The following is a 288,358-nucleotide window of genomic DNA, read 5'->3' as shown; positions in this document are numbered from 1 at the left end:
TCCTGTTGCTTGCCTACCCCCAACCAGGTGAGCACACATCCCGCCTCATTTCCTCCTGCAGTGATCCGAGTTACTTTCTGATTAGGGCAGCTGCTATTGGGAATCTCCATCCCCTGGTTTAGCCAGTCAGTTTTGTAGAACAGCTGTCAGATGTTTTTCTTCACTCCAATCTGATGGCTCTGTTATCTTGCACTCCTGTAGCCCACTTGGGGTTTCAGAAGGCACAGGTCTCTAAGGCAAGGAGAACTGGACTCAGACGTCTCAGAGGAAGGGAAGTCTGCATTTAGCAACTTCCAACGTAGCATCCTCCACATATATCCTCTAACAATTTAGGAGTTTAGGAAGGGTGGGAAGCCCATCAGCTAGGGCCCCTAAGAAAAAGTTATTGGAATGGGAGTCCCACTTGGCTTTACAACTCTCTTCCCAGGCAGTGATCAACACCATGTGCGGCCAAGGTATGCAGGCCCTTGACTACTTGGAAGCTAGTAAAGTCATCTACACCAATGGCTGTATTGACAGACTGGTCAACTGGATACACAGCAACCTCTTCGTACTTGGTGGTGTGGCACTGGGCCTGGCCATCCCACAGGTAACTTACCCTGTAAAACTGTGGTCCCACAATTCTGTAAAGACTCCTTTGTTTTGGGGAGGGCACCTGGGGCTCAGCTAGGGTGTCAGGCACTAACGTTACTGAAGGGTAGGAGATGTGATGGTGCCGACTGCACTGGGAAGATTGAGTCAGAGGAAACAAGGGCATCACTCATTGCTGAGGACCCAATTCCTTCTCACCTTTCCCAGCTGGTGGGAATCCTGCTGTCCATGATCCTCGTGAGTCAGATCAAAGATCAAATCAAACTACAGCTCTACAACCAGCAGCACCGGGCTGACCCATGGTATTGAGAATCCATCCTGCACCTCCTCGTTAGGGCAACAGGCGAGCCTCATCAACCAACGGCAATGGTTACAGCTCTCAGCACCAAATGGAGATTTGGGTTCCAGCCCCACAAGCGACGGCCCAGTGGCAAGAAGCAAACTCCAGATGCCAGAAGGCAGGGTACACAGGTGGCTCAAGTCTGGGAAGGATGTGCCTCCTCTCCCCATCCTAGCTCTCAGCATTGTTATTTTGTATTCTTTCTACCCTCCACCATTTGGGTTTCTGTTCTTGTTTTGTCTGAGCAGAGATGCTTGAGCAGAGCAGTCGCACAGAGTTGTGGGGGCAACAGGCTTTCCACCGAAGCACTGCAACTGACAGACGTGCTGAGGCTGCCACTGAGCTTGCCGCACATACTCGCATTCTGGCTGTTGCCAGTGCGCCCTGCCTGGAGTCCGGTTGGCATGATACCAGCTCCAGAAGGGGAGGGAGTGGAGCAGGCAATGAGCGTGGGGGTCGGCTGGGGACAGTCGTATGTGCTGGGGAGGAGGGGAAGACCCTGTGTTTACTAACTGCCTGTGCTGCCATCCTCCCAGGTAGTCAGAGTGAGCTACATCCTGCCCCTCCCTCATTTCCATGGAAACGTGGCAGCAACTGCAAGGGGTACAACAAGCAGCCAAATTCACCCCGTCTCCCCTCCTTTAAAAAATGTCTGGAACCATGGTCTCTATCTTCTGCAGCCAGCAGAGGTGGGACTGAGCCATACGTCCCCTTGAACTGCACCCCTGTAAGGCCCTCGCTCTCCAGTAAGTGGGTTTCTTTTTTTTAACCTTGGCAGTGTGCAGAGAAAGAGAGGTAACACCCCTTCGCCGCCCGTTCCTCTGCACCAGAGCTAGCTCAGTATTTCTACAGTGTAAGCAGGGATCTTGCTGGGGCTGGGGGAGCCAGAAATGGCAATAAAAGTTTGTTGACCTGGGCTAACCTGGACTCCATGAATTTTCCATTCTGGCAACTGGGAAGGGAGGGGTAGAAGGGCCCGGCCGGTGGGCCCTCCCTCCAACAGGGGACTGGACACTCTCCTAAACGCTACCGTACTTCCCCGGCCCCACCACTCACCCCAGCTCCCTCTAGCAGATGCACCATTCCCCTCCCACAACCCCGCCCCCTCCAGTCTAAATTAGATAAAGAGATTCCCCATTCGCATTTGGGAACGGCATAATTTTATCCCCAAACCTGACGTTAATTTTTTTTCCGAACTAAAATACTTTGCTACCCAAAACTTTCCGGATGGGTTAGAGAAGGATACGTCTGTAAATCACTGTGTAGCCCTCTCGCCGGGAAGGGAGTGGGGAGGAGTGAGGAGGAGGAAGGCCATCTCTTCACTCACAGTCTAGACCCTCTAGCCCTCTCCTCCATCTTTATCTGAAAGAGCTGGGTACCGCGGCCCATCTTGCTTTAGTGAAGACCCAGAAAAAAATTTCCAGCCGTGCGCAGGGCTTCCTCGCGCGGAGAAGAGCGGGCGAGCGCGGAGAGCAGGGAGACCCGGCTGGCGCGTCGGGGGGCGTGGCCGGGGCGGGGCCCCGTGGCGCCGTGTGTGGTCCCCACCCCCGCGGCGGCTGGGCCGCGCCTCCCCCACCCCGCCCGCGAGGAGGGGGAGGGCTGCGTGACCCCACTCCCCGGTGAGTGTCCCCCAAGTCTCCTAACCTAGCTTAGCTCTGCAGTCGGGAAGCTCAGACTAGGGCCTTGGCCTGGCCGGGGAAAGATGGAAGAAGCCCTACCGCGCTGGGCAGAGCCTAGAATTCTCTCCCCGCCCCCAGTTTCCCCTAAACAAGCCTTCTGCTCCTGGGAGGGCGCCTTTCCAGCAGCCACCTGGGGCCTCAGCCAATGTTTAGCCCCAGCTAGTAACAGAACGGAAAGAAAAAATAAAATCTTTTTTTTTTTTTTAAAGTAAGGGCCTTTTATTCTGGGAGAGAAGAGTAAAAAAGCGCGCTTTCTTAGTGCCAGAGAGTGGCATTTTATGCTCCTTCATTTGGTGATGCGGACCAGGAACTCGGTGTTAGGGAGCCGGGGTGATGCACCTTCCCGGTTCACCGATTTTGAGGAGCTTACCTGGTAGGGGGCTGCTTAAGGCCTTTTAGAGGAAAAGACCAGGAACGCAAGTCTGCAGAACCAGGATTCAAATCCAGATTTTTTGAACTCCAAACTACACTTTTACTTAAGTCTCTACTGTCTCTCACTATATCTAGCCTTCTGGGCTTGTATTGATACAAAAGGAGTCGGGAATTTCCCACCAAGTCCCAGGCCTTAAAAGGCCCTGAGCTTTAAATGTTCAGGAGCTTATAGTGCAGTTCAATGTTTTTACCTAGATTCGTTTCTCAGTGTCTTTTTAGCTTTCTTTCTCTTTGGCCTGATGCTGGGAGAGAAAATGCCCAGTTTTTTAAAGGTTTCTCATCATTATTTCACGTTTCAATTTAATTTGCTCCCTGAATTTCTATCAGTTTAAAAACCCTAGTCTCAAGCATGTGGGGTTAACACCAGTATCTTAGAACAGCTATCAAATCTAGGCCTCAAAGGTGGGTGAATGGAAGAAGATTCTTGCGGCAGTGGAGATCAGGCTGGATGAGCAGAAGTGGACAGAAAGGGCCCGAAGGAGGGTGAAAATTTGTCTGGCGTGACATGGCAAGAAAGGTACCCCTACGGTCTGTGGGCCTCAAACCCTACAATTTAAACAAGGACTTGAGTCCAGGAGTGCAAATTTTGCAGAATGTTCAATGAAATTCTAATTTCCTCTGTATTGGTTTTCTATTGCTGATGTAACAAATTACCATAAACTGGGTTGCTTAATTCAACACAAATTTGTTATTTTACAATTTTGGAGGTCAGAAATCTGAAATGGGTCTCACTGAGCTAAAACCAAGGTGTGAGCAGGGCTAAGTTCCTTCTGGGGGCTCTAGAGAATCCACTTTCCAGCTTCTAGAGGCCACTTGTGTTCCTTGGTGCCTGGCCCCTTTTTCCATCTTTAAAGCACATCACTCCAACCTCTGCTTCTGTGGTCACATCTCCTTCTTCTCTGACTTTGACTCTCCTATGTCCCTCTTATAGGACTCTTGTGATTAATTTGGGCCCACCTAGGTTATCCAGATTATCTGCCATTTTAAGATTCTTTTTTTTTAATTTTTAACTTTTTTATATTGGAGTATTGTTGATTAACAATATTGTGTTTCAGGTGTACAACAAAATTATTCAGTTATACATATACATGTATCTGTTCTTTTTCAAATTCTTTTTAATTTAACCATATCTATAAAGTTCCTTTTACAATGTAAGGTATATACACAGAATTTCTGGGATTAGGACATAGATATTTTGGGGTGGCTCTTATTCAGCCTATCACATCCCCTTCCCACTACGTGCATGGCTTAAAGGTGGGGGAGATGTAGAAATGGACTGTTGTTGGATATTGGCAAGAGTTTGACGTAGGTGTTGTCTGGCCTTCATTCTAGTAATTACCTAACATTTATTGTGTGCTTGCTGTGTGCCAGGTACATATTTATTACAAAGTTTGATATGTGGGTCCTTTACTGTTTTCTAACTTGTTCTCATCCCAAAGACCAGATGTGTTAACAGGGCCAGGGACCAATTTCAAAAAAGGGGAACAGCGCAGCTTCTTCCACCAGAAGAGTTCTTCTGGTCCATTACTCTAAAAAGGTCAAGAACATTTTGTAAACCCACTCTCCGCCCCCAAAAAAGTTAAGAGTAACTAGATATTCCAAATTGCCATAGGTAGAACCACACTGTAGAACTGAGGTTGGAAGTTACTACCAGAGTCGTCACTACCATGCCAGGGACTTGGTCAAGCAATCAGGTGAATAGAATAGCATAGAGATTCCAGAAAAGTTTTTAATCATCAGTACTCACTGACTAGTAAACAAGAAGCAACACAATGATGAAAGGAATCACTAATAAAAGTTGTTAGGACAAATGGATTACATCACGGAGGAGAAGTAACTCAGATTCATATCTCACATCATACACTGCAGTTCATTCCAGAAGGTAAAAGGATATTATAAAGCAAAAGGAACAACAAAAATGAAAATCAGAATATTATCTGTGTCCTAGCTGTCGAGAACTAGAGTGGACAGCTTTTCAGTGCATCTGCCCAGCTCACAGGGATTCTTCTTTCTTTGGAAACTGGCCCGCTACTGCCAAGCCATAAGAGTGAGTCTTGAGAAGCCATATTTGTACTATAAGACCTGGTCTCCTGGACAGCACTTACTGGATCAGGCTTGGGCACTGTATTAGTATCCTGGGGCTGCTATAACAAAGTATAGTTGACACTTGAACAACGCAGGGGTTAGGGGCACCAACACCCCATGTAGTCGAAAATCCTGAGTACTTTACAGTTGGCCTTCTGTATTCACAGTTCTGCATCTGTGGATCCAATCAACCCTGATCATGCAGTACTGTAGTACATATTTATTGAAAAAAATCCATGTATAAGTGGACCAGTGCAGTTCAAACCCATGTTGTTCAAGAGTCAACTGTACCACAAACTGGGTAGCTTAAAACAGAACTTATTGTCTCACAGTTTTGGAAGCCAGAAGTTTGAAATTAAAGTGTTGGCAGGGCTGTGCTCCCTCTGGCCTCTAGGACAGGATTCTTCCTTGCCTCTTCCAACTGCTGGTAGCCCCAGGCATTCCTTGGCTTGTGGCAGCGTAACTGCAACTTTTGCCTCCATCTTCACGGTGATCTTCCCTCTGTGTCCGTGTCCCAATTTCTTCTTCTTATGAAGACACCAGTCATATAGGAATAAGGGCCCACCCTACTGCTGTATGACCTCATCTTAACTAATTACATCTGCAACCACCCTATTTCCAAATAAGGCCACATTCTGAAGTACTGGAGGGTTAAGGATTCAACATATCTTTTTGGGGGGAACACAATTCAACCCATAACAGGCATCTAACCTAAACTGTAACCCTAACATAAACCCAAACGGAGTTCCCTCTGTGGGGCTTCGGAATTGAAAATGAGATTCTAGTCACAGCCTGGCCTGACTGGTCTGGTGGAGAAAGAAGAAAAAAGGAATCTGAGGCTCAGCTTCTTACACCTTATGGACTAAGTAGCAGAGAAAGTCTATTTACAGAAAGAGCAGAATGAAACACATTGGGGGTGGGGCAGAGAGGCAGAGAAAAGGGAGCCAAGGAAGGATACTCCTGGAAGCAGCTTTCACTGTGGTCCTACAGTGTTTCTGCAGCTCCACGGCTGTCCTCCCTTGGATTCCCTGAGACACTGTGTGCTTACAGAAAAGCCTGCTTTGTTTGCTTAAGGAAGCTCAACTTGGTTTCTGTTGCTTACAAGCAAAGCTAATAGCAAAGCTATAATCACAGTAAGATGCTATATTAGTTTTCTATTGCCACTATAACACCTCACCACAAACTTAGTGCATAGGACAGCGCACACTCATTATCATGCAGTTCTGTAGGTCAGAGTCTGATATGGGTCTCATCAGGCTAAAATCAAGATGCTGGCAGGGCTGCATTTCTTCAGGAATTTCCAAGGGAGGATTTCTTTCCTTGCCTTTTCCAGCTTCTTGAAGTTCCCTTCTCCCATCTTCAAAGCCAGAAACAGCAGATCAAGTCCTTCTCACCACACTGTCTCTCTCGTTTTCTGCAGCTGGGGAAGGTTCTCGGCTTTTAAGAACCCATGTGAATAGATTGGGTCCACCTGCATGATCCAGGCTAATCTCCCCACCTCAAATCCTTAACCTTAATCACATCCATCTGCAAAGTACCTTTTACCATGTGAGGCATCATATTCACAGGTTCTGAGGATTAGGATGTGGACTTTTTTTTTGTTTGTTTTGTTCTGCGTTGGGTCTTCGTTACTGTGTGCGGGCTTTCTCTAGTTGTGGCTAGCGGGGGCTACTCTTCGTTGCGGTGCGAGGGCTTCTCATTGGAGTGGCTTCTCTTGTTGCAGAGCATGGGCTCTAGGCACGTGGGCTTCAGTAGCTGTGGCACGCAGGCTTCAGTAGTTGTGGCTCGCGGGCTCCAGAGCGCAGGCTCAGTAGTTGTGGCACACCGGCTTGGTTGCTCCGTGGCATGTGGGATCTTCCCAGACCAGGGCTCGAACCCGTGTCCCCCATTGGCAGGCAGATTCTTAACCACTGCGCCACCAGGGAAGCCCCAGGATGTGGGCATCTTTAGGACCCATTATTTTGCCTACCACAGATGCACAATAAAATATATTATGACCAGTTGTAACAAGATAGATGGCTGAGACCTTAATGATCTTTCTTTGTATGGTTTCTTTTTCCTATAAAATTCCTTCATTTTACATATTTGAACAACTCGGTCTGAAGCGTTGACCTCCTGAAGCTTTTTATGAGGAAGACAGGGTCAATTCTGTCCAGATTCAAGGACCTTTATTTAGCTGCCTTCTCATAGCTGAAGCTTTAACTATCCCAGAAAGACACTAAATGAAGATATATTCCCAGAAGTCCGGATTGGAGCCGGGAAGGAATGAACAGAATGGGATCAAATGCTTTTTCCCCACTAGAGAATTGCATGTATTAAAATATTATTACTGAAAAAGGCAATTGAAATTCCTCTAAATAGAGAATCTGGGGTGGATACCTTGATAAAGGTGTTTTCTGGCAGGAGGCTGTAAGGGCCAATTAGTGTTTAGACAAAATAAATAAAATGTATACCTACAGGAAGACAGGTAAACGCATGCATTCATTCAACAAAGATAATGTGCCAGGTGCCATTTTAGCAGCGGGCACACAATGGAGAACACAACAAGTTCCTGCCTTCTTAAGTCTACTGGAGAAGACAGATTTATACAAAATATGTTATATCTTATGCATTACATATACTATGATGTCAGGTAGCGATATAGGCTAGGAAGAAAAAGCAGGCTCTGAGGGTAGAGACTGATGGAAGAGGTGCTCTTTTGGATGAGACAGTTAAAAATGCTATCAATTTTTTTTGGCCGAGCCAAGTGGCTTGCAGGATCTTAGTTCCCCAACCAAGGATTGAACCTGGGCCCTTGGCAGTGAAAGCGCAGAGTCCTGGGACTTCCCTGGTGGCTCAGTGGTTAAGAATCTGCCTGCTGACCCAGCAATCCCACTACTGGGCATATACCCAGAGAAAACCATAATTCAAATAGACACATGCACACCAATGTTCATTGCAGCACTATTTACAATAGCCAGGTCATGGAAGCAACCTAAATGCCCATCAACAGATGAATGGATGAAGAAGATTTGGTACATATGTACAATGGAATATTACTCAGCCATAAAAAGGAACGAAATTGGGTCATTTGTAGAGATGTGGATGGACCTAGAGACTGTCATACAGAGTGAAGTAAGTCAGAAAGAGAAAAACAGGGGCTTCCCTGGTGGCGCAGTGGTTGAGAGTCCGCCTGCCGATGCAGGGGACACGGGTTCGTGCCCTGGTCTGGGAAGATCCCACATGCCGCGAAGCGGCTGGGTCCGTGAGCCATGGCTGCTGAGCCTGCGTGTCCAGAGCCTGTGCTCCGCAATGGGAGAGGCCACAACAGTGAGAGGCCCGTGTACCGCAAAAAAAAAAAAAAAAAAAAAAGAAAGAGAAAAACAAATATCGTATATTAACGCATATATGTGGAATCTAGAAAAATGCTACAGATGAACCGGTTTGCAAGGCAGAAGTAGAGACAGGTGTAGAGAACAAACATATGGACACCAAGGGGGGAAAGTGGGGGGCAGGGTGGTGGAATGAATTGGGAGATTGGGATTGACATGTATACACTAATATGTATAAAATAGATAACTAATAAGAACCTGTGTAATAAAGAAAGAATCCTCCTGCCAATGCAGGGGACACGAGTTCCATCCCTGGTCTGGGGAAGATCCCACGTTCCGCGGAGCAACTAAGCCTGTGCACCACAACTACTGAGCCTGCATGCCACAACTACTGAAGCCCACGCGCTCTAGGGCCTGTGCTCCGCAACAAGAGAAGCCACCACAATGAGAAGCCCGCTCAGCACAGCAGCAACGAATACCCAACACAGCCAAAAATGAAAAATAAAAAAAAATAATAATAAAGCTACTTAAAAAAAAAGCGTAGAGTGCTACCACTGGACCATCATGGAATTGCAAAAAATGCCTTCAATTTTAAAAAATGATTTTATTCTGAAATAATTATAGACTCACAAGAGGTTGCAAGGAAATGTACAGGGAAGCCACATGCATTTTCCCTAACCTCATCCAATGTTGACATCTCGTGCAATTATAGTATGATATCAAAACCAAGGAATTGACATTAGTGCAATCCACAGAGCTTATTCAGATTTCACCAGTTATACATGCACTCATTTGAGTATGTGTGCATAGTTCTATGTAATTTTATCATATGTGTAGCCTTGAGTAATCATCACTACAATCAAGGTACTGAACTGCATATATGAATTATATCTCAATAAAGCTGTTACCAAAAAATACTCAATTGTGCCATCATCACAAGACATGTTGTTGGTGTTACCTCTTCATAACCACACCCATCCCTCCCCACCATCACTAACCCCTGGCAACCACTAATTCATTCTCCATCTCTATAATTATGTTATTTCATGAATGTTACATAAGTGAAATCATGCGGTAGATATCCTTTGAGATTGGCTTTTTTCACTCAGCATAATTCCCTTGAGATCTGTCCAAGTTGTTATGTGTATCAGTAGTTCATTCCTCTTTATTGCTGACTAGTGTTCCATGGTATGGATGTACCACAGTTTGTTTAAACATTCACCCATTAAAAAACATTTGGTTAGTTTTCCAGCTTTGAGCTATTACAGATAAAACTGCTATGAACATTGATGTACAAGTTCCTGCGTGGAAACAAGTCTCCATTTCTTTTGGCTAAATGCCCAGATATGTGATTGTTTGGGTTGTATGGTAAGTGTATGTATGGTTTTTTCAGAAACTGACAAACCGTTCCCCAGAGGGACTGTATCATTTTATGTTCCCCAGCAATGTATGAGTGATCCAGTTTCTCCCCAGCCTTGCCAACACTTGGTGTTAATCATGTTTTTCATTTTAGCCATTTTAATAAGTGTGTCGTGATTATCTCATTGTGGTTTAATTTGCATTTCTCTAATGACTAATGATGTTGAATATCTTTTCATACTATTTGCCACCTCTATATTCTCTTCAGTGAGAATATATTTTGCCCATTTTCTAATGAGATTGTTTTTTTAATGCTGAGTCTTGAGAGTTCTTTATATATTCCAGATTCTAGATCTTTATCAGATATGTGATTTGCAAATATTTTCTCCCAGTCTATAATTTTTCTTTTCATTCTCTTAACAGTGTCTTTTGCAGAGCTAAACTTTTAAAAATTCTGATAAGGTCTAATTTATCTATTTTTTTTCTTATGGGTCATTCTTCTGGTATCAAATCTAAGAACTCTTTGCCTAGTCATTAAGTCCTGAAAATTTTCTCCTATGTTCTTTCCTAGAAGTTTTATAGCTTTACATTTACATGATCCATTTTGAATTAATTTTTGTATAAGCTGTAAAGTTTAGGTTGAGTTTCATATTTTTGCTTATGGATGTCTAATTTCTCCAGCACCATTTATTGAAAAGGTTATCCCTCTTCCATGGAATTTCTTTTGCTACTTTAAAAAAATTAACTGGGCATATTTGGGGGCATACTTATGAATTCTCTATTCGGTTCCATTGATCAGTGTATCTATCTTTCTGTAGTACCACACTGTCTTGATTACTATAGCTTTATAGTAAGCTTTAATATCAAATTATTCCTCCCACTTTATTCTTCTTTTCCAAAAACTATTTTGGCTATACTAGGGCCTTTCACTTTCTATATAACTTTTAGAATAAGCTTGTCTATGTCTACAGAGAAACTTTAGAATTTAGATAGGATTGAAGTTTAGGGGAATCAATTTAGGGAAAATTGGCATCTTTACTACGTTGAATCTTCTAATCTATGAACACAGTGTGTCTCTCCAAGGATTTAGGTTGTCTTTTCATTCCTTCAATCAGCATTGCATAATTTTCACCATACAGGTCTTGTACATATTTTTGGTAGGTTTATACCTATGTATTTCATCTCCTTTGGAGCAATTATAAGGAATGCCTTCTTTTTTTAAAAAAATATTTATTTATTTTTGGCTGTGTTGGGTCTTCGTTTCTGTGCAAGTGCTTTCTCTAGTTGCGGAGAGCGGGGGCCACTCTTCATTGCGGTGCGTGGGCCTCTCACTGTCGCGGCCTCTCGTTGCAGAGCACAGACTCCAGACGCACAGGCTCAGTAGCCGTGGCTCACGGGCCTAGTTGCTCCGCATCATGTGGGATCTTCCCAGACCACAGCTCGAACCCGTGTCCCCTGCATTGGCAGGCAGATTCGCAGTCACTGCGCTATGAGGGAAGCCCCAGGAATGCCTTCTTGAGGAGAGTTAGTTGAATAGAGACTCGAATGAAGTGAGAACATGAGAGCAAACAAGAGTGCAAAGGTCCTGAGGCAGGCGTTTGCTTGGTGTGTGTAAGGACCAGCAAAAAGAACAGCATGTTTGAGATGGAGTGAACTAGAAAAAGAGTAGCAGCAAATGAGATCCAGGAGGTTGCCAGAGGTCGACAGGGCCTCGGTGAAGTCACGATGAGATCTTGGAATTTACCCTGAGTGTGATGAGATGCCATTAGAGGGTTCTGAGCACAGGAATGATATGATCTGACTTAACGTTTTAGAAGGATCACCCTGGCACCTGACTGGAGAATCGGCTGTAGAAGGGTACGGGGAAAGTGAGGGCTCTGTTAGGAAGCTCTTGGAGTGGCCCAGGAGATAGATGATGGGAGCTCCAACCTGGCTGGCAGCTGTGGAGGTGATGAAGAGTAGTTGGAGTCTAGACATATTTTGAAGGTGTAGCTGACAGGATATGCTGATGAATTGGGTGTGGGATGTTAGAAAAAGAGAAGAGTCAAGGATGAGTCAAAGGTTCTTGGCCTGGGTGCAGCTGGGTAAATGGTGGTGCCATTTATTGAGAAGAGGAAAATTACATTCTTTTTTGGTTTGTTTTTCTTTCTTTTTTTTTAAATTGAAGTATAGTTGATTTACAATGTTGTGTTAATTTCTGCTGTACAGCAAAGTGATTCAGTTATACATATATACATTCTTTTTTAATATTCTTTTCCCTTATGATTTATCATAGGATATTGAATATAGTTCTCTTTGCTATACAGTAGGGCCTTGTTTAGCCATTCTATGTACAAAAGCTCACATCTGCTAACCCCAACCTCCCACTCCATCCCACCCCCTCCCCCTTGCAACTACCAGTCTGTTCTCTATGTCTGTGATTCTGAAAAACTATATTCTTTAGTATAAAAGCAGAACTGGGCTTCCCTGGTGGCGCAGTGGTTGGGGGTCCGCCTGCCGATGCAGGGGGCGCGGGTTCGTGCCCTGGTCCGGGAGGATCCCGCGTGCCGCGGAGCGGCTGGGCCCGTGAGCCATGGCCACTGGGTCTGCGCGTCCGGAGCCTGTGCTCCGCAACAGGAGAGGCCGCGGCAGTGGGAGGCCCGCGTGCCGCAAATAAATAAATTAAATAAATAAATAAAAGCAGAACTGTCACCACCCAGAAAAGACCTAAAACCTGAAATCACAGTGTACAGTCACAGACTGAAATGGGGCAAGATTACCCTTTCCCAAACCAGCCCCATTTCTACACTGTTGGCTACCAGTTGGACTTACAGGAATCACTGAAATGGCACCATAGGTTGGATGTTGGAGATGAAAAAAGGAAAGTGAAACCAAAAGTTATTAAGTACTTAAGGACCAAGCTTTTCACTATTACATCATATTAATCTTCATTAGATTCCTTATAGCTAAGTAGTAATATGCTTACTTTTACCTTTTAAAAAAGTTATGGTGAAGTATATATAACCTAATAGTTATCATTTTAACCATTTGTAAGTTTACAATTCAGTGGCATTAAATATACTTTCAATGTTGTATAATCATCACCCCTATCTCAACCCAAGACTTTTTCATCATCCCCAACAAAAACTGTACCCATTAAACAGTAACTCCCCTTTCCTCCCTCCCCTCTAACCCCTAGTAAACAATATTCTCTTTTCTGTCTCTATGAATTTGCCTATTCTAGGTAGCTCATATAAGTGGAATCATTCAGTCTTTGTCCTTTTATGTCTGGCTTCTTTCTTTTTTAAAAATTTTATTTATTTATTTTTGGCTGCGTTGTGTCTTGGTTGCTGCGCACGGGCTTTCTCTAGTTGCAGCGAACGGGGGCTACTCTTCGTTGCAGTTCATGGGCTTCTCTTGTTGTGGAGCATGGACCCTAGGCACGCGGGCTTCAATAACTGTGGTACATGGGCTCAGTAGTTGTGGCTCGCAGGCTCTAGAGTGCAGGCTCAGTAGTTGTGGCACATGGACTTAGTTGCTCGGTGCCATGTGGGATCTTCCCAGACCAGGGCTCAAACCCATGTCCCCTGCATTGGCAGGTGGATTCTTAACCACTGCACCACCAGGGAAGCCCCCTGTCTGGCTTATTTCATTGAAAATAATGTTTTCAAGGTCCATACATGTTATAACATGTATCAAAATTTCATTCATTTTTATGGCTAATTAATATTCCACTGTATATACGGTCGTCCCTTAGTATCCACAGGGAATTGGTTCCAGGACCTGCCTCAGATACCAAAATCCTCAGAGTTCCTGGTTGGCCCTCCATATCCATGGTTCTGCACCTGCAGATACAACCAACCTTGGATCATGTAATACTGTAGCATTTATTGAAAAGAATCTGCTCATAAGTGGACCCCCACAGTTCAATCCTGTGTTGTTCAAGGGTCAACTGCATATACCACATTTTATTTATCCATTCATCTATCGAAGGACGCTTAGGTTGTTTCTGCCTTTTGGCTATCGTGAACAGTGCTGCTATGACCATTGGTATACAAGTATATGTTTGACTTCCTGCTGTCAGTTCTCTTGGACATATACCTAGGAGTGGAATTGCTGGGGTATATGGCAGTTCTATGTTTAACCTTTGGAAACTACAAAATTTTACCACAGCAGTTGCATCATTTTACGTTCCCACCATCAGTGCACAAGGATTTTAATTTTTCTATGTCCTTGCCAACACTTGTTATCTTTTCTGTGTGTGTGTGTGTGTGTTTTTAATAGCCATCCTAATAGTTGTGGAGTGGTACCTCATTGTTGTTTTGATTTGCCTTTCCCTAATGACTAATGGTGTTGAGCATCTTTTCATGTGCTTATTGGCCATTTGTATGTCTTCTTTGGAGAAATGTCTGTTCAAGTCTTTGGCCCTTTTTTTTTTTTTTTTTTTTTTTGCGGTACGCGGGCCTCTCACTGTTGTGGCCTCTCCCGTTGCAGAGCACAGGCTCCGGACGCGCAGGCTCAGCGGCCATGGCTCACGGGCCCAGCCGCTCCGCGGCACGTGGGATCTTCCCAGACCGGGGCACGAACCCGCGTCCCCTGCATCGGCAGGCGAGCTCCCAACCACTGCGCCACCAGGGAAGCCCTGGCCCTTTTTAACTGGGTTGTTTTGTTGTTGCTGTTGTTGAGTTTTAGGAGTTCTTTATATATTCTGGATATTAATCCCTTATCAGATATATGATTTGCAAGTATTTTCTCCCATTCTGTTGGTTGTCTTTTTGCTTTAATAATTGCATCTTTAATGCACCGAAGTCCTTAATTTTGATGAAGTGCCATTTATCCATGTTTTCTTTTATTGCCTATAATTCGGGTGTCCTATCCTTAAAATCATTGCCAAATACAGTGTCATGCAGATTTCCCCCAGTTTTCTTCTAAGATTTTTATAGTTTTTAGCTCTTAAATTTAGGTCTTTAATCCATTTTTAATTAATCTTTGTTTATTGTGTAAGGTAAGGGTAGAACTTCCTTCTTTTGCATGTAAATATCTAGTTTTCCCAACATTTCTTTTGAAAAGACTGTCGTTTTCCCACTGAATTGTTTTGGTACCCTTCTAGAAAATCAATTGGCCATATATGTAAGGGTTTATTTTTAAGCCCTCTATTCTATTCTATTGGCCTATATGTCTCTCCTTCTGCCAGTATCATAGTGGGTTTTTTTTGTTGTTGTTGTTTTTAATAAATTTTTATTTATTTGTTTATTTTTGGCTGCGTTGGGTCTTCGTTGCTGCACGCGGGCTTTCTCTAGTTGCGGTGAGCGGGGGCTACTCTTTGTTGTGTGCAGGCTTCTCATTGTGGTGGCTTCTCTTGTTGTGGAGCATGGGCTCTAGGCACGTGGGCTTCAGCAGTTGTAGCTTGTGGGCTCAGTAGTTGTGGCTCACGGGCTTCAGTAGTTGTGGCTTACGGGCTTCAGTAGTTGCGGTGCGTGGGCTCTAGAGTGCAGTCTCAGTAGTGTGGCACACGGGCTTAGTTGCTTCGCAGCGTGTGGGATCTTCCCGGACCAGGGCTTGAACCTATGTCACCTGCGTTGGCAGGCGGATTCTTAACCACTGCACCACCAGGGAAGCCCTATCATAATGTTTTAATTGCTGCAGCTTTGTAGTAAGTTTTAAAATTGTGAAGTTTAAGTCCTCTAATTTTATTAATCTTTTTTTCAAGATTGTTTTGGCCATTCAGGGCCCCTTGTAATTCTATATGTATTTCAGGATCAGTCCACTTTTCCATTTCTGTGAAAAAAGGCTGTTGGAATTTTCATGGGGATTGTGTTAAATCTATAGATTGTTTTTGGTAGTATTAACATCTTAACATTGCTAAGTCTTCGTATCCATGAGCACAGAATGTCTTTCCATTTATTTAGGTCTTCTTTAATTTCTTTCAGCAACCTTTTGTAGTTTTCAGTGTACAAGTCTTTCACCTCCTAGGTTAGATTTATTCTTAAATACTTAATTCTTTTAGATACTTTGTAAATGGAATTGTCATTTTAATTTCCTTTTCAGAACATTCATTTCTGATGTATTGAAATACAACTGATAATATCTTATTTTTATAAAGAAAGAAATAGGGACTTAGACTAAGTTGTTCAGAGGTCCTTGGCTAGTCAGGTCTCTAACTCCAAATCGATTGTACTCCTTTTCTGAGGATGTAGCTTATCTAGCTCCTTTCTCAGTTTGTCCTTTACTTCTGACTAATGCTCTTCATTGTAAAATAAGAAACATGGGAAAAAAGAAAGAACTGGAGCACTGCAATAATTATGCTCCAAATTCTGGCCAGTGTGACAACTGAACTATAAGGAAGCAACTAAGGTCTCAAGGATACCCAGGGATAGCCCATAGATACTTTCATGTTCATTCTTTTCAAGTGGAGGGCCCAGAGGCAAATAACAAATAGTCAACATTGAATGTGTGACCTCAAAATGCCAAAATATTTGGTGAGAATGACTCAGAAATCAAGAAGCTACTTGTAGCAAATCAAGTACTGTAATACACTGTCACACAGGATAGCTGCTCTTGAACCTGACAAAAGGACTGTGTTACGACATGTGTACAGGGTTAAGACTCTGGAGGAACTGGGCAGGGGCGGCTCAGGCTCAGGAGAGCAGCAGTTCTCACCCTGCTCCCATGAGGTTGGAGAACAGGAGTGTGTCAGATCACTCAGAGGAGTCTCTAAAAGACACTGGCGGTCTTGGTATGCCTGAAGGAGGGGATGGTTGGGCTTTCTCCAGGACCTTGAATGCCATTCAGGAACCACCAAGGAATCCTCTCTTCCCCAGTCTCCACTGAACATTCTCCATCCTCTCCTGAACCTGCTGTCTGACAGGATCCTGAAACTCCACTTCCTGGAGAGTGGGTCTCAAGGAGTTGAGAAATTAGCACATCTTCTCCCTCCTCCTGAAGGGAAGAACATTCTGGATGGAAGACAACACTGTAGGGTCTTCTCAATCTCTAGAATAAAGGTTCTACATTACAGGGATGTGATTCTTCCACAAAAGATTCTTCTGCTTCCCAAGAAATCCCAAAGGGATGGTACAGCCTTCATACTTGAAGAATTGCTAACATTTTTAGGCAGAAAGGTAAGGGGCTGCCTGAGCATATACATAGGTTTCTCCCTAATGCATGGACTACGGAAAAAATCCCAAGGCTTCAAAGCTGCCACAGTAACAACCAGATAGAAAACCAGTGGAGAAAGTTCCTAAAGCAAAGCAACGGTGTGGTATCAGGCAACCTTCTCTGTGGCTCAAACTTTAGACATAACAGCCATTTCATTTATATCACAGAAAAAAAAATAACTGAGGTAGGTCATAATGTTTTAAATTATTTTTCCAGTAGGAATATTACACCCTGATGACATAGACTATTCCCACTTCTTCCACAAATCACCAGCGACTTCCCTCAAAATGGTCCCTTGTCTCCAGACTCTTGCCCTTCGTACCATCCCCACATTGACTGATTAATGTTCTTAAACATATCACTCCTCTGATCAAAATTTTTCACTGTTTCCTATTGCCAGTAGAAGAAACCTTAATTCCTCTGTATGTCATTTACGGTTTCTTACCAGTCAGTTTCCCTGCTTACCCCCTACTATGTCCTGATTGCCAGGCTGGTCATGCTCTGAGCTATAGTCATAGTTTCCTCCACTTGTAATGCCAGCTGGGCTTCTCTCTACTTTTCTAACTCTTCCTACTCACTTTTCAGGGCTGGATTCAAATCCCACCTCCTCCACTGCTACCCACACTGACCTTTTCCTGCTATAAATTCCTATAGTACACTCACTGTACACCTCATTTGGGTAGCTTATTTATCGAGTGGTTAATATTGCATGCCTGACTGCACTGGATGCTTTGTGGATACAGAGAATAGAATAAGGTCCTTGCCCTAGAGGAGGAGACTTTGCTGCTTTGTCGTAGTATATTACTGTTTCTTGAGGGCAAGCCTTGACTCCACAGTAAAAATCCAAGTTCTCAAGTTCTACAAGTATGTCATGCCTATCACAGTGCTACATACATCCCAGGATTTCAGAAAAAGACTTGCTAAATTGAATTAAATCCTCTCTCTCTCCCCCTCCCTCTCTCTGTCTCTAGGGCTTATGTAACACTTGAGGATGGTAGCTGAAGTGCAATAGCTAATTTGCTCTAAAATGGCCAAACCTAAGAGAACTAGTTCACTTGGGCTAGGCTAAAGGGGTAGGGGCAGTGGTAAGAAAGGAAAAACCACCCTGGTGTGCTGCCCCATCAACAACATGGAAAAGTTGTTCAACGCAAGTCCACTCTCCGGCTGGACCCCTGGTTACTAAGAGGTGGAAACCGCTGCAGGGTGAAATCAAATTCCGTGACTGAAAGCATGACAAGCAAAGGAGGGAGAAAAGGCAAAATCAGCAGAGTAGGGAAGGAGAGCAGCATAAACTTCCTTGGCCAGACTGAGCAGCAAAGGGCCATCAAAGAGGGACTGGCCTCCTTTGGACATAACTAAAGACACACCAGGCCAGCTGTTGGCAACCGCAGTTCAGAGCTTCACACATTTGTAGCAATAAAGGCTTGATGTTGGCACTTTTGGCTTCCAGACACCTGCTCCCCGAGGTGACAGCAGTGGGGGGCAGCTGCCCTGAGTGACTCTGAGGTAGACTCTCACACAGGTCCTGAGCTGGAAGGACTCGGACGAGTGGGAAACCCAAACCCCGGTCTTCTCCATGGGGCCCTAGGACAAGATGAAAGATCTAACGCAAAGCAGAAAAGCCTGGCGGGTTGGGGAGCAGGGCGGGAAGTAACAGAGGCTTCAGGCACCCCCTGTCTCTCCCACCGTAAACCGGAGGAGTCCTCTCCCTGCAGGCGGCCGGGCTGAACGATCCTCAGGCCAATTAAGGTGCCTGCTGAGTCTTGTGGCAACTACTGGCCACGATTTCCACCCATCTCTTGACCCGAGGCAGTGGCGGGGTCACCAGAGCCCCTGGTCCGGGCCTCTCCGGGCGCCCGGGACGCTGAAGCTCGAGCTCCTCCTCTTCCCTCCCTCGGCCAGTCCCTCCCCCAGCCGTAGAAGAGGGGGGGGCCGGGCTTGGCCCGGCGAGGCCCGTGCATTCCAGAGAGCCGAGCGAGCTAGAGCAACAAAGGAGCCGGGTAGTTGGCGGGGAGAGTCCCGGGGCTGCGGCACAGTGCAGCCAAGTGGGCGTCTGGGCCGTAGGCTGGCGCGAGGGTGGAGCCGGGAACCTAGTCCAGCACTCCCGGCCCGCGCCTGGCCTCCATCGCGGGGCCGGGAGGTGGTTTTAATGGTGGGAGAAGGAATGGGGCTAGAGATTGGGGGCCCAGGGGGCTCCCGCAGCTGAAGATAACTAGGATTGCCAGGGGAAGGGGTAGAGAGTTGTGCATCCCGGCCCGAGCCTCCACCGCCCAACATGGGCCCCGGGTTCCAAAGTTTGCGAAGTTGGGCGCCTAGGGCCCGCGGCGCGCAGAGCGTCCGGGGGGGCCCGGCACCGGACTCGCGGGGCGCACTGGTCGCCTGAGCTGCCCCCGAGGCCCCAAGGGTTGCGCGTGTGGCCTGGGGGCTCCGGAGAGCGGGCGGGGGCTCCAGGGCTTCTGCTGAGTTGGCGGGTTTGGCCATGGCCGCTGACCGCCTCGCACGGGGGCCGGCGCTCCTGCTCCTGGGGCTGTTGCTGCTGCTGCTGCTGGGGGGCCCGGGCCGGGGGGCGGCCTTGAGCGGGAACGCGACCCGGCCTGGGCCGCGGAGCGCGGGCGGGAGCGCGAGAAGGAGCGCGGCCGTGACCGGCCCTCCGCCGCTGCTGAGCCACTGCGGCCGGGCCGCCCCCTGCGAGCCACTGCGCTACAACGTGTGTCTGGGCTCGGCGCTGCCCTACGGGGCCACCTCCACTCTGCTGGCCGGGGACTCGGACTCCCAGGAGGAAGCGCACGGCAAGCTGGTGCTCTGGTCGGGTAAGCGCGCGGGAGCCGGAGCGGGGGCTGTGGTGATGGGATGCGGGGATTCTCGGAAAGAATAGGCTCAAGACTGAGCTTTTGAGAGGGCGGGAGCAGCGCCCGGGAGAGTTGCAAGAACGGATTCTGAAACTTTGGGGGCAGGCTGTATGCAGGATGGGACCGTCGGTGATGAGGCGGGAGGGCGAGAAAGTTGAGGAAGCGGATCACAAAGGCCTGAGCAGGGTGGGTTTGCAAAGGAAAAGGGGGAATGAGGGGCCCAAGAGCGAGGGGGATGGTGGCTCTGAGCCACAGTAAAGGACTTTTTTTTTTTTTTTTAAGAAAAGGAGATGCTCCACGTAGGTGCCACTATGGAAGCGGGGTCCTCGGGAATTCAAGGAGGTGTTTAGACCTTGGAGAAGAAACTGGGAAATCGAATTGGCAGGATAAAGGGAAGATGGGGGTAGAAGATTTAGGCATTGAGGGAGAGGGTGGGGGAAAGAACTGAGTGAAATTTGTGAAGGGTAAGAAACCCCTGGTGATGAGTAATTAAAAGGTAACCAGAAAGTTCCAGAAATCTTGTTTTGGGAGACAGAAGTCCAGTGATCGTGTCTTGCTTTGACAGGAGATTTCAGTTTCCTCATCTGAAAAATGGGGACTCGGTTCCTTGTCTGAGGTTGTGAAGGAATGAGACTATTCTAATGATAATTTGTGGGTTCCTTGGAAGTTTGGACCCTCAGGCTGGTCTGGGCTGAGGAAGGACACTTAAGTGTGGGATGTCTAGAGCCCCCTGGATACTTTCATGGTGGTCTGAGGTCCCAGAACCCTCACCTCATGGTGAGATTATGACCCAGCCTGAAAAAATGCAGACTGAACCCAAGCAGGTCCTTCTTTAGCAGTGTGGAGTGGATTAGCTCCCCACCTGTCACTCTTCTGGGCTGGGGACCTAAAGAGAAGGGGAGGGAACTGGCCTTGCCACCCCTTGCTTGTAGCTAGGGTGACTCCAAAATTGTCCTTGAAGAAACAGGAAATAAAATCAAAAGGCAGGAGCAGACCTGGCAACCCTCAGTCTTTTGATAGGCCTTGGATGCCCCACATCTCAGTTCTGCCCCAGGGATGGGTGAGGATCCTGATAGGGGAGTGTTTGTAGGCTGCCTGTCATTGTCAGGTTGGCCACTAGAGTTCTCAGAGTCTTTGCCGGATGTTGGACAAAGTCATGTCATTCCTGGCTTGGTACAGATGCCAGAGGAAGAACCTGGAGGATGGTACCCATGGTGGAGCCACATCCTTTGTGGGTATCAGGTTCTAAAGTCAACATGTAGGCAGAAACCATGTGTAATCAACAGTAGCTTTGAAAAATCCATAAATGGCCACAACATAAGGTCTATGTGATTTTGCATACATACTCTTTTATGGTAATATGTTTGTATGAATGTGCAACATATAGTAATGTACAATATATAAGAAGGGGCATACATAGAAAATATAATTTTACTTTTTAAAATTACATAAATGCAAAAGAGCAGAAGAGGGAAAGGATTTTTAAAAATACACAAAAGAAAGGTATAAACAAGGTTTCTTTGAGTTTAGGAGCCAGCTGTATGGAAAATCTAAATGTCTCAGCACTAGGACTTCCCTGGTGGCGCAGTGGTTAAGAAATCCGCCTGCCAATGCACGGGACACGGGTTCGAGCCCTGGTCTGGGAAGATCCCACATGCCGCAGAGCAGCTAAGCCTGTGAGCCACAACTACTGAGCCTGTGCTCTAGAGCCCGTGAACCACAACTGCTGAGCCTACGTGCCACCACTACTGAAGCCCGCACACCTAGAGCCCGTACTCCGCCACAAGAGAAGACACCTCAAATGAGAAGCCTGCGCACTGCAGCGAAGAGTAGCCCCTGCTCGCTGCAACTAGAGAAACCCTGCGTGCAGCAACGAAGACCCAATGCAACCAATAAATAAATATTCCTGTTAAAAAAAAAAAAAGTCTCGGCACTAGAATCTCACCCAGTTCTGAGTTGTTCACACTATGAGAGAATATGTGTTCATTCTGTCTCTCTCTTTTTATTTATTTATTTTGCAGGGGCCCATGGTCGAATTCTCCTAAATTAAGTGCATGTGTGATGCTGCCCTTCTGTAGTTTCCATCAAATCAGGCAGAAAGGGTATGATCCTCTCTCCAGCCCATACTCCTGAGAGCAGCTGCTGAGCAGGCAGAAGTGGTTTTGGCAGGAAAGTTGAGGAGTCAGAACCATCCGCTGGCTGTGTGGGTTCGAACCTCACTAGCTGTGGCTCTGGTGGGGCAGGGTCCTGCAGGGGTGCCGGCCCTGAACTCTGGTCCTTAGTTCATTCTGAGCTCTTCTCTGCTGCCACCCTTCATCCCTCAGCTCAGTCCCATTCCCATATGTGTTCTGGGTGTTCTTTTTCTGCGTCTGGTCTTTCTGCTGGATGTTTTATATGAAGTAGGGCCAGAAGCAGGAGTTGGTGCCAGCTGGGTCAGTGGGTGGGTAGTGAACTGGAGCCGAGTGTGAGAATCACAGACAAGCCTTCTGCTGGGGGGTTCTGGCTAGTGATTTTTCCTGGCCTGAGCTGGTGGTCTTGATTTGGCTTTGGACGTGGTCAGTGTCATCTGGCCCTTGGAGGTGTTTTTGTGGGTGAAGATGATTTAGGTTGTCTTCATCTGTAAACTTTTGAAAGTAGAGACTTCTTTACTTTTTTAAAAGTCTCAGAGTTCTGAGTACACAGCTGTCCACGTTCAGTTAGGTGTCGGGTGCTTGCTATATGTCATTCTGGATCAGGTTCTGGGGCAGATAAAGGCAAAGAATACCGAAAAAAAAAATAGACAAAGAATTCAGACAGGATCCGAAGACAGATAATTAAACAGGCTTTAGCAACACCTCTGAGAGGTATTGTGACCAGGTGGGATGCTGAATGAACACAAAGGACTCTGGGGCGCAAGGGAAGACCCCCAGAGGAACTGACATTAACCCACAACCTGAGAAATAAGTAGGAATTACTGGGGCCAAGGAAGATTTGGGTGGGAAGGATAGGAGGAGGGGATAGCATGCACAAAGCTGTAGAGGTGAGAGGGCTTGGTACTTTTAAGGAAGTATAAAAATTTCAGCAGAGCTGGATCAAAGCATTTGAGGGATAGGATTATAAGAGATAAGACCTAGAGAATTAGAAAATAAAGGGATTCATACCCCATATTAGGAAATTTGGTTGTTTTCCAGAAGATAGTATGGAGCCACTGAAGACTTTTAAGCAAGAGAGAGATGTAATCATGTTTGCATTTTAGACCAATCTCTTTGAGTACTGTGTGAAGAAGCCACAGGAGAAGGGAAATCCTGGAGCCTGTTTGCTTGTTTAGCAGATGGTTGAAGTAGTCCAGCTGAGAGATGATGGCGGTCAGGACTGGAGTAACAGCTTGGAGGAAGTGGTCAGATCCCGGAGCTTCAGAGGTAGAACCAATGGGACTTGCTGATGAGAGAGCTGGAGGACCCAGGTTTTAGGCTTGGATGGAAGGTGGTATCATTCCCTTTCGCTAAGCTGGAGAATGCTAGAGAAGGAGGAGGTTTAGGAAGAAAGTATGGGCCATGTGAATTAGAGGCCTTCATTGGAAGGTCTATGTGGAGGTTCCCAGCAGATCTGGAATAAGAGTTGCTGAAGAGAGGTACCCACTATGAGCTTCCTCAGCCTAGATTGCTGAGCCTTTGGAAGGATGCCATCAAGTGAGGAAGTCTGCAGCCGAGGTTGGGCCAATTTCTAGGTTTATATAGAACTCAGGTCTGTCTCTCCTATATCTTTCCACTCTCTCGACTTGGGCTTCTTCGGGCACTCAGCATCTTTCCCCAGGATAGCTTGAAATGTCTCCTCTCAGGCATTCCAAGCTGCCCAGACAAACATACTATCCAGGCCATGGTCCACCTTCAGCCAAATCTGGTTGGTTTGGTAAATGGGGCAAGAAAGCAGAGAGACCTGCGGCTGGCAAGAGAAACAGGTCCCTGAGAGCCAGCACGTAGCCTCTTTGACCACTGCTGTGCTGTGTGTGCGCACAGGGGTGTGCGGCCCTGTCATCCAGCCGGGGGCAGCCAGTGGGAAAGAGCTGGAGAAGCTGGGAGGAGTTTCTCATTTGCCTCCCAGACACTTAGATGAGAGACTGAGAGGAGGTCTGTTGTTGGTGATGGTAGGTTGTTTGCAGGGGCAGATCAGGAAGAATTTCCTTAGAGCTGTTCTCAAACCTGGCTGATGATCAGAATCATTCTAAAAGTATACATTTTTAGAAAGTATAAAAATACAGAGAAATACCCATGGGCCCAAGTTTTCATTTTTGCATCAGATTGTTAAGTTTTTAATTGTGAAATGTAGCATGTATACAGAAGGCGAATAAGACACAGAGGTACTAAATAACAAATAATTATAAAGTGACACCTGAGTCAAGTGATGGTGGGGCCCCCCCAGGAGCTCCCTCTTTGTTTTTTCCAATCACATCCCCCTCCCTCCTCTTCTAGAAGTAACCAATGCCCTGATGTTTTTGATAATTGTTTCCTCTTTCCTCCATAGTTTTACCATCTAGTTTTGAAATCCCTAAACAGTGTATTTCAGTTTTGCATGTTTTTGAACTTCATACAAGTGGAATCATGCTGTGTGTATTCTTTTATGTCATTTCTTTTGCTCTACATTATTTTGTAAAATTCATCCATGTTGTTGCAGCTTATTTTTCATTGCTGAATAGTATTCCATTGTAGAATACATCACAATTTATTTATCTATTTTGCTGTTCTTAAACATTTTTTAAAAATATTTGTTCATTTATTTAGGCTGCGCCAGGTCTTAGTTGCGTCACGCAGGATCTCTTAATTACGGCACACGGGATCTCTTAATTGTGGCATGCATGTGGGATCTAGTTCCCTGACCAGGGCTCGAACCCAGGCCCCCTGCATTGGGAGTGTGGATTCTTACCCACTGGACCATCAGGGAAGCCCTACCACTTGTAGTTAACAATGTCCTGGAGGTGTCTGCTGAGCCCGTGCACCTAGAACCCATGCTCCACAACAAGAGAAGCCGCCGCAGTGAGAAGCCTATGTACCACAATGAAGAGTAGCCCCTGCTCGCCGCAACTAGAGAAACCCCGCGTGCAGCAACGAAGACCCAACGCAGCCAAAAATAAAATAATATGGCCATTTTAAAAAAAAAAAAGAAGTGGTAATAGTAGCAGCACTGGGACCTCCTTGGAGGTCCAGAGGTTAAGACTTCACCTTCCAGTGCAGGGGATGCGAGTTTGATCCCTGGTTGGAGAGCTAAGATCCCACATGCCTCGTGGCCAAAAAACCAAAAACATAAAACAGAAGCAATATTGTAACAAATTCAATAAAGACTTAAAAAAAAGGTCCACATAAAAAAATATATTTTTAAAAATAGTAGCATCTTTCATCCTTGACATTTTCTTCATTCTAAAGAGAAAGCTTTTCTACCTTTCACCATTAAATATGATGTTTGGTGTAGGTCTCGTAGTTATAAATATTTTTATCAGATTAAGGAAATTCTCTTCTATTCCTAATTTGCCAATTATTATTTTTATCATGGATGGACACTGAATTTTATCAACTACTTTTTCTGTATCTATTGAGATGATCATATGATTTTTTTCTTCATTAATCTGTTAACATGGTAAATTGCATTGATGAAATTTTCTCTTTTTTAAAAATTTATTTATTTATTTTTGGCTGTGTTGGGTCTTTGTTACTACGCGCGGGCTCTCTCTAGTTGCAGTGAGCGGAGGCTACTCTTCATTGGGGTGTGTGAGGCTTCTCATTGTGGTGGCTTCACTTGTGGAGCACGGGCTCTAGGCGCATGGGCTTCAGTAGTTGTGGCACGTGGGTTCAGTAGTTGTGGCTCACGGGCTCTAGAGTGCCAGCTCAGTAGTTGCGGCGCACGGGCCTAGTTGCTCCGTGGCATGTGGGATCTTCCTGGAACAGGGCTCGAACCCATGTCCCCTGCATTAGCAGGTGGATTCTTAACCACTGCGCCACCAGGGAGGTCCTGATGAAATTTTCTAATGCTAAAACATTCTTGGAACAACAGTTTTCAACTTGACTGATCATCTGAATCACACATAAAAAAATTCGTTTTTAAAGTTTAAATTGTGGGACTTCCCTGGTGGCGCCGTGGTTGAGAGTCCGCCTGCCGATGCAGGGGACACGGGTTCGTGCCCCAGTCCGGGAAGATCCCACATGCCACAGAGCGGCTGTGCCCGTGAGCCATGGCCGCTGAGCCTGCGCGTCCGGAGCCTGTGCTCCGCAACGGGAGAGGCCACAGCAGTGAGAGGCCCGCGTACCGCAAAAAAAAAAAAAAATTGTGGCAAATGTTATTTTTAAAGTGTATAAATGTAGAAAAATGCAGAGACTAATATAACACCTGTGTCTGTATTTTTTCTTTTTGTTTCATATTTTATTAAAGAAATAAAACAAGGGAAATCCCTGGCGGTCCAGTGGTTAAGACTTGCAGCCAAAAAAAAAAAAAAAAAGACAGAAATAGAAAAAGAAAGAAAACGAAACAGATAAAGCTGATGTCCCCTTTCTTCTTGTTTCCAGTTTCATTCCCTTTTCTTCACTGCGGAGCTTCCTGCATCCCAGTAACTTGCATATTTATTTTTTAAGTTTAATTACTTTAATAAAATAGGTAGTATACGAACATAGTACAAAATTCTACAGTAGCAAAAGTTAAATCCTTCCACTTCTGTTTCCAGCTACCCATTTCCCTTCCCACAGGCAACCACCAACACTGGTTTGTGTGTATTCTTTTTTTTTTGTGGTACGCGGACCTCTCACTGTTGTGGCCTCTCCCGTTGCGGAGCACAGTCTCCAGACGCGCAGGCTCAGCGGCCATGGCTCACGGGCCCAGCTGCTCCGCGGCATGTGGGATCTTCCCGGACCGGGGCACGAACCCGTATCCCCTGAATCGGCAGGCGGACTCTCAACCACTGCGCCACCAGGGAAGCCCTTGTGTGTATTCTTTTATTGATATCTAACATATGTACAAATGTAGATGTGTCCTTATTCTTTTTTCCTCCCATAACCAGTACAGCTCTCCAGGCTGTTCTCCACTCAGCTGCACCCATTAAACAAGACATATTGGAGATTGTTCCATTTCATTGCAAATAATTCAACCCTGGATAGTGTGCTATTTAATATTGATGTGTGATATTTTATTTAGTGGGTCTACTATTGATGGATAAATATTAAGGACGTTTCTACTCTTGTTATTATAAACAGTACTGCAATGAATAATCTTATATACGATTTTTGTGAACGTGTGAAGTGGAATTGCTAGTATAACATTTTACAGCTAATGTCAAATAGTCTCCACAAATGTTAACTAATTTTTAGTCCTACTAAAAATATACAAAAGTGCCAGTTTCCCCCCGACTCTTGCCAGTACAGCATTTTCAAATGTTTTGATCTTTATCCTTCTAAAGGTTAAAAAGTTATATGTCATCGTAGTTTTATTTCACATTTAATGAGTGAGACTGAACATCTCTTTATGTTTTTAAAGGCCATTTGTATCTTCTGTTGTTTGTCATTTGCCCATTTTTCTATAGGATTATGAATTTCTTATTGATTTGGAAGAGCTTTATGCATGCAAGGAAAGTAATTCTTTACCTGTGATACGTATTGGAAATATATTTTCTCAGTGTGTTGCTTTTCTTATGATCTTGTTTGTTTTTTACCCTACTGAATTTTTCTATTTTTCTGAAGTCTTTTCTTTAAATCTTTTATTTCAAAACTTCTGAGTTTTGTGTCATACTTCAAAATGCATTCTCCACTCAAAGATTTAAAACAACATTTTCCACTTTTTCTTCTAGTACTCTGATTTCTTAAAATAATGTAGTTATTTTTGATTCATCTGGAATGTATTTTTATGTAAGAAATGGGGTAAGGGGCTTCCCTGGTGGCGCAATGGTTGAGAGTCCGCCTGCCGATGCAGGGGACACGGGTTCATGCCCCGGTCTGGGGGGTCCCACATGCTGCGGAGCAGCTGTGCCCGTGAGCCGTGGCTGCTGAGCCTGCGCGTCCGGAGCCTGTGCTCCGCGGCGGGAGAGGCCACATTGGTGAGAGGCCGGCGTACCGCAAAAAAAAAAAAAAAAAAAAGAAATGGGGTAAGGATTCAACTTATTTTTTCCCTCGATGCCTCCTCAGTTGTCTTTTAATATTTATTGAATAATCTATTTTTTCCTTGGGTGATTTATTTTTAAACTACAAAACAATATTTAAAATGAGATAAAAAGAAAAACAAATTACACGTTCAAAAAGCAGATAATTATCACAAATTCCAGAAAAATAACACAATGTTGTTTGTGTGTGAGTGTGTATGTGTGTTCTGGTTATTTATTGCTATATTACAGACCACTTCAAATCTTGGTGGCTTAAAACAAGAACATTCCTTTTGCCCATGAATCTGCAGTCTGGACAGCACTCAGCAGGGATGGCTTGGCTTTCACTGGGGTAACTGGAAAAGCTGGGAACTTGAAAAACCCAGCATTTCTTTCTCTTTCTTCTTTTGGTCCCAGGGCCTCTCTGTATGGTCTCTCCACCAGGCCTCTCCAGCAGGACAGCCTCGGGATAGTTGGTCTTATTTCATGGCAACTGGGATCCAAGAACAAGTGTTCCAAGAGAGACCCAGGCAAAAGCCAAATGGCTTCTTATTATTATCCAGGCTTGAGAGTCTGAGAACGTCACTTCCACCACATTTTATTGGTCGAGCAAGTCACTAAGGCCAGCCCATATTCCACAATATTTTTAAAAAATATTTATTTTTTAATTTATTTTATTTTATTTTTGGCTGTGTTGGATCTTAGTTGCAGCACGCGGGATCTTCATTGCGGCGCGCAGGCTTCTCTTTAGTTGTGGCTCACGGGCTCCAGAGCACATGGGCTCTGTAGTTTGCAGCACGCGGGATCTCTAGTTGAGGCGCTCGGGCTTAGTTGCCCCGCAGCATGTGGGATCTTAGTTCCCCGACCAGCGATCAAACCTGTGTCCTCTGCATTGGAAGGCGGATTCTATTTTTAAAAAAATAAATTTATTTATTTATTTGTTTATTTATTTTTGGCTGTGCTGGGTCTTCACTGCTGCACGTGGACTTTCTCTAGTTGCAGCGAGCGGGGGCTACTCTTTGTTGCGGTGCGCGGGCTTCTCATTGCAGTGGCTTCTCTTGTTGTGGAGGACGGGCTCTAGGCATGTGGGCTTCAGCAGTTGTGGTACGTGGGCTCAGTAGTTGTGGCTCACAGGCCCTAGAGCACAGGCTGAGTAGTTGTGGCGCACGGGCTTAGTGGCCCCATGGCATGTGGGATCTTCCAGGACCAGGGGTGGAACCCGTGTCCCCTGCATTGGCAGGCGGATTCTTAACCACTGGACCATCAGGGAAGTCCCAGAAGGTGGACTCTTAACCACTGGACCATCAGGGAAGTCCCCACAGTATTTTTATTAAGCATCTGCCTGTTGTTCCTCTAAAATACCTATTACTCGAGGGAACCCGTCCGCATTTAAAATATATTGCTTAAACATCCAGTAAAATTCACTTTTTCTTTCTTGTCACAGTTCTATGAGTTTAGACAAACGCATAGAATTCTGGATGCAGCCACTACATACAAGATAGAGAACAGTCCCATCACCCCCAAAGGTTCCCTCGTGTTGCCCCTTAGTAGGCAGAGCCCTCTCCTACCCTAGCCCCTGGCAACCACTGCTGTGTCCTCCACCCACACCCTCTCAGCCAAAATCTTTGAGACTGGGCTCTCCACCTAGAGTGATAAAGGTCCCCCAGGTGATTCGGATTTGAGTCAGGTCTCAGAACCGTTGCCCAAGGACATTGCTTCTTAAGTGACAGGAACTTGCTCCGCACCCTTGGAATAGATTTTGTCTAGTGAGAGCTGTGAACGGTCAGAGGCCTCAGATTACTAATAGTAACAGCTAATGTCTCTTGAGTGCTTAGTACGTGACAGGTACTGGGCTAAGCACATTTGATGCATTATCTCACTCTACACCACAGTTCCACAAGGTAAGTCTATTCAATATTATCTCCATTTCACAGATGAGGAAACTGAGGCTAGAGGTAAAGTAATTTGTCTAAGATCACACAGCCAGGAAATGATAGAGCCACGAATTGGACCCAGGCAGGCTAATTGCAGTGTCCATGCTCCTTATCCCTCTGCTATATTACCTTCCTCCCCAAAAGAGCAGTTACCTGCTCACACCACCCCCAGCCTGGGCAGTCACCCACGTTGGCTCTCACATCCTCAGAAGCTTCTCCTAATACAACTTCTTGTTTGGGAAATAGGTGTTCCTGAAGCAGGGGTGATTCAGGAGGGGCGAAGGGGGTAGAATGCTGAGTGAGCCCAGCCACAGGGAGAGCAGGGTAGAGGCCTGGACTGGGGTAGGGGTGCTGGGAGACCTCCACCTGTTTCTTTCTGGCTGACAACACCTTTCCTCCCCGTGCACTGGACACAGCCTCCTCTGTTTCTCTCCATCTGATTTCCTGTTTCCTCCTCTGGCTTCGGAGTACCTGGCTCCCCTGACTACCTCTTCTTAAGCTCCAACCTGTTCTCTGTCTCACCTCAGCTTGGTAAGAGGAACAAGGGTCCCGGGGTCTGGGCAAGGGGAAGCACCTCCTGGTCCTGGTGCACGGGCCCTGTGAGGGTGGGTCCCACAACACTCCTTCCCTGTGGAATGTAGAAGGTTTTAACAATGTCCCTGAAAAAGTAAAAGGTAAATTGACCTGGGGTTCTCAGCCAGAGGTGCTAACACTCCATTAGTGGGGCATTTGGAAATGGGGGCTGTTTCTTAAGAACTTTAATTGAATTGTAATATACACAGAGAAAAGTGCACAGTTTGATTTTCACAAAGTAAATCACCCATGAAACCAGAACCAGATCAAGAAATAGAACATCACCAGTGTCCCAGACGTTCCTCTTCAGGCCTCTTCCAATCCCCACCCTGGAGTGGGAGGGGTGAGGAGCATTTTCTGGCTGTCACCAGGACTTAGGGCTTCTCTTGGCATTTAGTGGGCAGGGTCTAGGGACGCCAAATGTCCTGCGGTACCTGGGACACTCCTGCAGCGCAAAGAACGGTCAAGCCTAAATGCCCTGCTGAGAAACGCCGTGCCTGACCGTCCTGAGCATTCATGGCCTGCAGCGTGGCAAAGAGAGATGCCTTAGACCCGGGGAACAGTGGTGCAGCTATGTCTGTCTGTGGGCCAGAGTGCTGAGGGGTCTTCACTGCAACGTGTCCACACTGTCGCTACCCCCAGGCCTCCGGAACGCCCCCCGCTGCTGGGCAGTGATCCAGCCCCTGCTGTGTGCTGTGTACATGCCAAAGTGTGAGAACAACCGGGTGGAACTGCCCAGCCGCACCCTCTGCCAGGCCACCCGTGGCCCCTGTGCCATCGTGGAGAGGGAGCGGGGCTGGCCCGACTTTCTGCGCTGCACCCCCGACCACTTCCCCGAGGGCTGCCCGGTAAGTGCTCTGTGGGGCAGGGTCTGGGCTGGGCAGGACCAGGCACGGGACAGGGCCCAGCAGGGGCAGAGGAGCTCAGCGCCTTCTCTTCTGGGAGATCCCAGGTCTACAGCCATGGCGTCAGTGAGCCACAGGCCCAAACTGAAGCTCGCCGAGCTGAACCAGTCTATTAGGGATGATCTATTTATAAAAAGATTTTTGAGCACCCGCTCTGTTAGGTGATGGGGAGTTACAGGAGTCGTGAATGACAAACCTGTGCTCAGGAAGTTTATTGTGTATTTAGGGAGTCAAGGCTTGCACGTGTGAAACAGCTAAGAGACACCAAGACGGGGATGTGATCTAGTTCTGGGTGATGAAGGACAGCACATTAATAATGATGATGATGATGGTAGTAATACTAATTATTATTATTTATTACCTTCCAAATACTATTATAAACATCTTACATTTATTTATTCACTTAACCCTTAGACCACACCATGAAGTATTGCTATCCTATAGATCAGGAAACTGAGCTAACAGAGAGGTCAAATAATTTGCCCCAGGCTGTGCAGTCACGAGGGGCAAGGCTAGGATTCAAATGCTGGAAGGTTGTCTGCGGAGCCTGTGCTCTTGGCCTCTCTGCCACACTACCTTCGCGCCTCTTATTAAACCAAAGGTCACCTGCGCCTACCGCTCCCCTATGCGCTTTCTCCTCTTCTCTCATTGCCAGAATGAGGTGCAGAACATCAAGTTCAACAGTTCGGGCCAATGTGAGGCTCCCTTGGTTCGGACTGACAACCCCAAGAGCTGGTATGAGGACGTGGAGGGCTGTGGGATCCAGTGCCAGAACCCGCTCTTCACCGAGGCCGAGCACCAGGACATGCACAGCTACATCGCGGCCTTCGGGGCCGTCACGGGCCTCTGCACTCTCTTCACCCTGGTCAGCGGGAGGCAGGCCCGTGGGTGGAGGGTCAGGGGGGCGGCAGGGCCCAGGACCCTCAGGCAGCCTATAAAGTAGGAAGGGAGCCGATTGTCACTGAGAGAGGCTGGGCTCTGGGAGAGCGGGGCGGAGGACTTGGCAGGGGTCCTCGGGGAAGGGTGGCGATAAGAGGGGTCCAGGGGTTCAGATAAGGGCAGCAGAATAACCCTGACCTCACAGAATGGGCCCCACTTCTCTCTTCTAGGCCACATTTGTGGCTGACTGGCGGAATTCCAATCGTTACCCTGCTGTCATTCTCTTCTACGTCAACGCGTGTTTCTTCGTGGGCAGCATTGGCTGGCTGGCCCAGTTCATGGACGGCGCCCGCCGGGAGATCGTCTGCCGCGCTGATGGCACCATGAGGCTTGGGGAGCCCACGTAGGTGTCTTGCGGACCCAGAGGCGAGGGTGAGGGGAAGAGGCTGATGTGCGTTTTCCACAAAAGGGGCAGGTAGGTCTTGAAACGGAGAGTTCAGCGTGGGATTCAGCTTTGCCTTGTTGCACCCAAGGTCTCCAGCATTAGAGCCTGGACTGTTTGCATCTGTTCAAAGGGGCATCTTCTGTATCCTCTTCACTTCTGACCTGAGCCTGGTCTCCAAGCCCTGACTGCTAGGGAAGTCCTCCAGACCTTAGAAGCCAGGGGACTGGGGACAGGGTGGAGAGACTTCGTAGAGGGAGTACAGAACGACGGCCCCAAATGACGCTCCACATGTCTGTGCAGCTCCAACGAGACCCTGTCCTGCGTCATCATCTTCGTCATCGTGTACTATGCCCTGATGGCCGGCGTCGTCTGGTTTGTGGTCCTCACCTATGCCTGGCACACCTCCTTCAAAGCCCTGGGGACCACCTACCAGCCTCTCTCGGGCAAGACCTCCTACTTCCACCTCCTCACCTGGTCGCTCCCCTTTGTCCTCACTGTGGCAATCCTCGCCATGGCCCAGGTATAGTGACTGGTAGGGGGTGGGGATCTGAGTGGGGCGGACTTGGGTGAGGGAGACAGTGACTGACTCTGTCCCCCCACCCCTTCCTGCTCTAGGTGGATGGGGACTCTGTGAGCGGCATCTGTTTTGTGGGCTATAAGAACTACCGATACCGTGCTGGCTTCGTGCTGGCCCCAATCGGCCTGGTGCTCATTGTGGGAGGTTACTTCCTCATCCGAGGTGAGTGAGGACCGGGTCAGGACTGGTCGGGCAGCAAAATATGCTGAGCGTCTGCTCTGTGTAAGTAGGAGCCAGGAGCTGCCAGCTCTGCTGCCTTCGAGGTGGGACCGCAGCCGCCTCATGCAGGACCTTGGTGCAAAGGGGAAGGTGCCCATGGGCAGGCCGTGGTGCAGGTAGCACCTTTGTGCGGGTCAGAAAAATACTCCCCTTACTCCAGCTTCGTGCCAGGGCTCATGGCTTGTTGAGTGGAGCTTGGGCTGGATTCCAGCCGCTGGTCAGCCCTGGCCAGATACCCTTGTGTGGTGAACACCCTGAGTAACCACCCTGTCCGCACGGGCCAACTGGGAACCTTCAGTCATGTGCGTGCGCCCTGAATTTATACACATGCTTGATCTTTGGAGCTTCATTTCTCCTTTCTGCTCGTAGTGCGAGTGCGCACGCACACACACACATGCAAAGTTTTCACAACATGCACAGATTCTCTGTTTCCTCATTTCCCTGTCTCAGTCTGCCACCTCCACACTAAGCCTCCGTATCTTAGCTCATTTTCGTTGAGTGTTCTTTGTAAACTTCAGTTTCCTCCCCCAGCGCCATCAGTCTTCTGTTCAGCCCACCTCGTTTCCCTCTCTTTGGCAGTGGCTGAGCCTGATTTATATTTTGTATCTGTGTGATCCTGTGTGGCTAGTGTGAGCCACTAGCCACGTGTGTTGAAACTAATCCAGACTGAGATGTGTCCTAAGTATGAAATACACACTGCACTTCAAAGACTCAGCACATACAGGAGTAAACTATCTCATGAACAATTTGTTATATGGATTACATGTTGAAATGATAATGTCATAAACAATGATTTATTGTTTATGAAATATATTGCAGTTAGCTTCATCTGTGTCCCTTTACTTTTTGAAGGTGGCTTCTAGGAAATTTGAGATGGTGAATGTGGCTCACGTTATATTTCTCTTGGACAGCACTGTCCTGGAGTCTTTTCTTAGGCCTTTTCCATCATAATAGCTTTGACCTGCTGCCTTACTTGGAGAGGCCGGACCAGGACTGAGGCATCTTTCGTCTCCACTGACCGTCTGTGCCCTGCCCAAGTCTTTCCAGCCCGTGGCGCATCTGCCACCAGCTGTGCTCCAGTGTCTCCAGTTCCCCAAGCTTTAAATCAGCCCAGAAGTCATCAGACGTGGGGCTCTAGGACCATGGGGCCCTCCCCTGCCATGCACCTATTCCTCCCAGGAGAGTGGCCTGGCCTCCACTAACGTCTGCCATCTCCCTTCTGTTCAGGAGTCATGACCCTGTTCTCCATCAAGAGCAACCACCCTGGGCTGCTGAGCGAGAAGGCAGCCAGCAAGATCAACGAGACCATGCTGCGCCTGGGTGAGTGCCATCCCAACACTACACCCTCTGGTGAAGAGTCTCGGAGGCTGAAGTACATTGTGGGGCAAGTTAGCAGCCAGGGAGGCAAGATAAGGCCGTGTGTGTATGTGTGTGTGTGTGTGTGTGTGTGTGTGTGTGTGTGTTGGTGCTGATGGTAGTGGCGGTAGCAGCTGAAAAGAGAAGGTAGCAAAAAAAATAAATACATACATAAGGAGAAGGTAGCTTCTTTCTCAGTTGGAAGAATTCAAGTTCATGTCTAGACTGCTTCCTCATGTCTACTTCCCTCCTGCTGGGACCCACCCAGAGTGGCCTTAAGCACCTCCAAAATCTTGTCTTATTTTGGAGAAAACAGTTCTTTTTAAAATTTTTTTATTGGAGTATACTTGAATTACAATGTTGTATTAATTTCTGGTGTACAGCAAAGTGATTCAGATATAGATATAGATATATTCTTTTCCATTATGGTTTATCACAGGATTTTTTTTTAAGTTTTCATGTAATCTTTTTTTTAATTTCTTATTTATTTAATTAATTTTTTTATTTTTGGCTGCGTTGGGTCTTCGTTGCGGTGCGCGGGCTTCTCATCGCGGTGGCTTCTCTTATTGCAGAGCACGGACTCTAGGCTTCAGTAGTTGTGGCACTCGGGCTAAGTAGTTGTGGCTTGCAGGCTCTAGAGCGCAGGCTCAGTACTTGTGGTGCATGGGCTTAGTTGCTCTGCAGCGTGTGGGATCTTCCCGGACCAGGGATCGAACCCATGTCCCCTGCATTGGCAGGCGGATTCTCAACCACTGCGCCACCAGGGAAGCCCCTATCACAGGATATTGATTATAGTTCCCTGTGCTATACACTAGGACCACGTTGTTTAATGTATTTTATGTATAGTAGTTTCTATCTGCTAATCCCAAACTCCTAATTTATCCCTCCCCCGCTTTCCCCTTTGGTAACCATAAGTTTGTAGAGAAAACAGCTCTTAAACTGAGCCCAGCACAAATTCACCCCAGACTCAGCTGCCTCTCAGGCCCGAGTGGGCGAACACTCTCTTCTCCACTGCTGCTTCCATACCTGGGATTGGTGACGCCCTGTCCCACCTCTGTCCCTCCGCAGGCATTTTTGGCTTCCTGGCCTTTGGCTTTGTGCTCATCACCTTCAGCTGCCACTTCTACGACTTCTTCAACCAGGCAGAGTGGGAGCGCAGCTTCCGGGACTACGTGCTGTGAGTGGGGGGCTGGAGGCTTGGGGGCAGCAGTGGTGGGAGCTGGAGACCCTCCTCTGCTGTCCAGCAGGGGTCTGCCAGGTCCCTGCCTCAGATGACAAGAGAAACTGCCCATCTTGCTCTGGGCGCTTAAGCTGATAGTTGTTCTGTAATTTGCAAACATGGCACACAGCCCTCTGGGTCCCTGCCCAGCTCTACCCTTCCCTTTCACCCCCAAGGCTCTCTGGCTGGTATGTTTGTAACTGTTAAGCCATCGTGTGTTTTGGCTTCTCCAGCTGACTCTTGCATTGGCCACAGAAGTCGCTTGCTATTTCTCATAGACTCTTTACAGAGCTTCTTGCAAATCCCTGCACAGAAGTAGTTACCTCTCTACCGTAGGTTAACAACCCATTAATGTTTTCTGGTTTTGCCTGTGTTTTTTTGTGTTACAATGAGGATGAATCTGAGAAGGTAACACATCTCAGCTCCTTAAAGAAGTGCAGTACCTACCGATACCAAGAATAGCAGTTAAAATGCTCGTTAAAATCTGACTGCTTCAGACTCTTCCTTAAAGGCTCCAGCTTCCAGTGTGGGAAGCTTTACACCACACCGATGCCTATGTCCCTCCCCCAGAGATTTGATTTAATTGTCTGGGGTGTGGCCCAGACATCAGGAGTCAGTAAAAGCTCCCAGGTGACTCTAATGATCACCCAGGATTGCAAATCAGGGCTGTGGGCTTCCCTCTTTCTAAAGTGTTTGGATTGATCGTCTGGGCACCCACCCAGGAGACTTAGAAGGCCTCAACTGTGTCCTACCCCTCACCACAGGTGCCAGGCCAATGTGACCATCGGGCTTCCCACCAAGAAACCCATCCCCGACTGTGAGATCAAGAATCGCCCTAGCCTTCTGGTGGAGAAGATCAACCTATTTGCCATGTTTGGAACCGGCATTGCCATGAGCACCTGGGTCTGGACCAAGGCCACGCTGCTCATCTGGAGGCGCACCTGGTGCAGGTGGGGTCAGCAGCAGCCTGTCCTGACCCTGCTGCCTTGTTCTCTCAGCCTCGGCATTTGTTAGGCTTTGTCTGGTCTCAGGTGTCCCAGCACAGCCTTGAGCAGGTGTGATTTCTAAGGGCCTGCCCTGAGCAGCCAAAAGCTGCCTTTTCTGCGGCTCACCACTGCCCCCTGGTGACACCTCCTGTCCTTGGGAGGATGGGCCAAGGGCTGAGCCAGCGGCCGGTGTCTCCTAAGAGTGGAGTGATTTGAGAATGGAGCGCAGGAGACCTGCGTTCTAGGCCCCCTTTTTGGCACAGAAGGCCTCTACCCCTCAGGGTCCTTGAGGCCGTCTGGAGGCTCCTTTCCTGGATGGAACGGATCCGCTGGTTTTTTGCAAGATTTGAGGGGAAGCAGCTGCCCCTCCATGCCGCTTCCCCCACCCTTTCTGCCCTCAGGTTGACGGGGCAGAGTGACGATGAGCCCAAACGGATCAAGAAGAGCAAGATGATCGCCAAGGCCTTCTCCAAGCGGCGCGAGCTGCTGCAGAACCCAGGCCAGGAGCTCTCCTTCAGCATGCACACTGTCTCCCACGACGGGCCTGTGGGTGAGCCTCCACCCCATTCCCACTTTCCTTCTAGGCTGGTGTGGCCTCATGGACTGTTTGGAAGGCTGTGAGGAATGGCTCCCTCCTCTCTCTCACACATTGGTTCTCCTCCAGTCCCCACCCTGCCCCCATCCCAGGCCACCCTCCCCTCTCTGTTCCTGCCCCTGGATCTTGCTTGCTGGTGCTTTGGTTCCAAAGGACTCATCTCCCTCGCCTTCAACCGTCTTCTCCAGCTGTTCTCCTTGGGCTACGGGAAGTCAGGTTCCAGGGACTGGATTTCTGGCCTCTCGTGAGGCCCCTCTCTTCAGACTGGGAATGGGTAGAGATTGCTGTGTTCACTAGGGTGGGCTTTCTGTGCTAAGTCGAGTGGGAGCCATGGGTTGGGGGATGGTGAATGATGCTAAATAAGGGAGGAGCGGTCACTGTGGGGGCCTGGGCAGTCATGGTACCTTATCCTTTCCTTCCATCCCCACAGCGGGTTTGGCCTTTGACCTCAATGAGCCCTCGGCCGATGTGTCCTCTGCCTGGGCCCAGCATGTCACCAAGATGGTGGCCCGGAGAGGAGCCATACTGCCCCAGGATGTGTCTGTCACCCCTGTGGCAACTCCAGGTATGGGGTTCCGGCTTCTGTAGGAAGGTGGGGGACGTAGAGGCTGGAGGTTCCTGGGACTGGAGTGCCAGGGGCTGCCAGCAGGGGAGGGGGGGGAAGCCTTGGAGGATCTAAAGTGTGGGTTCCTGAGCTAAAAGAGTAGGGTCCCGAGGAGAGAAGGCATGATGTGGACAGAGTTAGGGTCCCAGGCTCACGTTCTCTCTCCCACTGTCAGTACCCCCGGAGGAAAAAGCCAACCTGTGGCTGGTTGAGGCAGAGATCTCCCCAGAGCTGGAGAAGCGCCTGGGCCGGAGGAAGAAGCGGAGGAAGAGGAAGAAGGAGGTGTGCCCGCTGGTGTCGCCCCCTGAGCTCCACCACCCCGCCCCGGGCCCTGCCCCTGCCTCCAGTGCTGTCCCTCGACTGCCCCAGCTGCCCCGGCAGAAGTGCCTGGTGGCCGCGGGTGCCTGGGGAGCTGGGGAAACCTACCGACAGGGAGCCTGGACCCTGGTCTCCAACCCCTTCTGCCCAGAGCCCAGTGCCGCAGCCCCCATGGCCTGGGCGCAGGGCCGACGGCAGGGGCTGGGGCCCATTCACTCCCGCACCAACCTGATGGAGGCAGAACTCATGGACGCAGACTCGGACTTCTGAGCCTGGAGAGCAGGACCTGGGACAAGAAGGAGGAACAAATACCGTTCGGAGGCTCTTCTTCCTGCCTGAGAGTGCTTCTCCAGGGTCTCCTCTTCCCGAGAACCTGAGGGCCCAGTGCCCTCCCGGGAGAGCTCAGTATGTCTGGCTCACGGCAGCAGGACTGTGGGAAAGAGCCCTGACATCTCCACGGACAGGCCTTACCCGGGGCGGGGCCCTGGAGCTCAGGGTCCTTGTTTCTGCCCCACCTGGCTGGCAGCGTCAGTCTCCAGTGGGGGTCATGGGGTATGCAGAGCTCGTGGTGGGCAGTAGAGGTGCAGGCAGGGGTGACGGTACTCAGAGTGGGCTGTGGTGACCAGCAAGGCAGGCTGCCCTTTTCGGTGCCACTGGGTGCCCTTCCCTGGCACTCTCAGACCAAAAGTGTTGCTTGTGTCGTTAGCCCTTTGTCCATGGGAGGACAGAGCTCCTTTCCCCCTCTTCAGGGTGGTTGCGGGGCTGGGAGTGCTTACTCCCAAAGGGCCTGTAACCTTTCTTTATAAAAGTGTCCAGCTGGCTCCACTCCAGGCCACTAAGCCACCCTGGGTTTTCCTGCACCCTTCTTCCCCTTTCCCATTTCAGTTCAACCAGGCCAACCTCTTCCCGTTTCCTGTTTGTTGATTAGGAGCCAGCATCGCAGCATTGTCTGTCCTGCCCCCAAACCCCACCCCTTTGCTGCTGGGCTCCATCTCCAGGTGAGAGATCGGTTCAGCTATGGAGCCTGGCGTGGCATAGAAGCAGTGAGTGACGGGGAGCCTCTGGGCCTCCAAGAGATGCATGTTATCTTTTCCTGTATCTGTCCAGTGGGGGATGGATCCTCTGACTTGAGGGGCTCCCCTGGGAAGCTGCTGACACTTCAGCCAGGCAGAAAAGCTTCCTTCAACTTCCACAACCAGTGGGTGAAGAAGTTCCCACCTCCCATAACCCCCATCCGAAGCCCCAGTTTCGAGAACCAGACAGCAGGAAGCCTTAGCAGCTGGCTGGGTTGCAGATCAGGGGGTAGGGATAGGGAGACAAAATATAAACAGTAAATAAAAGGTTTTTGTATAAACTCTTGATGTGCTTCTTTCCATAGGCCCCGTCTTGACCTGTTTACCTGGTGCTGATCTAATTTGTCTTCCACTTCCTCTGAAAGCTATTCTGAAAGGCCAAGAGCTTGGTGCTAATGAGGTCACAGCTGACAGATGTCAGGCTGATGTCAGCTTAATGTGCTGGCTGTCCTTCCTGGCCAGTTGGTTCTATATAAGGACAAAAGCTCTGGCCACAGCTGCCTCACTGGGCATTGATCATAAGACGAATGAGCAAAGAACATGCAGCTTGTCCCTGGAGTGATGAATGGAAGCAAGTGTCCCCCTGCTGGGGAGTGTCGATGGGCATGGCTCCTCATGGCAATCCTGGGCCCCCCTCTGGGGACCTCTTGCCTCAACAAGGGATGTCTGTGGGACCAGGTGCGTTTGGATCCACAGATTCCTCCTTCGGGCAGTCAAAGGAATCCGGCTTCCCTGAGAGAAGGCTGCTAGCCTCACTTCCTCCAAAAAGATGTCAGTAGAAAACTGGAAACTAGGCTCAGGATCCTGTGGAAAGGAGATCTGCGTAGGAAAGGGGATGGTACCCACAGACAACTCAGAGGGTATTGTGGAGTATTAACCATGCTTGTTTGGGGGCGTAGCTCAAGTGATGGGGACACAAGCAATTGGCCCAGAGTCAAATTCCAGGGGAAGAGGAAAGGGAACTAACACTGATCATCTTCTAGGTACTTTACATGTGTATAATGGTAATAATAATACTGCTAATAATGGCTAATTCTCACTCAATGCTTGCCGGCTCTCTTCTAAGCCCTTCATATACCTAAGTGTATGAAGTGCATAAGGTATATACATATACCTAAGTATATACCTTAGTGCAACAGACCTAAGAGGCACTGTTAACACCCCCAAGATACTGAGGCACAGAATGGTTCAATAGTTTGCCCAAGGGACTTCCCTGGTGGCACAGCGGTTAAGAATCCGGCTGCCAATGCAGGGGACACAGGTTCGAGCCCTGGTCCGGGAAGATCCCACATGCCGTGGAGCAACTAAGCCTGTGCACCACAACTACTGAGCCTGTGCTCTAGAGCCCGTGAGCCACAACTACTGAGCCCATGTGCCACAGCTACTGAAGCCCGTGCGCCTAGAGCCTCTGCTCCGCAGCAAGAGAAGCCACTGCAATGAGAAGCCTGCGCACCGCAGTGCAGAGTAGCCCCCACTCGCCGCAACTAGAGAAAGCCCGTGTGCAGCAACGAAGACCCAATGCAGCCAAAAATAAATAAAATAAAAATAAATATATTTTTAAAATCCTACAAAAAAAAATAGTTTGCCTGAGGCTACAGAGTAAGTGATAATGCTGGGATTCCATCAGAGCCATCTGGCTCCAGAGTGACCTGGCTCTTGGCCAATGCAGTCTACTGCCTCTTGTTTAATTTAGAAGGATGAGAGGAACTAGTTTTCTGTAGCAACAAGCTCAGTGAAGCAAAATGACTTGACTTGCCCACAACCTCATAGCTAGTAAGTGACAGACTCTGGGTCCAGGGCCTTCCTGACTCTGCAATCCACACTCTTTCTACTCTCAGTTCTGACCTCTGGTTTTTCCTCCTGTCCAGGTTTCCCCTGCTGTGTTCCCTCTGGCCACCCTGTATCCCCTTGTGCTTGCTCATCTTGTTCGTTCTTGACATCACTGCTCCTCTCAACAGTAGTACAGCTAATTTTTTTCTTTTAAAATTGAAGTATAGTTGATTTACAATGTTGTGTTAGTTTCAGGTGTACAGCAAAGTGATTCAGTTGTATATATATATTTCTTTTTCAGATTCTTGTCCATTATAGGTTATTACAAGATATTGAATATAGTTCCCTGTGCTATACAGTAGGTCCTTGTTGTTTATTCTGTATATGGTAGTGTGTATCTGTTAATCCCAAACTCCTAATATATCCCTCCCCCGCCTTTCCCCTTTGGTAATCATAAGTTTGTTTGTCTGTGAGTCTATTTCTGTTTTGTAAATAAGCTCATTTGTATCATTTTTTTAGATTCCACATATAAGTGATATCTTTTGATATTTGTCTTTCTGTCTTACTTCACTTAGTATGATAATCTCTAGGTCCTTCCATGTAGCTGCAAATGGCATTATTTCATTCTTTTTTGATGGCTGAGTAATAGTCCATAGTGTGTGTGTGTATATATGTACCACGTCCTCTTTATCCATTCATCTGTCGATGGACGTTTAGATTGCTTCCATGTCTGGCTACTGTAAATAGTGCTGCTATGAACATTGGGGTGCATGTGTCTTTTTGAATTGGAATTTTCATCTCTTACAGATATATGCCCAGGAGTGGGATTGCTGGATCATATGGTAATTCTATTTTTTGTTTTTTAAGGAACCTCCATACTGTTCTCCATAGTGGCTGCACCAATTTACATTCCCCCCCAACAGTGTAGGAGGGTTCCCTTTTCTCCACACCCTCTCTAGCATTTATTGTTTATAAACATTTGGGGAGGGGCAGTGCCACGCAGCTTGCATGATCTTAGTTCCCCAACCAGGGATCCAACCCAGGCTCTGGCAGTGAAAGCGTGGAGTCCTAACCACTGGACCGCCAAGGAATTCCCTATTTGTGGACTTTTTGATGATGGCCATTCTGACTGGGGTGAGGTGATACTTTATAGTAGTTTTTATTTTCATTTCTCTAATAATTAGCGATGTTGAGCATCTTTTCTTTTGCCTGTTGGCCATCTGTATGTCTTCAGTAGTAGAGCTATTTTTAAACCTTTATCAACAGCAGTATGCAAAACAATAAAAATGATCAGTGTTGTCTAATCTTTTCTGAAACAAGGGGAAATGTTAATTTTCTTTCTTCTTTTTATCTCCATGTACATTCCCTCCATCTCTTCTTTCTTTAGTAGTATTACTTATATAAAGGATGGGGAATGGGGTATTGGGGGAGTTTATTCTGGGCTTTGAAAAGCTGAGAAATGTTACCCTTCAGTTTGACTGTGGAGGCTGATAGATTCTGTGACCACTAGAGGGCACTGTGAGTCCACCTTTTGTGAATGCAGACAGGCAGCTGTTGGAAATCCGTGACTGTGGACACTCCCACAAACCAGTTGTGCATTGCAGCATTTTTATAGGAGCGCCAGATCTTGGGACTGAGCAATAGTGGCCACTTTCCTACCAAAACTCCTGAATTAGACCCCTGGAAGAAACTCCTCAGGGTCCAAGAGGAGTTTGGTTTGGGGGACTCCCTGTGGCTGTGCTGCTGCCCTGAGGTCTCCGTGCTTTCAGCCCTCCAGCAGGCTCTGCCCTCAGCTGCTCCATTGGGCCCCCCTTACACTCAAACTCAGTCATCCATCTTCCCAGCTTGTGAGGCCTGCCCCTTTTGGTACCAGATTCTTTTTTTTTTTTTTTTTTTTAACATGTTCTCTTTTGTCTGAGAGGTCTGCATAAACACTGCTTTTGAGCAGTATCTTTAGTGAAGGAAAATGAAGCATAGCCTTTTTTTTTTTTACATATTTATTGGAGTATAATTGCTTTACAATGGTGTGTTAGTTTCTGCTTTATAACAAAGAATCAGTTATACATATACATATGTTCCCATGTCTCTTCCCTCTTGCGTCTCCCTCCGTCCCACCCTCCCTATCCCACCCCTCTAGGTGGTGCATTCTTTTAAGTAGTATGTCCACTGCCCCAACCCTTCCTCTGCTTGTGTGAGTCATTTTTTAATCTAAGAAATTGAAAAGATAGAGAAGCACAAAGAACAACCTAATAATAAACACCCACATTCCCACTACTCAGAAATAACTTTTAAAAAACCATTTTATCATATTTGCTTCCAGCCTACTTTTAAAAAAGAAATATAGTGTAACAGATTTAGCTATAAAGTCCCCTTTGACCAACACTCCTCTCCCATTTTTCCTCCCACTTTCCCCTTCCTCCACAGAAAAACAACTGTCTGAATTTAGTGGGTTTCCTTCCAGTCCATTTTTATATTTTCATATGTGCAAATGAAGCTATGCATCCATAAACTATGTATTGCTTTTGTCTGCTTTTATTTTTTTAATTATATTTTTTATTGAAGTATAGTTGATTTACAATATATTAGTTTCCGGTGTACAGCACAGTGATTCAGTATTTTTATAGATTATACCCCATTAAAAGTTATTACAAAATAATGTATATAATTCCCTGCTCTGTACAATATAGTTTTGCCTACTCTTAAAGTCTTTTTTTTAAGTTATTTTATTTTATTTATTTTTGGCTGCATTGGGTCTTCGTTGTTGCGTGTGGGCTTTCTCTAGTTGCGGCGAGCGGGGGCTACTCTTCATTGCGGTGCGCAGGCTTCTCATTGTGGTGGCTTCTTTTGTTGTGGAGCATGGGCTCTAGGAGCACGGGCTTCAGTAGTTGTGGCGCACGGGCTTAGTTGCTCCGCGGCATGTGGGATCTTCCTGGACCAGGGATTGAACCTGTGTCCCCAGCATTGACAGGCGGATTCTTAACCACTGTGCCACCCGGGAAGTCCCTGCTCTTAAAGTTTTAATTTTCATCTCAATTATGCATGATATAGTTTGAAAAGTCAAATAGTTCTACAGGTCTTGTTGATTAAAGCAGCTATCTCAGTACCCCATAATTTCCTGTTCCTGGGAGCCAACCACTTTATTTTAGATGATCCTTGTGATATTTACTTCCATATGTCTGAATAACATGATAATGCCACCTCTTGAATGTTCATTTTAGGTGTTACCATTTGACCTCCCAATATACAGAATATGGATTTAGCTCTTTTTCACTCTGCCTACAAGAGGGAAAAAGAGATGGAGAGGGGAGGAGTCAACAGTGACAGTTTTGAAAGCTGGAAAGCAAATGAGTGGCAGTTTGGCAGTCCTGAAAAAGCTAAAATAAAGTTTTAGCCAGCACTAGGGAAAACTTATATTGCTGCACCCCTAAAAGGCTCTGAATTGGAGGCAGCAGGTACTTTAGAAGGTAGAAATGAAAGCAGGAGGATTGGTTTCTGACCCCCTACCTAACTCTGAACAGTGAGATGACTGCCCTTCCCAACTTTGGCTGCTTCTCAGTTCATTCTCTGGAGAAGGCAAACAGAGGGTCTGTAGTATTTGAAGGCATTATCTTCTGGCTTCCAGAAGTTCATTTTAAGAAGTTCAGTATCTTTCTGACTCTTGAACTGTTGTAAAAATGCTCCTTGATCCACTCCAGACATTTGAAGGATTATCTCTTTGTCCCCAGAGTTTTGAAATTTAATAGTGATGTGTATTAATGTAGGTTTATTTTCATCTATTGGGCTGGCACCTAGTGGCCCCTTTCATTATGGAAATTCTTCTTTTTCAGTTTTGGGAAAATTTTTGAGTTATTTATTTGAATTCCCCCCTCCCACACCCCCAATTTTCCTTGTCACTTTTCTGGCACTCCTGTTATTTGGGTGTTGGTCTTCTTGGACTGACCCTCTAAGTCATTTTCTTTTCTTTCTTTTTTTTTTTTGTGAATGGTATATATTTTTTAAAATTTATTTTAGTTTTGGCTGCATTGGGTCTTTGTTGCTGCGTGCGGGTTTTCTCTAGTTGCGGTGAGCGGGGGCTACTCTTTGTTGTTGTGCGTGGGCTTCTCATTGTGGTGGCTTCTCTTGTTGCGGAGCCACGGGCTCTAGGCATGCAGGCTTCAGTAGTTGTGGTGCATGGGCTTCAGTAGTTGTGGCTCGCGGGCTGTAGAGTGCAGGCTCAGTAGTTGTGGCGCACGGGCTTAGTTGCTCCGCGGCATATGGGATCTTCCCGGACCAGGGTTCGAACCCGTGTCCCCTGCATTGGCAGGCGGATTCTTAACCACTGCGCCACCAGGGAAGCCCTTTTTTTTTTTTAATTAGAGAAAAAACGTATATTGAATATCTGAAAAACAATTCCTAAGAGATCAGCTTTTCCAGAAAACTGCAGCTACCCAATGCATTGTACCTATCATGTTAAGACGTGCACTGGACACAAATATAAAAACCACGACTAACACAAAATTGTAAATCCACTATACTTCAATTTAAAAAAAAAAACATGAAATAAACCACCATTACTCAACAATCTGAGCAAAGATAAACTGCATCTTTCCTATTTTTAATTTCTTCCTCCTTTTTTTTTTTGGCAGTGCCGTGTGGCTTGTGGGATCTTAGTTCCCTGACCAGGGATTGAACCCAGGCCCTTGGCAGTGAGAGCGCAGAGCCCTAACCACTGGACAACCAGGGAATTCCCAATTTCTTCTTCTTTTTATTTATTGAGTTTTTAAAAATTTCTGCTAGTATGCTTTCATTTTAAAGGTCTCATGTTTGTTTTCTGAATGTTCACTTCTTCTTTTTTTTTTTTTTTTTTTTTGCGGTACGCGAGCCTCTCACTGTTGTGGCCTCTCCCGTTGCGGAGCACAGGCTCCGGACGCGCAGGCTCAGTGGCCATGGCTCACGGGCCCAGCCGCTCCGCGGCATGTGGGATCTTCCCGGCCCAGGGCACGAACCCGTGTCCCCTGCATCAGCAGGCGGACTCTCAACCACTGCGCCACCAGGGAAGCCCTGAATATTCACTTCTTGAAACAGCATGTTCTTTCACAAATAAAATATCTTTAAGTCTCAGGATATTGATGATTTTTGGGGGGGGGGGATCTTGATTTCTTCTTGACGCATAGCCTCTGTTTCCTCCCAGTTGTTTTTTTCTGCTTGCTTATATTGATCTCTGTCTTCCATATTAAAGGTTTTCTTGTATAACTTGTGACTTTATCTACTCATACTTAAGAGTGTAGCACTGAGTAGTTCTCTGGAAACTCTGCGAACATGGGTGTGGTCTTCACCGAGGGTGATCTGGCTGGCCTATTTCCTTGGGGAACTCTCAATGTTATATCTTCAAGTTTTCTCTCTTGGACTGGTCAGATTATCTTAGAGAAGTTCTTCCAGTCTCCTGCATGGAAGATACATTTCTGCCTGCCAGGGTCTGGAAGCTGAATGAGCCAGGTGAGGGAAGAGGACCTGTAGTCTAAATATTTCATAAACTAAATAGTTCATAAACTTGTGCTTAATTATCCCGTTTCCATTACGGTACTTCCATCTTCAACTGTGCCTTGTGTCCCTCAGTAACAAAGACGGTGGAAGCAGCAGGTGTGTAGGATAGAGTTGAGAATGGGTGAGGAATGTGCCCTGATGTTTGGCCTCAAACTGTGGATGGTGCCTGGATAAATAAACGATGAATATCAGTTTCTTTCCAGTGCTCCAACTCCTTATGTTTTGTAACCACATCCCATTGAAGAATTAGTTCATCCCCTCAGTAATCAAGTCTAGTGGCCGTCCAGGTAGGCAGCTGCTGCCTATGAGCTTCAACACAGGCCAGGTGGCTGTACCACAGCTCCCTTGTGCATTAGGGGGAAGAAAGAAATCAGTTATAGAGCTGCTAATCTCTTCTCTGACAGCTGGAGGATGAAGCTCTAAGCTGGTTCTTTATAATAGGAAGGAAATTCTGACAGACAGAGTGTGAAGAGAAAGCTTAAGAAGCCCCTGCGTCTGCTGGACTTGTGGGCTTTGTGGAACTGGAAGTGCTCAGATGCCTTCCAACTCACAGTGTTAGGCACAAGTTTTTGAAGGCCAGGATACAAAAGATTCCATTCAGTGTAGGACAACTCCACAAAGGAACAGATTTCCAAGATAGCAGTAGCACAGGGAAGGAGATCAAGGCAGGTGATTTCTCCCTCTCCTTCTTGCCAGGGGAAAAATAGTTGATCCAAAGACTAGATGTCCAGTGGCCTTCTGGGGTTGTCAGGGCAATCACTTACTCTCTGAACAACCATAAACTGTAAGATCCCCTTTGCCTCAGTTTCTCTGAGAACGGAGAAGAAATGACCTACCGCATAATCTGTCACCCAGAGTCAATTGTATTTTAATGTACTGCTTTTTTCAAGTATTATTTACATAGTTAAAATCTAATAGAATGTGCAATTCTGTTTCCTGCTTTTTAGCTTATTATTTTATCGTAAGCATTTATTTCCCTTCATAATTAAAAAAAGTTCTTGGCCAACTTAATTTTAAAGGTTGTAACCATTCCTCTGTTGTTGGACATTAGTATCAGATAACTTTTCATAATTAAAAATAAAACTGCCATACATGTCTGCAGGTTTACACCTTTTAAAATAAATTTAAAATTTTAAAATAATACAGAAAAGTACACAGTAAAAAAAACTCACCCCAAATTCCATCACTTAAAGAAATCACTATTCATATTTTAGTTAATATTCCTCTCTGCTGATACACTTAACCTGAATTTCATATTATCTCCCTGAAACCGAGCAAGAGTCTGCATGCCCTCTCGGGTGCTCCTCCGTGTCGCCTGTTTCTTGTTTGTAGTAAAGAAAAAAAAAAGGCTTTAATCTCCTAGGTCCTCCCCAAATTCCAAAGAGCAGGCTCAAGCATTAATAGGACAATAGAGTCACAGGACATAGTTCCAGTTCCTCCTGAAGGGATATAGATAACAATCTGATAGGTATCTTTGAGTTCTACAGAAACTAAGACCCCTACCCATATGGAGGATAGTGACTACAAGCATGGGTACCCTAGACTGGTTGGAACCAGAAGGTTGAGATTCCGGAGACATCACCCTGTTACTTCACCACCGACCAATCAGAATTAAGTCACACATCCTGCAGCCCTAAATTTTGTCTATCAGGGAGGTCGGGCTTTTTGAGCACTAGCTGCTTGTTCCGCTTGGCACCCTGCAATAAACTTTTCTCTGCTCCAAACTTTGACATTTTGGTTTACTTGACTTCATTGTGCCACTGGCACACGAACTTGAGTTGGACATCTATTAGAATTAACAGGGCAGGAATTCCCTTGACGTCCGGTGGTTAGGACTCCGTGCTTTCACTGCCAAGGGTTCAGTCCCTGATCGGGGAACTAAGACGCCGCAAGCTGTGTGGAGGGGCAAAAAAATAATAATAATAAAAAAGAGGGAATTAATTAACAGGGCAAAAGAATTGGCCTTGTTTAAGGCAACATGTAATTTTTAAAAAATTTAATTCAATTTATTTAGGCTGCATTGGGTCTTCATTGCTGTGCACGGGCTTTCTCTAGTTGGGGCGAGCAGGGGCTCTAGGTGCTCAGGCTTCAGTAGTTGTGGCTCTCCGGCTCTAGAGCGCAGGCTCAGTAGTTGTGGCCCACGGGCTTAGTCGCTCCACAGCATGTGGTATCTTCCCAGACCAGGGGTCGAACACCATGTCCCTTACACTGGCAGGCGGATTCTTAACCACTGTGCCACCAGGGAAGTCCCCAACGTGTAATTCTCTAGCCTTGAAATTTTGACCTAGTGATACCTAACTTCTTTTTTTGGACTGATGTTAAATTCCAAGCTCAGAATGTTCTAGAAATCACCACAGTAGGCAAGGTCCTAATTTATTCCTTCTAAAAACAGAGCCATTAAAGTTCGGAAAGCTGTTAGGGTCCCGATTTCATTGATGCAGAAAAATCAAGTCACTTTAAGCCGTAAGTCGGCGCTCTCCCCACGTGACACCTCTTTTCCTTTAAATGCCTGCTCACGTGATCTTAGACTTGCACACTCGGAGGCAATTTAGGGTAGGGTAGAAAGTCATTCCTCCCCCACCTTCCCAACCCTAGGGTTTCTAGCGTTCGTTCCCCGGAAGCCGCAACTCCTCTGGAGACTTTCTCTTCCTCATGTCGTGTCACCCGTTGTCACTTCTTCCCGTTAGTCACCGGCACTAGAGCTCCATCTCTACTACAAAATCCCGCTTGCTGGAGGAAGAGGGATTGGGACTACAACTCCCAGGGGGCATCGTGCGCCCAGCCCTTGGCGGCGCGCAGTGGTGGTCGGGGGCTGAGGTCCCACTGTCTTTTCGCCTCGTGCGGCCCAGAGCAAGCGCACTACAGGTTCCGTGGCTCCACGCGCGCGAGCGAGCCAGGTCGGGGCGGGGCGGGGCGGGACGGGGCGGTGGGGGAGAGGCGGGGGCTGGCTGGCGGGCGGGCAGAGGAAGGGGGTGGGAGCGGAGGCGATGGAGGGGAGGAGTGGGGGAATGGGGGAGGGATGGGGAAGGGAGGCGGGAGGCGGGGCCGAGCAGGAGCTGGAGTCTGAGCCGGCGGTTGCAGTGGAGGCGGTGATGTCGGTGCAGGTCGTGTCAGCAGCGGCTGCCGCGAAGGTGCCTGAGGTGGAGCTGAAGGACCTGAGCCCCTCCGAGGCGGAGCCGCAGCTGGGACTGAGCACGGCGGCCGTGAGCGCCATGGCCCCCCCAGCGGGCGGCGGGGACCCTGAAGCTCCAGCTCCCGTGGCGGAGCGGCCCCCGGCCCCTGGCCCGGGATCGGGGCCCGCTGCGGCTCTCAGCCCAGCCGCTGGGAAAGTGCCTCAGGCGTCGGCCATGAAGCGGAGCGACCCTCATCACCAGCATCAGAGGCACCGCGACGGCGGCGAGGCCCTGGTCAGCCCCGACGGCACCGTCACCGAGGCGCCGCGCACGGTCAAGAAGGTATTGGGGCCGGGCTGCCTCTTTCGGAGAGCGAGGGTGGGAGGGGGAACCGCAGATCCTCTCGGCGCTGCGGCACCACCCTCAAGGCCCTCCCTTCTGATCGTAGGAGCAGAGAGATCCCTTTTCCCCGTAAACCCGCTCTCTCAGAGATGTTCCCACCCGGGCCCCAGTGCTGGGGAGCGAAGACTCCCGTTGGTACGACTGTACTTAGTAGCTGGGAATAACATGGAGGTAGCGCTGTCCCCTGCTCCTTGGAATAGTATTACCCCTCTCTGTACTCCCAACATACTCCCGTGTGTATTTTCCAGACTATCGGGGAGAAGACCCCGATGGTGTAGAAAAAGCTTACTGCTTATGAGAGTTCATCCAGCAATAAGGATGGAAAGAGCTTTTCTATTTGGAGATCTTTTCTATAAGGAGTAGTTACCTCGCACTGAGATCCTCAGTTGTCTGGTTTCTGTACTGATGATGATTTTCTGCCTTTCTGTGGCTAAGCGCTTCCATCGAGCAGTATTGATGCCGTGCCCTTCATTCCAGATACTGCAATATCCTTACATCTTCTCTGAATGTAGAAGGGTAATGGAGAGATTCTCTTCACTGTTTTCTCTTCAGAGGTTTGTCCTCTCTGCTCAGTAGTTGGTCACCAAGATTATTAGACTGTGTATGAAGATAATGATTGTTTTATTGGTTCTTTTATTATGATCTGAAAGTGTTAGGAAGAAATGCTTCTACTTTTGGGAAAGGCGATCACTGTGGGGTTTTCTGTCTCAGCTGTCAGCTTCTTTCAGATATAGTTTTGAAGAGGCCGTAGCCTCAGAACACCAAGGAGTAGGTGTGCCTAAATGTTTGATATTCCCAGTATTACCCTTACAATGGCTATCTGTGGTGTGTCTGTCCTCTCATAAAGCAAATCAGTACGGAAGAAAAAGGGCAAATATTGCAAATACAGAGATGTGGATCGTATGAAAAGGGATTATCATTTTAATTTCCGAGGTATAATGTGAACACAGTAATTTATAGGTTTTTTTACTTTGTGAATGATTTTTAAAAATCTATTTATTTATTTTTGGCTGTGTTGGGTCTTTGTCGCTGTACGCGGGCTTTCTCTAGTTGCGGCGAGCGGAGGCTACTCTTCATTGCGGTGCGCGGGCTTCTCATTGCGGTGGCTTCTTTTGTTGCGGAGCACGGGCTTCAGTAGTTGTGGCTCGTGGGCTCTAGAGCGCAGGCTCAGTAGTTGTGGTGCACGGGCTTAGTTGCTCCTGGGCATGTGGGATCTTCCCGGACCAGGGCTCGAACCCGTGTCCCCTGCATTGGCAGGCGGATTCTTAACCACTGGCCACCAGGGAAGTCCCCTTGTGAATTATTTTTAATTGCTTTATCAGAACAGCAAAGAAGTGATGTGAAGTCTGCATTGGTTTCACTGTGCAGGATTCAGCTGAGTTGGAACGTTGTATCCAGCCTAACTTTGGTTGTAATAGCCTCATTATTAAGGTATGAAGCAGAGAACCCTTCCATTTTAATTAGCCAAATATAGGTGATAACATCAGAGGCAAGACTGAAGGAATTTGTTTAATGATGCTTTAGGACAGTGTCTTTCTCATTTGCATTATGAAACTTCTCTGGGAGGAATTATAGGAGGAAAGAGAGGCAGCACAGGCACCAGTGCTGGTACTACCTAGATTTGAGTCTGGAAATCCGAAATGTATTTGTAACTAGTTGAGGTGCTTTATAACTTTGGCCAAATCCACTGATTAAGGGTCTTTTTGTGTAAAATCTGTATTTTGATTAGGTCTCTTGAGGGTAAGAGTATTTAACAAATTGCCTTTATTTATTTTTTTGGCCTTGTCATGAAGCTTGCGGGATCTTAGTTCCTTGACCAGGAATTGAACCTGGGGCCACAGCAGTGAAAGCGTGGAGTCCTAACCACTGGACTGCCAGGGAACTCCCCAACAAATTGCCTTTTTTTTTTTAATATTTATTTTTATTTATTTGGCTGCATCGGGTCTTAGTTGTGGCACGTGGGATCTTCGTTGCAGCATGTGCTGTCTTTTTGTGTGGCCCGCGGGCTCAAATTGCCTTTAGAACATGGGATTTACAGTCAAGCAGACGTGGGTTTGAATCCTAGTACCCCCACTAACTAGCTTTTGGGTAATTTCCAAATTCTCTAAATCTTAGTTTTCTCCTTTATAAAGTGAGGTTACTAATACGATTGAGGATTAGAAATATTTGTAGAGGGCTTAGCATTGAATTTGGCACATATAGTGAGGGCTTGAGAAGTTACAGCAATCATTAAGAATTGATTTTATTTTTTTCTTCCTTCCATCATGGCTTAAGTGCACCACTATGGCTTCCTTTAAATGGTGCATACTATTCAATATATTCTATATAAGGCAGTGAGAAAATCACAGGCCAGCATCAGTCTGTTTTTCCTAATTCTAGATGTGTTTCTTGACCATTTTCCTTGTTGCTGAACCACATTCTTCCTGTTTTTCCAGCATCAAAATGTAGGTCCCATGATTCTAGATTTACTCAGCAGCCTCAAGGCTATGGAAGACAGGGCTGAGCTTGCCTTACAATGTTAATTGCAACCAAAAAACAACTTCTGTACTGGAAGTTAAGCAGGCGAAGCTCCGAGCGAGGATGCAGCTGTATGACACAACTACAGGCATTGCTGAGCTACTTTTGGGGGGCAGAATCTTTAACTTTCTTGACATCGAATTAGCTAAATTAAAACAAGTGCATGAGACTGACCTTCTTTCTTCAAGTTGAAAGTCACCTCCCCAAGGGACTGCGGTGTGATATTTTGATTTGTTAAGCCTTTCTTGATTTTTAATTTATTTAAATAATCATTCTGACCTTGACTCCCTTCTGCTTTTATTTTAGTGTAGGGAGGGACTGGAGGTACTTAGGATTGAAATAGCTACCTTTGGCTATGTAATTGGTGATCGTTGCTTTATTTTGTAACTGTCACATACAAGCTTGTTTATCTTAAGCATATTTCCATTGATGTTTCCCTTACTCCGTTGGTGTATGTCATCAGTTTTCTTAGTACTGTTATTCTGTTCAGTCACACAAGGGAAATAAGCTTTTCATAAGAGCCAGACTTTCCAAGTGCAGCATTTAATAAGAATGAACATATGGTGTGCAGGTTACTCAGTCCCATCTTATCCTTGGCATCTACCTCCATCCTGTAATTTGTGGTGCCCTGGGGACCAGATCTTGTCACCGTGGCTATCATATATTTGTATATAATGTTTTTATTCATAAATGAACTCAACAAACCAAGAATCTCTGTAAGAAGTGATTTGTGAAATAGGAAGATAAAGTCCACAGTGAATGCAGTTGCAATAGTTGAGAGGATTTCTTCCCTGTGTTCTTGAAAATGGGGTAATAGGAATGTCACAGCACAGCAGGGAAGACAAGGCAGGAGAGGATTTATTTCAGAAAAGTTAAAACTTTCTGACAATAAGGCTGTGAGCCTAAGAACCACAACTAGTTTGTGCTTACGTCAATATCAGTAATGACCATGTTCAAGCAGATTCCTTTTTTTTTTTTGGCAAATGAATCCACCTTGCGCTGGCTTTGTTGCTGTCAGCAGAGAATGAGTTGAGCCATGCTAGTGCTTTCTTGCCCTGAATTCTTTAAGTTCTTTATTTGGTTAATTATGGACTACTAAAATGGAACCTTTTGGATATAGTCATGGGAATGGGGGAGCAGTATTACTCCTTTTGCCAGTTAGGAAAGTATAGCCTTGCAAAATGTTCAGTAAGGCACTTGGCAGATTGACCGTAATAACAATTACCATTAATTGGCCCTTTATATATTATTGGCATTTTTCTAATCCTGACAGCTACACAATGAGATATAAGTGGCATTATCTCCATTTCACAGATAAGGAAATGAGGTCCAGAGACGGTAAAGTGCCTTGACCAAGGTTATACATCTAGAAAGTGGCAAAGGTAGGACTTAAAACCCCTGTTTTAAATCTTGGTCTGTTTCCGAAGCCCGTGTCCTTTTTATTATGCCACACTGATTCTAACTTCTTAGTTGCTGGGTTCTGGCTTTCTCCCAGAAATCTGTCAGAATACTCAGTGAACTCTAACTTATGTCTTTCTGGTTTAAGACTTAGGTCATCCTAAATCCAAAGTAAGGAGGGTCTGAGTCAGGGCTTTAGGAAGAGGATGGGAAAAAATTGTACAAATGTAGAATCTCAGAGAATTGTAGAATTATGAGAGAGGGAGAAGAGGATCTTATATGTATATAAAAAAGCATTTCAAAATCAATGATCCATTTTCACATTAGTAATTTAGTGATAATTTGAGAGATATATTCTTATTTTTAAAGTTATAAATAAATCAGGAGTACCTGTCCAGCTAACAGTTTTCCTTGTTCTTTAAGACCCACCTTCTCGGGCTTCCCTGGTGGCGCAGTGGTTGAGAGTCCGCCTGCCGATGCAGGGGACACGGGTTCGTGCCCCGGTCCGGGAAGATCCCATATGCCGCGGAGCGGCTGGGCCTGTGAGCCATGGCCGCTGAGCCTGCGCGTCCGGAGCCTGTGCTCCGCAACGGGACAGGCCACAACAGTGAAAGGCCCGTGTACCGCTAAGAAAGAAAGAAAAAAAAAAAAAAAAAGAAAAGACCCACCTTCTTTTATGAATCAATCTCTAGTTAAACATTTTGAAAATTAGAAGGGGAAGCATATTGTTATGTATTCCTGCTGTGTCCCAGGCATTGTATTAGAGCTTTACATATACTATTTTATTTAAGCCTTTTAAGAGCTCTCAGAAATAGGTAGTGTTATCCTTGTTTTATTGAGGAAACCGAGGGTTGGAGAGATTAAGGAATTTGTCTCAAGGTTACACGTTTAGTAACTGTGATGTGAGCTAACAGAACTCTAATCTGTTTGACTCTCATGCACAAACTCCATTGCTTTTCTTTCTTCTTTTTTTTGGCCCAGCGGCATGTGGGATCTTAGTTCTCTGACCAGGGATCGAACCTGCACCCCTTACATTGGAAGTGTGGAGTCTTAACCACTGGACCGCCAGGGAAGTCCCTCCATTGCTTTTCTTTCTTTTTTAAAAAAATTTAAATATTTATTTATTTGGCTGTGCTGGGTCTTAGTTACAGCACGCAGGATCTTCACTGTGGCATGTGGGATCTTTAGTTGTGTCATGCGGGATCTAGTTCCCTGACCAGGGATCAAACCTGGGCTCCCTGAATTGAGAATGCAGAGTCTTACCCACTGGACCACCAGGGAGGTCCCTCCATTGCTTTTCAATTGAAGTATTTCTCTGTTCAAAGTTTAGCTTAAACCTTTCAAGTCTTAGTTAATCTGTATATTTTTGTGGATGTTTCTGTTATTTCACAGGCGGTTTTTAATTTATTGAGCTTATTTAATGGTCTTACCATTTATTTATGTGAACATTTATGAATTTTCTGAGAAGGTAGCCCTTATTTTGTATAATTTCTGAATTCTCTTCTTCCTGGGAAAGATTGAACATTAAGAGCTGTTTTAGGAGGTTGCTCAGAGCTGAAGTTGCAGTTGTGTATTTAATGTCCTGAGGAAGACGACTTTGGTCCTTAGTGTCCAGTTAATAGAAGAAATGGATAGTTCATGAAAAGGGAGAGTGAGTTTCTTTATTATATCATTTCCTTGAAAGTGTTCTTCTCCCCCACAGTAAAAGAAAAAAAAAAAGGAAGAGATTTGTTGGGATCTTCATTCTGACTTCATTCTTTCTTGGTAGTCCTTGTTTAAATAATTCAGAGAGGTACAACTGAGGTGGATGGGAGAAGAGTAAATCTTGGCAGCTGCCCGGATCCACCCGCCTGCCATCGTGTTCAGGTGGTATGCACAATTAGAGGAGCTGAAATTCCACTCCTCCAATAAGAGGTTTAGTTAGATTGATCAGGTTTCTGTGGAATTTGGAGAAGCTTTTTATAGTCTGAATGACCTATGGCCCGAGATTTGGTGAGAGCTGAGCAGAGGAGAAAGCAGTGGAGTGAAATTTCTTCTGTAATGGTTCCAAGTAAAACTACTTTGATTAAATTAAATAACTTAAGCCATATGATGTGTATGATTTTCAGTTCCCTCTTCCCCATCTATATTGTCCAGCAATTCAGTTAGCCATTTTCCCTCTTGGACACTGCATTAATAGCTGGTGATTTCCTATTCTTTTTTTTTTTTTTAAGGGTCTTTCAATAGAAATGGACTGGTTTGGGGCACCTGATTCTTATCCACTGTGCCACCAGGGAAGTCCCTCCAGTCTTCTTTATCTCAGAACTTATATTAAGGAAGGGTATAGAGGTTCTAGAACTGCTAGTTGAGTTTCTGTAAGTCAGGCTTTTCCTTAAAGCCTTTCTGAATACTGCAAAGCTGTCATTGAAAGTTAAGCAAGCTGAGACTTAAACTGGCTTCATCTTCCCTACAGATTTATCTCCTGCAGTGCTCCAATGTGAACCCTTCTGATCATTCTAAAAGATTTGATTTGATATTGTTGACTACCTTTTCTTGGAAACTCTTTTCTCAGCTTCAGTTATAACTTCATTTATGGCTACCATTTACTGAATACTTACTCTCTTCTAGGCCTCTATCTATCTCATCTCATTTAATCCTCATAGCAACTTTATCAGACGAATATTATCATCTTTATTTTATAGCTTAGAAAATATAGGCCCAAAGAGAGTAATTAACTTGCCTAAGGCTTTGCCAATCTTTGATGCCTTTGGGATCAGTGAGATGAAACACTGCCCACAGCAATAGTGAGAGGCTTTGCCACACTGCCAACCCCTTACTTTTCTGATTAAACGCCCATGTGAAATTTGCTTAAGTTATTGCACCTAGGCTGCTGAGACTATTCTGCAACCTTTTGGATCCCAGGATCTACCCTCTTCCAAGGGGAGGCCTCACATCCCTGTTTACCTCAGTCACTACCTGACGCCTAGTCAACCACTGTCTTCCTAATACTCATTCCCTTAACACTCTCCTCATTCTCTCAGCCAGTCCAATCTTCCCAAACCTTTCCACTGTGTTCTCTGCAACTTGCCCCTTCATTATCAGTAAATCTTCTTGTAGCATCAGCCTCTAGCAGCAAGATCAAGTTACAGCGGCAACACTGGCATCTGGCACCCGTTATCCTGAACTATAATGGTGCAGCCCAAGCTGCAGCATCTCCTGCTTGGTATCCTGAACTACAATGGTACAGCCCAAGCTGCAGCATCTCCTGCTTGGTACCCTGAACTATAATGGTGCAGCCCAACCTGCAGCATCTCCTACTTGGCATAAGCAAACATGACATCTTTTCCAAGCCCATTCTGTGGTGGTGTTTTTAACTGTGTAGCCCTGAAAGCTACCTCATGTCCTTTCTGTAAATTCTTTTTCTGTCCAACTCAGCCAGAGTTGACTTCTGCTGTTTATGGAACTCTGAGTGATGCACTGGTTGAACCTAACCATCTGCCTTTTTAGTTGCCTGCATCTGTGGAGCTGAGAGTTGCTAGAGAAAATCAGAAAACCAGGTAGATCAATGTCACTATAAATTCATAGTCGTCAACCTCATATGCTTGATCATCGCTGCCTCGTAATGTTATACATTTTCTAGTAAGGTTACTTTCACACTCACTGCAAATGATTATTTCATACTGTATGTTTTTACTTCTAATTTCACATGTGTTCTTTTTAAACTAGTGATATGCCTTATACTTGTTATAAAAACAGAAACCACCAAAAGGGAATTCCTTCATCTTTGTACCTCCCAAATCTACAAACCTACCTCCATCTGGGGTTCATCTTTTTCTCTTTCCCTCATGTTATGATGGGGGAAGATGTGTCCTTCATTCTGTCAAAGGCCAGTCCCTCCACAAGTGTTCTAATCACATTCTCCAGTCTTCTTTTTTTTTTTTAAGATTTAATGTTATTTATTTTTGGCTGCGTTGGGTCTTTCTTGCTGCTTGTGGGCTTTCTCTAGTTGTGGTGAGCAGGGGCTACTCTTCGTTGTGGTGCAAGGGCTTCTCCTTGCGGTGGCTTCTCTTGTTGTGGAGCACGGGCTCTAGGCATGCGGGCTAAGTAGTTGTGGCACGAGGGCTTAGTTGCTCCGCGGCATGTGGGATCTTCCCAGACCAGGGATAGAACCCATGTCCCCTGCATTGGCAGGTGAATTCTTATCCACTGTGCCACCAGGGAAGTCCCTCCAGTCTTCTTAAATAACTTCTTCCTTTGGTTATTTCCTCTTTCTATTAGAGCCTTTTCTACAGATTTCCTTGCTCTAATCTCTCCCATTTTGAAAACCCTGTCCTCTAACCTCCATATCTCCTTTCTGCTACTGTCCTATCTTTCTACTCCCTAATGCAGCTAAGTTTCTTAAAGGAGTTTTCAGTGTATGCTATATACACCTTTTGTCTTCCCACACTCTTTAACCCACTCCTATTCTAATACTCTGACCCACACGACGCCCTCTTGCTGAAGCTAATAATGTCCATCAGATTCTCACATGGCTATCTGCTTTTTCATCCCTCATCATATCAGACCTCTTGGGAGCATTTGACACCAATTTCTTACCAAAACACTCTCCTCTCTTGGCTTCCATTACCCTCCTCTTTACTAGTTTTCCTCTTATTTCCCCAGCTGCTCCTTCTCAGTCTTCTTTATGGGTTCTTTCTCCTTGATCCTGGGCGCTCTGCTCTTTCCATTGTGTTTTCTTCCTAAGTCATCGACAACATTCCTGTGCCTTTAAGTATCATCTACATACCAACAACTCCCCAGATTATTTCTTTAGCCAGGACCCCTCTTCTGAATGCCAATCTTGTGTGTGTACAACTCCCTACTTGCAGTTGGACTTCAGAACTAATGTCAAAAATGGAATTTTTGTCTCCTGTCTAATCCTCAAAATATGTTCTTGTTTTCTTCATATCAGTAAAATGGTATTTACATTATTTTTTCCCTTTTTTAAAAAAAAGTTGTTTTTAATTACACAAGTAATGCTTGAATGTATTCTTGTGAAATAATTCAATCTAATGAAGGAAACTCCTTCCTTGGCCCTCAGCCAGTCTTGTTCCCCTCCCCAGAGACCTCTGCTATCAACTTATCTTTTTCAACTTTACATTCATATTGTACATAGAGAAACTGGTAGCTTTATAATAACTTGTACATAAATAAAAGCACATTATATATATATATATATATATATACACACACACACACATTGTTTTGCAGGTTGCTTTTTCCACTTAACAGAATGTCTTGGAGCTTTTTATATATCATTACATATATATGTGTCGCATACTTTTTGACTGCTGAGTTGATTTCCAAAGTCTATACCATTGTTGTTTATTAAACTATTCTGTTGATGCACATTTAACTTAATTTTTATATGCTATAGTAGCTATCTGTATGCATTCCTTTTGTGTACATGTATAAGTGTTTCTCTAGGATAGATACCTAAAAGTAGAATTTTGGAGTTGAAAGATATTCACATTTTAAGCTTAATACATAATATCATGTTGCCTTCAAAAATGTAGTACCATTTTATACATCCATTAACTATATACAAGATAACCCTTTTACTACACCTTCACCAATACTGGATATTTTTACATCTTTTATAAGAAAAAAAGACATAAAGGTGTAAAGATGCCTTTTTTTAAAGGCATTTACTATTGTTTTTAGTAGTATTTTTTCTGCTTATAGTGAGGCTGAGAATATTTTCATGAATAGATTGGTAATTTATATTCCTTTTCTTGTAATTATCTGTTCATATTTATTCATTAACAAATATTTATTGAGGGATTACTATGTGCCAAGTGCTGGGTGTTCAGCAAAATAGATGAAGATCTCTGCCCTCCTATTGACTTGCCTTTTTCATGTTGGCTTGTAGGAATTCTTTATACTTTCTGGATATTAATTCTTTCGTTGTTGTTGTTGGCCGCGCCACACAGCACGCGGGATCTTAGTCCCCAGCCAGGGATCGAACCCATGCCCCCTACAGTGGAAGCACGGAGTCTTAACCACTGGACCCCCAGGGAAGTCCCTGGGTATTAATTCTTTGTGAATATGTTACAAATATTTTTTCTACTCTATTTCTTGTTGACTTGTAAGTTTGTTTATATTAAAAGTTTTTATGTAGTCAGATTGGCCATTTTTTTCTTTTATGACTTAAACATTTTGTGTCTCAGAATGGCCTTTCCTACCCCAGGTTTATAAACAAGTTCTTTTAAATTTTCTTCAGCTGTTTTCATGGTTGTGTTTATTATCTTTTGGTCTTCAGTCCATCTGGAATTTATTTTTGTTTGTAATATAAGATAGGGACTATTTGGAATGTTAGATAGCTCTATTTGGCCCCAAATAAAATTTAATATTGTACTTGCTTGGGTTTGTTCTCTTTTTTTTTCCTCTTTAACTTGTGCTTCTTAACAGTTTTTTTAAGGAATTTTTACCACATTCATGTCTGTTGTTTCTGTGAGAGAGAAAAGATTATCCTTCCGGATGCTTGTTTAATAATCTCCCCCAGTACATTCTGAGCTTCTTTTGTGCAAAAACCACTTATGTGTTGTGTGCTGAACACTGCTAAGTGGTAGGGTTATTAAATCAAAATAACATTCTTGCCCTCAAGAAGAGGGTAGGGAATGTGGATAGGAAAATAAACAAGTACAATCTAGTCTAGTATGAGCACTGCTGGAAGCAGGAATTGTTGCAGTTTGTGGATGTCAGCATTGAAATGGAGGTATATCACCTTAGGAAAATGAGTTGGTTGTCCACCCAGGAAGCTTCACAGTGTAGCAGAAACTTTGTGAGGTTTCCATGTTCCAGCTTTACAAATCCAGAAATTCACATTTTTAGTACATTTAGAGTTCATTCACCTCTTAGGACTGGTTCATTCAAACCAGACTCACAAGAGACTCATTTAAAACAAAATGATATCTTCTAATTTATGGTCAGAACAGAACTTACAAGCTAATCTGAAATACATGTCTGTCAGGAGACTTCAGAAAGTCTACATGGGAAGTCTAATCATAAAGACAGTTTCTTAAGTTTGGAATCTTTTAGGTCCTTGCCACACAAACCAGTCTATGATCAGAAGCATTGGCATCACCTTTGATCTTGTTAGAAATGCACAGTCTCAGGCAATTGGTTCTGTACTAGTGCATACCCACCAGAACCTTAAATTTTTACTCATTGTTGAATAATGTTGGCTTAGCAGTTGGCTTATTTAATGTTTCTCTTTTATGAAATCTCAGAGTAGAGAGGCAAGAAAATCATTTTAGGGTTTTGTGGAAGGGTAGAAATTTATAATAAATCATTTTAAGACTTGTAATGAAATATTTAATAGACACAGAGACAGAAGCATAGATGGGCACAGATATACAAAGACAGACATAAACAGAGATTCCCCCACATACACAGAACCCCTCAAGACCCCTCCACTCAGACACTGCCCCCCCCCCCCCCCCGCCAGACACAGACACACACACACCCACAGAGAGCGTCTCCACAGAGTCCTGGACTTATACCCACAGAGACACCCCACCCAGACTCACATCACCCTGAGGCCCGGTCCTGTACAGAGAGAGAGAGAGACACACACACACACACACACACACACACACACACACACACACAGGTAATGTGTAAAACTCAGATTTTCATAGGACTTGAGTAGTGTTCTCCATAGTTATTTTGAGGAGAAGGGATGAGTATACTCTCTAAGGTACTTTTATCTGAGCCAGAAAATGAAGCAAAAATAGATGGGCTGCCACCAGGTCTGCAGAACAGTGAATGCTATAAAGTTTTATTTGAATTCCTATTTCTGGAACTGCTTGTTCCTGGGCATCATTTTCAGCTTGATGTACTCATCATGCTTGGATGGAAAGTTATTCTTTTTCTTTCAGGAGCTTGTATGCTAGATTGCTGGTTAAGCAGAGTTCCATGCTCAGTGCCCCTGGATGCTATCTGAGTCACATAATTCTGCCCAGAATTGGAAGATCTAGAAACACTGTACCTATGTAGAAGACTCACACTGAGTCCTCTGTGGGATTGAAGAATGTAGAGAGGAGAGGGAAAATTATGTTAAAACTAGAAAGAGATGTAATTTGGGGGTGTTAGGTTTGCATAAAGATCTGTGATGAAGCTTAAGAGTGACTCAGGGGAATAATTTAGTTGTAAGTTAAAGGATTTAAAAACTATATGGATGTGGGCTGGGGGTTGCACACTGTGTTGGTTGATAGATCATTGGTATCCACGTACCCAGGGATTTGGCTTGGGTAGCATCTTGGAGAGAAGTATCTTGTTAGGGAAAAAGAGACTCGATTGTACAGCATGTTTGTGCCTAAATACTTAAAAGTTTCTATCACACTGAGAGAGTAAGGCACCAGAGAGACATTAGTAGAATAGTTTTATAAATGTAGGTTCTAAAAGGAGATAAATATTTTTCTCTTGCTCCCTGGTACGTGTATATGTATTCATTTGACCAAAAGCCTGTTAAAAAAATTGTTTTTCCCAAGCATATGGAAGAGTACAGAGAAAATTGTAGTCACTGCCCAATTTAACATATGTTAGCATTTTGCAACATTTTCTGTAGATGGTTTTTTTTTTTTAAAAATTATTTATTTTATTTTTGGCTGCGTTGGGTCTTCGTTACTTCGCGCGGGCTTTCTCTAGTTGCGGTGAGCGGGGGCTACTCTTCGTTGCGGTGCGCGGGCTTCTCATTGCGGTGGCTTCTCTTGTTGAGGAGCATGGGCTCTAGGAGCACAAGCTTCAGTAGTTGTGGCTTGCAGGTTCTAGAGTGCAGGCTCAGTAGTGTGGCACACAGGCTTAGTTGCTCCACGGCATGTGGGATCTTCCCGGACCAGGGCTTGAACCCGTGTCCCCTGCATTGGCAGGTGGATTCTTTACTGTGCCACCAGAGAAGCCCTGTAGATGTTTTTTAAGATATAAAACATTGTAGATAAAATGGAAAACTCTTTGTACCCCTTCTCTGTTTATTTCCTTCCTTTCTTTCCTTCTCTTTCTCCCAGCACAGAGGTAACTGCTCTTCAAACTTTACTGTTTATAATTCCCCTTCATGTTTTAATACTTTTGCTACATATTGTTTACCAGTATCAATTGTATATCAGTAAATGATATACAATAATTAGCATTATTTTGCATGTTTATAAACTTAATATAAGTGGTTTTATAGAGCAGATATTATTCTGCAACCTACTTTTTTCACTCAACTTTGAGTTTTAACCAGTCTGAAACGTGTAGATTTTCTGTTGATTAATTTTAACTACTGTGTAGTACTTCATTGTATGAATATACCACTTTTTACCCATTCCCCTCTAATGTTTCCTCTTTTTTTTTTTTCTGGAGTGAACATCCTTAATCGTGTTTCCTTATGCACAGTTCCTTTTGAGCGTTTCTCTAGGATATATCCCTATAAGCAAAATTGCTTAAGGTATGTCAACTTTACCAGATACTCCCAAATTGCTTTCTAAATTGGTTTTATTAATTCCTATTTTCTGAATCCTTACTAATATGTGCAATTGTCAGGCATTGAACTTTTGTTCAATTGAACTACCAAGGTCTGGTAGTTGTGAAATGGTATCTCTGCTGTTTTAATTTGTATTTCCTTGGATAAAGTGAGATTGAGCATCTTTTAATATGTTTGTAGTCCATTTGGATTTCCTTCTTTGTAAATTGTGGTCTGTATTCATATCCTTTCCCATTTTTCTTTTGGGATCTCACTGGCTTTTATTATTGATTTGTAAAAATTATTTATTTATTTTAAAAATATTTATTTATTTATTTGGCTGCACCGAGTCTTAGTTGCCGCATGCGGGATCTTTGTTGTGGCATGCAAACTCTTTGTTGCGGCACGTGGGATGTAGTTCCCTGACCAGGGATCGAACCCAGGCCCCCTGCGTTGGGAGCACGGAGTCTCAGCCATTGGACCACCAGGGAAGTCCCTGTAAAAGTTCTTTAAATATATTCATTCTAATCCTTTATCAGATGTGTGTGTTGCAAATATCTTCCAGTCTGTCTTGCTTTTTTTTTAACTTATGACTTTCATATAGAAGTTACATTTTTTAATGTAAAGTCAATCAGTTTTTTTTCCCCTCGGTGTAGTTTGTCCTTTTTGAGTCTTGTTGTAGAAACTTTTCCCTATCTTGAGGTCATATACTCTTCTATATAGTCTTCTAACATGTTTAATTTTGTTTTTTCACAATTTAGTCTTTAATCTGTCTGGAATTTATTTTTGTTTATGGTGTGAGATAGTGATCTATTTTATTTTATTTTTCCATATGGATAACCAATTGTCTCAGCCCTGTTTGTTGACTAAGTCTATCCTTTCCCCATTGATATATGTTGCCACTTTCTGTATATGCTCTGTATCCATTCTGTTCTGGGTGGTCTCTTTGTTGATCTCTTTACCAGTACCACACTTTTTTTTAATTACTATAACTTTATAATAACTCTTGATGTTTGCTTGGATAAGTTCCTCCTAATGTATTCTTTAATATTTTTAACAGCTTTATTGAGGCAAAATTTACATAGGGTAAAATTCACCCATTGTATATTCAGTTCAGTGACTATTAATAAATATATCTGTAGAGTTTTTTTTTTTTCACTATGGCAAAAGATGTGTAAAACATAAAATTTACCACTTTAATCATTTTAAAGTTATATACTTCGGCAGCATTAAGTGTATTCACATTGTTGTGAAACTCACCACCGCTCACTTCCAGGACTTTTTTCATCTTCCCAAACTGAAACTTCATTATGCTCATTAAAGAATAACTCCCCGTTCTCCTTTCCTGCCAGTCTGTAGCAACCACCATTCCACTTTGTCTTTATGAATTTGACTATTCTAGGTACCTTATATAAGTGGAATCATATAGTATTTGCCCTTTTGTGTCTGGCTAATTCACTTAGCGTAATGTCTTCAAGGTTCATCCACGTTGAAGCTTGTGTCATAATTTTATTCTTTTTTAAGGTTGAATAATATTCCAGTGTATGTATATACCACATTTTGTTTAACCATTCATTCATTGATGAACGCTGGGTTGCTTCTACCTTTTGGCTGTTGTGAATGATGCTGTTATAAACATTGGTGTACAAATACCTTTATGAGTCCTTGTATTCAATTCTTTGGGTATATACCTAGAAGTAGAATTGCTGGATCATGTCTTAATTCTATTTCTAATTTTTTGAGGAACTGCCATACTGTTTTCCATAGCAGCTACACCATTTTACACTCCTACCAGCAATGTACAAAGGTTCTAATTTTTTAACATCCTCAATATCATTTATTTATTTACTTATTTAGTTATTATAATAGCTACCCTAATGGGTATGAAATGTCTTAAAAAGTTGCCATCACAGTCTAGTTTAAGAGCAGTTTTCTTTCCCCCCAAAATCCCTTTTACTCATTTGCAGTCAATCCTTGCTCCCACTCTCCACCCCAGGTAATCATTCATTTGCTTTCTTTGTCCATAGATTTGCCTCTACTGGAAATTTCATGTAAATGAATCATACAGTATATGGTCTTTTGTATCTAGCTTTTTCATTTAGCATAAAGTTTTTGAGGTTCAATTATATATCAGTAGTTTACCTTTTTATTACTGAATGGCATTCCATTGTATGGCTATACCACATTTTATTTATCATTTTACTCATTGATGGATGTTTGGATTGTTTCCAAGTTTTGGCTGTTTTGAATAATGCTGCTGTGAACAATCATGGAGAAGTCTGTGTGGACATATATTTTAATTTCTCTTAGGCAGCTATCTAAGAGTAGAATTGATGTGTTAAGTTTAACTTTTTAAGAAAATGGTAACTTTTCCGAAGTGTTTGTATGATGTTACGTTCCTACCAGCAATGTATGTGTTTTGGTTTCTCTACATCCTTTTTTTTTTTTTTTTAATTTTATTGAAGTATAGTTGATTTACAATGTTGGGTTAATTTCTTCTGTACAGCAAAGTGACTCAGTTATACATATATATGTATATTCTTTTTCATATTCCTTTCCATTATGATTTGTCACAGAATGTTGAATATAGTTCCCTGTGCTCTACAGTATGACCTTGTTGTTCTACATCCTTTCTAACACTTGGCATTATCAGTCTTTTTGATTATAGCCATTTTAGTGGTTATGTAGTGCTATCTCGTTATGGTTTGAGTTTGCATTTCTCCATGGCTAGTGACATTGAGCATCTTTCATGTCCTTAACCATTTGTATATCTACTTTGATGAAATCTATTCAGATCGTTTGCCCATTTTTAAATTGGGTTGTTTTCTTATTATTAAGTTGCAAGAATTCTTTCTATATTCTGAATACAAGTCCTTTATCAGGTACAAGATTTGTAAATATTTTCTCCTAGTCTGTGGCTTGTCTTTTCATTTTCCTAATGATTTATTTTGAAGAGCTAATGTTTTTAATTTTGATGGAGTCCAATTTAATCCTTTTTTAAGAAATGTGCTTTTGGTGTTATGTCTAAGAAATCAGTAACTCAAGGTCACAAAAATATTTTGTTTTCTTCTAATGGTTTTATAGTTTTAGATTTTATATTTAGGTCTGTGATCCGTTCTGGGTTGATTTTATTGTATGGGGTGAGATATGGGCCTAATCTTTTTTCCTTCATATGGATATACAGTTGTCCCAGTTCCATTTGTTGAAAAGACTGTGCTTTCCCTGTTGAAATGTCTTGACACCATTGTTGAAAATTAGTTGTTTGTAGATATGTGGGTCTATTTCTGGACTCTATATTCTGTTCCAATGATTTGCTTGTTTATCTTGATGCCAATACTATACTTTCTTGATTACTGTAGCTTTATAGTGAGTACTGGAATTGAGTAGTATAAATGCTCCTATTTTGTTCTTCTTTTTCAAAATTACTTTGGCTTTTGTAGGTCCTTTAAATTTTCATATAAGTTTTAGGATAAGCTTGTCATTTTCTATGAAAAAGCTTGCCAGGATTTCGATAGGGATTGTGTTGAATCTATAAGTCATTTTTGGGAGAATTCTCATCGTAGTGATATTGAGCCTTCCAACCCATAAACATGAAACATCTCTATTTTTTTTAGCTATTCACTAATTGCTCTTAGGAACGTTTTGTACTTTACAGTGTACAGGCTTAGCACTTATTTTGTTAAATTTATTTATAAGTATTTTTTTTAGATGCTATTATGAGTGAAATCATTTTATTTTATTTCAGACTCTTTATTACTAGTATATAGAAATACAATTGACTTTTTTTTTTACTGTGGTAAAATATACACATTTATCATTTTAACCAATTTATTTTTAAATATTTATTTATTTATTTATTTACTTTTGGACACGCAACGCTCAGCTCTCGCAATTGTAGTTCCCTGAGCAGGGATTGAACCCGGGGCCACGGCAGTGAAAGTGCCAAGTCCTAACCAGTGAACCACCAGGGAATTCCCTCATTTTAACGATTTTAAAGTGTCCAATTCATTGGCATTAAGTACATTCACAATGTTCTATAACTGTCCCTACTATCTATACCCCAGACTTCATCATCCCCAAGAAAAACTCTATACCCTTAAATAACTCCCCTTTCCCTCCTCTTCCTAGCCCCTGTCTCTATGAATTTTCCTTTGGGTACTTCATATAAGTGGAGTAATACAGTATTTATCCTTTAGTATCTAGCTTATTTCACTTGGTGTAATGTTTTTCAGATCCATCCATGTTGTATCATATATCAGAATTTCATTCCTTTTTTTTTTTTTTGCTTTACGCGGGCCTCTCACTGTTGTGGCCTCTTCCGTTGCACAGCACGGGCTCGGGACGCGCAGGCTCAGCGGCCATGGCTCACAGGTCCAGCCGCTCCGCGGCGTGTGGGATCCTCCCAGACCGGGGCACGAACCCGTGTTCCCTGCATCGGCAGGTGGACTCTCAACCACTGCGCCACCAGGGAAGCCCCCATTCCTTTTTTTTTTAACATTGTCATTCTTTTTTTAATTTTATTTATTTATTTGGCTGCACCACGGGGCTTGCAGGATCTTAGTTCCCCAACCAGGGATTGAACCCATGCCCTCGGCAGTGAAAGCGCGGAGTCCTAACCATTGGACTGTCAGGGAATTACCTTCATTCCTTTTTAATGCTGAACAACATTCCATTTTATCTATATACCATATTTTGTTTATCTTTTCTCCGTTGATGGACATTTGTGCTCTTTCTCCTTTTTGGCTATTATGATTAATACTGCTATGAACATGGGTATTTAAAGATCTATTTGAATCCCTGTTTTCAATTTGGTATATATCCATCTGAAATTTGGATATATACCTACTAGTGGAATTGATATTCGTATGTCAATCTTGTATCCTGCAGCCTTGCTAAACTTGCTTATTACTCTAGTCGGTTTTTGGAGATTCTTTAAATTTTCTACATACAGGATTATTTACTTCTTTTCCAGTGTGTATGCCTTTAATTTCTTATTCTTGCCAATTGCACTCCTAGAGCCTCTAGTAGAAATGGTGAGAGCTGACATCTTTGCCTTGTTCCCAATCTTAAAGGAAAAGTATTTAGTCTTTTACTATTAAGTATGATGTTAGCTGGTGGTTGGTTGGTTCTTGGATGTTGACTGGAAAAAAAATGTATGACCTAAAAGTTGAGAATTATGTTTTATTCAGGAGACTTTATGAGGACTTCAAGCCCAGAAGACAGTCTCTCAGCTCTGAGGGACTGCTCTGAAGAAGAGGTAAGGGAGGAGCCAGGATACGGAGGGGTTTTTGCAACAAAGACCAGGTAGCGGAACATCAAAAGATTACCATTAATTAAATGAAACCAGTTATCCCCAGTTAATGAATTTAGCATTTTTCTGTGTATGGGAAGATGCAAGAGTCTGAGCTCACTGAAATCATTCCTTTGATATGCACCTTAGCTACCTAGGGCCAGTATCTTGTTCTTTCCCTTCCTGAGTCCTTTCTGGGTGCACCATTGGGGGTGGCGATAATGGCTGAGGGCTTGGTAAGGGGGTATTGTCTCCATCCTGAGTTCGCTCAGGGCTCACTGTTGGGTGTGGGGGGGTGGCTGTTGTGGCTTGATGGCTGCAACATCCTTTGTTTACTGATTTGGCAGGCAACATTTGTCATTCACATGGGCCTGGCAGGAAGTGACCTTCCTTACTTACCTGTGAGCCTGAGAAATCTGTGTGCCAGGTTCCAGCCTGGGTTTTCCAAGAAGGCTTTGTAAGCATTGGCACCATAAAGTCAGCCTTAGTTTCATGAAGCTGTCTAATCGTATCTGATATTATGCATCTTGTGTCCTGTTACAAGGAGAACAGATTCTTATTTAACTTATTAAAATAACTATATTGCCATGAAAATAAGAACACTTAAAAGTGTTCCAAATTCGGAGGAATCAGGTAGGAGAAAATATAAATGTTACATTTTAGTTTAGATAGTTTAAGAGAAAAGGGAAAGGAGTTCCTTATATCTGGAAAGTAGAACATTAAAGAGCCAGCAAAATTTCAAACAAGGCCATAAAAAGTCAAAATCCTTCTTTATCAGTTCGTTCAGTCCCATGTGATTAATTTGTGTTTTGCTTGATCTTGGATTAGCAGTTTCAAACATTTTCAGAGAAGAATCTGAGTAAAACTCTCTGTGCATAACAAAAAATTTAAAATCATTGAGGTTAAAGATTTAATGAAAGTTCATTTGATAAGGAAATCTGGATATTTCTATGGCATACAACATTTTGGCATAATAATAAGACAATGAAGATATTGACAGATTTCTATGAACTTCATGCAATTTCTGGAATACCTATATTATTAACATTTACCCATAAAAAATATAACCTAGGTAAGCTTAAGCATCCCTTTTTATTTGACAGCATTTTCCATGCAACATAATGTATCAAATAAATGAAATTTTTTTTAGTTTTTAACATTTCTTTTTACAAGGTAAAGGAACAAATCCTTTGATTTTCCAGGAGCCTTCGGGACTCTAGTTTGAGATTAAAAAGACTTCATTTAGAATTTGATTTTAGGAACTTTGTCAAAAATCTCAAAAGGTTTGAATATTTGATTATATAGGATCCGAGGTCAGTATGATACAATACTTAGTTATCCATTTAACCAAAGTGATAATAAAGGATTTTAAAGGCAAATATAGGAAGTAATATAGCTGTAAAAGAAAAAAAAAAGAAAAAATTTTAGCTCATTCAGTACTGTGAAGACTTTTTTTTGAGTAATCAAAGACCTGATAAAGATAACATGAAATACAGGACATATCTTGATAAGATATAAAATCTTTGTTTCTTAGGCAGATTACTTAAAGGTAAAGAAAAACCTTACAGTTTCTTAATAAGAGCAGACAGTAATCCACTAAAACTTTGTCATTCTAGTTTTGCATTAGTATACTTTTGATATTAAGGATCATCTTTTATTTTTAACTTGTAAATAAGTCCTTTCAATCTTAGCAGTTTCAGCACACATAAAATTCCTTTTCCACAAACTTTCTACACATTTTAAAATGTTCATTTAGTTTTTTAGTTCATTTTTCTTATTCTGGAACAACCAGTCATTCTAGTTTAAGACAAAACTCTTTTCCCCTAGCAAAAACACATCCTTCATACTTCATACTTTTCCTTATCAAAAACACGTCTTGGACTTACCTGGTGGTGCAGTGGTTAAGAATCCGCCTGCCAATGCAGAGGACCCGGGTTCGATCCCTGGTTGGGGAAGATCCCACATGCCATGGAGTAACGGAGCCTGTGCACCACAACTGCTGAGCCTATACTCTAGAGCCCGCGAGTCATAACTACTGAAGCCCGCGTGCCCTGGAGCCCGTGCTCCACAGCGGGAGAAGCCACCGCAATGAGAAGCCTGCGCACCGTAGCTAGAGAAGGCCCGCATGCAGCCCAAAATAAATAAAATTTTAAAAAAATTAAAAACACATCTTACTTTTCTTGCATATTTTGCATAGAGTTTTTTTAACTCATTATTCCTAGTAGTTTCATTTACATATATTCATTATAATTTTTAAGCATTAGTAACCTTTCTTTTACTGAGAAAACTAGGAAGTAGATAATGAATTGACTGTCACATACCAGCATTCTGTAGCAGATTAGCAAATTTTATTAATATACCATATCTCACATTTTTTATAGGTGTATTCTGTTTCCTCATAGTATAGTTTTTCAGTGTGATAAAGGACACGCTTACTAACAGAACCAAATTTTTTTTATCTTTCTGTAAAAATTAAACCAGAAGTAGATTAACTTGTATTTAGCAATTAATATTTCAGCATTTTACCTTATTTGGAGCTAGTCCTAAATATTCAATGAATATCTGTCATTTAACTTAGTATATATAGCTTTAAGGTTTCAAGTTACCAAAAAGATTTTGGAAACTGTTTTTAAGTAAACATGTTATAAAACATATTTAGTGTTAAAAGGTTCCTTTATAAATTTTTATCCCACTTAGATTTATTTAATTTACTCGTTTTTATTTTATTTTATTTTTTAAAATAAATTTATTTATTTATTTATGGCTGCCTTGGGTCTTCATTGCTGCGCGCGGGCTTTCTCTAGTTTGCGACGAGCCGGGGCTACTCTTCGTTGTGGTGCGCGGGCTTCTCATTGCAGTGGCTTCTGTTGCTTCGGAGAGCAGGCTGTAGGAGCACGGGCTTCAGTAGTTGTGGCACTTGGGCTCAGTAGTTGTGGCTCGCAAGTTCTAGAGCACAGGCTCAGTGGTTGTGGTGCACGGGCTTAGTTGCTCCGTGGCATATGGGATCTTCCCGGACCAGGGATCGAACCCATGTCCCCTGCATTGGCAGGTGGATTCTTAACCACTGCGCCACCAGGGAAGTCCTATGTACTTGTTTTTAACAATTATCCTTACTTATTTTAACAATAATTTAAAAATTATGAATTTTTTAAACATAATTTCATGAGATGTTAAAGAAAGCTAGCCATCATTGTAAGTTATTTTTTTCTTTTATTTTTTTCTTCTTGAATCAGGCAAATATCAAAAGAAAATCACAGAAGCAAGGGGAATTCCCTGGCGGTCCAGCGGTTAGGACTACACGCTCTCACTGCTGAGGACCTGGGTTCAATCCCTGGTCAGGGAACTAAAACCCCACAAGCCTCATGACGTGGCCATAAAACAAAACAAAACAAAACAAAACAAAAGCAAGGAATCTGAAAAGTAAAACATAGCTTTTTTATTTCTGCCATGCTTGACATACATCAAGAAATTCACTTTGGGACTTCCCTGGTGGTCCAGTGGGTAAGACTCCACGCTCCCAATGCAGGGCACCTGGGTCCAATCCCTAGACAGAGAACTAGATCCCGCATGCCTGCCTCAACAAATATCCCGCATGCCTCAACTAAGACCCGGCACAGCCAAAATAAATAAATTAATTAATTTTTAAAAATTCACTTTTATTGTACATTTTGCTTTTAGGTTGGATTTATAGTTTTATAACCCTAAACATCTAGTAGGGATAGGATTAGCTTCTTGACTAGTAAGCTTTTTCCTAGGTAGGAAAAATTGTGTATCTATCTGTATTTTAATACTGACAACTCTGAAAATATACATGTTTTTATTAAACCCCAAATTTTAAATTAGCATTTTTTTTAACCAAAAATTATCTCAGATCACATTAATTTGAAAAGAGCATTTGGATTACTTTCTATATTTTTGAGAGTTTTGGAATCTCTAGGCCAGTTTGAATAGAACTCCTTTGGATTTTATAAATTGGTAATACCATCTGGAGGTAGAAAAATATGTATACATTACACACATGTAAACATATAAAAACTTACAGACAGATGTAAACAGAGACCTTATAACTTTCATTCTAAAGCTTAGCCATGAGTTAAGTATATAAATACATAAACACACAATTCACTCACTTATTTAAGAGTTGATTTTTATCTTTACTTTATTATTTTTTCTAATCCAAGTATGTTTCTGGAAGATGGAACAAGTTAGGTTACCTGCTTAATGATTGCTAAGGCTTTTTTTTTTTAAATAAATATTCGTGGAGAAGACTTTTAGGATTTTCCTTCGTCCATGATAAATAATCTTGTGGAGGCTGTGGACTAAATTTTGGGTAAGGGATTCTGTGAAAACAAGTAAATTTTCTCTAAGAAGGATTTCAGGGGCATATTTGCTTATTGTCAGAATTCTGGGGTAATCATTATTTGTTTCTTTCTTTTTTAAAAAAGTTCAATGAATTCTTTGCAGTGGGAGTCCAAAATATATTTGCAGGGAGCTTAGCATGGCAAGGCCTATACATTTTCTAGGCCTTTGCCAAAACTGTTTCCTGGCTATCAGTGTTAACGTAAATCTCAAGCCTGGTCTTGAGATTTATGTTAAGACCAGGATTATGTTAAGATTTATGTTAACCTTTCCTCCTAATTTTTTTTTTTTTTTGCGGTATGCGGGCCTCTCACTGCTGTGGCCTCTCCCGTTGCGGAGCACAGGCTCCGGACGCGCAGGCCCAGAGGCCGTGGCTCACGGGCCCAGATGCTCTGCGGCATGTGGGATCCTCCCGGACCGGGCCATGAACCCGTGTCCCCTGAATCGGCAGGCGGACTCTCAACCACTGCGCCACCAGGGAAGCTCCCTCCTAATCTTGTTAAGGGAATTTTTTTATCTCCCTTCAGACAAGCCAAGGCATTCTCTTGTGTATTTTCTTCTTCTTCTTTTTTTTTTTTTTTAAATCTGATCTTCCCATAGGTACCAAACGGGCATTTGTTTAGGATGAATGCTCTTTAAAAAATCCTTTTAGATATAAAAATCCAAATTGTTAATAGTATACCTATTTCAATGTGATTTAAAGCCAATAAGCCTTTTTATATCTTAACTATGGATTTAAGAGGCATCCCCAAAGAGGGTGCAAAAGATGCAGACCCCTTCTCCCCAACCCCCCCAAGATCCAGAGTTACTCCCAAAGATAGCCTAAGAAAGTAAAGACCTGTTATATTTGCAGGTGGTATAAAGAACCTCCTTATGACAAAGGACACAAAAGACAGAGATACAGGAAAACAATGACTGTTTCTGGGATCAATAACCAATGGGTATGCAAAACCTAATTCACAAGAGTCACAGTCTGAAGAATTAATTCTTAGAAATGTTTTCCTCCTGCTAATCTGACAAGGAGGAGTTTACGTTCTCTCAACTGCAAGAATTCTTACCTTTCACTGGCTTTTGTCAGTTGTCCCAGGTTTTTAGCTATATCCTCTGTGGTGAGTGGAGTGTCCTGGCCGTCCCTTCATGATCGCCAAAACTGTAGGAGAGGAAAAGTTTTTATTTCTACTACCCTCCTTGGCTCTTTGGCTGTGGCTGCATAAATTGCACTGATTAAAGACAGATTAACAAGAGAAAAGCATATGAAGTTATTTAACATGTTTTTTGTTTTGTTTTTTTGACCATGCCCTGTGGCATGCAGGATCTTAGTTCCCTGACCAGGGATCAAACCTGTGCCCAGTGCAAAGGAAGCATGGAGTCTTAACCACTGGACCACCAGGGAAGTCCCTAATATGTTTTACATGAGATGAGAGCCTTCATTAGGAAATGAAAACCCAAAGAAATGGTTGCTGACTTAAAAACAAATACATAACTTGAGAGTTGTGAGTTAAGTTTTATATGGGGTAAAATGAGGACTATAGCCCAGGAGACAGCCTCTCAACTCTGAGAAACTGCTCCAAAGAGGTAGGGGGGAATGTCAGTGTATATGTGATTTTGGTGCAGGGGGAGTACATGCAATCAAGCACACATTTTTTGCAGAAGGTTTCTGCTAGTCTCGTGAAGGTTACTGCTAGTCACGAGGAGTAGATGTCACCATGAAGGATTTTCGTGTTTTTCTAGATACGAGGAGATACAAGAATTGGGCTCATAAAATCGGCTCCTGAAAATACCTAACTATCTGAAGACCTGTTCTGCTAGTTTTTCCCAGAGCAGAGTACCTCATTTATGCTCTCCACCCTGAACTCTTTTTCTCCACCCTGAAAGTCAGCAGCTGCAGCAGCACATGATTTAAATCCTTGTAGAGGTAGATGGCAAGTGCCAGTTGGTAGTTGACATGGTTAAACTTGAATGTTTTAATACTAGTTTTGATGAAGAATGGAAAGTCGTAGGAAAACGTGATAAGACAAAAGGCTATGAGCTAAGAGTAGTAAACTAGGGGAAAGTTAGCAAGGCCTTAAATATTCAATATGCCAAGGTGCCATATTTTGAGGTAACATGTTCTGAATCCCATCAGTAATGATGATAACTCACATAGCTTGATAATGATAATACCCAAAAATAATTATTTCCAGTTTGAATATACCCATTAATTAACCCAGCTAATCCTAAATTCTTTTTCTGCCACTGTCTTCTGAGTTATCATAGTGGCTTATGCATTTTATGGTCTTTAGGATCTTTTGCCTATCTCAGAAATCACTGAGGGCTTCCCTGGTGGCACAGTGGTTAAGAATCGGCCTGCCAATGCAGGGGGCATGGGTTCGAGCCCTGATCTGGGAAGTTCCTACATGCCAGGGAGCAGCTAAGCCCGTGCGCCACAACTACTGAGCCTGCGCTCTAGAGTCCACGAGCCACACTACTGAGCCTGCATGCCACAGCCCATATGCCCTGGAGCCTGGAGTCCAGACTCTGCAACAAGAGAAGCCACCGCAGCGAGAAGCCCTCGTACCACAACGAAGAGTAACCCCGCTCGCCACAACTAGAGAAAGCCCGCACGCAGCAACAAAGACCCAATGCAGCCAAAAATAAATTTATTAAAAAAAAAAAAGAAATCATTGAGATTTTTTTTCCTTACCGTGGAGTAGTAGTATCTTTTAATCTCTTCTGTTTGGTTAGCTGATCCACTTTTTGTTCATTTGTATTTGTCTTGCTATTGGTGGATTTTTTCACAATTTAATATTAACATATAATAGGTGCTTAATAAATGTTTGTGATTATAGAGCTGAGCCCCAGTCATGGACTACTGATTTATAACATACTTACCAGTTTATTACCTGTGTCCCTTGAATGAATTTAACCCCTGATGCAGTCACACACATGAAAACTTCAGTATTAACTTTTCAGCTTTTGTATGTAATATTCTTGGTTAGATTCTCTGTCAAATGGCAGTGACAATTAAGCCTTTGGGAAGAGTCCAAGGATTTTCAGTCTCTCTGGCTAGAGAGAGAACAAAACAGTATGTGGTATATATTGACATGATGATACTTGACAATTCTAAAGCAACACTGGTTTTATTCAAGAGCATCATGTTAAACCAGTTAAGACTCCTTTGAATTAAAACCTACTTTGTAGATCTTAGTTTTATCTACTCTCTTTCTCCAAAACTGTTCCTTAACAGAGATCATGGTAGATATGTATTTCCACTTGAAGACTGAGAGACTTAGCAGGAGGGCTGTTGGCTTAAAGGAAGCAAATGTGATGGATATTTTGGGACTCACAGTTAGACTCCTGAAGCCTCTGTCCCAGTCTTGGGAAGAAAAGGAAGGGCACCCTAGGAAGTTTGGGTCCTTGCCAAGATGTAGCAGAGTATCAAAGAATACTCTCTTTAGAGCACTTATAAATATGAATTAGTTCTTATAATAGCACTGTGGTCAGCAATTATAGTTTACTAATGGGAAGCCCGAATAAAATAAAATAAAATTAATGTTTGTTAAATGCCATTAAGCACTCTACTTAGTGCTTGTTCAAGGCTCTGGAGCAGACAGCTATAAATGCAAAAAACAAACACTGCGTTTTGCCAGGGCAGAATCTCAGTTTCTATATCTGAAAATATAATTCCAGAGTTATAAGATAATAAAGAAATATTCTTGAGCAGAGATTAGAATGTGTTTCAAAACATGCTTGTTTAGGTCTTTATGTTTCATGAATTTTCAAAGGGTTAAAAAGTCAGAATTAGAGGGCTTCCCTGGTGGCGCAGTGGTTGGGAGTCCATCTGCTGATGCAGGGGACACGGGTTCGTGCCCCGGTCCAGGAAGATCCCACGTGCTGTGGAGCGGCTGGGCCCGTGAGCCATGGCCGCTGGGCCTGCGCGTCCGGAGCCTGTGCTCCGCAGCGGGAGAGGCCACAACGGTGAGAGGCCCGCGTACCAAAAAAAAAAAAAAAAAAAAGTCAGAATTAGAAAAACAGGAAACAAACTTAGTTTATAGTCGTATCTTTTCTGCTTAATATTATGATTTAGTCAATTCAAACACAATGTAAAAAAGTGAACTTGAGTTTTTGTTCTATAATACTTTAACCAAATGCTTATTTGACTAACATGTGAGTGCTTGGTTAAAGCAATACAGAATAAGAGCTTAAGTTCAGCTTTTTGCCTTTTGTTTGAAATATTTACCTTGTGTTTGTAACATCTAAATGAAAATGTCTTGTAGATAGCAAGAACTGAGTTCAGAGTGGACATGGGTGGGAGTCAAGATATAGCTTTGGAAGTTGTTATAAAGGTCCTTATCATAATGGTAGCTATATTTAGAAGGATTGTAGGGAGGACAAAGATGGCTAATGAGAGAACCTTGGGTACAAAGCACTATTAAATGGACAGGAAGAAGAATAAGTATTGGCAAAATTACATTATTATCCTACAGTAACAATTTTACCTTTATATAGCTCTTTATACCTTTTAATCCAGTTAAATCCATAATTTTACTTGATACTGAGAGTTTAAAATAAACTGACTTCTTAATATAACATGTTAATTTTAGGGAAACTACTACTATTTTTTCTAAACGCTATGATTAAAAACTAGATATTTTACATTGGATTATTTTGTAGTGGATTGGTACATTGTTAATATTTTTAAAAGAAAGAGCAATTTTATTGAAACTAGAGCCCAGGTATCTTAATTTTCCATCTGGGTCTCTTTGTTGTACCATACATACTGCTGTAAAACCGTCAGTTTTCATTAAATTGTGGGTCACTTTTTGTTTGATCTGCCAAAACAATGTTATCTGCAAACTTTATTTCAAAGAAGATACAATTTTATAAATAAACCTAAAGGCAACATTATAACTACTCTTCTATTTTCTCTGAGGCTAGGTGACAGGCTGAGGAGTGGAAAAGGAAAAGGGCTCAGAAGTTTAACTAAAATGGTGACATTTTTGAATACTTTTTTTTTTTTTTTTTTTTTGCAGTACGCGGGCCTCTCACTGCTGTGGCCTCTCCCGTTGCGGAGCACAGGCTCCGGACGCGCAGGCTCAGCGGCCGTGGCTCACGGGCCCAGCCGCTCCGCGGCACGTGGGATCCTACCGGGCCAGGGCACGAACCTGCGTCCCCTGCATCGGCAGGCGGACTCCCAACCACTGCGCCACCAGGGAAGCCCTGGAATACTTTTTTTTGTGGATTGTGAGCAAGTGAATTAATCCGAAGTGTTGTAGGATTTCTGAATTAATCAGAAAGTAGAGTAGAATTAAATTTTCTGCTAGCCACATTAAAAAAAGTACAAAGAAAAGTAATTTTCAATAATATATTGTATTTAATCCTATAAATACAAAATGTTACAATTTCAACATGTAATCCGTATAAAAATTGAGATATTTTACTTTTTTTTAGTACTAAGTCTGAAATCTGGTGTGTATTATGTATTGACAGCACATTTGAATTTGGACTAGCCACATTTCAAGTGTTCACTAGCCCCATATGGCTAATGACTGTCTATTGAACAGGGAGGTTCAAAAGTAATTAAAAGTAAATACACTTTGGGTGGATTTCCTGGTGCTCCAGTGGTTAGGACAGCGCCTTCACTGCCCAAGGGCTTGGGTTCAATCCCTGGTCAGGGAACTAAGATCCTGTAAGCCTCGAGGCCAAAAAAAAAAAAGTAAATACATTTTGAGCTTCATTGACACTGTTATCTGTTATTTGTCTGGAGGATATATTCTTTCTTTCTAGCAGTTCTTAGTGACGAGGCAATTCATTTGATAGACCTCGCTTGATGAACACAAGGGAAGTTGATATGGATAAAAACTAAGGTGAGATCCAGTTAGAAGACAGTTCATCCTAAAGGAGGTGGCAGTGCCAAGACTAACTTTAATACTATCACCCTGTATAGACACACCACACGGCCGAATGAAAGCTGGCTTCTTGTTACCCTTCAGCTGCTTTCTTTTTCTGAACACTTGAAAGAACTACTATTTGATTGGAAGTCAGTACGTTAAAATCAGAATGTGAGGGCTAGAAGAAACTTTAGAAGATAATGTAGGTTTTTAAAGTGATAAATTAAAAATTTTAATAGATTATATATGTAATGGTATAAAATTCAAAAGATATAAAAAGATTATATTGCACAAATAAAGCTCTTGTCCTCTAGCCACTTGATTGGCCTTTTTAGACGCAACCAGAATGTTTAGCTTTTTATGTGTCCTTCAAGAGCTGTTTTCAATATATTTTGCCTTTACAAACAAAGCTATAATGAATATATTTGTATATAGGTGTTGAACACATATGTGAATGTCTATAGAATAAATTCTTACATGTGAAATTTCTGATTCAAAAGGTATGTATATGTTTTTTATTTTGTGAGTATTGCCAAATGCAATAGAGGCTATACAAGTTAATACTCCCAACTAGTTATGTGTGAATAAATCTTTTATTATTGAACCAATTTTCCAGGCTGAACCTTTCAATCTATACATTTTTTTTTTTTTGTGGTACGCGGGCCTCTCACTGTTGTGGCCTGTCCTGTTGTGGAGCACAGGCTCCGGACGTGCAGGCTCAGCGGCCATGGCTCACGGGCCCAGCTGCTCCGCGGCATGTGGAATCTTCCTGGACTGGGGCACGAACCCATGTCCCCTGCATCGGTGGACTCTCAACCACTGCGCCACCAGGGAAACCCTAATCTATACATTTTTTAATCTATAAATTTTGTTTTACAGAAAACAAAAATTATAGAAAACAAAATTTATAAATTAAAAAAATTTTTATATTGCTGTTCTAATTGAAGAGGCGTAGGTAACCCGCTTTTGTCTTGACATGATCCTCTTGAGTCCTCAGAGTTCCAGAGAATAGATTGAAAACACTGATTGCAATCCAGCTTCCCTTATTCTATGGATGAAGAATTCCAAATAAATGGAGCTATTCCTCCAAGGCTTCCCAAAAAGGAGAAAGAAGATGGACTATAGAAAGAATCCTCAGAGAAAAATAGGAATGGCTCTGAAATGTATACAAAAGGAATTTCTTAGTGTTCTGTATAATGGGTAAACCTCAGTTAATGACTTTTTGAGAATTAAACCTTGTTAAAATAACATTTGCTGTTTGATTTTTTTTCATAAGCTTCATGGTTAGTGGAGGCCTTGGGAGCCCAAGGCATCGTTGGAATAGAATAGAGAACTTGATGGTCAGGGAGGAGTAAGGGAGGAAATCCTTACCTTCATAGTTTTGATGTGGTGACAGCTGATAGGAAAAGCAAAGGAGCAAAGACTAGCTGAAGAGGATGAGGTTTATAGGAGAAAAAGGATCTGGAGTGCCTAGTCCAGTGCCTGGTTAGTGGCTGCTCAGTTACCCTAGTTCCTTGTTGGTGGAATGGTTAGACTGGTCTAACCATTTTGGAAGGTAGTACTTAATCAGATTATGCATTTTGCGTACCCTGTGATCCAGCAGTTCTTTTTTTTTTTTTTTAAACATCTTTATTGGAGCATAATTGCTTTACAATGGTATGTTAGTTTCAGCTTCACAACAAAATGAATCAGTTATATATATACATATGTTCCCATATCTCTTCCCGCTTGCGTGACCCTCCCTCCCACCCTCCCTATCCCACCCCTCCAGGCGGTCACACAGCACCGAGCTGATCTCCCTGTGCTATGCGGCTGCTTCCCACTAGCTATCTACCTTACGTTTTGTAGTGTATACATGTCCATGCCTCTTTATTGCTTTGTCACCGTTTACCCTTCCCCCTCCCCATAGCCTCAAGTCCATTCTCTAGTAAGTCTGTGTCTTTATTCCTGTTTCACCCCTAGGTTTTTCATGACATTTTTTTTTTCTTAAATTCCATATATATGTGTTAGCATACGGTATTTGTCTCTCTCTTTCTGACTTACTTCACTCTGTATGACAGACTCTAGGTCTATCCACCTCATTACAAATAGCTCAATTTCGTCTCTTTTTATGGCTGAGTAATATTCCATTGTATATATGTGCCACATCTTCTTTATCCATTCATCCGATGATGGACACTTAGGTTGTTTCCATCTCTGGGCTATTGTAAATAGAGCTGCAATGAACATTTTGGTACATGACTCTTTTTGAATTATGGTTTTCTCAGGGTATATGCCCAGTAGTGGGATTGCTGGGTCATATGGTAGTTCTATTTGTAGCTTTTTAAGGAACCTCCATACTGTTCTCCACAGTGGCTGTATCAATTTACATTCCCACCAACAGTGTAAGAGGGTTCCCTTTTCTCCACACCCTCTCCAGCATTTATTGTTTCTAGATTTTTTGATGATGGCCATTCTGACTGGTGTGAGATGATATCTCATTGTAGTTTTGATTTGCATTTCTCTAATGATTAGTGATGTTGAGCATTCTTTCATGTGTTTGTTGGCACTCTGTATATCTTCTTTGGAGAAATGTCTATTTAGGTCTTCTGCCCATTTTTGGATTGGGTTGTTTGTTCTTTTGTTATTAAGCTGCATGAGCTGCTTATAAATTTTGGAGATTAATCCTTTGTCAGTTGCTTCATTTGCAAATATTTTCTCCCATTCTGAGGGTTGTCTTTTGGTCTTGTTTATGGTTTCCTTTGCTGCGCAAAAGCTTTTAAGTTTCATTAGGTCCCATTTGTTTACTTTTGTTTTTATTTCCATTTCTCTAGGAGGTGGGTCAAAAAGGATCTTGCTGTGATTTATGTCATAGAGTGTTCTGCCTATGTTTTCCTCTAAGAGTTTGATAGTTTCTGGCCTTACATTTAGGTCTTTAATCCATTTTGAGCTTATTTTTGTGTATGGTGTTAGGGAGTGATCTAATCTCATACTTTTACATGTAGCTGTCCAGTTTTCCCAGCACCACTTATTGAATAGGCTGTCCTTTCTCCACTGTACATTTCTGCCTCCTTTGTCAAAGATAAGGTGACCATATGTGCGTGGGTTTATCTCTGGGCTTTCTATCCTGTTCCATTGATCTATATTTCTGTTTTTGTGCCAGTACCATACTGTCTTGATTACTGTAGCTTTGTAGTATAGTCTGAAGTCAGGAAGCCTGATTCCTCCAGCTCCATTTTTCGTTCTCAAAATTGCTTTGGCTATTCGGGGTCTTTTGTGTTTCCATACAAATTGTGAGATTTTTTGTTCTAGTTCTGTGAAAAATGCCAGTGGTAGTTTCATAGCGATTGCATTGAATCTGTAGATTGCTTTGGGTAGTAGAGTCATTTTCACAATGTTGATTCTTCCAATCCAAGAACATGGTATATCTCTCCATCTATTTGTATCATTTTTAATTTCTTTCATCAGTGTCTTATAATTTTCTGCATACAGGTCTTTTGTCTCCTTAGGTAGGTTTATTCCTAGGTATTTTATTCTTTTTGTTGCAATGGTAAATGGGAGTGTTTTCTTGATTTCACTTTCAGATTTTTCATCCTTAGTGTATAGGAATGCCAGAGATTTCTGTGCATTAATTTTGTATCCTGCTACTTTACCAAATTCATTGATTAGCTCTAGTAGTTTTCTGGTAGCATCTTTAGGGTTCTGTATGTATAGTATCATGTCATCTGCAAACAGTGACAGCTTTACTTCTTCTTTTCCGATTTGGATTCCTTTTATTTCCTTTTCTTCTCTGATTGCTGTGGCTAAAACTTCCAAAACTATGTTGAATAAGAGTGGTGAGAGTGGGCAACCTTGTCTTGTTCCTGATCTTAGTGGAAATGCTTTCAGTTTTTCACCATTGAGGACGATGTTGGCTGTGGGTTTGTCATATATGGCCTTTATTATGTTGAGGAAAGTTCCCTCTATGCCTACTTTCTGCAGGGTTTTTATCATAAATGGGTGTTGGATTTTGTCAAAAGCTTTCTCTGCATCTATTGAGATGATCATATGGTTTTTCTCCTTCAATTTGTTAATATGGTGTATCACGTTGATTGATTTGCGTATATTGAAGAATCCTTGCATTCCTGGAATAAACCCCACTTGATCATGGTGTATGATCCGTTTAATGTGCTGTTGGATTCTGTTTGCTAGTATTTTGTTGAGGATCTTTGCATCTATGTTCATCAGTGATATTGGCCTGTAGTTTTCTTTCTTTGTGACATCCTTGTCTGGTTTTGGTATCAGGGTGATGGTGGCCTCGTAGAATGAGTTGGGGAGTGTTCCTCCCTCTGCTATATTTTGGAAGAGTCTGAGAAGGATAGGTGATAGCTCTTCTCTAAATGTTTGATAGAATTCACCTGTGAAGCCATCTGGTCCTGGGCTTTTGCTTGTTGGAAGATTTTTAATCACAGTTTCAATTTCAGTGCTTGTGATTGGTCTGTTTATATTTTCTATTTCTTCCTGATTCAGTCTTGGCAGGTTGTGCCTTTCTAAGAATTTGTCCATTTCTTCCAGGTTGTCCACTTTATTGGCATAGAGTTGCTTGTAGTAATCTCTCATGATCTTTTGTATTTCTGCAGTGTCAGTCGTTACTTCTCCTTTTTCATTTCTAATTCTATTGATTTGAGTCTTCTCCCTTTTTTTCTTGATGAGTCTGGCTAATGGTTTATCAATTTTGTTTATCCTTTCAAAGAACCAGCTTTTAGTTTTATTGATCTTTGCTATCGTTTCCTTCATTTCTTTTTCATTTATTTCTGATCTGATTTTTATGATTTCTTTCCTCCTGCTAACTTTGGGGTTTTTTTGTTCTTCTTTCTCTAATTGCTTTAGGTGCAAGGTTAGGTTTTTTATTCGAGATGTTTCCTGTTTCTTAAGGTAAGATTGTATTGCTATAAAATTCCCTCTTAGAACTGCTTTTGCTGCATCCCATAGATTTTGAGTCGTCGTGTCTCCATTGTCATTTGTTTCTAGGTATTTTTTGATTTCCCCTTTGATTTCTTCAGTGATCACTTCGTTATTAAGTAGTGTATTGTTTAGCCTCCATGTGTTTGTATTTTTTAAAGATCTTCTCCTGTGATTGATATCGAGTCTCATAGCGTTGTGGTCGGAAAAGATACTTGATACAATTTCAATTTTCTTAAATTTACCAAGGCTTGATTTGTGACCCAAGATATGATCTATCCTGGAGAATGTTCCATGAGCACTTGAGAAAAATGTGTATTCTGTTGTTTTTGGATGGAATGTCCTATAAATATCAATTAACTCCATCTCATTTAATGTATCATTTAAAGCTTGTGTTTCCTTATTTATTTTCATTTTGGATGATCTGTCCATTGGTGAAAGTGGGGTGTTAAAGTCCCCTACTATGAATGTGTTACTGTCGATTTCCCCTTTTATGGTTGTCAGTATTTGCCTTATGTATTGAGGTGCACCTATGTTGGGTGCATAAATATTTACAATTGTTATATCTTCCTCTTGGATCGATCCCTTGATCATTATGTAGTGTCCTTCTTTGTCTCTTCTAATAGTCTTTGTTTTAAAGTCTATTTTGTCTGATATGAGAATTGCTACTCCAGCTTTCTTTTGGTTTCCATTTGCATGAAATACCTTTTTCCATCCCCTTACTTTCAGTCTGTATGTGTCTCTAGGTCTGAAGTGGGTCTCTTGTAGACAGCAAATATATGGGTCTTGTTTTTGTATCCATTCAGCCAATCTGTGTCTTTTGGTGGGAGCATTTAGTCCATTTACATTTAAGGTAATTATCGATATGTGTGTTCCCATTCCCATTTTCTTAATTGTTTTGGCTTTGTTATTGTAGGTCTTTTCCTTCTTTTGTGTTTCTTGCCTAGAGAAGTTCCTTTAGCAGTTGTTGTAGAGCTGGTTTGGTGGTGCTGAACTCTCTCAGCTTTTGCTTGTCTCTAAAGGTTTTAATTTCTCCATCAAATCTGAATGAGATCCTTGCTGGGTAGAGTAATCTTGGTTGCAGGTTTTTCTCCTTCAACACTTTCAATATGTCCTGCCACTCCCTTCTGGCTTGCAGAGTTTCTGCTGAAAGATCAGCTGTTAACCTTATGGGGATTCCCTTGTGTGTTATTTGTTGTTTTTCCCTTGCTGCTTTTAATATGTTTTCTTTGTGTTTAACTTTTGACAGTTTGATTAATATGTGTCTTGGCGTATTTCTCCTTGGATTTATCCTGTATGGGACTCTCTGTGCTTCCTGGACTTGATTAACTATTTCCTTTCCCATATTAGGGAAGTTTTCAACTATAATCTCTTCAAATATTTTCTCAGTCCCTTTCTTTTTCTCTTCTTCTTCTGGAACCCCTATAATTCGAATGTTGGTACGTTTAATGTTGTCCCAGAGGTCTCTGAGACTGTCCTCAGTTCTTTTCATTCTTTTTTCTTTATTGTGCTCTGCAGTAGTTATTTCCACTATTTTATCTTCCAGGTCACTTATCCGTTCTTCTGCCTCAGTTATTCTGCTATTGATCCCATCTAGAGTACTTTTAATTTCATTTATTGTGTTGTTCATCGTTGCTTGTTTCATCTTTAGTTCTTCTAGGTCCTTGTTAACTGATTCTTGCATTTTGTCCATTCTATTGTCCATTCTATCTCCAAGATTTCGGATCAACCTTACTATCATTATTCTGAATTCTTTTTCAGGTAGACTGCCTATTTCCTCTTCATTTTTTAGGTCTGATGGGTTTTTAATCTTGCTCCTTCATCTGCGGTGTGTTTTTCTGTCTTTTCATTTTGCTTATCTTACTGTGTTTGGGGTCTCCTTTTTTGCAGGCTGAAGGTTCGTAGTTCCTGTTGTTTTTTGTGACTGTCCCCAGTGGCTAAGGTTGGTTCAGTGGGTTGTGTAGGCTTCCTGGTGGAGGGTACTAGTGCCTGTGTTCTGGTGGATGAGGCTAGATCTTGTCTTTCTGGTGGGCAGGTCCACGTCTGGTGGTGTGTTTTGGGGTGTCTGTAGACTTATTATGATTTTGGGCCGCCTCTCTGCTAATGGGTGGGGTTGTGTTCCTGTCTTGCTAGTTGTTTGGCATAGGATGTCCAGCACTGTAGCTTGCTGGTCGTTGAGTGAAGCTGGGTGCTGGCGTTGAGATGGAGATCTCTCGGAAATTTTTGCTGTTTGATATTATGTGCAGCTGGGAGGTCTCTTGTGGATCAGTGTCCTGAAGTTGGCTCTCCCACCTCAGAGGCACAGCACTGACTCCTGGCTGCAGCACCAAGAGCCTTTCATCCACAGGGCTCCTTAATTTGGGATGATTGGTTGTCTATTCAGGTATTCCACAGATGCAGGGTATATCAAGTTGATTGTGGAGCTTTAATCCGCTGCTTCTGAGGCTGCTGGGAGAGATTTCCCTTTCTCTTCTTTGTTCTCACAGCTCCCAGGGGCTCAGCTTTGGATTTAGCCCCGCCTGTGCGTGTAGGTCGCCGGAGGGCATCTGTTCTTTGCTCAAACAGGACGGGGTTAAAGGAGCCGCTGTTTCGGAGGCTCTGGCTCACTCAGGCCCGGGGGTAGGGAGGGGCACGGAGTGTGGGGCGGGCCTGCGGCGGCAGAGGCCGGCGAGACGTTGCAGCCTGAGGCGCGCCTGTGCGTTCTCCCGGGGGAGTTGTCCCTGGATCCCGGGACCCTGGCAGTGGCGGGCTGCACAGGCTCCCCGGAAGGGCGTGTGGCTAGTGACCTGTGTTCGCACACAGGCCTCCCGGTGGCGGCAGCAGCGGCCCTAGCGTCTCATGTCTGTCTCTGGGCTCCGCACTTTTAGCCGCGGCTCTCGCGCCCGTCCCTGGAGCTCTCTCAAGCAGCGTTCTTAATCCCCTCTCCTCGCGCACCAGGAAACAAAGAGGGATGTAAAAGTCTCTTGCCTCTTCGGCAGTTCCAGACTTCTCCCCGGACTCTCTCCCGGCCAGCCGCGGTGCGCTAACGCCCTGCAGGCTGTGTTCACGCCGCCAACCTCAGTCCTCTCCCGGCGCTCCGACAAAAGCCGGAGCCTCAGCTCCCAGTCCCGCCCGCCCCGGCGGGCGAGCAGACAAGCCTCTCGGCTGGCGAGTTCCGGTCGGCCCGATCCTCTGCACTGGAATCTGTCCGCTTTGCCCTCCGCACCCCTGTTGCTGTGCTCTCCTCCGCGGCTCCCAAGCTCCCCCACTCCGCCTCCCGAAGTCTCCACCCGCGAAGGGGCTTCCTAGTGTGTGGACACTTTTCCTCCTTCACAGCTCTCTCCCGCTGGTGCAGGACCCGTCCCTATCCTTTTGTCTCTGTTTAGTTTTTTCTTTTGCCCTACCCAGGTACGTGGGGGGTTTCTTGCCTTTTGGGAGGTCTGAGGTCCTCTGCCAGCGCTCAGCAGATGCTCTGCAGGAGTTGTTCCACGCGTAGATGCATCTCCGGTGCATCTGTGGGGAGGAACGTGATCTCCGCCCAGCAGTTCTTTTCCTAGGTATATAGCTGAAAGAAATTCTTACACAGGTCCATGAGTGGTTGGTTGTTCATTACATTGTTATTTGTGCCCATGGAAAACAATCTTGTTGTCCATACTCTTTTCCCAATGTTGAGTAAATTGTGATAGATTTATACCACAGGGTACTATCTAGCAGTCTGAAGCAGTGAACTAGATGTGCACGTGACAACATGATGGATCTTTTTTTTTAAATAAATTTATTTAATTTATTTTTGGCTGCATTGGGTCTTCGTTGCTGCATGCGGGCTTTCTCTAGTTGCGGCGAGCGGGGGCTACTCTTTGTTGTGGGGCATGGGCTTCTCATTGCAGTGGCTTCTCTTGTTGTGGAGCACGGGCTGTAGGTGTGCAGGCTTCAGTAGTTGTGGCGTGCGGGCTTCAGTAGTTGTGGCACGCGTGCTTAGTAGTTGTGGCTTGCAGGCTCTTGAGCGCAGGCTCAGTAGTTGTGGCACAAGGGCCCAGTTGCTCCATGGCATGTGGGATCTTCCCAGACCAGGGCTCGAACCCGCATCCCCTGCACTGGCAGGGGGATTCTTAACCACTGCACCACCAGGGAAGCCCAACATGATGGACCTTAAAAACATAGTGCTGATTAAAAACAGAAAGAAACAGACTGAGATATGTAACAATAGCATTTATATAAATTTTAAAAAGGTACATAAGTAAAACACATTATGCAGTTTGTAAGAAAACATCTGAACATATTAAGTACATTGCAGTGATTGCCTAAGTCGAGGGGATGATGAGAATGGGGATAAAAGAATAAACAATAAAAATATGTAAATGTGGAACTTCATTTCTCTTGTGGGTGAACTTTGAAGCACCTGATGGCTGACTAGGAGGATATCTACAGACCACTATCCCTGTGTCTTTCATTGTTGCTCTCTGTGGGAGTAATATTTCTCATAACAAATTATCATTGGACCATATTTTTTTTGTTAATTTAACTGTACTTAAAGTGAATATTTTGAGTTCGTGGTTCTGAAATCTTGCTCTTTTTTTTGGTCTTCACCTCGTTCTTCGCTTTTTCTGTTGCTATATGTTCTGTTTGGTTGTTGCTTTAATACAGAATATACTAGCCTCATTATTTATGTCTGGTTTAGGTACTACTTGTATAGCCAGCACTATATTAGAAGATAATAGTTAGTGATGAGTCATATGAGAGACTTTTCAAATGTCTTTTTGGATAATGGCCTTTATTTGATTAAAGTAAGGGGAAAAATACTGGTAATAAAGTAATCACTTTATTGATCCATTACTCTTTATTAAATTTATGTTATTTGTCTTGCTTTTCCTACAAGAATCTCTGGTTAGGGCAGGTAAAAATATTGACTCCTAGAGAGTTCCCTGAGGTAACAGTAAGATCTTGGGTAGAATAAGTACAGGAAACAAAGAGCCCTACCTTTCGGCAGTTTTTGTCATTAGAACTCTCCTTTTGTGGGTTATGAACTTTTGAGTAGCCTGAGTTTTGAGTTGGCCTCAATTGAGGTTTTTTGGTTAATGTGTACCATCCAGTGTACCACCCAGGCCGGAGCTCCAGATTAGCAATTGGAGAAAGGAGCTGTGATGGAATTAAGGTAACCTTGGCAACCATTATAATGTAAATGAGTCTCCTTGGGAAGGAAGTAGAAAGCCTGGGCACTTGTAGGGGCACTCCTTTAGAGATTTTACTACTAGAAATGACTAGCAGTTTGCTATTTTAATAACCTGGTATAACTCCTTGGACACGACCAAGTCTTGTGCCACTCCAGCCTTCTTTTAGTTTTTTGAGAAGTTAACACCATGTTTTAATATGTATATAAAACAAAATGGATCTCTCATGTGCTTATCTTCTTCATATACATGAACACCTCTTTTTCCTCTACTAAAGTTAAAGATTTTCACACTGTCTTCTGGCACTAACTGTTGTGCTACAGCGCTTCGGTGCACAAAGGAAGCCACTTAGGTTTCTAGGAAAACAGTGTGGTGTGTGCCTAGCATACCCTGTTGGCCAAGATTTGCTTATGGTAGAACCGATGGTGCCATGGCTACTCCTTAAGCAGCATGAAAGAGACAAATCTTTGGTTTCAAATCTCAGTTTTTTGTTTTAGCATTTAAGCTTTAAGAAATAAAAATTTCTATACCTTTTATAGTTTTAATGCAGGCTTACTCTGTGGATTTAGAGATTAGACGACTGGAGGGAGTAATAAAAGTGAAACCAAAGTATTACCAAATCGGGGTTGAGTTGCTAAGTTAAGTAGTGTACTTGTTTACTACACACCTAATGAGTCCAGTGGTTTTAACAAGGAGGTTGTGGGTAAAAAGCTTAGAGTTCTGATTCAAGTTTAACCCTTGTCATGTGGTTTGGTGCCAAGCAAATAGCTTCTGTCAGCCTCAATTTTCTCTCTGTAAAGGAAGAGTGAAAAAATGACTATTGTAGGGAAATATTTACAAGAGGAACTGAAATATAACTAGTGGTGTGGTCAAGAATATCATGTAATAGAAGACAGAAGTTCTAACTTTCAGGGTAATGTGCCTCAGATATCCTATGCAGCTTGCTTCAGTTAAGGCTTTGTACTTTGGTTTTTAAGTTTTTTTCCTCTAGCCTTATCCTTTTGTTGAGCTGTCGTTGAGATCACATCAGATACTCCTGTGTAACAACAACTGTCTTTGTTGGTTTAGCCATCAACAGGTGAGTTGATTTTTGAACTTCAAATATCTGAGCATTTATTATATGCAAAGTTTGGAACTGTGTGCGTGGGGAATAAGTACAAAATGTATAAAACGTAATTCCTGCTATTCAAAATAGCAGTCTTTCAAAGAACTTAGAAACAGTTCATTTTTGAAAAAATAATTAATTAATTAATTTGGCTGCATTGGGTCTTAGTTGCAACACGCGGGATCTTCGTTGCGGCATGCGGAATCTTTTGTTGCCGCACATGGGCTTCTTTCTAGTTGTGGTGCATGGGCTCAGTAGTTGTGGCGTGCGGGCTCAGTAGTTGCAATGCATGCACTCAGGAGTTGTAGCATGCAGGCTTAGTTGCTCCATGGCATGTGGGATCTTAGTTCCCCAACCAGGAATCGAACCTGCATCCCCTGCATTGGAAGGACGATTCTTAACCACTCGACCACCAGGGAAGTCCCCCAGAAACAGTTCTGATTTACTTTTCCTACCTCAGATCTCATCTCTGTGAAAATCATTCCTGATTCTCTTAGTTCTTTTCTTCATATGATTTAGTTTGCTAGCCCCATTACCCCCCATCCTGGTTATCCTCTTCTGAATCTATTATATGTGGTCAGTTATCACTTGTAAGAGGTCATATTCTAAATTATAATTCTCAGGAAGTTGCCTGACCTGTAGTGATTTTCTTCTCTGTTCAGGTCACTATACTGTTATTTTATTAACTGAATTTGTGTAAGGTTTATAAGCTGACACTTTCACACTGAAGATTCGTCTTGAGCTTACCGTCAAATAAACTCTCAACTAATTATCAACTAATGTTAAAATTGATTTCTTACTAGTAGCATACTTTTGTTTAGATAAATGCATTTACATTTATCCTTGATAAATTTCATTTTGCATTTTCACCCCATTGTTTCTATCTGTTCAGATATTTTTGATTTTTGATTATGACTTTCGTGGTATCATCTGATCTTCCCAGGTTTATATCACTAGGAAAATTTATAAGCTACTGTTTAAATCTCCCAGGTGTCTATAAACATTGACTAAAGTAAGGCCAAATACAGAGCCCTGAGACAACATGAGAGCCTTCCATTCAGATTGATATCAAGCCATTGATTTATAATCAACCTATTCTCAATCTGTCACCTGATGAACATAAGTAACTTTGTTTTGATTTCAACGAGATGTATTTGACCTACTCTATGTTATTTCTCTGATCTCTCGGTCTAGTAGTTTTTAAATTAGGTTAGCATGATTTTTTTCTTATTGAACCCATTCTGGCTTCTGGTGCTGTCCTTACCCCTTCCCTATTTTGCCATAGGCTGACATATAATATTGCTGGGAATCCTTGTTAAACTCTTCTTTTTTTTTTCTTCCAGTTTTATTTGGATATAATTGACATACAGCACTGTATAAGTTTAAGGTGTACAGCATAATGATTTGGCTTACATACCTTATGAAATGATTATCACAATAAGTTTAGTGGACATCCAGCACTCATATGGATACAAAATTAAAGAAATAGAAAAAAATTTTTTTTTCCTTGTGATGAGAACTCTTAGGATTTATCTCTTGACAACTTTCATATATAATGTTTGGCAATGTTAATTATTTTTATCAAGTTGTACATCCCTAGTACTTGTTTATCTTGTAACTGGAAGTTTGTACCTTTTTCCTGCCTTCTTCCAGTTCCCCCTCTCTCCACTCCTTTCCTCTGGTAAGTACAAATCTGATCTCTTCTTGTATGAGTTTGTTTGTTTGTATGTATTTGAAGTATAATTGACCCACAACACTATGTTATTTTTTGGTACACAACATGGTGACTTCATATTTTTATACATTTCAAAATGATCGCCATGCCAAGTTTAGTTACCGTCTGCTCTGTCATCATCATACAAAGATATAACATAATTATGACTATATTCCCCACACTGTACATTTCATACCCGTGACTCATTTATTTTGTTACTGAAAGTTTCTGTCTCTTAATCTGCCTCACCTATTTCTCTCCTTTCCCCACCCCTCCTGCCCTCTGGCAACCATCTGTTTTATGTATGTATGACTGTTCCTGTTTAGTTATGTGTGTTTGTTTTGTTTTTTTAGACTTCACATATAAGTGAAATTATACAATATTTGTCTTTCTCTGACTTATTTCACTTAGCATAATACTTTCTAGGTCCATCTATGTTGTCGCAAATGGGAAGATTTCATTCTTTTTTATGGATAAGAAATATTCCATTGTATGTATATACCACATCTTCTTTATCCATTCATCTGTTGGACACTTAGGTTGCTCCCATATCTTGGCTATTGTAAATAATGTTTCAGTGAACATAGGGTGCATATATGTTTTTGAAATAGTGTTTTGCTTTCCTTGGATAAATACCCAGCAATGGAATTGCTGGATCATATGGTAGTTTTATTTGTAAATGTTTGAGGAGCCTCCATACTGTTTTCCATAGTGGTTGCACCAATTTACATTCCCACCAACAGTGCATGAGGGTTCTGTTTTCTCTATATCCTCACCAACACTTGTTATTTATTGTCTTTGATATTGGCCTTCTGACAGGTATAAGATGGTATCTCATTGTGGTTTAGATTTGCATTTTCCTGCTGATTAGTGATGTTGAGCATCTTTTCATGTGCCTGTTAGCTGTCTGTATGTCTTCTTTGTAAAAATGTCATTCAGGGGGCTTCCCTGGTGGCGCAGTGGTTGAGAGTCCACCTGTCCATGCAGGGGACATGGGTTCGTGCCCTGGTCCGGGAGGATCCCACATGCCACGGAGCGGCTAGGTCCGTGAGCCATGGCCACTGAGCCTGCGCGTCCAGAGCCTGTGCTCTGCAACGGGAGAGGCCACAACAGTGAGAGGCCTGCGTACTGCAAAAAAAAAAAAAAAAAAAAAAAAAAAAAGTCATTCAGGTCCTCTGACCTTTTTTTAAAATTTCTTTCTTTCTCTATTTTTTGGCTACGTTGGGTTTTCGTTGGTGGGCGCCGGCTTTCTCTAGTTGTGGTGAGCTTGGTCTACTCTTCGTTGCAGTGCACGGGCTTCTCTTTGTGGTGGCTTCTCTTGTTGCGGAGCACGGACTCTAGGCACATGGGCTTCAGTAGTTGTGGTATGTGGGCTCAGTAGTTGTGGCTCGTGGGCTCTAGATCGCAGGCTCAGTAGTTGTCTGCACAGGCTTAGTTGCTCCAAGGCATGTGGGATCTTCCTGGACCAGGGCTCAAACCTGTGTCCCCCTGCACTGGCAGGTGGATTCTTAACCACTGCGCCACCAGGGAAATCCCTCTGCCCATTTTTTAATTGGGTTGTTTGTTTGTTTTTTGATATTGACTTGCATGAGTTCTTTATGTATTTCAGATATTAACCCCTTATCAGATATTTTGCTTGCAAATATCTTCTCCCATTCAGTAAGCGGTCTTTTTGTTTTGCTGATAGTTTCCTTTGCTGTGCAAAAATTTTTTAGTTTGATATAGTACCATTTGTTTATTTTTGCTTTTGTTTCCCTGGCCTGAAGAGACATCCGAAAAAGTATTGCTAAGACCAATGTCAAAGAGTGTACTGCCTATGTATTCTTCTAGAAGTTTTATGGTTTCAAGTCATATTTATTTTATTTTTTTGGCTGCACTGCATGGCATGTGGGATCTTAGTTCCCTGACCAGGGATCGAACCCGCACCCCCTGCATTGGAAGTGCAGAGTCTTAACCACTGGACCGCCAGGGAAGTCCCTCAAGTCTTATATTTAAATCTTTAATCCATTTTGAGTTTATTTTTGTATATGGTGTGAGAAACCTTGTTAAATTCTTAATCTGTAGTTTTTAGAATCTGGTCTTTTGTTTATCATTTGAAATTGAGAAAATTGCAATAGAATTTTCTTGTTTCTAGTCTTTTAGTGTCTCTTGTATTTTACATGAGATATCATGGAGATCTCAACGTCTTAGGCTATAATTTATCTGGTCATAGAGATTTGAACACTAAGAATCTACTAGGTGCTCTTTTTTTTTTTTTTTTTTCTTTTTGCGGTACGCGGGCCTCTCACTGTTGTGGCCTCTCCCGTTGCAGAGCACAGGCTCCGGAAGCGCAGGCTCAGCGGCCATGGCTCACGGGCCCAGCCGCTCCGTGGCATGTGGGATCATCCCGGAACGGGGCACGAACCCGTGTCCCCTGCATCGGCAGGCGGACTCTCAACCACTGTGCCACCAGGGAAGCCCTAGATGCTCTTTTATTGTCTTTTCTTCTATCTCAGGCTTCAGTTTCCTCTTAACCATATGTATTCCTCTCTTTCCAATATGGAGGATTATTCTTGATAAAGAAAATGGAAGCAAAATAAGAGTGGAATAGTTTAGATTTTTTGTATTATCTTTTAACATGGTAGAAGGACCTGTCTCATCTTTTTGTATCCAACTTTGCTGGAAAAAGACTTGTATGTTAGCACTTTTCATAAACTTATATTTGATCCTCTAAAGCACTGCATTAGATTCTTAGACTCCAAAGATGAATAAGACAAGGTCTTTTCTTTAAAGAAAAGTTGGAAAGATAAATGTAAATTTTTACAGAATAACAAGGTAAGGGCTTCTAGAGGATGTTCAAAATCCTGTGGTGCAGGAAAGATCAACCAATTGTGTTTAATGGAGGCAGGTTTATATGAACCTCCACAGAGGAAATTCTGTTTAAGTGAATTCTTGAAGGAAGTATAGACATTTTGGGTTGATTGGGGTGGGATAGGAAGAATAACATTCTTTTTATGAAGACCAGCATGTACAAATACATGAAGTTAAAGGCCAACATTATGTATTGAGAAATCTTAAAATAGGCCAGTATAGTTAGAATATGGAATATAAAGGGGAGTCCCAGGAAATGAGGCTGGAGAGACAAGTAGGACCATATCAGCAAGGGCCTTTATAACTACTGTATGCTGGAATTTGGACTCCAGTAGGCACATGAGTGTCCTTGAAGGGTTTTAAGCAGAGCATGTCATCAAAACCAGGCCAGAGTCCTTCCTATGATATACTGTATAAATCAGTTTAGGCTAGATTATGTTGTGGTAACAAATAAATCCCCAATTTCAATGGCTTATAATAACAAGAGATTATTTTTTGCTCATGCTCCATATCTGTCATGTGGCTCTGTTCCAGGACCAAGGCTAGAGATTTAGCTCTTATCTGAGACGCTGCCCTTGTGGTAGAGGAAAATGAGACTTGGTAGAACCATACCATTGCTCTGAAAGCTTCTGTTCAGAAGTGGAATGTATCATTTCCTCACATTTCATTGGCTAAAGCAAGTCACATGCCCAAGCCTGACATCAACTGGACAGGAGTGTCTAATCCTCCACCAGGGAGGGGCAGTGAATATTTTGAATAAAAATGGAATCTATTTGCATATATCAAATTGTATTTCTTTACTTTCTGGGATTACCCTGGAGCTGCTGGTGGGCACGTTCCCAATGACTTAAAGTAACCTGAGGGAATGAAGCTAGTAGAGTGCAGAGAGATAAGAGACCAGAAAATGTCCTGGCAACTTTAGTCTCTGCACTCCCTTGTGCTGCCATGGCTCCTGAAACTTTCCTTTGTATCTCTGAGCTAATAGGAGAGTGCCATGATTGGATTTGCATTTTAGATTACTTTGTATGCAGTATGGAGAATGGGGAGAATGCATCAGAGTAGAAGCAGGAAGAACAGTACCTTATGCAAAAAAGAATGGTAAGTAATCCATTTCAGGTATGGAAGCACAAACTAGAGGCCTGGAATTGGGATTGGAAAGATGGATTTTTTCAGAGTTACTCCGGAGGTAGGATCAAGCCCTGATTATTGTGGGGAGGAGTGAAAGAGAGGGAAGAGAGTTATGGCCAGTTAGGACACATTTGGGTAGATGGTGGTGCTATTCACCAACCTAGGAGGTAAAACAGGTGGTGGGAGAAGATAATTTTAGACATGTTGACTTTGAGGTGTCTGTGGGACATCTAAATGGAGATTACTAGTAGACAAATTGGGCATACTGGTATGGAGCCCAGAGGATGTAAGGAGTATTATTAAAATGATGATTCATGGAATGTAAGGATAAAGAATTATGAATAAGAAGGAAAGGGCATAAAGGAGATGGCCAAAAGATTGAAAGTAGAAGGATCAGGAAGGATCAGTGAGCTAAAGTCAATGTGAGGTCATAGTAAGAGTAATTAAATAAGTGAGCTAAAAGGAGAAGTCTGAGAGCAGGATATACAAATTAGCTGTTTTGGAGGTGGAACAATTTATAGTGTTGATAAGATTTGGGGTGTGACCTTGGCAGCGGTTAACTGAGGTAAAATGGAAGAGAACATCATTAGAGATAACATAAAGGAACTTGAAGGCCAAGGTCTTAATGGGCCACCCATGCATTATTGAAATCACCCAGTGTTGCAGAACTTCTAAGTTGTCTACTCAATGTCCAGTTTCTATTCCTTTATTAAGAGAACCCTGGGCAATGTGCACTGGAAAAACTATGCTACTTAGAATTAGATTCAGCTTCGTATGACACTAACCCCCAATAACAACGGCTTATATGCACATGGGTTTGTTTTCTCATAAAATATGCTATCTTTGTTCATATAAAATCATCATTGTTTCAAATCTTTTGCAGCATTTATACATTCTGAGTAAGTTATATACATGATTTATTAATTCTACTCAACTGTAACCCTCAGAATGTATGTACTATATTTAATTTATAAAGAATTACAGAGATAAGCATTATAAGGTTGGTGTGGTAGCTCCCCAAAGATTAGGGACCCAGACTCTTAGGGCCCCAACTCATTTTGTTCCATCATTCTTAGTATGCTGCTTCCATCCTTAGGGACACTTCTATGGTTCAAGATGACTGTTGGAGCTCAAGGCATGTTTTCTAAATTATAACCAGAAAGAAGGAGGTAGGACAAAAGCAAAAAAAAAACACCTCTTTTCCAGAATTCCCACCCAACAACTTCCACTTACCTGTTATCTAATAAACCCAGGTGAGTGGTGGAATTTAGGATGACTAGAATGAGAGAGAGGAATTTAGTAGATGGCAGTAACTAGGAAGGGAAGAGATGATACAGTTGAATGGCATGACCTTAAAGGAGCTGCTTTTTATTGATATAAGAGAGTGAAGAATGTAAATGTAAAAGAAAGCAGGGATCAAAAATGTGATAAATATAGTAGAAAAGATAGGATAAATAAAAAACACAGTAAAAGATGGTAGAAATAAATCCAAATGCATCAGTAATCATACTAAAGTAAATGAATTACACTTACCAGTTAAGACTGTTATATCATGTTTCCAAGATGGCTGACATGTGTGCCATCCTCCCACATACCGGTGGAGTTTATTCTTCCATTCATCTTGAATCTGGGCTGGCTTTAGTGACTTGTATGATCAATAGAATGTACCAGAAGTGACATTCTGGGACTTTCAAGGCTAGGTCATGAGAAGTTTTGCAGCTTCCATCTAGCCTTTTTGAACATTCTTTTCTGGAATGTTCTCCCATGGAACACTCAATCTGGGGACCTAGCTGTCATGTGTGAAAAGCCCAAGCCAGATGGAAAGGCCCAGCTGAGCTCCCAGCCAACAGCCAGCATCAGCTGCCATCCATGTGAGTGAGTGAAGGAATCATCTTGGACATTCCAGTCCCAGCAGACATCATATGGAGAAAAACCCAGACGCCAGGCATACGGACCCAATCTAGCCATCATCAGCCATTAGAGCCACCGTACCTGAGGCCTCAGATGTGGAGCAGATACAAACCATCCCTACTGTACCTTGTCTGAATTCCTGACCTCCAGAATTATGAGCATAATAAAATAGTTGTAGTTTTATGCCAGTAAGCTTTGGGGTAGTTTGTTTATAGCAATAGATAATTGAAATAGAATTTGGTACCTGGATGTGAGGTGCTGCTGTAACCGAAAATATGGATTGGCTTTGGGACTTGGCAGTGGGTAGAAGCTGGAGGGACTTTGAGGAGACTGTTAGTGAAGGCTTGAAACACAGAAAAGTATTACAGGAGGCTGGATAAAAGGGAACCTTTGTTAGGTGGTGATGGTGGTACAAGGTTTGTTAACACTGTCACATGTGGCAACATGGAAGACGGAAAATGTATCTAATGAATTCACTTTATCTAAAGAGTTTTCTAGGCAGAATGCTGAAAAGTGTTACTTAGCTACTTCTATCTGCCTATGATAAGGTAAACATACAGAGATGAATGAGCTAAGAAATGAACTAGTCAGTTTTTAAGCAGAACTTAGAGGGGAAATATTTCTAACCCAGGATCTGTTATGTTAGGAAATAAAACTTTTTCTCATCCCTAGTTGCTCCAGGTAGCCAATGACTTCTAAAGAAATGGCTTCAGAGCAAAGATAAAATTCAACATGCTGCCAATGAAACATGACCTCAAAGTAAAGATCTCAAGAATGCAACTGTAAATCCCTTTGTTAAGACTTTGGAAAGATTTAAGGCAGTGCCTCATAGAACCTTTCAGCTAGATAAAAAGATGTCTAAAGATCTTAAGGGAATACCTCCTAGACCCTCTTAGTTAAACAATAGGGCTTCTAAGGATTTTAAGGGTGTTTTCTTACAGTAGCTTACACAGGAATTGAAAGAGAGGAAGTGGGTATGGCTCTGTCTACTGGAGTGAACTTCCTATAAGATTCATAGGAAATCTGCAAGATTTTTAATAAATTGTGTGTACTAATTGCAGCAGCTTCAGCATGGAGCAAAAGGAACAGAGACAATTAAAAGTAAAAATAGGCCTTTGGACTTCCCAACCATATACAGGCAGGAAACAGGCTGAGAAGGCTACTCCTCTGCAACTATTAACCAACTTTTATGTAAAAGGAAGGATAACTCAGGGTGGAGCCAAGAGTTTTGAAGAATCACTCTCAGGGAGTAGGGCTGAGCTGTAACCAAGACACTGGTGATATTTGTCTGATTAAATTACAGAATTGCTGTGGAAAAAACCTGCTATGTGTCTCCTGTTGCTTCCCCCTTTTTTTCATATTTTGAATGAGAGTGTCTATTGTGGTTATCCTGAGTCAGTCTCACTATTGTACATTTGTATGTTGAGTGTGTGGGAGCAGATAATTTGTCTCTTTATTCAGATCAAGAGGAATTATACTCCAGTAGCTGTACCTGAGGAACTGCATCTGAGGAACCTCAATCACACCTGGACCTGAATTAGATATCAAGATTCTGGACATCAAGCTGATGCCATAATCAGATGAGACTTTTGGAGGTCTTAGGAGAGGGTGAGTGTATTTTGCATGTGGGAGGGACTTTTTGGGGCCAGAGGGTGGTTTATGGTAGCTTTGTCTGCAAAGTGGCCATTGTCGATTTCTTCCCTTCTTGCCATTCAGAGGTGGAGTCTATTTCTCTCCTCCTCTTGAATCTGGGCTGTCTTTAGTGGCTTGCTTGGCCAATTGAATGGGACTTCTGAGGCTAGGTCACAAGAAGTCCTGAAGCTTCTGCCTATGTATGCCTCTTGGAATACTTACTCTCAGAACCCAGCCATCATGCTGTGAGAAGCCCAAGCCAAGTGGAGAGGACACATGTAGGCCCTGGTTGATAGCCCCAGTGAACTACCAGCAAACAGCCAGTATCAACTAACTGTCAGCTATGTGAGTGTGAAGGAACCATGTTGGACAGTCCGTCCCTAGCTAACATCATCTGGAGAGAAGAACTGAGGTCCCAGACAAATAGCTCCTCTTAAGACATCCCAACCATCTTCATCCATTAAAGTCATCCATCCCATCTGAGGTCCCAGACGTTGCGGATCAGAGACACGCTGTCTCAGCTGTGCCCTACTAGAATTTCTGGCCCACAGAATCATGAGAATAATAAATGATCATTGTTTATCACTGTTTGGGGGTAGTTTTTTTTTAATGCAGTAATAGATAATTGGAACATTGTCAGATTGAATAGAAAATAATCTAGCTCTATGCAGTTTATAAAAGGCATACCTAATAAAACATAAGGAATCAGAGAGATTGAAAGTAAAGGTATGGAAAAACATATTCTAAAAGAAAGCTGGTATAGCAGGGTAATAGTAGGCAAAATTAACTTAAAGGTAAAAATTATTATTATAGTTAAAAATCATGACAAAATATATAAATGGAATAATTAACCAGGAAGCTATAATAATTCCAAATCAGTATGCATTTGATACTATGGCCTCAAAGTATATATAGACAGAATACAGATAGACTACAAAATATATAGAGAGAATACAGGAAGAAAATATATAGATACAATTATAAGAAAAAGATAAATCTACAAAGCAGGAAATTTTAATATCTTTTTCAATAATTGATGGTCAAACAAACAAAAAATTTGAGAGGAGTTGAACAAACAACTAACAAGTTTGATTTGGTGGGCCTGTACAGAGCCCCGCACGTAATACATGAGAATATACTTTCTTTTTAAGTAGTTTTTTAAAAATTGAATGCATACTGAATTCATAAAGCAAGTTTCAACAAAACCACTGAATGGTGTTATGCAGACTATGTTATTCATTTCAGTTAAGATTGAAATTAAACCAAACGATGATCAAAATAATTTTATTTGGAAATTTAAAAGCATGCTCTAAGTAACTCATAGGTCAAAGAAGAAATAATAATAGAAATTAGAGATAAAACTAACTTACCAAAACTGACTCAGGAAGGAATAAAAACCTGAATAAACCTATAATCATTAAACATATTAAATTATAAATAAAAATCCACCCAATAGAAAAGAGGCACAGACGGAATTTTTTTAAGTTTGATAAGAGTATAATTGACATACAATAAACTGCATATACTTAAAGTGTACAATTTGAAAAATTTTGACGTAGGTAATCAACCATGAAACTGTCATCACAATTAAGATAAAGAATATATCCATCACCCCTAAAGTCTTCTGCCCCTTCCCACCACCTAACCTCAGTCACTGGCACTGATCTGTTTTATGTTACAATAGATGAGTTTGCATTTTCTAGAAGTTTATATAAATGCAATCGTTCAGTATATGCTCTTTTTTGAGGGTGGGGGACATTATGCTTCATTTACTAAGCATCATTATGTTGAGATTCATTCATATTGTTAGTGGTCAAAGGCTCATTCCTTTTCATTGCTTAGTAGTATTCCATTTTATGGCTAGACCACACTTTGTTTTTCACCTATTGACAGACATTTAGGTTATTTCCAGCTTGGGGCTATTATAAATAATGCTTCTATGAACATTTCTGTAGAAGTGTTTGTAGACCTGTGCTTTCATTCCTCTTTGTTAAATATCTAGGAGTGTAATAGTTGGATCATATAAGTGTATGTTTAAGAAACTGCCAAACTGTTTTGCAAAGTGGTTTTGCCATTCTTCAATCTTACTAGCAGTATAGGAGATTTTGAATTCCTCCACATCCTTGTCAACATTTGGTATCACAAGTCTTTATTTTTAGCCATTCTAATAAGTGTATATAGCATATAGTTGAGATTTGCTTTGTTAATTCATTTGACAATCTGTTTTTCAGTTGACTTTTTTGACCCATTTATATTTAAAGTGATTTTTGATATGGTTAGATTTAAACCTACCATCTTGCTATTTGTTTTCTGTTTGTCCCATCTGTTCTAGTTCCAATTTTTTCTTTCTGTCTTATCTTGGATTAATTGATTATTTTTTATCATTCTCTTTTATTCCTTTGTTGGCTACTTTTTGTTTTGTTTTGTTTTAATGGCTGCTTTAAATCTGGCTTGTAGTATACATCTTCAACTTATCACAGTTTGCCTTTAAATGATGTTATACCACCTCACCTACAGTATAAAAAGTTTACAATAAACTAAAAAAAATGTTTACAATAGTTCTTAGACAATAGAAGAAATACTCCCCTTTCTTTCCTTTCAGGCTTTGTGCTATTTTTGTCATACATTTTCTCCTTTTATTATGAACCCCATGCCATTTCATATCAACAGTAAGCTATCTCAGAAAGAGTTTAAATAATAAGAAAAAACCTTATATAAGTACTCATGTAGTTATTCTTTCTGGTACCCTTCATTCCTTTGTGCAGATTGAGATTTTCATCTGGTATAGTCTTTCTCCTTAAAGAAATATTCTACATATTTCTACGTAGTTTTTTGAATATAGAATACACGTATAATAGCTATTTTAATCCCCTTGTCTGCTAATTCTAACATTTGTGTCAATTCTGTGTTGGTTTCAGCTGACTGATTTTTCTTCTTTTATGGGTCATATCTTCCTGATTCTTTACATGTCTGGTAAACTTGCTTAGATTCCAGACATTTTTCCAGAGTTTTACCTTGTTGGATACTGAGTCTTTTTCTTTTTCTTTGTTTTGTATCACAGTTAAGTTATTGATACAGTTTGACCCTTCCTGGTCTTGCGTTTAAGATTTGTTAGGTGGAGCCAGAGCAGTTTTCCATCTAGGGTAATTATTTCTCCAAGACCCTTCTGAATACTCTACCCAGTGCTCTGTAAATTATGGGGTTTTCCATTCTGGTTCGTAGGAACAGGCATTATTCCTATTCTGTTTGAGTGCCAGTTAGTGTTCCCTCTAACTCCTTTGAATGGTTCCTTACATGCATTCACTGATCCGTACTCTGCTGAATTCTTTTTTTTTTTTTTTTTGCGGTACGCAGGCCTCTCACTGTTGTGGCCTCTCCCGTTGTGGAGCACAGGCTCCGGACGCACAGGCTCAGCGGCCATGGCTCACGGGCCTAGCCGCTCCGCGGCATGTGGGATGTTCCCGGACCGGGGCACGAACCCATGTCCCCTGCATGGGCAGGCGGACTCTCAACCACTGCGCTACAAGGGAAGCCCCTCTGTTGAATTCTTGAGGGTATACTGAACACCTGTCTCCAGAGTGTTCTCTCTGTACAGCCCTCTCTTCTCTAGCACTCTGTCCTGCCAAGTCTCAGCTCCATCTCCTCAACTAAGTCTGCTGGGCTCTATCTGGGTTCCTGCTCCCTGACCTATGCCCTGAAAACAGTCTCAAGGCAGTAAGTTGAGGTATTCATAGAACTCACCTCGCTTGTTTCCTGTCTCTTGGGCATCACTGTCCTTCATTCATAGTCTGATGAGCAGTGTCTTCAAAACCGTTGTTTCATATATTTTGTCTGTTCTTTTGTTTTTTGAGGCAGGTACGTAAATCCTTTACATGTTACCCCATATTGGCTGGAAATAGAAGTCCCCTATTTTCTATACTTTTTAGTGTACTTAAAATGTTCTGTGATAAATACATAAACCAAGCAGGTATATTTGTCAAAGGTAAGGTAGCGATTAGAATTTTCCAGACTTGGGTTAAACTTCACCTTCTTCTCAAACATTTTGGGAGACTAAAGTTTTATATTTCAGGCGTTTTTTAGTTAATTCCTTTTGCTTTGATTCTAGTAGCATTCACTGGTTATCTTTAAAACAAAAATATTTATTATGTTCTGTGATTTTATGAATAGAGCAATACTTCTTGTACTACAGGCCCTGAGACCTGAATTCATGTCACTATCTTGTTTCATATTAGCTTCCAAATAGCATCAGGTGGTCATTTTTTACTTTAAAACCAGTCTACTAATCTGGTCTAATTTGATCTTGTGACCTCAGGGAAGAAACCTCCCACAAATAGAATAAAGAGACATCCTGAGGCTTTAAAAAACAAAACAGAGATCCAAATATTAAAACCACCTTTCCACAATGGAGTCATTAAAAAAAAAAGAAAAAAGAAGCACTGTCCTCTAGCCTAGTTAATGAATTATTTAATTTGAATACTATTTTATTATAAATAATTTATTTTCAAGATTTCCTGCGGTAGGAAGACTGTGTTCTAGTTGAATAGTTTTAAGGAAATTGATAAGGACATGAATTCTGTATGTGGACGTAATAAAGGAAAGAAAAATAAGGGGTTGGGGTTGATTTTGAGTAGAGAGTGAATCTGAAGTTAAGATGAGAGAGCTTACCAGTCTTCTCAGACAGGAAGTAGGGTCATCTGACAAAAGTGAGGAATAGGAAATTCAACCTCTAGTTGGGATAGAAAAAGCTTGGAATATTTGTATGGAGACTTGTTCTGTAGCAGTGTGATTCTCACTTCTCTGAGGATGAGGATAGGATTCTAGGTTATCACTTTAATTCTTGCTTTTTTTTCCCCCCCCTCTGTCTTCAATATGCAATGGTTAATTAATTGAAAAGGAGTGGGAATGAAAAAAATTTTTTTCATAGCAGGAAAGTATATCATGAAATAGAAATTTCAGGGAGTTCCCTGGTGATCCAATGGTTAGGACTCCATGCTTTCACTGACGAGGGCCTGGGTTCATTCCCTGGTTGGGGAACTAAGATCCCATAAGCTGTGCAGCACGACCAAAAAAAAAAGAAAAAAGAAAAAAGAAAAGAAAATTCAAATCATTAGTTTCTGGAGTGGTTTTTTTTTTTTTTCTTCTTCAAATTGGAGTAGTGCAGTTTTTATTGTATCAATTCAGAGAGTTATAGCTCAAGGAAAGTGGACAAATTTCAGATTTCTTCCACAATATTTTTATAAAGGTGAAATCCAGTTAAAATGCCTTGGAGTATAAAAGATTAGAAGACATGATTTCGAGGAGTCCAATACTGCTCAAGGGTTACTGAGAGGATGGGACAGCCAACTCTAGGTATTTGCATTTATATGTATGTTTGTAAGTATGTATTTATAGCCAGCATCAGCTGTTTAGGGCTACCGTCTTTTCTTTCTCTCCTATCTGTGTCCTCCCTGATATATTTATGTATATAGCCTTCCTCATGCATGTATTGTATGTCTGTTTGTATTTACAGCTAACATCAGCTATGTTTAAGGCTGCATTCTTTTCTTTCTTTCCCATCTGTGGTTTCCTTGAGTCATTTCTTCAAGAGCTCACCCAGTTTTGTTAAACTGAATTAAACTTCAGGTTTTTGTTAGAAGAATTGGGCAGAGATCAGCGCATAGAGCTCCTAATGGAGAATCCACAAGGCAAGGAAATGAACAGCTCTCTGTGTCCTGAGATGACCAGCTTTCCTACCCTGAGCAGTAAGCATTGTTTTGCCAAAGTCTTCCCATGGTGTCAGGGAACTGGGATTGAGGACTCTAACTTTGGCAAGTCTTAATGAAAAGGAAAAAAGGCTACAAAAGAAAGAGTTTAGGTTCTTGGACTAAGTGCTAATCTCCCTCCAAAGGGAAATGTTCTTCCTGACCTTGTAGAATCCAAGTGATTCTTAGGATTCTTCATATCTTTTTATAATTGTGAGCAGTAATCCTCTCTCTCTTTAAACCAGGACACCTCCCCCCCATAAATCTTAAATTTTAGGTATATCAAACCAACTAGTTTTAGAGCAGTGTCCTTTGTAGGGTGGAAATGAGAGAACTGAGCCTATGCAGCATAAAATGGAATGTAAGGTGATGTAGTGACAGACATAATTAGAGTTCTATGTATTCTAGTGCAGTAGTTCTCAAACTTTTTAGTCTCAGGAGCCCTTTATACTCTTTGTTTTTTTTAAACATCTTTATTGGAGTATAATTGCTTTACAATGTTGTATTAGTTTCTGCTGTATAACAAAGTGAATCAGTTATATGTATACATATATCCCCATATCCCCTCCCTCTTGCATCTCCCTCCCACCCTCCTTATCCCACCCCTCTAGGTGGTCACAAAGCACGGAGCTGATCTCCCTGTGCTATGCGGCTGCTTCCCACTAGCTAGCTATTTTACATTTGGTAGTGTGTATGTGTCAGTGCTACTCTCTCACTTCGTCCCAGCTTACCCTTCCCCGCCCTCGTGTCCTCAAGTCCATTCTCTACATCTTCGTCTTTATTCCTGTCCTGACCCTAGGTTCTTCAGAACCTTTTTTTTTTTTTTTTAGATTCCATATATATGTGTTAGCATACAGTATTTGTTTTTCTCTTTCTGACTTACTTCATTTTGTATGACAGACTCTAGGTCCATCCCCCTCACTACAAATAACTCAATTTTGTTTCTTATGGCTGAGTAATATTCCATTGTGTATATGTGCCACATCTTCTTTATCCATTCATCTGTCGATGGGCACTTAGGGTGCTTCCATGTCCTGGCTATTGTAAATAGTGCTGCAATGAACATTGTGGTACATGTCTCTTTTTGAATTATGGTTTTCTCAGGGTATATGTCCAGTAGTGGGATTGCTGGGTCATATGGTACTCTTAAAATGTGAGGATCCCAAAGAGCTTTTGTGTAAAAGGGTTATATCCATCACGATTTACTATATTAGGAATTGAAGCTGAGAATTTAAATTTATTTATTTATTTAATATAACAATAATAAATACATCATGTTACTATTTATTTAAAACTGAGAAATTAAAAAAATATTTATATATTTTATTTGAAAAATAATCAGCCCATTACATGTTAACATAAATAACATTTTCATGAAGAAGACTTCCCTGGCAGTCCAGTGGTTAAGACTCCACGCTTCTACTGCAGGGGGTTAATCCCTGGTGCCATGTGGCACGGCTGAAAAAAAAAAGAATATATTTTCCAAAACATTTAGTGGGAAAAAAGGCATTGTTTTATATTTTTGCAAATCTCTTTGATATCTGACTTCATTAAAAAACAGCTTGAATTTTATATCTGCTTTTGCATTTGGTCTGGTGTATTTCCACACATCATGTATCCTCTGGAAAACCCCGCCGCTGTACACTTACAAGATGAGAGTAAAAAAGGAAAATATCATCTTAGTATTACCACAAAAATACTCTTGATCTCAGACACCTCCTGAAAGTGCCTCACTATCTCCATGGGGTTCTGGACCACTCTTCCCAAACTGTTTATGTGTAAGATAAAAGAAGCATAGGAGTTATCACCATTGGGTAAAGCAAAATTTTCCATGTGTTTAACCAGTACTGGCTGTTTAACCTAGCATTTAAGCAGTATAACAGCCAGACTCCAGAGCGGAGGTGGGTGGGATAGCCAAAACCTCCAAGCATTGAACTGGGAGTCAGTTACAGTTCATGTGCTTTTTAAAAGTATTGTTGTTCAGTGTTTTTGTGTGATATTGTTAACCAGTGGGAGAAGAAAATTGAGCCGTATCCCTGGGGAAGAACCAAAGAATTTGAGAGATAAAAATGACCTTAAAAGGGGCTTCCCTGGTGGCGCAGTGGTTGAGAGTCTGCCTGCGCGTCCGGAGCCTGTGCTCCGCAACGGGAGAGGCCACAACAGTGAGAGGTCCACTTACCGCAAAAAAGAAAAAAAAAAATGACCTTTAAAAATAATCTAGTCATAACATTTTAGACTTTTCAGAATTGAAAAGTACCTGAGAGGTCATCTAATCCAATCCTTAAGAGTTATGATAATTATAAGTATTATTGTGATGTACAGCCTAAGTGCTTTACATACAGTCAGCCTCTCTCTTTCTTGTGTTATTTTGATCTTTACTGTTTCTTTTTAATGTTTTTTATAGTAGACAATGTCAAATATGTACGCCATCACCCACTTAGTACTACCCCTACTCACTCCAGCCTCCTCCTTAGATTATTGGATGCAAATTCTAGACATTTTATAATATCATCTACAAACATATCCATATACATCTCTAAAAGATAAGGGCTTTGAATAAATAACCATAATTCCATTCTTACACTTAAAAATTTAACAGTAATGATTTAATAGCATCAAAACCCAGTGAGTGTTTGCGTTTCCCCAATTGTGTCATACATGCATATATATTTTTTCTAGTGTGTTTGAATTGGGATGCAAATAAATTTGTACAGTACAGTTGGTTGATTTATCTTTTAAGACTGTCCATCTCTTTCTTTCTCTTTTATTCTTTCATAATTTTTTCATGTAAAAACTGAGTCATTTGTCTTGTAGAGTTTCCTTGAGTCTGAATTTTGCTGATAATATCTCTGTGGTGCCTTTTAGCATGTTCCTTTCCCTTCTGCATTTCCTTTAAATTGGTACTTAAATTTAGAAGTTTGCTCAGACTTCTTCAAGAGTGGTAAGTACTTCTATCAGGAGGTACTGACACTCTTTTTGTGATGTCAGTAGCTATTAATGATCTTTGCTTAGATCCATTAAATCATTAAGAGCTGCAAAATAGTGATATTTTAATCTGTTATTCTTCATTTATTAGATGGAATACTTCTATAAAGAGAAACTCTCCCTTATCTACTATGTGATTACCCAGTGGTATAGTTCATATAAGAAAATGAGGATGAATGCTTGATTCTTTCTTTCGATTCATCAATTTTCAGAATAATGAATTGGTTCACTAGCATTCGCCAGTGGTGACCGTTTAGGGTTTTTTGTTTTCCTTTGTTTTTGGTATCATTATGAATGCCTAGATTTAAACATTTTTTAATATGCTTCAATCCATTGCTGTTATCATTGTACATTATTCCTTACCTAGTAATTTTACATGTTTGTTCTTCTAATAGACTAAGCTTGAAGATGAGGACATGTCTTATTCATCTTTGTGTCCCGGGTGCCTAGCACATGGCTTTCAATAAATGTTTGTTAAATGAATGAATGAATGAATGTTCTGAGCAGCATTTTAAAATATGAGTTCATCTTAGAGACATGACAGAGGAACAGTGTCAAGTATGGCTTCCCTGCTTGATCTGAGAAAAGATAATACAACAGTGAAAAATATTCTAATGAATGTGAAAGAAAAAGGAGTTTTTAAAAAGTAAGTGTTATTTAATTGCTATTTGTTAGAAGACATGAAGTTGTTTACCCCATTATTTCCAGTGAGTCTTTTCATTGTATTTTTGTTCAAAGGAATAAATCAGAATCTTTGTTTTTACTTCTTTGCTATAAGATAAATAACATCTAAAAGCATCTTCTCCCACCCGCAACCCGTTTTTTTCTCCCTTAATATAAATGCCAAAGAACATTTACATCATCATCAAGCATACATTCCCCAGAGTTTATCCATTTATTTTACAAAACCCTAAAAAAAAATTTGCAGAACAGTAATGCAAAACTAGCTTTAAGTACCCACCATATGGTAGGCACTGTTCTGAGCGCTTTTATGTGGAATATGTATAATTTATTACCACAACCTTATTAAGTAGGTAGGATTATTATCATCCTCCTATTTTATAGATGAAGTAATAGAAGCACAGAGATTAAGTAACTTGCCCAAGGTTACACAACTAGTGAATGTTAGAGCCAGGATTCAAATCATGTACTCTTTCTTCAGAGCCTGTGCTGTTAAATTACCTTTAGTGACCTAACCACAGACTTTTGCAGGATGAGAGGGTGCTCATGGTAAAATTATTCATTTAGTGTCACAAAATCTGTCATGTTTTGATGATAAATAATTATGGCTAAGCCAGTTTTTTTTTTAATGAAACTTTATTCCTAGAAAAGTCAATCTTAATTTTTTCCCCTAGGTCATCATTTCATAGATGGTATTAAAGCAAATAAGTATGAACACATTCTTATTATCCTCTATTTTATTATAAAACAATTAGATTCATAGAATTTGGAAATCTTAAACGTTTTTAGGAGGAACAGTACTTGTAACATTTGTTTGCCATCACTTTCCCTTTGATTAGGACAAGTGATTTTGTTTTGTGTGGTTACTAATGTGTTCATAGCATGCTACTTGAGCCCTGAAGAGGCAGTTGTCCTAGTTTCTTCATCTCTCCTTGCTTCCATCATTACTATGCATTTATGCATGAGAAAAAGAAAATAACTCACAGGCACTATAATAATCTGTAATTGTCACAACTAAGGCTGTAACATGTATAATTGAGTCCACTGGTTGTGCAAAATTCCTGACTGGCTGTATGTCACTTCTTTCTCTCCCACTCAATAAAATTGAATGTAATATGAGAAGGAAAGTGGCATTAATCGAGAAAACTTTGAACTTAATTTATTTATAAAAGTATTAAGTATTATTACAAATAAGTTATCTGGATCACAGCTTTACAACTTTTTAAAATATTTATTTATTTTATTTTATTTTTTGGCTGCATCAGGTCTTAGTTGTGGCACATGGGATCTTTGTTGCGGCATGCAGGATCTTTCGTTGTGGTGTGTGGGCTCTTTGTTGCAGCACATGGGCTTCTCTCTCTAGTTGTGGCATGCAGGCTCAGTAGTTGCAGTGCACGGGCTTTCTAGTTGTGGCGTGTGTGCTCCGTAGTTGCAGCACGTGGGCTTAGATTCCCAAAGGCATGTGGGATCCTAGTTCCCCGACCAGGGATTGAATGTGCGTCCCCTGCATTGGAAAGCAGGTTCTTAAACACTGGAACACCAGGGAAGTCCCCACAGCTTTACAGCTTGACTTCTAGATTGAGAAACATTACCTTTTTTTTTTCATGGTGTATGATCCTTTTAAAGTATTGTTGAATTTGTTTTGCTAATATTTTGTTGAGGATTTTCGCATCTATGCTCATCAGTGATATTGGCCTGTAATTTTCTTTTTTTGTGATATCTTTGTCTGGTTTTGGTATCAGGGTATGCTGGTCTTGTAGAATGAGTTCAGAAGCATTCCTTCCTCTACAGTTTTTGGGAATAATTTGAGAAGGATAGTGTTAACTCTTCTCTGAATGTTTGGTAGAACTTACCTGTGAAACTGTCTGGTCCTGGACTTTTGTTTTTTGTGAGGTTTTTTTAAATTACTGATTCAGTGTCATTAGTGGTAATTAGTCTTTTCATGTTTTCTGTTTCTTCCTTGATTTAGTCTTGGGAGAGTGTACATTTCTAGAAATTTGTCCATTTCCTCTAGGTTGTCCATTTTATTGGTGTATAATTGTTCATAGTAATCCCTTTTGTATTTCTGTAGTGTTGGTTGTAACTTCTTTTTCATTTCTGATTTATTTGGGCTTTCTTTTTTTTCCCGGTGAGTCTGACTAAAGTTTTATCAATTTGTTTATCTTTTCAAAGAACCAGCTCTTAGTTTCACTGATCTTTTCTATTGGCTTTTTTTTTTTACATCTTTATTGGAGTATAATTGCTTTACAATGGTGTGTTAGTTTCTGCTTTATAACAAAGTGAATCAGTTATACATATACACATGTTCCCATATCTCTTCCCTCTTGCGTCTCCCTCCCTCCCACCCTCCCTATCCCACCCCTCTAGGTGGTCACAAAGCACCTAGCTGATCTCCCTGTGCTATGCGGCTGCTTCCCACTAGCTATCTATTTTACGTTTGGTAGTGTATATATGTCCATGCCACTCTCTCACTTTGTCACAGCTTACCCTTCCCCCTCCCCATATCCTCAAGTCCATTCTCTAGTAGGTCTGTGTCTTTATTCCTGTCTTATCTATTGGTTTTTTTTTAACCTCTATTTCATTTATTTCTGCTCTGAGCTTTTGATTTCTTTCCTTCTACTAACTATGGTTTTTGTTCATTGTTCCTTCTTTCTTTTTTTGGCTGTGCGACTTGCAGGATCTGTTTCTCTGATTAGGGATTGAACCCGGGGCCATGTCAGTGAAAGCCTGGAATCCTAACCACTAGACCACCAGGGAACTCCCTATTTTTCTTATTCTAGTTGTTTTAGGTGAAAGGTTAAAGTTGTTTATTTGAGATTTTTCTTGTTTCCTAAGGTAGGCTTCTCTTGCTATATACTTCCCTCTTAGAACTTATTTTTCTGTATCTTATAGATTTTCAATTGTTTTCATTTGCCTCCAGTTTTGTTTTGTTTTTTTGATTTCTTCTTTGATTTCTCCAGTGACCCATTGGTTGTTTTTGTTTCTTTGTTTGTTTTTCACTTTTGGCTGCATCAGGTCTTTGTTGCTGTGCATGGGCTTTCTCTAGTTGCGGCGAGCAGGGGCTGCCCTTTGTTGCAGTGTGCAGGCTTCTCATTGCAGTGGCTTCTCTTGTTGCATAGCATGGGCCGTAGACACGTGGGCTTCAGTTGTCGTGGCACACGGGCTCAGTAGTTGTGGCTCGCGGGCTCTAGAGCACAGGCTCAGTAGTTGTGGCACACAGGCTTAGTTGTTCCATGGCATGTGGGATCTTCCCGGACCAGGGATCGAACTCATGTCCCCTGCATTGGCAGGCAGATTCTTATCCACTGTGCCACCAGGGAAGTCCCCCATTGGTTGTTTAGTAGCATATTGTTTAGTCTCCAGGTATCTGTGTCTTTTGCAGTTTGTTTTCTTGCAGTTGATTCCTAGTCTCATAGTGTTGTCAGAAAGATCTTGATGTGATTTCAGTCTTCTTAAATTTGCTAAGACTTGCTTTGTGGCTTAGCATGTGATCTGTCCTGTAGAATGTTCCTTGTGTACTTGAGAAAAGATTGTGTATTCTGCTGCTTTTGGATGGAATGTTCTGTGTATTTTTATTGAGTCCATCTGATCTAACGTGTTGGAGAAACATTACCTTTGAAGCATATTGCTTAACCACCTTTCTTCAAATTGATACAGCAGAGACATCTAGTAGCGTTCTTTTCTTTCTACCTTTGAAACTTTTGTTTGGGAAGCTCAGTTGTTGTTTTTTGTTTTTTTGTTTTTGCGGTACGCAGGCCTCTCACTATTGTGGCCTCTCCCGTTGCGGAGCACAGGCTCCGGACGCGCAGGCTCAGTGGCCATGGCTCACAGGCCCAGCCGCTCCACGGCATGTGGGATCCTCCCGGACTGGGGCATGAACCCACGTCCCCTGCATCGGCAGGTGGACTCTCAACCACTGCGCCACCAGGGAAGCCCAGAAGCTCAGTTTTAATGGTTGAGGAAAAGGAAGTTTTAGAAAAGGAAACCAAGAATAACAATGCTAAATTTATTTTAATAAGTAATATGTTACTGATTTCCTATATCTGAGAGAAAAGAAATATTTTTGCAGCACATAAAAGTTATTTGCAAATATATTTATACCCCTTCAACTAATATCAGTGTCTGAGTATGGCCTTGAATAAGTTCTAGTAGAAACCACGAAGTGATTATGACCACAGAATAAAATTTATCTGAGGGAACCCAACACACATCCAACTTTTTTCAAACAAAAACAATAAAAACAGCAACAACAAATATGGATTCTTATATGTGAGGGGCTTAACATGTTGAAGTCTTTGAAATATTTATTGGAGTTATTTTTAACTATCAAAATATAGTAAATTCAGGTAAAGAGATGGTTTATTATGAATTTATGTGTTGTATTGAGAATAAAACTCAGATGTGATTTGTTCTAAACTAAGAAATTCATTTGAGAGACTGTCACTTCACTTTTAGGAACTTATTTCATAGTCAATGTGATTATTCATTTATTGGTTGTGAAAAGTGCTTCATCCCATTTGGCTTATTTGGTCGTAGTGGAGAAGGATTATTTAGATTAATGTTCATATTATTTCTTTGTGTATGGATCAACCAGTTATTTTGTAGGAAACGTAACATTAATTCAGCTCTTTATTGGGAGGCTGAATGGTGTTTTCTAGCTGCCATCCAAATATATGTTTACTTGGTAGAACAATTACTTTGTGTACCCATGATAAATGTTGTTTATTTGGACACATTTGCCTTTTTCTATTTTTTTCTTAATTGGTTTAACTGCATCTCTAAAAGCTGCTCATTAGACTGACAGCCAAAAAACCCCATGTCTGAGGGAAGTGCCAAGAAAGTGTTAATGTTCCAATCTCCCTAATCCTCATCCCTTAATTTTTAGAGGTTGCTGAAATCAGATAAGTTAGACTCTCTCAAGGGCTGGTGATCTGTTTAGGACTGTTCCAGTGAAGGGAATTAACATTTGAGTTCCTTTTATGTATCAGGTGCTTAACATGTGTTAACTCATTTAATTTCACTTAGAGTTTTGTGAGGTAGATGGTATGCCAATTTTACAGATAAAGAAATTAAGGCTAGTTATCAATTTACCCTAAGTCATATATCTTAAGTGGCAATACTCTGAACCCATCTCAGTCTCCAAAGACCACTTTTTCTACTACACCACACGAATCTGTACTACACTAACATGACTGAACATGCTGTCTTCTGTTAGTAAATGCTTCAATAAGTTGGGGCAGATAATAAGATTAGTAGACATACTAAAGAGATAGCAGAGATATGTAATGTGTAGGAATTGCAGGACTATAGGAAAACAACATATTAGATCCAACATTTAGATCCAGCACCTAACACTGGACAAGTGATATATTGCCTTTGTTACATTTTCCCAGTGTTTAAAATGAGGCTAATACCTGTTCTACATCCCCAGTGGGGTGTTGAGAGAGAATGAGAGAGAGAGAGAGAGAGAGAGAGAGAGTATGTATGTGTAAGCTTTGAAAATTATAAAACTTTTACAAATGTAAAGTATTATGTATTATGGTTATGGAGAGTTGTGTAGCTTGGTGGATTGGTATCATTCTTTTAACTAAGGAACAATTAGTTGATCTTGGCAGTAGGCCACTGGAACTCAAAGAAATAGCATCTGTCAATCACAGTAATTTCTTGGAAGGAAGAATTGAAAAATAGCACAGCAGTTATTCTCCTTGACCTCTTTCTCTGAAAGGGAATTTTATTAGGCAAGCTGGTTTCATAATAGAGTAGAGCCTCTCCCTTCTCTCTAGGGAATTGAAGCTGAGCAGCCAGACTTTTTCTGTGAAGCTAGAACAATCTGGTTTTAAAGGATTTAACTAAATTTATTGTGATAAAGGTTTTATGAGGGATGTCCACCACAGAGCAGCAGCTTTAAAAATGTTACATATGAGTTGGTCTATGTCCCTAGGTTGAGAACAGTAAACTGCAACTAGTTTAAGCTCAGGGAATGGTCCTCAATAGCATATTGAAAAGAAGCCTAGATTCTGAAAGCAGAAAAATAGGCAGTAGGGGGACCAATTGTATGGACTATAGAATTGAGTCCCCATCTAGGCATTATTTGGTATTTCTCCAGACCTTTGTTAGTGAGCTGACTCATGAACTTTTCCATTATATAGAGAAGAAAATTAAAACACAACAATCAACAAATAGTAGGCACACAGTAAGTAAATGTGTGAATGTTTAGTAAAAACAATTACAGAATTATGCTTATTTATTGTCTTAAGGTGAAGGCAGTGAATGGCCAGAGAAACGACAGGCATCCCTGGAAGGTTGTTCAATCCTTTATTCTCCCAGCAGTTGCTGGTATTGCTGGGGGTTTATATGAACATACATGAAGTTAAAGGCATTGATTTAGGTAATTTGGCCAAAGTCAGGATGAAAATAGATTAGTCAGTTTTTCTAAAGGTTCTCTGCATTTGAACTGTTGTCTTTATTTGCTATATATATTGGATAAATATATAGGTAATTTTAGACCCTGGAATCTTAGTACCTTATGCCAGCCTCTTGGCTCTGTTGCTCCCACCTTTACCTCCAGTTACTTAAAGAAACTGACTGGAGACTTGGAAATGTGGTTAGTACAAGATTCTTATTTTGGGGGAATCTTAAGGTTTCTCAAAACAGATATTTGGTTGAAGGTAATCAAGGAACTAATAGGAGGAGTAGAGGAGAGGCTACATAAAGGAGCCAGTGAAGAACCGTTGGACTCCTTAATATACCATCAACCACAGACCTTCCTTCCAGCTTAGGTACTTGATCAAAAGATCAGAAACATCCAGGGAAGAAAGATAAAATTTTCTGGTGCCATGTTGACTTTTATTAGATTTAAATATTTTGGCTTCCTAGGGTGATCCATGAAATTGATAGAGAGTAAATGCCTGGGGTTTATTAAAATGGAAAGGTTAAGGTGCTTATACCTATATTCCACATAACCTGAAAGGTAAAATGAAAATTTTAGAACCTTCTGATACTAGGTGGTTTAGAGCTGATACTAGGTACTGAGTGCCTGAGATTACAATGCTTTTGCTTGATGCCTAATAGAACCAGCTTCCTTACTCCTGTCTACTGCTAGAAAAATTGCCTTGTAACTCTGGACTAGTGACCCAATAATTAGAACCACAATTCTGTTCCTGTGGTTTTACACAGGTGTGTATACACAATTTGCAGTATATAAAATAAACTTTTTTTTCTTGTCTATAAAATGAGAAAAATCTTTGAGAAGGGTATTTTTTGTTAGTGAAGGTAAATAGTATTTGATAAGCTGATTTGGAGCTGTTTATCAAATTACTACCTGCTGAATAGCAAGTTATTCCCAATTTATGTAAAGAAGCAGCTTGAGAGTAGTACAAAAGAGGGCCTGAGGTTTGATTTGAGAGGGAAGATGCTAACCTCGCTGAGAGTAAATGATCGGAAAATATTCCTTTTTTATTAGCTAGAGAAAAAGATTTTGGATTCTGGTCGATAAAGTAGGTTCATATTCTATAGGGAATGGAGTGTTCAACAACCAGCCTTTCTATTTCTGATCCCTTAATGAAATCTGATTTAAGAAATATGAGTTAGTCTGGTTTTAGTGCTGAACTAGGAAAAAATCACTTTGTCCCATCTAGTTAACTAAATATTTCAAGGTAAGGATCTAAAGATAGTTTAAATTTCCACTACAACTTGAAATCAAAATTTGCTTCTCAAAAAAAAAAAAAAAAAAATTTGCTTCTCTAGTTTGGTGAGAAACTGTCTCCATCTACTGGTCATAATTTAGCTGACATTTCATGAGGATACGCTTTTTTGGTTTGTTTTGTTTTCCTGAAACATGGAAATATAACAGCTAGGTAGGGTTGCAGTGACAAAATACTATACCTTTATGTGGCTTTCCCTAAAACTCCTAGGGGAGATTCGGAGAGTTCTTACAAAAGGTTGCTTGGGGGATAATTGAAGAAAAGCAGGGTAAGGGCTTATAAGAACTAAACCAAAGAGATAAATTCTTTTAAGTGGCACATATGCAATAGTATGTTTGATACCTGCCATTCTACCGATTTAATTAGGACTCATTTACTTATTAAACTAGTTAAGCTTTGTTAACTCTAATCGACTAAGGTCATCATTTTCCAAATTGCTGTTGGTTCAAGCTCTTATGCCCATTTGGAAATAACTCACTGTCATCACCGAATTATACAATAAAATAAGACTTTTGGGGGGGTTATGGGTCAGAAAACTTTGTAAGGTGTCAGACAGTAAGTATTTTAGGCTTCTCAGGCCACACATTCTTGTTGCAACTACTCAGCTCTGCTGTTGTAGCACAAGAGTAGCCATATACAACGTGTAAACGAATGTGGCTATGTTCGAATAAAACTTTATTTCTGAAATCTAAAGTTTAAATTTCATGTAATTTCCATGTGCCATGATATATTAATTTAAGATTTTTAAAAATTATTTTAAAATGTAGAAATCATTCTTAAAGACCTATACAAAGGTAGTGCAGTGGATAGGAATCTGCCTGTCAATGCAGGGGAGACGGGTTCGATCCCTCGTCCAGGAGGATCCCACATGCCGTGGAGCAGCTGAGCCCGTGCGCCACAACTGCTGAGCCTGCGTGCCTGGAGCCCGTGCTCCGCAGCGGGAAAGGCCACCGCAATTAGAAGCCCATGCACTGCAACAAAAAGTAGCCCCTGCTTGCCGCAACTAGAGAAAGCCCATGCACAGCAACGAAGACCCAACACAGCCACAAATTAATTAATTAATTAAAAATTTAAAATTTAGGGCTTCCCTGGTGGCGCAGTGGTTGAGAGTCCACCTGCCGATGCAGGGGACACGGGTTCGTGCCCCAGTTCGGGAAGATCCCACATGCCGCGGAGCGGCTAGGCCCGTGAGCCATGGCCGCTGAGCCTGCGCGTCCGGAGCCTGTGTTCCGCAACGGGAGAGGCCGCAACAGTAAGAGGCCCGGGTACAGGAAAAAAAAAAAAAGACCTATACAAATATAGGCAGTGTGCCAAATTTTTTCTGTGGGCCATAGTTTGATGACTGCTGCTTTATATTCAGACACATTAAAAAAATCCACTAATAAGTTTTCATATTCCATGGAGGTGATAGTCCAGATGAGAATTTCCCAACTTTTAGGAATATTTTCATGCTCTTATGACTTGTCAAGAGGGTGTTGTATCTGTTCACCATTATCACCAACCATATAGTGTAGAAGTACACAACTTGGTATATATAGAAGATGATTCTTTATCCACACGTTTGGGATCTGATCTGTTCTGGCTTTATTGTATTTCTATAGTTTAGATAATTTAAATCCGAAACACCAGAATGACTTTTCTAAAGGATGTTTTAGCACATAATTGAATATATAGGAGAAGATTTCTTTTTTTTGGCTGAGTGCCATGTGGGATCTTAGTTCCCCAACTAGGGATGGAACCTGAGCCCCCTGCAGTGGAAGCGCAGTCTTAACTGCTGGACCGCCAGGGAAGTCCCTAGGAGAAGATTCTTCATGTGAGTTTAAAAGCCAGAAACATTCAGATAATGAAATTATTCTAAAGTGATTTCAAAAAAATAAACCATTATTTTAATGAATAATAATTTGCTGTGATAAGGGGCATGTGGTATTGGTGCTGGGGCACATGGGCCACATGATATGGGCAGGCTAGTGTGGATCATTACAGACAATTTCAGTGATGTTCTATGGTCATGTAGTGGTTCTCAGTCTGCTACATTTGGGGATATAAGTATTTTAAAGCACTGAATTATAAATACTGATAGTTACAAATGGTTTATCGTTTCAGTTAGTCACCTGTAAATACCTTCAGCCCCCTTGACTCTTATCCTCTATCAGTCCCCAAATTCCTGAATTACTCCTGTAGTTTGCCTTCTCTGTTCCTGTCTGTGCTATGACGTTATAGAATTGCTGCCTCTCTAAATTCGCGTCTCTAAATTCTAATCTCAGTTTTTGCTAAAAGGCAAGAGCTAACAGATTGGGATAGTATAAAATGGTCAAGTTTCCAGAGGTGTAGTTGAGGTCAAAGAGATATAATGGAAAACACAGAGTGAGAGACTGATAAAAGGACTAGCAGTTGCCATCAGAATTAAGATACCATAGTTATTGATTTTAGGAGTATTTTTTTTTCACCTTAATATCTCTGAAGTTGAGATGTCAGTTTAATTGGTATGTGAAATTATGGTGACTCTTCCAATTGATAGCATCTTAGATTTGATGAAATGTGGTATTTAAATTTTAGATTCCAAAAGTGTAGAAGTTATATGTACTGAAAGGTTTACCAGCCGAAGGGAGCAGACATTTTACTAAATTTGACTCTTTTTGGTGGTAGGTTTATTTGTTGCATTTTTGAACTTTGTTTTCTCTGAGTCTCAGGTCCTTCATGAGTTAGATTAAGATGCTAAAATCGGGACTTCCCTGGTGGCGCAGTGGTTAAGAATCTGCCTGCCAATGCAGGGGACATAGGTTCAAGCCCCAGTCTGGGAAGATCCCTACATGCCGGGGAGCAACTAAGCCCGTGTGCCACGACTACTAAGCCTGCTCTCTAGAGCCGGTGAGCCACAACTACTGAGCCTGCGTGCCGCAACTACTGAAGCCTGCGTTCCTAGAGCCCATGCTTCGCAACAAGAGAAGCCACCACAATGAGAAGCCCTCGCACCGCAACGAAGAGTAGCCCCCGCTTGCCGCAACTAAAGAAAGCCCGCGCGCAGCACCGAAGACCCAACGCAGCCAAAAATAAAATTAAAAAAAAAGACGCTAGTATCTACCTGACAGGGTTATGGTAACCATTAAATGGGATAAAATACAGGAATCTTATAATATAGCACCTTCCACATTGTTGATGCTCAGTAAACGTTAAGCTGATAACCATCTTGATTTTTTTTCCTTCTGGAAATTTTCCAATTAAAAGCGCTTACATCTCACCTGGACTATTGCAGCTGACACCTGACAGATTTTCTTGCCTCTGTACTCCCTCCTTCCATTTTCTTCTCTGCACTTGTGTTCAGTGATTCTTCTAGAACATTGGTCACGTATCTTCCTTTTTTATATTTCTTTAACCTCTGCTCATTGCTTACATGATTAAGTCCAAACTCCTTAGCTTGAGCTTCAAGGCACTTCAGGGTCTACTACCTTGGTTCTTTTCTAATTCCCTACTTTTATCTCCTGCCATTTTCCCCTTGCCTGCCCTTTATGCTCCAATATAACACCATGCTACTTATTTCCCAAGCATTCCACACTATTCAACATTCTTTGCCTTTGTTTTGGAGTTTCTGTCTGACTGGAATGTCCTCTCCTTTCTGCAGGGTTGATGGATTCCTATTCTTTCTTAAAGTTATCACCTTTCCTGATCTTTGTATAGTTTGTATAATCTTCCATTATTTGTGTTATTACACTGTATTATAAATATATACATATGTGTCTTTCTTTAAAACAAGATTGTGAACTGTTTGAGGGCAAAAGTGGTATATTCTAAGTGATTCTTTATCCTCAACACTTGCATCTAGTAGGTGCTTAGTAAAAGTTTATTGAATTAAATGAACTATGGAGAGTATACAACCTATTTTGTTTTAACTAAAATAGTTGCTAGAAGGAGGATATGGGTTTGAGTGAAGATTTAACAAAGAAAAATCTTAAGTAGGAATCCAACAGGGGGAAAATCTCAGTTATGAACATTATCGATAAGCAATTTCTAGTACTAATAGGCCAAAATATGAACAATATTCATATGTCTGGGAAATTAGCATTAGGGCACAATTCTGCTCTTGTTTCAGAGGCTGAAGAGGAGATACAAGTGATCTGACAGGGAAAAAAAAGAAAGAAACCCCAGAGGGCAAGAGAGACTTGACAGTAATGGCAGATAACAAACTTGGTTTGGGCTTGAAATGTGATCTGGCAGTCAAAGGAAAGCTAGTGCTATTCTAGGCAGTGAACAAAGAAGAATTGTGCCACAGCGTAGGGAGTTGGCAAGAGCCCACTGGGAGTATTACATTTAGCACAGTGTCAGCATAATAGAAACAGAAGGTGGTGAGTTCTGAGAGCAACTGTAGTGCTGAAAGGGATAAATAAATGAATTTATGAAGATCATTTAAAGATTTTATGCATGCAGGGTTGACTGAAATCTGGCAACTACGAGATCCAGGAGAGAGACACTCCCAAATATCTGAAGATTATTAACATTAGAGCAAGAGGGGAATTATTTAGCCTAGACTAGGAATCTTAGTAAGAAGGTGAAACTAAGGGCAGGAGAATTTATACCTTTCTAAAAGTAATGTCCTGATGTAGTTTTGGGGTAATGGTGTCACCTTCATCCCTCAGAACTTTTTATAGTATGAAGCGGTAAGGCCAAAATGTAAGATTTAAGAAGCTCTTTCCCTTGAAACACTGCTGTGGAATCTTTTGGTCTTATGATTAAAGAGAGTTTTTGTCCTAGAAGGCAGGTTATGGAGGATTGGTTTAGCATTTATTAGCCATGCCCTGTACGTCGAGCACTATACACAATAAGGCCATATGATTCTTGAGGTTCTAAAGTAAAACCACTGATTATTATAGGCTTTATGCATTCTCAGTTTGTTTCAATAATTTAGAAACTTTGGCAAATTTCATAAGACTATCCCTTTGGAACAGAATGATGGTAGAAGTAAGCCAAAGGTAAACTTTAGAAAAAATGCAGATGAAATCCTATCTAAATGAGCGTTGCCTGTTACAAAATGGCATAACATCTATTCTTGGGGTGAGATTTGAGATTTTCCTTAGGGATGGGGACAAAGAAACCTTGGGCTGATAACATATTTGTTGTTCAGGACATTTTAAATGCGAGAGGGTGGTGCAATTACCTTCAGTGCTGACCAGATCTCTGAGTTATTTCTCAGTTCAAGACAGGACAAGTATGGTGATTCACTTAGAGACATCTTTGTTTCCTGAGGCAAATGCATTTGAGTGTTCAAGGGAAATAACTAAAAGAGCCCGCAGTACGCTGAGATTAAAAAAACTTGTTTCTCTTCCCTCGTGTCTGGGCTCCATGGCTTCTAACTGCTTATTAAGAGAAACCATTCATGTTGCAGCTTTAAACATAATGTTGGGTATGAAGAATGTGGAGTCAGGACCAATTTAAACAGGTAGCTGATTCTTTCCTCAATTAAATTATCTTATATTGCCTATGTCAGTGTGGACCTTCCAAGATGCAGATGTCAAGACAGCCTTAGAGGTGCAAGATTTATTGGAGGAAGCACCTGTGAACTATAGAGGGAAGGGAGCCAGGAGAGGCAGGGAGAGCCCTCAGAATGTGATACAGGTCGAACAGCTGTGAAGGAAGGATTGGGTGGGAAAAACTTCAGACCACAGCACAGTTGAGGAAATCTCAGCAGATGTGGAGTCCCCAAGCAAAAGTTGCCTGCTAGGGTAATTCTATATGGGGCAGAATGACATTCCAGCTTATTATACCCTTAGAAACCCACCCAAGAAAAATGGAAGCATATGTACATATAAAGACTTGTATGTAATGCTTTTCTGCACCTATTGAGATGATCATATAGTTTTTCTTTTTTAGTTTATTAATATGGTAAATTACATCAATTGATTTTCATATTGCAAACCAACCTTCCATTATGGGATAAACTCCACTTTGTTGTGATGTATTATTCTATTTATATATTGTTGGAATCAATTTTCTAAAAATTTGTTAAGAACATTTGGATCTGTGTTAGAAAAATTAGTCTCTGGGTATCTTCTCTTACTATGTCTTTGTAGAGTTTGTGTAGAAATTGTATCATTTCTTCTTTAAATATTTGGTGGAATTTACCAGTTAAACCATCTGAGCGTGTTTTTTGTGTTTGAGGGGGAAGGTTTTTAACCACAAATTCAATTTTTCTAATAGATACAGGGCTATTCAGATTTATTCATTCTTCTTGAGTGAGCTTTGTGTCTTTCAAGAAATTTGTTGACTCCGTTAGAAAAAGTTACTCATAATATTTTCTTGTATTCCTTTTTATATCTATAGAATTATAATGATGTCACCTCTCTCATTCCCAATATTGTTAATTTGGATCTTCTCTCTTTTTTTTCCCTCATCAATCTGACGAAAGGTTTATCTGCTTCATTCATCTCAAAGTACTAGCTTTTGGTTTCAAAGATTTTCTCTATTACTTAGTTTCTAGTTTGTATTTTATTGATTTCTGTTCTGATCTTTATTATTCCTTTCTTCTGTTTACTTTGGGTTTTATTAGCTCTTCTTTTTCCAGTTTCTTAAGGTGGAAGCTGAGGTTTTTCACTTAAGACCTTTCTTTTTTTGTAGTAGAAGTGTTTAGTGTTATATATTTCTAAGTGCTATTTAGCTGTATCCTACAAATTTTGATATGCTATGTTTTTAGTCAGCTTAAAATATGTTCTAATTTCCTTTTTTTTTTTTTTTTTTTGTGGTACGTGGGCCTCTCACTGCTGTGGCCTCTCCCATTGCGGAGCACAGGCTCCGGACGCACAGGCTCAGCGACCATGGCTCACGGGCCTAGCCGCTCCGCGGCATGTGGGATCTTCCCGGACCGGGGCACGAACCCATGTCCCCTGCATCGGCAGGCAGACTCTCAACCACTGCGCCACCAGGGAAGCCCTTTTTTTTTCTTTTAATTTCCAAATGTTTGGGGGATTTTCCAGATATCTTTCTGTTACTATTTTCTAGTTCAATTTCATTGTGGTCAGAGAATGTACATTGTTGACTTGAATTCTTTTAAATTTGTTTAGACTTGTGTTTTGGCCCAGAATATGTTTTATCTTGTTAAATGTTCTATGTGCACTTGAAAAGAATGTATTTTCTGCTCTTCTTGGGTTGAGTGTTTGATAAATGTCAGTTAGGTCAAGTTGGTTGACAGTGTTGTTTAAGTCTTCTATAATCCTTTCTGGTCGGCTGTTCTATCAATTAAGAGAGGGGTATTGAAATCTCTGGCTAGAATTGTGGACTTATCTATTTCTCTTGGCAGTTCTATCAGCGTTTGTCTCATTTATTTTGAAGCTTATTTATCAGATATAGAATCACTTAAGATTATGTCCTCTTGATGAACTGACCCCTTTCTGATTAAGAAATGATATCCTTTGTTCCTGGTAATATTCTGTGCTCTGAAATATACTTTACATGATATTAACATAGTCATTTCAACCCTTTCTTTTTTAGTTTTTATTGTTTGTTTGTTTTGCCAAGCCGCACACCTTGTGAGATCTTGGTTCCCTGACCAAGGATCGAACCCGTGCCCCCTGCAGTGGAAGTGCGGAGCCCTAACCACTCAACCACCAGGGAATTCCCAGCCATTTCAACCTTTTAAAAAAAGAAACCATATTTCAATTTTTAAAATATGCACACTTTTTAAAAAAGTCACAAAACAGAGTATTTTGAAACAATCATTTGGTTAAATTTACTGAGGGAGGGGTGTTCTAGTTTCTGTATTTAATGAAAACAGGTTAAAATACATAGGCTTATAAAAGGAATTTGCAACTCTGGGATTTTTTCCCCCAAGAATAATTGCCTGAAGAAGAGTGGGGGACACAGTGCATGGATATCTTTATTGCTTAAGTTTGCTGTTTTCAGGAATTATGCACCACTAGCGTGCGAGACTGAGAGGCATCCATTTATATACTAGCTTTAAATGTTGGTAAATCATAAACAAAAGACATAATTTACGTAGGGGAAAATGCATTCAACATTTTTGCCTGAGTAAAGTGTGCAGAAAATCTGCTTAAATGGGGCATATAATTTTTAATGACTCAGGCCTTTAATCCTCAGAAATGAATTAGGTATGATTAATGAGATGGAAGCTGTTGAATATTGAGTGTCTCATCATCAGACAATCAGATTTGAAATAACCTGAGAATGTGTATAAAGGTAGTCATTTCAGCTTTCTTTTAGTTAGTGTTAGCATATATATTTTCCACTCTTTTTCTTTTACTGTGTTTGTATCTTTATGTTTATTTAAGTGTATTTCTTGTAGGCAGCACATAGGTGGGTCTTGCTTTTATCCAATCTGACAATCTCTGCCTTTTAATTAGGGTGTTTAGACCATTGACATTTGATGTGATTTTTGTTGTTGTTTTTTTATTTTTTTATTTTTTTTTGGCTGCATTGGATCTTCGTTGCTGCACATGGGCTTTCTCTAGTTGCAGCAAGCGGGGGCTACTCTTTGTTGTGGTGCACAGGCTTCTTATGGCAGTGGCTTCTCTTGTTGTGGAGCACAGGTTCTAGGCACATGGACTTCAGTAGTTGTGGCATGTGGGCTCAGTAGTTGTGGCTCGTGGACTCTAGAGCGCAGGCTTAGTAGTTGTGGCACGCAGGCTCAGTTGCTCCGCGGCATGTGGGGTCTTCCTGGACTAGGGATCAAACCCGTGTCCCCCACATTAGCAGGCGGATTCTTAACCACTGTGCCACCAGGGAAGTCCCTGATGTGACTATTAATATGGTTGAGTGTAAATCCGCCATGTTGCTATATGTTTTCTATTTTTCCCATCTACCCTTTGCTCCCCTTCTCCTATTTCTTTTGTACTAATTAAATATATTTTAATCATTTAGTTTTATCCCCCAATTGGCTTATTAGCCAAAAAATTCTTTCTTTTCTTTTCTTCAGTGGTTGTTTTAGGCACATCTTTAACTTACCAGAGACTACATTTATGTGATATTATGGTACTTCATATGTAGTATTAATCTTATAATAGTATACTTCTATATCTCCCCACCCATCCTTTGTATTATTGCTGTCATCCACTTTATTTTTGCATATAACTCAACAGTACCTTTTGATTTTATTTTATTTATTTGTTTGTTGTAAACTATTTTTTATAGAAGCATCTTACATTCATTTTTTTAATTGAAATGTATTTGACATATGACATTATATAGGTTTAAGATATACAACATGTTGATTTGATACATTTATGTATTGCAGTATGATTACCATTCTCATATTAGCTCCTCTATCATGTCACATAATTATCTTTTATTTTTTGTGGTGGAAATAATTAAGATCTAGGCTCTTAGCAAGTGTGATGTTTATAATACAATATTATTGTTTATAATCACTGTGCTGTACGTGAGGCCTCCAGGTCTTATTTATCTACTAGTTGCAAGCTTAGACCCTTAAACAGCCTCTCTCATATTCCCCCACCTCCCAGCCTCTAGTAACCACCATTTACTCTCTGATTTAATGAGTTTAGCTTTTTTAGATTCCACATATAAGTTATATTGCACAGTATTTGTCTTTGTCTCACTTAGCATAATGTCCTTAAGATCCATTCATGTTGTCACAAATGGCAGGATTTCCTTCTTCATTGCTGAAAAATATTCTATTGTATATACATATATATCACATCTTTGTTATCCATTCATCTGTTGATGGGCACTTAAGTTGTTTCCATATCTTGGCTGTTGTGAATAATGCTGCAGTAAATGTGGGATTGCATATATCTCTCTGATATCCTGTTTTCATTTCCTTTGGTATATACTCAGAAGAGGAATTACTGTATCATATATAGCTCTATTTTTAATTTTTTGAGGAACCTCCATCTTGTTTTCCATAGTGGCTAAACCAATTTATATTCCTACCAATAGTGTACAAGACTTTGTTGAAAGAAATTGAGGAAGACACAAACAAATGGAAAGACATCCAATAGTCATGGGTCAGAAAGAATTAATATTGTTAAAATGTCCATACTACTCTAAGCCATCTATAGATTTAACACAATCTCTATCAAAATTCCAATGGCATTTTTCACAGAAAAAAAAATCCTAAAATTTGTATAGAACCACAAAAGACCCTGAATAGCCAAAGCAGTCATGAGAAAGAAGAACAGAGCCAGAGGCATTACTCTTCCTGATTCCAAACTATAGTACAAAGCTATAGTAATTAAAACTGAATGATATTGCTATAAAAATAGACACATAGACCAATGAGGCATAATAGAGAGCCCAGAATAAACCCTCTCATATACAGTCAAAAAAATACTCAGTAAGGGAGCCAAGAACACCAATGGGGAAAGGATAGTCTCTTCAACAGATGGTACTGGGAAAACTGTATAAAGACATGAAGAAAAAAGAAATTATACTCTTATCTTACACCACTCACAGAAATTAACTCAAAATGGATCAAAGACTTAAACATAAGACCTGATATCATAAAACTCCTAGAAGAAAACACAGAGAAGGAACTCGTCAACATTGATCTTGGCAATGATTTTTTGAATATGACATCAAAGCACAAACAGTGAAAGCAAAACTGGAGTGGGACTGCATCAAACTTAAAAGCTTCTAACAGCAAAAGAAACAATCAAGATGAAAAAGTAACTTACAGAATGGGAGAAAATATTTGCAAACCATATATTGGATAAGGGGTTAATAGCCAATATATATAAAGAACTCATACAGCTCAGTAACAACAAGGAAAACCAAATAATTCATTTTAAAATGAGCAGAGGAACTAAATAGACATTTTTCCAAGGAAAACATCCAAATGGCCAACAGGTATGAAAAGATGTTCAACATCACTAACATCAGGGAACTGCAAATCAAAACCACAATGAGATATCACCTCATATCTGTTAGAATGGCTGTCATCAAGAAAACAGGAGAGAAAAAGTATTGGCAAGGGTGTGCAGACTATAAACGTTTAGAGATCTAAATAATAAGAAAAAAAATCTGGCATTTATCCACATAGTTACCATTTTTGGTGTTCTTCATTATTTTGTGTAGATCCATCTTTTCATTTTCTTTGTGCCTGAAGGACTTGCTTTAACGTTTCTTGTACTGCTGTATACCTATTTTTCTTCATTTTGTGACATCCCTAGTTAATAGTTCATCTTGAATATTTATCCTCATATTTTGCTTAGTTCATTTTTCTCCTTTAACTTATCCTTTTTTTTTAATACATGGAGATGGTCTTTTGTTGTGCTTCTTATAGTGTCTCTCAAACTGATTTGAATATGGACTTTTTTTTTTTTTTTTTGCGGTACGCGGGCCTCTCACCGTTGTGGCCTCTCCCGCCGCAGAGCACAGGCTCCGGACGCGCAGGCTCAGCGGCCATGGCTCGCGCGCCCAGCTGCTTCGCGTCATGTGGAATCTTCCCGGACCAGGGCACGAACCCGAGTCCCCTGCATCGGCAGGTGGACTCTCAACCACTGCGCCACCAGGGAAGCCCTGAATATGGACTTTTTAAAAAATAAGATATCTGCCTGGAATACCCTTTGGAAAACCTAGGCCAGAGAATTGGGTTTCAGTGATGACCAAAGGCTCATTGTCAACCCAGTGAGAACACCTTGCAGGAATTAGCCCTGGATCTACTATTAATGTTTTTCTATTGATTTCTTAGATAATAGCATAGAGATTATGATAATCATGTATGTGGACATGTATTGAAGTATGGCAGGAATGAAGGCAATTTTGGTTTGTTGAAAAGAGAATGGGGCTTTGGAATCTATAGATCTGGGTTAAAATCCTAAATTTAGCCTTTGTTAGGCTGAGTAGCCTTTGGAGAGCCCTTAATCTATTTGTCTTCAGTTTCTTCATTGGTAAAATGGGTGGGATGACCCCCACTTGTATGTTTTTTTTTGTGAAGATCTAATTAAGATGTGTAAGGTATCTTACACGTCTTTACCCACTTTTATTGTTGTTCTGTATCATTTTAGACAAAAAGGAACAGCATTTGTTATAATGTTAGTAAATTGGGGAAGGGGCAAAGCAAACAGGGAAATTCAATGAGGATAGTTCTGAGTACATACAGATATATTATGTAGGATCAATGAGTTATAAACATTTTTTCCCTTGGATGTTCAGTCTCTTGGGGATAGGAAAGCAGTTCTTAAATAAGACTCAATATCCAGGTAAAAAATGTTTATACAAAAAAGGATGCTATAAACAATGCTGAAAATTAAGCTATAGACTGGGAGGGGATGTTTATAATATATATGATAAAAATGAATATCCCTGTTATATACAATATTTCTACAGATCAATAAGAAATAGACACACCATCCAATAGAAAGATGGGCAAAAGATATAAACTAGAATTACACAGATGAGAAATTACAAATGGCTATTAAAAATATGAAAAGATGCGCATCTTCACTAGTAATTAGAGAAATACAAATTAAACTGAGAGACCATTTCTGTCTCTCAGACCATGATATTGGAAAATTTTAAAAGATTAGTAATATTCAGTCTTGGCAAGGGTATTTAGAAATGGGTACATTCATACACAGATGATAGAAGAAAATTTTCTGCACCCTCTTTGGAAGACACTTTGGTAGTAGCTATTAAAATTAGAAATACTCTGACTCACTAATTCCAGTTTTTAGTATTTATCCTAGAGAAGTACCCACATAATCCACAAGGGCACTGGTACAAGAATTTTTTTACTGCAGCATTGTTTGTAATAGTGAAAAGTTGGAAACAGCAGAGTAACAGAGGAATGATTAAGTGATACTTAATCATTATATCATCAATGATACAATCATTGATGATAGTACACTCATTCAATGGAATATTACCCAGTGTTTAAAAAGAATGATGTACCGGGGCTTCCCTGGTGGCGCAGTGGTTAAGAATCCGCCTGCCAATGCAGGGGACACGGGTTCGAGCCCTGGCCGGGGAGGATCCCACGTGCCATGGAGCAACTAAGGCCGTGCGCCACAGCTAGTAAGCCTGCGCTCTAGAGCCCGCAAGCCACGACTACTGAGCCCGTGCACCTAGAGCCCGTGTTCTGCAAGAGAAGCCACCGCAGTGAGAAGCCCGCACACCACAACGAAGAGTAGCCCCTGCTCGATGCAACTAGAGAAAGCCCGTGCACAACAATGAAGACCCAACGCAGCTAAAACTAAAAACAAATAAATAAATTATTTTAAAAAAGAATGATGTATCAGTAGATCTACATATTCAGTCATGGAAAGACATCCAGGATACTCTGGTAACTTAAAAAAAAAGTCAGCAAGCTGCTTTTTGTAGTATGATGATATATGACCATATTTGTATCAAACAAAAATAAACTGTGAATTTATCTGTTTGTAAATTCATAGGTAAAAGTCTGGAAGGATGAACTTTAATAATCACAGTCACTGCTGGGAAAGAATGAAGGGTGAATTTCACTTTTCATTCTTTATGTATTATTTGAATTTTTAATAAACATATTCATGAGTAACTTCTCCATTTTAAGCATACATAAATAAAAGTGAGATTATAAAAGTACTGAAGGAAGCCATCAGTGATTATTTTCTAACTGACATAAAACCCAGAATTCACAAAAGCAATACATTTGACTACATAAAAATTGACCTCCAAATAGGGAAAGAACGGGAGGAAGGGAAACTTTCATCTCCAATGGTTCTGAAATGATGGAATTTTCTGGCAGAATCCTGTATTTTTAATTCTAAAACATAGATTATAAAAAGATATGTGTGATATTTTAAAAATATTTTAAAATCTCTATGTGGATGGAGGAGTGAGATGACATTTTTATATATGCAGATGGGATTATAAACTGGTACAACTTCTCTGGAGGGCACTTTGGCAATAGAGAACATGTTATTCCCTTTGACTTATAATTTTACTTCTAGGAATTTAAAGAAAAAAATCACAGACATGTAAAAATTTAGATTTAGTGTTTGTTGCATTGTTATTGATATTTATAATATTATAAATTTAGAAACAACTTTATTTTGACAATACGGGTTTTTTAATAAACTAGGACACATTTATTCCATGGAAGACTAGCTACTTTAATAAAATGTTGTAGAAATACAAAATATATGCAACGTATATTATGTTGTTGAGTGCTTACTATATACTAGATTTATTCTATCTATCTCTTATCTATTATTATTTAATACTTAGAATAAGCCTGTGAGGTAAGCAGTTTGTTTCCATTTTATATATTAGGAAACTCAGGCATTGAGAGAGGTTAAATAACTTATCTAAAATCGCACAGTAAGTAGGAGAGCCGGGACCCAGTTGTTTGTCTGACTTCAAAACCCATGCTCTCAGTTACAGTATTTAATCATTTTATAGACATGAAATATGTAATAATATATTACATGAAAAAAGTTTATAACATGATCTCATTTTTTGCCTATAAAAATTTACCAGAAGGATACATTCTAAAATGTCAGCAATGATAATAATTGAGTGCTGGGACTATGATTGATTTTTGCCTCTTCTTTTGTTGTTTTCCACAGTGAACATGAGTGATTTTTATAATTGAAGTTTTTAAAAAGATATTCATTTCATAGCATAGAGGTGGGGTGGATTAAAAAAAATAATCATTCCCTTTTCCTTCCGTTTGTGAAGAGAGATATGTTTCTGAGTTTGGGTGTATCCACTCTTGATGTTGCCTGTAATTTCCTCTTGGCACTAGTTTATACAAGCTGGAAGGTTGAAATGGCAGTGTTATTCTGAGATCCAAAGATGTGAACAGATGAAAGGTCTTTAAATAATAACATTGTAACCATAGCTCAGTTTGTTCTCTAGATCTGGGACCATGGCCACTAGTAACAGGATTCAGAAACCAGAAGCACAGTACTTAGAAATTTACACAGTTAGCAATTCCCCAGGCCCATCTCTTAGCTTTTCACTAGAAAGTCCTCCTTCACCTATCTTTTCTCCCAATTCTTTTTTGTTAGTTTGAGGGTCTTTTTACCTGGGTGAAAAGAATTTAAACCAATTGAAAACAAATAGCTGTCTTTTGGGCCTGACTTTTTGTGTGTTTCTGTTGCCATGTAAATCAAATAAAGCTAGCTATGAGTAAACCAGCTGCTGCCTGAGCCTCACTCCCTAGAGGAAGGGAAGGAAAGGGTGGTGAAGGTAATAGGGAAGGACTAGAAGAAAGGGTAGAAATTGAGGGAGGAGAATATTGTGTTTGCAATCTTGGTCTTGATTCTTGTCTCTTTGAGATTAGAATATGTTACCTATAGCTATTTGTTTTGGCCCTTTTTTCCCAGCAGCTGAGAGATGTTGCTAATAACTTTTTCTCTGTTTGCATGTTGGAAACTGTCACTATTGGAGTTCATAGATTCTAAGCTGTCTTTCAGGACTGGAAAACCTAGGAAAAGATTTATGGCATGACATAAAGTTAAGGATTTTTGGTTATATAGGGTTACACTTTGGGGATTGGCATAAAAAAGTAGTTCCAGAGTGTCTAATTAAATGTGCACTGGAGGCACTATGCAAAGATACATGTAGCTAGCTGGTCAGTCAATAACTTATAAGCATTTACTATTACAACTGGAGGGACAAGAACAGCTGAAGCCTAAAACATTTGGCACAGAAACTAGGTAAGTACTTAGAATCAGATAGTAAGATATTAATTTAAATTGTAAATATTGATTGGGGTTAATGGAGGTAAACATAGGGTGATACATTATTGAGGGAAGAGAAAGAAAGCACATTGCAGTTACTCATTTAATCCAGATATGGAGAAAAAATCATGTTTTATCTGATCTGAGGAGACTTTGGAAACCGATCAGCATCAGACCCTATTGTGCCAACCAGCACTAAAATTAAACATTCTCATCCAGATGGTCCAGTTCATTCTTAAGCTAGAAGAGAGCAAAAGTTAAATAAGAAGTGTCATTATAATGACCTTAAGTCTCTAACTGGGCAGTAAGGTTGATAATGAACTTACATGTATTGATAGCCAAAAACTTTTTTTTCATGGCCTAGTCATCATTTCTTATTGTTTCCTTATGCAAATACAAGTAATACATATATTTATCCTTATCCCCCTTTCTTACACCAAGGTTCAAATAATATGAACCTTCATATGAAGGTTCACAAAAAAGCTTCCTCTTTTTTTTTTTTTAACAGATATATCAAAACTCTGTTGATGGACATTTGAGTGGTTTCATATAGTTTTAAGCTGGAATTTTAGTAACTTTAAGTCCCTTTTATTAGCAATCCTACTTTGGGACCAGGCTACAGAAATTAATACATAGAAATCAGTTGAATATAAATGAAAAACTACAAATCCTGCTGTAGTTCTGATCTGGGCTAGGGAAAGATATCTGTATAACTTCATAGTTTAGCTCCCTTTATGCACCCTCACCCTACTTTGTTTTTCTTTCTTTATTACCATCTCTTTTTCTGGTGCCATTTGGTTTATTTTCTGTTTTTTAATTTTCTTTTCTTGGTTCCTTCTTGACCCTATCTGATAAACCAGCCTGTCTAACTGCTAGTTAAACCTTTGTTAGGAAGTTGTTAGACTTGCAGGTAACTTTTACATTTTACAGTTGCCAAAAGATAGCAGTTTTCAGTCCAGGTGAGGTTGGGATTCTTGCTGTCTTACTGAAAGTTCTGTAAGTCTTATTACTCAGATAATGCCCTCCTGTCATTGTTCCCCTGTTACCCAGGTACACTTAGTAGCAAATTTGCATTCTGTTGGTGATAATCTATACACACTTACCAACTGGCCCAGGAGGCTGGCACCATGCATTGCTGGAGGCTCAGCGGGAGTAGAGACAAGCAGGACTGGGAAATGCGCTTTAAATCCTTGAATTGGAAATAGGTCTGGGCTCTTTGGAGGGAAGCAGATAAAGCTGGTTGATTGATATTATTTTGGCTGCCCTTCTGCCACAAAGAAAGAGTGGAATAAAAAAGGAAGGAGAAGATACAAAGAGGTTTTGGTTACGGACAAAAAACACTACATTGAGAATCAAGAAGCATGGATTTTGATCTATATACTACTACTTGTTTGATCTGTAATTTGTTCTGTTTATTTCACTTCTCTGGACATAAGTTTCTACACCTATGAAATGAGTGGTTTGGAATTTTAACAAAAATATCTCTGAAATTCTAAGGCAAGGAAAAAAAAAGTAGAAAAAAAAGAAGTGAAGCAGAATATCAAGAGTCTATATTGACTTCAAATAATATAAAGGGGAGAGCTTGTCTACTACTGTGTAACATCTATTATAGTTAGTATTGTTGCATAATAAATTACTGCCAGAATTTAGAGGTTTAAATTTTATTTATTTTATTTTTGGCTGCGTTGGGTCTTCATTGCTGCGCGCGGGCTTTCTCTAATTGCGCGGCGAGCAGGGGCTACTCTTTGTTGAGGCATGCGGGCTTCTTACTGTGGTGGCTTCTCTTGTTGCGGAGCACGGGTTCTAGGTGCGCGGGCTTCAGTAGTTGTGGCATGCGGGCTTAGTAGTTATGGCTCACGGGCTCTAGAGCACGGGCTCAGTAGTTGTGGCGCATGGGCTTAGTTGCTCCGCAGCATGTGAGATCTTCCTGGACCAGGGATTGAACCCATGTCCCCTGCATTGGCAGGCAGATTCTTAACCACCGCACCACCAGGGAAGTCTGAAAAGTACTTTTAATTTATTATTTCTCTACTTCTGCATGTTTGAGAACGTTGGAGGTTAATGTAGCTATGTACGCTGTGGGACTTAAGAGTTAATTAATTATAACCAACTGTTGGAACTATTTTCAAGAAAGTATCTCTTGCCACCTATTTGGGGGGCTCATGAGTAAGTATGTAGAATTCCATTTCACTGTTTCAAAACGATTGACCTACATTTTAAAAAGCGTTTTTTATATATATTTAAAATATATAAATGTATAAACTTCTTGTGCTCCATTCCAGAAAATATGTTGTGTGTGTGCCTAATACTATACATTATTATGTCTTGCATTGTATACAAGTATATATTAACATATATATCTTGACAGTGGTTTTTTTGGGGTTTTTTTTTGCGGTACAGGGGCGTCTCACTGTTGTGGTCTCTCCCATTGCGGAGCACAGGCTCCGGACGCGCAGGCTCAGCGGCTATGGCTCACGGGCCTAGCCGCTCTGCGGCATGTGGCATCTTCCCAGACCGGGGCACGAACCCGCGTCTCCTACATCGGCAGGCAGACTCTCAACCACTGAGCCACCAGAGAAGCCCTTGACAGTGTGTTTAAACTACATGTGTTGAAACCGCTTAATTTACATCCTTGCTCAATCAGTTATGTGAAATCCTTTTTCTTTTTCTCTGACCTCTGGTCCCCATTTCCTTTGTATAGGGAAGTACACTGTGGGAATACAAATTTCAAACACCTGTTTTGTTTTTTCTAACCAATTTTCTATTTCACTGCATGCACATTGGATTAAAATAGCTTAAGGTAGCAAAACATTTTCCTTTTTACCAAAAATATGCTTTTGTTATAAATAGAATGAGGAGAATAAATGAAAATATTAATCACATTTGTCGGTATTCAGTATTCCTCTGAATGGTGTTTTATTAGCCCATTTCTCTGTTTGTTATATCCCTGCAGTTTTTCCCCACTAGAGGGCACTAGGATATTGTTTGTTTTTAGTGGACTGCTCATAGTGAATTTGGAATTAAAACTTCCATATTTTTCTTATTTGTTCTACATTTTGTATGAATAAAATCGTTATCCTGAGGTCAGTCTATATTTGACCTACATGGACGATTATAGTACCTTCTGTGCTAGCCATTTTTTTTTTTTTTTTTGTGCTAGCCATTTTGACTTTGAAGACTATTTTGTGCTAAGTGCTTAAAGAAGAAAAAGAGAAGGAGGACTTGGAGAGATGGGAAAGAATTGGAATTTTTTGGACTCCAGTTATTACCTTTTCTTACTCCACAGAAGGTACTGACACCAAAGGAAAAAGGATAGGTACATGTAGGTCAGTGCAACAGAATAGAGAGTCCAGAAATAGATACACATGTAGACAATGAATTGAGTTTTGACAAAGAAGCCAGAGGAAATCAGTGGGGAAAGGATTTTTTTTTAATCAAATGGTACTTGAACAATTAGATATCCGTTTGGGAGAAAAGTGACCTTTTACCTTTATTTCATTCCATATGTAACACTTAACTCAAAATGGATCATAGACTGTAGAAGAAAACAAAGGAAAAAATCTTCATGACCTTGGGGCAAGCAAAAATTTCTTATTTCTTTCTATTTCTTTTAAAGTACATAGTTAAGTAAATAAAAAGCATAGCCACAGAATGGGAGAAAATATTCACAATACATATACCAGACAAAGGACTGGTATCTAGAATACATAAAGAACTCTTAAAACTCAATAATAAGATACACAATTTAGTCTTTTAAATGGACAAATGATTTGAACAGACATGCCTCAATAGATGCTAAACAAATGCCAGTAAGCACGTAAGTTGCTCAACATGATGAGTCATTAGAGAAATGCAAATTAAAACCATAGTGAGCTACTATATACGCTACTAGAATGGCTAAAATTCAAAAGACTGACAATACCTAGTATTGATGTGGATATGGATCTGTTGTGATGCTCATACATTACTGGTGAATAACAGTTTTCCAGTTTGTCATGAATTTAATATATACTTACCAAATGACTCAGCAGTTCTACCCCTATCTTTGTCTTTACCCAAGAAAATGAAATCCTATGTTCACACAAAGACTAGTACACTGATGTTGATAGCAGTTTAATTCATAATGGCCCCAAACTGGAAAAACACCAAATATCCATCAACAAGTAAATGGATAAACTAAAGTACATCCATGTAAAGGAGTACTACTTAGCAATAAAAGAGAATGAACTACACATGGAACAATGTGGACGAATCTCAAAAATATTATGCTAAGTGAAATAACCTAGACACAAGAGTATATATATTTATGATTTCATTTATATAACATTCTATAAAAGGCAAATCTCTCTATAGTGACAGGAAACAGATCAGTGGTTGTCTAGGGCCATCGTGGTGGTTGTGGTGAGCCAACTGCACGGGAGAAATAGACAAACAACTGAGTTAACCAAAAAATTGCAAATTATGAAGGAAAGAAGGCATAGGGAGCATGTACAAAGGCCCTAATTTGGAAAAGAAGGTTGGTTTTTAGTGGAGTATTTTTAGGCAGAGGCTAAATGATGAGAGATGGGGTTGGAAAGATAAGTAAGGGCCAGATCATGTGGAAAGAGTCAAGTCCTCAAGAACTTGAGATGGAATGGACTGTAGAGCACAAGGTGAGACCCTTATTTCAGTAAAAGTGGGGAAGAAGGTGAAGCTGGGGCAAATGAGCTAGGCCTGGTGATGGGAATGTAAGTTTGTATCAGATATTTTCCTCCTCTTCTTTTTTTTTTTTTTTTTTGTGATACGCGGGCCTCTCACTGTAGTGGCCTCTCTCGTTGCGGAGCACAGGCTCCGGACGCGCTGGCTTAGCGGCCATGGCTCACGGGCCCAGCCACTCCGCGGCATGTGGGGTCTTCCCGGACCGGGGCACGAACCCGTGTCCCCTGCATCGGCAGTCAGACTCTCAACCACTGCGCCACCAGGGAAGCCCCCTCCTCTTCTTTTTATTCTCATTATCTATATAAGGTAAGGCTGTCACTTGAAAGTGAGGGTAGAAGTTTGAGGGGACTAACATGAACTATTCTTCCTGGGAGGGGACAGAGGGAGTACTTACCACTAAAGAAACTTCGTAAGATGACTGAGGTGCTATTGATGCTCATTTGAGTTTGGGGAAGGTGAATTTAAAGTGAAACTAGTCAGCTTGGTCACGTGGTTTTTCTCTTGCAAAAATTAGCAGCTTGGAGCCAAACATGAAGTAGATAGATTAGTAGGGGTCATCAGGACTGAGGTTTTTGCCTGGCAAAAATAATGAAGGGAGAGAGGGAATTAAGTTATTTATGAGTCACTTTCAAGATGGGCTAGGGAATCTAGGCTAGACAAGAAGGGAAGTGAAACTAAAAAAAGGGTTGATGAATTGTGAGAAAATGATGTCATTGGACAAAGGACAGAATTTTATGAATTGGGGCTACTTCTGCAAATGAAATGGCAGGTTAAGAGGAAGTGGTCTTAGGGTGACTTTGGGGTTTCTGAAATGGAGGTCCATTTATTGGGATAGAGAATTTGGGAGGAAGAGGAACAGTTTCGGTTAAATGATGAATTCAGTTTTGGACAGGCTGTTTGAGGAACCCATGGGGTGTATAAGTGGAGATGTCCAAAAGGCATTTGGATATACAGATCTGAGAGATTTGGGCTTTCAGTAGAGATTTAGGAGTTATTAGCACATAGAGGATAACTGAAACGTGGTGATGGGAGAGATTATCAGGGGGAATTTGTGAGGTAAGAGAAGGGGAGGGTGTGTGGTTTCCTTTTTTCAGAACCAGAATGGTTGTGGTGGTGGTTGGTGTTTTGCTTTGTTTTTTCCTTCAGTCTTCTGTCTCCTTTTCCAAGTGAGTCCTAGCAAATACAACATGGAATGGTGGTAATAGCAGAGTTTAGGTCCTGGCTTTGCCACTTCCTACTGTATGCGTTGATCAAGTTTCTGAGTTATAATTTTCTGGTCTATTAAAAATAACTGCATCAAGAAAATAAGAAGACAAGCCACAGACTGGGAGAAACTATTTGCAAAAGACCTATCTGATAAAGGACTGTTACTCAAAATACACAAAGACCTCTTAGACTCAACGATAAGAAAACAAACAACCCAATTAAAAAATGGGCAAAAAACCTTAACAAAACCTCACCAAAGAAGATATACAGATAGCAAATAAGCATATAAAAAGATGTCTCATATCATTGGCATCAGGGAAATGCAAATTAAAACAATGAGATCCCACTCTACACCAATTAGAATGGCCAAAATCAAGAACACTGACAACACCGGATGTCAGTAAGGATATAGAGCAACAGGAACTCTCATTCATTGCTGGTGGAAATACAAAATGGAACAGCCAGTTTGGAAGATAATTTGGCAACTTATTACAAAACTAAACATACTCTTACCATACAATCCAGCAGTTGTCCTCCTTGTTATTTATCCAAATGAGCTGAAAACTTATGTCCACACACTGATGTTTATAGCAGCTTTACTCATAATTGCCAAAACTTGGAAGCAACCAGGATGTTCTTCAGTAAGTGAATGGATAAATTATGGTACATCTAGACAGTGGAATATTATTCAGCACTAAGAAGAAATGAGTCATCAAGCCATGAAAAGACACAGAAGAACCTTAAATGAATATTACCAAGTGAAAGAAACCAATCTGAAAAGGCTACATACTGTATGATTCTAACTATATGACGTTCTGTAAAAGGAAAAACTATGGAGACAGTAAAAAGATCAGTGGTTGCCAGGAGTGGAGGGTTGAGGAGATGAATAGGCAGAGCATAGAAGATTTTTAGACCAGTGAAAGTATTCTGTATGATAGTATAATGGTGGTAGATACATGTCATTATACATCTATCAAATCTATAGAATACACAGCCCCAAGAATGAACCCTAATGTAAAGTTTGGACTTCAGGTGATAATGATGTGTCAACATAGGTTCATCCATCATAACAAACGTACCACTCTGGGACTAGATGTTGATAGTGGAGGAGGCCGTGTGTGTTAGAGGGGAGGGGATACATAAGAACTATCTATATATTCAATTTTGCTGTGAACTTAAATTGCTCTAGAAAATAAAGTCTATTTTTTAAAAAACTAGCTGTAATAAGAAATTGCATGGAGACATGGTAAATAACTCAGGACTACTGGTCTAAACTTGAAATCACTTAGTAAATACTGTAGGATTCATTGGTCTTTATTTTCAGTTATTTGCTGCTGCTTAATGGGAAGGTTTTGCTTCCCTTCCTCAACTTTCACCACTCCGTCAAGTTTTTTTACAATGATAGTGAACAATTACACTCCTTTGAAAGATTTAATTATAGCCTAGTGAGTGTATAGATATAAATGTCTGGATTTTTATATTGCCAGGGGAGAAATGATGATGGAAAACATCCAACACCAATAATTAAAAGAAATTTATTTCACTAAATAAGGAATATTTGAATCTTCTTTCAGTTGTTTTTTTTAAATTTTATTTATTTATTTTGGCTGTGTTGGGTCTTTTGCTGCGCGTGGGCTTTCTCTAGTTGCGGCGAGCTGGGGCTACTCTTCGTTGCGGTGCACGGGCTTCTCATTGCCGTGGCTTCTCCTGTTGCAGAGCCTGGGCTCTAGGTGTGTGAGCTTCAGTAGTTGTGGCGCGCAGGCTCAGTAGTTGTGGCTCCGCGACATGTGGGATCTTCCTGGACCAGGGCTCAAACCCGTGTCCCCTGCGTTGGCAGGCAGATTCTTAACCACTGCACCACCAGGGAAGTCTCTCAGTTGTATTTTTTACCCTGTTTACTTTTACATCCAAGTACCATTTTATACTTCAGAGCTTTTCAAATAAATACTATACATTAATCTACTTTGAGTACCAGGGCCTCCCTCCCCTATGGATTCCAAAACAATTTCTGAAAAGATGGAAAAGGGGTGTTGAGTTATACCCATGTATACAAGTAAGCCTGAAAAACTAAGGTGAAGTAGTTGGCTAGTTTCTGACTGGTAGATACACTCCCCTCCTTTCTTATTGCATCCAGATTTTGGGGTGGGGTGAGTGGCAAAAGTCATTTTTTTTCCAAAAAAGAGAATAATAACTAATACTTCCAGACATTTATCCTATAGATGTTCTCACACATGTATAAAATATCATATAAAGATGAATATTCATTATAGTATTATCATGGTGATATGCAAATAGCAAAAGGTAGGAAATGATCTAAATGTCCATTGGTAGGGGACTGGTAAATAAATATTGGTACACCTATAGAATAGAATAATGTTCAGGAGTTTAAAAAAGTGAGGCAGCTCTATAAATACTGATATGGAACAATCTTTAAGGTAATGTTGGCAGGGGAATGTTTATGTATGACATGCTACTTTTGTTGTTGTTGTTTTGGGCCGCACTGCGCAGCATGCGGGATCTTAGTTCCTTGACCAGGGATTGAACCCACACCCCCTGCAATGGAAGCAGGGCTTCCTAACTGCTGCACTGCCAAGGAATTCCTGACATGTTACTATTTGTGTAGAAAAAGAAACAAAAATACTCACACACAGGGACTTCCCTGGTGACGCAGTGGTTAAGAATCCACCTGCCAATGCAGGGGACATAGGTTCGAGCCCTGGTCTGGGAAGATCCCACATGCCACGGAGCAACTAAGCCCGTGTGCCAGAACTGCTGAGCCTGCGCTCTAGAGCCCGCGAGCCACACTACTGAGCCTGCGTGCCACAACTACTGAAGCCCACGTGCCTAGAGCCAGTGCTCTGCAACAAGAGAAGCCACTGCAATGAGAAGCCTGTGCAGCGCAAGAAGAGTAAACCCCACTCGCCGCAGCTAGAGATAAGCCCGCGTGCAGCAACGGAGACCCAATGCAGCCAAAATAAATAAATTAATTAATTAATAAAAAATACTCACACAAACATATATGTACCTAGATTTACGTCTTAGCTCTGCCTCTTATAAGTGTAATAAGTGTAATCTTGAGTCAGTTACTTAACCTATTTGCTTATATGCAAAAGATGGCTCTAGAAGAATGCGCAAGTAGGAGAATTTCCCTCTAGCGTGGATAATCTAGTGCTGAAGGAAAGGGACAGAAAGAGAGACTGACTCTTCACAATATAATCTTTATGTCTCTTGAAGTTTATGCCATGAACCTTTGTTACCTAGTGAAAAACAAATGAACAAATCAAAAAATAAAACCTAGATTTAAAAAACCTATCTTTAGGACTGTCCTGAGGATTAAACGAGTCATGTATATAATCTCTTGCAGTGCTGCTTGGCATATAGTAAATGTATATACAATAAATGATAGCCTTTGTTCTTGTTTTTTTCCCTCCAATTCCATAATTACTGTTTGGAGGATTTATTGTCTTCACCTAGGCCTAAGTGAATTCAGATTGTCAATCTGAATAGATCTGTGAACTCTTTGAAATTGTATACCAAATTTTGTGTAAGCAGACACCAAACACTGTAGATTCTAGAGAGAGGGTATGTGACTTTCATCATATTTTCTAAGGAGGGTCGCATGGCCCTAAAAAAATTAAGACACGTGATCTAAGCCATTTTGCTATTTTCTGTTTCCTTTCACCAGAAAATACTCTGCTGTCAGTTTTCTCTTTATAACTAGTATCTTTTTTCTTGTTGTTGCTATTAAAAACATGAAGCCGTAAAGCACCATGACAGTTTGGAGACTTACAGAGTTAGGTATAACTTATTATTTCTTCAAGTCCCAAATCTAATATTATTTCCTCAGTGAAGCCTTCACAGATCTCATAGGTGTTGAGCTGTGTTCCTGCAGCTCTTTGGTTGTTATTGTAATCTCTCTTGCTACTGAACTTTAGGCCTTCCAAGGTAGAGGCCGTATATTTTCAATAAATATATATTGAATACCTGTATGTATCAGATATTATGCTAGGTGAACAATACAGATAAGGTCCCTGCCCTCTTAAAGCTTAAATTCCAGAATGGGGAGGGGAAAAAAAAAAGTAATTTCAGATAGTGATAACTGAAGAAAATAAAATAAGGTAGTGGTTCAGAGTGATGGGAGCAGGGCCAGATAGGATGATCAGGGAAGGCCTTGAAGAGGTGACATTTGAGCTGAGACCTAAAGGATGAACTTGGGTTGTGTATAAAATGTTTTATACAACTCCACGCACTTACACACTTACAATCTTTTTTTTTTTTTTTTTTTTTTGCGGTACGCGGGCCTCTCACTGTTGTGGCCTCTCCCATCGCGGAGCACAGGCTCTGGACGCGCAGGCTCAGCGGCCACGGCTCACGGGCCTAGCTGCTCCGTGGCATGTGGGATCTTCCCGGACCGGGGCACGAACCCGTGTCCCCTGCATCGGCAGGCGGACTCTCAACCACTGCGCCACCAGGGAAGCCCCGCACTTACAATCTTGATTGTGTTCTTTGTCATTTTCTTCAGGTTACCTTAGAATGGTAATTGCTAATTGAATTTAGTTTGCACACACATTCTGTATTTATTTGTGTTCAGCTATAGTTCTTCTGCTTTCCCTTTCTTTCCTTAAGAGTGAGCTCTTGAGCTGACTTTTTTGAATCTAGGAAGAACTTTATTCTTTGTCTGTCTGTGTTTTAACTTGATACCCAGGATTTTATAAACAGAGTACCACCATCCCTAGACATTCCTCCTTGGGTGTATGTGCTGTGTATTACTTCATTTCACTCTCTCAGTAAGTAATACGTTTGAAGCAAGTCTCATTGTAAGTACTAGGGATATGTTAGTCACCATAATAGATGATCTGGGAGTTCTAAACAGTAGTCAGTTTAGAGATTTCCCAAGTATTTTGACAAAAGTAAAAATTTTTACCATAGAGAATCTAGTTCTCCCAAAGTTAGGTTGCACCTGGAAAAATGTCATGCTCTCTTTTTGCCCTGTGTTGGGTAGCACAATGATGACCTTCAAATCACTCTTGAGAGCTAACATGGTCTTGTTATCCCACAATCAGAATATCCTTGATAATTTTGATGACTACCTTAAGAAAATGGCCCTCTGTTGCACTGGTTAGTCAGAGAGGTAGGTTTCCGTTTCTTGAATTAAAGGGCCTCATTGAATGGGTGGGTCAGAGTACATTTTCCTATAAAGAGACTAAGTTCCCTGGATTCTACACTGAACTGTGGGACAAGTAGATAAGTAGTTGAGTAGAGTTGTTGACTATCAGAATTTAGAACCAGTTTTCTCCTAAGATTACTTTGTTGCATAAATCCCTTAGTGAGGATCTCTTTATGAATGCCAATGCCTCTATTTTCTTGACAGAAAAAGAGAGAAAAAAAAAAGCAGAACAGCTCAGAATCAGGTCTCAATCACTGGATCTCTGGGCTTTCAGATTGCACCGGCTGCCCTGTTTCCTGATAGGTTTGGGATTTCCACCATGAAGGTCATGTAGATTTTTTTCTTTCTCTCCTTGTCAGGTACCTATCTGAATTAGAATTAAAGGAGAGTCTTATTATTTTTAGAACAGCAGGCCCCATTACTGTCTACTAATTATTTCAACAAAATTTATAACTCCTGAGTAGACTCTACCTCTAATCCTAAAGGTTTGTCTTTCTGTTTTATTCAGTTTTTAATTTGTGGTTTTTCTGGAAGAGTTTGATGCCAAAATATTGGCTCTCTGTACACCGATGCCAAAGTGAGATACAGAGACAGAGTTTTGGAAGAGAAAGAAAGAGTAGCTTTATTCTTTGCCAGACAAAGAAGAAACAGCGCAGGCTAATGCTCTAAGAACTGTGCCCCTCTCCCTGGGAAATAGGGAGAGGTCTTATAGACAGGACTAGCGGTCATGGGTAGGTGATAAGGATCAAGGCAGTAATGGGCTTGCATTCTTCTGATGGATTGGTGGTGAGGTAAGTAGGAGTCAGCATCATCAACCTTCAGGTTCCAACTGGTCTGGGGTCTAGGTGTTTGTGGACAGCATACCATCATTAATCGTTGATCATCAACTTCTCCCACCTGGAGGGGGTTTCAGTATCTGCAAAACAGCTCAAAAATATCTTCGTGTGTATCCATTGATGGGGAACCAGGACCTTGCCCCCAGGCTGCACTATTGTTTCTCTTGACTCTTTGTTTCTCCATTGTCTTGCATCCCCCTCCCTTCCCTAATTAACAACTGCTTGAATCTGCCAGTTGGAAGTTGGGGAAGGTCATGGAGGCTAAATGAAGGCTATTTCCTGTGATCAAAGAAATGGGGGACACAGAAAGGCTTTGTGCCCAGGAGCCCCACAGAGCCCTGCTCTGTATCAATCTCCCCTTTTCTTTGAAACTCCCCAATCTTGAGGAGAACAGGTGTTGGACAAGGAAGGAATAATCATTGTGGATAGGGATGTTAATCATAAACTCAGCAGAGGCTCGGTTTTAAGGGGACTCAGTTTTAATCCCCACTTCGGTTTTATCTTTCCCAAAATCTTTTAGGGAATGGGGCAGTAAACATGCTAACTACTTCCTGCTGAGATAGGGCATAGTCCTGCCTAAATTTGGAGGAATAGATAACGAATTAGAAATATTTGAGTTCCAAGTCCTGGATTCGAGTTTTACATGATTAAGATCTCAATCCCTTGTTCTACCATTTTGGTGCAGCAAAACCAGTTAGAGATAAGAGGAGTGATAACTAGAACTTTAGTAGAAAGAATAGATCTCATTTCTTTAGGAATTCAGGAGCATAAGTCTGAAGCCCAGTCTAGAACCAGAACTTCAGAGAGACTTGTTTTAGCCAGCTGTTTTCAAACCATTCCCTGTATGGGGAAAACCCATCAAGGCAATCCTGAAGACCCAGAAATAGGAAGCTGACCACATATCTAGCAGTTAGAATTATCGAAAGAATCAGCATATGAATCTATAGGTAGAAGGTATGAGAAAGAAGAAAACAGAACTTTCATTCCACTTGTTGGAACAAATACTTAAAGTTTCCCAAAGGGTGAGATGTCTGCTTTTCGGGAGGACACTTGCTGGCTGTAGGCAGGCTTGGTTGGTCAGTTTCTGGTAATCTTCTTACTCTGGTATGATGTACCCACGGTTATACTCCATCCAGTTTTAGAGAGGCGTGAGTAGTAAGAAGAACCTCATAGGATCCCTTCCATTTTTCTTCAAGCTGTTGCTCAGGTCATTGCTCTTTTTCACACTTTCAGCAGCACCTGGTCTCCTGCTTTGAATGGAGGTCAGGTAGCTTCCAGGTGAGGGGGAGACCTGTGGAACACAAACTCACACGTAGCAGTTCAGAATTGTCCAGTCTGTTGAACATACTGTTTAATTTTTACCTCCTGTGTTAGAAATGTTCCTCTTTTTACTCTTAGGAGCTAAGAGTGGTCTCCTCTGTATAATTTCATAAGGGCTCAATCCTAGCCCGCTTCTAGGGGCTACCAGTATACAGAGGAGAGCAACTGGAAAGACCTTGTCCCATTTTAGATGAGTTTTTTTCTTTCATAGCTTGGCGAGAGTTTTCTTAATGATGTCCTTAAGAAGGGTTTTTGTCACTTCTGATGCTTTTTCCATTTTGGCTGGAAAGGCCTCTATTCAACCTTGATCCAGGTGTAATCCTCTCAAGTCTTTAGCCAAAATCTCGTTGAAGAATATAGGGAAATTTTTAAATCCTCATGGAGTCTGACATAGCTCAGAAAATTCAAGTTTGCAGCAATACAGGAATGAATGCATCTGAAATGACATCCGAAATGGTCACCTAGTTTTACCATCATTACTCCATTTTGACTTTCAAATGCATTTCCCTCCTCAATGTTAAAGCAGATGTCACTGTTAATGATTTCACTGCTTTTCTAGATATGGGAAAATGCAAGAATCTGAGCTCATAAAATCTTCTCCTGAAAGAATCTATCTGAAGGCCTGTTCTGTCAGTTTTTCCCAGAGCACAGAGTGCCTCATTCCTTATCTCCACCCTGAACTCCTTTCAGAGGGTGCTGAAAGTCAGCAGCTGTAGCAGCACATGATTTAATCTTTGTAGAGGTAGATGGCAAGTGCCAGTTTCCTGTCTGCAGGGCCCCTTCATGGTCATAAATTCGACCATGGTTTTGGGGCATTTCATGACCATTTTGTCCCACAGTACTAGGAATGCTCATTCCCAGGTCTGGCGAAGATTTTGCTGATAGACCACTCAATGTGCTATTACTGGACTAGGCCTTGTGAGTAACAAAAAGTCTGTGGACCACCTGTCTTACTAGTCTCTTGTGGTTCAGGAAAATATTCCCTCTTGTTGCTTCTTCCCATATCTAGAGCTACACTATTAAAATCATTGATCGTACATGGAACTATATATCATCATTTTCTCAGAGGCTCAGTCACACACTGGTAATGTAAGAAACAACAATTTTGTAAAACAGGCAAAATACAACTAAAATAGCTAGGAGTATTAGTAAAGTCATAAGTAAGAAGCCAAGAACTTCCATTAGGTGTGGCCCAGTATGTCCAGGTTGTCTGACTTAGTGTGTTCTGTACCAATCCTTATCTTTAAGGGAAATTATATGTTGGCACTGTCCATAAGGCACCCAGCTTAATATCCTAATGTTGCTAGCCTGATTATCCTTAATATGATTTAATTGTTCTCAACATAGAGGGGCATTTAAATTTAAATTACCATAGTTTGGTGTTAACTACATAAATCCATCCCATAATTGTGGGAGGTTTTATTCCTTGGCTGAAATTTTGCTTGTTGCTCTGAACTTGAGTAATAGAGGAAAATTCATATTTATGGCCAGGGTCAGAGCAGCCATTATTAATTGGCCGGGTGAGGGGATTCCATCTAGTAATATCAATAGTGGCCTGAACATGACTATAATTTTTCTTTTAAAATAAATTTCCTGGGATTTCCCTGGTGGCGCAGTGGTTAAGAATCCGCCTGCCAATACAGGGGACATGGGTTTGATCCCTGGTCCGGGAAGATCCCACATGCAGCAGAGCAACTAAGCCTGTGTGCCACAACTATTGAGCCTGCAGTCTAGAGCCCATGAGCCACAACTACTGAGCTGGCATGCCACATCTACTGAAGCCTGTGTACCTAGAGCCTGTGTTCTGCAACAAGAGAAGCCCCTGCAATGAGAAGCCCGTGCACTACAACAAAGAGTAGCCCCCGTTCACCGCAACTAGAGAAAGCCCGCACGCAGCAATGAAGACCCAACGCAGCCAAAAATTAAAATTAATTAATTTTTAAAAAGAAACAAAATAAATAAACAAATTTCCTAAGAGCCAACCAATTAGAGCCTTGGAGTGGAGAAATCCATCCCAGTAACCCAGAAGTACTAGACACAGGTAATTGGCCACAAAATCAACAATTGGATTGATTTTTTTTTTTTCAATTTTATTTTTGCGGTATGCGGGCCTCTCACTGCTGTGGCCTCTCCTGTCGCGGAGCACAGGCTCCGGACTTGCAGGCTCAGCGGCCATGGCTCACGGGCCCAGCCGCTCCTCAGCACGTGGGATCCTAACAGACCGGGGCACGAACCCGTGTCCCCTGCATCGGCAGGCGGACTCCCAACTACTGCGCCACCAGGGAAGCCCCTGGATTGATTTTTAAAACTAGTATAGGATCATGCCTATGATAGAAAAACATTTGATTCATATGCAGAGATCCAAGAAGTCAAGAAGACATTATAAATGATCATACGAGTCAGGTCGAGAATCTTGGGCAAGCTGTCTACTCCTGATGTCGTCTTCTAGCCCTGGTATGAGTGTACTTTCTCCTCTGTTTGAACATTGTTTTAAGGTGATTTCTGAGGTCAGCTGTCCTCTCTATAGGCCAGTCCAGTGCAGGGACCGAGCAGGGCCCTTTGTGAGTGGAAATTAATCCAAGAGTCAATTCCTTTCAGTTTCACTGTGCATGAACTAGTTAAGAGTACCTGATAAGGGTCCTTCCGTCCAGGTTGGAGATAGTCCTTTAAATTATGTCTTTTCCAGTATGCATAATCCCCTGATTGCAGGTCTTGGGGCATCTGATCTTCATCCAAAGATAGATTACTGAGATAAGCTGCAGTAACAAACTTAGAAAGTGTCCTTTAATAATTCAGTTAAAGTTTACATTAATATAACAGCAAGGAACTATCTGAGTCTTAGTAAATACAGACCTCCATTATCAAAACTGGGATTTAACATTCATTGAAACATCTTTTTCTCTCTAAAATTACCCTCATTTCTACCAAATATAACCAAATTAAGACTAATTTGTTTGCAAAATAAGCCTGGTCTCAAACACTTGGCCTGATTTACATCAGTGGTCCCCGGCCTTTTTGGCACCAGGGACCAGTTTCGTGGAGGACAATTTTTCCATGGACCAGGGAGGCAGGGGGAGGGTTTCAGTATAACTCAGGTGCATTACATTTATTGTGCACTTTATTTCTATTATTATTACATTATAATATATAATGAAATAATTACACAACTCACCATAATGCTGACAGGCGGAGCTCAGGTGGTAAGGCGGGCGATGAGGAGAGGCTGTAAATACAGATGGAGCTTCGCTCGCTTGCCCGCCGCTCACCTCCTGCTGTGCAGCCCGACTCCTAACAGGTCACGGACCAGTACCAGTCTGTGGCCCAGGGGTTGGGGACCCCTGCTTTACATGATCTACTTAGTGCCACTTATTTTTGTGCTTTTTCTTGGTGATTTCACTGTTTAAAATGTCCCCCAAATGTAGTGCTAAAGTGCTGTCTAGTGTTCCTAAGCACAAAAAAGGCTGTGATGTGTTTTATAGAGAAAAATGTGCATTAGATAAGCTTCATGCAGCCATGAGTTACAGTGCTGTTGGCTGTGAGTTCAGTGTTAATGAATCAACAACATATGTTAAGTAAGGTGTCTTTAAACAGAAACATATAAAACAAGGTTATCTGTTGATCATTTGACAAAAATGTGATCAGAGACTCATAGGAGCCTAGCCCTGTACTTCCCATAGGACCAATGCTTCAGTGTTGGCTAATTCAGTGTTTGTCGTGACTTTATTCGAATATAACTACCGTGAATAGTGAGAATCTACTGTATTTTTTATATTCTTTACTTCAATGACATTAAAGTATCTTACAGACATTAGCTCAGTCATCAACACAACTTTCAAAAACTGGCTGCTAGACAGTAATTTATTTGTTATATGGAGGATGTGGGGGGCAATCCACATAGTAGGTTTTCTTTAATGTTCAGATTCTAGGACAATTCTTCCTTCTTATAAGGAATCTCTTAAATATATTATATCCTGACCTTGGATGTAAAAAGATCTGTTTCCTAATCATCATTATGCTTGATTGATTTTGCTTTGAAACTCATCAGAATATTCCCTATTTGGCTTTCATGGGAAAAAGTGAAAAGATGAAAGAATTTTGGAAAGCAATTAGAACTTTTTGGCAGTAAATTGTCAGGTAGGGAAAAATAATCATAATGGTTATTATCACAAACATAAAAGCGGTAATGATGTAAGTTGCTGAGTGCGTAGAATTTGAATGTACTATGTTGAACATGGCTTCTCATATACATATATATTATAGGAACATCTCTCTCCTTCAACTCTGGATTCAGATCTTTGTCTAGATCTTGCTAGTTCTTCCTTTATGTAATTTCTCAAATGTTTCCTTTCTTTTTCATTCATGTAATAGTAATCTGGAAATACAGACTTTAACCATCTTCAAGTTGACCTTAAAGTTGCCCTCATTTCTTTCAGCCACATTCTCCCTTGAATGCATCTTACTTTAGCATATTTTTATCATATCATTCTGCAGAGATATTACTGCCCTACTTAGAAACTTTCAGTGGCTGCTAGTTGTCTGTTTTTTTTTTTTTTTAATTTTCCAAATGTAGATTTTCAGTGGATTTATTTATTTATTTTGATAAATTTATTTACTTTATTTTTTGCTGTGTTGGGTCTTTGTGGCTGGACACGGAGTTTCTCTACTTGTGGCGCTTCTCATTGCGTTGGCTTCTCATTGCGGAGCATGGGCTCTAGGTGCACGGGCTGTAGAGCGCAGGCTCAGTAGTTGTGGCGCCCAGGCTTAGCTGCTCCGCGGCATGTGGGATCTTCCCAGACCAGGGCTCAAACCTGTGTCCCCTGCATTGGCAGGCGGACTCAACCACTGCGCCACCAGGGAAGCCCTATTTATTTATTTTATTTATTTGTCTTTCTTATTTATTTTGTTCTGGCTGCAGCACACGGGATCTTTGTTGAGGCAGGCGGGATCTTTTTCGTTACAGCGTGCAGTCTGCTCGGGTTTCTCTGTAGTTGCGGTGTGGCGCGTGGGTTTCTCTCTAGTTGTGGCATGTGGGTTTTCTCTCTCTAGTTGTGGCACACAGGCTCCAGGGTATGTGGGCTCTGTAGTTTGTGGCACCTGGGCTCTCTCGTTGAGGCGCACGAGCTCAGTTGCCCCGCGGCGTGTGGGATCTTAGTTCCTTGACCAGGGATCGAACCCACGTCCCCTGCCTTGAAGGTGGATGCTTTACCACTGGACCACCAGGGAAGTCCCAAGTTGTCTGTTTTTAAATTACTATAAAACAATTGTCTCTTAATGCTTTTCAGTTCTCCTACAGCTGTTCCTCCCCATCTACCTTTTTTTTTTTTTAATTTTTGGCCGTGCTGCGCAGCTTGCGGGATCTTAGTTTCCCAAACCCGGGCCATGGCAGTGAAAGCACGGAATCCAAACCACTAGACCACCAAGGAACTAGCCCCCCAAACACCTCCCTTAATTGATGTTATGTCATGACTCATTGTTGGAGGGCAGGAACCTCTTAGATGTGAATTCCCTCATCTTATTACCATCATCTGTAAATTTGCTACATCTATTCTTTTTTCTTTCTATAACAGAGGAAGAAGTACTTGTGCCCTGGATCCCATTCTCTCTTTTCTTCTGAGACTTTTCTTCTTGATTTACCCCTAAGGTTGTTAAACTTGGCAAAAACAACAACACATTGCACAGTTAAATTTGAAATTCAGATAACCACAAATAGTTTTCAATATAAGCATGTCCCATGCAATATTTGGGACACATTTATGCTGAAAAATTATTTGTTGTTTATCTGAAATTCAAATATAACTGGATGTCCTGAATTTTATCTGGCAACCCTATTTACCCCTCTCTTTACTTTATTTACACTTCTAAACGCACACACATTCATACACACCCACAGACGCACACATTTTTATCCTCCCCCTCTGTTGGGTCATTCCTTTCAGAGTTCAGTCAAGCTTTAGTAAACATCTTGTGAACAAAAGCACACACAGACACACACACACACAAAACTTCCTTTGACTTGTAATCCCTCTTTAGTTATTAACATATCTCTGCTCTGCTCCACAGCCCAGTTTTCCAAAAGACTTGTCTATTCAAACCATCTCTCCTTCTTAACTTCCCATTCTTCAGTTTTCCCTAATCCTGCTTTCACCTCCATTACTCCCTCAAGTCATCAAAACCTCCATGTTGCCAAGTCCTACAAACCATTTTCAGCTGTCATCTTATTAAACTTCTCAGCAGGTATTTGAAATACCTGACCATACTTTTCTTCTTCAAAGAATCTCCTTTCTTGATTTCAGTGACACCATTCGCTTTGGATTTTTCCCCTTACTTTTCTGGTGGCTGCCTCTTAAATTTCAGTTGCTGGCTTTTCTTCTTCTATCCTGTATGGTAGATCATGGATCAGGGCTCAGACTTGAATTCTGTTTGTTTGTTTGCTTTTTTCTCCTCTCTAGGCAATTTTTATCCATTCCCATGGTTTTATATATCTGTCTATACATGGGATTTAAATTATGGAAACAGATGAAATCATAACTCCCAATTTTATATTTCCAGCCTAGGCTTTCCTCTGAGCTCCAGACTCTGTATTCAAACTTAACATGGCCAAAATTGAAGTCTTGATATTCTTGCCACATCTATTTTTCCCCTATTCTTCCACATTTTAACAATGGCATCCCTATTTAACCAGTTGCTTGAGCCAGAAACCTGTTGGTGATTCTTGACATCTTCCTTACCTTTCACTTTGTCTGTTACCAAGTCCAGCTGAGTCAACCACCAACCTATATGTCTTAAATCCATTCACTGCTGTCATCATCATCCAGGCTACCATCATCTTTCACATGTTTTAATGACCTTCTAACTATTCTTCTCATTTCCATTCATGTTCATTCAGTTTTTCTCTTTTTACACAGCCATGGTGATCTTTTAAAAACATAAATCCCTAGTAGCCTCCTATCATTCTTAGAATAAAATTAAAACTTTTCTGTGACCTGTAAACCCTATGTCATCAGTCAGTCCCTGCCTACCTCTCCAGTCACATCTTAACACTGTCTTTCATTGACAGTGTTCTTATACAAAATAAGGATTTGGTAAAAATGGAATCTTATTCCCAAGCACTTTTTAAAATGTTAGTCATTGTAATGTGCAGAATTTAAAAAGTTATGAAAATATTGCTAGCCAAACTGAGCATTCATGGGTAGTTAGTTGAAAATGAGATATTTAAGACCAAACAGCTAATCTCTCCCTCTCCCCCTTAAAATTTCAGAGCCTTCAAGTATTAATTTTCTATGGCTTAAATATAATACAAATATATTTAATTATAATTCTAGAAGTCAGAAGTCCAAAATGGGTCTCAGTGGACTAAAATCAAAATGTCAACAGGGCTATATTCCATCTAGAGGCTCTAGAGGAGAATCTACTTCCTTGCGTTTTCCAGCTTCTAGAAGCAGCCAGGATTCCTTGGCTTGTGGCCCCTTCCTCCATTCTCAAAGCCAGCATTATAGCATCTTTAAATATTTCTCTGGCTCTCATTCTTCTGTCTCCCTCTTCCAAGTATAAGGAACCTTTTGATTATATTGGGCCCACTTGGATAATTCAGGATAATCTCCCTATCTCAAGGTCAACCAATTAGCAACCTTACTTCCATCTGCAGCCTCACCCATGCTATGTATTCACAGGCTTTGGAGATTAGAATGTGGACATCTTGGGGGGGGCATTATTCTGTCTATCACACATTTCTCTTCTTTATTTCTATTTTTATAAGAGTAATACATCTTCATTCCAGAAAAATTAGAAAATGAGCAACAATTCAGGAGCCATTTAGGCCCTGTTGATCTCTTAATGGAAATAGAGCCACTTGGTTCATGTTAAGAAGAGAGGGTCTCCAAACACTTAAGGCACTTAAAGCACCCCAAAAATCTATTAAAAGTCACAAACAAAAATATATCACCTTCCAAATAAAATCAGTGGGGAAAAGGAGTACTGTAAGACTTTGGATAAGTAATATTTCTAGTTCTTTACTTCTTTATCCTTAAAATAAGGAACTTGAATTAGCTGATCTTTAAAATTGTTTAAACTTTATTACTATATAAAATTGGTATCTCCATTCTATTAAAAAGTAACCAAAAGAGATGAGCAGATAACATCACAAGAAAAGATATCTGTAACTATGTGGGGTGATAGGTGTTAACTAAACTTACAATGGCAATCACTTTGCAGTATATACATATATCAAAACATTATTTTGGGACTTCCCTGGTGGCGCAGTGGTTAAGAATCTGCCTGCCAATGCAGGGGACATGGGTTCGAGCCCTTGTCTGGGAAGATCTCACATGCCGCGGAGCAGCTAAGCCTGGGCGCCACAACTACTGAGCCTGTGCTCTAGAACCTGCAAACCTCAACTATTGAGCCCGCGTGCCACAACTACTGAAGCCTGTGTGCCTACAGCCCGTGCTCTGCAACAAGAGAAGCCACCGCAATGAGAAGCCCGAGCACCGCAAGGAAGGGTAGCCCCTGCTCACCACAACTAAAGAAAGCCCCTGCGCAGCAACAAAGACCCAACGTAGCCAAAAATAAATAAAATAAATAAATAAATAAATATTTTAAAAACCCCCAAAAAACAAATAAAACATTATGTTGTATACCTTATACAATATTGTATGTCAATTATATCTCAGTAAAACTGGGGTGGAGACTAAAAATTTAATCAGAAAAGATGAGCAGATGTTTTGTTTTGTTTTAAGTCCAATTAATGCATAGCTTTATTTCAGGATTCAGTCAACTACTATTGTCAAGGTCATGAAAGACTGAGGAATTATCACAGATTGGAGGAGACTAAGGAGACATGACAACTGAATGTAATGTGGGATCCTGGGTTGGGTCCTAGAACTAAAAAAGGACATTTGGAGAAACTTTTGAAATCCAAATAAAGTCTGTAATTTAGTTAATAGGATTGTTACCAACGTTAATTTATTAGTTTTGATAATTACCCTCATTTTACAAGTTGTTAACATTAGAGGATCTTGGGTGAAGTGTATATGGGAGCTCTCTGCACTATTTTTACAAATTCCTTTCTAAGTCTATAATTATTTCAAAACAAAGATTAATAAAAAAGAAGGGCTTCCCTGGTGGCGCAGTGGTTGAGAGTCCGCCTGCCGATGCAGGGGACACGGGTTCGTGCCCCAGTCTGGGAAGATCCCACATGCCGTGGAGCAGCTGGGCCCGTGAGCCATGGTCGCTGAGCCTGCGTATCCAGAGCCTGTGCTCCGCAGCGGGAGAGGCCACAAGAGTGAGAGGCCCGCGTACCGCAAAAAAAAAGAAAACAGTAAGAGTGGAAGCCACAGAGTGGAAGATGTTTGCAAAAGACTCATAATCAGAATCTGTAAATGACTTAAACAGATTAACGAGGGAAAGACTGACAACCTGAAAGAAAAATAGGCAGAATACTTGAAAGGCCACTTCACATAAGAGGATATCCAAATGGCCAATAAGCATAAAAATATTCTTGGCAGTGCACAAGAGTTCCAGCTTCTCCAAGTTGGAACCCTTGTGCATTGCTGATGGAATGTAAAATGGTGTGGCTTCTGTAGAAAATAGTATGGTAGATACTCAAAAAATTAAACAGGGGACTTAACCACTTGTAGTGGTTAAGAATCTGCCTTCCAATGCAGGGGATGTAGGTTCAATCCCTGGTTGGGGAACTAAGATCCCATATACCGCAGGGCAACTAAGCCCACGCACCACAACTACTGAGCTCAAGCGCCCTGGAGCCCACGCGCCACAACTAGAGAGAAGCCCAAGTGCCACAACAAGAGCAAAGAAAGATCCTGCGTGCCGCATTGAAGATCCTGTGTGCCACAATGAAGACCAGACGCAGCCAAATAAATAAATAAATAAATAAAAATTAAAAATTAAATAGAAATTACCACATGATCCATCAATTCCACTTCTGGGTATATACCCAAAAGAATTGAAAGTAGGGCCTCGAACAGATATTTGTACACCTATGTTTGTAGCAGCACTATTCACAATAACCGAAAGGTGGAAACAACCCAAATGTCCATTGATGGAAGAATAATAGATAAATAAAATGTACTGTATACATACAATGGAATATTATTGAGCCCTAAAAAGGAATGAAATTCTGATACATGCTATAATATGGATAGACCTTAAAAACATACTAAGTGAAATAAACCAGACAAAAGGACAAATATTGTATGATTCCACTTGTATGAGGTACCTAGTCAAATTCAAAGAGAAAGAAAGTAGAATAGTGGTTACCAGGGGCTGGGGGAGAAAGGGAATGAGGAGTTATTGTTTAATGGGTATAGAGTTTAAGTTTGGGATAATGAAAGAGTCCCAGGGATGGATGGTGGTGATGGTTGCACAACAATGCAATTATTGCCACTGAATTGTACACTTTAAAATGGCAAATCTTATATTTTTTCACACACACACACACACACACACACACACACACACACACACACAAAATGTTACAGGCCAATATTCCTGATCAACATAGATGCAAAAATCCTCAACAGCCTCGACAAAATATTAGCAAGCCAAATTTAACAATACATAAAAAGGATCATATACCATGATCAGGTGGGATTTATTCCAGAGAGGCAAGGATGGTTCAGTATCTGCAAATCAATCAACGTGATTAACAAAATGAAGGCTAAATATCATGCGATCATCTAAGTAGATGCAGAAAAAGCATTTGGCAAGATTCAACATCCATTCGTGGTAAAAAAAAAAACTCTCAACGAAGTGGCTATAGAGGAAATGTACCTCTACAAAATAAAGACCATAAAAAAATGTGCTCAGGTTGTGGTCATGATGGTAGTTGTGGTGGTGAGATGCAGATTAAAATCACAATGTGACACCATTACCTGGAATGCCTAAAATGTAAAAAGACCGACAATACTAAGCACTAGCAAGGATATGAAGCAACTGGAACACTGATATCCTGCTGGTAGGAGTATAAAATGGTACCAACACTTTGGAAAATTGCTTGACATTATCTACCTAGCCAAACATATGCATACCCTATAACCCAGCAATTCTACTCTTACATACCTATATCCTACAGAAATATTTTCATATGGGTACCACGTGACATACACAAGAACATACACAGCAACATTATTATTTAAGGCCCCCAAACTGAAACCAACTTTCAACAGGAGAATGGATTCAATAAATTATGAATAGTCATGCAGTGGGGTACTTTCAGGCAATACAAATAAATGAACTACTGCTAAATCAATGAACTTGGATAACTCTTAGAAACATTGAGCAGGAAAAAATCACGCTCTTAAGAATGCATCTTTTACGGTATTTACATCAGGTTTAAATATAGGCAAAATTGATAAATAGTGATAGGAATCAGAGATTACCTTTAAGGAGGAGTGAAGGTAATGACTGAGAGGGGACATTAGGGAAGACTCTAGGGTGCTGATAAAGTTCTATTTCCTTATCTGTGTAGTGGTTACACAGGTATGTTGACTTTTGAAATTTTATCGAACTGTAACTTTCTGACTTATGTACTTTTTCTGTAGATACATTATGCCTGAATTTAAAGTTTATTATAAAAAATAATGTAGTGAGAAGTCTACAGTCCACATTTATTTAATGGCATTATGCTTCATTATTTCATCCTGCATCCTTCCTACCCTTCCCCTACTTCCTACTCTGTGATAAAATTGAGGGGCCTGAATGCAAATCCTTGTCCGCTCTTACTCTAGTTGTTTTTATGTTTAAGAAGAAGCTTTCAAGTTTAAGCTTGATTGCTTTTTTTTTTTTTTTTTTTTAAGCTTGATTGCTTTTTGAGGACAGTTTTAGCTAGAGGTGCTAACTATGCAGCAAATTGAACTCTGACCTAAGTGGAGCTCTATTAGCTGTGTCAGGGAGATTGAGGATTCAAGTCCACATTCCACTCCCAGATTCTAGAGGACTTAACAGGGAGTGGGAAAGGTGGCTTGGTGCCTGCTTTAGTGTACTGTAGTCTCTGTATTGCTTAATTGTAACAGTGACTGGATTAGTCAGTGGCAAGGAGGTACATTTAGGGATACTAGGCATAATTTTGTTATGATGCAGTTTCTTTTTATGGTTTTGTCAGTACTTACTCATACCTGAGTCCTTTTTCTTTCCTTTTACCCTTCAGGTGCCTGTGGTATATTTTATTCATTTGGGGCTTTACTCTGAGCTAGCTGTTCTTTGATTAAGACATTTTTTAAAAATTCAGTACATATTCATTGGTTGTTTGCTATGTGCTTGGAATACAGGAATGAGACATAGTATCTGCCCTCAAATTTCTTGCAGTTCTGCTGTGTAAACAGATAAATGTTCTGTTATACTATCGGCACTGATATGTGCTATAATACAGATCAGTCTGGGTTATTATTCAGTAAATCATAGAATTGATGTTGTTTTTCGCCTCCCCATGCGGCTTGTGGGATCTTAGGTCGCTGGCCCTCAGCAGTGAGAGCGCAGAGTCCTGACCCCTGGACTGCCAGGGAATTCCCTAGAATTGATTCTTAACCTAGACCTGGAGCTGGAAATATGTACTGAAGGAAGTTAGAGTATATGTGTTCAGAGTGGGGATCTGGGGGAATTCAGAGAGCTGAATGAGGCTCAGGAGATACTCGGAGGCTATCATGAAGGGTCTTGTGTGTCATGCTGAGGAGTTTGGATTTTATTTCGAAGACAATGGGGAGCTACTGAGGCATTATGAACAAGGAAGTGATGTGTAAAATAATTGTGCAGATGATAATCACATATAAATAAGTTAATTTAATGAACTGAAGTAGGTTATTACAGGGATGGAGTTACCTAGGCCCTGTCAAAGTGTAGTCTCAGCAGTATTGCCATCATCTGAGAGCTGTTAAAAATGTAGAATCTTGGGACCTATTCCAGACTTACTAAATCAGAATCAGAATGTTAACAAGATCTCCAAATAATTTGTAGACACATTCAAGTTTAAGAAGCACTGGTTTAGATGGATAGGATGATGGTCAGGCTTTAGACAGCTGGTGTGAAGACGATAGGACAGATTGCAAGAGATAATGCGGAGAACATATTTTTCCTCCTATTTGGAATACTCTTCTCATTCCCCCTCCCCACCAAATGCACACCAGGTACCCCCTACTTATCCATTACCTTTCAGCTTAAATGGAGCTTCTCTGATGTGACACTCCCAGTACACATGATTGGTACCCTTGCCATATACTCCCATAGCAGCCTGTACTTACCTTATCATTTTTCACACTTTATTTTTAGTAATTATTGAATTGCCTCTCTCTCTCCTGCACAATGAATGCAGGGACTGTCTTTCTATGCTGCCTGGCACATGATAGGCACCCAATAAATATTTGTGGTTCAATTGAATGAATTCACCATGTATAAGAAGAAAAGATGAATTTGGGTGTGTTGGAGGATGTACATGTTATATTTATTAATAATGATAGTAAATGTTAAATAGCACTGATAAGTTGCAGGCGCTGTTCTAAGTGCTTTATATATGTTAATTTATTTTATCTTCTCAGCAATCCCATAAGGTAGATATTCTTAATGTCCCCATTTTAAAGATGAGAAAACTGAGGCACAAGGAGGATAAATAATTTGTCTAAGGTTACACAGTTGGTAAGTGATGAATCAAGATTCAAACCCATCTGGTACTACTCTGCTATGTCTAGTTTTGGACAAAATAGTTCCCTGGCACTGTGCTAAGTGCTTTCTATGTATTATATGTATTTTTTAATCTTTATAACATTAATCTGAGCAGGGTTTTATTATCCTGTTTTACAGATGAGGAAGCAAAGGCTCAAAAAAGTTATATAGGTTACCAAAAGATACACAGCTAGTAAGTAATGGAGCTAGTCTTAAACCCAAGCCTATCCAACTCGTAAAGCCTGTAGTCTTTACCAGTAATGATGATGCCTCCATGTGGAATATAAAATACCTGTGGGATGTGAGTCTTAAGATCACTGAGGAACTGAGAGATAGGATGCCTAACATTTAAGTTGGTGGGCGGGGGGCGGTAGTAGGACTTAACTCCGGTTGCTCAGGTAGCGTGGGCATTTCAAGTTTGAAGGGGCAAAGGAGATTTAAAGTCTAGCAATTTCAGCCAACCTCATAATTGACCAGATGGAACTCTGAACTCTGCTGGTTAGAAACCTTAGCCTCTACAATAAGCTGTAACTTAGGTGACTAAGGAGTAGTTATTGCTTTCTCTTATGGCCTCAGAGAAACCAGATGGATTAGAAATACCGAATGTCAGAACTGGAAGGAACCAGTTCTAACCTTCCACAGTGCCCTCTTACTCACCTCCCCCTTATTTTATAATAAGGAAACTGAAGAAGGGAGTACTTAGGTGACTTGCTAAAGTCTAATAAAACCATTAGGGCCAAGCCAGGAATAGAGGACAGGGTCACATTCTTGTATTCTTTGCCCTGTGCCTTATGACTTTCTAGACTCCAGATTTATTGCCTCCTGTTTAAAACTTTTCTGCCATTGTAGTTACTTCTTCATCACATTGTAATTACTTCTTGTTCTTTTTGACTTTGGCCCCTGGAAATATTAACTTCTTGTCCTTTCCCCTCCAGCCCCAAGCATATATTCACTCCAGCAAGTCATCTGGCTTGCCCTCATTAATTTAATGATGATACTAGTATCAAATCACCACTGGTAGGAACACCACTGGCACATAGAACTTCAAGTCCATCTTCTTCTTGGAGTGAAAATGAGATTCTTTTGAGCTATTCACATACTTGATCAATTTTTGTAAAGCTTGAAGGCTGCAGGAGCAGGTGCAGTTTGTGTATCCTTTTGAAGTTGCAAACTCCTAAATGTTCAGGGTGATTATTATAGATAATCATACGCAGCGGTCTCACTCCTGCTCCTGATATAGGTGTATCTTCTAAGGCACATTATGGTAAAATTAAATTAGAATGAAAACAACTTTATAACTAGTACCTACACCTATACCCTGTGCCTTGTGCAGTCCCACTCAGTTAACAGACCTTCAGTTCTCAATTGTAATAGCTACTGTTTTATTTTTGTTTCAGAGTCATTACAGAAAGGTATAATAAGGCTTCAGTTTTCAAATGAAGGATATTTTAGTTAAAACCTATTCTTAAAAAAGTCACAACTAAAATGACATTTAGTTTAGCTAAAGTGATATATTTTACTTGTGCTTATTCTTTTATTCCCAACCCTGTCTTCTTTAAAAGTTATCTTCTTCCATGTTTTAGCAATACCATGAGGGCAGTCACCTTCCATTTATTTATTTATTTACTGAAGTATAGTTGATTTACAATGTTGTGTTAGTTTCTGGTGTACAGAAAAGTGATTCAGTTACACACATATATACATATTCTTTTTCATATTCTTTTACATTATGGTTTATTACAGGATATTGAATATAGTTCCCTGTGCTATACAGCAGGACCTTGTTTATCTATTTTATATATAGTAGTTTGTATCTGCTAATCCCAAACCCCTAATTTATCCCTCCCTCTCCCCATTTATTTAATAACAGATTATGCAGAAAACATCAACAGGAGTACCAAGAACCTAGTACTTTGCTGATCACTGACATATTTTAAGGGTTGGGCTCTACTCTAGCAGTGAAATAGTCCTTTGGCCTTGATTTGTTTCTAAAGGCTTCATTATGATGCAGATCATAATAGATTACAGTTGATGCAGATCAAGCAATGGAAAGCAGATTTTATATTCTTTCAGAGATAATATTATAATTAAGGATTAAAACCCTACTAAGGACTCACCACAAATAAGTCATAGCTTTGGTCAGTAGTGTATAACTAAGCCCCTAAAGGTATAAAATAGTGTTCCAAATCCTACAAAGTGGACATAAATGTATTTAACACATTGGTTATGCAAGTTGCCCCAGAGTACTATAAGATATATGTACAGCATACAAAATTTGACAATTTCTTAAGCCCTTACCATAGGCCGGACACTATAGGCAAATCAAAGCTGGTTAAGCCCCCGAAGAGCCTGAACTAATGAGGGACAGCACATATACCAGTAACTGTAATATGAGGAAAGGTGAAAATAGTGATGTGACCAAGGAACAGTATTAGAGAAAAGGGAGATTCCTTTGTTTTTTAGGTTAGATTCCATGGCAGAACAATCATTTGAGCTGAACCTCGAAGAATTTGTTTTTCGTCTTTGGGGTGTTTTTTTGTTTTTTTGGCCATGGTGTGTGGCATGTGGGATCTTAGTTCCCCAACCAGGGATTGAACCTGTGCCCCCTGCAGTGGAAGCACAGAGTCCTAACCATTGGACCTTCAGGGAATTCCTTGAAGTGTCTGAATATGTGAAGATGATGGAAGTGAAGGCAGAATGAATGCATTTCAATCTGAGAAAATGGCATGAGCAAAGGCATTGAGGTGGGAAAGGAGACGGCATAACAATGACACAAGTAAGAGCTACCATTTATTAAGTACTCAGTGTATGCAAACTTTTAAAATCCTTGCATCAATCCTGTGAGATGACTATTATTATTTCCACTGTACAGATTATAAAACTGGATGGTTGGAAAGGTTAATTACATGGCAGCCAGGATACGAACCCAGGTCTGTTTAACTCCAAAACCAGAGCTCTTAGATGCTCTGCTGTACAGTCTTCACATTCAGGAAATAACAGGTAATACAGCTTACCTGGGGATACAGAATATATAGGGATAAGTAGTGGACGATCCTATTGGAAAGGATTTATAGAGGGTTTTTAGGAGGCAATGAAAATGGACAGGGATGGAGAGATGAGATGCTTGGAGTCGGATGCTTGAGTCGGAGGACTCAAAAATAATTGGCAACTGATTGTTCTAGAAACTAGGGAAAAGGGAGAAATCAAAGATGACTGAGGTTTTTATATTTGGATGACTGAGGGAACAGTGGTACAAAAGTAAGGAGAAGAAACTATTGTTTGAAGAGTGTGGGGAAAGGAAAGATGGAGCAATCATTTTGATTTTAGATATGTTGCATTTAAAGCCCAGATGAAATTCCCTGGCCGTCCAGTGGTTAGGACTCACCACTTTCACTGCCGCAGCCAGGGTTCAGTGCCTAGTTGGGGAACTAAGATCCTGCAAGCCGCAGCGTGGCCAAAAGAAAAAAAATGTCAAATGAAATACATCATTGGAAATTTAGGCAACAAATGTTAACTTCTCATTTTATTAAGAAGTTTGGATTGGGCTTCCCTGGTGGCGCAATGGTTGAGAGTCCGCCTGCCGATGCAGGGGACACGGGTTCGTGCCCCGATCCGGGAAGATCCCACATGCCGCGGAGCGGCTGGGCCCGTGAGCCATGGCCGCTGAGCCTGCGCGTCCGGAGCCTGTGCTCTGCAACGGGAGAGGCCACAACAGTGAGAGGCCCGCGTATCGCAAAAAAAAAAAAAAAAAAAAAGTTTGGATTAAAAGGAAGACCAGACAGAGGACAATAACTGGAGGTTGCTGAGAGCTGAAGCTTTATCGAAATTGACAATCTGATTACAGAGGGCTTTATCAAAATTGAAACCCTGACCTGAAATCTCTCCTGCATTTCATCGACCTTCTGTATCTTGCTGTCACTCAAATTGCTTCACTCCGTAGCTCCTCTATGACCACAGCTTCCTTTACTTCCACCCCTGCTGTTCTCTTTTCTTATTGCATCTGATCTCTACCTGCCCTGCGATCTCTAATCCTTTGACACCTCTGCATTCATCTGGTCCAACAGTCCTCTTCTGTTTTCAATTGCCTTTCTCTCCAGTCCGGACCTCCAGGTCAGTCATTTGAATTCTGCCCTTTCTGGCATCTTGCAATAACACCTCTTCCCCGAGAGGTTACCTTCCTCTCCTCCATTCCATATCCAAAGGACCATTCCTTTAACCGACGAAAGCCCAAAAGGGCAATGAACCTATAATCACAATCACAATATTATGACTATCAGCTCCAGAGAAATTATCCTCTGCAATGGAAATTAACACTGTAAGGAGGCCCTGGTTTTGAAGGGGACCAGAGCAGGCATATCTTGTTGGGCTTCGTTTGTGCCTGAAATCTATGGTACTCTTATTGGATAATATACTCTAGGAATTAATTAAGAAGGTAAATAGATTGGGTCACCTTTTTTCTAGTTTTGTCTTATTTCCAAACTTCTGAAGTGTATAAGGAGAAGGGAGCTGGTATGGGGACATAAGGAGGAAGCAGCTTCTGAGGTCCCTTAAGGTGATAGTGTATTAGACTACTGTGTTGGCATCCTGTTTCTTTCTGAAACCGGACCTGTGAGTAAAAAACAGCATTGGATAGGGACTTCGAGGCAGCATTAGTCTTTTTTTAAAAAATTGAAGTATAGGGAATTCTCTTGTGGTCCAGTGGTTAGGACTCTGGTTCTCACAGCTGGGGGCCCTGGTCGGGGAACTAAGACCCCACAAGCCATGCAGCACGACGAAAAAAAATAATTGAAGTTAGTTGATTTGCAATATTATATTAGTCTCAGGTGTACAACATAGTGATTCAATATTTTTATAGATTATACTCAATTGAAAGTTATTTTAAAATATTGGCTATATTCCCTGTGCTGTACAGTATATCCTTGTAGACTCACAGACGTAGAGAACAAACTAGTGGCTACCAGTGGGGAAAGGGAAAGTGGGGTAGGGGATTAGGAGGCACAAACTACTATGTATAAAATAGACAGCACTAGTCTTGATTGGAAACCCTGGCTCCCCCAAACCTACCTACGTTGTGGTAGCTCCTGACTAGCCTCAGGGAAGCAGGTAATTTACAGTGGGCGCCTATCTTTTGGTAGCTGAAGACCCTTAGACTTTCATGTACATAGCACAGGGAGCCAGCAGAGGGAGTTGTGGTCCTAGAACTTTCTTCAGAGCTTCTAAGTTCTGATTTTGCAAGAGATCTTCCCCGGCTCCATCCAAATCTCCTGTGCAATAAGAATTTAACTTGAGATATGCCTGAGTTTGGTGCCAGATGCCTGGTGTGAGCAGATGGGGAGCTTCCGCATAACTGTTTAAACTTGAAAGCCATAAGGAACTCTTGATCGCAGGGAAACGCCTGTTTACTGTGCAGATCCAAATCAAGCAACTCTCAAGAAATGGGTGTGCCTCCTTGACCTCAATCCTTATTGATCTTGGTATCAGTACCTCCAGTGATGCGTGCTCAGGGGCGGGAGAAAGTTAACAAGTGCCTTATGGGGGGGGGGGTTGGAAAAAGAGGAAGCCTGACTGTTGCTGCAGAAAGTCCCCACGGGGGAGGTGGGGATACTGTCTGGGTAGCATTAAACAGTGAGTGTCCTGTAGGAACCTTGGGTGCCTGGGTGCCTGGGTGTAGTGCCTGGGTGTAGAGCCTTGTATCGGCTCTGATTTTGAATCAGAAGATCTGCAGCTGGCCAGTAGGGGATTTATCAGACAGTTGACTAATGATCTTGATTTTAATAGGAAGCCTCTGTGAAAGGGGATGCAGCTTCTGCTAGATATTGTGAACTTCTGAATCACTAGGTTTGGCTCTGCTTTTGGGCACTCAGAAAACCCTGGCATTTCCAAACCACTTTCCCTTTTGCTTCAGGACATAGATTACTCAAGCCTGCACTATGGAGAATGGGGACGGTAATGAGGGCACCTCAGCTTTTCACGTGCCTGAGTGGATGGTGAGTTCTTTGGTCACTTTGCTTTTCCTTCTGTTTCTTGATAATGAGGCAGCCATTTCTGACAGGTGATAGGGATCGCTGTGAAAAGTCCCTACCAAGACCTGTGGTGGGGAAACAGTTATTATTCTAATTTCTGATTAATTCCTATGTCCTGGGTCAACCTTGCAGCTTTCCTTTCTTTTTTCTTAAAAAAAAATATTTTTTAAAATTATGAGTGAGCTGGGAAGGTCTGAGAGCTGCCTGGCCAGAGTCAGCTTATTGCCTGGTTGTCTGGGCTGGGGTGAGCTTCCCCACTGCTGCTGGTGCACTGCGTGGATTGTGTTATACTGTGATTGCTTTGCATTCTATTTGCAAACTAATGCTTAGTTTACTTCTCATGAGGGTAAAGAAAAAGAATAGTGAGGGGAAGAAAAACAACTTGTAGAAATGGTGCTCTCTCTCAAGCCTGAGAAGACTTAAGACATTTATCCCCTATCTGCCCATTTTTCTCCCACCAGCCAAAACAGTTCCCCAAATATTCTTTATATGTGTGTTTCTAAAAGGCAGGAAATATATAGCTCTCTTTTTAAATTAATTAATTAATTAAAAAAAAGTTTTGGCCATGCCGCATGGCACGTGGGATCTTAGTTCCTCAACTAGGGATCGAACCCGTGCCCCCTACAGTGGAAGAGTGGAGTCTTAACCACTGGACCACCAGGGAAGTCCCTATATAGCTCCCTTGGTACTATTTTTCAAAATATCTTTTCTGCCTGATATTTTTAATATAATTATAATAAGGACTTAATTTGTTGATAAGAACTAGCACATAAAACCTAATGTTTTAGATCCAATTTTAACTTTTGATTTAAAAACAGCAACCATCCTTATGTTCCTGTCTGCTTTCTTCCAGGTTTAGCCTGATTTCTTATAGTCTATATACTGCTTATGTTTTTATATACACACACACACACACACACACACACACATATAATATATATATTAAATGTATATATTTTTCCCCGTTGAAGACTGGTTAGACTGTATACAACATATTCCAAGTTCTTTTCAGTGTTTATGGAATTATGGGCTTAGAGAAATAACCATCAGTAATGAGACTGATATATAGTAGACCTAACAAAGGCCCAACTGACTAGCCCATGTTTCAACTCCCATAACAAATATTATTTTTGTTGCGGTTATTCCTCTTGTTGTTCTTAATGTTGTTCCAGAACCTTGTGCTCAGTTTTAAGACATTTGATCAAAAGAAATCCTACCCATCCACAAGCTTATTTCAAATAATGCAGTGTTTTAGAACTAATGGAAAAAATTCAGATAATAATTCTAGTTGGATTTCTAAGTTTGTTTTTGAATCTCCAGCACTCACTAATAACAAGAAGGGGAAGCAGGAATTCTGGTTTTCTTAGGTGAGGGCTCACATTAAGGTATTAACCTTTGGTACTTCTATAAAGGAATATTACAGAAGAATTCTGCAGAACACTGGTGTGTCGGTCGATTCAGTCAACGGAAGTGTGATAGTAACTCTTATTCTCATAAGTAATACATCTCGACGCTGTCTTATCTGCTGAGCACATCCTCTCAAGAGGAGCTCCTACTGGACTTTTACCTACTCACCTTCTTTTTATTTAAGTGAACAAGATAACTGTCCTAAAGGAGTTAGTGACTATTGCTCAAGCGATACCACCTAAGACTTCCCAGCTTTTAAGAAACGTTCTTTAATAAAGCACAGCTCTGCTCTCTTCAGTATGGCACCTCTTTTACTTAGCGATCTCCTGGCCCTTCTCTCTCAAAAACTAGCAAAATACCTTTGATCAGTAGATTTTTTTAAGAACAATGAGAAAAAGTGGGGAGGGGCTGGCCTCAATAACTCAGTTTTTTCATCTGTTATCTTTCCCTTGCCAAAGATTAACCTCTTGAGGCTTTCTTTCAGATACCACATAGTTGTTAAGTTCTGACCTGGTCTGAAAGTGCTTTCTTAGGCTGCCACCAGTATCCATTTAGCCACCGCAGTGAGCCACTGAGCACCCTCTAGTGTGTTGCCTATAGATTTCCAGACTTTACCTGTAAAGTGTTAGAGTGCCTTTTAATCCCCAAGAGGAAACCCTGGAGCCAGTTCCCAATAGTGGGTCAAAATTTCCATTTAAGACAGCTTTAACAAATAACTCATGTTCCAGTTTACATATTAATGTAATGAATTTTCCACTGAGACTATCCTTGCCCCCAAAGGAAGTATGACAAGGCTCTCAAACCTTCTTTCAGGGGGAAAATTTAGCAGAGAAGGTGCATTATAATACCTCCCTTCTTGTTAATGATCAGTAGCAAAAAGGGACTGGCATACCCCTCAGAGAATAGGACTCAAGACCACAGACAGCAGTTGACAGTACTCACATCACTGACTCCCAGCAGGGAAATAAGCCAGGACGAAGTTTGAAGAACCCGTCTTGAGAATTGACAAGGTAGAGCTTCAAGTTAACATTCCATCATTCACTGGAAAACTTCTGCTAGAGCCTCTGCTCCCCAGCTATTTTCATGTGAAAGATTTTCTTAGCTTTGTTCAGGCAGTTTTACTGCTAAAAGGTTGGGGAACTCATCCTTTTAAAGACTGTCTTTATTAATATATTCTCACTTCCCCTGAGAAATCTTTAGTCCCTAGTGGTAGGTGAAAATACCTCCTCTTATGTGCATGGAGATCAGCAGTAACCTTTTCTTAAGTTTCTACATCTTAATATTTCCTCCTCCCACTCAAGCTCTTTGTAGTACTGGGTACTTTTCCATAGGAAATCTAATTCACTTTCTTGAGTACCCAACCAGCTGGTTACCCGATTTTCTTTCGGCTAGAAGTAATCCCTTTTATAGGTGAAGAATTTGTTCCAGCAGCTGATTTGGCTTGGAAGGGAGAGATGTCTCTAAGAATGCTTGAACCATATCTAGTTGGAAGTGAGACAAAAACATTTAAGGTATCTGGTAAATGGCCGTAGAGGTAGCTTCACTATAACTCTGGGTCAGGATTGACACTTAAAGCAAAGACCCATTTGAGAAACTGATGAAAACTATGGACCCTCTCCCTAGGAAAATATACACATACACAACATTTTGCATTCTGTTTCAGAGCATCTAGACATCCATGGACCCTAGGTGAAGAACTTTTGCCCTAAAAAAATAGAAATGTTAATATTTTATATTTGTGTATCATTATGTTGCCTCTAAAACCTTCTCACATACATTATTGTATTTTCTCAGCACACATTTGAGATAGACAAAGTAGGTATTATTGTTCCTATTTTACAAATGAGGATTACAGATGTTAAGTACTAGAAATGTTAAGAAATGGAGATACAAAAAAGAACCTCTGATCACCATCCTTTGTAGTACTACTTTCTGTACTTGAAAAGGAATTAATTTGTTTTTTCTTGGCGTGCTCTTCTGTAGGGTAAATAGATCTTCTATCCTCCCCATGAGTCCTATTTTTCTTAATGTGTTAACTGTCTATTCTTAGCCTTAAACTGTAGAAATCAGAATTAGACCCAGTTCTCTTTATATCCTGTGTCGTGTATAAAGAAAGGATCACCTCATTCCATTCTCTGACCTTTGAAATAACCTTTTCTTTTCTGCCTATGAATATGTCTCCATGGTCATAGCCATAGATAGGATAAAATGGTTGGTTAGGGAGAGAGTTAAGAGAGTTAGGGCGAATTGATTCATGCTTGCAGAGAGTGTTAGAGCAGTGGTTCTCAAACTGTGGTCCCCAGACCAGCAGCAGCAGCAGCAGCAGCAGCACCTGGAAACTTGTTAGAAATGCAAAATTTTGGTCCCCACCCAGATTTACTAAATCAGAAACCCTGGGGTGGGGCCTTGCAATGCATTTTTATAAGCTCACTGGGTGATTTTGATGAACCTAAACTTTGAGAACTACTTTGATAGATAAACTTGTTAAGTGGTAAGGCTTTTCCTGTCAGTCATAGTATCCTAAATTGCCTTCTGGCTGTATTTGGTATAGAGCTGCAGCTCCCTCTGCTCAGGCCTAGTGACTTAAGCCATTAGACCAAGGAGTTCCTTTTCACCTGAGTGAAGAAAATGAGGAACCAGCTGAGAGTGTTCTAGGGTGAATAACCTTGGTTAGGAAGAGCAGAAGTTTAGAGACTCATAAAGCAAGCAAAAAGATATTGGTCTGTCTCATTTCATGAAATTGTGAATAAGAGATCAAGATTGTCATGGATGATGGTGAATATCGATATTTGAGTTCAATTAATTTCCGTTTCAACTTTTGGTAGTGGCATTGGGCAAAGTTGCCAATTAAAGTGCTGTTAGATTTCAAATTCGTATATGATTTAGCCATTACAGACTTGTGGTTTGATCAGAGCCCCCAAATTATCTGCAATGATGTCCTTTCTGAAACCCAATCCAGTAAGAAAGTAAATTTAAGGAGCAATTTTAAATTAAATAAATTTAGGATAAATTAAGAGGAATGACATGTATACACTGATGTGTATAAAATTGATGACTAATAAAAAAAAAAAATCAGGTGGGGCTGGTACACCCAGGGGAGTTTTTGGTCTTCTGATCAATATCATAAGGTTTGGTGTAGTGGAAAGAGCTTCGACTCTGGCGTAAACACAGGATCACATTCTAGTCCCACTTACTTGCTGTGAGACCTCAGGCAAATCATTTGTTCTCTCAATACAGTCATTTGTACTTTCCTAATTTGTCAAATGGGGATAATTATGCCAAATTTTTAAGATTCTTATACTGATTAACAGAAGTAACATATACACAGTGCGTAGTAGGCTCTTAATAAATATTAGTTCTCCTCCCCTTATTCTATTCTCCCAGGGACCTTTTCTCTCAAAATGAAGATTATCCTAAAAAAAAGAATCTACCATTTTATGTTCTTTCTTGTGCTCAACAAGTACTCATTTTTTTTAAAAAAAATCATATCTGGGATTTTATAGTTAGGGAATTTAAAATGGTATAGCTACAAAGAACATGAACAAATCCAAATAATTTCCAAAGCTATTATCTTAACACCATCTATATGGATGACATTGGGGGGAAATACAGAAATGATTCACAACTGAGGGCTGGTTCAGAGGGCTTGTTTTCTAATGGGGAGATCAATATGTAACAATCTATTATGAAGACCAGAGGAAATAAGGTAGAGAGAACGAATTAAAATAGATGTGAAAGGATCTTTGACTTCTGCTGGGATCTAACTAACCTAATTTTTTTTTTTTTTGCTGTACGCGGGCCTCTCACTGTTGTGGCCTCTCCCGTTGCGGAGCACAGGCTCCGGACGCGCAGGCTCAGCGGCCATGGCTCACGGGCCTAACCGCTCCGCGGTATGTGGGATCTTCCTGGACTAGGGCACGAACCCGTGTCCCCTGCATCGGCAGGCGGACTCTCAACCACTGCGCCACCAGAGAAGCCCCTAACTAATCTAATTTGATTGCCTGATTCCTGGTCCATGCAGCAGTGATTTTCTGTGGCATTGTCAATGTGACACTTTCAAGGGTCACATTCCAATAATGAACCTCTTTGCCATTTGCTGACACATCTGTCGGCATGCAAATGTTAACATCACTAACCCCCTTTCATCTTCTATTCAAATTCAAAAATAAATTACCTGTTCTCTCTAGGGTCAAACTCCCACATCCTGGAGATGAGCAATGATAGTAAATTACTGAAAATAACAAGCGGATAAACAAATAAATTGAAATGGTCTCTGGGGAAATGCACGACACATAATTGTCTATTAGATATACAGCCAGTAGTTTGTTCTCCTACCCTTCTCATCTGTTCCATCAGCCTTCCCAGGAGAATATGTCTCTCCAGCTCCTTTCTCTACACTGGTCACTCTTATCATGCATTAGCCCGTAGCACCTTTCCATGATTAATAGGCAGTCACCTCTGTGCAAGATTTTGTTTTATATCTTCTGTGGAATATTTTTATGAATTGTAAAGTTATCAGATTTATCGTGGCATAAAAGTCTCTACAAACTAGCTCCTGTTTTTTCTTCAGCTTCATGCCCTGCTACTTCTAACTTCCTGTATACATGTACTTAGTTCTTTGTCATACTGGGCTCCTGGCAGTTCCGTGTTCCTTTTGCTCTGTGAATATTGCTCTATGTACCTAGAAGGGCCACCCTACTTCACTCATCTTGAAAATTCATTCTCCTGAGTCGAGTATCAGATTAAACTCCTCTTCTAGGAAAACTTGCCTAACATACCCTGCTGACTTTATGCCACCATGTTATATGCTGCCACTGAATCTTGAACACACTTCTATTATAAGTACAGGCTTGTGTATCTTTCTGTACCTGTGACTGACTATTCCATGAACTATTTGAGAGCAGGAACTATATGGTTTTTTTAACATTTTTAACTCCTGACACTGTAGGAACCCAGTAAGTTTCTGACACATAAATCAAAGAATCAATCAGAGTCTATGCCTCCATTAAGGGAGAAAAGCTGTACACATAAAAACAAATCTTTCATTTATTCATATATATATTTAGTACCTTTCTCCCTGTGCCAAATGTTGTACTTGGCAGGAAGAATAAAAGGATGAGTAAACGTGATGCTTGACCTGGAGGAGCTCACTTTCTCATGGAGTAGCAGACATGTGATCCCTCATTTCAGTGATGCTAAGACATTACTGGTCATCACATGTGCCATTATGTTATGGACAAGCACTCATTCTAAAGGAAGAATTCACATCACATTCCCACCCCAGTCTCTGTAACATATAGTTGAATGTAGCTTTCCTATTCACTGGGTCCCTTTCAGAAACCAACAAATAAATAATGTGATTCTTTGCCCTTTCATTTGACTCTACTTGATATGCAACAAGGTCATTATGATTCTGGGGGCCCTGAGGAAATAGAAGACTCCCTATGCCAGTCACACCTTCCACAAAACACAGTTTTTGAAAAAAGCAAGCAGATCACTCGACACCTAATCAGCAACAATCTTGAGATGGAACTAGAAACCGAATGTCAAAACCTGCATAAAAAGATGAACAATTAAGAGTAAAGCAGTGGTCAGAGAAAGTTGATTTTCTTGGTGACAGAGCTGAAACCTGTGTTCCCAGTTTGACTAACCCAAGGACACAGAGTGTAGGTTAGGGGCTGCCTGAGCACTTGGCTCCTTTTTTTTTTTCTTACCATCTTTATAAATTCCCTCATTGTTTTACTGGCTCTGTAGTTAATTTTTTTCTAATGAGACTAGGTTAACTAAAGTCATCTGACATGGAAAAGGAGGAGGTATGGTTAAAAAGGAAGCTAATTAGCAAGTTAATTATAGCAGGTAAAAAAGTGCACCGGTTATATAAATAAGCTATTGTTATGCACATGCAAGTTGGGCCTTGTCAAGGGACTTGTTAAGGTTTAGAGGATCCGTGTAATTAGGTGTTTAGGGAAAAAATAATAATAATAAAAGCAAAACAGCCACCAGAATTAGGAGTGGCTGATGAGCCACTAACAGAAATGCCTTATTAAATTGGGCTCTGCTGCTGGAGGGGTTGTTGGAGTGCTTCAGGGTTTCCAGGGAAGGCACCACCACCAAAACAACGAAAAGAAAAGCTAGCTGGAACCAGAGCCAACAGAATTGCTGATGAGGAAAGTTTAAAGGCCTAGACACAAGGGCCCCTGGACTGGAGAGGTGGCAGTAGGGCTGGTGATGTCACTATGCTGAGCAACAAGAAGAAATACATTGTCAATGGCAACTCTGGGATTAAAGCCCAGGTGAGGCTAAGCTCTTATTTACCAGTCTTGCTGCCGCTATAGCCACTGTTGTAAAAGGCCAGCTGCTTTTACCCTCCTTTCCTGCTTTCGTCCCTTCTTCTGGCGTAACGTGAGCTGCTCCTCTCCTAAGTCTCTTTCCCTTCCTCGCCTTGATGCCTGTTGGAATTAGGCAATTTTCTCTCAAATGGATAAGGAGGGTTCCCTTAAAGGACCCTCCGATTTCAGATAAGGTAGGAAAGTTAGAGGTAGAATCTACCTGAGTATCCCAACCGGGGTGGGAAGATTACTGTTTTACAAGTAGGAGTGAAAAATGTAATGGCACGTAACTATTAAGGGGAGGTGGGCACCAGGGATGGGTTGTCAGTAAAAGATAAATATTTATTTCTTGGGGCAATTGTATAACTTACTCTATATAAGTGATTAGTCTCTTTTTAATATTCTTCTGTCTTAAAGAAACTTGAGTTCAGTGTCTGACAAGTAAACAAGATTTAGAACCCTATGTCTCTGAGTGCAGAAAGCCTACATAGCCTAGTCTTTAGTGCCAAAAGATAGCCTAAACTCGGGAATTCCCTGACGGGACAGTGGTTAGGGCTCTGCGCTTCCACTGCAGGGGGTATGGGTTTGATCCCTGGTCTGGGAACTGAGATCCCACAAACTGCACAGCACAGCCAGAAAAAAAAAAAAGATATCCTGAACTTGACTTGGGTAGGAGGAAGTACTGTAAATGGAGGGGACTTTATAGAGAAGAGAGCTCAGTTTAAGGTAACTGGTTTGAAATGATGGCGCAGCTAGATGGCTACATGGTTTGGTATTGTTGGGGTAAACGGGTGTGTGCCCACCCACCCCATCCTACAAATCTAGAGAGGTAGAGTGACTGGTCCCCTCTAGTGGTGTGTGAGTGCGAGGGGGTGGTACATAATCTAAGGCAGAGTTTGTCTGTTACTCTTTTTTAAAAGTAGGCACTACTGACATTAGTGACTCATTGTGGGCTTTGGAAAGTCAATGACTACTCCTTTTCCTAGATGGGCCTCTAAAAAAGAATGAAGACATATTATTGTCTTGAACAAGCTTGGTGAAATGGAAGCCAGGGTTTTGAGCTTGACTGCTACTCCCCTCCCCATCTTCTCACCCACCTTCTTCCCCTTCCCCCACTTTTTTTTTTTTTTTTGCCCTTAAAAATTCTTTTAACTGTAGACTTGGCTTATGGTTACCATATTTACTTAATATTCAATCAAGTACAGACTCTGAAGATAGAGTAAGATTCATCGTTTCGGCACATGGCTGCCTATTATGTGTCAGGCGTTTTCGCCTGAGGATATAAAGGTGAATAAGATACATGGCTCCTGCCTTTATGGAGCCTAGTTTGTACAGGATACAGGTAGATATTTGTATTCACTGTGATAAGAGAAGTACATGGAAGTTCATCCCATGGAAGTACATAAAAGGGCACTTTATCTTTTTGGAATAAATTGCTACTTCAGTAAAATAATTAATTTTGCCATTTTTCATTTTGGGAAATGCTTCTAATCCAAAGAATTTTCTTATTGCTGCAAACAATTTGCAAACTCTAAAGTACTACACAGGCTATATTTGTTGTTATAGCTATGAAAATGCTACAAATTCCCCTAAAAGGCATGCTAAGCTAATTTGATTTGGCATTGGTCCCCTTGTCTGAATACTCAAATGACTCAGTAGTTACCTCTAACTGCAGGAAATGTGGCCGACAGTTGCTGCTTTCATTCTCGTATGCCGTATCTGTGTTCTGCCCGTCAAGGAACCATCTTTTTATCATGAAAGGCAGAATCAGTTGTCAGATCTTTGATTTTTCCTGCCTCCATGCCAAATGGATCCACATCTAAGCAATTATGCAAACATTCAATTAGGGAAAAATAAAGAAAGATATTTGTTGAATAATATGAGCTTTGATGTGAAGTGTTATAAAGTATCAGCTGAACTTTGAACAGTAGGAAAAAGAGATAAAATTGCAAAAAGATCATGATCAGATATTGTCCAAAATGCAACCTCCAAGAATATTGAGGTTTATACATATTCAGTCCAGTTATCCACTCCTACATCTGTTATAGTTAACAAATTATCAACCTTGTGGCTTTTAGTATTTTGTGATACCAAACATTAAAAATTATAAATTAGGGAATTCCCTGGTGGTCCAGTGGTTAAGACGCTGTGCTTTCACTCCTGTGGCCCGGGTTCATTCTCTGGTTGGGCAACTAAGATCCTGCAAGCTGCAGGGCGTGGCCAAAATTAAAAAAAATTTTTTTTAAATAATAGATTAATTGTTACTATACTTATTAGTACTGAAAAGCTAATTAATGCATTTTAGAAAGCCTTTAAAAAGCTAGAGTGACTACCTGCAAGAGTTACAAGAACAGTGAATTTGTAGGGGGTGGGAGTTGGGGATCTAGGTATTAATTGAATCACCTGCTGTGTTTCACGGTTTGCATACATTGTTTCATATAACCCTCTAAAACTTTTGAAGTAAGTTCTTTCATCTTTGTCGTATTTACCAGAAGAGGAGGGTCACAAAAACATCTTGATGAACAGCATATAGCTAATGAGTGGCATAACCAGGGTTTAAAAGCAGTTCCAGAAAGCTCTGTATGAATAGAAAGCTTTTTTTTTTTTTTTCTATTGTACCATACTATTTCCTGAGAATCTTAAAACCTGAAGGCAGGTCACTTTACCTTTCTGTATCTTGCAGTTTCTCATCTTAGATATATATGAAGATTGGAATAGATAGTCTCAAAGATTCTTTCCAGCTTTAATTTTCAGTTAAACTATAGGAAGGATTTCTGAATATGACTTGACTTTCTATTTTAACCGGTACATCCCCTTCTCCCTTTGATTGCAAGAGGTATATAGTCAGAGAGTGGTTCCAGGATTTAAATTTCATAGAAACAGAGTAGGTAAAGAATGAAAAATCATTCTCTCCAAAGAGTCTTAACATTCCAAATGTGGGCTAGTGCAATCAGATCAGCTATGAGGGAAGGTAAGATCCTATAATGCAAGCCTTGAATTGCTGTCTCAAAATGGAGGTTATTTTCCTTTGTGTAACTAGAGTTCTTTTTCTTAGCAGATCCAGTTTGCTGACCAGAAGCAAGAATTCAACAAACGTCCCACCAAAATTGGACGTCGCTCTCTGTCTCGCTCCATTTCTCAGTCATCTACTGACAGCTATAGCTCAGGTGAGGACTGAACGGCTATGGACCCACTTGTGGAGGCTACTTAAGTATGATCAACGGACCCTCCTGTCTATCCCAGGCTAATTAAGCATGATCAAACCTATGTTTTGGTATAAACACTTTGATTCTCAGTGGAAATTTGGACCAAAATTCTGGATGGAATCTTTGGATTCCTGTTGGGGATTCAGAGTGGAGCTTAATAGAGGCTTCCTCTTCCAATAAAGGCAGAAGAGGGTGATTAAAGAAATTGAGCTCTGACTTATTCAGAGGGTGAGAGTATGTTGCTCACTGATGACCTTCACTGAGCAGCATGTGTGAAGACTTGTGTTTTTTCCATTCTTTGAATGGAAAATAAAAGAGGGGTTCCCCATACATCCATCTGGGAAACCTTAATTGCCCCGAGAAACAGTGAAATCATTGTAGCTAGTTCAAGTGAGCCCTTTGCCTTCTCTTCTAAGCTGTGACATTGTATTGTCTGTTACTCCTTCCTTCCTGGCAGTGGCATTAATTCCAATATATGGGCCCTGGGCTTGAGTTATCATTTAATGCCAGATGAATATTAACATGTGAGACCTTTTGTCAGCATTGACCATTTGTTTTTTGTTTGTTTGTTTTGTTTTGTTTTTTTAACATCTTTATTGGAGTATAATTGCTTTACAATGTTGTGTTAGTTTCTGCTGTATAACAAAGTGAATCAGCTATATGCATACGTATATCCCCATATCCCCTCCCTCTTGCGTCTCCCTCCCACCCTCCCTATTCCACCCCTCTAGGTGGCCACAAAGCACTGAGCTGATCTCCCTGTGCTATGCAGCTGCTTCCCACTAGCTATTGACCATTTGTTCAACAGTGCCCAGTATATGTCTGATCTAATATGGAGCTATTTTATTTTGCTCTTATATAGGAATGTGGTAGGAAGCTGAGTGTTTATCCTAGTTACCTCTTCACATTATAAATAGAACATTCATTAGAAAATTTTCATCTTGACCTGAAATTTTGTTTTTCACACAAATAGGAAAGTAGTGTTTGTTATGTAAAGTTGAAGAAAGCTCGTTTGAGACACTAACTTTTAGATTGGGTAGATTGTTATTTACAGTTTTTACATTTCTTGTTTTACATTTCCCTCACAATCACATAATGTAAATCCCTAGGGATTTTTGTCTAAAGATACCGAATTTTGTACTTATTCTGCTAAAATAACCAGCAGAATAATAAATAATTAAATTAAATAATTTTCAATAACTGTTGAAAATTGATGAACCAGTTACTGTAACTCTGGAAAGTATAATAGTTGTGCAAATGTGAATTGTAAAAGAGTGTGTACATTTTAGACTCTTGAGTTTGTGCATGTTATCTAAAGATTGATAACTAAATGATAATAGTACTAAAATTTAACTTCAGCTCAATCTCTTCCCTACACACTGGACCCACATTTCCAACTATGTTCCTGTGGAGAAAACCAATGCCTGCCTTCCCACAGAAGTCCCCTATGCAGGGAGGGTACTTACAAAATCTCTATTTACCCAGAAGAGTGGGTTTGTCGCCTTTGAACACGTAGTTGCCTGGTATAGCTCATTGGTGAGTGATATTGACTGATGTCACCACCCTGCATAGATTGGACCTTTTAGGTTGAACTATGTGAAATTGCCATTTCTATAGTAAAAAAAATTATCAACCATATATATCCATTTAAGGGTACTGAGTTTGGGAGTGTGGAGTCGAAACATCCTGGACTTAGAAAATAACTTAAAGATCAATTATTCAGCTTCCCATTGGATGCTGGAATTGCCTTGATAGCATTCCTGACAAATGGCCATCTGGCCTCTTTGGGAGCATTTTAGATCATAGGGTGATCCTTGCTTGATTTAGTAATTTAGCTCCCAATAAGCTCTTATACAATCCCTAAAATTTAAAGATTTTATTTAGAAATAAAAATCACCATATTTGGCTGCCTGATTTGGAGGGCATCCTACTGTCCTGGTTAACCTTATCTGGATATATTCCAGATTGTGTCCTTTTAAAAATATTATGCCTGTGAATATAATGTTCTTGGTGTGGTCCAAAATAACCTATAGTAGGTGTTATTTCCATAAACTCAATGCTTTTCAAATGAAACCTAAGATTATGTTTGCAGCTGTGTCACACACGCTGTTACCTTCTCTTGTTTCCACATGAATTGTCAAACCCTTTTAAACAGACTGTGGGGGCTTCCCTGGTGGCGCAGTGGTTGAGAGTCCGCCTGTCGATGCAGGGGACACGGGTTCGTGCCCCGGTCTGGGAAGATCCCACATGCCCCGGAGCGGCTGGGCCCGTGAGCCATGGTCGCTGAGCCTGCGCGTCCAGAGCCTATGCTCCACAACGGAAGAGGCCACAACAGTGAGAGGCCCGCGTACCGCAAAAAAAAAACAAAAAACAAAACAGACTGTGAATGGAGATGCCTACTGCCTATATTCTTGGACTGGGAGTTAGGAGAGACCTAGTTTCTAGGCTTTGATCAGTGTGTGATTTGTTGTGGGATCCTGGAAAACTCTGACAGTCTGAAATGCTCATAACAGAGGCAATGGGAAAGTTATATGAGGTAACACAGAAAAAGCTCCATACTCATCAAATGAAAAGCCAGGAATAACAAAATTACAGCTTTCTAAATATGAGAAGATATGCAAATGCATGTCAGTAAGAACTTGGAACCCATTTTCAGCATATGTTATATTTTAATTGACTATAGAAATTAATATTGTTAGAGCCCCAAAGACTGATCCTTGGACTTCTTCCCTTCTGTGTTTATCTCTTCCCAAGGGAACTCATTCAGTCTCCTAGTTTTAAATACCATATATTGGTGTTTGATTCTCAAATTTTATCTCTAGCCCAAATCTTTCCTCTGTACCCTAGCCCCAGATATTCAACTACCTGCTCAGTCCTTTCACTTCGATGTTTTATAGGCATCTCAGCTCTCCCATGTCTTAAAAACTGAATTGCTGAGTTCCAACCTTGCCCGTCTTCAGTCTATTCTCAATGCTGCAGCCAGATTCATTTTTTAAAATAAGTCAGATCGTATCACTTCTTAGCCCCAAACCCTCCAGTGGCTTCCCAGTCTCGCTCTGAGTAGGATCTAAAGTTCTCACAATGGCCTACAAGACCCTATACCATCCACCCTCACATTATATTTCTAATCACATCTCTAATTTCCCAAACTTTCCTCCTCCCCTGGCTATTTTGTTCACTCCAGTCATGCTATCCTACTAACTGTTATTTTGAAACATGCCACGCATTCTCCTGCCTTAAGGCCTTTGCACTTGCTATTTCCTCTGCCTGGAATGCTCTAGGATACCCTCACTGGGTATCTTGCCTCCTTAGGTTCTTAACCAAAGATCACCTTCTCACTGAGACCTATCCTCTTTTAAAATTGTACAGACACCCCACACCTATCAAATTTTCCTCCTTTATTTTTCTCCATAGCACTTATTATCATATAACATATAATTTATTGTTGTCTTTCTTCCCTTACTTGAATATGAGATCCATGAGAGCAGAGATTTTTATCTCTTTGGTATTGCTCTATTCCCACCACTTAGAACTGTGTTTGACACATAAGAGGTGCTCAATAAATACATATTGGGGAAGGTGTCCAGAGACATTCTTATAAGACTTTACACCCCTGTAAAGGAGTATATACCTCTGATACACTTTCTGTATGTGAAGAGTTAGAAGGTTTATGACATTTCAAAAAAAGATACCTTCCTGTCCAAAGTGCTTGTTTTGCTGAAGATACTTAGAGTCTTACCTAGGCTGTGGCGTACTCTCCCTTCCTAATGATCCTAATACTAAGTTTTGCCGTGCTTTTATTTAGGAACCTCTTCTGGCCTTTTCAACCAGGCTCCTTCTGGGAATCACAGAACACAGAAAAGGATGGTTCTTCAAAGGATGGATCATAACTAGTACCCTGCTAGATACAGAGGAGAGACGTTAATTCATATATTCAGTGGATGCTCCAAGACATTAGGGCTTAATTCTAATGGAACCCAGACTGAAAGGGGCTACGTCAATCCTTGAAATTATTTTATAAAAAACAAACTTCTAAAAACTCTTTCTCTAAGCACAAAACGCTTAAAAACAAATGAATAGAAGAGACTTTTCTTCAAAGTCAGATCATTCTCAGTGATATATTTCTGAAAAAGCTGTCTTTGCAGTGAGTTAATTGGTTAAGGATAAGGAAAGAAGACCAAAGTTCCTTAGTTCATAATTGGTTCTTCTAAAGCTTGAAGTATTTTCAGATTTTTCCAAAAAACAAAGTTTTGTTTGTCTATATTTTGTTGCTAACATAGCTTTTCACATATTTCTAGAGTGTTATCAATGAAATCTGTTGCACATTGACACACAGGTCATTACTGTTATTCTATTACCAAATGAATAGATTGGGTCCAAGAGGAATTGCCTGACTTAAAATAGTCTGATAGGACTAATTCAGCCAGAAGTCTGACTGCTTCTTCTCCTAGCAATAAGCCACAATATCACAGCTTCTAGGAGGTAAGGCTTAATCAGGCTTGAGCCATAGAACATATGTATGACAGTTCCATGGGGTAGATTGTGGATTAGTGATTCACCAAATTATGTTTTGATTCTGAGATACCATGAAACAAGAGAACATCCCATGAAAGAGTTATTTTGTACTTTGTATTACTTTTCTACCTAGAAATTGAACGCTTTTTTTGTGATTATCTCATTTATTCATAAGATTTTTCTGGTGGGAGTTAGGGGAAAGGGAGAGCATGGGGAGAGAGAGGATCTATTATACTCCCTATTTTATGGTTGGATAAATTGAAAATTGGTCACTTAACCAATTAGAGGTGAAGCTAGAGCTAAGGTCTCAGACCTGTACTTCAGTAGGTGATTGTCTTGATTATCGGTTGTTCATTTTTAACTAAATTATGACTCTGGGCTTCATAATGTGCTGACAATTACAAACACTTTAGAAACTGTTCAAGCATGTGTGTGTGTGTATATATATATATATATGTTGGGTTTCTCTAAATTTTCCTAGGAAGAATTTTTAATTCAATCTCAACTATTTTCATGAATATGCTACTTTAAATATAGTGGCAGAAATGAGTTATGGATTTAAAAAAAATGTTATGTTAGTTCAGGAATAATCTTTCCACTGTGTTTGCAACAATAGCATTCTCTTGGTCTAAGTGTGTCAGCCATTTTGCATTCACATATTAGTACAGTCTAGACAACTGATACTTTTGGATCTCACTTGATAACAAGTCTGTATAAAGGGCTCTTTGAAAACAAATCCATTTTGGCTCAAAGAAAAAGATTGGTTGAACTAACTATAACCAGTTGGCTACTGTTAAGAAAAGAAAATACAGTTCTTTCCCTTTAGAAAGGGGAAGTAGTATAATTTTTTTCTTTGAGTTGGAAGAAAACCAAAAATTTGAGTACTTCTCTTAAGGAGAATTTTAGGGGGTTTTGTTGTTTGGTTGGCTTTTTTCCCCTGACTCGTCCTTAAAAGCTGAAGAGGCATAGGGAGAGGAGAGCTATTCTGGGTAGAGTTAGGACTCCAGTCTCAACCTTTTTCATCACTGCCAGCCAACCACCTGCTGCTTGGGTAGATTAATAGATGACAGAGGTAGAGAAAAAAAGAAACTGTTAAATAATATTGTATGTATGTCATTCCTTTCCCATTCAAAATCCTAGAGCTAAGTAAGAACCCTTAAAGATGTTATATTTGGTATTGAATTAAAAATATGTACAAAAAACAGTAATAATACCAGGTATCATTTACTGAGTGCTTAATTACTTTATGCCAGCATTGCACTAAGCACTTTATGTACATTATTTTATTTAATCTTCTCAACAACTTGATTCTGACAAATCATGTCTGCATATTATATAGTCTGCTTCATAGCACATATTACAACCATATAGAAAGAAAAACTCTAAATAATTAATTCTGTAATTAGTTATTTCATGTCTGACTCACCTACTAGACTGAAAATCCCATGAAGGCAAAGACAATCGATATCCGTCCTGTATGCCCAGCACTTAGACTGTGCCTGGTACATAGTAGATGCACAATAAAATTCATTGACTGAACAACTGAATGTGTGAATGACTGAATACATGAATGAATTAACAACCCTATGAAAAAGGTTCTGGTATCACGTCTACTTTATACCCAGAAGCAGAGACTGAGACTTCAACCAAAATCTCTCTGACTCCAGAACACTTAACCACTGTATTTAAATGGCCATTAGGGAGCATAAAAATCATCATGGCTCTGGAAAAGGATTTGAAATTTCAGGATACTCTGAATGTGAAGACTTTCTTCAAAAGCAACTTTTCTATAAATTTGGATCAGGATTAGGATGGCTGTTATCTTTCTTCTCCCAGGTGATAGAAGCATGGTTCCCCTAAGCCTCCGACTCATAAGCCATTTCTGAGTATTGATTGGTGAAACAGGTGACTGCCCAGGAAACTGTTTCTGGGCTCTGTTGCCAAAGGTACTTTGAGCTCTCACTCACCCTAGGAGGGAGAACCATAGACTTTTTGTACAGATTATCTCCTTTCAAGAACAAAAGTCCCTTTGGGGATTTATTAATTCCCCCACCTCCCCGGGTGCTCATGTTCTTTCTTGTTGCCTCGTGTTAGGACTTTGCTCTAGGGCAGTTTTCCAGCTCCAAGAGAGACACTCGGGCCCCTGCTGCCCAAACATTCTGTAGCACCATGCTTGATTAACTGGGCAAGGTCAGACTTGCCTTTTACAGCCCTCCCAGAGATAGACCCTTTGCTAAGAAATCCCAGAAATGCCTTAATTCTCTGGATATAAGTAGATCAGGAGACCCTAGGAGCTCTGAGCTTTTGTAGCTTTCTCCCCTTAAAAATGATGGAAGTACTTCTTATCTCATTGAGAAATATATAATGCTTTATAGACAGTGCTTTATGTCCCCAACCTTCCTCCCCCCAAAACCTTGAGGACTGCTTAGGAAGAAACTATCCTCAGGAACTTAAACATAAATCAAAGAAATCATCCAGCAAATGATTAGCAACTACAGAATTATATGAAGACTAAAAAGACCTCAGTCAAACATGGGAATGGCAGCAGGCGTAGCTGCCTATTAGCCACAATCAAAAGTCGTAGACCTTCCACCCTCTAGTGTATGTTGCTAAATGGATTAGTCATCAGAGCATTTAATTATACTGAAAGAGGGTTTATCTGCTTCTCTGGGAATCTAAAATGCCTAATGCAGGACCCACTGAGGCCAGCAAGAAGGGAGAGCACACTGAATACTTCATTGTCAATGTCTAATTGGGTCTGCAGGCATAGTTCAGCCTCATCAGAGCCAGTCTTAAAAAAGAAAGCTCTGTTTTGTCAGACAAACACTTTTTGTGTGGTTCTTAATTACTTTCCCATGGGTTCCTTGTTTTCTAGGTCTTATCTGTTCAGTTACTGTACTGAAACACAAATTACATCAGGTGTTTGAGCAGCAAGCAGAGAAGGGTAGCTAGGATCCCAGAAACCCATAGGTTAATCACCATGATCATGCATTAAGAACTTGAACCTATTGCTACAGTGGTATAACCTCTCTCTTTTTTCATTTTCAAGGACTTCTGCATGTTCTGAAGATAAAGTTAGCCTTAGATTCCAAGTTAATGCTACCCAGGGGGGATGTCTTTGGCAACGTCTCTCAGCTTCCTCTTTCTGGCCTGCGGATAGCACTTTCCATGGGTGGTGGTTGAGACAGCTCCTTGGTGCCACTTAGGTGCTTGCTTACCAAATGTGTAAATTTACAAGGTGCTGGATTACTAGAAAAGCCTCAGTTCACTCCACGGTTTGGAGTTTTAGAGGAATCCATTTTTTCCCCTAAAGGTATTTTATTCTGTCATTCCAGCTGCTTCATATACAGATAGCTCTGATGATGAGACATCTCCCAGGGACAAGCAGCAAAAGAACTCTAAGGGAAGCAGTGACTTCTGTGTCAAGAACATCAAACAGGCGGAGTTTGGACGAAGAGAAATTGAAATTGCTGAACAAGGTAAGGAAAATAAACACCTTTTCCTCTCAAGCTGCCATGTTAATTCATTTTTACATCCTGGGCTCTAGTAGTTTGTGAAATTTCAGTGTGATTTTGAAGAATACTTATAACAAAAGAAATATGGGCTCAGGAAACACTGTGGGGAGGGAGTAAACTCTAGAGGGTCTAGAAGGAACAAGGAAGAGGGGGAGAGAGACTAGATAAGGGGGACTGGGATATAGGGAATTAAACATTGGACCATTTACCTCTGGAAGTCTCTTATAACAGAAAAATGAAGTTTAATGTTTTGATCCCTTGAGAAACTTAATCTAACAGAGAACCTGTTTGGGGAAGGATCTTATCTTAAGAGAGTACATTTTTCTGTTATTCTTTACCTCTCATCCCTCCTCTCTAAAATTGCTACATGTGTATTGGGCCTTTTCAGAAATGCCGGCACTGATGGCTTTGAGGAAGAGAGCTCAAGGAGAGAAACCTTTGGCCGGAGCCAAAATTGTGGGTTGCACACACATCACTGCTCAGACTGCTGTGAGTCCTTTTCCTTTCTCTACATAACAATAGTTAATAACAGCCACCAGCTATTGAGGGCTGGCACACTAGTTCAGAGCTTAACAAGCGCTCATTAGCCTTCATAATGGCCATGTAAAAGCACATATTCCTGTTTCCATTTTATAAATGAGGAAGCTGAAGCTCAGGGAGTTTAAGTAATTTGTCCAAGGTTATACAGCTAGTAAACCACAGAATCGAGATTTAAACTTCAATATATCTGATTCCCAAGCTTATTCTTTCTCGTCTTCTCCACTGCTTCCCCTTATCTTCCCTTCCTGTGTCATTTCTACACAGCACCTCTGTGTTAGGCTGCTTTCAGCTGCAAATAAGAGAAAACCTGATTCAACCTGGACTGTACATAAGGGAATTCATGACATTACGTAGCTAGAAGTCCAGAGGTAAGGTGGACTTCAGTTGAAGGCTCTCAGGGCTCAGTTTCATCTATCTGTGATTTTCTTGGAGCTGCCTCCTCTCTGTGCTTACTTCATCCTCGGGCTGATAGCAAGATGGTTACAGCTGTTTAAGCCATCCCAGACTGACATGAAGAGGAAGAAGGACCATTTCTTCCTCTCTCCCAAGAGCAAGGAAACCTTTCCCAGAAGTCCTCCAGGGTACTCTGTCATGACACTGAGCAGAACTGGATCACATGCTTATGCCCCACCAGTCCTGGCAGAGGAACTGGGGTTTCCATGATTGGTTTAGATCCGTAATTTTCACCCTTGTCAGATTCACTGACCCCTTTTGATTAAAAAATATGTTTTGCAATGGCCCAGTATTTTATTAAAATGAAATTCAGATATAGCATAGCTAGGTACATATAATTTTTAAAAAATAAATGTAAAATCTTACTGAAATATGAAGGAAGAATAAAAGGAAAGCAATTTATAATAAAATAATGTGTATTTCAATATGTAAGTGCTTAGGTACAAGTAAAGTTGAATAGTCAGATATTTGTCCTTACTTATAGCATTATTTGAATGTGAGTGCTACAAATGTATATACATAAAATGTGTTACTGGTTCCATAGCATCAGAGAAATGTTGCCAAATTATATAATTTTCTGAAATTATAAACAACTTTTTGTAAATTTCTGAATAACAACAATATCAAAAATATGAGTTTTCTCTTGGTTTATACACTTGTTGCATTCTTGGAAAAACTATTATTGTTTTGTATTAAAACTACAACAATACCTTTGTTGACATGTAAAGTGGAATAAAGTTCTAAACTCAGGTAATTATAAATAGATTTCTCACTCATGTGAACTTTTCATTGGAACACTTGAAAATTATACCAGATATGGCATGGTTTTTTTGTTCTAGGAGACTGTCCTACACTTTTGAAATGTCAAGATCCCTGGCCCTACCCACTAAATGCTAGTAACACTCCCCTACCAATTACCATGACAACCAAAATGCCCCCACAGTTTTCCAAAGTTCCTCTGCTGAGAACCACTGACTTAGAGTTGTCATCATCAAAGATGTGATACATATTAAGTTGCCAACTGTAATGAGACCACTACAGGAAATCAGTGTATTAAGAAATTGTCTGGACTCTTTTATGGGATTTATAAGATCCAGGTCATTTGTATGACTAGATCTCTTCCAAAAGATTGTCTTGTAAGCACAACACTATGTGGCCACATTCCTTATTCAGAATAGCAGAGATTCCTCAAGACACAGCTACTGTTAGCATCTTCCCTGTGAGACTTTTCTGGGTTATGTGTTCTCTGAGGAAAAGGATACCTTGGTACCCCAAAATTAGCATAATAAATTGAAAAGCTATCACTTTTTGGAGCTATAGACTAATGAATCAAGGCAGAAACACTCTTGGAACCTTTTTTGGACTTCCCCAGTCAGGGACATGAGACTTCAGTGTGGTGGCTTAAAATAGTTAGTGCTTCTGTACTGTCTCATGTTGCTAAATTACATCTAGTTTCTTTTTTACCCCCTGGCTCATAAACATTACCACTCTTCAAGGTTACTTTCTTTTTTTTCCTGAATGGAGTAATCAAAATTAGTTTACCAATTTTAATATTATTTTATTGTTCCCTCCCCACATTTTTCTGTTTCCTTTAAAAAAATAATTACAAAGGAATTTTGCTTTTTTTTAATCTCTATTTTATTTTTCTGATTACAAAAGTAATTCATGTTCATTCTACAATATTCAAGCATTACCACAATCTATAATGTAGAAAGACAAAGTCTGCTATAATCCCATGCTCCAGAAATAGCTATCATAGTTAACAGTTTCCTGTCCATGTTTCTAATAGACTTGGATCTAAATATTTTTATTTTTTAGGTGTGTTTCCTTAGTTCCTTCCAACCAGATTCCTTAGCTACTCTCTCTAAGCAGTAATGATTTAAAGTCAAGTTAAACCAGCTTCTGAGCTCTGTCCTTCTCCCACTTCTACCTTCCTTCACTTCTGCTTGAGCCCTAATAGCCAGCAGTCTTGACTCATAGTTCTTTAAATAGTTCTTATATTCTTGATCCCAGTCACTTTTCTAGTTAATTTATATTGCTTTGTGGGTAAGTCTCAGTATCATTCTCTTCTTTGGCACATTGAGGAATCCTAGTTATAGAAATTCAGAAATTCTTTAAGGTGAAAATTAAAAAAATTGGATTGGATATTGAAAGGTACAGAAATTAAGATATAGGGCTTCCCTGGTGGCGCAGTGGTTGAGAGTCCGCCTGCCGATGCAGGGGACACGGGTTCGTGCCCCGGTCCGGGAAGATCCCACATGCCGCGGAGCGGCTGTGCCCGTGAGCCATGGCCACTGAGGCTGCGCGTCCAGAGCCTGTGCTCCGCAGCGGGAGAGGCCACAACAGTGAGAGGCCCGCGTACCGCAAAAAAAAAAAGTAAAAAAAAGAAATTAAGATATAAGAGTAGTTCTGCTGTGGCCTTTGACGAATTATGTGAGAGAGTTAGCCTAGTGGAGTTGTTTGCATGTATTTTTTTTTTAATTAGAGCATATTTTTAATTAGAATTTTTATTTTGTATATGAATATTAGAAAATACAAATTTTTTAAAATGAAAATTATCAGTACCCAAAGTTAAGCACTGTCAGGAAATTTTAAAACAAACTTTGTCACCAAAGATTTATCCATGTTAAAAGAGCTCTTAATCGAAGCAGTAGGGTGGTACATTACCTTCTTTTTTTTTTAATATTTATTCATTTATTTATTTGGCAGCATTGGGTCTTAGTTGCGGTACGCGGGATCTTCGTTGCAGTGTGCGGGATCTTTAGTTGCGGCATGTGGGATCTTTTTAGTTGCGGCATGTGGGATCTTTTTAGTGGTGGCATGTGGGATCTAGTTCCCTGACCGGAGATTGAACCTGGGCCCCCTCCATTGGAAATGCAGTCTTAACCATTGGACCACCAGGGAAGTCCCTATACTACCTTCTTATAAAGAAGCCTATCTCCATCTTACAAACTGAAGTGAAAGCAAGTCAGGATCAAATCAGTGGATTAAATTTATTTTAATAATTTTTAAAAATTTGAAATATACACAGATTTATAGAAAAGTTGCAAATACAGTACAGATAACTTTTTTTTCTGAACCATTGAAGAGTAAGTTGCCAGCCTTATGATGCTCCCACAAATACCTTAGTGTATATTTTCTACAAACAAGAACATTCTCCTGTCCAGCCAGTACAACCATTCAAAATTAGGAAATTAACATTGATTCATTATTGCCATCTAATCCTCAGGTCCCATTTGAGCTTCACTAATTGTCCCAATAATACTTTTTTATAACCAAAGGATCCTGTCCATAGTTATGGGTCTCATTTAATTGTTATCTCTTTAGTCTCCTGCAGTGCTGGATAGTTCATCAGTCTTTCCTTGACTTTCATGACCTTGACACTTTGAAGATTATAGACAAATTATTCTGTAGTATGTCCTTAGTACGTAGAAAATGATGCTGTGCTTTTTTCATTTAATCCTATCAGATGGCACTTGTTTTCGATTTGTCCCATAACTGATGTTCATTTTGATCCCTTGATGGAGGTGGTGTCTGCCAGACTTTTCTAGGGTAAAAGTTATTTTTCCCCTTTTGTAATTAGTAAGTATTTTGTGAGGTAGTAATACGAAACTGTGTAAATATCCCATTCTTCATCAAACCTTCCAATTATTCATTCATTTATGTATTTTTATTTGTGTGGAGTCATTGTTTCCTATTTTATTTAATGGGTTATAATCCATTACTATCATTATTTATTATGATAAAAATTGTTCCAATTTTGGCCAAGAGGAACCCCTGAAGTCTTGCTTCTGTGCCTTGTCTCTTGACATAACCCTTTCATTCTTTGAGCACTTCCTTGCTTCTGGTACAAGATGATCTAAGCTCATTTTGTACCTTCCCTGTCCTATCCCTGGAATCAGCCATTTCTCCAAGGAGCCCTGGTTCCTTTTCCTTTTAGTGGATCTGTACACTAGTGTACTCTTTGCTATTGGGATATCATTGTTCCTGGATCCTCTTTCATTAATTTTCAAAAATAATTGCCCATTAACTCTTCATATATATCTTTTGCCCTGTTCTCTCCTTCTGTAAATTAGGCCATTGATAGTATCCCATAGATCTTAGATGCTCTCTTCTGCTTTTTTCCCCCACTCTTTTTTCTTTCTGTATTTCAGTTTGGTGATTTCTATTGATCTATCTTCAAGTTCACTGACTCTATCCCTAGATATGCCCAGTCTGGTGATAAGCCTAATGAAAGAATTCTTAAATCTGATCCTGAAAAAAAAATTCTGACACCCCTTAGCATAAATATATTAATCATAGTTAATTGAAAGTTCCTGTCTGATCAAACATCTATCTCATCTCAGAGTCTGGTTCTCTTGAATACTTTCCTGACAATGGGTTGGGGGTTTTTTTCACTTTTTTTGGCGTGCCTTGCAATTTTACATTGAATGGTAGTATATTATTTTCATTATTGTCATGAATTGGGCTGGATTTCAATTCTGTTGTTCCGTACCAAAGGCTACAAATTCCCCCAGGCTGCAGGGCTCTCGTACTCCTCAGTGTTTGCACTTCACCTTCGGGCTTTCAGCCGCTTCTGCACATGCTTGCCACAGGGGGGCTCTGTCTTCAAGTGCATGTCCCCGCTGCAGCACACGACTGCTACTCCTTGTTTCCTGGAGCTAGGCTCAAGGTGAGGGCAAGTGGGGTTCTTAGATTTTCTGGTCCAGTCTCGGTGTTAGGCAGGCCTCTGTGAGGGTAGGACTTTTTCAGTGTTCCTGCCACTCCTCTCTGTAGCAGCCAAATTTTGCCTTGTATTGGTGGTAGGTCTTGAGCAGAGATATTTTCCTGTCCCTCCTGGAGAGGTAGCAGATTTTTACTTTGTATCAATGTAGGGTCCTGGGCCCAAGAGGATTTTCTGCTACTCCCCCAGGAGCAGAGAGTTTTTGCTTCCACCCTTCCCCAGAAGCAATAGCTCTTTGCCTGGTCCCTGGTGGCAGGCATAATTCCTGCTCCTCTTGCTACAGTTTAAGGCTTTTGCTTCCTATGAGAGAAGACTGTGGAGATGTGCCGAGGTTTCATGCTTATCTTTGAGCACAGCCAATCAGCTCCCTGCCCGCAATCTTTCTTGTGAACCCTGGTTGGAAGCCCCTAGAAAAGAGCTTGCGTGTGAGTATGAACTCTCCTTGTGCCTGGGGCTACAAGAAGTTCCAAACTGACGTACTTTCCCACACTCAGCCTTTACTAATTCATTAAAATTTTAGCTAATTTTTTCTTACCGTGATGTATGGCAGCCACCTCTTCCTTCTGTGCTCTGACAAGGGTGAAACAGTGTTCCCTCTCTCCTTAAAGGGATTTGTTGCTCTTTGGAGTTCCTTGGTTGCATTATGACCTCAGCTCTTTGATGTACTCAAGAAAAGTTATGGTTTTGTAGATTATCCAGCTTTTTCTTGTTGAGGTGGAAGCTTCTCTTGCAGCTTTCTACATCCTAAGGAGAAGCAGAGCTATAAATTTGTGGTTTTTAAAAAGATGTTTGGCACTGAAAGCCTTGGTTTAATTAAATCTTACAGGGAGGCCCAATATGTTAAATGAGTAAAAGCATACAGCTCAGCTGGAGCCTTCCCCATGCCTACCCCCAACCCTTGCCCGCTTCTCAAAGTATTGAAGTTTCTGTAAAGCACAGTTTGAAAATCATGGGCGTTAGTTATTCCTAATGTACTTTCTCATTGTCAAATATATAAACTTAATCTCCTTGACCAATTGTTTGGCCCATGCTTGCTCATCTCCTGCTTTCTCTTTAATATAGGTGCTTATGGAAACTCTGGGCGCTCTGGGGGCACAGTGCCGATGGGCTGCCTGCAATATCTATTCCACTCTCAATGAAGTGGCTGCTGCTCTAGCAGAAAATGGTAAGATCTTTTGTGTGTTCTCTTTGTCTTTGACTAAAGTTTCCAAAAAGTTCCATTGTTTCAATAAATATCTGTAAGGAAAGTTGACATTTAAAGTTGTCTTGAAAGAAATATTCTTTTTTTTTTTTTTAGTTGAAGTATAGTTGATGTACAATGTTGTGCTTGTTTCAGGTATACAATAAAGTGATTCACTGTATATGTGTATCTATATCTATATATCTATCTATATATATCTATCTATCTTTTTTTCAATTCTTTTCCACTATAGATTATCATAAGATATTGAATGTAGTTCCCTATTGCTATACAGTAAATCCTTGTTGTTTACCTATTTTATATATGGTAGTGTGTATCTGTTAATCTCCCCCTTCCCCTTTGGTAACCATAAGTTTGTTTTCTGTGTCTGTGAGTCTTTCTGTTTCGTAAATAAGTTCATTTATACTATTTTTTTAGATTCCGCATATAAGTGATATCATGTAATATTTGGCTTTCTCTGACTTAATTCACTTAGTATGATAATCTCTAGGTCCATCCATGTTGCTGCAAATGGCATTATTTCATTCTTTTTTGTGGCTGAGTAATATTCCATTGTATGTATACACCACATCTTCTTTATCCATTCACCTGTTGATGGACACTTAGGTTGCTTACATGTCTTGGTGGGTCCCTATTCTTGATGAGTTTGCCCTCCTTCTGGGCTTCTCTTGTTAAATATGATCGAGGTAACTGTGTTGCTTTACAGTCACAAATATCTTCTTATGTCTAATATTCCATTATTAGTTAATGCTTTGCCTTGTCAGAGCACCAGTGAACCTTATTCACTGTCTAAGGTCATATGGATTAGAAAAGAAAATGCTTCAGGCATAATTTTGTGGTCCGACTGGTTTTCAGCAGTTAATGTTTGGTGCTCTGCTTCAGCGGTAAACAGGACTTGACCTGGCAGATTAATATTTGATAACAACAGCCACTGACACTTGAAGGACAAAAGAAATAGAGAAGTTTGGACTTTGCCAGTTTCTTGCCTTCACTCTCTGATAGCCCAACACAGATCAGGATACCAAACACTTGCTTCAGAGCTATTGAGAAATTCTGGGAAAGCTCTATAGTGCATGCATACCTCTCTTTTTGCAAGCACTTTGAGCATTTTATTTGTTCTTTCATTTACAGTCATTCATTTGTAAAATTTTTATTAATGTATAAAATAGGTATAGAAAGTACACATGTATAAACATATGGTCCAATTAATTGTACATATACATTCATTTCTCTTTTTTTTTTCAACAAATGCTTATTGACCTACTTTAAGGACAAATGAGAGTGTCTTTGCCCTCAGAATCTTATATTGTGGTTAAGAAGAAAAGACACATATATAAATAATGATAATACAAGGGCATATATGATAATGCCACAACAGATCATAAATCCACATTTAGTATACCAACAAGGGGCTTATAAAAGTTCAGATTCCATGTGAGATCACTTTCAGCTGAGTTATAAGGCTTCCTTAAGGAGCATGATACTTAACTGGGTAATGAAGTGTAACAACATTTGAACAGAGGGAGAAGAGTGTAAGAGTTTTCCTGATGCAGAGGATGGGATGACTAAAGTATAGAAACAAGAAAGATCAAAATGTAGTTGGGAAATGATGAGAATTCCAGTTGGACTGGATGAAGAAGTACATATTTCTGGTTTCTTCTTTTTTGCCTTTAGTCATACTTTTAGCATCTGTCATACTCTTGGCCCTTTTGTTTGTCCTCTTTGGTCTAACAAGAGTGAAATGACCACCAAAGACAAAGACGAGTATAAAAGGGCTGAAGACAATACTAATCAGTGAAGAAAGTCAACCCAAGAAGTATAGCAGAACGAGAGAGCTTGGAATTGGGGAAAACCAGCATCTCCTTGCCAAAATTTAGGGTCAGCCCTTTTTTCAGGCTTTAATGGTTTCTCTTTGTTCTTTTTTCTCAGGATTTCCTGTGTTTGCCTGGAAAGGAGAGTCAGAAGATGACTTCTGGTGGTGCATTGATAGATGTGTGAATGTGGAGGGCTGGCAGCCAAACATGGTGGGTTAGATCTCTGCCAACACAATTCTGTTGGGGCCTGGAGGTACAGAGAGGGAGAGTGTGGTCTGGGAGAGGGTTTCCCAGCAGGAAGGAAGGCAAATGCTTCCTTTTCCGTCTGATGTACCTGGGCTTCCGGCAGAACTAGATGCTTATGCTTAGGGCATCCCAAGAATATTCAACCTCTTTATAGCCTCAAAGTGCTTTTCATTGTCAGTGCTGATCTCAGAAGCACTCATATTCATCAGCAACATTAAAATACTGCTCAGGGTTCACACATGACTGGTTAAAAAGTAAGATTAATGAGTTACCATCCCCTACCACTGCTTACCACCCCCTCACCCCCCACCCACCCCGCCCGACAACATCAATGATTAAAGCACACACACACACACACAGCTCCTATGGTACTTAGCTTTCTTTCTAGAATCACGTGCTAAATTTATAGTAAACCTGAAGGGATTCCAAGTTCAAATTTCTTCTCTTTATTCATTTCTCACCTGAAGAAAGATGAATAGGCAAAGTTTGGGGTTTTTAATTTCTGCTTAGTTTTTATTTTTGTGTCATTTTTTAAAAGATCAAGTGCTTGAAGGCTAAGAGCATATTAGATTCACAAGGGGAAGCAAAAAGCTTCACAAAGTACGATGCACTCCTGCTTTGCAAACCTTTCTGCATATGGGTGAGAGGAGAAATTAGGGAATCAACTGAAACAAGAATCCTTGAAGCTCTAGTCCAACTATTGCTTACTGCTAAAGACTGCAGAGCAGGCTTCATCTGGGACACAGCAGAGAGAAGCAGCCTGTCTTTCTGGATTCTGATCCAGGCCACATTGCACCAAGTGTTGGTTTGAGGAAGCTGGGTTAAAACCTTCATATCCTGAAAGGGAGGGAGGAGTCGGCTATAAGATGAGTCAGCTCATTCCAGCGGAGTTTAACGGTGACAGAAGGGAGTGTGACTGACAGATGCTAAAGAAGATATGCCAGGGGGGCTCTACTGGAAATAAAACATTAATTTTATAGTCATGAACATAGGGAGGACAGGGGATTGTACATGGCGAGCTTTTATAGACTGTAGAGCCAGCACACACTGCTGGAAAGGTTGACGAAGAGAGTAAGACAAGGGTAAGAAAAACTGTGACCCCAGAAAACAGGATCCATATCTTTTGGGATCCTGTCAAGATCCTGTCAAGTGCTTTTACTTGCTTGCCAACTTCAGGAAGATTCCCAGGTGACAATAATTTTCTGCAGTAGGACAACAGGGTGAGAATTATGGGCTACATTCATTAAATAAATATTAGGGATAGCAACTACCTGCCTGTATTTGATACCTGTGTTAAAAGGGAAAGGTGGACGAGAATACTGAGACTAAGACACAATCTTTTTTGTCTCTGATCTTTTGTGTGGCTAGGGATCAGAGGCTGCAAACAAAAACTCCATGAGGGATTTCATACATGTAAAAAGGGAGAGAGAGGGCTTCCCTGGTGGCGCAGTGGTTGAGAGTCCACCTGCCGATGCGGGGGACACGGGTTTGTGCCCCGGTCCGGGAAGATCCCACATGTGGCGGAGCGGCTGGGCCCGTGAGCCATGGCCGCTGAGCCTGCACATCCGGAGCCTGTGCTCTGCAACAGGAGAGGCCACAACAGTGAGAGGCCCGCATACAGCAAAAAAAAAAAAAAAAGGGAGAGAGAAACTCAGAGGAGCCTTTCCGTTTCTTAGGGAATCTGTTCTGAAGGTTTCTACTGGGAGAAAATGGAGCACTATCTTATGGTATGGAGCAAGTGTAAGAGTTTTAGTAAGAGTCCTGCCTTGGATCCCTGCTCTCAAATAAGGTTTAGTGGAATCAGAGAAAATAGATCAACAACAAGAGCAGAAGTGGGAATTCCCTGGCGGTCCAGCAGTTAGGACTCGGTGCTCTCACTGCCAAGGGCCCGGTTTCAATCCCTGGTCAGGGAACTAAAATCCCACAAGCCGAGCGGTATGGCCAAAACAAAAACAAAAACAAGAGCAGAAGCAAAAAAGATCAGGTGGTAGACATGAGGTTGGAGATTTTGTGTACCCAGGGGTCCAGGATGGCATCTTTGGCACTTGTAGTAGAGTTGATAATTGATGGGACTGCAAAATGGGTGCTTGCCAGTGGAGGGCAGCTTAGTCCTGTGGGTCTTTCCAGGAGGGTGGGTGTAACAACTTGGAAAGTCCTGCCAAGCGTTTCTAACAGTTAGGTGACGGGCTGAAATGCCACAGCCTACTGCCTAATAGTATTCTAAGCTGGTCTTTCTTTAGCTTATTTATAATTCAGAAACTTTCCTCTGCTGATGAAAGCTCCAGTGGGCACAGCATTGTGTTTATCTTTAATCCCAACCTGAAACAGTGATGAGCTGTTCAGAGGCATGCTTGCACACCTACATGCTGCACAGTTCCCTAGTTATTTTTACTTTGGTTGATAGAGAGTGTGAGGTTGTGCTAGGCAAAACCCTACAGTGCTGCCTGATCATTTTGGATAGGAGAGTGCCTGTACTTTGGGAGAAGTAAAGGATTAACGAATACACATTTGTAAGCCATTGTTCTGGGAGGGAGACTAATTATCTGGCTTTATTTAAACTAAGCTTTTACTGATGATATTTAAAGTCCTGAATTCAACCAATATAAATATGCTAATATCAAGTTTAGGCTTTCTGACTACCAACAGTACAGCCAAGAGCTAATGGTCTAGGTAATCACTTAAGCTATTAGTCCATAAGAAAATCCTCATTGCGCTGCTGTATATTTTGATCCTAGCGGGTATGTCATTTGGGAAGGTCACTTGGCTGTGAGAATTACAGTTGGCCTTTCATTTCACTGTTTTTTTGTTTGTTTGTTTTTGACTGCATTGGATCTTCGTTGCTGTGCGCGGTCTTTCTCTAGTTGCGGCGAGTGGAGGCTACTCTTCATTGCGGTGCGCGGGCTTCTCATTGTGGTGGCTTCTCTTGTTGCGGAGCACGGGCTCTAGGCATGCAGGCTTCAGTAGCTGTGGCATGTGGGCTCAGTAGTTGTGGCTCACGGGCTCTGGAGCGCAGGCTCAGTAGTTGTGGCGCACGGGCTTAGCTCTTCTCCGGCATGTGGGATCTTCCCGGACCAGGCCTCGGACCCATGTCCCCTGCATTGGCAGGCGGATTCTTAACCAGTGCGCCACCAGGGAAGTCCCTCACTTGTTTTTTTCTTCAGTGTAATGACTGTTGGTCATTATACTGACTCTTAAGTTATTTTGCATAACCATTTGGGAAATTTGAAATATGACATTATTGATGCTTATTATTGCAGATCTTGGATGATGGAGGGGATCTTACTCACTGGATTTATAAGAAGTATCCCAACATGTTTAAGAAAATCAAGGGCATAGTGGAAGAGAGTGTTACTGGAGTCCACAGGTAAGATTTGACATGGGTATGCCTAGTTTTATGCAGCCTGGACATATATTCTTTTTTTTTTTTTTTTTTTTACAAATTTTTATTTATTTATTTATTTACTTTTGGCTGCGTTGGATCTCTGTTGCTGTACGCAGGCTTTCTTTAGTTGCGGCGAGCAGGTGCTTCTCTTTCATTGCAGTGCACGGGCTTCTCATTGTGGTGGCTTCTCTTGTTGTGGAACATGGGCTCTAGGCGCTTGGGCTTCAGTAGTTGTGGCACGCGGGCTCAGTAGTTGTGGCGCACAGGCTTAGTTGCTCTGCAGCATGTGGGATCTTCTCAGACCAGGGCTCGAACCTGTGTCCCCTGCATTGGCAGGCAGATTCTTAACCCCTGCACCACCAGGGAAGCCCCTGGATATATATTCTTATAATCACATACTTATAGAATACATTATGTTAAAAATTGAAACCTGATCTGAAATGTTGAGATCTGAGTCTGCACACTTGTTTTTTGTCTTTTTTATTTGTGGTACGCGGGCCTCTCACTGTTGTGGCCTCTCCCGTTGAGGAGCACAGGCTCTGGACGCGCAGGCTCAGCAGCTATGGCTCACGGGCCCAGCCGCTCTGCGGCATGTGGGATCTTCCTGGACTAGGGCATGAACCCGTGTCCCCTGCACCGGCAGGCGGACTCTCAACCACTGCGCCACCAGGGAAGCCCTGCACACTTGTTTTTTAAATTAACAACACAAATAGGAAACTTAAAATAGTGAGGGGGGAGTAGCTAAGGGAATAAGTGTGGTCCTCATGTTTTCTAGTCATTGTAATACAATGACTGCTTGTCCTCTTTGGACGAATTCATTTATTCAACATCTATTTATTGAACTTCTACAGTGGACCAGGAGCTACTCTAAGAACCATGCTAGGGATCTAGCAGTGGGGAAAACAGACAAAAGCCTGGGCCCTCATAGAGCTTATGTTCTTACACAGCGAACAAGGATTTAGGGTTCTGTTTCTCAAATGAGCATTAATTCCCTGAGTAAAATTGTAACCATTTCTGTTTCCTGTTATTTACCCAGAAAGAACTGAAAGTATGAAAGTTTTAGGGAAGTAAATTTTGAATAAGCCACCATCACTGCTTCAATATACTGTGATCTTTTTGAATGTATAAAACTATGGATTGTCCCATATTTTCAAACTTTTAGAAAGGGATGAATTTTGAATAAAACACCTGGTTCTAATTTTTAGTTGACTCAGTTTAAATAAAACCCCTATATACAGATATACATATTTATAGGTATATGTACTGAAGTTATAAAATTGAGACTATTGGAAAGTTAAACTATTTGAAAGTTAAAATTGTTGCATTAGAGTAGTGGGATTAAAATAGTACTTAAAATTTCTCTTTTTATAATTAAAAAGGGAAATAAAACTAATAAGCAATTAAAAATTTTACATTTTAATGCTTAAAATTTAGTGGTGGGTCAAAGATTTTCCCCACGTGCCTTTTGATTAATAGCTTTATTTCTAAGCTGTATACAGATTCTGGAAAGGTATTCTTTATTTCTCTGTATACACCTTATAGGATGAAATTAGTTGTGTCTCAGGCTCTCATGCCTACTCAATTAACTTATTTGTGAAATTTGATATGAAACTGATGGTCGATTGCAATATCTCATTGTTTTATGTTCTTCTTGATTTCCTTCATCCTCAGGCTGTACCAGCTATCCAAAGCTGGGAAGCTATGTGTTCCAGCCATGAATGTCAATGACTCAGTCACCAAACAGAAATTTGACAACCTCTACTGTTGCCGTGAATCAATTCTTGATGGGTAATGTTTTGTTATCTTTGGGATGAACTTGAGTTGTTGAATTGAGGTTCTAAATTTTTTGGTTTTGTTTATTTCTAGAAATGATTTGTGTAGGACCTCTGGATCTATTGCTACATCATACTCAATATTTTGTAACCCAAAGCTACCATTGCTGTCACTTACATCACACTCAATATTTTATGACCCAGAGCTACCATTGCTGTCACTATTTCAAGCAAATCTATTTTACTTAAAAAGTCAGACCAGCCCCTATCTACTGGTGGCAGTTTTTACAGTCACCCTATCAGGCCTGGGAGTCAGTAACTAAAGTCATTATAAATAGGTAAATATCTTTGATGGTTTAGGAAAAGGTTCCTGGTATTTCTCTTCCAGGTTATGTTGTCAGTTCTTAAGCACCAACTATCATACAATTCTCTGGCCATCTGGAAAGTTGTGGTGAGCACAGGGTTATTTCCCAGTGGCATTTGTAGTTTTTCAAATCTGTAAGGACTGCAAGTCTGACAAAATCTACTTAGATATAATACACCAAAAATTGTGTTCTTCCAGTGCCCAGTTTCTGTTTCTACACTTGTGTCCTGAAATTCCTTCATTCTTGCTGGGAAGACTCAGTAATTCCCTATGTGAAACCATTAAGTTGGTTTAGAATATTGCCAAGCCAAATGGCTTCCGTCATGTATTAGTTAATGGAAAAGTGAAGAAAGGGCCTGTGGGCCACATTACTAGTCTGAACCCCAGGCAATTTGCAACACCACAGGCACTGGAGCAAGAAGGACTTTGGTTTAACAATTGGCTCTATCATTTATTAACTCTAAGACCTCAGACTAGTTATTTAACCTCTCTGTGCCTATTTCCTCATCTGTAAAATGGTGACAGTAAGACCTATCTCATAGAGTTATTGTGAGGATTAAATGAGATAAGGTATGAATCCTGGGGATCAATGTTAGTTCCCTTGCCCTTCTTTCTAGAACCCTATATAGTAAGTTTAGGATTGAGTTAGATCTTATAAGAAGACTTCTACTTTGAAATCTTTTTTTGTGTGTGTGGGCTGGAGGGGGGTGTTCAATGCAAATTCAAACTATTTTTAATTATTACTCCTATAGATTCAGTAGTATTATCAGATAGATTGGACATTTGAGTGAATCCTTACTCTATCAGTCTGTTTACAGACTGTCCCTAGTTCTGTCCACATATAACTGTTACTGTGATGCACAGCTTTGCACCTGATAATAATGATTTGGATATATACTCATAAAAATATTTACTCATCCACAACTGTTTCTCATAGATTTTTCAACTCCCAAATCTATGAGCCTAAAATCTGCCTATATTTAGTAAAAGATGCATGAAGGTACCTCTACTAGCTCATAAACATGGACAGAGTCCCTCCTAAGCAGTGTTTACCCTGTGGATAAGAAAGATACTTTAACATCAGAAATGTATGAAAGTGAAAGTAAGATGGAAGCAGTGGAGCTGGAGTTAAAGTTAATAAAGAAATAGGAAAACATCACCCATCTACTGGAAACCTGAGTAGTAGTAAGAGCTTGTTGGCATCTTCAGATGGTGAAAAACTTTCCAACTGGGTCATGGGCAGTTGCTCCTCTCAGAGGAATTGAGATGTGACTGGGTGCATTCAGGGTGGTATGGCCGTAGACTCAGAGGAGTTGAGAGTAGGAGAAGTTAAAGAAGCGGCAAAGTATGCTCCAGGGAAGGCTGCAAAATAGAGAGTCCATATGAGGAAAGGATTAGGGATTGAGCTTCTGTAGCTCTGAGCTGGTTGCACACTGCACCATAAGCTATGAGGGAATGGCCCCACTCAGTCCTAGAGGACACTTCTGTAATTGATCTGCAATGCCAAAAAGCAAGGCAGGTGCAGCCTTATGGAGACTGAGGAAGGAAGACTTGGTAGGAAGAAAAAGGATATCCCAGATAGGATTTTTAGATCATAAAACAGACCGTATTTCAGGACCTCTTCTAGAGAGTTCTGGGGCTAGAAGAATTAGAGAGAAGTCAGAGACTTGGCATGACTCTTATACACCGCCAGACAGCTTACCCTCACATCCCCAAAAGTCCTTTCTTGATGGAGGTCTTTTCTATCCTTTATCCTTGAACCTTGAGGCAGATCTGGGTCCCTCAGATCACAAGGAAATCACTGCCTAACTGGAATCCACCCTGGTCTGTCAGCCTATCATTTGCAGAGTAGTGGTGTTGATGAAGTTTCCCTTCCACCACACAGTCATTTGTAGTCACAAAGAGAGAGTCATCTTCCTTTGGGAAGAGAATCAGAAAGGCTTGTGGGTAGTCAAAGCAAAGGAGGCTAAGAAATATGATTATTGATTTCCTTGCTGTGCTGAGCCAGTCAAGGACCATTCTAAGCCATGGCTTTTGAGTATGGTGGTAGCCCAGCCAGACTTACCCTCTTCACTCAACAGAAACTGCCTCTGCACTTAATTGATATTTATTGAGTTTCATTGGAGTTCATGAGTTACACCAGTTCCTAGTGAGTGGAGTCGTCAAATCATTAAAAAGATAGGATTTCTACTTTGCCTTTGGGGCATTTATAGACTTTTCAACAGGAGAGGTTAACAGATGAGTAGAAAGACCTACAAATATTTGTCGGAACCATCTGTCTCAGAATGGCAGGTTTTAGTTGAAGTTTCTTCTGCCTAGCCAGGGCTTCCTAGAGAAGGGAGACCAACTGACCCTACAGAGAAACCAGAAACTGCTCCTACAACTTCTTCCAAGAGACCCTGAAAACAGTAAGGACCTTTATTCTAGCTTCATAGAGAATCAGAGACAAAGAGGTAGAACATGTCTGAGCAGGACTCAGCCCAGAAAACTCACTACCTCATGTAGTCAGTGTTGGTGTGTTTCAAGGCTCTTCTCCACCTTGTTGCCCATTACCCTCCCTGGTGAATTAATGTGGGACCTATTGGTGATTTTTTTTGTGTGTGGTACACGGGCCTCTCACTGTTGTGGCCTCTCCCGTTGCGGAGCACAGGCTCCAGACGCACAGGCTCAGCGGCCATGGCTCATGGGCCCAGCTGCTCCACGGCATGTGGGATCTTCCCAGACCAGGGCATGAACCCGAGTCCCCTGCATCGGCAGGCGGACTCTCAACCACTAGCGCCACCAGGGAAGCCCACCTATTGGCGATTTTGATACTACTAAGTGTAGGACTCATTTATCAGCATTATATTTTATGTGTCTAATTCAATAAGCTACAACGTTCACATTAAACCAGAGCTTTGTCACCTCCTAAATAAAAATTACATTTATATTTAAAAGTTACTTTGTGGTCTATAGCTTCTTCCCTTCTGTACCACTCCCAAAACAAGGGGAACAAAAAGAAAAAAGGCCTCACATAGAGATGGAATTGATTGGATAGCATGGATAAGAAAATACATATTTTGGCCTTCCCTGGTGGCGCAGGGGACACGGGTTTGTGTCCTGGTCCGGGAAGATCCCACATGCCACGGAGCAGCTGGGCCCGTGAGCCATGGCCGCTGAGCCCGCGCGTCTGGAGCCTGTGCTCCGCAACGGGAGAGGCCACAACAGTGAGAGGCCCGCGTACCGCAAAAAAAAAAAAAAGGAAAAGAAAATACATATTTTATTGAACTTTTCTTTCTAGTCATTAAGTACTTTCTCTAGGATAGAAACCAGGCTTGCTTTCAACATTTAAAAAAAAAAAAACAAAACGCCAAACCAAAAAAAAACAAAACCCAAACATGAAAACAAAGGGGTTCAATCTAATCTCAAGCAAGAAACAAGAGATTTTTCTGATTTAATTTTTTTTTCCCCCATAGACTTAAAAGAACAACAGACATGATGTTTGGTGGGAAGCAGGTGGTAGTCTGTGGCTATGGAGAGGTAAGGTTTAACCTTTCAATTATTAGGTGTTTAAAATGTATTTTGCTGAAATATACTAGAATTTTTCACTTGTATGGACATAAAAGTACATTCATTTACCACTTTAAGTGGGACAAAAGTAACTTCAGAGGCCCTCTGGTTAAAGTACAATCTTTCTTTTTCCCATTGCATTTTTGCTATTTTTTCTTTAAGTTGATTTTCTGACTGTTCCACTGCACTGTTTGTGATGTTCTTTTAGCTTGTGTTTTGATTATAAATCGTGAGTGTGGGTGTTCTTATGCACATGCATGTGCTAAGCAGGGTTTAGGAGTTTGTTTATGAACTGCATTCATTTTATTTTTTTTCTGATTTTTCCGTAAGCGTAAATCTATTCAGTGAAATTCCTTTTGGTGGCGGAAACGGGGGTACACTTTACCAGAAGCTTTGAGAAACTGTTTTCTTTGTGACTTTCCTTATTATGTGTACTTTCTGCTCTCATCAGGTGGGGAAGGGGTGCTGTGCTGCCTTAAAAGCTATGGGCTCCATTGTGTATGTAACTGAGATTGACCCCATCTGTGCTCTTCAAGCCTGGTAAGCATGCAAAAGGAGATTTGCTTTTTCCTCTCACCACTGTCTAACGTATTATCTTCTAACTGCCTCCAAAGAATGACCTAGTTAATGCCACATTTCATCTTAGAGGGGCCTAGATCCTGAGAAGCTGCCCAGATCCTGAGAGGCTGCTATTAACTGTAAGCACCTGTCTTTCAAAGATCTAGGAGCTCTGCTCTGAGAGAGCAGAGGCTGGCAGAAGCTACAGTTTAGAACTCCTGTGGAAATAGTAACAGGGGACGCCTTGAACCAGAGAGCAAGTAGCCCCTTATCAGCTTCACATGCCATCCTTCTCCCTTTGAAAACAATGATCAAAAAAGAAATAGGCTGGCATCAGATCCTTTCTGAAGTGGTGCAATGAAAAGAGCGCTTCTGCCACATTCCTCCCCAAAATGCATAACCTAATGTAATCAGGAGGAAATATCAGACAAATCTAAATGAAGGATAAACTCTACTAACTCTTACTGAAGGGTATATAGGAGTTGTTTGTACTATTCCTAAGTATGAAATGATTCCAAAATTAGAAGTTTAAAAAAAAATAGTTCCTTTCCCATCTAAAAATGTGGGTAATCTTATCTACTTCAATTGTGAAAGTTCAGAAAATAATGATATAATTATTATACATTATATAATAAATATATAATTATGTAAAGTATAGAGGTGCTGTCACATAATAAATGCCTCACTAAGTGGTAGCTATTATTAAAATTGTCTCTTGCCACCCTCAGCAGGATAAAATACCACTGTCCCTGAAAACTACTGCAAAGTCCCCATGCCTGTAGCCTTGAATAACCCATCCAATCTTTACCATTAACCCTCCAGAGGAAGGCACCCAGCATAGATGAGGCATGGCATAAAGATGTTTCCATAACCATTTTCCTCTGTCCTACCACTCCCCACACACCGTAGCCATCAACACACAGTTTTCCCCAACAGAGTTGTTGGCTTTGCCTGAGTCAGGGCTCCAGCACACGAAGGGAACTATCACCATTCTAGCACTTTTTCAGGGTTCATTAGAGAAACCTGAATGTGTTTTAATATTGACTGAGGTACTGATTGAAACTATCTTATAGACGTGAACTGATCACTTATTCTGTGTTAGGTACTGTGCTCTGTGCTGAGGATGAAAGATGAGTAGATGAATGAGACAAGGTCCCTGCTTTTAGAAGCACACAGACAAATAACCTCTGTGCAGTGTAGTAAGTGCTGTGATAGAGATAAACAGCACATGCTTCTGTAGGAGCACAAAGGAGGAATATCTAACTAAAGAGCAGGGCGGTGAGGGTAGAAAGAGGTGTCAATGGAGCTGAGTCTTAAAACTTATTTAAGTGACTTCTTAGTTTGGAAGTATGTTCCAGGTACAGGCAACATATGCAAGGTCACCTAGGAAGGAGAGAGCACGGCATGTTTATATTAAAGAAGCTGGAAGTGTTTTAATGGAGCTGCCCGATAGGATAAATTTGGGGGAGTGGTAATACCTGAGTAGGAATCATATGTCAGTATAATCATATATCAACATAAGTATTTGGGTCTTATCCTGATACCAAAGTATTTTAAGCAAGGAAGTGACATGAGCCAGATGGCATTTCAGGAAATCACTCTGCAAAATGAATTAGAGAGACATAAACCTAGAGGCGATGAGATGGGGCCAGGGGCTACTACAGCAAGAAATAATAAGACCTGAACATCAGGCCTGCACGTATAGAAAAGAGGGGATAGATTAAGAATTAAGATTTTAAGGAATTAAGGAAAAAGACTCAACCAGATGTGGTGACAATTTTAATTAGGGAGAGGCAGTAGGCTAGGACATTCTAGTTTATTTGACTCGTAGAGCTGGGTGAACAGTAATGCTGTTGATTAAGATAGAAAATATAGAAGAAGAGAAACAGAATTGGTGGTGTGGGTAAGATAATGAGTCTATTTTCAAGCACAATAAGTTTGAGGTCCTTGTGGGACATGAGGAGGAGCTATCCAGTAGATAATTTGATCTATGGCTCTGAAGCTTTGGATGTTAATGTGCAAATCAGCCACCTGTGAGGCATCATTTGTAGCCAAGGGAAAGGAATGGATAAGTGCCGAAAGAATAGAGAAAAGAATACCCTACAGAGTACCAACATTTAAAGATTGAGTGAGATCGAGAAGGAGCAATCAAAAAGTGAGAAAACAGTATCATGGACTCCAAGAGTATAGAGCCTTAAGAATGCAAATAATGTTTAATGTAGCGAGGATATCAAGTAATATTAGAGTCTAAGGAAAAAATTGTTTTTGGCATTCAGGAGATCACTGATTATCTTGGGGAGAGCAATTTCAATGGGGTAGTAGGTTCAGGTAAAATGGCACTTTCTAGAAACTTGATTGGGGTTTCATGGTTAACCCTGCCTCCCTATTATCAGGAAGAATTAGGTCCCAGTGATAGAAAGAACCTTTTATTTCTGTCCTGTATGAACTAAGGAAAGAGTTTGAATTTTTCACTAAGAATAGTCCAGCTGTACCAAAAAGTGATGTAGGTACCAAAGCAACTTGGGTAATAGCTTTTGAGGTTGTGTAGCAGAAGGCTCCCCAGCTGCTTTTTTAGGTTAATTGATCATGCTTTATTTCTACAGTATGGATGGATTTCGACTGGTGAAATTAAATGAGGTCATCCGACAAGTGGATATTGTTATTACCTGTACAGGTATGATTATGACATATAAAATGGGGTGGCACTTGGGAACACTTTCATGGAACAAGTGAAAAATGACTAGAAATGTTCTGAACAAAACCAAACTCTAAAAGCCAGAGATAGTAGTCCACAAAACCAATCTTTCACATTCTTCCTACCTCTTTAGAACTCTGACCAAAAGTATACCATTAGGTCATCCCTAGAGGAAAGTTTCTCTCTAGTCTTTTTAACTGTTCCATATCTCCATTCATCCTCAGCTACCTAGGAGATGGCTACCAGTGAGTTTTATTTGGGAAGCTAGATCTTAAATTTGTACAGTTTTGAAAATTTTACTTCCAAAAGTGATGTGTATTTCTCTCTAGTCTCTGTAATTAAAGCAAGCCTAGAGCAAAATTCTTCCTAGTTAGAGAAAGTGGAAAGGGTAGTTGTGTTAATTCCCAAAGATGTAGATTTTGAGTTTTAGAGAGGAATATGCAGATATGTCTACCTTCCTTGGACTGAGATATTTTATCTTTATGTTAGAACCATAAGCCATTGGAATATTGGGTTTATTTTATAATTCTATTTTAAAGGAGGAAAATCAGAATATTTAAGAATAAAACTATTATTTGTAGTCTCAGGGAGAGCTGGGGGCAAAGAAGAACCATAAGAAATTGTTCTTAGGGCTTCCCTGGTGGCACAGTGGTTAAGAATCTGCCTGCCAGTGCAAGGGACGTGGGTTCGATCCCTGGTCCGGGAAGATCCCACATGCCATGGAGCAACTAACCCCGTGCGCCACAACTACTGAGCCTGCGCTCTAGGGCCCACGAGCCACAACTGTTGAGCCCATGTGCCACAGCTACTGAAGCCTGTGTGCCCTAGAGCCTGTGCTCTGCAACAAAAGAAGCCACCGCAATGAGAAGCCCGCACGCCACAACGAGGAGTAGCCCCTGCTTGCCGCAACTAGGGAAAGCCTGCCCACAGCAACGAAGACCCAACACAGCCAAAAATAAATAAATAAATTTATTTTTAAAAAAAGAAAAAAGAAACTGTTCTTTTTCACATCAATCCTTTGATCTCTTTTTTTGTAAGTAGCTTTACTGAGATATAATTCACTTACCATATACATTTTACCCATTTTAAGTGTATAATTCAATGTTTTCTAGCAAATTCACAAGGTTATACAACCAAGACAATCTAATTTTTTTATTGAGATGTAATTTACATACTGTAAAAGTCACTCTTTTAAAGTATACAGTTCATACAGTTCTGCAGCCTGTGGAAGGAAAACCACATTCACAGAAAGACAGACAAAATGAAAAGGCAGAGGACTTTCTACCAGATGAAGGAACAAGATAAAACCCCAGAAAAACAACTAAATGAAATGGAGATAGGCAACCTTCCGGAAAAAGAATTCAGAATAATGATAGTGAAGATGATGAAGAAGATCCAGATGATCCAGTGAAGATGACCTCAGAAAAAGAATGGAGGCAAAGATCGAGAAGATGCAAGAAATGTTTAACAAAGACCTAGAAGAATTAAAGAACAAACACCTAGCAGAATTAAAGAACAAACAAACAGAGATGAACAATACAATAACTGAAATGAAAAATACACTAGAAGGAATCAATAGCAGAATAACTGAGGCAGAAGAACAGATAAGTGACCTGGAAGACAGAATGGTGGAATTCACTGCCATCTAAGAGAATAAAGAAAAAAGAATGAAAAGAAATGAAGACAGCCTAAGAGACCTCTGGGACAACATTAAACACAACAACATTCGCATTATAGGGGTTCCAGAAGGAGAAGAGAGAAAGGACCCAAGAAAATATTTGAAGAGATTATAGTCGAAAACTTCCCTAACATGGGAAAGGAAATAGCCACCCAAGTCCAGGAAGCACAGAGAGTCCCAGGCAGGATAAACCCAAGGAGAAACATGCCGAGACACATAGTACTCAAATTGACAAAAATTAAAGACAAAGAAAAATTATTGAAAGGGAAAAACGAAAAATAACATACAAGGGAACTCCCATAAGGTTAACAGCGATCTCTCAGCAGAAACTCTACAAGCCAGAAGGGAGTGGCATGATATATTTAAAGTGATGAAAGGGAAGAATCTACAACCAAGATTACTCTACCCAGCAAGGATCTCATTCAGATTCAACAGAGAAATCAAAAGCTTTACAGACAGGCAAAAGCTAAGAGAATTCAGCACCACCAAACCAGCTCTACAACGAATGCTGAAGGAACTTCTCTAAGTGGGAAACACAAGAGAAGAAAAGGGCCTACAAAAACAAATCCATAACAATTTAGAAAACAGTAATAGGAACATGCAAATCAATAATTACCTTAAACGTGAATGGATTAAATGCTTCAACCAAAAGACACAGGCTTGCTGAATGGATACAAAAACAAGACCCATATATATGCTGTCTACAAGAGACCCACTTCAGACCTAGGGACACATACAGACTGAAAGTGAGGGATTGGAAAAAGATATTCCTTGCAAATGGAAATCAAAAGAAAGCTGGGGGCTTCCCTGATGGCGCAGTGGTTGAGAGTCTGCCTGCCGTTGCAGGGGACACAGGTTCGTGCCCCAGTGCGGGAGGATCCCACAGGCCTCAGAGCAGCTGGGCCCGTGAGCCATGGCCGCTGAGCCTGTGCGTCCAGAGCCTGTGCTCCACAATGGGAGAGGACACAACAGTCAGAGGCCCGTGTACCAAAAAAAAAAAAAAGAAAGAAAGCTGGAGTAGCAATGCTCTTATCAGATAAAATAGACTTTTAAAATAAAGACTGTTACAAGAGACAGGGAAGGACACAACATAATGATCAAGGGATCAATCCAAGAAGAAGATATAACAATTATATATGCACCCAACATAGGAGCACCTCAGTACATAAGGCAACTGCTAACAGCTTTAAAAGAGGAAATCGACAGTAACACACAATAATAATGGGGGACTTTAACACCTCACTTACACCAATGGACAGATCATCCAAACAGAAAATTAATAAGGAAACACAAGCTTTAAATAACACAATAGACCAGCTAGATTTAATTGATATTTATAGGACATTCCATCCGAAAACAGCAGATTACACTTTCTTCTCAAGTGTGCATGGAACATTCTCCAGAATAGATCACATCCTGGGTCACAAATCAAGCCTCAGTAAACTTAAGAAAATTGAAATCATTTCAAGCATCTTTTCTGACCACAACACTATGAGATTAGAAATCAGTTACAGGGAAAAAAATGTAAAAAACACAAACACATGGAGGCTAAACAATATGTTACTAAATAACCAAGAGATCACTTAAGAAATCAAAGAGGAAATCAAAAAATACCTAGAGACAAATTACAATGAAAACATGACAATCCAAAACCTATGGGATGCAGCAAAAGCAGTTCTAAGAGGGAAATTTATAACAATACAAGCCTACCTCAAGAAACAAGAAAAATCTCAAATAAACAATATAAGTTACACCTAAAGGAACTAGGGAAAGAAGAAGAAACAAAACCCAAAGTTAGTAGAAGAAATCATAAAGATCAGAGCAGAAATAAATGAAATAGAATCAAAGAAAACAATAGCAAAGATCAATAAAACTAAAAGCTGGTTCTTTGAGAAGATAAACAAAATTGATAAACCATTAGCCAGACTCATCAAGAAAAAGAGGGAGAGGACTCAAATCAATAAAATTAGAAATGAAAAAGAAGTTACAACAGACACCTCAGAAATACAAAGCATCCTAAGAGACTACTACAAGCAACTCTATGCCAATAAAATGGACAACTTGGAAGAAATGGACAAATTCTTAGAAAGGTATAACCTTCCAAGACTGAACCAGGAAGAAATAGAAAATATGAACAGACCAATCACAAGTAATGAAATTGAAACTCTGATTAAAAATCTTCCAACAAACAAAAGTCCAGGACCAGATGGCTTCACAGGTGAATTCTATCAAACATTTAGAGAAGAGCTAACACCCATCCTTCTCAAACTCTTCCAAAAATTGCGGAGGAAGGAATACTCCCAAACTCATTCTATGAGGCCACCGTCACCCTGATACCAAAACCAGACAAAGATACCACAAAAAAAGAAAATTACAGACCAATATCACTGATGAATATAGATGCAAAAATCCTCAACAAAATACTAGCAAACAGAATCCAACAACACATTAAAAGGGTCATACACCATGATCAAGTGGGATTTATCCCAGGGATGCAAGGGTTCTTCACTATATGCAAATCAATCAATGTGATACACCATATTAACAAACTGAAGAATAAAAACCATATGATCATTTCAATAGATGCAGAAAAAGCTTTTGACAAAATTCAACACCCATTTATGATAAAAATTCTCCGGAAAGTGGGCATAGAGGGAACCAACCTCAACATAATAAAGGCCATATACGACAAACCCACAGCAAACAACATTCTCAATGGTGAAAAACTGAAAGCATTTTCTCTAAGATCAGGAACAAGACGAGGATGTCCACTCTCACCACTATTATTCAACATAGTTTTGGAAGTCCTAGCCACGGCAATCAGAGAAGAAAAAGAAATGAAAGGAATACAAATTGGAAAAGAAGAAGTAAAACTGTCACTGTTTGCAGATGACATGATACTATACATAGAGAATCCTAAAGATGCCACCAGAAATCTACTAGAGCTAATCAATGAATTTGGTAAAGTTGCGGGATACAAAATTAATGCACAGAAATCTCTTGCATTCCTATACACTAACGACGAAAGATCAGAAAGACAAATTAAGGAAACAATCCCATTCACCACTGCAACAAAAAGAATAAAATACCTAGGAATAAACCTACCTAAGGAGGTAAAAGACCTGCACTCAGAAAACTATAAGACACTCATGAAAGAAATCAAAGATGACACAAACAGATGGAGAGATATACCATGTTCTTGGATTGGTAGAATCAAAATTGTGTAAATGACCACACTACCCAAAGCAATCTACAGATTCAATGCAATCCCTATCAAATTACCAGTGGCATTTTTTACAGAACCAGAACAAAAAATCTTAAAATTTGTAAGGAGACACAAAAGACCCCGAATAGCCAAAGCAGTCTTGAGGGAAAGAAATGGAGCTGGAGGAATCAGACTCCCTGACTTCAGACTATACTACAAAGCTACAGTAATCAAGACAATATGGTAAAAACAGAAAATAGAAAAACAGAAATATAGATCAACGGAACAGGATAGAAAGCCCAGAGATAAACCCATGCACCTATGGTCAACTAATCTTTGACAAAGGAGGCAAGGATATACAATGGAAGAAAAGACAGTCTCTTCAATAAGTGGTGTTGGGAAAACTGGACAGCTACATGTAAAAGAATGAAATTAGAACACTCCCAACACCATACACAAAAATAAGCTCAAAATGGATCAGAGACCTAAATGTAAGACTGGACACTATAAAACTCTTAGAGGAAAACATAGGAAGAACACCCTTTGACATAAGTCACAGCAAGATCTTTTTTGATCCACCTCCTAGAGTAATGGAAATAAAATCAAAAATAAGCAAATGGGGCCTAATGAAACTTAAAATCTTTTGCAAAGGAAAGGAAACTAAAACAAGACGAAAAGACAACCCTGAGAATGGGAGAAGATATTTGCAAACGATTCAACAGACAAAGGATTAATCTTCAAAATATATAAACAGCTTATGCAGCTCAATATTAAAAAAACAAACAACCCTGGGCTTCCCTAGTGGCGCAGTGGTTGAGAGTCCGCCTGCCGATGCAGGGGACACGGGTTCGTGCCCCGGTCCGGGAAGATCCCACATGCCGCTGAGTGGCTAGGCCTGTGAGCTATGGCCGCTTAGCCTGCGCGTCTGGAGCCTGTGCTCCGCAACAGGAAAGGCCACAACAGTGAGAGGCCCACATAACACACACACAAAAAAAACCCAATCAAAAAATGGGCAGAAGACCTAAATAGACATTTCTCCAAAGAAGACATACAGATAGCCAAGAAGCACACGAAAAGCTGCTCAACATCACTAATTATTAGAGAAATGCAAATCAAAACTACAGTGAGGTATCACCTCACACCAGTTAGAATGGGCATCATCAGAAAATCTACAAACAACAAATGCTGGAGAGCGTGTGGAGAAAAGGGAACCCTCTTGCACTGTGGGTGGGAATGTAAATTGATACAGCCACTATGGAGAACAGTATGGAGGTTCCTTAAAAAACTAAAAATAGAATTACCATATGACCCAGCAATCCCACTCCTGGGCATATACCCAGAGAAAACTATAATTTAAAAAGGCACATGCACCCCAATGTTCATTGCAGCACTATTTACAATAGCCAGGTCATGGAAACAACGTAAATAGCTATCGACAGACGAATGGATAAAAAAGTTGTGGTACATATATACAATGGAATATTACTCAGCCATAATAAGGAATGAAATTGAGTCATTTATTGAGACGTGGATGGATCTAGAGAGTGTCATACAGAGTGAAGTAAGTCAGAAAGAGAAAAACAAATATCGTATATTAATGCATGTATGTGGAACCTAGAAAAATGGTACAGATGAACCAGTTTGCAAGGCAGAAACAGAGACACAGATGTAGAGAACAAACGTATGGACACCAAGGGAGGAAAGTGGTGGGGGGTGGGGGGATGGTGGTGGTGTAATGAATTGGGAGATTGGGATTGACATATATACACTAATATATATAGATAACTAATAAGAACCTGCTGTATAAAAAAATAAAATAAAATTCAAAAAAATAAAAATAAAAAAGTATACAGTTCAGGGACTTCCTTGGTGGTCCAGTGGTTAACACTTCACTTTCCAATGCAGAAGGGACGGGTTCGATCCCTGGTTGGGGAAGCTAAGATCCCACATGCCTTGGGGCCAAAAAAAAGAGGATAAAACAGAAGCAATATTGTAACAAATTCAATAAAGACTTTAAAAATGGTCCACATCAAAAAAAATCTTTATAAAATAAAGCATACAGTTCAGTGATTTTTACTAAAGTTGTACAACATCCCATTATCAAATTCCAGAACATTTTCATCATCCCCAAAATAAATCTTATACCATTAGCACTCACTCTTTTTTCTACCCTTCAGTTTTCTGCAGCCCTAGGCTACCATTAAATTCTCTGTCTCTATAGATTTGCCTATTTCAGATATTTCATATAAACAGAATCATACAATATGTGGTCTTTTGTGACTTTTTTTACCTAGCATAATATTTTCAGGGTTCATGTATGTTGTAGTGTGTATCAGTATTTCATTCCTTTTGATTGCTGAATAATATTCCATTTTAAGGTTATATCACATTTCAGTGATATCCATTCATCAGTTGATAGACACTTGGGTTGTTTTTACTTTTTGGCTATTATGAATAATGCTGCTATGAACATTGTGTACAAGTTTTTCTGTGGACATGTCTTCAGTTCTCTTGGGTATATACCTATAAGTGGAATTGCTGGATCATATGATAACTACTTTTAACATTTTGAGAAAATGCCAAACTTTTCCAAAGTAACTACATTATTTTACAATCCTGCCAACAATGTATGAGAGTTGCAGTTTCTCCACATCCTTGTCAACACTTGTTATTGTCTGATTTTTGGATTATAGCTATCCTAGTATGTGTGAAATAGTGTGTCACTGTGGTTTTGATTTGCCTTTCCCTAATGACGTTGAGCATCTTTTCATGTGTGTTGGCACATCTTTTGTACATCTTCTTTTAAGAATGTCTATTCAGATCCTTTACTCATTTTTAAAATGAGCTGTCTTTTTATTATTGATTTGTAAGAGTTCTTTATAAATTTTATTATTGAGTTGTAAGAATTTTTATCAGATTTATGATTTACAGTTATTTTGTCCCATTGTGTAGGTTGTCTGTTCACTTTCTTAGTGGTATCATTTGAAGCACAAAAGTTTTTAATTTCAGTGTAGTCCAGTTTATTTTTTCTTTGGTTGCTTGTGCTTTAGGTGTTATCTAAGAAACCATTGCCTAACCCAGGTCACAAAGATTTATTCCTATGCTTTGCTATGAGTTTTATAGTTTTAGCTCTCATATTTAGGTCTCTGATCCATTTTAAGTTAAGTTTACATGTGGTGTGAGGAAGAGGTCCAACTTCATTCCTTTTCATGTGGCTATCTCTTCTGTTTTTAAGGTAACAAGAATGTGGTAACCAGAGAGCACTTAGACCGTATGAAGAATAGCTGCATCGTTTGTAACATGGGACATTCCAACACGGAGATTGACGTGGTAAGTTCAAGTGACTCATCATTGGGTTTTGTTTTTTTTTTTCTCTCTCCTTCCCAAGAAACATAAACTAGAAGAAGAAAGAGCAGGGTCACCAGCCATCGTAAACATGACTGTACTGGTAGAACTGTTCATAGTCTGTTCACTCACTAGCCTTATGGCTTGTGCGTATGGATTCTACAAAGCTTCTTTATCTCAACTTAATCATTTCAAATGATTGGTTTTTTTCCACCTAAGCTTGATACCTACTTGTACTGTAAGCCATTTTATCTTTATGATTAGGATTAAGAGCTGGGTAAACTCAAAACTACAAAAAGGATACAATAAATGTGAGTCAGTATGCTAGTCAGTATTTTGGAGAGATTTGATTTTGCCATAAAGGTGAGATTAGTAGGTTGGTCCAGGGAAACAAGTCAAGGGAGGGAAATCTATGGGCTGGGATGAGAGCACTGCTTAAGATTGACTGTGTCTGTCAAATATGGTGGTTTCCCTTTTCTCTCCCTCTTTTATGGGGCTAGGTCTCCCCTTAACATATTTTCCAAACTGTAGTATTGGATCTATAGATGTCACAATCAATTCAGTAGCATGTGTTCCTCAAACATGGAAAACCTATAGCTGTGGTTCTCTAGTTTTATTATAGTCACCTAAAATTTTCTGATCCAACAGAACATTTGATCCTACTAAGGTGCCCAAGTAATAGTTAATAGAAGTGTTATTTATTTCTTTTCAGACTTACCAAAGTATCTCTCAGTGTGACTTTCACTCTGGTTTTAAGTTTTTATGGCATTTTTCTGACACAACTGTATTTCTCTCTGAGTAAATGGCTCAAGCAAAGCATGCTTTCATCTCCACTGAGGGCTGCTCTGATTGAGCTTCAGCATTGCCAGGTAAGGATCAGTTGATATACTGAGAGCCTGTGGGATATCTATTTTAAATGGTTTCTCTTTTTAACTCTGTGCTCTATTCTTCTGTTATTAAAAATAGCTGGGAAAACAACCTACCAAAGCCTGTTTCTACCCTTGAGGTTTTGGAGTGGCATGGCTCCATTACTCTGTCTTACCATGATATTTTGCTTATAATGAGTAATTTATTTAGTTCGTGTTTTTGAGGGATTTTTTGTTGTTGCTGTTTTGAGGGGTTTTTTGGTTTTTTTTGTTTGGTTTGGTTTTTTGGTTAAGTTTCACTTTTGTGCCATACTGCCCGTTTACTAAATGGTCAAAGGTATCAATATTTCTAAAACTATCTAGCCTATGATTGTCCTTTTCTGGATTGATCTGCTTGTAGAGCCCCCAGATGGAAAAATCTTAAAGGGAAGTGGTTATGCTCTGAGCGCTGAAGTGAAATCTTCTGAGTAAGCGAACAGGGAAGGAATTTCCATTCTAAACCCTCAAGAAGCTCTAAAATAAAGATAATTTCAATGCAGTCATGTAATTTTTATATTTTTACTTTATCTCATTTCATCCTCTTGACCACCCCACAAGGCAGTATTCTTATTCCTGATTTTCAGTTGGGAAAATAAAAGCTTAAGTACATTGTTCAGTCATAGCAGTTGGTTCAAAAATGAAATTGAAGCACAAAATTCAGGTTTTTTGACTTCAAGTCCAGTTTTTTTGTTTTTGTTTTTCTGTATGTTTTTGTTTGTTTTTTTAGTTTTTTAGTTTGGTTTTTTGTTTTGTTTTTTGGCCGTGCTTCACAGTTTGCAGGATCTTAGTTCCCTGACCTGACCAGGGATTGAACCTGGGCTCAGGCTCAGGCAGTGAAATCGCCGAGTCCTAACACTGGACTACCAGGGAATTCCCTGTTTTTCTGTATGTTATACTATGATCTCCTCATGCTTTTTAGATTACTTTCAAATTGTGGTGGTAATCTCTTCTCCAAAGGCAGCCCAGATATAAGTAATCTCTCAGGATAAAGGCCAGGAGACTCTTTACCTTCAATCATAAATATTTATTGTGTGATTGCTATATGCCAGGTCCTGTTCTATATGCTTGGGATCAGTGCACAAAACAGGCAAAGATTCCTACCCTCATGGAACTTATATTTTATGAGAAAAAGGACAATAGACATAATAAGTAAAATTTATAGTATGTTAGAAGGTGAAAGCACCGTAGAAAAAAGAAAAAGCAGAGCATGGTAAGGGGAAATCAAGAGTGCTGGGTTGTAATTTTAGATAGAGGGATCAAGGTATAAGCCTCATTAATAAGGTGATGGTTGAGCATATCTGAAGGAATTAACCATGTTGACTTTTAGGTGAAGGACATTTCACGATGAGGGAACAGCCAGAGCTAATGCCCCAATGCGCGAGTTGCCTAGTCTGTTTGAGGATCAACAATGAGGCCAGTATGACTAGAGCAGAAGAGCATGGGGCGGCCTTCCCTGGTGGCGCAGTGGTTGAGAGTCCGCCTGCCAATGCAGGGGACACGGGTTCGTGCCCCAGTCCGGGAAGATCCCACATGCCGCGGGGCGGCTAGGCCCGTGAGCCATGGCCGCTGAGCCTGCGCGTCCGGAGCCTGTGCTCCGCAATGGGAGAGGCCACAGCGGTGAGAGGCCCGCGTACTGCAAAAAAAAAAAAAAAAAAAAAGCATGGGGCAGGGAAGAGTGGAAAATGAGGTCAGAGAGATAATTAGCCACATCTTATAAGACCTCAGAGGCCATTGTAAGAGCTCCTGATTGTGTTCTGAGAGGAATATGGAGCCGCTGTAGGATTTATGCCTTCTGTTTTAAAAGGATGATTTTTTATTTTAGAAGTGTCACCCTGGCTGCTGCATTGAGACTAGACCTTTTGCAGGTATTGCTAGGTAGCCCCAGTATCTGCCACTGCCACTAGCCAAGAGCCATCTTTCAACTGTCTTCGTGCTCTTCTTAGCAGAAAGTATATGACTAAACTAAGTGATCCAGAAAGGGAGATGTTCAGAATGACTTTGGAAAAGTTTAATTATGCAACTTTCAATGTAGTGTCACAGGGCATGCAAAGTGAAATTTAAGGAAATAGCAAACTCAACTAAACATTGATTCCAGAATGTTCATTCACTACTTAGCAAATTTGTGTTGAGTACTCACTCTGCTCTGTGCTAAGTACTAATTGGCTGAAGAAATAACAGTGAACAATATGCCTGCTTTCCTGGAGCTTATATTCTACTGTGGGAAACAATTACTAAATAGACAGTTATGGACTTCCCTGGTGACACAGTTGTTAAGAATCTGCCTGCCAGGGCTTCCCTCGTGGTGCAGTGGTTGAGAGTCTGCCTGCCAATGCAGGGGACGCGGGTTCGGCCCCGGTCCGGGAAGATCCCACATGCCTGCGGAGCGGCTGGGCGTGTGAGCCATGGCCGCTGAGCCTGCGCGTCCGGAGCCTGTGCTCTGCAATGGGAGAGCCACAGCAGTGAGAGGCCCGTGTACCGCAAAAAAAAAAAAAAAAAAAAAAGAATCTGCCTGCCAATGCAGGGGACATGGGTTCAAGCCCTGGTCTGGGAGGATCCCACATGCCGCGGAGCAACTAAGCCCGTGTGCCACAACTACTGAGCCTGCACTCTAGAGCCCGCGAGCCACAACTACTGAGCCCATGCGCCACAACTGCTGAAGCCCATGCGCCTAGAGCCCGTGCCCTGCAACAAGAGAAGCCACCACAATGAGAAGCCCGCACACCGCAATGAAGAGTAGCCCCCACTCGCTGCAACTAGAGAAAGCCCGCGCGCAGCAACGAAGACCCAACACAGCCAAAAAAAAAATAGACAGTTATTTTCAGTTAGTGCCTAATACTGAAGTAAAACAGAAAGATGAGGACATTGAGGTTGCTATTTAATTAGGGTGATCAAAGAAGGTGTCTTTGAGGAGATAACATTTGAACAAAAACTTGAATGACCATTCTATTCAGAGAGAATGGTGAGTCAAGACCATGAGGTAGAAACATGCTTGATGTGTTTGAGGAACAGAAAAGGTGCCATTGTGGCAGGAACAGAATGGGCAAGGGGATGAGGATAAGAGGCAGCAAGGAGGTAGTGGGTTATGTACAGCTTCGTAGGCCATGGTATGGACTTTAGATTTTATTCTGCATACAGGTGAAGCCATTGGAAGGTTTTGAGTGGGTGACTGATGAAATCTGACATATGTTTTAAAAAATAACCTTGGCTGTTGTATGAAGAAAACACTTCCGGAGCTTGAGTGGTGATAGGGACGATAGCAAACTCTTTCAGTATTTCCAGCAATAGAAGGAGGTAGCTTGGATTAGATGGATAAACAATGGAGGTGATAAGAAGTGATATATTGTGAAGGTAGGACCAGTGGGCTTTGCTACATGGATTGGATGCAGAGTGTGATAAAAAGAGATGAATCACTGTAAGTTAACTCAGCAAAACTGGGAAGGAAAATGACTTGGTAAATTTTTATCCCGAGTTTTTAGTGATCAAAAATATAAGGATCTTTTTTTGTGGAGGAATTTACAGTTTACCTAACCTTGAGATGTTGACTGCTGCATTTTAAGGAAGCAATTGCTCATGGAAAGAGTTGGTCATTTAGAAAACTGCATTTTTTTCTGAAAAATAATACCATGAATACTTAGGGGACCTGTGATAGGGATGTGCTCTTAGCTGCCTTTTGTCCAAGTCTTTCTGTCACATACTTCCTTTCTCTTGAAAAGAAACCTGCTTACCCGTATATATCACATAGACAGCCTGTGTGACTGTAAGCTTCACAGTTCAGGTGGTTAAACCATTATGTGCACATGCTTTAAAAGTTTTTGCCAGCCTGGGCTACACTGGTGGCGCAGTGGTTAAGAATCCACCTGCCAATGCAGGGGACATGGGTTCGAGCCCGGGTCCGGGAAGATCCCACATGCCGCGGAGTGGCTAAGCCTGTGCGCCACAACTACTGAGCCTGCGCGCCTAGAGCCCGTGCTCCGCAACAAGAGAAGCCACTGCATTGAGAAGCCCGCGCACCGCAACGAAGAGTAGACCCCGCTTGCCACAGCTAGAGGAAGCCTGAGTGCAGCAACAAAGACCCAATGCAGCCAAAAGTAATAAATAAATAAAGTAAATAAATTTTAAAAAAAAAGTTTTTGCCAGCCAGAGAATTACAGCCTGAGACTTGCTACTGACTCCGTGCTTTGCAGGACTAGAACCACAGCTGTTCTTGGCTTTACAGTGGGACGTACACCTAGTTTGGGAAGGGAGTGGGCATAGGGGACCTTTTTCCTGGTAGATTGCTTAGTGATTATAAATCCACAGAAAAGACATTGGATGTCTTTAAGAGAAATTCTTGTAAAACTGTTCTAGCCATAGGAAACACTTCTCTCAAGGAGTGTAAATGCCAAATAGACTTTAATAGTTTATTGGAACTGCATGGGCAGTGCTGGGGATAACTTAACCAAGTTGCTCTTCAAACCCCATTTTAAACCCTCAGGTCTTTTGCTTGCATCATAGCCATCCCAGTGCTCTAGTAAATTGCCTCTACTAAGCACTGATCATTTTTATGATGTTCCTAAGAAGTTCCCTTTCCTTGATTCCACCACATCTTTTTTCCCAGGGAATATTTCCTAAGACAAGAGACTCTTGTTATCATTGTGTCAGCTCTTTAGTTCCAGTCATCAAGATTGCTTGTCCAATGGAAGATTGGGAGTATGAAACATTAAGAACTTGAAATACTTAAAGTCCCATTATCTCAATAAAAAAATTACTTATATTACCAAAGAGTATCTCTTGTCTCTACATGGTTATTGTCCTCCATGGTGATATTTCTAAAGGCTGAGGGATTTACTCTGTATATCCTTAACGTCCCCAAATGGCCTATTTGCTTAAATTCTTTTTAACTCTATTTATAGTATTTATTTATAAAATTTCTTTTTAAAATCTTAATTTTAAAGTAGTACTTCCTCAATTTAAAATTCAAGCAACATAAATACGTATAAAGTAAGAAGCAAAAAATTTACAAAATTGAGGTTACAGCATATTATTTCTGCAACTTGATTTTTTCACTTAATAATGTATGGTTTTCATGTTAACAAATACAGATCTACTAATTTCTTTTTTTTGAGAATTACATTATATTCCATTGTATGGAATTATCCTGATTTACTTAGCCATTCCCATGTTGATTTACATTTTTTGCTATTATAAATAATGTTGGGTTAAACATTCGTGGGCACTTATATTTCTGAACTTGAACAAGTATTTCTATAGGATAGAGCCCTAAAAGTGAATTTGATTGGTCAAAGATTAGGTACATATGAAATTTTGTTAGCTACTGCCAAATTGCCCTCTAGAAAGGTTGAACTAATTTATGAAACTTGACATCGGAAGAGATTTTATATTTCCCATCTACCTAATAAAGAAATGGTCCAGACCATTAATAAAGTCCTGAATATACTGAATCTAATTATAATTATATGTCTTTCTTTCCCACTAGATTAGTAAAGAAAAGAAGATACAGTCCCTGTCAATAAACAGCTCACAGTCTAGTAGAGGAGTCCACAGTCTTATCTATAATAGTGTTCTTTGCTATAATGCCTAGCATACAGTATGTACTCCAGTAAATGATTGTCATATAACGGAAGTGTTTCTCTTTATTTGTCTGATAACTACTATTTGGCAGAACTTCTCAATTTTACCAACTTGAGCCAATGGGTAGTCTTAGAGTACAGACTCCCTTTCTATTTTAGGCATTGCCTCTTGGAAGAAGGAAGTTGTTGCCTTAAGTCTAAACCCTGTGACTGTTATTTGATTACTGCTGTTAATAAACTTAACATTTCTTCTCTTCTCGGAATATACAATATACAGAAATGGAAGGAGGGTGAGCCATTGGGAGCTTTACTCTACCATTAAGCATTGCTCTAAAGGCTACCTCACATTTGCACTTAGGTCACAAAGCTTCTGTAACTTTAGGGTGAACCACCATCATTGAGAAGGTGGAACCTGGGATGTTGGGACATGAGAGCAGAACCTTGGGCCCCGGCATGCTATGTGTAGGACATTCATTCTTCTCTAACTAATCTCACTCAGCTCTGACCCTCCTGTTTTCTGTGTCTCTTCAGCACTTATGTATTCAGTTTGCACTGTATTAATTTGCACTTGTTTGCATGTTGCTTCATAAGTATTAAAGGCTTTTATCCCCTCACATATGTATTGTTTTGTGTCCCGAACTAAAGTATGAGCTTTTTGAAGGCAGAAACCATGTCTTTGGTTTCTTTTGTATTTCCCATAGCACCTTTTACTGTGCTCAGCAGAGAGTGGGCGCACAGTATATGTTGTGGAATGACATCCTGAGTGATCTCTCCCTGGCTGGGCCTAAGATTAAATTCCCTGAAATGGAACAGTCCTAACCAACCCAGGACAGGTATTCTCCATCTGGCATGTTGGTTGCTTCTTTCAACTTGCTATCTGAAATGGGAGCCCCTTCCACATCTTTCCATCCAGAAAGTGGGACTTGGCATGGCTGATGGTGTGCTTGCTGTGTTGTGTTCCAGGCGAGTCTTCGGACACCAGAACTGACCTGGGAGCGAGTGAGATCCCAAGTTGACCATGTAATATGGCCTGATGGCAAGAGGATAGTGTTGCTGGCAGAGGTAAGACCTGAGGCTGGAGAAGTTCACCCCTGACAGGAGAGACTGCAGTACCCATGTCTCCTCCCCTTCATATTCTCTCATACTTTCAACTCCTCTTAAGAATAAGCTTAACTACTTTACCAATGGATTTTACATCTAATTGTGAAAGGTCTTTTCATTCAGCAATTAAGAAACTATTTTGGTTCCCCACTTTTCACCAATTATCCTGTCTCTCTGTCACTCTACAGGTTGAGTCAGACAATGGCTTATTACTGTGGAAGGAATTAATGGATAGAACCATTGCCACTTTGAGTGATGCTTATAAAGAGATAATGTCATTTGTGGGATGGTTTAATCAGGAAGCACAAAGTAGATATTTCTGACTGTAACTAAGATAATCTTAGGCAAACTCTGAGAAGGTCATGTCTTTGCTAATAGATTCCCTGTTTCTGAGTGTCCATTCCCCTAAACTGAGCCAGACGTGTAGTAGATACCCAGCTATGTATTGGTTGTATGGTTGATATTTCCCTTTCCTGGCTTCTTCTAGCTCAGCCTTACTCTTGACTTTCAGGCCACTTAGACTCCCATGTCAATGTTTGGCCACTTTTCCTTTCTTGACAGCTTCTCTTTCCTATCCTAGATTTCTGACAGCTGTAACAATGCCCCCTGTTTTTACCTTAACACTTTCTCTTCTTCAGGGAAAGATACCAAGATTACAAGGGGGACAATAATACTTCCCTTGAGTTTTGATTTTCAGTCTTTTTTTTTAATTAAAGAAACTGAAAATGAAAACATATACTGTCTTCATCTAGAGGCCTTTAAATTTATTTTTGAGTCTTCTTCCTATTCTCTTCACTTTTTCTCACCTTATCTCACCTTCTCAAATACTTTAGGGCATCTATAAAGTATGTACAGGAGTGTGTACAGGGAGGGGATCGGCAGGTTGTTAAATATTCACTAATTGCTTTAAAGTCAGCCCACTGTCTGGTGACTTATTTCTAGGTCCCATCTAGTAATTTGGTGACAAAAGCTAGCACCATAGTTGTTTTTGGGCTACAATGGTTGAGCAGAAAACGTGGTCAAGCTTCCTAGGAAATAAAGTAGGAAAGAATGGCATTGGGGGGAAGGTTCTAGTCATTCTAACTCTCTGAATAACCCACTGGAAATACATGACTGCCCTTGAATTCAGGAGAACCAGGTTGAGGAAAAAGCACAGAAACCATCACAGCTTCCTAAGTCAAAAAATATCTCCCATCACGACCTGGAGAGGTTGCCCTTGGATTTGACCAGATCATTGTTTAGGACAGTTTTTCGAAGGAATATCGATGCCTCAGAAGGAAGATATTCTGTTGTAGAAAGCAGAAAATTCAAGGGAAATATACCCTCCTTTGGCATAAGCCTCAGTATCATGTGACTATCTCTATTCCTTTTTACATAAACGCAGAGATCTTTTATCTTATTATCTTCATCAGAATTTCTTAACATTTCACTCAGATGTCAATCAGTTCATTTCCACTGACTGAACACCTGCCTTTTGTCCAGCATGTTAGTTGGGAAGTGTTTGGAAAATGGCTGTCGTGTTCTTCCCTCACTCCTCAAAGCCAGAGACTTCATCTAACCAACCCATTTGTGTGTTAACCTTTGCTTTCTAGGGCCGTCTGCTAAACCTAAGCTGCTCCACAGTGCCTACATTTGTGCTCTCGATCACCGCAACTACTCAGGTAAGGCCTCCAGAGTGGGGAAGCAGTGGGCTGGAAAGAGTCATTAGCCCATCAGGGTTTCACTTGATATGGGGTAGATTGCTGTGAATGGCACGTCAGCATCCATTTCTCTGCTTTTCTAGGCTCTTGCCTTGATAGAACTCTACAATGCTCCTGAGGGTCGCTATAAGCAGGATGTCTACCTGTTGCCCAAGAAAATGGGTAAGCAAGAGTCCTTCTATCCCAGTCCTTACCAAGTAGTTCAGAGTCAGAGGCTAAGGGAAGTTTGGGGGCATTATATTTCTTAGGGATAGAAAAAAGATATCTTCATCTTGTAAAGTAGGAGCTAGGATTCTTAGATTTCATCCACAGTTGATTTATCACGTTTTCCAAATAGGTTGTCCTAATGAAGTAAGGACATTTTGTTGTGATTTAGTTTACCTGCCTGTGAATTTTAAGGATTTTCCCAAAGTATCTATTACACAAGAAAAAAATCTCAAAGGAAAAAAAAAACTCTTCCCCCCACAAGAAAGAGGAATCATCTCCTACCTTGTGCCATCTGACTTACTCCAGTTCTAGGCTGCTAAGTAGCTCCTACCAAACTTTTCTCAGACCAAGAAGACTTTCATACTACACCTTCTAACTCTGACCCTGTTGCTTCAGGCCAAAGGAAAGACTCTTAATAGCTTCTGTTAAGAGTTTAGTTATGTGGCCGTTTCGTATAGGAGAAACATTAAACTGTCTTAAATTTTTAACGAACCTGCTTCAGACACCTGAACTGATACTGTATGTTTATAAACTCCCAAGCCAAAGATCAGGGAATAAATCAGCTTCTGGTTTTGTTTTGCTTCAGCATTAGATGCACAGCAACTGTGAGAAGTTGACATATTATCCCTTTAATAGACACCTTGGAAGAATATAAAAAAGTAGAACAGTCCATAACTGAATGTATAATGAAGTTAGGGAGACCAAACAAATACATAGGAAATGACTCAAAATTCTGAATAAGCAATATGTATTCAGGTAAGAGAATGTACATAGAAACCCATAAGAACTAAGGGTGTAGTGTCCTTCTCAGTCACTCCTTTCGGAGCTCCCCAAGTGTTAGTTTTTCTGAGTGACCTAAAGTATAAAGTACAAGGCAGAACTAAAGTTGGAGCGTCCTGTTTTTGAGTCCACCCACACTCCCATCCTTTCTTTTAGACTCCAAGGCCTATTGCTTCTTTCATTTCTCACTTTTCTGGGGAGAAGGAAAGGTTCAAGGCTGAAACAGCTTGTAAGGAAGAAATGTTATGACTTTGGAAAGCACTGGGCTTAAGCTCAAGCAACCATTCCTTAGAATTGAGGTCCAGTGAGCAAAAGTTAAGCATTTTTCATTCAGCTCCGAGAATTAGAAGGTGTCTTCCAACTTTTTAAGGCTGGAGAGAACAGCCAGACAAGAGGCAAGAATGCTTATACCAGGTCTTTTGTGATCTTTTGTTCCAGATGAGTATGTGGCCAGCCTACACCTGCCCACCTTTGATGCCCACCTGACCGAGCTGACAGATGAACAGGCCAAGTATCTGGGGCTCAACAAGAATGGGCCCTTCAAGCCCAATTACTACAGGTGCCTTGAACTCCCCATAAAATAGGGAAGCCTGAGTAGTGATGAGCTTCCTGCACTGGAATTGGTCTTTTCATCCATCACCATATTTACATGAACTAAGGAAAATAAACCCACTCTCCCTCACTACCACCCCCAAATGATTCTTTGAGGCCTTCTCCAGACATGAAACAGTGTTCCCTTTCCTGAATTTGCCACTTCATCTTCTTGATATGATGTTTACCCCTGTATGGAGAAAAACTGGCCTTCTTCATTGATGTGAAAAAGCACCACATTTATCTACCCTCACCATACACTGCAGAAAAGTCCCTGCCTCCCCGTTATACCTTTAGGCCGGCTCTTCATGTCCCAGCATCCCCACAAGCTGATAACATCACAGTCTCATCTTTCTTTTTTCCTGCAGGTATTAAGTTCCTGTAACTCAAGCCAGAAGAAGTTTTAAGGAATAGAACTCCAAGTCTTTTCTCCACTCCTATACAGGAAAGAACCCAGCAAGCTGCCTCTCCAATCAGCTGCCTGCCGTGCTCACCCTATATGTTAGGTTATTTATTTATTAACCTAAATAATAAATGTCGCCTTGGCCCAGAGTGTGGTTGCTGTCCTGAGGGCTGTGAGAGCCGCAGAGGACAGGCTGAGGAAGGAAAGAAATGGGGTTCCCAGTGGATCTTTTGAGTCATTCCCCACTGACTCGGAATCCTCAGCACTGGGCATTGTTCTCTTGTCCAGGCTCAGGAGTTAGTCCATGGATTCCAGACTCCTCCTTCTCTGAGGTTTTCTGGAATAAATTTTTAGCAGCTGCCTTTCTCAGCTTTGGCCCTTCCCCAGGTGAGGCCTTTTGGAAGCCACTGAATTAACATGGCCTGGGTTCCCAGCCTTGACCATCACTATCACTGCCTTCTTTATAAAATGGAAGGAAGGAAGGAGTGTTGTGGCTTTGGCAAGCTACACAAAGAACTCAGCTGTGCCTCTGTTTCCTGGGAGTCTCCTTCCTTACCCAGGACTCCTTTCTTCTCCTTGAATATTTATGTCCATTTTAACAATTTCAGGTTCCAAGAGGAATGTGCCTCTATTATTTCCTCAACAGCTCTGATGTTTATCAGACATTTGTTTTGCCCTCTTTCTAACCCAACTAACCTCTGCTCAGGAAGTGAGGGCCAGCCCCACTGGGGCCCATGATTTTACTTCCTTGTCATTTAACTGGATAATTTCCCAGGAAGCTCCCTACAAATTGGCACTGTCTCAGAAAAGGAGGCTTGTTGTGAAACACTGCTTCCTGAAACTTCCTCCTATTGCCTAAAACTCCTTCTGAAACTGAGCAGGGAAAGGCTTACTTTCCAAGGGATTTGGGAGAGCAGGGCTTCAGAAATGCGACATCTTTCAGACCCACAGCTCAACACCCTAAAGAAGCAGAATATATTTATTTGTCTCCTGGGAAGGGCTTTGCAGCTTAACTGGCTAAGCTATACAGAGATGACACCGTAAACTGAATCCAGATGATCAAAGCTAGTTTGAACGTCATCAGACATTCATCCCTTTGGCCATTGCCATTGAATATGAAACTGAGATCTAACGTCTCTGCAATTTGGTCTGTGGTCTTTCTTCTCTGCTGGGATATCTTTTTATGTTCTGGCCATCTTGGGATTCTGTATTCCAGAGGTAGTTTCTTGAGTAACTCCAACATTACAAAAAATTTGTAATGTGAGCAGCCTGAAATTTTGTGTCCCACCTAAGAGTTGGATTCCTTTTAGAGACTGACCTGTTGGTCTTAAGGGTTCCATTGGGACCAGATTGGTTCTAAGAGTTAAAGTCTGGAGTGGTCCTAGGAATCTTGAATGAAATGAGTCCTTTTCCCCCCTGCTAACCCTGTTTAACACTCTCAGTTTTGTTTTTCCATTTTTCCCCTATCCTGGTCTGCCTCAAAGTCTCAAGACCAAGGTGACCCAAGGAAACACCAGACCACCCACGATCACCATAACCTTCCCACCCTAATTCTGCTCTCCGATTTCTACCTTCTCCAACTTCTCCTAGTCTTCACATATACCCACAGAGCTAGTCTGGAAGTGACCTTCCCTTTGGAGGTAGGGAGGTGGATCTTAGGTAAATGGTTGTTTGCCTCACTAAATAGTACACAGTCTCAGCCCATAGAATCTAGTTCCTCAGAGGCCGTATGTCTTAGCAAGTACTGGAAAAATGCCACATGCGTGGCTATATTGTTTCATGGAGAAGATCATAAATGCTGAAAATCCCACTAGGCCATTCAATTCTTCCTTTTGCCCACCCTATTCTGGCTTTTGTTTTAATTAATTGGATCCCTTTAACAGAAGATTCAGAAGATGAAATTTGTGTCTCATCTTATATCCAGAGAAGCTTCCATTAGGCAGATATCTGGACTCTAGCTTATTATGTTCTTAAGCCAAAGTCATAACCTGCTGTTTCTCAGCAAAGCCTGGCTGCCTGTGGAGATTACTATGTGCTGATCCTGACAGGACATACTCTGCCTTGAAAATGTGAAGAGACCCATTCCAAATGAAAAAGAGCCACACTGGGCTTCTAGGTTAGGTTGCCCATGTTGCTACCCATGGTGAGGTATTTGCCTCTGAGTTTCAGGTGACCACTCTTCGTCTCTTTCTGGGGACTCTGTGTCATAACCATTAAGGAAAAGGAGGTCCAGGCCTCCTGAGTATTTGGGTTCTATCTTGGTGTTGGAATTTGGTCGTTATTCTTTCTGCCCGTGTAATCAGAACAAATGCATCTTCTTCCCTCGAGCTCTCACCTCAGATGCATCCTAGGTATCTGGAAGCATGGGAAAGAAGACTAATTAGCTCTTTATATGTGACCCTGGCCTGTGGGGAATCTTACCGTTTTCTCTGCAGTGAATTTGTGCTAGTTTTCAAGGTTTTTTGCCTTCTTAATGGAAATACTGTTTTCTTTTTCTCATTAAAAAAAAAAGTATCTGGTCTACCTTTCCTCTGCCCTCCTACCTCCTCATCCTCCCCTCCCATATGAGCACGGCTCCCCATGGCCACATACTCCTGCAAAGCTTTTTTGCTGCTTGGCTTTTCTCTGAACAGATCTGAAATTGCTGCTCCTGTGGTTTTCTCAAAATTAACTTTGTCATGGTTTTAAAAAAGAAATCAAAATGCATTGTTGCATTAAGCTTTTTTAATAAAGGAAAATTACAGGAAAAAATAGGCAACACCAGCAAATTATATGTGGACAAGTTCTAAACTATATATACATACATATATATGTAAAATTATCTAGTTCTCATTGTCATCTTACTGAAAGGAAATAAAACCTCTAAAGATTGCCATATCTGAGAGGCTCTTGGAAATCTTTATGTCTAAGTGATTGTATTAGATCAGCAATAATGAATATGTAATCTCAAAAGATAAATAAAATATTCTTAAAATGGATTCTTGTACTGAGAGTATTCCTTGCTTCAGTGAACTAGGAATTTAGAGATGAGAGAGGCTTCTGGGCAACAGGCTAGAGAGCCTGCTGTAGCGCAAGGATGTGAAAAGCTGAAGCACTTACCAATAGGCATGTTTAAGTGTCCTTAGCCTTGAGTCCCTTGTTCCATGGTGGGTCATTCCACTCATAAATATCACCCTTCCCCCACTGCCCACCCCGTTCTGTGTATAAAGAACCTGCTTTCGTAAAGAGACCGCTCTGGGGGAGTTGAGAAGTATAGGCTTAAGGCAGAGGAACTAAAGCTTGGTTCTTGGTCCCCCAAGCCCTCTGTGTGCTGCCATAAGCTGGAGAGCACAGAAAGGCAGCCTCCTGTGGTTTGGGACCAAAAGACCCTGACTACAGGACCTGACTATGACATCCAACCAAAGAGAAGAAAGAAATGAATCTAGCAGAGAATTGTCTCTAAGTCAGGTTTTGCCTGAGTAAATCATAACCAGAGGATGAGTCCAACTGCCTGTTCTTTCTCAACTACCAGTAGAGTAGCCATTTTTGAGAAATAGCTACTAAAGATAGCCACTTTCTTTAGTTGACAACCTAAACAAGTTCTATATCCTGTATGCAAGATGTTTTCTTCCCTATTAGAATCTCATGCCACTTTGACTTCTGTTTGTCTAAACTAAGGGCCACAGGGCTGGAATAGCCTGGGTAATTGGTAATGGTTCAAAGGTGGCCCATTCTCAAAGGAGAATGCAGCAGCTAGCATGGAGCCTGTAAACCAGCTGGCAGGATTTGCTCCACTACAGCAAGGTTGTTTTGTTGTTTTTTTTTTGCGGTATGCGGGCCTCTCACTGCTGTGGCCTCTCCCGTTGCAGAGCACAGGCTCCGGACGCACAGGCTCAGCGGCCATGGCTCACGGGCCCAGCCGCTCCGCAGCACGTGGGATCCTCCCAGACCGGGGCACGAACCCGTGTCCCCTGCATCGGCAGGCGGACTCCCAACCACTGAGCCACCAGGGAAGCCCTACAGCAAGGTTTGACTCCTCTTTTGTGAAGGATGGAAACTTGAGTGCCTCGGTCTTAATTTCAGATTCACAGGGTAATCCCAGGCTGCCCACTGCTGTGCAGTTTCTCAATCTCGTGATGTTGTGGAAAGAGCTTGGAGTCAGGCTGACTTGACCAGCTCTACCATTTACAAGTTGTGTGACTCGGCCAAATTATATAACCATTCAGAGCCTCAGTTTTCTTGCCTGTGAAATGGATAATGCTTATCTCCTAGAGTAAAGATTTAATGACCTGATTTAATTTTTAAAATACTGCTTACAGACCCAGCAAACACTAGGTACTACATAAATATCGATTCCTTGTCTCAGCCTAGGGCCCTACAGCCTGAATTGCCTCATTACACCCACATGTGCTCTTTATAGGGCAAAGAGGGTATTCTTATCCTTTTTCTATTGTACTATTTTATCCTGGCTGCCCGATACCCTCAAAAACTAGGTATTTTAAGACTTCCTGCCATCTTATTTTTAAGCTTTTTCAATGCCAGGTGTTATCTATATAATCACATATCCAACCTCTGGATTAAAGTGGAGTGCTTATATGGGGAAAGGGGTATGTTTGGTCCTTGTAACTATACCTATTTATACCTCTAGCCCTCTGCCAGCAGCTTCAGAATACCTGAGTTTGGGGACAAGGGAAAGTGGTAGTGTAGGTTTAAAAATAATTCCACACTGGAGCCATCTCTGCAAGATGTGGACCAGTCCCTAATTAGCTCCAAGGTATATTTATGGGTACCTCTGTAGTCAGTGGTGTTGATGGCTGTCACTTCTTTGTTGACAAATAAGCTAAAAGAAATTGAGTGTGTGCCAATTACATGGCCCAGAGTTTCAAAGTTTTCAGTTAATCTGTGGTTTCTTGTTACTTCTTCCAGTAGCTGTTTCCAGATATCTTCCTCCTTATGATAAGCTCTGAAAGTCTGGGCCTCTAATGATTAGATAGATGTCTGATCTTTACTGGCTCCCATTCTACTGCAGTGTGGAAAAGATACTGGATTGCGGTCTCTCCCCATGTTGATTCTTTGCAATCTCCATAGCACTGCTTTTTTAAACCCCATCTCCCAAAGTGAAGCCAGATGGAGCTCTAGGCTCAGCAAATGGCTTTACATAAAGGCCAGAGGGGACTTGAGAGCTGTTGTCCTCAATTCTACTCCCAACTGAAGATTACTCTGCTCCCTTGGCCCTAGGGATAGGTTGGAAAAAGAACGAAACCTCAAAAGTAGCCACTCCTGTATGTCACCATTGTTGGGGATCCTGATGATTGACTAGGCTCACAAAAGAATATGAAGTTCTGGGCTTGTCAATCCTAGAGCTCTGACTGCTTAGGAGGAGATATACTGGGAAGAGGGAAGGTAGAAAATTATGTTATTAAGAAGCCCCAATGGGCTGTGCTGTGGCAGGTTTACCACACTGAAGCAGTGATGAGCTAGGTGTGGGTTGTGAATTTTAAAGCAGAGTATGAATCTTTAAGAGTTTAACAAAATTATACTCTGAAAAAAATTCCAAAATCAAATAGTTTAGGCCTTGAGCCAGAGACTTTCTTAGAAATTCATATCAATTCAATTCTGTTTAAACCAGTGGGTCTCAACCACAGAAGATTTTGCCCCCCGCAACCCCACCCAGGGTTATTTTGCAATATCTGGAAACATTTTTGGTTGTCACAGTTAGGGGGAGGGTACTGCTGGCATCTCGTGAAGAGAGGCCAGGGATTCTGCTAAACATTCTACAGTGCACAAAACAGCTCCCCACGACAAGACATTTTTCAGTCGATAGTACAGAAGAAACCCTGTGTTAAACACACAGAAATGAGCAATACACAGATGAACAAAAGCTGCTCTCAGAGAGCTTATATCCAGGTTGAGGTGGGTGGGTGGTGGGAATGGGAGAGGAAAGGGAAAATTGTGGGTGGGTACAGTAAGGAGATGTTGGAGACCAGGGAGAGAAAGGAACTCAGAAATCTCCAAGGAGTGCTCACTCTCAACTCTGCCTTGATCTGTCGCCTACTAATTAGCAGAGGAAAGTGTGAGGGAGAGGTATGATACAAGAAGGGGGGATAATTCCTTTGGGCCCCTTACTTTGAGGATATAGTAGAAAATATAAGGATTGTGGATCCAGGCAGACTTGGCTGACACCAGCACAGCCTGAGTAGGTTGATGAGGGTCAAAAGAAAGGCTTTCTGGAGAAGGAGGTGATGACTAAATAGAATTTTTAAGGAAGAATAGAAGTTAGCCAAGAGAAGAGCAGAGTTTCCTCCAGTGAGAGACACTGAAACAAGATATTAGAATATGATACCTTGGGAACTGCAAACAAGGAGTAATTAGTCTCTGAGAGTCCCGGTTTCCTTGTCAGTAATATTGGATTAGTGAAAACAACCTGTAGGAGAGATATATCTGGAAAGAGTCTAGTGCAATGCCTGGAACAAAGTGGCAGTTCAACAATCCCCCCCCAACTTGTTTGGGGCTTCTATTACTATCCCAGACTGCACACATATTTACTGTAAGACGCTTTTTACGTAAGTTCCAAAGTGGGCAAACCACACAGCCTCATTTGCCCCAGGTAACACTGAGCCCTTAGGAAGGATCTTAGAATGAAGGAAAGGACTGGGGCACAGGTGGCTCTGGGGATTTGTACTCCAATCAACTTTTACTCCCTAGCTCACACCGTGAGGAAGATGCACCCCTTCAGCAGAGAAAGGCAGATGGCCAGCCCGGAAAGGCACCAGCAATTTCAGTGAAGTAAAAACGCCCCACTCCACCCCTCAACCCCCAGTCTCCCAGTCAAGCCCTCACTCCGAGTGGAATGAGCTCGCCTCTGAAATCTCAGCTTCCAGAGAGGGAGAGTCGCTCGTTTCCTGCGGTGTCCCTGGCGGGTGGCCCCTTCGACTGAAGCGGGATTTGGAAAGTATTCAGGAGCCAGGACTTGGGGGCAGAGTTCTGTGATACTGGGGAAACGAAGACTGCAGTGGAGCAGCAGGCGGAGACTAGAGCTCCCCAAAACGGTCGCTATTTGGGAGGGGGTGAGGGCTGAGGGACACCTAGTGAGAAGCAGAGCTGACCACCTAGAGCTCAAGGCCCAGGACGTGGGAGGTGGAGCTAAGAGCCGACAGCGGAGTGTCAGGCTACCAGCGACGCCGCGGGAATGGGAAAAAAAATCCCTTGAATGAGCCCCCTCCAAGTCCCGCTCAGAGAGGTCGAACAGCCAATCGCGCTGCAGGGTGGGGCTGCGGAGAAAGGTCTCAACCAATAGCTGAGGAGGGGGCGGGGCCTGGCTCCCGGCGCGCGGCGGCTGTGGGGTAACCCGTGGCAGAGAGCGCAGAGCGGCAGAGGGGAGCTGCTGAGGAGAGCCGCATGGAGGACCCCGCGGCACCCGGGTCCGGGAACCCGCCTGCCAATGGCTATGGCAACGGCAACGGCGGCGGCAAAGGGAAGCCAGCGGCGCCTAAAGGCCGGGAAACGTTCAGAAGCCAGCGGCGGGAGTCGGAGGTGAGGAGCCCGGAGAGCTTTCAGTTGGGGCCGGGAGACGCCCGGGGCAAGAAGCGTTGGCTGAGGTGTTTCGGTCGCGTGCCCCTCCGCCGCCGGGAGACCCCTGCGCGCCCCGTGCCGCAGCCTGAACTCCGGGCTCTGCAGCCCCTGACCCTCTCCGCCCGTCTCCTGCCGCGGGTCTGGGGCTTTCTAGCCCTCTGGCCTCCCTCGGGGGGCGCGAAGATAGAGCCTGATAGCCAGAGTCCCGGATACTTTCACATATTTATCTCGCTTAATCGCTGTAGCCCCCCGGAGTGGTAATTCGTAAGGCCGATTTACGGAGGAGGAACAGGCGCGGAGAGGTGAAGTGAGTGGCCTGAGGGGTGGGAGGCCGGAGCCCGGCCGCAGTGAAAAGGGGCCGGCGTGGGGGCAGCCGCCCTCCCACCCCGAGGCGCCCCGAGCCGAGCAGAGCAGCCGCGTGACTTGGGCCCTTCCCCTTACCCCCGTGTGCTGGCCAGCCCTTGAGGGAGCACTTTCCACGGACATCAGGCCCCCACCCTGTAAGGGTTAATGATACAGGAGTCAGGCGGGGCAGTACCGGAGCGAGTGGATGGCCGCCCCCCCCGCTACGATACAGACCCACAGAGAGGAGTATGTATGTTCCCTCTTCTTAAAAGAAACCCTAACTAGGAGGATGAAAGGAGTGAATTAACATTCACTCCAACCCCCTCATCCAGCCAGCTTCCATCAGCTAGCCAAGAGCAGAACCGGATCTGAGCGGGGAATCAGACCACAAAATGTCAGGTGTGGAAGGGTCTATAGAGGTCACCGGGTTTTAGCCCTTGCTTTGACGGAAGTGGGAGACAAAAGTAGCTTGCCGAAGGTCATTCATCTGGCACAGTGGCCAGGGGTACCAGGCTTTGGGTTCAGTCAGAGCAGGTTTTGAGGTTTTGAATCCCAGCCCTACCATTTACTCTTGGTGTGACTTTTGGCAGATTGCCAGCCTCTGAGCTCCAGTTTCTTCCTCTGTAAAATGAGGTTAATACTACCTGCCTCAGAAGGTTGCGATAAAGTCAAAATGAGATAATTGAATATGAAATGTTTAATTCAGTGCAGGCACGGTGCATGTAGTTGGTTAGCGCACAGTAGCTCTTAGTACTATATTATCATCATCATCAAGGGACAGAACTGGTAGTAGAAGCCAGATCTTAGGCATCCCAGTCCACGGTTTACCATTTGAATTGTATTTCCGTTTCAAAGGGATTTCATGTATGCTTTCCATTTTGATACAGACAAGCGGGAATCCATCCCATTTTATAAAAGAGAGAAGTGGAGGAGGTGAAAAGACTGGCCCCAAATCACACCACCTTTCAGAGGCAGAGCTCAGCCCTCCTGCCATACTGGATCAGGGTTTTATGCACCATATCATCACCCTCCCTGCCTCAGTACGAATCTGGCCTTTTAGGGCACCCTGTTTCTCCTTCCCCCATAGAGACATCGTTCTTGTTCAGATGGTTTTTGGGGGGTGGGGCAGGGGGATGAGTCTTTTATTAATTCAACAGTTGTTGAGTTCTTTCTATATGCCCAGCACTGTTTTAGGTGCTAGGGATACAGCGGTCTCTCCACAGTCGGGGTGCAGAGACAGTGTGGGAGTGAATAAAATAATTTCGGAATGATATGTTCTATGGGTGAATTAAAACTCCTCTTGAACCAGGAGGCCTTTTCCCTACCTATCAAGTCTTCCTTCAGGAAAAGGCTCTGATAGTTTTACTCTTGCCAGTGAGTTCAGTATCCAGAGACTCAGAGCTTTCCACCTGCACCACAGTTTACCCAGTTTACTGCCTGATTGTCTGCAGCTGCACTTTTCATGTGGAAATGAACAACTGCAGTGATCCTCACCATCTGAGCTTATTGCCTGCCCAAAGGTTGGCCGGAAACATTAGCTTTCCTTCACCTTCCACTGCAGCAGGAGAGCTGCTCTTACCTGTCAATACGTCCCCTATCACAACACCCAGGTGCCAGACTCTCTGCTTGACTCTCAGATAGATGACTATCTGCTTTTCCTTCCCTCCCTCCTTTTGCATTCCTGTGGAAAACAGTCCTGGGGAGGATGATTTTCTTTCCTCTCTAGGGCTTCAGGAATTACTGGAAGAGAATTACTGTTGGCACAAGTCAACAGAGCCTCGTACATCACTGTGTTTATAGGGGCACCATTGACCTACCCTCTCCCAATGGCTTAGTGTATGGATATCCTAACCTTAAAAGGAAGCTAGAGAATGATTGTTTGCTTAATAAAAAGATTCTTAACCTAACCAAAAGATTCACCTCAGACCTCTTACAGCCAGATTTCTTGCTTCAGGTCGTTCCCAAAGTCCTTGACAAAGTTTAACTGGTTTGTAGCAAAATGAGGAAAATTCAAGGCATTGAAGTGAGTTTTTCATAAAATGTAGTTCAATACGTTAAATTTAAAGGATGTATGTAATTTAAAACAATGTTTTTCAAACTGTAGGGAGTAACCTGTGAGTTGAGACCAACTTTTTTTTAAAGAAATAGACTAATTGGAAGTACTGGTTTATCACATATAGTAGTGGTAAATATTATTTTGTTAAACTTCTGTTCCAGTTTTGTGTGTGTTGGGACATGACATAAAGTTTACTTATACTTTGACTTACAGTCAAAAAAAGCTTCACTGCTTTTAATGGCTCTTATTCTGATATTTTGTCTTTTGCATTTTGGGGGTATTAAATGATTTTTTAAAATTATATATATATTTAAGAGATTTTTAAAGTTTCTACTTAGAAAATAAAACATCAACAACCTTATGTCATTCTCCACCATCCACCTTTTTTTTTTCTTACTGGTCCCTGTAATCCAGAAGTTTAGAAATCTTTGCTATAGTGGATTTAAACATGAATCACCTTTTTGGCAGTGTAAATTCATAAAGTGGTTTTGGAAAACAACTTGTCATGTACAAAGAGCCATATAAATTGTCATAAGGTTTGATGCATTCATTCCCGTTATAAAAATCTGTCAGAGAAGATCCTAAATATGAAAAAAATTTATGAGTATTACAGCTTCATGTATATAGTAAAGAAAAATTAAAAACATATGTTCAACAATAGGGAATTGGTTAAGTAAGCCAATAGATATCTGTCCACTTAGCTGTTTATTTATTTATTTATTTTTAATAAATTTTTTTTTTTTTTTTTTTGGTTGTGCTGTGCAGTTTGTAGGATCTCATTTCCCCCACCAGGGATTGAACCCAGGCCGTGGCAGTGAAAGCCCAGAATCCTAACACTAGGCCATCAGAGAACTCTTCTCTTAGCTGTTTAAAGTGACAGTTATAATAATATGAGACAGGGACTTCCCTGGTGGTCCAGTGGCTAAGACTCCATACTCCCAATGCAGGGGTCCCTGGTCAGGGAACTAGATCCCACATGCATGCCACAACTAAAGATTCTGCATGCCGCAACTAATGATCCAGGAAACTGCAACAAAGATCCTGCATGTGGCAACGAAGATCCTGCGTGCCACAGCTAAGACCCAGCGCAGCCTAAATAAATAAATATTCATTTTTTAAAAAGTGAACCTTTATCTTTAAAAAAATAATAGTATGAGAAAAATTCCTTTATAATATAATATTAAAATCATAAGTAGAGTAAGTAAAATTCTTGGAGTAACCGTCCACATAGTGCTACCAGGTGCTGGATTGTGTGCTAAGTGCTTTTCCTCTATTATCTCATTTAGTCCTTACAATGACCCTATGAATTATCTCATTTTACAGATGAGAAAACTGAGTACGTCATTTTTCAACAATTCCCTGATACCAATTCAGTTCTGACACTACCCGTAGTTAGCACAGACCCCACAAGTTAAGGGCTCAGTCCTACAAGACTGCCCCCACTTCAGATGTCAGCCACAGTGGAATCCCCAGACTACCTGCACTTCTGCCTGGCCAACTATAGATTCAGGGGTTACCATGACTGTCCCCCTCAGGTTCGATAGATTGCTAGAACAACTCGCAGAGCTAAGAAAAGTGCTATATTTATGACTACAATTTTATTATAAAGAATACAACTCAGGAACAAAATGAAGAGAGGCATAGGACAAGGTATGGAGGTGGAGTGGTGCAGAATTTCCATGCCCTCTCTGTGGCATTACCCTCCTAGCACATTGGTGTGCCCAAATCACATTGTTTCAGAGTTTTTTTGTTTGTGTTTTTTTGCGGTACGCGGGCCTCTCACTGCTGTGGCCTCTCCTGTTGCGGAGCACAGGCTGTGGACATGCAGGCTCAGCGGCCATGGCTCACGGGCCCAGCCGCTCCGCGGCATGTGGGATATTTCCGGACCAGGGCACGAACCCGTATGCCCTGCATCGGCAGGCAAACTCTCAACCACTGCACCACCAGGGAAGCCCCAGAGTTTTTATATGGAGTTTCGTTACCTAGTCATGGTTGGTCAAACCACTGGCCACTTGATTGAACTCAGTCTTCAGCCTCCTCCCCTCCCTGGAGCTCCTTTTTTGAAATTCTCACTCTAAGTCACCTCATTAGCATAACCTCAAGTATGGTTGACAGGAGCTCCTTATGAATAACAGGCACTCCTACTACTCAGGAAATTCCAAAGGTTTTAAGAGCTCTGTGCCAGGAAGGTGGGTGATGGGGCAAAGACCAAATACATTTTTTATACTACATTGAGGCACAAAGAGGTTAAGTAACTTGTTCAAGATCACACAGTATGTGACAAGACCTGGGATTCAAATTTTTTTAAATTCATATTTATTAATATATTGGTAGGAAAAATCTATCCCAAAATGCTTAAAGAGGTTCGGGTGTAGGATTATATTAAAAATACTTTTAAAAGGGTATTATAAATTTTTACATACAACATCATAGGAAATCTAGCCTTTAGTACAATTTGAAGTAGAAATGCTACCTTATTTGACAGTCCTAAAATTGTGGAATATTGGAACTAAGGACGTCTTTTTATATATGAGGAACTATGATCCACAGAATGAAATCATACAAAATCATACAATGGGTTAATGACAGAGCTGAAGTCAGAATCCAGTTTACTTCTTTTGTTTTCATCCGTCTTGTTTTTCTAGAGATCAGCTAGATGTTCTTCAGGTCTGTGTTTATGTAGATCAGATATGGGCACAGATTGTAGCTTTCATATCTGTTCATGATCCTGGTCCTTTGCCCAGAGTTTCTGATTCTATATAGGAATCTTCAGCCCAGCCCCACACTGAGCCTCTAATTTTGGCTTGGAGGAGGGTACTTCTTGGATGAAAGGCCCGGATGGAACCCTCCTAGTTGCCTTCTTCCTCTAACTTTGGCCTCCAAGAGAGGTGGAAAATGAAATGAGGGTGTGATCTCCTTTTGTCAGCCTTTTTCCCAAGTTACCACGAAGATTTCTCCATTACAGGGCTCTGTGGACTGCCCTACCCTGGAATTTGAGTATGGAGACACAGATGGGCACGCAGCAGAGTTGTCAGGTATGAGATAGATGGGTCTGTAAAGAGTGGAAGCTTGGCCAGGAGAGGGAAGATACCTGTGCTCTCCCCTGGCAGCTTGTCTGTTCTCAGCAAGTGGCTATAGAGCACAGACTGTTCTCCACATTCCCACTTCTCTACACCTTCCAGTGGTCAGTATCTCTTTGTTTGCTTTCACATTTCTTTCTGTGAATGCTTCCTTGGCTATGTATGGCATTCTCCATTCTTTCATTCTATCCCTGTTTTCTGCTCACCCTTCTTTAATTCTCTTTTGGTGCACTCTCAAATCTGTTTTCTCTCCACCTTCTCCCCATTTCTCCTTTCTTTCTCTTCCCATAGTCACCCATATCTTTTGGGTGCCCCTTTCTGCCACCCACTCCATTGCTTTCCCATTCCATCTCTCTCTCCTTTTCTTTTCTACCTCCATCTCACCCCCTTCCCCTAATACTTGCCCCTTATTAAAGTCTCAGCAATGTCTGAAGAAAAACTGTGTAGACAACTGGCCAGCTGAGCAAAGCTGAACATGTCATCTATATCCATCACCGTGGAGCTCTGCTTGGATGTTTCTGAGCTGGGGTTGAGTGATCCCATTCTTCTTTCAGTGCTGGACTGCTTCTCTCTGGATTTTTAGCTTGGCTAAACGTGATCTCTTTGCATTAAGGACCTCCATGTTACATGTGCTACAAATGCCAATTATTAATAAATGAGCTTTGGGTGGAAATTATGTGAAAGGTAAATATTCTGTCACATGAAAGTGACACTTTAAGACAGGCTTTTTCAGAGAAAAGAGACAAACGCTTTTAAAGAAGTTCTTGTGAATAAACATAAGGAATAAATTTTGTGATGAGTGACAGAAATAGAGAGCTAAGTTTAATAACTAACCAAGGGTTAGAATCCAAAATATGAATACACACACACATAGAGAGAGAAAGAAATGAACATCCCAATAGAGACTATAGATAAATGGTCAAAGAATATGAATAGGAATTCACAGAACAGAAAACCATGTGGTCAGTAAATATATGAAAAGATATTCAATTATGTTAGGAAATGGGGAAAAACAAATTAAAATGGTGAGATATTATTCAACAATCATCAGATGCAAAATTTAAAAGCCTGGGGTTGGTGAGGGTACAGAGAAGTGAGTACTTTTTATACATGGCTTGGCATGAGGAAACAGAGTATAGAATTGGAAAGCAGTTTAGTTATATCTAGCAAAGTCGAATTCACACATATTATGACCCAACGATTCTAGATGTACACTTTAAAGAAATTCTTGGGCCCAAGAAAACACTTACAAAGATGTTTATTGTCGCCACTGTGAAAAATTGAAAACAACTTAGTAGGGGAATGGAGAAACTGCAGTATATCAATATATTAGGCTACTGTATAGTCATTAAAATAATTGATCTATATCAATATGCTTCAATGTCAATAAATATTAAAAACATATTAAAGGGGAGAAGAAACGGTGACAATAATTTTTACAGGCATCAAAAAAACTGCTTAAACACACAAGTCTAAAAGATGTTTCTAGAAGTCTAGTTGCACACTTGATTGAGAACCGTGTCAGTTAAGTGAATGGATGTGTTCATCACACTGCTTTTCATGTAAGCTATTGAAAGACATAATAAAAAATGCTTCTAAGAAAAAATAATTTATACAATATGATACTGCTTGGATAAAAACTTGAAAAATAGAACAATATCATGTGTTGTTTACAGGCACATAGATATGTACTAAAAGTATAAAAATAGGCATGTGAAGCATACATACCAGTTTCATCATAGTGATTATCTCTAGAGAGGAAAATAAGACTGGGAAGGAAGAAGGGACTTTAGCTGTCTGAAGCAAATATGACAAATGTTAACATTTGTTTAATCTGAGTAGAAGATAAACGCAGTGTCTTTTATGTACTCTGTATTTACCTGTAGTATATGAAAGTTCATGATCTAAACTTTAAAAATAAGACAAAAGCAAAGTTCAGTACCTAAGAGCCTTGCTCCCTGTTTTAACTGGGTTTGTGCCCTACTCTTAAAATATATATATCTACACTACTCACTAATGACTGAAGAATTTAACAAACAGAACTGGGATTTGTTTCTGGTCACTCCAGGATTCTGGAACTCAGGACTCAAAAGCCCTGGCTCCCAGACAAGGTATTTCTTGACCATTAGACAGCTGGCTGGAATATAAGTGAATTTCTCTTGCTTTGTGAATTATCTGTGACCTAGTTAAATTTCCAGCAAGGGTCTTAGTTAGGGAGCAGAGTTTTGAGGAAGCACCTATTGGCTTAATGACTTCACTTCTTCATTCTCTGTAAGGTGAGCGTACTTGTATAATGTTCTGGGGTGTGTGTGTGCGTGTGTGTGTGTGTGTGTGTGTGTAGGAAAGGGCATTTTTATTTCTCATAAGCTGTCTGCATTTTGTATTGAGAGGCTGCTGTCAGCAAACTTAGATTTTCCTGGGCACAGGCCACCCTTTGGCAATCAAAGCTGCTTCTATATGGTTTGATTCTGCCTCTGCCCGGGTGGCCGTGGGCAGGAACGTAAACTTCTGTACCCTTCGAGGAAACTCAGCAGGGAGAGAATGAACTGGCTCCTTGAATAGCACAAGGATCTTGCCTCTAAACTTCAGGAGTTGTGTTGCCCCCTTTTTCCCTAGAGACAGGATTAGTCCCAGTCTGGGTTGACAAGCAGAAGGGGTTGCAGCCCTAAGAACCAGCAGTGATGACATTCAGCCCTCTCTGTTCCAGCCCTCCTCCTGGCCCTCACCAAATGTTGGAGCCTGCCTTCTCTGCTGTAGCAGCCAGCTGGCAGGAGGAGGACAGGTTTGATGGTTTAATCACCCAGGGACACAAGTGGCTATTTTTAACTGCTCTGAAAAGGAGGAAGCTGACTCTGGATTGAATTGGACACAGGAATGTGTTGGAAGCTTTAGCTCTTTCATACCACCTTCTCCACCCCAGGCCCCTTCTATAAGGATCTGCTGAATGTTTGTGACTCTGTCCTATCTTTCCTGCCACAGAATTGTATAGCTACACTGAACACCCGGAATTCACCACTAACAGGAGGTGCTTTGAAGAAGACTTCAAGACCCAAGGTGATCCCAGATCCTTATTCATAGAGATCTGCTTTTTCTCTCCATGATATTCAAGGCTGATCTAGAAAAAGCCTAAAATAAAGTATGATCCTTCTTCATCCTCTCCATAGCCATATAACTTCTCTATTCCTTTTTGCATATGGGACACAGAGTTTTCTATATCTCAAGTGCAGAGGTCACGGAGTGGAAGCAAGAGAAGCCTGAACTGGGTCCCTTTCCCTGATGTCAAGGGCCCAGAGAACAGAGGAATGGGGAGGTGGGGCTGGACTGGTTCCCTGCTGCCTGGTAACCCTGTGCCCAGCCTAGTCTTCGACCTTAGTTTTCAATCCCTGTCTCCAATTCTGCCTTACTCCTCATAGCATCTGGTAATAATTTCATGTGCCCACCCTGTGATCCACTCAGACCTCCATTTCCTTACTTGGTCAGTGGCAATTCATTGTTCAACTCAGCAAATGTGTGGTGAGTACCCATTTTGTGCCAGAGATGCAGGAGGCAGGGGTGAAGGTGAATTTACAGTATCTTTAAAGAAATTATAGTCAGATAGCAGAGGGGAGATGTGTACGTCACAAAACTAGCTGAGGCCAAGAGGAAAATGGGAAGTGTCATTAGAGAAGTAAAACGTATCATGGGGGACAGAGCTTCTGGCTGGAGCATTAGTGGGAAAGAGGTGATTTTGTATTGAACCTATAAGGATGAATAGGAATTGGATACATAGGGAGATAGAGGGAACTCCTTGAGGAAAGGCAGAGAGATAGAACTGTATAGGCTGGGGAGGGGGAAGCGGAAATGGAGGGGATGTGGAGGAAGATGAGGCTCTGGAGTGGGCCAGAACATTTGGGTTTTTTACTTTTCCCATCCCTTATTCTTTCTCAGCTAAACAAGGAAAGCTTTCGAAGAGAAGAATTTATTGGGGGGCTGAGATCAGAAGTACATATGCTATCATCAGGAGCCTTTCCAGGAAGGGGAGGCAACAGCTGACACTAGATCTGTATGGCCTTCTGTTCCCAGTGCAGGGTAAGGAGTGGCTAGAGTTGGAGGAAGATGCCCAGAAGGCCTATGTGATGGGACTTCTGGACCGGCTGGAGGTGGTCAGTAGGGAACGGCGACTGAAGGTGGCCCGAGCTGTTCTCTACCTGGCCCAAGGTGAGTGGCCAGCTTTGCCAACTTGAGAGGGGTGGACACTAGAGAGAGAGAGACGGTGTTAGCAGGACTAGGATGAGGCAGGCCACGCTGGGAAGGTTCCTGCCTCTTGAGGACAGATCTTGTCATGTGCTAGAAGTAACCTTGTGCTTATGCGAAAGATGAGGAGATGATGGTAGGTACTGTTCTGGATCCCTTGGAATTGGCCTTTCTCTTTCCAGACATGCCAGGATTTCTTATAGGGTTCTTTTTTTCCTTAGCCTGGGCTGTAATCCTATGTGGAGACTAGCAAGAAGGTCACTGTGGCCAGAGCTGACAGTGTACCACCAGCTGAGCATGGAGGTTTCTTTTACCAGCTGTGGCCTGGTTCTGACACTGAGAGGAGGCAGGGAGGGTGCCACCAATTTACACGTGGACCCGCTGCATTGTTTCTCATTGGCATTTAGAAGGTCCAAGCCAACATAGCAGGAGGAGTGGATGCTGTGAGTAATTTGGAGAATCAGAACTCAATGAGATTAACTGAGGAAAGCTTCCCAGAAGAGACCTATTAGCCAGGTGTTGAAAAGAAAAATGAGCCTAGCTGGAGTAGTAAAAGAAAGCCCTGAGGTCAGAAATAAGAGGACTGTTGGCAGAACCAACTAGATGGGAGCTAAAAAAACTGTAAAAGAAAAATCATAAATGGAGAGGAAAGAGAGTGGACATCTGGTGAAGGGACGACTGCAGTAAACAAGGCAGTGCCCAAGCCTATCTCTTGGGTCTGGCACTCTGGCCAAGTTCCAGCTGCCAGTACCTTCATCTTTTTGCCTGAGGGCTTTCTGTGCAGCCCACATAGGGCAGCCAGGAAGTGCTAGGGAATTAATGTTCTCCCCTAGTCCAGCAGCATTCCTCAGTGACTGCCAGAGGCTAGTGGATGAGCAGCTTGACCACCTCACCCCTCTTGGGTGGGATGATTCTGAGTTGTTTGTTTTATGTTTTCCAGAGCTTCTCCCCACTTGGGATTGAGCTCTTTGCTGCCTTCTCTTCCCTATCTCACTTCTCCACTTCTCTACCGATGGTTCCTGGGGTCAACTCCCAAATAAACTACTTGCACTTGAATCCTTATCTCTGGATCTGCTTCTCAGGGAACTCAAACTTAAGACAAACCAGTGATGAGCACATTGGACCTAACCCTGGAGACTGCTTCTCCTCTCCCCTGCCTCATTCCAGGAAGTTCTGGGGGGCACTTGTCCTTTGTTAACCTACTTGTTGGACAGAGTGTTGGGAGATAGTCTTCAGATCATGGGGCAGGGTGGAAAGAACTGGAATAACCCCCTCCTCCTCAACCCCTGCGGCACTGTCTGGTCCTTTAGGCACTTTTGGGGAATGTGATTCAGAAGTCGATGTACTCCACTGGTCCAGGTACAACTGCTTCCTGCTCTATCAGATGGGGACCTTCTCGGCCTTCCTGGAGCTACTCCACATGGAAATCGAGTGAGAAGCCTTAGGGGAGGGCTGGCGACCCCGTTCCTTGAAGGGTGCCTCATCTCCTATGCTGGTTCCCTCACTGTAGAGCCCTCTGTGAAAGCTGGGTCTATTCACACCTCCTCCAAAGCTCACTGACAGTCCCCCTCCATCCAGCCATGGTCTCTGATAGTCTGTCCTGCTCCCTAAGGTTGGGCTCATCAGCAGGCTCTGCCCCACTTACAGCTTCAATCCTGGGCCTCAGGGGCCGATCCTGTATTGCTTTTGTATCCAAATACCTTCTTAGCCTAGCTGTGGACTCCATGAAGGAAGCTGTTCTACCTGAGAACATGACCCAAGATGGATGGGACCAATTCCTGTTGCTGTGCCCAGTTCTTTCCCTCATGGTTACAGCTCTAGAGGTGGCCTTATCTGCTGCTACCACTATAGTGACCCCTCATATTGTCTCATGCCTATCACCCAGGAGCTTTAGTGGGACAAATTCTGTTTATTATTCACCAAGTGTTGCTTAGCATCTGTTTTGTGTCCAGCACAGTGCTAGAAACAGTGGAGATTTTAAGAGGAGCAAATATCATAGACCCTGCCCTTGCCTGTCTTCACCACAGATAAGGGTTTGTCTAGGTGGCAGGAGAATTCTATGGGCTTCTCTACCTTAGACCAATTTCTTTAGCTACATAGCCAGGGAATGGCAGGTACTCATGTTTGTGCATATGATAAGTGTGCAACATGGAGTAAAGAGGCCTTACGGGTTCCTGTTTCCTCCCTCATCCCTGTGGCAGCAACAGCCAGGCCTGTAGCAGTGCTCTTCGGAAACCAGCCATCTCCATTGCTGATAGCACAGAGCTCCGGTGAGTGGGCCTGCCCATGGGATTGGAGCAGGGGATCGTTAGCAATGGGTTACCTTTGCCCAAATTTCAGACGCACCCAGGACACTAGAAGTTGCTAATTCCACTGGGTTGGGCCACCACAGAGACCATCCCTGAGGTCTCAGACTTTAGGTTGGAAACTGCCTTGGGAACCTCTTGTGACCCTTCTGTAACCTCAGGGTGCTGCTGAGTGTCATGTACCTAATGGTGGAAAATATCCGCCTGGAGCGAGAGACAGACTCCTACGGGTGGAGGACAGCCCGGGAGACCTTCCGCACTGAACTGAGTAAGAAGTGGCACTCGAGGTGCTTGTGGCAGAGGGGAGGCATAGCATCTGCCTAGGAGAGACAGACAGTTCTTCTTCTTCTTCTTTTTCTTTTTTTTTTTTTTAGAGCTAACATCCCTTCTTTTAGGACAGAGATACTTTGTGGTGGGCTTGAGGGTCTGGCTTGATTGCCCCTGTGTCTATGAGCTAGGCCCAGTCATATGTCTTCTCTATATCTTGGTTTTGGTTTCCTTGGTTATAAATGGGAATAGTCATCCCTCTCCCATTCGATCACAAATCCCACATGAAAAAAATGAGTTGACTTACCTTGAAAATATGAGTTGGTATTGTCATCAGTCAGGGATAAGATATGAAGGCCTTTGGGATTTTAAAATATATACTATATTTGTTGATGTGGGAAAGTGAGTTGTGATCTACAAAATGCATTGAGTTCCTCAGCCAGGAAGCATCTTTATTACCGTTGATTATCTTTATTACTGTTACTTCTAGTTTGATATCTACCCCCAAGCTTTGGGAACTATGCCATTTTAACTCCATGACCTCCCTTATCCTGCCCTCGGGGGGTTCACTCTGGGAGCTCTCTAAGCCTCCTTCTAAGGACCAAGTACTCAGATTCTTTGCGGGAAGGTGAGTGCCTTCCTCAGCGTCCAGAAACAGGGTTACAGGGACTGGGTCTCAGCTGCTTCATCCTCACTTTCTCACTTGCCTCTCTCCACAACCCCCAGGCTTCTCCATGCATAATGAGGAGCCTTTTGCCCTTCTGCTTTTCTCTATGGTCACCAAGTTCTGCAGCGGCCTGGCTCCCCACTTCCCCATAAAGAAGGTCCTGCTTCTGCTCTGGAAAGTAGTCATGGTGAGTGGCTGATTCACCCCTCTCCCATCTCATCAGATCAGCAGTGCCCTCTGCCACCTCAGTTTCTTCTAATCTGATTCCAGGGGGCTGGAGCTAGGCAGAAGAATAGGGAAGCTGTTAGCCAGTGGAGGGACAATAAGGCTGTCCTAGAGAAATCAGATGTTCTGTTTCAGAGTAGGTTACCTATTTCTGTTGGACTGATGGGAGATGCCACTTTTTGAGTTGGGGTGTCATTGCACCTTCCCCTGATAGAGCTAACGTTTCATGGAAAGAACCCTGGCTGAGAGTTGGGAGATCTGGCCTCTGCTGATACTGAGAAACCTCAGGCAATTCTCTGTGTCTCAGTTTCTCTAGCTGTAAAATGTGGGGTTTAGTGCCTGCTCTCCATCCAGATAAATAGAGGATTTGCTTTTAAAAAATGAAGTCCTCATAAGTGTATGGTTGCAGTTTTGTTACTAATTATTCAACCCTATCCTTCCTCTGACTGGCTGAACTACATACCCTCCAGGGCAGGCCTTGAGTGATTCTGGGGGGTTATAGTATCTAGATCTGCTCCTTAAAAGGGGGTACATTTTCCTGTTTTTTTCAGTGGAGGCCCCCAGTGGTCCTTTTCCTTATTTCTGGTGATGTTTCCAGCCCTGGGTCGGTAAATAATGCTTTATCCTGACCCCTGGGCTCTGAGGGTTAGTAACCACCTCTGAGACTGGGGATGGTGACCACATTTTTTGCCTCCTCCTGTTTTATTACTTCCTAATTAAGGAGGGGGTCTGAGGGGACTGGAGGTTGTGGCTCTTCCTCTCCATCCATGCTTCCCTGACCTTGCTCCCGCTGACTTCCCTCCCTTCCTCTCTTCTGTGCCCCTTTCCCGTTTAACCCTTAGTTTACCCTCGGTGGATTTGAGCAGCTGCAGGCTCTCAAAGTACAGAAGCGGGAAGAATTGGGCCTGCCTCCACTGGCTGAGGACAGTATCCAGGTGGTGAAGAGCATGCGTGCTGCCTCCCCGCCCTCTTACACTCTCGACCTGGGGGAATCTCAGCTGGCACCACCACCCTCCAAACTGCGAGGCCGCCGTGGTTCTCGAAGGGTATGGACTAAAGCAGACAGTAGTGTTGTGACACTAGCTGGCCAAAAATCAAGATTCTAAGCAGCTCTGGATATGGTAGGAAAGAGCAGTAAATGACCCAGCTCTCCTGCCCCTGACTGGCCCTGAGACCAACCTGAAATCTTGGTGTCTATACTTCAGCCTCTATTCCTGAGCCCTGACAGGGTCCTGGGCTGTCAAGATGTAACATTGTGATATCACATCATAGACCCATGTCTCGCTAAGGATCATTGGCCTAGACCTCAGTGCCTGGAGTTCCCTAGCACCCTGAACAACAGTTGGGGTATAATCCTGGGCATAGGTACCTGGTTGAGGCACTTTATCATTGTCTTCGCAGTAAGATTTACTCTGAGCCAGCCATGCTCTTATCTGGCCTTGGAACCAGAGACTTACACTTACAAGGTGACTGGTTAGGGTTCTATAGTCTGCATCCCTAGAAAGGTCACAATGACAAGTTGCGCTGAGAGCTGACCATGCTCCCATGAACTTACCTGCCTGATCTACTTGAGTTCACCGACTACAGGTGACAGGCTCAGACAGTCACACTCAGTAATCTAGTCTACATTATCTGCAATGTGATTTTTTTTAACCTTTATTTTTTTGTTTTATAAAGTAATGCTTACTCATTATAGAAAATTTAGAACAAATATAAAAATGTGAAGAAGGGAGAAAAAAAAGTCACCCACAATCTTAACAACCAGAGGCAATCACTGTTAACTTTTTGGCCTATTTCTGTCCAATCTTTTTTTCTTTCTGTGACAAGATTTAAAATTCCAGACTTGCTTCCCTCTGCCTAGCAGCAAGCTTCTGTCCTCCTCTTCCTCAGTCAGCCAGCTGGTGTATGCTCACAGAAGGCAAACTAATTGAATGTTCACCTAAGTAGAGCATAATTAGGAAGGAAAGTGCTGGCAAAAAAAAAAAAGGCATCAGTGCTTTCTGAAAGCTAAGTAACTGTGACTTTGGGATTATCAATGCTCTGTTTCCCAGCCATTGGCGTGGTTGTGTGAGAGCTGCTTGTCCTGGAATTGGGCCTGGTGGGCACAGTAGGGTTGAGATGGGAAGGAAAAGGTCTCACTAGAGATGGGTTCTTACTTCCATGTTCCCTGAAGTCTAGCAGCCTGTGGGTTGGGGTGGTCTTAGACAAGGATGCCCAGGGTGAGATCTCTGCACACCTTCCCTCTCTCTTTCCACCTACTCCCCTCCAACCCCCCAGCAACTCCTTACTAAGCAGGACAGCTTGGACATCTACAACGAAAGAGATCTCTTTAAGACTGAGGAACCAGCCACAGAGGAGGAAGAGGAGTCTGCTGGCGATGGAGAGCGTACCTTGGATGGAGAGTTAGACTTGCTAGAGCAGGACCCTCTAGTACCACCTCCACCCTCACAGGCACCCCTCTCTGCTGAGCGGGTGGCCTTTCCCAAGGGCCTACCGTGGACCCCAAAGGTCAGGTAGGTTTGATAACACCAAGCACCCTGAGCTTCGGGGTTTCAGTCACTGGAGGCCCAGGGTGGAGTGGTCTATGTATTCAAGGCTCAATAAGCTGGTCTGGGAGTCGGAACTCCTGGGTTTGAAGTTCCCTGCTGTCTTCCCTTACTGTTCCAGTTCTCCACCTGGAGGAGTAGGAGCCCAGTAAGGGTCCTTCTCTCAAGGTTTGCTTTTCTTCCCTTCTCTGGGATTTGTCTCTCCACCGTCCTCTCAGACAGAAGGACATTGAACACTTCTTGGAGATGAGCAGGAACAAGTTCATCGGATTCACTCTGGGGCAGTAAGTGACTGGATGGTCAGAACTGGCTATAGAGTGGTTTTTAGAGGGCCACGGGAGCGGGTGGCCTAGAGTGAGAGATGTTGCCTGGTCGTGATTATACAACCCAGAGCCATGGGCAGCTCCCAGTGACTGCTTTGGGTTCTTGCCATGGAGTTTTTTCCTTCCAGTTTCCTAGAACTTTTATGTTCTCATCCAGGTGTAGGACCTTGAGCAACAAGTCATTTCCCTCTTGAACATCAATCTCCTTGTCAGTGTTATTAGATGGTCCCTGCAAGCCCTTCTGTAATGGGCCAGAATTCTGTGAAGAAGCGACATGGTTGGAACAGATCTTTCCCCATTCCCCCACCCTCTTGAATCCTCACTCGTCGCTACAAAACCTGAGAAACCATTGTTACTACCGTTTCACTGTCAAAAGTGTTGGGCAACATGCCCTTTTAAGTAGGAACCTGCTCCCAGACAAAGTGAGTCCCCAAAAGACTATACAGAAATCCTGATTTTCAGGGACATTTCCCTGTACCATTATTCTTTTTGTGTCCTGAAGCAACGATGGGGGACCTGGTAGCTTGCAGAGAAAGATCCAGGGTACCAGATGGTGAAAGTGGCATGGTCCACATGACTCCAGGGGGTATTGGTAATTCTCTCTACTTTTGACCCTTATGATCTGGTGTGTCTTGCATTTCACAGGGACACAGATACCTTGGTTGGATTACCCAGGCCCATCCATGAGAGTGTGAAGACCCTCAAGCAGGTGACCAGGGTGGGCTCTCAGTCTTCAGGGATAGGGAGCCATCAAGGCAAGTTGGATGACTAGGGTCCTGGGTCCTGGGTGGTGCTTTTCCACCAGACACGTTCTGAACCTGTTATTCTGTACTTCCTCCGCAGGCATTTTGGCCAAAGAGGTAAAAAATCAGGTCTCTCCGTACCTACTCAGTGTCCTACGTTTAGATAGATGAACAAGTTCTCCTTTCTTCCTCTCATTCCTTTTCCCTCCTCCCACCCTTCTCTCTCTTCCCACTTATTGCTTCCTTCCCTTTCCTTCTCTCTCCTTAGAGGCTCACTAACTTCCACAGGCCCAGGATTGAGTAGCAGTCTGCTCTGTATCCAAAGTGTGTGTGTGCACGAGTAAGAGTAGTCATTCCTTGCACAGACCTTGATCCCCACCCCACCCCATCATCATCACTCTGTACACACACAGACACACATACAGGCACATGCAGCAAAACTCTCAGGGCAGTGGTCCAGGGGCAAGGGCCTATTCTTGGCTTCCCCTCGCACGATTTTTTGATTTTTTTTGAAAGGCTGCGCCATGCGACATGCAGGATCTTAGTTCCCCAACCAGGGATCGAACCCGTGCCCCCTGCGTTGGGAGCACGGAGACTTAACCACTGGACCGCCAGGGAAGTCCCTCCCCTTGCACTTTGGTTGAAGGTAAATGCTAAGGTATTTGCTGCCCTTCAAACATGGAAATATGGAATAAACACTGTATTGAAGCACTTTGCTGCTGTTCATGATGCAAAGGTAAATAAGGCTCCTGCCTTCAAAGGGTGCGTAGTGTATTTGGGCTGACAGACCCATAAACAGGACATTTCCTTGTCATTGGGAAAATGATCACTGGTACACATGTGATCGAGGCCCTCAGCCCCTTGTTGATGTCTTATGTTTCCCAGCACAAGTACATCTCCATCGCAGATGTTCAGATCAAGAATGAGGAAGAGCTAGAGAAGTGCCCCATGTCTTTGGTGAGTCAAGGGGAATCCTGCACAGGAGGAAATCTGTCTGCAGTGCTGTCGCATAACTCGCGTGCATGCTGTTACTGTATGCATGACTCTTACTGTATGCTAGGCAAAGCAAGGTCTCTACTTTCACGATACATTAAAGTTGGAGAAAAACGATAAGTAATTAAGGAAACGAGAAGACTTTCAGAGAATGGTAGATATGGTTAAGAAAATTTAAATAGGGTGACATATCATGTAGTAGACTATTTTAGATTGGGCAATCAGGGTATGTAGACCTCTGAGAAGGTGATAATTACCTAAGATCTGAGGTATAAGAAGGAGCTGGCCATAAGAACATCAGGGGAAAGAGCATTCGAAGCAGAGCGAACAGACTTATTAAGAAGGTAAGAGCAAGCTCAGAATGTTAGAGGTAGTGGATGAAGGCTAGTGTGGCTGGAGCACGGTGGGGAGGGGGAAGGTTGTCTGAGATGGGGTCAGAGAGGTGGCCTGGGGCCACTTTACACAGGACATTTAAGCGAAGATAGGGAGCTTGAAGTTGATTCAAGGGACAAAGGGAAGCCTTTGGAGATTTTAAACCGGGGAGTGACATGATCTGTCTTTTTATAATAAAAACCATTGGCTACTTTGTAAAGGCTGGATGAGGAAAGAGTGGAAGCAGGGAGGTTGGGAAGCTCTTAAAATAGTCAAGGTGAGAGATGATGGTGTTTTAGATGGTGGTAGGAAGTGTGGAGATAGGGAGAAGTGGATGAATTTGGTTTATATTTTGGAGGTACAGCTGACAGGAGTTGCAGTTCAATTGGCTGTGGATAGAGAGACATAAAGGGCAATCAAGAATAAGTACCATTTGTCAAGATGAGGAGTTCTGTTTTTTTGTTTTTGTCTTTTTAATTAATTTATTTTTATTTCTGGCTGTGTTGGGTCTTCATTGCTGCGCGCAGGCTTTCTCTAGCTGCGGCAAGCGGGGGGCTACTCTTCATTGCGGTGCGCGGGCTTCTCATTGCGGCAGCTTCTCTTGTTGCAGAGTGCGGGCTCAGTAGTTGTGGCGCATGGGCTTAGCTGCTCCGCGGCATGTGGGATCTTCCCAGACCAGGGCTCGTCAGGCAGATTCTTAACCACTGCACCACCAGGGAAGCCCTGTTTTTTGGGTTTTTTTAATGTGTTTTTTTCCCCCTGTTTTTCTTTTTCTTTCATTTCTTTTCTTTTTTGTGGTTGGGGGCACTGTGCTGTGCGGCTTGCAGTATCTTAGTTCCCCAACCAGGGACTGAACCCCGGTCCCACAGCAGTGATAGCATGGAGTCCTAACCACTGGACTGCCAGGGAATTCCTAGGAGTTCTGTCTTATCAAGGGTTCTATTTTGGTTGTACTAAGATTTAGATGTCCATTAGACACCCATGCAGAGCAGCCAAGCAATTAGGTATATGGGTCTAGAGTTCTAGAGAGAGGACTGACTTAGGGAAATAAATTTGGGAACTGTTGACTCATGGACAGTGTTAAAAGCCATCGAACTGGCTGAGATAACCTGAGGAGGGAGTAAAGATAGAGAGAGAATGGAACCCAGGACAAAGCCCTGGGGCACACCAATATGTCAAGGATGGGATGATTCAGGAAAGGAGCCAAAAAAAAGAAAAACCCTCAATGAGGTGGGAGGAAATCCAGGAGATTGTGATGCCATAAAAGCTAAGCAAAGAAAGTCTTTCAAGGCTTCCCCGGTGGCGCAGTGGTTGAGAATCCGCCTGCCAATGCAGGGATCACGTTAGATCCCTGGTCCAGGAAGATCCCACATGCTGTGGAGCAACTAAGCCCGTGCGCCGCAACTACTGAGCCTGCTCTCTAGAGCCCGTAAGCCACAACTACTGAAGCCCACGTGCTTAGAGCCCGTGCTCTGCAACAAGAGAAGCCACCGCAATGAGAAGCCTGTGCACCGCAACGAAGAGTAGCCCCCGCTCACCGCAACTAGAGAAAGCCCACGGGCAGCAATGAAAAGTGCAGCCAAAAATAAATAAATAAATAAATTTATTTTTTTAAAAAAAGAACTCCCACCAAAGAGTTGGCTCAGACTACTGCTTTGCTGGATATACTTGGGCTTCCCAGTCCAGGGCTCGAACCCGTGTCCCCTGCATTGGCAGGTGGATTCTTAACCACTGCGTTGCTGGGAGTTCTGACTCCTGACCTAGCAAGAGTGACATAGAGAGAATTCTGGATTGATTCCAGATGACAGGACAACCAAAATCATAGATTCTCAGGGCTGGAAGAGCCCTCAGAGGTCATCCAGACCAGCCCACTGATCCTAGGAAGAGGAAATTAGGTCTCAGAGAGGGAAAGTAACTTACCCAAGGTCCTACAATGAATCATTAACACAGCTAGGATAGGAATCCTGATCTGACTCCCAGATCTTTTCCTCCCACCCTCCACAACCAAGGTTTTGGTCAACTGGAAAATGGCCTGGGCAAACTGTATGTTTCTTGCCATAGGGGGAAGAGGTAGTACCAGAGACGCCGTGTGAAATCCTCTACCAGGGCATGCTGTATAGCCTCCCCCAGTACATGGTAAGGAGATGGCTGGGCCAGAGTTTCCCTTCTCAGCTGTGAGGAATAGAGAGCTGAGAGCCCTCTTAAGCTGAGCCATCTGTCATTTGAGCTTGCTTCCTGAGCCTTCACCCTTCAGGCAAGGCATTCTCTGAGCTTTCCTCAGGGCTCCTCCCAGAGGAAGAAGGACTTGGCTATATTCCCAAGTCCTTCTTTGCGAGGGGTGGAGAATGAGGTGGGTCCCTGCAGGATGCATAGGGGGCCCTCCTCCTAAGTAAGTGCCTTAGTCCCCCTGAGGTCTGCCGTGGCCTCTGGTGTCCTAGTTGGCCTCAGGCTATGATGGTGAGGACGCTGATGGTCTGAGGTAGAGGAAGGAAAACGGTTGGGGAGGGAGATCTTGCTTATACCTCCCACCTAATTTCTAGGCATTGCCCCTCTCACTCTGTTCCTTCAATCCTCTTTGGAAAGAGCAGTCTTGAAGCAGAACAGCCCATAAGCTCCCTTCTGGCTCCTTAGCCTCACAGGCAAGCCTGTCAGGACAGGGCACCTGTTTGCTCTTCTGGAGGCTGGGCAGATTTGGTTATTGAGGGAAGAACTTAGAGAAAGGCTTTAAAACATTTCTCTTAGGGCTGTTGAACTGTGGAAGAATAACCTTGTTGAATGGGGGGGATTTCCTCATTTTCTACTTCCCAGATTGCTCTACTTAAGATTCTACTGGCTGCAGCCCCTACATCCAAGGCTAAGACAGACTCTATCAACATCCTGGCAGATGTCCTGCCTGAGGAGATGCCGTGAGTGCTTCAACTGGGGCAGCTGCTAAATATTAGCTACCTTGTCTGCAGGGTCTCTTTAGTCCCCACCTCACCTTGTTAACACTTACAGGGATTGTCTCCAAAGAGATCTCCTCTCTGCCACCAGTAGCCCCTTTCCACTGTAGTGCTCTCAGCTCTGCTCTTTTCAGCTCAGAATTGAGAGTCTGGAGGGTAACATCAGTGCCAGTTACTGGCTGCACATGTATGTGGGTGGACATTGCCAAGGGATGAGCTTGCCAAAGGAGAGAGAAACAAAGAGATCAGAGGAGCTTTTCTCCTGACTCATAAGTGGGAACTCTGGAGGTTTCCCTAGCACAGTTCAGGTTTCTGAAGTTCTGGCTCTCTTGTGTTTATTGCATCTGACCCAAATACCTGGGTCCTCGTAGGCCTTGCTCTAAGGTCACCCTCTGCACTGACTCTTCCTTTCCCCGTTGTAGCATCACTGTTCTCCAGAGCATGAAGTTGGGCATTGATGTGAACAGGCACAAGGAGATCATCGTAAAGAGTATCTCTGCCCTGCTCCTGCTACTCCTCAAACACTTCAAACTGAATCATATCTACCAGGTGAGCAGCTTAGAGCACTTCTCCACATGTCTCAGGTGTCCTCCAGGTCCTGTCTCCCAAAGGAGGAACGAAAGGGCCTTTGAGGTCCAGCTAAGCATCTTTCAGCCTTTCCTTTGTCTCACGGAATCCAGATACCTGTTGCACAAGCTTGGGGTGGGAAGTGGGGAATTGTCCTAGAAAGTTGCAAATGTCTGTGTCCTTTGAACATTATCCAGCGGTTGTGCATAGGAATCCCTAGCTTCTTGGGAATATGCCCTGCCAGCTTTGAAGCAATGGACCACAGGATTCAAGCATGCCACAAAAAGGGGAAGTGGGGGAGTGCTGAGCATACTTTTCTATATGTGAAGCACTTTTTTTTTTTAATTTATTTACTTTTTTTATTTTTGGCTGCGTTGGGTATTCGTTGCTGCTCACAGGCTTTCTCTAGTTGTGGTGAGCGGGGGCTACTCTTCGTTGCTGTGCGTGGGCTTCTCCTGTTGCAGAGCATGGGCTCTAGGTGCGCGGGCTTCAGTACTTGTGGCTCGCAGGCTCAATAGTTGTGGCTCATGGGCTTAGTTCCTCTGCGGCATGAGGGATCTTTCCGGACCAGAACTTAAACCCGTGTCCCCTGCAATGGCAGGCAGATTTTTAACCACTGCGCCACCGGGGAAGTCCCGTGAAGCACTTCTCTAACATTTGAGATGTAATTCTATATAAGACACACTTCTGGCTGTTAAGGGCTTTGAAGTTTTGTAAAGGATACAGATGTATAAATAGCCAATTATGGCGTGATAAGTGCTGTTATACAGGTAAGCATTGGCTGCTATGGAAACACTAATCCAACCTGAGGTGGAGAAGATGTGACTTCTAACCTGAGTCCTAAAGAAACAGATGTTAGCCAGGATACGGGAGTTGTCAGGGAAAGGTAGCAGGAAGCATTTCAAGCAGAAAAGCTAATTTGTGAAAGTCCAGAAGGGAGAGAGCAGAGTACCTTGGAAACTAATTAAATGTTGCTGGAGTTCTGCCTGGAGTGGAGGGAGTGGGGACGTCTGGTGATACATGAAGCTGGAGGGGATGGCAGGGAGCAGATCATAATACATATGCTAGCACACAGTTTTGAGTACTTACAATGTGGCCAGCACTCTGTTAAGTTCATGTAAGATCTCATTTAATTCTCTCAACCCTACAAGTTGGGTCTTATTTTATTCCACTGAGGCTAAAAAAGGTTAAGAACCTGCTTCCCTATGAAAGCACTGTTTGCCATGCTAAAAAGTTTGGACTTGGTGCTATGGGTGTTGCCAAGATATAGGAGAACATGGGGGCAGTGAATGGATGTTCTCTGTGGTGAGACATGGAGAGGAGAGGGAGCCTTCTCATTCCTGCACAGGGCCTCTGCCTCATTTTCCTCCTAAGGACCAAGCTTGCTGGTAGAAGAGCAGGACCTCAGAGTGCAGGGAAGCCCCTCCAGGGTATGTGTCCATGGCAGGTTTGACTGTACAACCAGGATATTTCTCCACTTTCATACATTCAGAGACATCTTTGGGTGTGTTAGGTGCCCTGAGTACTCACACTTCTTCTGCCAGTGTTTGCTGAGCAGCAGCAGCGCTGGAAGAAGTAGGGATGGATGAGAAATAGTGCTCCTAGTAGAAAGAGAACTGTGTATGTGTGCTTCTGTCTGCTGCTTTTGGTGGGCAATATGTGGATCAACAGCCAGACAGGTGGGTGGCTTGATGGGTCTTGCCCTGGTCAGTGCATCCTGACAAGGCTACAGACATGTCTCAAACTGAAAAATGTTTTCCATCACTTGATAGTAGGTATGCATTGGCTTCTCCATCTGAGGCTTTGGAAAATACCCTGGGTCAGCTGCCAGGGAGAAAGTATTAAGGCAGAAGAGAGAAATGGGCAACACAACCTGACTCCCCACTGCTAACCACACACCTGAGCAAAGGGCAGCTTAGCTTGCTGCCATGGCTATTTCTCGGTGATCAGGAAGAGCTAAGGGATTTAAAACACTACAATTTTCTGCTTTTTCAACCCAGTTTCTACACTTCCCAGCAGTCTAGGTTCTGGATCTGGAGACAAACTGTGTCTGATGTTCCTCTGTGTATCATGGGCAAAATCCAGGTGACACAACTCCATGACACTGCCCCAATAGGTCTTCCTGGGTGCAAACCCCATCCAGATGCAAGAGAGCAAAATGTAGCCCTATGTTCTGGTGTTCAGCCCATCAAAAAGATCTTGGACTTATTCTCAGTGTAGTATCTGTTGACTGAAGGACTCTTGTTGATTCATTCATTAAAATACTGATATTCTAAGTATGGGGGCTAATATAGTGAACCAGACTCACGCTGGAGCCCACATTCCAGTGGTTCATTTGGTTACTGTGTGCCGTATCCATCCTGACTGAGTGATGCCAGCAGTTGCTGGGCTGCACCTGTTCCTGCTATATCAATCACAGTTGAAACCCTATGAGCCAGGGCTTTGGTATGGAAGACAACTCCCTCAGGGAGCCTTCCTTTCCTGTAGAGCTTAGGAACAAATCTCACAGCAATTCTTTCTATTTATCTGGAGTGGGATTTTCTCTCTGGCTTGTTTATGTTTTGTGCTTTTGGTCAGGTGCTTGCAACATACACACACTGCAGATTGTCCCCTTCTCTGTAGGATGGGCTGGCTGAAGATGGTTCTTCCCACTTCCCAGACAGGAAGACTGATAACACAAGTGGACAGTGGATATTCTTAGGAATGGATATTAGAATTGTACTTGCCTCTTTTTTTTTTTTCATACAGACCTTCTATTCTCCCCCAAATAAGCATCCTTTCTGCTTTGATCTTTTAATTTAGTTTGAATATGTATCACAACATTTGGTATTTGCCAACTGCATTCCATTGATCCTGAAGTTCTTCAATCAAAATATCTTGTCCTACATCACTGCCAAAAACAGGTAAGAACTCGGGACAGGTTTATTTCAAAGGAATATTTGGGATGGTTGAGAAGTTACATCGTCTCAGAGCCGAGTTTCTGTTCTCCTGGTGTCCCTGGTCCTTTCTATCTTAGAGCTGTCACTGTCAAATTTAATTTCCTTGAAGTGCTACTGGTGGGGTGTATGGTTTGGCCTCTTCACAAAGATATTTGTATTTTAATAGTTTTGAAAACTGAAAATGCCATGACTCAAAGAAATGAAACTGCAACGATGAAATTTCAGCCCTATGGCAGAAGGATCCAGAAAATATTTTTTGTGAAGCATCCTACTTGTCTGGTCAGCCCTAATTTTAGTATAAATCATAAGTTGGATCAATCACACTACTTTGTAAAGTGTTATACAGAATTTGTAACTAAAGATAAATAATAGAACCTTACTTAGGTCAATTTGTAGTTTAAAAAAATACAGGAGATTCACATCCATTATTTCATTTAATCTCCTCAGTAGTGCTAAGACATATCACAATAAGTTTTATTCCCATTTCACCAATTAGGAAACAAATTCAGAGAGGTTAATTGACTTACTTAAGGATAACATGCTAGTGAGACCCCTTAAGTAAGCAGCAGAGGCAGGGTTAAAGCATAAATTGCTTTCTGATCACAGTTGCTATGGATTGCTCCAGCCAAGTGGGGACTTGGGGGGTTAACAGAGTAGATCCTTGTTCCTCAGTTTGCTACTTACACAAAAACTAGAAGGATGATAATCAGTAGAGTTGACCAGAAGTGCTTTACCAGAGGCAAAGTTCGTAAAGTAGAAGAAGGCTGACCTGACACTTGAGGTGACTGGAGAGGGGCTAGGAGATATTGCCCCACCAGTCTGTCAGCACGGCCAGAAACTCCACCCTGGAGAGGCAGCCTACTTATATGTAGTTTAAAACACACAAACAGAACCTGAAGTCACGGGACCTGGATTCCTGACCTGGATCTGCCACTTGCTAGCTGTGTCATCTCAAGTGTAAGACACTTTGTTTCTCTGAGACACAGTATTTTCATCTTTAAAATGAGAATAATACCTACTCTGACTATATCATAGAGCTTTTATAAGCATTAGTTAAGATAAACATAGATGAGAGTGCTTTACTTTTCCTGTTTGGAGGAAGCCTTGGAGAATGGGTTTTTCCTAACTGCAGAGAGACTTGGGCACCACCCCCCTTAAAAATGGCACTTATGGGAATTCCCTGGCCAGTGGTTAGGACTCTGCACTTTCACTCCGAGGGCCCGGGTTTGATCCCTGGTCAGGGAACTAAGATCCCACAAGCCGCGTGGCACGGCCAGAAAAAAAAGACACTTAAGACATACTAGTTGGGTTACCGGGGAAAATGAAAGTGTAGGTCGGGCTGGGTAAGGGTCACAGCTTCATGAAGGTACCTGTGTATATCAGTCAACCCTCTTAGTGATAAGGAACCAAAAAGAGCTAGACCTGGCTCACACAGAATGGGAATTTGTTAGGAGAAAATGGGCAGTATATCATCTCGAGGAACCTAGGACAGAGATGCAGCTCTGGACCTCAGGGTTGGTCTGTAGCATAAGGAGCCCAGGAAGCTCTCCACCTCCATCTATGGCCACCAAGCCTCTGTACCTCCACTCCAGTTTTTCCTCTCTCATTGACAAATAGTTTTGTCTGCTTCCTAGGCCACTTAGTGAAATATGCCCACATGAACTAAACATATTCCTGTGCCACTTCAGAGATTGAATTGGCTCTCAATCCCTGTTCCACATTCCCAGGGTTAGAGGCCCACCCTTGGATCAATCAACTGTGATTGGGGAGTGGGGTTCACGAACTAAATGCCCCCTGTACCATGGGCCTAGAAGCAGGGGCAGACAATCCAATAGGTGTCCATCAGGTTCAATTTGGAGTTGGAAGAGTGGTAGTGCCAGACTACACCGTTTGCTAAGCTTGGCCTGGATACAGTGGTCCTCTCATGCGTTACCTGTAAGCTTTACTGTTGCATGATCTTGAGAACTTGAGCACCTACAGCTCATTATTGCAGTTTCCTCATGGCTCTTACAATCTAGATATCCTAGAAACTTGTAACTTTATTTTATGCCCCCTTAGGCTAGAATTCAGTACAATGAGATTGGAACAAATCCATCCTTGATTTCCCACCCTCATTTCCTGGTTGCCAGTACCTACTTTGCCATGGGGCTTTGTCAGTGGGAGGTGGGTAGATAAGTAGATGAGCCAGCCAAGAATGTTTATCCTAATGGAGTAGTGCAGAGCCCTGGGAGAATCCAGTAGGTAGGTCCACTGCCCTCCCCTCTCCTACCTTGTTTCCCTTAGGTTACCTTTGTGGGTTTCTTGAACAAAGGTCAACATTTCTAGTCAAATAAATTGTTGTGTTTTGCTTGGATAGAAGTTTTGACTTTGAAATGTAGAGACAGGTTGAAGGAACCCCATATTCCTCTTTATAGCCTATGCTTTGCCAACATCCTTTACCCATTTCCAACTACTCTAGTTCGGATGGATTGGTGTTTAAAACCTATGGAGTGTTGGAACCAGAAGGAGCATTAGAGATTAGCTAGTCTAAATTCTGCATTGTACCAGTGAAGAAGGGAGAAAAGGAAAGAAAGAGAGCCGTCATTTCGAGTGACCGTGTCCTTGTCATCATGTGGTGCCTTATTTCCCCTGCTGACTCATGCCTGCTTCCCTGGGCTCACCGCAGAGCCTCTAGCTCCCTTGCAGTTCCCCACTGTCTGTTTTGGGGGCAGATGCTATTACCGTTCTTGAGCTACTAGATTGGCCCTGCTGCAGGAAGCTGCCTCTGTCTCAAGCTTCCTCTAGGAGTGGCTTCTGTGATCATTCCCCAGAGCTCCTGAGTTTCAGGAACATCTGGTAAGAGACAGAGGAGAGGTCTTCATTTCATTCTCACTTCCACAGGTTGTTATTATTGGGATGAGTTTGGGCAGCATCTCTGGGAGCACAGTTTTATGTACACGCATACACACAAGCATACACTTAAATGCAGAAACACAAATGCACACAAGCTTATGTATTCCTTTAAAGAAAGGAGGAGAAAGGTGGCTATACAGAGGCTCTCCTTCTGCTTTCTCTTGCCTCTGCCAGATAGGGGCCAGCCTGAAAGAATTCTGTTGGTTCCTCTCATGGCTATGAGGAGAGGAGACTGGGTCTGGAGTTGCCTGGCACCAGAACCCTCAGTTTCAGCTGAAATCACTAAGCAGTTTTGGAAATAGATGCAGCCTGCTGAAGAGAAATACCTCCTGCCCTTTCAGATATAGCCATTTGCTGCCATTGCCATTTACTTAAAGCCTGTCCTTATCTCTGCATCTTGCAGTATCTCGGTCCTGGATTACCCATGCTGTACCATCCAGGATTTGCCAGAGCTTACTACGGAGAGTCTGGTAAGCAAGTGGGGATTTGATACCCTTTGAAATTACCAGGTGGCACAGGTTGGCATTTGCTCTTCCTTTTCTTCTCTAGCCCCCTAATGCCCTGGTTTGGGAGTCTCAGATCAGTAGAGGCATATTGGCAAGAGCACAGAGGTAGTAGAGGTTTAGAGCTGCTGACCCAGTTGAGAAAGATTTGGAAAAGCTAAGCATAGCATTTTGTAGAGAAAAGGGTCAGTGAAAAACACTGAGGAGAGGAAATTTAGAAAGATAATGGGACTGAAATTGAGTGTGAACATCTGTGATAAATGGCAGGAGAATCTCTTCTGGTCTAGCCTAAATCAATTATCTGTCTTCTTTCTGCTGTGCTACAGAAAATACCCAGGGGTGTGTACTTCAGAAAATACCTTACCTAGGTCTCTCTGAGGCAAAATTCAATATGGCCACAGAAGGATGACCCAGAAAGTTCCTCATGCTGGAAACAGTTCTAGGCAAATCATAGAAGTCCCTCAGTTATTCTGAATCCCATGAAACTGACTGATGAACAGCATGTTGAAATCAAGTGTCTATCTCATCTCTACAGCTCTTTAGATATACCTCAGCCCATACCTTCACCCTGTTGCACTGTAATTGTTTATATGTATCTGTTTCTCCATTTGACTGAAAACTCCCTAAAGGAAGAGGTAGTATCATCTTCATTTTATATCCTCAGAGTCGAGCACCATGTTCAGTACACGGAAGGACCTTAATAAATGATCAGATGATGGCACCTGTGTGTGCCCCAACCCCTTGTCCCCCAACTTTAATACCTGCAGGATGTCACATCAGAGAAGTTTATTGTGCAAAAGTAGAATGGTACCTTCTGTGGCACAAGTTTTACAGAACCATAGGATTCTTGGCTGGAGGGGACCTGAGAGCCGTTTGGCCAAACCCCCTATCTCAAAGATGAGAAACCTGAGGGCCCAGTGGATGAAGTGACTCGTCAGGTCCACTCCTCATGACAGACCCTGAATTAGAGAAGGACCCATGTCCTGAGACACTAAGTCTAGCACCTTTTTAAGCACCGGGGCAGAGATTCCCTCTCTTACTTAGATGTGGTCTCAGCAGCCAAGGAAGCTGGGAGCTTCTTACCTCTGCAGAGAGAGGTAATAAGTTGTCTAACCCTGTTTATGATGTTCCTCAATCTTTAAAACAACTGTATGAGGTTGGTATTAGTGTTTTATAGATGGAGAAGTTAAATAGCTGCCAAAACTTTATAGTTGAAAGTAGCAGAGCCAGGGTGGAGACATGCAGCCCTGTCATTCAGAGTTGGAATGAGGAATGCACTTTCTCACAGAAACAGTGGTACAGGGATAGCATTAAAGCTCTACTGTTAGTAGGGTACTTCAAAACATAAAGTCGGACTTCCCTGGTGGCGCAATGGTTGAGCGTCCGCCTGCCGATGCAGGGGACACGGGTTAGTCCCCTGGTCGGGGAAGATCCCACATGCCGCGGAGAAGCTAGGCCTGTGAGCCATGGCCGCTGAGCCTGCACGTCCGGAGCCTGTGCTCCGCAACGGGAGAGGCCACAACAATGAGAGGCCCGCATACCGCAAAAACAAACAAACATAAAGTCAGCTTTTATGACCTGAATCAATTTCTTGATACAATGTGTTCTCTTTTCTCAATCCCATAAGTAGGAATTGATGGGAACTAAACTTTCTTATCTCTTCTGATTAACTTTTTGGGATATGGACAGAAAATTATTGAAATACTTGTTATGCCTCTGAGAAGACTTTATTGTTATCTAAGAGTAGGTAAAAGCATGTAGCTATTCTTGGGTTTCCCTGGTGGTGCAGTGGTTGAGCGTCTGCCTGCCAATGCAGGGGACACGGGTTCGTGCCCCGGTCCGGGAAGATCCCACATGCTGTGGAGCGGCTGGGCCCGTGAACCACAACTACTGAGCCTGCGCGTCTGGAGCTTGTGCTCCGCAACAAGAGAGGCCGCGGCAGTGAGAGGCCCGCGCACCGCGATGAAGAGTGGCCCCTGCTCGCCGCAACTAGAGAAAGCCCACGCACAGAAAAGAAGACCCAGCACAGCCAAAAATAAATAAATAAATGAAATTTTTTTTTTTTAAAAAAAAGCATGTATCTATTCTTAATGAAAAACAGATTCATGCTAGGGATTCCTGTCCTTTCTGTGAAGCAACAGTGGCGCCTGGTGGTTTCATTTGGTAACCACAGATTTTTTTATTTTTTACTTGAACTTAGAAGTATTTCCCTGAGCTCAGTCATGGACTTAACTAGCAAGTTTACTCCACATAGATCCTCAGTATAGTGGTTTGTTTATCTAAACTGATGGCTTCTGCACTCAGAAAGGAGTAGTGTTTATATGAGTAAGATTTATGTCTTTTTCAGGCTCAGTGAATTAATTGTAAGCACAGAAAATGTACTGGCATTTTAAATGTATAGGATTTTCTTTAAGTAACATTTCAATTTTTTTTTCTGACTTTAAAATTGATATATACTATTGCAGAAAATTGGGGAAATACAGAAACATACGGGAAAGAAAATAAACCACTGTTAATATTTTGTTACAGTTAACCATATATATTTATATATTCACTCATATATACACACACATATTATTTAATAAAATAAGGACTTTACATATGTTTCAATTCACATAGTAAAATTTAAATGTTCACAATATGATTTTATTAAACATTCTTAGAACATGATTTTTAATAGCTACATATAATATTACACTACTTAATTTTAAAAAAATGATTTTTTTCTACTATTGTTGGGCATTTATTTCAATGTTCTTTGTATAAATCCAAAATGAACATCCTTACTCATGAATCTTTGCCCTCATCTCTGATTATTTCCTTAAGATAGATTCCTAGAAGTGGAATTACTTGGCTAAGGTAGTCTTGATTCATATTTTCTCAGTTTTCTGTATTTGAACTGATTTCAACTTCATTTGGAATTCCAACTACACATATAATGGACATGAAATAAAGGCAAAGTTAATGGCACATTAATTTCTATGGTCTTCTCATCTTGTCAAAATATCTAGCTCTACAATAGGCCATCTTTACTCATGTACTGAAGAGTTTCCTCACCTACCTGGTGCAGGAAGCCTTACAATTTCTAGATCTCCAAAAGTCTGTATTCAAATTCAATCCACTAAACTAGGAAAAAATTAAATTCCAAACATAAGAGAAGGATGGTGAATGTATGATTGTGTGGAAGTTAGGTATGGTCTTTAGAAGGAGGTTGCTAGAGAAGGCAGTGGGTATGGCCTCAAGTACTGTAGGATGCTCAGCATCTGGATGGTTGTTTAGAGCAATGGTATGAAAAATAGGGTGTGCAACATGATGCTTTAGGGGTGGGATATATTAGACCTTTTGTATGTATTAATATCCTTTTTTACTTTATATGTAATTTATAACATATATCATGTTATTACAACAATGCATTTATAATTTCTAACTAAATACACATTATATTTTGGAGTCATTGAGTATCAGACCTAGAAGTTTCTTAGTATCTTGCCCAGTCTTACCCTCTACTGATATGGAAGCAGGTGGAGTGGTGAAGTGTTGTCCAAAGCAGAGGGTAAGAATTTGCATGGCCTAGCCATTTGCAAAGAAATATTTGTCATTTCCTTTCAGATCTAGGCAAGTGAAATTATTAAGTTAATTCTTAAAAGGTAGTTCATTGCAAAATTCTTCAAATTTGGGTATGATTTATATTCAGAAATACCTATAAAAATATGTTCATATCACTTAAATTTATATACCTGATCCTTTCATCTATCTTTATTAGTTTTTATAACTTCCTAATCCAGATATTTACAGATATTCCAGAAGATTTTTGTTATTGTTTTTATTTTTGTTTTCTTTTTGTTCAGGTATTAAGGTCTCTAGCATTCCTTTTAGGCATTATTTAACCAGTGATTTGTGACCTCCTTAAATAAAAGTCTTTGTTTTGACATTCACCATCACTATTTAAAAGCAATATCACCATTAGCATTATTGTTTCTCTATCCTAGACAAAATGTGAACATATCATAAGGTATATATCCATTTTCCATGAGGTATTTATACAGAGGAAGAACCATGGATAAATGTTTTTTTTGCATTTTATCGATTTTCCTGGTTGTCACCCTTTCTGTAATGGGGTGATTTTTTAAACTCACATGCCCAGGTCCCTCCCAGGGCACAAGTAGTTTGCTAAAGCTCCCCAAATGACTCTGAAATTTTCTTTTCTCCTTCCTCCATACGTCCTCACATCACTTTTGAGAATCATAACTCTTATGATACCTAGATCTGGGTCCTTAACCTAGCAGTAACTTAATCAGAAGATGAACAGTAAATAAAGACAAAGTGTTAGAATTCAGTAAATACTGGAAATCTATGTTCAAGCCCTGGTTGGGGCACTTACCATGTGACCTTGGCCAGACCACCTTCCTCTTTCTGGGCCTCAGGTTTTGCTTCTATGGATAACAGCATTGGACTAGAACAGCTAAGTCTCTTCCAGTGCTCAGATTCTAACCAATCTGATTTCCTCAGTACAAAAGGAAGAAACACTCTGTTCTTCCTTCCCACAGTCGTCTGAGTTAATTATCCACTTAATTGTCTTAAGCCTGTTTTTTTTAATATATTTTCTTTTTCTTTAACATTTTAACTTTATTTATTTATCTGGCTGTGTCGGGTATTAGCTGCGGCATGCGGGATCTTCGTTGAGGCATGCGGAATCCTTCCTTGTGGCACGTGGGTTCTTCGTTGCGGAGCACGGGCTTCTCTCTAGTTGTGGCGTGTGGGTTTTCTCTTCTCTAGTTGTGGCACGCAGGCTCCAGAGCACATGGGCTCTGTAGTTTGTGGCACACAGGCTCTCTAATTGAGGCGCCAGAGCTCAGTAGTTGTGGTGCACGGGCTTAGTTGCCCTGCAGCATCTGGGGTCTTAGTTCCCCGACCAGAGATCGAACCCGCGTCCCCTGCATTGGAAGGCGGATTCTTTACCACTGGACCACCAGGGAAGTCTAGAGCGTGGGTTTTTATTTGGCTTGGCTCACTCAGCTGAGCTATGGATGGATCTTTGAGAGTAGAACCCTTGTAGGGCCTTAGAAATGCTCTGAAAGGGTAGGATGTGGTTGCTAAACTGAATTTTCAGACCAAATGTGTATGCAAACAAATATTTATTTGTGAGAGTGGAACATGGGCAATTCTTTTTTTTTTTTTTTTTTTTGCGGTACGCGGGCCTCTCACCGCTGTGGCCTCTCCCGTCGCGGAGCACAGGCTCCGGACGCGCAGGCTCAGCGGCCATGGCTCACAGGCGCAGCCGCTCCGCGGCATGTGGGATCTTCCCGGACCGGGGCACGAACCCGCGTCCCCTGCATTGGCAGGCGGACTCTCAACCACTGCGCCACCAGGGAAGCCCCAGGGCAAGTCTTTTTTAATTTTAGCTGGTTGAAAGTGAGTAAAGGTCTTGCTTTGGATACTGCTAAGTACCAGGAACAAGAGAATACAGCCAAGTGCTGCTGTTCACAAAATATATCCCCATGAAGAAGTTTGCATCTTAATTAATACGCTGAGTCCTGAAAAAAAAAAAAAAAAAAGAGGAAGGAAGAAGGTAACCTGCTTTATTTAGTTAGTTAGTTTTATAAATTTATTTATTTGGTTTTGGTTGCTTTGGGTCTTCGTTGCTGCACACGGGCTTTCTTTAGTTACTGTGAGCAGGTGCTACTCTTCATTGTGATGTGCGGGCTTCTCATTGCGGTGGCTTCTCTTATTGTGGAGCATGGGCTCTAGGTGCACGGGCTTCAATAGTTTTGGAACGCGGGCTCTAGAGCACAGGCTCAGTAGCTGTGGCGCACGGGCTTAGTTGCTCCGCGGCATGTGGGATCTTCCCGGACCAGGGCTCGAACCCATATCCCCTGCACTGGCAGGCAGATTCTTAACCACTGCGCCACCGGGGAAGCCCAAACCTGCTTTAAATGAACATAAAAAGAAAAAACTCTCAAGACAGGCAATTCTGAAAGGGCACCCATGGACCTTTTTCTGGGAAAAAGATTATTTGTTGGGTTGGAAGAAGGGAGAAGGTTTGAGCAGGGCTCCAGCAAAGAAGACAACAAGCCTGGACTCAGCTCTCCAGGGAGAGCCGCTGACCAGCGTGTGTGCTTTCAGTGCCCACTCCAGGCAGCATCTGGTGATGCAAGAAGTGGGGCTAGTTATGGACATCAGGGAAACATTATCAGAGGGAAGGGCCCTGGGCAGGTGAGACTACCTTCAGAAGGGGACTGGGGCAGCTCTTGGGACTCTTGAGACTCAGCTCTGAGAAAAAGGCAGCCACAATCAGCATTCTCTCCCTCAAAACTTTAACTTTTAAGCCAACTGGAGAAAGTAAGCCACAGAATTATTGAATGGTCAGAGATAAAAGGATCTTAAAGGTTATCTTAGTTCAGCCTCTTACAGGAAACAGGGAAATTACTTGCCTAAGGTGATACAGCCAGGGCTGAAGCCATAACCCGTGTGTCCTGGTGCCTACTCCAGTGCCGCTTCTCCAAGACCATGCCACTACTCCCATATCCCACAAGGGATGCAAATCTTTTTATGCAGCTACCGTATTAGAAGTCAGGATGAAGAAAGCTCACAGCTGAAATATACTTACTTCTCTCTTATGTTTTTGTTTCCCCTGCTTCTTTTTAAAACATAAGCATTTAGGAGTCTGTCTCCTCTGTTAGCCACACAAAATGTAACATCTATAAAACCTGATCTGTTTTGCACTAGAGTGGAGGCTCCCATGGAAGTCTCTCTTAGAACAAAACAGATAGCGGGCTTCCCTGGTGGCGCAGTGGTTGGGGGTCTGCCTGCCGATGCAGGGGACGGGGGTTTGTGCCCCGGTCCGGGAGGGTCCCGCATGCCGCGGAGCGACTGGGCCCGTGGGCCTTGGCTGCTGGGCCTGCGCGTCCGGGGCCTGTGCTCTGCAACGGGAGAGGCCGCAGCAGTGAGAGGCCCGCGTACCGCAAAAAAAAAAAAAAAAAAGAAAAAACAGCTTTCCTGGGACTAGTTCTAAACACAATATTGAACATTTGCTAGAGGAAGAAGAACATTATTATTTTTGGCCGTGCCGCACGGCTTGTGAAATCTTAGTTCCCTGACCAGGGATCGAACTTGGGCCCCTGCAGTGAAAGTGGTGAGTCCTAAGTGCTGGGCCACCAGGGAATTCGCAGGAGAACATTATTTCTAAACAATATTTCTGAAAAGTTTCCCTGCACCTTTTTGATCCTCAGTCTTATTTCTTTCTTAGGAGAGCCTAATATTCTCAAAAGTCTTGGCTGTTCATTCCACAGTTGATGTATGTCTGCCTTGCTTGCTTCAAATTAATTTGGGAGAGGAGGGGGTAATCTTCCACTCACCAGTAAGCAGTTCACTTCTACACATCTCCCACTCCTACATTCTCTCACATTGTAGACGTGAGAAATTTCCAAGATGTTAGTTTGACCACCAAGTGTGTTAATTGATTTATATAGCTTCTGACACCAGTATATAGGTGCGAGCCCCAAAGCCCAGACTCTTATTTTTGTCCCTGAAAGATGTTTCTATGAGTAGTTACCTGTTTCTGATCTGACATCCATCTGTTATCTCTGGTTGGGTGCTCACAAGCTATCAAGAAACATTCAAGAGAAACACCTGGTTCCAATAAGCCATCTGCCGTTTTTCCTTCCATGCTAGAGAATGAAGCAGTTTACTGCAATATGGTTTGATAAAGGAGGGTGGAGGTTGATTTTTTCAAGAATTAATTGTAATGAATATCAGATCCATACAATATATAGGATTGGCCAAAAAGTTCGTTCGGGTTTTTCTGTAACTTACAAAACCCGGACGAAATTTTTGGCCAACCCAATAGTTTGAAATCTACCAGAATAACTCTTAGCAATTATAAACATAGCTTAATTAAGTGTAGAGTATATGGGGGCAAAATTCTATCATCTCTTTTCTGATGTTAAAGCAGAAAGCTACACAAGAAAGCTTGCTTAAATGAAGTTTCTATGTTCATGTACCATCTTTCTAGCCAGTACTTGCTCTAGGTACAGAGTCTTCCAGGATTGGCAGCTGTGTGTTTTCAGTTGAAGAATATTGCATGCCTGACTGTGTGAAGAGCGGGATGGAAAGGAGGTAGCATTTCATATGGAAGGCCTCACCTAAACTGACCAACAGTGACTTCCATACTTCTGTGGGAAGGAATGCCTTATAGGTGTTGAGATAATGATGAGCATGCCTTATTACAGGAAGCTGGAGACAACAACCAGTTCTGCTGGAGGAACCTCTTTTCCTGCATCAACCTTCTGAGGCTGCTCAATAAACTGACCAAATGGAAGCATTCCAGAACCATGGTGAGTGGAGCTTCAGATCATGGTGTCCACCTAATTGGGTTTTTTTTATCTTTAGTAAATATGGACTTCTCGCTTTGCGAGCTTTATAGATAGACACTGAACGCTCCATAAGACTTAGCACCTCCTAATTCTGGTTACTTATTCTATGATAATTATTTACCGGTCCATTTCTTTTCAGGGAGCTGAATATGGACCCTCCCTCAGGGCAGCTCTGGTAGGGAAGTTAGCATTGTATTTTGGATTATAGTCACGCATCTCAAATGATACAAGTCTAAGATTATTCACTGCAGCAGTTTTTGTAATCATGAAAGATTGGAAAAAACGTAAATGCTCATTAATACCAACTGGTTAAATTATTTATGTACATCCTTATAATAGAATATTAATACAATCATTAAAAAGAATGCGATGGTTCTGTACTGCTGTGGAATAATTTTCAAATATATTGTTAAATAAAAATCAAGGACCTGCTGTATAAAAAATAAAAATAAATAAATAAAATTCAAAAAAAATCAAGGTATGGAACAAGGTGAAAGGGTATGTAGTTGCTATCATTTTTGTTAATAAAAGTAACATACACATACATAGAATTATCTCCAGAGGATACACAGAAAACTGGTAACAGTGGAAAGGGGATGTGTGGCTGACAAAATTTTTTTGCACTTTGAATATTAGAAATTTTGAATTGTGAAATATAAATGGAGTGCTTCCTCTGTTCTTAAAGACTAAGTCTAAGTGGAGCTTGGACCATAGATTTTCCAAAGCTCCCCAGGGTAGTCTGAGGTTAGCCAGGTTTGGCTTAATTTTTCTGTGAGTTGGAAATTCCAAAGAAACTTTAGATCCATATCTTTCTTCATTCTTATCCCTCTTTAAATGGGCAGATGCTGGTAGTGTTTAAATCTGCTCCAATCTTAAAGCGGGCCCTCAAGGTCAAACAGGCCATGCTGCAACTTTATGTGCTGAAGCTGCTAAAAATACAGACCAAGTACCTCGGGCGCCAGTGGAGGAAAAGCAACATGAAAACCATGTCAGCCATTTATCAGAAAGTACGCCACCGCATGAATGATGACTGGGCTTATGGGAATGGTGAGTATTCTCAGAGCTTTTGACCTCTGGGAGTTGCCCAGGATTGAAACAAAACTAAACAGGCGTCTCTACTCTTTTGGTATGAATTGTTACATATTTTAGATGAGAAAATATATGATTATAGTCAGGTGCTATTACAACAAACGTTAAGGCGCTGCCTCAAATTCCAGCACGTACCCTGTCCCATGTAAACTATGAAAATCCATTTTATAGAACAAGTCAATTGAGGGATAATTACCCCTTTTCAAAACATTCCTTTAAGTGACAGGTTTCTCTGAGAGATTTTTTTTTTTAACATCTTTATTGGAGTATAATTGCTTTACAATGGTGTGTTCGTTTCTGCTGTATAACAAAGTGAATCAGCTATATGTATACATCCCCATATCCCCTCCCTCTTGCATCTCCCTCCCACCCTCCCTATCCCACCCCTCTAGGTGGACACAAAGCACAGAGCTGATCTCCCTGTGCTATGCGGTTGCTTACCACTAACTATTTTACATTTGGTAGTGTATATATGTCCATGCCACTCTCTCACTTCGTCCCAGCTTACCCTTCCCCCTCCCCATGTCCTCAAGTCCATTCTCTACATCTGCGTATTTATTCCTGTCCTGCCCCTAGGTTCTTCAGAACCATTTATTTTCTTTTTTTAGATTCCATATATATGTGTTAGTATACGGTATTTGTTTTTCTCTTTCTGACTTATTTCACTGTGTATGACAGTCTCTCTGAGAGATTTTTAAAAATAAAATAACCTTTTATTATTACAAAGCAGTTAGAAAATACAAGGAAGCAAACACTTTACAATATTACCATATTTATGCCATATTTGAACCGTCCAAAGATTGCCACCAAAATCTTATTGTATGTTCATACAGATTTTTTCCTCTACATATACACATACATTTTATTTATTTATTTATTTATTATTATTATTATTTTTGGTTGCATTGGGTCTTCATGCTGCGCATGGGCTTCCTCTAGTTGTGGCAAGCGGGGGCTACTCTTCGTTGTGGTGTGTGGGCTTCTCATTGTGGTGGCTTCTCTTGTTGTGGACCACGGGCTATAGGCGCGTGAGCTTCAGTAGTTGTGGCATGTGGGCTCAGTAGTTGTGGTTCACAGGCTCTAGAGCACAGGCTCAGTAGTTGTGGCACACGGGCTTAGTTGCTCTGTGGCATGTTGGATCTTCCCAGACCAGGACTCGAACCTGTGTCCCCTGCATTGGCAGGCAGATTCTTAACCACTACGCCACCAGGGAAGCCCTACATTTTATTTAAGTGAAAGCAAATTGTGTATGCTATTTTGTAATCTTCTCTTTTTTTTTATTAATTTTAATTGGAGTATAGTTGCTTTACAGTGTTGTGTATAATTTTCTCTTTTTAGTTAACATTATTTCTACCTTTCTATATCAGTACATTTTCATTTTATCTAATAATCAAGTCCATGTTCAGAATTTCCCAGTTGCCCCAAAATATTCTTTAAAGCTATTCTTTTCCAAGTCATAATCCAACCCAGGACCGCAAATTTCATCTGATTGTTATATCCTTTTACTTGTTTTGAATCTAGCAGGGTTCTTTTCCCCCGCCCATAACACTGACATAATTGAAGAACTAGGCCAGTTGTTCTGCAGAATATCCACCTTCTGGATTTGTCTGCTTGCTTCTTTTTTTTTTTTTTTTGGCTGCGTTGGGTCTTTGTTGCTGTGCGCGGGCTTGCTCTAGTTGTGGCTAGCGGGGGCTCCTCTTCGTTGCGGTGTGTGGGCTTCTCATTGTGGTGGCTTCTCTTGTTGCAGAGCATGGGCTCTAGGCGCGTGGGCTCAGTAGTTCTGGCACGTGGGCTCAGTAGTTGTGGTGCACGAGCTTAGTTGCTCTGCATGTGGGATCTTCCCGGGCCAGGGCTCGACCCCGTGTCCCCTGCATTGACAGGCGGATTCTTAACCACTGCACCACCAGGGAAGCCCCACCTCATAATCTTAACATAAGCTGCATATAGATTTTTTGTGTGCTGGAGGAGGTTCCATGGAATCAGGAAAGTCTTCAGTAACTGGTTCATTCTGGTTCTCCTTGTTGTGCCCCTTCCTGCCTCTTACCATTCCTTGAAAACTGTGATTTTGTTCAAGTGGGAAACTCCTATTCCTAAGGAAAGTTCAATAAAGGGAACCGAGTTGCTGTTTTGGAAAATATAATACATATAACTAGCAAGAAAGTGAAATAATGGAAAGGAAATACAATGAAAAGAAGTCTACCTCCCTCAGGGCCCTCATTTCCTTCTCAGCGGTAATCACTGTTAACCAGTTTCTAGACTCTTCCAAAGATAGTCTCTGCATATATAAGCATATGTATGTGGGCATGTGTATATTTTTTAAACCTGACTGGCAGCGTGTTATATACTTACTTTGTACATTGCTTTTTACAAAAAAGGAAATTCTGAGCAGTTGCATTGTTGGTATCCCATAGACCATGCTCTGTGCTAAGAGGAACAGTGTCCTGAGGTGTATACATCTTTTTCTTTCTAATCTTCCCAACACAGACATCGATGCCAGGCCGTGGGACTTCCAAGCAGAAGAATGCACCTTGAGGGCCAACATTGAGGCTTTTAACAGCCGCCGGTATGACAGACCCCAGGACTCTGAGTTTTCACCTGTGGATAACTGCCTGCAGAGTGTGCTGGGGCAGAGGTTGGATCTGCCTGAGGATTTCCACTACTCATATGAGCTCTGGCTGGAGAGAGAGGTTTTTTCACAGCCCATCTGTTGGGAGGAGCTGCTCCAGAATCACTGACTGAGCTCTTGTCAACAGGCATCTGATAGATGGGGGTTGGCTCCAATAAATGGTGCTCTGCCTACCCTGCCCACTCAGCCTTTGTTTCCAGCTCTAGGAGTGCTTGTCCAGGGTAGCAGTGACCCAGCCTTAGGACATCCAGTGTAGTTCAGGACTATTATGGGAGCAGTTAGGCCTGGAGATATAATACAAGGCTGGGAGCCTGAGTGATAAAAAATTGATCTAATTGCCCTGGGGTCATTTGGGTGCCCAGTTGCCCTTGAAATCTCCTGCTGGATCAGTCCTGGACAGGCTCTTTTGTGGGACTGCTCCCTGCTTTCGTCTTGCCTAGAACCACGCTAGCCTTTGCTGGCCCCAAAAGTGAGAATAAGTTTACTATGGCATTTGACTCATGGCATTCATCATAGGTAATGGGAAGTACAGGTCATAAAATAGGGAGAACATTTCCTTCTTGCTCACCCTGGATTACCAGAGGTTTGGCAAACCCAACTTTGAAATTAAGTCTGTATTTTAAATTTAAAATTCTGACGCTCACCTCTTTCTAAAATCATTAGCTCTGAGATGATTTTTAGAGCAACTGCATCTTCTTTGTGAAGGATGATGATTTACTATTACCTAAATACTGCATGTTATAGAAAGGTATATTGTGTAGTGTTTTTCTTTATTAAGAGATCTATGTTCAGTGTGAAAAGTATTTCCTTGTGTACTCTGTATAGGGCATGGAGTGCTCTGCCACAACCAATACAAAACAGTCAGGCCTCCTCTAAGGATGTTTCATGTTTTTCTGAAACTATTTCAGTCTTAAAATGACTTGAGTACATTGCAGAAAATTATTCTTTTCATCTAATTCATTTTTAAATGACAAGTTATCTACAGAAGGTTTTATTTATTGAGATGGCATGTCCATTTGTGCTTGTGATCGATTTATTTTTTTAATTGAATAGAACAGCGAGAGCATCACAGGTTACCATTTTTCTTTGTCTCCTATGTTGATAAACGATTTTTTTTCCCTTTTTACTGCTAACAGTTTCAAAGTGTCATGTGGGTATTTAGCAATACTGTTTCTACCTAGAAGTATTACACATTTCTTTGAAAATGTAAGGGTTGTTGTACCAACCTCTTTAAACTTCTCCCTTTTACAGCAGAATCACAGTCTTCCCAACCGAAACACGGTTTTTAGAAAAGTTTCTGATTCAATCAGGATCATCTTATTTCTCTTCCGTCCTCAGAATTATGGCATCTATACTTTCAAGCTTTTTTACTTTAAATGCCCCCACCCTGCAACATGGACACTACTGAATGTTTTTTATGATAGCACCAGGCCACTTTAATTGTGCCAGGACATCTAGTCAAAATCAGCTTATTTACTCCATCCTTTGTCAACCACAGTCTCTTTTGAAGTCAGGATAGATTGCTAATGATTTCCAAAGGAACTATACCAAAATTCTGATTATAGCTTGAATTTCACCCCTTTGTGCTTTACGGGTAGCAGGATTTCTGTTTTTATGGTGAGGTCATGAAGAATGTAAGTCTGTAATGGATGAAACTTAAAATAGTCTGTAAATTTTGTCTGAGTAGGACAGCAGTCCTCATTGCAATTAAAGTAATTTACTGAGTATATCATTACTGAACACTATTGAACCCTATTAACCTATGATTTTAATGTGATTTAAGTGAAAAGACAACTTTCAAGAAAAGAACAATTATCAGTCTACTTATTTTGAATAAATAGTATATAGTATTTAATTTAATCAAGAGCAGATAAGTTATCCTCTTAAAAATATGCACGTGGGCTTCCCTGGTGGCGCAGTGGTTGAGAGTCCGCCTGCTGATGCAGGGGACACAGGTTCGTGCCCTGGTCCGGGAAGATCCCACATGCCGCAGAGCGGCTGGGCCCGTAAGCCATGGCCGCTGAGCCTGCGCGTCCGGAGCCTGTGCTCTGCAACAGAAGAGGCCACAACAGTGAGAGGCCCGCGTACCACAAAAAAAAAAAAAAAAAAAAAAAAGCACGTGAATTCTTTCCAAGGCATAGATGTATGCTAAACTTTAACATTTCATATTTTTTAATAAATCTTCTCTAAGGGAAATTCTCAGTGCAGATGGAAAAACTGAGGCACCAAAGATAAATGATTAGTTTCAAATTACATCATTTTTCTACTGACTTTCTGGGACTAGCATTCAGGTACTGATAGCCAGCCCCATATGTTACAGTAACTGATTTGAATCTCCCAATTTGAGAATACATGTGTGTGGTTAGGAATAAATCAGAGTAACCAACCTCCAATGGTGATTACTGTTACAACACAGAAGAACATTATTTGAGTGATTTATAAAGTAGAAGATTTTTATTTGTGAATATTTCAGTAAAGTTTGTGTTGATTGTTGATAACACTGTTTCTCTACTGAAGTACTTTAATAAAAAGAATTGTACTGGAGTTAGAAATTTGGTCTTTAACTTCTTCAACACAAGAGAATCAAGACATTAGATCTAGAAAGGAAGGGTATAATTAGAGAGATGAATATATAAAATCTTGCATTAGTATTCCCTGGGGCTAGGCTGATATAAACAACTGCAAAATCTCAGTGGCTTATGACAAACCTTTTTCTCTTGTTCTTGGTTCTGGCAAGCAGCTGCAGCTCTACTCAACTCAATTGACTTGCTAGATTAGCTCTGCTCTGTATGTTGTCTCATTCTGGCACTAGGCTGATGGAATAGCCCTTACCTGGGACATACTGTTCTCATAGTGAAGGGCAGGAGCAAAAGAGCAAACCGTACCACGAAAACACATTTAAAGCTCCTGCTTGGGGACTTCCCTGGTGGTCCAGTGGTTAAGAATCCATCTTGTAATGCAGGGGACTTGGGTTCGATCCCTGGTTGGGGAACTAAGATTCCACAATCTGCGGGGCAACTAAGCCGGCGTGCTGCAACTACAGAGCCCACACACTCTGGAGCCCGTGCACCGCAACTAAGACCTGACGCAGCCAATAAATAAATATTTTTTTAAAAAAGAAGAAATTCCAACTGAACAAACACTACTCACAGAATAATAAATAAATAAATAAAGCTCCTGCTTGGATGTGGCACAAGTTAGATTGCTCATAGTCCACTGGCAAAAAGCAGTTCACGTAGGTGAGCCTAACATTGGTCCAGAGAAGCATACTACCTATAGGGAGGCAAGTTGCATATGGGTAGACAGTGAGTCAGAGCAGCTTCCCAGGGAGCTCTTGAGATTGGTGGTGGAAAGGAAAGGAATCTGAGAGATTCCTTTTTTTTTTTTTTTTTTTGGCCACACTGCACAGCTTGCAGGATCTCAGTTCCCCCATCAGGGACTGAACCAGGCCAGGGCAGTGAAAACCCGGAACCCTAACCATTATGCCGCCAGGGAACTCCCTAGAGATTCTTCTTGAGAATATCAACAGCTTTCCAGTGAATATTTGAAAACACTCATTTCAGTGCTTTATGCTGATACTTGCAGTGTGGCTTTCTTGACCTTTCTTGCCCATAGATCCCCAGCTCTTCCACCTAACAATTATTAATCATTGTTATATAAAGACAAGTGTTTTGATGGTTTCTGTTTTTCCCCCAAGTAGTGGTAAGTTAGAATTCATTCCTCTAGTCCTTCTTGAGATGACCCATATTTACAATAAAACTAGCTGAGATTAAGAATGCACCTGTGGGGAAATTCCCTGGCTATCCAGTGGTTAGGACTCGGTGCTTTCACTGCCAGGGCCTGGGTTCAATCCCTGGTTGGGGAACTAAGACACCACAAGCTGTGCAGCACCGCCCCCCCCCCAAAAAAAAGTTCACCTGTGCTTTTGGAACAAAAATGACACTTGTTCATACAACAATCAAACTCACGACTTTGATCTCATTGGATGCTATAATTGATGAGCTCTGTAACCACCTAAATATCCTTAACTTTTTTTCTAATTAATTTATTTTTTTTGGCTGCATAGGGTCTTTGTTGCGCACGGGCTTTCTCTAGTTGCAGTGAGCGGGGGCTACTCTTCATGGCGATGCAAGGGCTTCTCACTGCTGTGGCCTCTCCCGTTGCGGAGCACGGGCTCTAGGACCGTGGGCTTCAGTAGTTGTGGTGCGTGGGCTCAGTAGTTGTGGCTCGTGGGCTCCAGAGTGCAGGCTCAGCGGCTGTGGCATGTGAGCTCAGTTGCTCCACGGCATGTGGGATCTTCCCGGACCAGGGCTCGAACCTGTGTCCCCTGCATTGGCAGGCAGATTCCCAACCACTGCGCCAACAGGGAAGCAATCTAAATATCTTTATCTTTTGCCATATTCACAGGTTTCAGGGATGAGGACATGGACATACCTTTTGGAGGGCCACCATTCAACCCACTAAAACTCATCAGACACTAACAAATAGCAATATTGATTCATTTACTCTTATCAGTATTAGAGGTTTAAGGCAAGACCCAGGGAAGTTATTTTTATCCAGAAAATACTTGCAGCTATTGATGTAGTCAAAGGAGATTCAAGTAAAGAAAGAGTTTTAGGCTTGGGTAGAGGATATGACATGAGGGAACATGTGTAAAACTGAAGAATACATTTATGTATTGGTATTTTTGTTAAGATACATGCAAAAAATTCAAATGATTTTCAAAGTACACAAAGAAAAATGTAATCTCCCAACCCAGATCTCTTGTCTCATTCCCCAGAAGTAATCACTGCCAATATTTTTTTCTATTTTTTATTCTTTCAGAAAATCCCCATGATAATACCCATCTCCTCCTCATCGACATTTTTTTTTTACAATTAGAAGCACAATGTACTGTTCTATTCTTGCTCTTATCGTTTATCCTGGAGATCTATTTTTCTATATCAATGTTCTCTTCTATGACTATAAATTTAATATATCAAATAATTAAATCAGATAATTCTTCCCTAACACTGCTTTCAGACATATTCTAGCTAGGAAGAAATGTTATACGAAAGGGTATAGATGGGAAGAATAGGGTGTGTGTGTGTGCGTCTGCATGTGTGTATGTTGTGGTGGTGGATGAGGTGAAGGGAGATTCACTCAGTTCTCATAGCAATAGGCCAAAGCAATCTGAAATGTAATTTCCTACAAGCAGTTTTTCTGGCCATTCAGACACCCCCAGATCCTGTAAATGGAATGAGATTGGGCCTGAGTGGGCTATGGGGAGATGTTCAGCCTATTTGCTCCTTCAGTAATTAGCCAGATTTAAATTTCAAAAAGGAAGAATTTAAAATTTTTACTTCTATAGAAAAGAAAATAAAGTCTTTCAAAGGAACTGCAAGAGTACAAAAGTCATCCCACCTCTGCTCAAACACCTTTGGTGACTGTGACTTTCTTACTAAATAAGATAGCGCCATCTGTCCCCTTGCCTCCAAATGGAAACATTACTTTGAACATTCTGTAACTTTTTGTTCAAATGCTTAATGGAGCTGTCAGGACAAAGATTCTCCATGTGGATGCCTGTGAAAATATGTCTTTGCTGGAAGATGTGAGATGTTTTACCCAGAAAGGCCGTGCAGCATAAGGGCTCAGATTGACAGTGCTGGACCCAACTTGGTGAGTTATTATACCCAGGCTCTGCCTCCATTAGCTGTGTGATAACTGACTAGTTATTTCATCTCTCTATGTCTCAGATTCCCCATCCATAAATGGGGATAATAACACTACCTACTTTCTAGAGTTGTAAGGATTAAATGTGTCAATATAATAGTGCTTAGTATAATGCTTGTTAAACATGAGTGTTCAAAAATTGCTGGTTATTTCCACCTCATTCCCCTCCCTATTAAAGAATCCCCCAGCAAGAATAATAAATAGCATTTAAATTCTCTAGCTCAGGGATCAGCAAACTATAGCCCATGGGCCAAAACTGGCCCACCAACATTTTTATACAGCCTGTGAGCTAGGAATGGTTTTTTATCACATTCTTAAATGGTTGAGGGGAAAAATCCATAGACAAAAAATACTTTATGACACATGAAAATTCTATGAAATTCAAATTTTAGTTTCCATAATAGTTTTATTGCAATACAGCCACACTCATTTGTTTACATGTTGTCTATAAAATGCTTTCATTCTACATCAGCAGAGTTGAGTAGTTAGAAAAAAGAGGACATGAGAACTGAAAAGCCTAAAATATTTACTGAGTTTGCCAACCCCTGCTCTAGATAGTTTCCTGAGTCTGCCCCGCCTGGTCTTACTGTACCCCAAGGTTCTCACTGCTGGGACCCTAGTAACTGACCAGAGATTATCTACAAAGAACATTTTATTTTTTCTGTAACCTCCTCTTCAAAATGAGGGCTATACTGGGTGAAGTGAACGTGCTATACTGTTGAACTTAATGAGATAAAAAGAAAAAGAGAAGGAAGGGAAGGAGGAAGGGAGGGAGGAAGAGCGACCACCAGAGTAGAGAGGAATAAATAGGAATTTTTAAATGTAACTTCTAACAAAGATAGTGATAGAATATTCTAAGTTTGAATATTCTAAGAATGTGCACTTTAATTCTGGTAATTTATTTTTAAAGAACAGCACAGTTAATGTTACTATTTATAAAGAAGACATAAGGATGTGTACTCATAAACATAAAATTAACTAGTACTTTTCCAATGTGAGTTTGAATAGTTATCTAAATTTAACATCATCTTCCAATTTATACAGGAAGATTTTTTCGGTTCTTGTAGAATAAACGGATCTTAAGTGCTAAACATAAAGAGATTCTTAAGTGGACTGGTGTTTAAGAAAAATGCTTATGTTGTCAATGACATTTTCCTTTGATTCTAACAGTAACCTGCGTTCTTTGTTATAAGGAAGTCAGCCTTTCAGCCCCACCCCCCAGCAGCCCTCCTCACCTCCCTTCAGGTCAATGCTAGGGCTTTCTCCAGTGCAAAGGCTGAAGACCCATTTGGTCAATGGAAGATGGTGCTGCCATTGAAGTTGTACCAATTGTCACTAGACCGTTCATTTTATGTTTCACCTGTCCACTGACAAATCGTGCTTTCTTGTGCTTTCTGTCTTTTTTTTCAGACCTCCAATCTGGAACTCAGGAAAAGCAGGACTAGAACAGATTTGGGAGTGAGCCCGATAGGGGTTAACCTGAGAGAGTTGTGATGACCCAAAGAAGTGTACACAGGGAGTGTGAGCCACCCCTACCCAGGGAGTAAGGCGCCAGCAGAGGAGAAAGCACAGGCAGAAGGCAGGAGAATTTGCCATATCAAGGGCCTATGTATTCAAAAAAACTACCAGACAAAAGTCATTGGAACTTGGGTTTGCTTTGTTGATGATTAGAGAAAGCAAATGCATGAGAACCTGGTACATAAATACTCCCCTTTGGAAGTGAGGTCATCAATCAAAAGAAGGAAAACAAAAAAACACCTTACCCTTGGTTGCAGAGCCTTTCAGGACCCCATCCCTGCTTCTGGGTCCAGTCTCCTCCTCCTGCCCTGGGCCTGCAATGTCCTGTCCCCTGACCTTGGCATAGCTGACTCCTCCTTATCACCCAAATCTCAGTTAAACCTCAGAGAGACCTTCCCCATTCACCAGTTTAAAAGAGTAGTCAGCTATCATCGTATCAATTTAATACACCCAATGTAATACATCCTGTTGCACCTATCATCTTTAATGTCTGCCACGTCCCCCATTTGACATCCCCACCAAAAAAAAACTTTTCTGTGTTCGGGGCTGAATTCCCAGGGCCCAAAACTGACTGTCAGGCACATGATAGATGCCTAATAACTTGAATAAAAAGAAATGAGTCATTAAAATGAATGAGGGTCCAGCTCCTAAACTGTATATTCTCCTGCGGGGAGGAGGATGTCAGGATGAACTCAAGGTTGGAAGCATAACTGAATCTACTGTATCCTTGCGTAATCCCACGACGGGTATGAGAACTTTTTTCAGGCGCCTTTAAAAAATATTTTGTAGGGTTTCCCTGGTGGCGCAGTGGTTGAGAGGATATCCCCTGCCGAAGCAGGAGATACGGGTTCGTGCCCTGGCCGGGAAGATCCCAGTATGCGGCGGAGCGGCTGGGCCCGTGAGCCATGGCCACTGAGCCTGCGCGTTTGGAGCCTGTGTTCCGCAACGGGAGACGCCACAACAGTGAGAGGCCCGCGTACCGCAAAACAAAACAAAACAAAACATTTTGTAATGTTTGTATTATTACAGGCTCTTTTACAAACATTTCCCCATGTTATTTTCATTTCAATCCTCAAAGGCTTTATCTCATTTTCCAAAAACGGTCATGGAGTCTTCGATAACTTCTCCAACGTCAGCCAGTGAGTGACCTAGCTCTCACGCACAGCCGAGTCGGCCCACTCCAAGGTCAGTACGGTACACGCGTAGCATCGCCCGCCCGGCCGCCTTTGGCCGGGAGTTCGCCTGCGCCCTCCTCGGTCGCCCAAAGCCAGCCTCCCCCGCGCGGAGCCCGGGTTCCGGGCGTTCGCAACCTTAGCCGCAGTCGTGCGAGGTGAAATGGCCCAGCCAGGGCGGCGCGGCCAGCAGGGGACGGCGGCCGCTCTCACAAAGGCGATTGCTGGCGGGCTGGGCGGGCCGGGCTCAGTCCAACGGCTGGGCGCCAGGCCCCGGTGTCCTGGCAACAGGTAAACACTGAGCGGCCCCGCCCCCCGCGGCGCGCGCCGCGCGGCGTGTTGCTCACCGCCCGCCGGGACCCGCGAGCCCGGCGCCTCAGCCCGCGAGGCGCGCTCGTCAGAGACGCGCAGCCCGCAACTCGTTGCGGTGGGTGTCCCAGCGTGTAGTGGCGGCGGCCGAGTGGCTGACTGCCGCCTCACCCCGCCGGGCTCCCCTGAGCGCCTCGGCCTCCTGGCGCCGCGCCGCGGGAGCGGGCTCCTGAGAAGCGTGGCGAGGTCCCGGGTCTGCGGCCGTTCGGGGGCGAGAGCGGAGGTGGCAGTCCCGTGAGCCGCAGGAATGGGCGCGGGGGCGCCGACCCCAAGCGACGCGGAGAACTGGGGTCTCTTTCAGGATTAGGAATCTATGCCACACTCACCTGCTCAACTGAGAAAGCATTACCATGGTAATACACGTCTTATTTAAGTGTAAGAAGTTCCCAGGCTCTTGTTAAATTAGTTTAATACCGTTTGCCTCGTAGAGGCACGCTTTACTAAGATTTGCCCGCGCCACGAGATTGGTGCCTTTTATCTCCTCGCGTTGGTGGTGGTGTCCAGTCCAGTGATCTGAACGCTTTGGGTCAAGATGAGGTGGGAGAGGGGTTTGCTAGGTGGTCTGCGCCCACCCAAAGGGATGGCAACCGCAGAATCAGGCTGAGCCGTGTGTGTGTGTGTGTGTGTGTGTGTGTGTGTGTGTGTGTGTGTGAGAGAGAGAGAGAGAGAGAGAGAGAGAGAAAGTTGGTTGGTTGGTTGGTTGCAGTCCCTTGGTTCTGTTGAGCAATTTTCACACCCAGAAAATAAATGCCCAGGGCGCCAGTATGTGCCAACGGCGACTTGCCAGGCATCTAGCTTCTGCTGCCCCCGCTAGGGTCCCAGGTGGGATTCCTCTCGGTGGATTACGGAATTAGAAAATAAGCCTTGGTGGGACTCAGAGTGCCCACTGTAGAGAGTGATTCTTCCTTCCAACCTCAGTTTGAGGAAAGGCTTTGGAAGGAGACCTTTTGTGCAGGGAGTTCTTGGGTTTCTGCCCAGGAAATCTTGCAACATCCTTACTTCCATCTGAACCCCAAGTTCGTTGGCTGACAGAGCTACATCTTAAACCAAACCCCACTGACGCCAAACCTTCATTTCCAACTTCCTGCTGGATCTCTCCATCAGAGAGCCTTTTCAAACTGTGTTCAAAATCCAGCTCTTTTAACCACTACCATCTCTGCATTTCCCAATGGCACGTTCATCCTCCTGGCCTCAAACTCGAAAGCATTCCTGTTCCCGAGTCCTCATCCAGTCTCTTGTGACCTGCCTGCCACTGTTGGTCAGGCCCTCCTTACTACCACCTGCCTGGTTCTGGCAGTAGCCCCCTATCACTGTTCAGGGGCTGTCCATCTCCCCTGTTCTTCCCTGCCAGTTTGATCAACCCATAATGGCTGTGACCAGGTCCTCAGGAACTTCCACTGTCTGCTGAACTAGGCACTGCTCTGCTTGAGCTTGGCGCTGGGAGCCCTTGGTAAGGGGGCCTCAACCACTTGAGCTTTATCTACCATATTATCTTCTCTGCTTTAAAAAACAAAAACAAAACCACATCCCACATAGACCTACATTCTTCTGGAAGTCTTCTGCAGCTTCCCCACCTCGAATGATCAATCTACTTAAAGACGGACCCACCTCTGAAGTACCTCCTGCTCCCCTGTTGCTTCCTAAGCATCCGTAGCCTCCTGCACCTCACTTACTGTGCTTTGCCTGTTTCTTGGAAAGTCTTAATCCTCACCCCCATTACACTGTAGTATAGAAATGTGTTTGGTAAACCTGTGTTTCTTCCCAGTGTGTTGCATGTAAAAGCACTAAATAAATAGCTCTTGATTTAAATTGAGAGCTATTCCCTGGTTACTTCACATGGTTGACACTGCCATTTTCTTTCAGAGGCCAGGAAACTAAAGCAGAATGGTTTAATAAGTAAAGCCATTTAAGCTGATGGCTTCTCACTGCTCCTTGGATAAAGGTCAAACCTTAGCTTGCGAGGCCTACAGGCCACAGCTGTACGCTGCCTACTTTTCCAGCCTCAACTCCTCTCACTGCCCCCATGGTTGTTGCTTACAGGCCAGTCACATTGACCTTTTTTTTTTTTTTTTGGTCCTTTTGACTTTAAAGGTTGTTTGCTCTGCCTGGGAATTCCCTACCCCTCAGCCCACAGGCCATTCTTCAGGAATTTTTCTTCCTTCATGTCCCAGACGAGGGTCACTCCCTGCCCATCCCATGTCATCATAATGCCATGTACCCTGGGCTTCCTTCACAGCATAGTTGGTGACTAAATGTGTTTGTGATTTTCCCCCTCACTGGACTGTAAGTTTCTTGAGGGCGGGAGCCCAGATCTGCTTTTCTCTCCATCTAACATGAGACCTCATGCACAGGAAGTATTTGTTAAAAATTTGTTAAATGAATGAAGGAGGCATCTTAAAATCCAGAGAAGGAGAAATCTACATTTGCTTTCCCTGAGTTGCATTTTATTCACTCAGCATATTTTATTCATCCCTACAATATGCCAGACATTGTTCTAGGTCCTGAAAGTTCAATGAACTCATAGACAAAACCTCTGGTTAGGGAAACATACAATAAATACACAAACAAAAAAATATTATTAAATAGTGAATGCTTAGGGTAAGGAGATAGAAAGTGACACTGCTGGGAAGGGTTTTTTTGTTTTGTTTTAAATTTATTTTATTTATTTATTTTTGGCTGCGTTGGGTCTTTGTTGCTGCGCGTGGGCTTTCTCTAGTTGCGGTGAGCGGGGGCTACTCTTCGTTGCGGTGCGCGGGCTTCTCATTGCGGTGGCTTCTCTTGTTGCGGAGCACGGGCTCTAGGCGCAGAGGCTTCAGTAGTTGTGGCGCACGGGCTTGGTTGCTCTGTGGCATGTGGGATCTTCCCAGACCAGGGCTTGAACCCATGTCCCTGCATTGGCAGGCGGATTCTTAACCACTGCGCCACCAGGGAAGCCCTGGGAGGGTTTTTAAGAGACCATCTGTACCTCCTCCCCCTTTGCCTGGGACAGTGCCAGTTAATGTTTGTTGAAGTGCCTTGTTTTGGGCAATAAATTCTATGGTCACCCTAATTATAGATAGAATAGAGGCATGATGTCTGGAAGGTTTTTCTGAAGAGGTGGTTTTTGAGCAGAGGCTAGCGCAAAGGTAAGAAACAAATTATGCTCTCTGTGAAGATCTGCAGGAAGAGGAGGGATCAGGGAAGAGCTTGGCGAGTTTGGGAACTAGAAAGAAGGAATGGTCTTCATTAAGGAGTTTGGAGAGTTTTAAGTCAGGAGCTCTGTGTTCTGCGCCCAGGAATAGTCAAGAGCTATGGAGTTGTGTTCAACCAACGAACCAGCTCAGAAACTGAAAACTTTCAGTCCCTTACAAAAATTTCCTAACAGACTTATTGAGGTATAATTGATGTACAATAGACTGTGCATATTTAAAATGTACAGTTTCAGCTTGGCATAGGCATACACTCATTAAGCCATCACCCACATTCAAGACTTATGATTTGCAGATATTTTCTCCCAATCTGTGGCTTTGTCTACCATTCTTCTAACTATATCTTTTGAAGAGCACAAGTTTTAATTTTGATGTTGAATTCAATTTGTTCTTTCACAGACATCAATTTGGATATCATACCCAGGAAATCTTTGCCTAACCCAAGGTCACAAAGGTTTTTTTCTATATTTTCTTCTATAAGTTTTATCGTTTTGGGTTTTATATTTAGGTCTATGAGCCATTTGAGTTAATTTTTGCATATGGTGCAAATATGGATCGAAGTTCATTTTTTTGCAAATGGTTATTCATTGTTCCAGCACCATTTATTGAAAAGATTATCCTTGTTCTGCTGAATTGCTTTGGCGCTTCTGTTGAAAATCAGTTGAATCAATTTTTTGTGTATGTGTTGAACTATTTCTGGACACTTTATTCTATTAATCTTAATACCAATACCATACTGTCTGCATCCTGAAGCTTTATAATAACTCTAGAAATAAGGTAGTATTAGTCCTTCAAATTTGTTCTTTTTCAGAGTTCTTTGCATTTCCATATGAATTTTAGAATCATCTACAAAAAGAAGAGAACTTTGAATAAAAATGTCAAACTTTGGTGTGGATCTTAGTTCTCAAACCGTTTTAGAGATTAAAACACACACATTATTGGGGGCAGTTATTCCAGGTCAAGCGTGTTTGACATGCAAAAAAGTATAAAATCAGAAAGGAAACCAAGACTCAAAATCTTTAAGAGCTTATGGCAGTGCACATCCCACACCCCAAGGTGATGCTTTATCAGGAGATGCAGTTATCATATGGGACTCCATATTGTTTCTCTTCATTTGGATTTCCTCACAGAAGCTGGGCCACTGTGTTGCAAGATATATCTCATCTTCATTTCTGGGTTTTGAATCTAGGAGTGTCCTCCATTTCATTTCACAAAATGTATTTTAGTGTTTTTAACACATTGGCTATGTTTCTCTTTGTTTAACTTGGGACATTTTTTAAGTGAGATGCTATGAACAGGACATCTATTTTACACAAACATTTAGCCCTTGCAGGCATTCTTGATAACTTATACACTCCTCCTCTCCCTTGCCTAAAAGAGACACTTTTTCAATAATGCATTCCCATCATTTATTTTCTGTATGGGTGGGTCATAGGACATAGAGAATTCCATTCAGCTTTGTGCAGCTCTAGCAAAACCTTGGAGATAGTTTATTCCCCAGTTAGGATGGTAGCCATTCCTTTGCCAGGAGGGCATTAACCTGGCAGTGTGCTTGTGGCCAGAGCACAACCCCTGAGCCTGGTGGATGCTGGTTTGCACTGGGACCTTGCAGAGCCTCTGCATTTCCATTTTTAAGATGGAAATGATACCTCCCTCCCTTGAAACACAGCTCTGAGGATTAGCAGTGATAAAGGTGATGGCAACATCCTTCACTGAGTGCTTTCTTTGTGTCAGACACGGGGTAAGTGCCTTATGTTCGTGCCTCACTTAATCCTCCTGACTGTTTAATGAGGTAGAGACTATGGCATAACAAATGCCAAAAGATGTATTTGATCCTAATTATCTGTTTTAATTTAATTTTTATTAGGAAAATTTCCAAACATGCACAAAAATAGAATACTAAAATGAATCCCTATATAGCCATATCTCAGATTCAGAAATTATAAGCATTTTGCCACATTTGCTTCATCTATACTTTATTTGGGGGGGAGGGGGATGAGGAAGGTGCAGTATTTTAAAGCAAATCTCAGGCCTTCTTTCATTTCATGCCTACAGATTTTAGTGTGCATCTCTGAAATGTGGGAACATTTTCTTCCATGACCCAATGCCATTGTCAGACCTAATAGAATTAACAATTACTCGATATTGTCAAATGTCCTCAATTGCCTAAAAAAATGTCTTTTCATTGCTTGTTTGTTCTAATCAAAATGCAGGGTCCACACATTAGTTGCATTAGGTTGGGTCTTTTTTTTTTTAGTGTTCTTGGCGGCAGGGGGTGGTTAGTTTTTGTTTTGTTTTGTTTTTGAAAGAAAGGAAACAGGAGAATGCTGCTTCTCTGCTAAAAGAGTGTCTTCTCTGGGGAGGTGTGTGAGAGTTGGGGAGCCATGATCCATGAGAATTACCCTTGGCACCAGCCTTCCCTTCCCCATACACTCATTCCCCTCGGAGCTCTCTGTCCCTTCGCCTTCTCTCCTCGCCCTGGGTCACCTCGTTATAGTTCACCCTCTCGTTGAATGACACAGCCCACAATATCTAGGTGTTGAGTCGTACCTCAGTTTCTCCGCCTTGCTCTCCCAGTCTCTGGGCGCTTGAATCAGGTTGGATCTCTTTTAAACTGGGGGTCTTAAAAGGCATTTGTTGAATCAGACTGCATATGACTTCTCTTCCCACTTCAAGTTTTTGTTGTTGTCACAGTTTTTTTCCTTTTAGAAATTTTTTTTCTTAAGTTCGGTAGGAAATGTTGAAAATTATATAATGTCAATGTTATAAAAGCTAATTTTCGCCCCGTATATATACCTGTCTTTGAAAGCCAGGTAAAGGGAAAAGAAAAGGCCGAAGCCAGCCCCGTGGGAAAAAGCAGAAGAAACCGGAAGTGGACATCCTCAGCCCCGCCGCGATGCTGAACCTCTACTACATTGCCCACAACGTCGCTGGCTGCCTGCACCTGCGCGGCTTCCGCTGGCCAGGCGCTACCAAGTCAAAGAAGGGGAAAAACAAGACTTAAGCCAGACCGTTTCCCAGCTTCTCTCTACTACAGAGGACAGAACTTGGGGAAGAGAAATCAGGATAATACCACTGTTGCAAGCAAAACAGACTTTACTGAAGACAATTTGAGATGCAAGCTAAGTGTGCTTTTCAGTGGTAGTTAATGCTAAATGCATTTTACTTCCTCAGCTAAACCCGGGTATGGTGAGCCACTTTGGTTTTTTAGAAGAGGGGAAAAAAAAATCCAAGTAATTCCCACACGGTGATGGAATTGATAGGACTTTAAAAAATTATTATAAGTCTGGGTCAGAATTAAACCTCGCTCTCCAAAGGCAGTTCTAGCTTGCATGAGTTGTTTTCTTTTACCAAAGGGGGTCTGTTATTTAGAGAAGACATGGCAAAAAGCACAGAATTTGCTTATGTGTCCCTCTTTTGGGCACAGTTTCCTTTCGTCATCTTTTTCTGGAAAAATAATAAATATTTTGTTTCTATAATTTTCTTCTCAGAGGTCTGACTCTTGTCTGATTCGAATTAGCCACAGACAGTGGTAGAGACCAGGGTTGTCAGTCCTGCTCTGAACCTGCTAGTGTGCAGGAACAGCGGCTCAAATGAGCTGATAGCGTCAGTGGTTGGAGCACAGGGAGAAGGGGACCAGTCAGCACTGGTCCCTCTCTCCTTTCTCTTTCACCCGACTCTTCTTTG

The 288,358-nt window shown here is 41.7% G+C and overlaps 5 protein-coding genes across 16 annotated transcripts in view; all 5 read left to right on the top strand.

The window, feature by feature from the left end:
• TSPAN33 (tetraspanin 33) overlaps positions 1 to 1,852 on the top strand; it is an 18,595-nt gene extending 16,743 nt beyond the window's left edge. For both annotated transcript variants that reach the window (XM_030853776.2, XM_030853775.2), the window contains exons 6-8: positions 1 to 27; positions 428 to 589; positions 799 to 1,852. The exon at positions 1 to 27 is cut by the window's left edge and continues 102 nt beyond it. In XM_030853776.2, coding sequence (XP_030709636.1) covers positions 1 to 27; positions 428 to 589; positions 799 to 900 — 291 coding nt within the window. In that variant the 3' untranslated portion in view covers positions 901 to 1,852. The remainder of the gene's footprint in view (positions 28 to 427; positions 590 to 798) is intronic.
• A 17,054-nt stretch (positions 1,853 to 18,906) lies between these two features.
• Positions 18,907 to 39,836, top strand: SMO (smoothened, frizzled class receptor). 3 transcript variants are annotated; one of them, XM_060305344.1, is made up of 13 exons: positions 19,613 to 19,744; positions 30,223 to 30,337; positions 31,022 to 31,227; positions 31,940 to 32,149; positions 32,394 to 32,566; positions 32,909 to 33,128; positions 33,224 to 33,347; positions 34,632 to 34,724; positions 35,829 to 35,937; positions 36,744 to 36,929; positions 37,367 to 37,515; positions 37,991 to 38,125; positions 38,340 to 39,836. In XM_060305344.1, exons 3-13 carry the CDS (start codon positions 31,081 to 31,083, stop codon positions 38,750 to 38,752), a joined length of 1,959 nt encoding a protein of 652 aa, XP_060161327.1. In that variant the 5' UTR covers positions 19,613 to 19,744; positions 30,223 to 30,337; positions 31,022 to 31,080; the 3' UTR covers positions 38,753 to 39,836. The 3 variants fall into 3 exon arrangements, with proteins under 3 accessions (XP_030709637.1, XP_060161327.1, XP_060161326.1); XM_030853777.2 differs by lacking the exon at positions 30,223 to 30,337 and having other exon boundaries at positions 18,907 to 19,744; XM_060305343.1 differs by lacking the exon at positions 19,613 to 19,744 and having other exon boundaries at positions 27,892 to 30,337.
• Positions 39,837 to 49,887: 10,051 nt separating this feature from the next.
• Positions 49,888 to 228,053, top strand: AHCYL2 (adenosylhomocysteinase like 2). Of its 8 annotated transcripts, none has more exons than XM_060305341.2 (18): positions 50,179 to 50,303; positions 99,497 to 99,643; positions 176,116 to 176,224; positions 184,114 to 184,257; positions 184,682 to 184,782; positions 191,072 to 191,174; positions 193,140 to 193,234; positions 196,528 to 196,634; positions 198,324 to 198,440; positions 202,244 to 202,307; positions 202,789 to 202,877; positions 205,499 to 205,569; positions 213,709 to 213,803; positions 221,257 to 221,355; positions 222,987 to 223,055; positions 223,178 to 223,256; positions 224,520 to 224,640; positions 225,041 to 228,053. In XM_060305341.2, exons 5-18 carry the CDS (start codon positions 184,684 to 184,686, stop codon positions 225,045 to 225,047), a joined length of 1,215 nt encoding a protein of 404 aa, XP_060161324.1. In that variant the 5' UTR covers positions 50,179 to 50,303; positions 99,497 to 99,643; positions 176,116 to 176,224; positions 184,114 to 184,257; positions 184,682 to 184,683; the 3' UTR covers positions 225,048 to 228,053. The 8 variants fall into 8 exon arrangements, with proteins under 8 accessions (XP_030709639.1, XP_030709638.1, XP_060161321.1 ...); XM_060305340.2 differs by lacking the exons at positions 50,179 to 50,303; positions 99,497 to 99,643 and adding exons at positions 164,887 to 164,923; positions 165,204 to 165,285; XM_030853779.2 differs by lacking the exon at positions 99,497 to 99,643 and having other exon boundaries at positions 49,888 to 50,303.
• Positions 228,054 to 232,420: 4,367 nt separating this feature from the next.
• On the top strand, positions 232,421 to 275,256 carry STRIP2 (striatin interacting protein 2). Of its 2 annotated transcripts, XM_060305337.1 has the most exons (22): positions 232,421 to 232,587; positions 237,993 to 238,062; positions 241,087 to 241,161; positions 242,170 to 242,304; positions 243,651 to 243,771; positions 244,542 to 244,610; positions 244,808 to 244,914; positions 245,640 to 245,767; positions 246,648 to 246,851; positions 248,083 to 248,318; positions 248,570 to 248,635; positions 249,320 to 249,429; positions 249,518 to 249,534; positions 250,303 to 250,374; positions 252,844 to 252,918; positions 253,591 to 253,688; positions 254,147 to 254,273; positions 257,094 to 257,194; positions 260,526 to 260,592; positions 268,854 to 268,958; positions 269,840 to 270,044; positions 272,571 to 275,256. In XM_060305337.1, exons 1-22 carry the CDS (start codon positions 232,453 to 232,455, stop codon positions 272,819 to 272,821), a joined length of 2,574 nt encoding a protein of 857 aa, XP_060161320.1. In that variant the 5' UTR covers positions 232,421 to 232,452; the 3' UTR covers positions 272,822 to 275,256. The 2 variants fall into 2 exon arrangements, with proteins under 2 accessions (XP_060161320.1, XP_030709643.1); XM_030853783.2 differs by lacking the exon at positions 249,518 to 249,534 and having other exon boundaries at positions 249,320 to 249,383.
• A 6,351-nt stretch (positions 275,257 to 281,607) lies between these two features.
• Positions 281,608 to 288,082, top strand: SMKR1 (small lysine rich protein 1). The gene is made up of 2 exons (XM_030853787.2): positions 281,608 to 281,836; positions 287,481 to 288,082. The coding sequence occupies exons 1-2, from the start codon at positions 281,834 to 281,836 to the stop codon at positions 287,673 to 287,675; spliced, it is 198 nt and encodes a 65-aa protein (XP_030709647.1). The 5' UTR covers positions 281,608 to 281,833; the 3' UTR covers positions 287,676 to 288,082.
• Positions 288,083 to 288,358: the final 276 nt, after the last annotated feature.

The sequence above is a fragment of the Globicephala melas genome, chromosome 9 (genome assembly GCF_963455315.2).
Source record: "Globicephala melas chromosome 9, mGloMel1.2, whole genome shotgun sequence".
NCBI classification, from domain to species: domain Eukaryota; kingdom Metazoa; phylum Chordata; class Mammalia; order Artiodactyla; family Delphinidae; genus Globicephala; species Globicephala melas.
This window is presented reverse-complemented; position numbering and strand designations above follow the sequence as displayed.

Excerpts from the sequence above, each read along its gene's own strand:
- AHCYL2 (XM_060305338.2), top strand. The coding sequence starts at position 49,941 with ATGTCGGTGCAGGTCGTGTCAGCAGCGGCTGCCGCGAAGGTGCCTGAG. Across the intron at positions 191,175-193,139 it reads TGCTGCTCTAGCAGAAAATG|GATTTCCTGTGTTTGCCTGG; the intron begins GTAAGATCTTTT and ends CTTTTTTCTCAG. Across the intron at positions 202,878-205,498 it reads ATCTGTGCTCTTCAAGCCTG|TATGGATGGATTTCGACTGG; the intron begins GTAAGCATGCAA and ends TTATTTCTACAG.
- STRIP2 (XM_060305337.1), top strand. The coding sequence starts at position 232,453 with ATGGAGGACCCCGCGGCACCCGGGTCCGGGAACCCGCCTGCCAATGGC. Across the intron at positions 238,063-241,086 it reads GCACGCAGCAGAGTTGTCAG|AATTGTATAGCTACACTGAA; the intron begins GTATGAGATAGA and ends TTCCTGCCACAG. Across the intron at positions 257,195-260,525 it reads TACATCACTGCCAAAAACAG|TATCTCGGTCCTGGATTACC; the intron begins GTAAGAACTCGG and ends TGCATCTTGCAG.
- SMO (XM_030853777.2), top strand. The coding sequence starts at position 19,414 with ATGGCCGCTGACCGCCTCGCACGGGGGCCGGCGCTCCTGCTCCTGGGG. Across the intron at positions 19,745-31,021 it reads CAAGCTGGTGCTCTGGTCGG|GCCTCCGGAACGCCCCCCGC; the intron begins GTAAGCGCGCGG and ends CGCTACCCCCAG. Across the intron at positions 33,129-33,223 it reads CAATCCTCGCCATGGCCCAG|GTGGATGGGGACTCTGTGAG; the intron begins GTATAGTGACTG and ends TTCCTGCTCTAG.